The 286,298-nt window shown below is 39.1% G+C and overlaps 17 protein-coding genes, 2 long non-coding RNA genes and 4 other non-coding genes across 39 annotated transcripts; 11 read left to right on the top strand and 12 right to left on the bottom strand.

Moving 5' to 3' along the window:
• Positions 1–5,001: 5,001 nt before the first annotated feature.
• LOC114913382 (small nucleolar RNA snoR14) lies at positions 5,002–5,087 on the top strand. Its single transcript, XR_003799412.2, has one exon. It is a non-coding gene; the product is annotated as a small nucleolar RNA snoR14 (small nucleolar RNA).
• Positions 5,088–16,838: 11,751 nt separating this feature from the next.
• LOC140852875 (uncharacterized) lies at positions 16,839–17,242 on the top strand. Its single transcript, XR_012135834.1, has 2 exons — positions 16,839–17,018; positions 17,140–17,242. It is a non-coding gene; the product is annotated as an uncharacterized lncRNA (long non-coding RNA).
• Positions 16,894–16,981, top strand: LOC114914716 (small nucleolar RNA U61). Its single transcript, XR_003802329.1, has one exon. It is a non-coding gene; the product is annotated as a small nucleolar RNA U61 (small nucleolar RNA).
• Positions 17,157–17,242, top strand: LOC114914720 (small nucleolar RNA snoR14). The gene has a single exon (XR_003802333.1). It is a non-coding gene; the product is annotated as a small nucleolar RNA snoR14 (small nucleolar RNA).
• Positions 17,243–18,456: 1,214 nt separating this feature from the next.
• Positions 18,457–22,131, bottom strand: LOC105054919 (peroxidase 20). The gene is made up of 4 exons (XM_010936564.4): positions 20,888–22,131; positions 20,617–20,808; positions 19,763–19,928; positions 18,457–19,561 (listed from the first exon to the last, which is right to left on the bottom strand). Exons 1-4 carry the CDS (start codon positions 21,170–21,172, stop codon positions 19,131–19,133), a joined length of 1,074 nt encoding a protein of 357 aa, XP_010934866.2. The 5' UTR covers positions 21,173–22,131; the 3' UTR covers positions 18,457–19,130.
• Positions 22,132–22,282: 151 nt separating this feature from the next.
• LOC105054920 (type I inositol polyphosphate 5-phosphatase 2) lies at positions 22,283–37,597 on the bottom strand. 6 transcript variants are annotated; one of them, XM_029267581.2, is made up of 12 exons: positions 37,123–37,575; positions 36,949–37,011; positions 36,674–36,773; positions 36,482–36,556; positions 35,125–35,212; positions 34,884–34,988; positions 33,808–34,597; positions 33,513–33,697; positions 23,713–23,821; positions 23,424–23,572; positions 22,942–23,173; positions 22,283–22,758 (listed from the first exon to the last, which is right to left on the bottom strand). In XM_029267581.2, exons 2-11 carry the CDS (start codon positions 36,976–36,978, stop codon positions 22,948–22,950), a joined length of 1,857 nt encoding a protein of 618 aa, XP_029123414.1. In that variant the 5' UTR covers positions 36,979–37,011; positions 37,123–37,575; the 3' UTR covers positions 22,283–22,758; positions 22,942–22,947. The 6 variants fall into 6 exon arrangements, with proteins under 6 accessions (XP_029123414.1, XP_019709427.1, XP_073102763.1 ...); XM_019853868.3 differs by having other exon boundaries at positions 36,949–37,040; positions 37,123–37,574; XM_073246662.1 differs by having other exon boundaries at positions 36,949–37,574.
• A 4,628-nt stretch (positions 37,598–42,225) lies between these two features.
• LOC105054922 (tobamovirus multiplication protein 2A) lies at positions 42,226–51,434 on the bottom strand. Of its 2 annotated transcripts, XM_073247062.1 has the most exons (8): positions 51,295–51,434; positions 50,796–51,021; positions 48,143–48,493; positions 47,248–47,347; positions 43,499–43,579; positions 43,316–43,423; positions 42,658–42,858; positions 42,226–42,572 (listed from the first exon to the last, which is right to left on the bottom strand). In XM_073247062.1, exons 3-8 carry the CDS (start codon positions 48,385–48,387, stop codon positions 42,465–42,467), a joined length of 843 nt encoding a protein of 280 aa, XP_073103163.1. In that variant the 5' UTR covers positions 48,388–48,493; positions 50,796–51,021; positions 51,295–51,434; the 3' UTR covers positions 42,226–42,464. The 2 variants fall into 2 exon arrangements, with proteins under 2 accessions (XP_073103163.1, XP_010934868.1); XM_010936566.4 differs by lacking the exons at positions 50,796–51,021; positions 51,295–51,434 and adding an exon at positions 48,673–48,832.
• Positions 51,325–58,757, bottom strand: LOC105054991 (TATA box-binding protein-associated factor RNA polymerase I subunit B). The gene is made up of 5 exons (XM_029267580.2): positions 58,484–58,757; positions 57,005–57,782; positions 55,032–55,874; positions 54,078–54,202; positions 51,325–52,073 (listed from the first exon to the last, which is right to left on the bottom strand). The coding sequence occupies exons 2-5, from the start codon at positions 57,204–57,206 to the stop codon at positions 51,525–51,527; spliced, it is 1,719 nt and encodes a 572-aa protein (XP_029123413.2). The 5' UTR covers positions 57,207–57,782; positions 58,484–58,757; the 3' UTR covers positions 51,325–51,524.
• An 8,442-nt stretch (positions 58,758–67,199) lies between these two features.
• On the top strand, positions 67,200–79,244 carry LOC105054923 (vacuolar protein sorting-associated protein 55 homolog). Its single transcript, XM_010936568.4, has 5 exons — positions 67,200–67,389; positions 78,221–78,385; positions 78,507–78,546; positions 78,641–78,725; positions 78,815–79,244. Exons 2-5 carry the CDS (start codon positions 78,287–78,289, stop codon positions 79,005–79,007), a joined length of 417 nt encoding a protein of 138 aa, XP_010934870.1. The 5' UTR covers positions 67,200–67,389; positions 78,221–78,286; the 3' UTR covers positions 79,008–79,244.
• An 8,815-nt stretch (positions 79,245–88,059) lies between these two features.
• Positions 88,060–89,676, bottom strand: LOC140852940 (uncharacterized). The gene is made up of 2 exons (XM_073246931.1): positions 88,995–89,676; positions 88,060–88,911 (listed from the first exon to the last, which is right to left on the bottom strand). The coding sequence occupies exons 1-2, from the start codon at positions 89,670–89,672 to the stop codon at positions 88,660–88,662; spliced, it is 930 nt and encodes a 309-aa protein (XP_073103032.1). The 5' UTR covers positions 89,673–89,676; the 3' UTR covers positions 88,060–88,659.
• A 2,518-nt stretch (positions 89,677–92,194) lies between these two features.
• LOC105054924 (UMP-CMP kinase 4) lies at positions 92,195–98,747 on the bottom strand. Of its 5 annotated transcripts, none has more exons than XM_010936570.3 (11): positions 98,611–98,747; positions 97,622–97,678; positions 97,067–97,121; positions 96,361–96,478; positions 95,951–96,107; positions 95,725–95,805; positions 95,535–95,642; positions 94,952–95,023; positions 94,791–94,861; positions 94,487–94,532; positions 92,195–92,512 (listed from the first exon to the last, which is right to left on the bottom strand). In XM_010936570.3, the coding sequence occupies exons 2-11, from the start codon at positions 97,646–97,648 to the stop codon at positions 92,477–92,479; spliced, it is 771 nt and encodes a 256-aa protein (XP_010934872.1). In that variant the 5' UTR covers positions 97,649–97,678; positions 98,611–98,747; the 3' UTR covers positions 92,195–92,476. The 5 variants fall into 5 exon arrangements, with proteins under 5 accessions (XP_010934872.1, XP_029123411.1, XP_010934873.1 ...); XM_029267578.2 differs by having other exon boundaries at positions 97,627–97,678; positions 98,611–98,670; XM_010936571.3 differs by lacking the exon at positions 98,611–98,747 and adding an exon at positions 98,393–98,491.
• A 10,592-nt stretch (positions 98,748–109,339) lies between these two features.
• On the top strand, positions 109,340–111,966 carry LOC105054925 (pentatricopeptide repeat-containing protein At1g32415, mitochondrial). Its single transcript, XM_010936574.3, has one exon. The coding sequence runs from the start codon at positions 109,370–109,372 to the stop codon at positions 111,596–111,598; it is 2,229 nt and encodes a 742-aa protein (XP_010934876.1). The 5' UTR covers positions 109,340–109,369; the 3' UTR covers positions 111,599–111,966.
• A 1,962-nt stretch (positions 111,967–113,928) lies between these two features.
• LOC105054926 (pentatricopeptide repeat-containing protein At1g71210, mitochondrial) lies at positions 113,929–135,129 on the bottom strand. 4 transcript variants are annotated; one of them, XM_073246510.1, is made up of 3 exons: positions 132,146–135,129; positions 117,787–118,198; positions 114,459–114,853 (listed from the first exon to the last, which is right to left on the bottom strand). In XM_073246510.1, the coding sequence occupies exon 1, from the start codon at positions 134,976–134,978 to the stop codon at positions 132,234–132,236; it is 2,745 nt and encodes a 914-aa protein (XP_073102611.1). In that variant the 5' UTR covers positions 134,979–135,129; the 3' UTR covers positions 114,459–114,853; positions 117,787–118,198; positions 132,146–132,233. The 4 variants fall into 4 exon arrangements, with proteins under 4 accessions (XP_010934879.1, XP_073102612.1, XP_073102611.1 ...); XM_010936577.4 differs by lacking the exons at positions 114,459–114,853; positions 117,787–118,198 and adding an exon at positions 113,929–114,386; XM_073246511.1 differs by lacking the exons at positions 114,459–114,853; positions 117,787–118,198 and adding an exon at positions 113,930–114,351.
• On the bottom strand, positions 122,176–122,281 carry LOC114914723 (small nucleolar RNA R71). Its single transcript, XR_003802336.1, has one exon. It is a non-coding gene; the product is annotated as a small nucleolar RNA R71 (small nucleolar RNA).
• Positions 135,130–137,392: 2,263 nt separating the features above from the next.
• Positions 137,393–161,876, bottom strand: LOC105054927 (uncharacterized). The gene is made up of 24 exons (XM_010936578.4): positions 161,526–161,876; positions 160,619–160,728; positions 156,293–156,458; positions 156,107–156,207; positions 155,826–155,898; positions 155,569–155,704; positions 154,569–154,729; positions 152,242–152,366; positions 152,053–152,152; positions 148,479–148,575; positions 147,549–147,600; positions 146,818–146,919; positions 146,444–146,590; positions 146,172–146,343; positions 145,863–146,093; positions 145,608–145,762; positions 142,897–143,025; positions 142,688–142,805; positions 141,231–141,426; positions 140,978–141,089; positions 140,737–140,891; positions 138,650–140,021; positions 138,372–138,566; positions 137,393–138,004 (listed from the first exon to the last, which is right to left on the bottom strand). Exons 1-24 carry the CDS (start codon positions 161,671–161,673, stop codon positions 137,534–137,536), a joined length of 4,824 nt encoding a protein of 1,607 aa, XP_010934880.1. The 5' UTR covers positions 161,674–161,876; the 3' UTR covers positions 137,393–137,533.
• A 2,503-nt stretch (positions 161,877–164,379) lies between these two features.
• LOC105054929 (pentatricopeptide repeat-containing protein At2g20540) lies at positions 164,380–166,483 on the top strand. Of its 2 annotated transcripts, XM_029267576.2 has the most exons (2): positions 164,380–166,225; positions 166,343–166,478. In XM_029267576.2, exons 1-2 carry the CDS (start codon positions 164,396–164,398, stop codon positions 166,349–166,351), a joined length of 1,839 nt encoding a protein of 612 aa, XP_029123409.1. In that variant the 5' UTR covers positions 164,380–164,395; the 3' UTR covers positions 166,352–166,478. The 2 variants fall into 2 exon arrangements, with proteins under 2 accessions (XP_029123409.1, XP_073102414.1); XM_073246313.1 differs by having other exon boundaries at positions 164,380–166,483.
• A 637-nt stretch (positions 166,484–167,120) lies between these two features.
• On the top strand, positions 167,121–167,417 carry LOC140852790 (uncharacterized). Its single transcript, XR_012135701.1, has 2 exons — positions 167,121–167,258; positions 167,355–167,417. It is a non-coding gene; the product is annotated as an uncharacterized lncRNA (long non-coding RNA).
• Positions 167,418–167,451: 34 nt separating this feature from the next.
• Positions 167,452–180,084, bottom strand: LOC105054930 (uncharacterized). 3 transcript variants are annotated; one of them, XM_010936580.3, is made up of 14 exons: positions 179,855–180,083; positions 178,574–178,668; positions 176,254–176,359; positions 176,078–176,142; positions 175,845–175,958; positions 175,040–175,114; positions 172,417–172,455; positions 172,201–172,272; positions 171,046–171,159; positions 170,485–170,556; positions 170,367–170,403; positions 168,684–168,796; positions 167,909–168,097; positions 167,452–167,760 (listed from the first exon to the last, which is right to left on the bottom strand). In XM_010936580.3, the coding sequence occupies exons 1-14, from the start codon at positions 179,958–179,960 to the stop codon at positions 167,683–167,685; spliced, it is 1,275 nt and encodes a 424-aa protein (XP_010934882.1). In that variant the 5' UTR covers positions 179,961–180,083; the 3' UTR covers positions 167,452–167,682. The 3 variants fall into 3 exon arrangements, with proteins under 3 accessions (XP_010934882.1, XP_073102415.1, XP_073102416.1); XM_073246314.1 differs by lacking the exon at positions 167,909–168,097 and having other exon boundaries at positions 179,855–180,084; XM_073246315.1 differs by lacking the exons at positions 167,452–167,760; positions 167,909–168,097 and adding an exon at positions 168,322–168,519 and having other exon boundaries at positions 179,855–180,084.
• A 12,731-nt stretch (positions 180,085–192,815) lies between these two features.
• On the top strand, positions 192,816–196,594 carry LOC105054931 (haloacid dehalogenase-like hydrolase domain-containing protein Sgpp). Its single transcript, XM_010936583.3, has 5 exons — positions 192,816–193,070; positions 195,285–195,393; positions 195,508–195,662; positions 195,761–196,022; positions 196,128–196,594. Exons 1-5 carry the CDS (start codon positions 193,036–193,038, stop codon positions 196,320–196,322), a joined length of 756 nt encoding a protein of 251 aa, XP_010934885.1. The 5' UTR covers positions 192,816–193,035; the 3' UTR covers positions 196,323–196,594.
• A 2,399-nt stretch (positions 196,595–198,993) lies between these two features.
• On the bottom strand, positions 198,994–217,936 carry LOC105054932 (phragmoplastin DRP1E). Its single transcript, XM_010936584.4, has 15 exons — positions 217,691–217,936; positions 217,523–217,586; positions 217,289–217,396; positions 215,748–215,849; positions 213,826–213,876; positions 213,677–213,738; positions 212,719–212,809; positions 212,466–212,530; positions 212,067–212,261; positions 211,855–211,974; positions 211,708–211,778; positions 200,018–200,243; positions 199,812–199,862; positions 199,356–199,724; positions 198,994–199,248 (listed from the first exon to the last, which is right to left on the bottom strand). Exons 1-15 carry the CDS (start codon positions 217,835–217,837, stop codon positions 199,120–199,122), a joined length of 1,851 nt encoding a protein of 616 aa, XP_010934886.1. The 5' UTR covers positions 217,838–217,936; the 3' UTR covers positions 198,994–199,119.
• Positions 217,937–241,398: 23,462 nt separating this feature from the next.
• On the top strand, positions 241,399–244,317 carry LOC105054933 (uncharacterized). The gene is made up of 2 exons (XM_010936585.4): positions 241,399–242,534; positions 244,026–244,317. The coding sequence occupies exon 1, from the start codon at positions 241,622–241,624 to the stop codon at positions 242,522–242,524; it is 903 nt and encodes a 300-aa protein (XP_010934887.1). The 5' UTR covers positions 241,399–241,621; the 3' UTR covers positions 242,525–242,534; positions 244,026–244,317.
• A 4,127-nt stretch (positions 244,318–248,444) lies between these two features.
• Positions 248,445–254,971, top strand: LOC105054934 (uncharacterized). The gene is given in 8 exon segments (XM_073247111.1): positions 248,445–248,758; positions 248,906–249,078; positions 249,425–249,478; positions 249,481–249,559; positions 250,830–250,974; positions 251,071–251,130; positions 251,499–251,699; positions 251,808–254,971. Coding segments are annotated over 6 exon segments (669 nt in total). The 5' UTR covers positions 248,445–248,758; positions 248,906–248,924; the 3' UTR covers positions 251,676–251,699; positions 251,808–254,971.
• On the bottom strand, positions 254,966–255,996 carry LOC140852968 (ras-related protein RABH1b-like). Its single transcript, XM_073247112.1, has 2 exons — positions 255,561–255,996; positions 254,966–255,285 (listed from the first exon to the last, which is right to left on the bottom strand). The coding sequence occupies exons 1-2, from the start codon at positions 255,639–255,641 to the stop codon at positions 255,139–255,141; spliced, it is 228 nt and encodes a 75-aa protein (XP_073103213.1). The 5' UTR covers positions 255,642–255,996; the 3' UTR covers positions 254,966–255,138.
• Positions 255,997–286,298: the final 30,302 nt, after the last annotated feature.

Genomic DNA, 286,298 nt, shown 5'->3' on the forward strand with positions numbered 1-286,298 from the left:
AAAAGTTATTACATTGAGTTATTGTCATTTCGCCAACTCTTCTTTGGGAGTTATCTCTCAGTTCAGTCGTCTGAAGATCATATTGATGACTCCCACAGTCGCTGAATATTTACAGCTTCCTCAGTTGGCTGGAGGTTGAGTTGATGGATCCCTCTGATATTTTTTGAGATAGCCTCATCGTATCAGGGCCTCTATTTCATCCTTGAGTTGGATGCATTATTCGGTGTCATGGCCGTGGTCATGGTGAAACTGGCAATACTTCCTTCGATCGTGGTTCCTCATTTTCATCGATGGAGGGTGCCGTAGATATTCCGCCCCTTCGATCTCCCTGAGGATCTACTCACGGAGAGCAGAGAGAGGAGTGTAGGAGTCATACCTATCGTAATTCGACCTCAAACTTCGTCGTTGAGGCAAAGCTCGTTCATTGATAGGTGGACAACTTAATTCAGTCGGAGCTTTTTCTTTCTTCTGTTTCTTCTTCTTCTGACTTTTACCTTCTGTCTGGTGTCGGTCAGAAGTTCCTTCATCTGCATGCATATATTTTTATACATGCTCCAAAAGTTTGGCATATGTCCGAGGAAGAGTCTTGTCTAGTGAATACATGAATCGAGACCCCTCAGAGCTCTTTTCATGGTCGATATGGCCATGTCTTCATTGAGGTTCCTGACCTCAAGTATGGTCACATTGAATCGGGCCATGAAATCTTAAAGTATTTCGATCTCTCCTTGTTTGATAGAGAAGAGACTATCCAAGATTCATGGCAGTCTCTGACTGATGCTGAAGTGGGCCATGAAAGAATGCTCCAGCTATCCGAAGGAGTGGATACTTCCTGACCAAAGCCCGGAGTACCAGGCGCGAGCAGCTTTTCGAAGTGTGATCGAAAAATCGATGCATAGGAGGGCGTCGGTTGCCCCTGAATCATCATGAGAGCCTTGTAGCTCTTAAGGTGTCAACTGGATTGGTGGAACCATCGTAGGGCTCCACGTGCGGCATCTTGAATCGACTCGAGATCAATTCATCCAAGATAAGTCGGGAGAGAGGTTGGGCGGTACAAAAGTTGAAGTCATTTGAAGACTTCTGACCATCCATCTGAAGCTGGATGAGTCAAAGGTCGATTTTCTCAAACTTAGATTCGTAGTCGTCGAGCCATCGATGGTGGGAGACTCCAGGGTTGAACCTCCCGATGAATTAAAGGAGAGGTAGACGGTGTTTGCAATCATTTTTCTTTTCTGGCCCGATCCAATTGGGTAGGATAGGGGCATTGTGAATGGTGGGTGGTGCATCGAGAACACGCGAGTGCCGCTGCTCGTCTCGATGAAAGAGTCGAGATGGCCGCTCTGGTGGAGGAGACGGAGATCGCTGCAGATGGCGGCGACTGTGCCTGGATGGCACTGAATGCGCCACCAGTTGCTCCACCGACGGATGTGGTGGCTGAGTCTGCTGCTACTGGAGGCTTCTGATCGCCTCCATAAGAACAGTCATGTGCTGCACGTGTGCACTGATCTGGACGTCCGTGGTGACCACAAGATACGAGGAACTAGGCTCTGCTACTGGAGGAGGGGGAGGAACCTCTTTCCGACAGGAAGAGTGTCTCGTCGATCCGATTGCAGTCGAATGTTGGGCTCTAATTTCTTCCATGATGAATATTGTCTCTCTTCCACTTACCTAGGGCACCAATCTGTTGCGGCCAACTCTCCGTTGCCTGTCGTCGGAAACGAACACCTGCAAGACAATATCCACACTGATCGAATTTGTGTCCAATGGGGATCCTCTGATGCCTAAGTTAGAGAGAGAAGTTGGTGAACAGTAGATATCAAAATTCAAGTAGTAGAGTTCTGGCCAGAAGTGGCTTACCAGTCTATTTTTCTTATCCCCTTTTATAGATGAGGATTTTGTAACCGTCAGACGTGGTCCTGTGTTTTATGGTGCTAAATTATCGAGCCATAATCATGTAGTGGGTCATTAATTTTTCAATTATGACGTCGTGATGTGCGGTCGATAACTGTTCGTGACGGTTATGGCATATTGAGCAGATTAGCCGACTGTATGTCGGTAGTAGGCACGATCGTTAGTTGATGATTCTGCTGTATTGTCGGTCACCAATCATAAGTCGGTGATATTTGTTCAATGGATTGATGAAGAGTCGGAGTCATCAGTTCGATCGATACTCCATTGAAGTTGTGCGTTCGGTCAGTCGGCTATATTCGGATCGGAGTTGATCAGTCAGAGTCATACGTTCGGTCGGTCGGTTATTATCGAGTCAGAGTCATAGAGACCAAAGTCGGGGTCGGTCGGTTTATCCCAATACTACATATTCCATTCAACGATACGAAGCTATAGACATTCCTATCTAGTACTTCATCAGATGGTTAAATTGAATTTTGACCCTTTGGATACTCCCTCCCTCATGTTTGAAGCCTAAATTGGCATGAATGGATATATTTTGATATACTCCAATTCTCAAATAGATTATTCCTACACGTTCCATTCGATGATACGAAGCTATAGATACCTCCGGCTCATTCATCGAATAGTTAGATTGAATTTTGACCTCCTGATATCTCTTCTTTCCACCTCAAGCCTAAACTAGTACGAAGGGATATATTTTGATATATTCCTTCGATTTTCAAACAGATAATTGCCATACATCTCATTCGATGATACAGATATATCTACACCTCCATCCCATTCATTGGATAAGAAAATTGATTTTTGACCCTTAGATCTTCTTCCTTCGACTCAAACCTAACTATGTGAAGCTTCTAAAAATAAAAATATAAAACAAGTAAAAAAATTATTCATATTGCTTGACTTATTTGCTATGATGATTGTGATAATGAGCTCAGCTGATCATGCAATTGTAGGTTCTAAAAATCTTAACCACCATGTCATGGATGGCGTTCCAAAATTCTGAGGTCACTGGTAAAAAACCTTTGCACGACCTCCTCAACATGTGCATCACCCCATGTCTGGGTCGTCGAGGCCTGAGAAGAGGACGTCGAAGATCAGTGAGTAGCTGGAGGGTCAAAGTTATGCCCGAATCCTATGATCCGGCTCCTACTAAACCCCCTGATGGTCTTGAGTCTCAAGATCAAGAAGGAGGTGAGAGGATGGGTCCTCACTGTGCCATGCTACAACGTACTCCGTGTAATCTATCTATACAGTTTAAAAATTAATTAGTATTGTTATACATATCAGTATATATAAAAATTTAATAAATAATATTTTATTTTATCGTGGTTCATTTGGATCTAGAATCTAAGTAATCACTAATACTCCTAAACTAGTGTGTGGCCTCCTACAACTGCAACTGTCGTGATACATGATCCAACTACCGTATCTACGATAAATAAAAAAATCAAGTTAATAAAAACTAACATATGATCAACTAAATATAAGATTAATATAAGTTTAGAATTTTTATCAATCTATCTACTTTAATATGTCTGCGAACGGAGCTATCGATGTGCGTGATCAGATTCTGCTGCACAGTCCGGTTCTATTGTGCCTTCTGCCATCTACCACAGTACTTTTCACTACTCCACTGGTCACAGAGGACTTTCCATACGTCCGTCCGTATCCAATGATCCATAAAAGACTTTCAGTCTAATGGTGACTCAAAATTGAAGAACTTAATGGTGACCTGCCTGAGGTGGTACAGTCCATCTCAGAGCCTACATATGGCAACCTCTTCGAAGGTCCAACGGCTGGCCTCTTCATCCTTAGAAGTCTCGAATCGGTAGTATGATTACAAATAAAGGATGACATGTATTAATAAATAGAATATAAATATTTATAATATGATCACAAGATGTTATAATTTTTTCAAAAATGAAAAAATATTTTCAAGCAAAACTACAGACATTAAATGCACGTTGAAAAGGGTGACTATGTGGCCCAATAAGTAGAGCTATCAATTTAGGTTGGCCTGCCCTACCATGTAAATAGGATACGTTGGATTCATATTTTAGTAATCCATTTAAAAGCGGGTCAAATGACCCCCTCGTTTGGGTTGGCAGGTCGGTGCATGCAGGCCCACTAATTTTGTTTAGTAAAACTTAATGTCTTGACTCTTGTCTAGTTATCCATCTATATTGTTTAGTAAAAATTACCAACCCTCAGGGATGTGGAGAGGAGAGACAAGGGTTAACAGTTTTTTTTTTTTTTTTTTTTTTGAGGGGGGGATTTTAGCAGGTTGGCCCGTTTAACCAGCAGCCCATAATAGGTCGAGTCGGATTGGAGTTTTTTCAACCCATCTGTTAAACGGATTAGCCCGGCTCGCTCGATTTGAAGGTGGGTCGGGGCGGATCAGAACGTGTCGGAGTGGGTCGACTCGTCTTGACAGCTCTACCAATAAGATAGGATGGTATATTTTTACTGCACCATATGCAGTGCACAAAGAATTACCTGTCAACTAAAACTCTTTGTAGCCCAATCCCGTCCCTAATTTTTTGGTAGGACATAGACCGGCCCATTGCATTCGTTTAACAATTGATCATTGAGTCAATCAACATCTCTTGTAACACAAGCCCGACCCTATTTTTGGTAGGAAATAGACCGGCCGATTTCATTCTCTCTCAGACCACCGTATCAATAAATTTGACGATCAGGATTAAATAACACTTAGGAATTAGGGTTTCGCCCTCCTCCTCCTACTCTCTCTTTGTAAACCCTACAGCCCCACCCCTCCCTAGTCATCGTCACATCTACGAAATCTCTCTCTCTCTCTCTCTGTTCTTCAAGTGATGAAGAGTTCTTAATTTGTGTTACGGAGATGGATTATATCCATTGATGATGGAAACACAACCCTCTAAGAAGTTCTGAGCGATTTCGTTCTTTTAACATGCTAATATAATCTGCTAATGGTAATTTTTTTTATTTGTCGTCTTTTTGGTTTTGTATTTTTTTTCTGTGATAGTCCTTTAATTTATCATCTTAGTTTTTTAAATCGAATCCAACAATAAAGGTTGAATTTTTCCTTCAAGAATTTGATCTTGGGGTCCGAGGTGATAAGAAAATTCATGGTCTGTCAATCCGCTGATGATTGCAAGTGATGTAGTCATGAAATCCCGATAGGTTCTGATCGCCCCCCATCATATCCACTGTTCAAACCTCTTTTTTTTTTTTTTTCTACAGTTCAGGTTTTTGAGATATTGTCTTATGTTTGGAACCTTAAACTGTATAAGGTTTTATTTTCACATCTAATAAACTTTTATTTAAGAAACAAAACTTCTTACACTTTTGCTAATTACTTGTTGTTTTTCTCACCAAATAATTAAGGCCAATCTTTTGGATGCTTTTGTGTTTGAGAATCTTCTTTTTGTTCTTACAAAGAAGAGTTTTACCTTTGAAAGTACAAAAAAAAAAAAAAAAAAAAAAAAATCTAGTTTAGACTAATATTTATGTAAATATTACTTTATGTGTCATTTGAGTGCGGATTGTTGGAAACCTCCTTATTATTCATGCTGGCCCTTATCTTATCAGCTGATATATTTGGAGGCTATTAAATCAATATACTGGATGAATCTCTACTTACTATAATGTTATTATGAATTTTCTAATTGTTATGAATGTTATTATGAATGTTTTAATTGCTATGAATGTTTGGCTTCATTGTTCTGAATTCCAAGAAATATAGTTGGGATGTTGGTGTTTACCTTGCTCATGGCAAACATTAGAAACTAGAATATAAGCCTGATTAAGCTTGAACTGAGTCAGACCAGGCCAAGCATGATCAAATGTATGTTAGGTCAAGCTTTGATAGATTACTTCTCTCACTGGAAGTCATATTAAGAAGCTTTTGAGTGTGGTAAATCTTTTCGTACATGGTGGTGTGGAGAAACAGCAAAGCTCCAATAAGTTAGATTGAGGCATGGAAAGAAACTTGACTAAATGGTAATACTTTTTAAAAAAAATTGAAATAAGATTGCTCTTGACGAGTCTCCAACTCTCTATATGCAATTGATATATAATAGGTGGTGCTGCATGCAAAAAATTATTGTATTTTGGAGTAGTATTGTGAAGCTTTTTCCTTGACTAAATTGTGGTTGGATGATGTTGATGGTTGGTGACATATGAAACGATGAGGTTCTAACTTGTTCCATGAGTTATTCTTCAAAGATTAACTAGAAAATTAAATAGAAAATAAAATTAAAGTATATAAGATTGTTAAAAGATATATTTAGAAAAGATTCAATATGGCACATGATTTCAGGACCTAGCTTTCCAGGAGCATAATACCCTCAGCCTATTCCTTGCCCTTTTCCAGGTGGAGGACCTAGCATATGACAAGCTAAGAAGTACAGGGGGCTCATCTCAATGCCGACCAAGATCTATCATACCATTTGTAGGGGGGAATTGTTGTGTGTTAGATGTTTTGGAAAAATGTGGATAAAGATGAATATATTTTGAAAGTTCTCACAAAATTAAATCTCTTTGATGCATGATATTAGTCATTTTCAAATTTCAATTAAGAAAATTATAGAAATTAGCAAGCCAAAAAGGTAGGATTTCTAACTCTTATCTAGTGATAAAAACGAATTAAAGACCTTTTGGTTTAAAGAGGGACATTGTAGTTAAAGATATATTCATCTTGGTTGCAGGATATTGCCACTACTGGTCTTGAAGCCTGTGAGGCCCTCAATTTTCAGTGAAAAGTTCTATCCGGAACTAGAGAGGATCCTGAATCTCTAATGGATACCCTTGCATATTATAGAAGAAACAAAGAAGTGCAAAATGAAGAGAGAATATACCAAATTACAATGACCTATATAAACTATTCTTTTATCAGTTGGAAAAATCACAGCTTTCCATATTTCATATAACAATTATTAGTCATATACAACATGAACCAGCTCAACATGTTTCATTTGGGTAGACCACTAAATCTATTGCAACAACAAGGTTAATAACACCTTTGTAGTACATATGAACATCAAAACAACACTCATCCACTGATAGGAATTTGCTATTGTTTAATCTCCTGCTCAATGGTAATATTTGTTCACATATCAACAGTTATGCCGGACTTTCCCCTCATCTCCAGTGAGTACATTGATGTTCCCCATCTTTATCATTAGCTTTGCAAAGTGTTTAACAAATCCTACATCCAATCTTAAAACACATAATTAGAATCATAATTATTTAAAATTTGATAATCATCAAAATCAATCATAGGATCAAGCATCTTTCTCTTTTTGATGGTGACAAAATTTTAAGTATATGTACAATAAAAATATTATGCCTTTTAATTAATTTACTAATATAAATATGAAGTGAATAAGTAAATACTTGTAAACACTTACTTCATGGATGTTATTATTATATTCAAGAGTGCATATATCCAAAATTATATTTAACATAACATACTCATTTCATATGATGTTCTCAAGCAAAATAAATCAGCATTTCAAGCATCTCAAGCAAATAGCCAACTCAAGCATTTTAAGCATGTGATTATTCAAGCATATACTCAACCTAATTCTTTCTCTTTTCGATCGCATCAAAAAGCACAAGGGAAGGATCAAGTTAAATTTTCAAAATTTAAATGTCAAATTTTTTTTGAAAATCAACATCAATCATCAAAATCATCCAAAAAAATCTAATTTTCAAAATTTTATTTAAGTTCTCCTCCTTTCAAATTTAACTAGAGTTTAACTTATAAATTCAGACCAAGACTTCCCCTTTTTTCTAAAAATTATAGATACAAAAATTCTTCTCAATTTCAATTAAAAGTACTTGGACTTTGAAGATAAAATTTTTAAACAATATAGTCTTGAAGATATTTTTTTTTCTGATATTAAAGTGGATCATTCAAAAATATACTACAAGAGTTTATCTCAAATAATGTAATAGCAAGAATATAACCATAAAAATTTAGATTTGAGACATAATATATTTTTCTTTTGCCAAAAGATAATGCAATAGAATTTAAGGGAAAAATAGACTATTTGATACCAATTATGAGAATTATGATATCAATTGTGATAATATTCTTGAAAAATTCTGTTTGGTACCAATTGATAGAAATTTGAGTTTATTTATTTGAAAACAATCAATTTAAAATAGAAAATAATTAATTTGATTCTTCTTGATGTCAAATATTTTGAGATTCAATTCAAATAGCAACTATCCAAAAAAATTATCTTTCTTCTTTTGATTAATATAGATTTAAGAATATATCTTTTTCTTTTTGAATAAAGTTGATGCATTAAAAAGTGTATTAAATTTAAATACAAATAGGCTTTGAACTTCAAAGATTCGAGAGGAATAAAGCTTGTCAGAATAAGAAATTTTGAGTATCAAAGCTAAGCATATAAGATATTTAAAAAATTTATCTTTTTCTTTTCTAGATAATTATCAATCAATTAAATTTAGAAATGGTATCATAAAGTATCAAAGTAAATCTATGGTCCTAATACATAGTATTAGAGCAAAATAAGAGCTAGCAAAATATGGAATCGGAGCAAAATAGACCTAGGATAAAGCATTCATTTTCTTTTTGCTAAGAAATAGAACAAAGAAGTACATAGCAATAGAGTTTGTTAGATACTAATTGAAGATAAATAAAAATAAATTTCAAAATCTTTTCTTAACGATGATCCATCTTAGTAAAATATGAAAATATATTTTAAGTTCAGCTTGATACTAGTAGAACATGCAAAGCAAATCATAAAAGATTTTTAATTATACATCAAAAATATCATTTCATCCTTTTTATAAGAGGTGTTAAGCAATTTAGGAAAGGTATTAATTTCTTGGATTTTATCTCAAATAACATCTTATCAAGAATATAGCTTTACAAAATCAGATTTGAGATAAGAATATCTTCTATTCTTTTTACTAAATAATAAATCAATGAAATACAAGGCAAATAGTAAGATATCAAATACCAATTGAATAAAATTGAAGTTCTTTTTAAATATTTAGTTTTAAGGATAAATGAGACCTTCATTGAAATATTTTTCATGATATCAATTCTAAAAGATTCAAGAAAAATATTTTTTAAATATATTCACTATAAAAAATTAACTATTAGCAATGGCTAATTACCGTCGCTAATAGTCAGTTTGTCATCGCAATGCTATTAGCAATGGCTTGCTGTCACTAAAACTCTGATAAAAATATTCTAGTCACTAATTATCAATATTAGTAATGGTAAAATTACCATCGCTAATAATGGTTTGTGACGGCTAATTTTTTAATTTTTTAATTAAAATTTTAAAAAAATATTAGTGATGGCAATGCTGTTGCTAATGCCGTCATTAATAATTTTTATTAATTTTAAAAAATTTATAATTAAATATTTTAAATATATTTTATAATTATTTTTAAAATCTATTATAAATAAAATAATAATTATTTAATATAATTATAAATAAAAAATTGATTATTTTATATTAAAAATATAAATTTTACAATTTTACAAATCTGCTTTACAAGTTTAAATATTATATACATATAAAAAAATAGATAGCATATGGATATAGCATCTCCATGAGTGAGCATCTTAACAAATTGAAATCTAAAAAATAGGTATAAAAAAAATATATACTAGAAAAATTATATATATAGGTATGCAATCAAGATAATAAAATAGCACTGAGTGACATAAATCAGGTGATTATAAAACTATAACATAGTTTCAATATGTAAAAGAAAAACAAGCAAATCATTAGATGTTAGCATGAATAGAGATGGAGATTTTAATGACTTACTAGCTCATGCATGCTTTTGATGCAATAAATAAAAAATAACATATATACAAATTGATATTCAACACATCATAACTAATTATTTCACACCATCCAATGTTAATGCCTAAAATTAATGAAATATAAAGTTAATATGAATATCTGAGAAGTAAAATTTATCCTTTTCGAGATCATCAGGATCGGCATGGACAACAACAGTCCTTTCAATAATGAAATTTGATCCACTGAGAGAAATCTATAAAAAAGAACAAACATGGAAGAGTTCAAAAGATAGAAAGAATAATATCTCATTAAAAATATATTAAACATAAAAAAAATAAATAACCTATTTGTCAATAATACTAAAATTAACAATCTATGAAACATCAAATCAAAATCATATAAATATTTAGTATTTGAATAACCAGCTATACGTAATTCTTCAGTAAACCTACTCAAGCATAAGTAAAACATCACTTCTAATATCAAGTTGTCATTTTTAAATATTATGAAAATAACAATGCAGCATTATAAAGTGGCCATGATAAATAGATCATACCATCTTTACCAATAGTCATATATTCAAGATCACCAGTATGGTGGTTCTCATCTTCAGATGCCCCATGTTCCTTCCCAGCAAGATTAAAATGTGGCCCTACATTTGAAAAAAAAATATTAGAATAACCTACAAATCAAGCACTCCAATCACAGACAATGTTGAATCTCAAAATAAAAGCTCGCTACCGATAGACATATAACCATTGGTGGTGTCACCAAGAGCGTGAATATGAAATCCATGAAGCCCTTGAGCCTAGAGATGTTTGTAATTACCTAAGTAGGATCGTGACTAGGGCTTGAGGAGGCGGGAGGTGGTCGGGGGCTCGTGGCCAAAGGCTCGAGGAGACAGGAGGCTATCAAGGGCGCGAAGAGGTGGGAGGCGGTTAGGGGCACGAGGAGACGGTCGGGTGCTTGCAGTTGGGGGCTTGAGGAGGTGAGAGATGGTTGGGGGCTCGCAGTCAGGAGCTTAAGAAGATGAGAGGTGACCGGAGGCTCGAAAAGGCGGGAGGCGGTCGAGGGCTCAGGGAGGCGATCGGGTGCTCGTGGCCAGGGGTTCGGGGAGGCGAGAGGCGATCGAGGGCTCGAGGAGGTGGGAGGCGGCTGGGGGCTTGGGGAGGTAGTTGGGGGCTCACGGCCGAGGACTCAAGGAGGTGGGAGGTGGCCAAAAGATCGATCCAGCAAGGGCAGGCGATGGGGGGCCCAATTCGACAAGGGGGAGGGGGGCCGATCCAGCAAGGGGAGGGATGGGAGGCCGATCCGGCAAGGGGAGCAATGGGGGGAGGTAGTGGGGGCCCGATCTGGCAAGGGAGAGGCGGCGGGGGGCCCGACCGACGAGGGGGTGGCGGCGATCGGCAAGAGGAGATGATGGGAGCCGATCCAACAAGGGGAGTGGCAGGGGGAGAAGGAGGAGGTAGTTAACGGCCCGATCCAACAAGGGGAGGTAGCGGGGGGCTGACCCAGTACGAGAAGCGACGGGAAAAGAAGGAGGAGGTGGTTGACAGCAAGGGGAGAGCTTGATGAAGATGATACACATACGGGGAAGAGGGATGGAAAAAAATGAGGGCATGCAAAAAAAATAATAGATGGGAAGGGAGAAAGTTACTAGCGATGGCTAAATGCCGTTGTTAATAATAAATAAATTCATTGTTAATAATCATAGATCAAATTAATAAAAATTTCATCACTATGTTTCTCTGAATATGGTATAATTTTAAATTTTAATTTTTATTTTTATTATTTATTATTTAAATAATTATAGTTAGAGTATCATCATAAAAGATCATCTCGATCCGGTAGTCCTAGTTATGTCGATCAATAAAATTTAATTTTGACTACTACGAATGATCATATAATGATCTAATAGATAAAGATCATCAATGGATCCAAAAATTTACAACGATGATCTTGATGATATTTTTAGTATACTATCAAAATTTCACTTCAATCAGACATCATTATCATGATCAATTTAGTATGGGATGATTTCGATCGTTAAATAAAAAATAAGTGATAAAAAAACTAATCTGATTAAAATAATTTTTTAGATAAATGATCTTTATTATTATTTTAATCATTTATATGGTGGTGATCATAAAATTTAAATCATGCATATATGAACTATCTATGTTAAGCAGATCTTACAAAAGAAAAAGTATAATTATTTAAGGACCTTAAGAATGAGTATCTAGAGACATATAAATTTGGATCATTCATATACACACTATTTGAATTTTAAGATCACCACTATAGAAAAATGATCAAAATAGAAGCAAAAATCATTTATCTAGGAAATTGCCTTATAATCGGACGTCGTTTGGCTTTTTGATCATTTATTTTTTATTTAACGGTCTAAATCATCTCGTACTAAATTGACTATGATAATGATGTTTGATTGAAGTAAAATTTTGATAGTATACTACAAATATCATCAAGATCATCATAGTAAATTTTTGAATCCATCGATGGTCTTTATTTATCAGATCATCACATGATTATTCGTGACCGTCAAAATTAAATTTTATTGATCAACATATCTAGAGATACCAGATCAATGTAGTCTTTCATGATGATACTCTAATGATAATTATTTAGATAATAAACAATAAAGATGGACTTTAAATTTCAAAATTATATCATATTTAAAAATAAATAAAAAATTATAGATTATTAGCGATGGCAAATACCGTCACTAATATGCTTCCTGCCATTATTAATAAGTCTAATAAATAAAAAAAAATTAGAGACAGAGGTAACCATTGCTAATACTCTTTTCGGGTTGCTAATAAGTTTAATAAATAATTTTTTTTTATGATGCTAGATCCATTACTAATAGTGCGGTCACTAATAATCTTTTCACCATCACTAATAAATTTAATAAATAATTTAATAAATTTAATAAATTATTATCCATGGAAAAGTTACTGTCGCTAATATCTTAATTTTCTGTAGTAATTTTTTGATATCAATCAATGAGAACAGAGTATCATTTTTTTTAGATCAAAATGATTTCTTGATATCAATTAATTATTAAAAACTAATGATATAATAAAAAAATAAGAAGTATGAATAGTTGCTCAAAGTGAATAAAAGATTAAAACCACAAAAATACTCAAATAAATCCATAGGATAAGTAAAGTGCAATTGCTTATCAATGATTCTCTTTTAAGTTCAAAAATAATTTCTTTTATAATATTCAAATACTATTTTCTCCTTCAATTTACATGATAATCTCAAAAAATTTAATTTTCTTAATTCCCTCCTTTTTTCTTCCAAAGAATGTATATTTATTTAATTTAAAACAAGTATTATAAGAACAATTTTTCTCTCCCTTTGTTTCATAAACTAGGTAAATATTTAATTAAGTGAATAAGCACAATCATTTAATTTATGTAAGCAATCATTTCTCCCTCCCTATTTTATGAATTAAGCAAATATTGAATCAAACAAATAAGCATAGAAATGAGATAAATACCATCATCAAACATACTCAATTTGCAAAAAGATCAAATTTTCATTGATTTATCAAAAAATAATTTTTACGAAAAATGATCAATACATCAAAATGTATGAAGGCCACATCAACTAAAAAGATAGATTGCTAAGAATACTAACTCTATGATAAAAATTCTAGCATCCTAAAAGTGTAGGTTAGAGGAGCTCTAATGGAAGTTCTGATTGACTAAAGGTCATGAGTCAGGTCCAAGAGTCGACTCCTCAATAGAAAATAGCTCAAGGTGTTTTGATCCAAAGAGAAATATCTCAAATAAGATAGGGATCAAGAGGCAATCAAATCAAAGTTTAATAAAGATATTCAACTGAATTTGAGGGATCAAAATTTAATTAGCTTGGGGGTTTTATAACCAATTAATTCAAATGGGATCAAGTTAAGGGGAACTAGATGAAGGCTAAAATTTTGGGTTAACTAGGAGATTTTCAAATCCTTAAGGGTTAGACTAAGATACAATCATATAAAATAAACATATCAAGCACAAGAACTTTTATGAATAATTGTTTGATCTTGATGTTCTTAGGTCATGCAATTTCTTTAGAAGATTTCAATGATAAGATATCATGTGAGGATGTCAACATTTATTTCATTAGATTTATACACAATTTTAAGCTTATTTTGAGTTAATCTTTCTTTATGATTAATGATCAGTGTAGCATACAAATTTTGAGATAAACAATTATCAATCAAAAGGATATGATACAAGGGGTCAAAGAAGCATGCTGATTTTACGGTATAAACATGAGCTTATAACAACCATTCAAAATGATATATAAGATTAAAACTCTTATCTAGTGATAAAAACGAATTAAAGAAACTTGAGGATTAAAACTCAAGTTTCTTTCTCTCAAGCTTAAACCTTTATGGAGGGTATGTTTTAATATAGTACTCTGATTCTTAAACGGATTATTTCTATATATTTTATTCGATGATACGAAGCTATAGACATCTCTAACCAGTACTTCATCAGATGGTTAAGTTGAATTTTGACCTTTTGGATACTCCCTCCCTCTCATTTGAAACCTAAATCAGCACGAATGAATATATTTGATATACTCTTTCAATTTTCAAATGAATTATTCCTATATGTTTTATTCGATGATACGAAGCTATAGACACCTTTGGCTCATCATCGAATTGTTAGATTGAATTTTGACCCCCTAATCCCCTCCATCCTACCTCAAGCCTAAACCGGTATCGAGGGGTATATTTCGATATATTCCTTCGATTCTCAAATGGATTATTCCTACACGTCTCATTCGATGATACGGATGTATCTACACCTCCATCATATTCATTAGATAGAAAGATTAATTTTTGACCTCTAGATCTCCTTCCTCCGACTCAAGCCTAACTATATATGTGAAGCTTTTAAATATAAAAATATAAAATAAGTAAAGAAATTTATTAATACTGCTTGACTTACCTTCTGTGATGGTTGTGATAATGAGCTCAGCTAATCACAGAGATGTAGATTCTAGAGAATCTCAACCACTATGTCATGGATGGCATTCCAAAAACTCTGAGATCACTAGCAAAAAAACCTCTGTATGACCTCCTCGACATGTGTATCACCCCACATCTGGATCATTAAGGCCTGAAAGGAGGACGTCAAAGACCAGCGAGCTGCTGGAGGGTCAAAGTTATGCCCGAACCCCATGATCCGGCTCCTACTAACCCCTCTGATGGCCCTAAGCCATCCCTCAAGGTCAAGAAGGGGCTGAGAGAACAGGTCCTCACCATGCCGTGCTACAACGTACTCCACGTAATCTGTCCACACAATTTAAAAATTTATTAGTGCTATTATACATATCAGTATATATAAAAATTTAATAAAAAATATTTTATTTTATCGTGATCCATCTGGACCTAGAATCTAAGTAATCACTGATCTTTCTAGACTGGTATGTGGCCTTCCACAACTATAGCTGCTGTGGTACATGACCCAACTATCGTGTCTACAATAAATAAAGAAATCAAGTTAATAAAAACTAACATATGATCAACTAAATATGACATTAATATGAGGTTAGAATTTTTATCAATCTATCTACTATAACATATGTGCCGATGGAACTACTGGTGTGCTTGATCGGATCTTGTTGAATGGTCTGATTATATTGGGCCCTCTACCATCTATCAAAGTACTTCTCATTACTCCACTGGTCGTAGAGGACCTCCCATACGTCGTCTACATCTAATGATCCATAAAGACTTCCAGTCCGATAATGACTCGGAACTGGAGAACTCAATGGTGGCCTATCTGAGATAATACAGCCCATCTCAGAGCATACATGTGGCAACCTCCTCGAAGGTCCAATGGCCGACCTCTTCATCCTCTGGAGTCTCGAATTGATAATATGATTGCAAATAAAAGATGATATGTATTAATAAATAAAATATGAATATTTATAATATGGTCATAGAATGTTATAATTTTTTCAAAAGAGAAGAAAAATTTTTTAGCAGAATTATCAATATTAAATGCATGTTAAAAAGTGGTGACTATGTGACCCAATAAGATATGATGATATATTTTTACTGCACCAAATGCGGTATATAAAAAATTACTCATCAACTAAAACTCTTTGCAGCCGAATCCCGATCCTATTTTTTTGGTAGGACATAGATCGGCCCATTGCATTCATTTAACAATTGATCATTGAGTCAATTAAGATGAAATTCTTTGTGCACCACACATTGTACAAAAAATCGTACACCATGTGTGGTAATTCGTGCTCATGCAAGGCCGGCAAAAAAAAAATCATCATTCTCGAACCCATATGTAGGGCTGGCAAAATATGATCCGACCCACCAATCCAATCCATATTCGACCCACCATAAATAGATTTGGGTTTAGGCTAAATGGGTTCGGGTCATAAACAGATTGACCCGTTTAACCTGTTTAATAAGTGGGTCGGATATAGATTTTAGATATCTTATTCGTTTAACCCATTTAATATTTAGGTTGGGTTGAGTCAGATAATCCATTTAACATATTTAACATGTTTAATCTATTTATGATCCATTTAACCCGACCTGTTTAACCTGTTTAACCCATTTAAGACCCGTTTAACCTGTTTAAAATCTGTTTTAACCTATTTCTGATCCATTTAATTTGACACGTTTAACCTGTTTAATATGTTTAATCCGTTTAACCTAATTTGATCTATTTAATAAATGGGTTAAATGGATCGGATCGGGTCGGATCAAGTTACCTGTTTAATAAACAGATCGGATTCAGATTTAAATTTTTGATCTATTTAATAAATAGATTAGATTTGGATTGATCATATTTTTTGATCCGATCTATTTATGATACAATCCGATCCATTTGCCACCCCTATCCGTATGGGAGCAAATTATCATGCACAGTGCACAAAGAATTGCTGGTCAATTAAAATCTCTTGTAACACAAGCCCGGACCTATATTTAGTAGGAAATAGCCGGCCGATTTCGTTCTCTCTCAGACCACCGCTATCAACAAATTTGACGGTCAGGATTAAATAACGCTTAGGAATTAGGGTTTCGCCCTCCTCCTCCTACTGTCTCTTTATAAACCCAACATCCCCACCCCTCCCCAGGCGCCGTCGCATCTACGAAATCTCTCTCTCTCTCTCTCTCTCTCTGTTCTTCAAGCGATGAAGAGTTCTTAATTTGTGTTACGGAGATGGATTATTTCCATTGATGATGGAAACACAACCCTCTAAGAAGTTCTGAGCGATTTCATTCCTTTCGCATGCTAATATAATCTTCTACCGGTATTTTTTTTTATTTGTCGTCTTTTTGGTTTTGTATTTTTTTTCCCGTGATGGTCCTTTAATTTATCATCTTAGTTTTTTAAACTGAATCCAAAAATAAAGGTTGAATTTTTCCTTCAAGAATTTGATCTTGGGGGTCCGAGGTGATGAGGAAATTCATGGTCTGTCAATCCACTGATGACTGCAAGTGATGTAGTCATGAAATCCCGACAGGTTCTGATCGCCCCCCATCATATCCACTGTTCAAACCTATCTTTTTTTTTTTTTTCTGCAGTTCAGGTTTTTGAGATATTATTGTCTTATGTTTGGTACCTTAAAATGTATAAGGTTTTATTTTCACATCTAATAAACTTTTATTTAAGAAACAAAACTTCTTACACTTTTGCTAATTGCTTGTTGTTTTTCTCACCAAATAATTAAGACAAATCTTTTGGATGCTTTTGTGTTTGAGAATCTTCTTTTTGTTCTTACATTATAAAAGAAAGAAGAGTTTTACCTTTGAAAGTACCAAAAAAAAAAAAAAAAGAAAAAATCTAGTTTAGACTAATATTTATGTAAATATTGCTTTATGTGTCATTTGAGTGCTGATTGTTGGAAACCTCCTTATTATTCATGCCGGCCCTTATCTTATCAGCTGATATATTTGGAGACTATTAAATCAATATACTGGATGAATCTCCACTTGCTATAATGTTATTATGAATGTTCTAATTGTTATGAATGTTATTATGAATGTTTTAATTGCTATGAATATTTGGCTTCATTGTTCTGAATTCCAAGAAATATAGTTGGGATGTTGGTGTTTACCTTGCTCATGGCAAACATTAGAAACTAGAATATAAGCCTGATTAAGCTTGAACTGAGTCAAACCAGGCCAAGCCTGATCAAACGTATGTTAGGTCAAGCTTTGATAGATTACTTCTCTCACTGGAAGTCATATTAAGAAGCTTTTGAGTGTGGTAAATCTTTTCATACATGGTGGTGTGGAGAAACAGCAAAGCTCCAATAAGTTAGATTGAGGCATGGAAAGAAACTTGACTAAATGGTAATACTTTATTGAAAAAAAATTGAAATAAGATTGTTCTTGACGAGTCTCCAACTCTCTATATGCAATTGATATATAATAGGTGGTGCTGCATGCAAAAAACTATTGTATTTTGGAGTAGTACTGTGAAGCTTTTTCCTTGACTAAGTTGTGGTTTGATGATGTTGATGGTTGGTGACATATGAAGCGATGAGGTTCTAACTTGTTCCATGAGTTATACTTCAAAGTTTTACCAGCAAAATTAAGTAGAAAATAAAATTAAAGTATATAAGATTGTTAAAAGATATATTTAGAAAAGATTCAATATGGCACATGATTTCAGGACCTAGCTTTCCAGGAGAATAATACGCCTATTCCTTTCCCTTTTCCAGGGGGAGGACCTAGCATATGACAAGCTAAGAAGTACATTGGGCTCATCTCAATGCCGACCAAGATCTATCATACCAAGAAGAGAAAACATTTGTAGGGGGGAACTGTTGTGTGTTAGATGTTTTGAAAAAATGTGGATAAAGATGAATCTCACCAAATTAAATCTCTTTGATGGATGATATTAGTCATTTTCAAATTTCAATTAAGAAAATTATAGAAATTAGCAAGCCAAAAAGGTAGGATTTTTAACTCTTATCTAGTGATAAAAACGAATTAGAGACCTTTAAGTTTAAAGAGGACATTGTAGTTAAAGATATATTCATTTTGGTTACGGGATATTGCCATTACTGGTCTTGAAGCCTGTGAGGCCTCTATCCGGAACTAGAGAGGATCCTGAATCTTTAATGAATACCCTTGCATATTATAGAAGAAACAAAGAAGTGCAAAATGAAGAGAGAATATACCAAATTACGATGACCTATATAAACTATTCTTTTATCAGTTGGAAAAATCACAGCTTTCCATATTTCATATACAATCATTAGTCATATATAACATGAACCAGCCTCAACATGTTTCATTTGGGTAGACCACTAAATCCATTGCAACAACAAGGTTAATAACACCTTTGTAGTACATATAAACATCAAAACAACACTCATCCACTGATAGGAATTTGCTATTGTTTAATCTCCTGCTCAATGGTAATACTTGTTCACATATCGACAGTTATGCCGGACTTCCCCCTCATCTCCAGTGAGTACGTTGATGTTCCCCATCTTTATCATTGACTTTGCAAAGTGTTTGAAAAATAGTTCTTGATTAGATGCATAGGCCCATACCAGGCTCAGCACTTCACCATCTGGGTCTTCAGAAACAAGCTCATTGTCACTCTGCAACAATCCTTTTCCTCGAAGGAGGTTGAAGAAATACTGGTTATCGAACCTCCTCGAAGTCTTTAAGTCAAGGGGAACCAAAGCATTATCCCTGCCTGATGCTGGGCACATGGACCTCAGTGTGCTAAAGAAGACTGAATACCTACGGTGGTAGTCTAGTTCTAGATATATTTGTGGGGTATACAACCTCTGTTTGAAACTTGTGCACCTTGACCTTCCAATGGTATGGCTGCCTGTAATAACAAATTGGAACGAGGCTACTTAATTCTAAACCATGTAGTTTAAGAGGTTTTGCTTAATATTTCATGGATGTTAAATGTTTCAGGGAATTTAATAATTTTTGTTAGTACCTCGATTTTTTCGAAAGTACTTTAGTTTTATTACTTGGGAATGATCGATGTAATACAGAATGAGAGGGTGAAACTTGTTAGTACCTGAGAGAGTCACCAAGTCTACTATGTCAAGTTCCTGAGCTTTAAAGTTGGAAATTAGCTGAGCAAGTGTGAAGTTTGGGGCAGGTATCATCTGGTTCGCTGCAGTAAGGCTTGCTTTCAGAGAGTCCTTTCTCCCCAAGTATACTTCCCAACTTGGACCACCTCTCTATAAAATTCAAAGAGATAGGGCAATAATGAAAACTCATGTCTACACACATAAGCTTATGTTCGATGCTCTTTGGCGTTTATATCCAGTTTAGAAATTTTTAAAAATGGTTAAGATTCAATCAGTATTGTGCTAAAAGTATAGTTTTTCAAGACAGCAAATTATTGCCTGAAGTAATATACAGTGGTTGATAATGTCATGATACTAGAACTAAATGAATGACAAAACTAGGAACTAGATTGTTGGTGGCATTCATCCTTTTCTCTAGATCTTTCTTGTTGTTGAAAAGAAAAGTTTTAGTAACTTTATGTCACACTTCAACTGGTTCTTCAAATTTCTAGAGTCCAGTCTACTTCGCAGGCGATCAATATTCTGATACTCCAAGGATTTCAAAACTCCTTATTACTGCATGCAGAATAGATGATGTAAGACCATATAATATAGAGAAATAGCACAATTTCCTGGATGACAGTTAGTGGAAGTTAGCCAACTCGGTTGTCTGTCTCACCAGATGACATCTTCAAATCTTCTTGTATCTGTCCCAAATCTAATCTAATGTTTCACAGTTATGTGGTACTTTATGATCCAATTCTAACATGATGAGGGCATGCGGCAGAGCTCTTCTGCCAGTGATAATTCATGTGTGACCATAAACCTGTCAACATATATATGGTATCTGAGAACTTACTAAATGGACGCAGTCTCGAGCTGCAATGGCAAGAATGTCAGCACATGACACAGTTAATGGGCATGCTTCCTCCAACACAGCCTTGGCTCGGTCGATCACATTGAAACCTCGCACAGAATTCAGGTTTGGCACAGCATTTTTTTCACTAACTATATCACCTGCATCATCTAAAAGAATCGAAGCATCGCATCCCTGCAATAGCAATTCTTTGTCACCATCTCACTCACTAGTGAGACAAAAAGATAGAAGTTAAGATTGTCTGAGTTAAAACCAGAACAAAACAATCATGAAAGTGAAGGCGAAGAAGAGAGGCTGCAATCCTTGGATTTCTGTAAACTTCTTCTGTGACGACTTGCCTCACGATCTCCTCTGCAAGGGGACATGACTCTTCATAGTAGTACGGAGAGAGCTCACCAGATGCTTCTACTAAATTAGAAATCAACAGCAACAACAGAACCAGAAGCTTTGCCATGAGAACCTTGATACTGGCTGAAATCTTCATGAAGATAGGAGGCTTTTGGTATGACTTGCTTACATATATGCAGGCCTTTATCATTCTATCTTGGTCTATTGCTTCTACAAACTCCTCAGGTCATTTTCTACAACCACTAACAGAGAGATGGTCTGAGAGGATATACCAACTTCAACCAATTTTCTTGTGCATGCAACTGCCTTATCTTGAGTCCTATAATACTACATTCTTTTGTCTTTCATTATATGCAGGCTTGACCGGACTTGGGTGGGCCAATCTTTGAACTCAGATATGGCTTAAATTCGAACTCTAAATGCGACATGTATGATGGAAGGATATCTACTATCCCTTTTTTTTTTTTTGGTAAGTTCTGAATGTTGAGAGTTGGTTTAGTGAAACATACTAGGGATGGTGGATTACCATCTAATGGAAAATAAATGGCTGGATTTTGGCAGATTGAAACTTTTGGTCCACCTAGGTGTACCATATCATTTCTGATGAGTGAATTTTCTTTATTCCTCTAGAAACAAAATATGGATGGCAGTAGTTAGGATGGTCAAGCTTTTGCCATCATGTGTGTCTTATTATCAAATGCTAAAGCATGTGCCAGCCTTTGGGGAGACTTAATGGGGATTTTGGTGGGTGTTGTTGTATCGAGGACCATCCCAGTCTTTTAACTGAGTTGGGGCCTTTGGGCTAACTGGGGTTCAGGCTTCCATCTCTCTACTCCTTTCCTTTCCTCTCTTCTCTGTTTTTCTCCCGTTTTCAGATTATACCTGACCTTTGTGTCATTCCTTTTACTTTCTGAAATGGTGGTGTTTTGTGCAGCCTTTCTGGGGAAAAAAAATGTTGCAGCAATGCGACAAAAAATGGCCTCTAATGATCTGAAACAAATCTTTTCTGCTCTGCCACCTTGTGCTTCTGATCCATGCCAACAAACATCCCTCACTATTAGGCAGCCATTAAGTTATACTTATTCAAAAAGTGCAGCTGCAACTACCCCAGAAAATCTGGTTCTTGATGCAATTTATGGCAGGTTGGATTGTTGATTTAGGGCCCCAATGCAGATTTGTCCCCTGGTTCCCTGAACAACTGGGTTTCACTGCCTTCTTCATTTACCTCTTGGAGGACAGCATTTCCATCATTCAAATGAACAACATTTATACACAAGAGTTCCACATATTAAAACCACTATTGGCTGGGGAGCCTGCACTCAATTGTATATATAGGTTGAGCAGAAGTCAAATCTCTCGACACGAAAATTTCTCATCATTATCTCTATATTAATCCAAGAAATTCATCATTCCTCAGAAAGAAAAATACAATGCATACAGAAGACGCTTGACACGCTCAAAGGGAATGATGTTTTTGATCAATGCTTCGAAGTCTGAAGTTATGTCTTCACTAGATGATCCCCTCATTGATTATTATGTTGATCAACTGTACTCCTTTTCATGGCATTAATTTAGCATTGAGTGCAAACTATATCTAGACACCTGTCAGAAGAAACTTGCTGTTTTCACTCCATGTGCTTTACATGTATCGACCAACAGTCTTATGAACATCACATCGAATGCATTAAAAATTGTCAGGTTTGAAGTTTAAGGCGCTCTGGAATGGATTAAGGGCTTTCCCATGTCAAAAAGACAGCCCCTGAGGAGAAGCTTTCCCTACATGAAAAGATGTAACACATTGATGAACATGTTTTAGCTATCAAAAGTTCCTAAAGAATATGTAGCTTGATTGACTCAAGCAAGTACTGAAACCCCTTGTTTGTTCTTATGAAGAATAACTTCAAGACAACAAAGAATTTGTACATTACATGAGCATGTATTTGCATGTCTGTATGTTACCTTGTATCAATGATTACTATGTTGCATCATTAGTCCACTGTCTTCACAGCATTCTGTGTAATGTTGTCCAGCACTAGTAAAGTTTAGAACTCTTTCAAGTTTTCGCTGGTCAAAGACTTCAACTTCAACCAAGAAGATTGAGCTAACAGGACGATGATCTGAGAGACTTAACTCAGACCTCCAATATGAAAACTGTCTGATGCCCTTCCCTAACCAAAGAATACGATCGCACCTGAATGATCATGAAAGGCACTGTCATAAGTAAGCAGCTACATGATTGGGAGATAGCTTTGTAGATATCAAAGCAAAATTTAAGCATGCTGTTGAGCAAGGAAATAGCTAAACTGATGACGGTGGAGCAAATAAATCTTTTTCCAACAGTAGCTGTATTAGTGATTCAGACTTACAGAGTGAAGCTTTTTAATTTTTATGCAATATCACACACACACACACACACACAGGGTGAGAGAGAGAGAGTATACCATGCTGGGGACCTCTTCTTCTCTCCTTCTCTAGCATTTTCTCCAACATATCTATTTGAGTTAATCTCATACTTGTAAGTAGGTGGAAAATTAATATGCCCCTCTCTCCATCCATCAAATATGTGCCCTTTTCTTAGCTCATTGCTTAGCTGTCACATTTGCACACAAGCAATAATCTCTTGTTAGCCTGACAAAAAAGACCGGTCTCGTGAAAGCATGTCGTAATGTTTACTCAAACTACTTCATCACTATAAGAAACACTAGAAGATAGCAAATTATATCGCATCACCTGATCAAAGTTCATCAGTTCATCCCATCTTTCCATAGCAACAAGTTCCCTTACTTCAGCATCCGATATATTAAGACGATAATTCAGGTCTCCAAACCAGAAAATTCGGCTGTAACCATTGGAAAAGGCCCAGTCTCCCATCAGTTTTTGACAGAAAAGTTATCAAAACACAGAACTAGATAATGAGTGAAAGGAGAATTTACTCACTGGTCGCTCTCTGCTTGAGTTTTTTAGATTCTTAAATTAGACAGGTTGATTTGCTTTATATGATTTTTATTCTGCTATAAGTTCTTGTTGACTTAATTGTCCTCATATCTCCTGAAGATTGCATCCCATGTATTTAATATCTCAATCTCCTCTAAGTAGCTCTAAAGTGCACGAAGAAGGTAATGCACGAATGATCATCATCTGTTATAGCCCAAATCCATTACAGCCCACAAAGCCGAAAACGAAAAAAAAAAAAAAAAAAAAAAAAAAAAAAAAAAAAAAAAAAAGGAAACAGAGGATTTCAGAACCGGGAAGAAGACTCCCGATAGGAGTCTCCTTCTCCGGCTAAATCCGAGCAAGAATCGAACTCCTAAGACCCCTCGGAGTCCTAGGAGTTCCTATAAGAAGACTCCCTCTCTTTAGAATCGATCCATCGACTCTTTTCCCCTCTTTTTCTCTCCGATTTTCCCGAAGAAGAGCCGCGGGCATAGTTGGGTTCTCGCCGTGTTTTTTCTCCGACGAGGTCCCAAGAGGCTGAGGTTCTGAGAAGGATTTTCGAGATCCCTAGAATTTTTAGTTTGGACTTTCTTTTGAGGTAAATAGTGTTTACTTTTACTGAATTTATCTGGTATATTATGAATTAATTAAATTTATGCATGCTTGCGATTGAAATTATTTATTGAAATAATTACTGAAAATTATTTATGATGAAAGTTAATTGTAGAAAATTATTTATGATTGAAGTTATTTGTTGAGCAATTATTATGATGATATATGATCTCAAAGAATGTTATAATTGATTTGACTCGAATATCAATTAATTTTATTATTCTTGAAAATAATATATAAATTGGAAGACAATATGAAATTGACAACCTGACTGTGTTGAGGACTCCGCCAATGGGGGCATATACGTTGGCAATTGACTGTCCTGAGGATTTACGTCGCCAGTAAGACCAGCGACATGTCGCCAGATAGACCAGCGACAAAACCGCCAGTTAGACCAGCGGTTCCAAAGGACTTGGCTGCCAGATGATTCGCAGCCCACCGCAAGCAGATACGCGGTATTATGACCCTGCCACAGGGATAATGTGGTCATAGTCATGGTTGGTAAGAAGAATTTAAGAAATTGATGAAATTAAGAAGAAAAGCATAATTGGAAATTATGATGAATTGACTTCTAAATATGATTGACACTATGAATATGATTTCATGAAATTACATATTGAATTGTTATGCATAGTATTATTTGCTTGATTATTCAGTTAAAGGTATACACTGCTTACTGGGCTATTTAGCTCATGATAAGTTTTATGTTTTTCTTACAGATCCAGAAAATTAGCATGATGCGGGATTTCGGTTGGGAGAGCGATTAGAGATGGAGTTAACTCATTGATTTAGGATTTTCTCAGAATTGATTCAAGACCTTTAGTTTTGCTTTTAGTATTGACATTGTCAGACAGTTACTTTCTTTTGAACACTTAGTTTTGATTTGTTATTTGAACCAAGGTTTGATTATTGAATGAAGAAAAATTTATTTAACTGTTTGTGAAGATATCATGATGAGATGCCTTGCATGCTTATGGAAAAAGTATTCTATAAGTATGCGGCGGTTGCCATGACCCTCGATTCAAATCTCGGATCGGGGGCGTGACAATTAATATGGTATCAGAGCATAAGTAGATAGATAGAGACATGTAGAATAAAGTGAGTAATGGGTAGACATTAGGATATTGAAAGGTTAAGTTATGATAATTATGATTTGACTTGTCACAAGTTATAACCTTATTAAGGATAAGTTATTATCTCAAATCTAACATAGGTCAATATGCCTCCGCGACGAGCGAGGAATACTCAAGGAACGGTAGGAGGGACATCAAATCCACTTGGCGATAATACTCCCCAATTAAACAGCGGTACAACTCAGCAGGAGGGAATCCATGATCCTACCAGAAATACTCCGACAGCACAGGAGCCGAACATGACTCAACTAATGCAAACTCTGATCGGAGTAGTTCAAACACAACAACAGTTACTTCAACAACAACATGCACAGCCACATCAGCATTTTCCACCGGCACCTGGACATGGAGAACATCCGATGCAAAGAAACAATATCGTCGAATTTAAGAAGCTAGCCCCTCCAGCCTTCAAAGGGACCATCGAGCCACAAGAAGCAGATAACTGGATTATGAAAATGGAGAAGGCCTTCGCCGTGCAAGAATGCCAAGATGAAGAGAAGATCCGCTATACAGCATATCTGTTACAAGGTGAGGCATACAACTGGTGGCGTATACTGGAACAAAAATATGAGCACGATGGGATACCACTCACTTGGGAGAGATTTCGAGATGAATTCTTTGACAAGTATTTCCCCCGAAGTGTCAGAATACAGAAAGAACAGGAGTTCATTCACCTGAGACAGGGTAACAGATCCGTTGCAGAATATGAAGCCAAATTCACGGAGTTAGACAAATATGTTCCGAGACTAGTTGAGATTGAGCAAGACAGAGTACACAAATTTGAAATGGGACTGAAGACAGAAATCAGGAGACAGGTTGTACCCTATGAGCTAACTACCTATGCCTCAGTTGTGAACAAAGCTCTAATAATTGAGAGAGAAGCTAATGAAGCTCATACGGAGCGTGAACGGAATCAGAAGAAGAGAAATAGGTTTAGTGAAACTCAAGGACGAAACCAGAACAATAAGATTCCAGCAAAGAAGCCAGCAACTGATAAGAATCGTGAGAATGAGGCAGCTAAATGTTCGAGATGCGGCCGAAGAGAGTATGAGACTTCTAATTGCCCATGGAATACTGGTTCGTGTTTTAGATGTGGCCAGAAAGGACACAAGATTGCAGATTGCCCGCAGATGGACGAAAATAGATCAACACAAGCAAAGGACGGAGGTCAAAGACCGAAAACTCAAGGAAGAATCTATGCCCTCACACAACAAGATGCTCAGGCCTCCAATGCTGTGGTGACAGGTACCATTCCTGTATCTGGTATTCATGCTTCAGTTTTGTTTGATTCTGGTGCTACACACTCCTTTATTTCCACTACTTTTATTAGACAGCATGATATAGGTTGTGAACCCATGGAAACCAAATTATATGTTGAGACACCAGTTGGTGGTATTTTGAGTACCGAAAGTGTGTGCAAGTCCTGTAGTATTAAGATAGGAGAAAGAGAATTACCAGCAGATTTGGTGATCCTGGATATGCATGATTTCGATGTCATTCTAGGAATGGATTGGCTGGCTACCTATCATGCCTCTGTGGATTGTCATGGAAAGAGAGTGAACTTTCACATACCGGGAGAATTAACTTTTAGTTTTGATGGAAGTATAGGAACCACCCCTCCACGTATTATTTTACCTGAACAAGCTAGACAGATGATAAGAAAGGGATGTAGAGGTTACCTAGTATCAATAAAGAATAAAGAACATGATGAATTGAAGTTACAGGATATTCCTATCGTAAATGAATTTTCGGATGTATTCATTGATGATTTAGTCTAGTATTTATTGACGATATCTTGATATATTCAAGTAGTAAATTGGAGCATGAAGAACATTTACGGTGTGTACTACAAATATTGAGGAAAGAAAAACTTTATGCCAAATTTAAGAAATGTGAATTTTGGTTGGACAAAATAGCCTTTTTAGGACACATCGTATCTAAAGATGGAATTTCTGTGGATCCAGCAAAAGTGGAAGCTGTGATGCAGTGGAACAGACCTACAAATATTTCTGAGATTCGAAGTTTTCTGGAAATGGCAGGATATTACAGACGATTTGTAGAAGGATTTTCTCGCATAGCTGCACCTTTGACTCGTCTTACTCAAAAAGGGGTTAAATTCGAGTGGTCTGAAGATTGTGAACAGAGTTTTCAAGAATTAAAATAACGATTAGTGTCAGCCCCTATCCTTACTATACCAACAGGAGATGAAGGTTTACACTATATAGTGATGCATCAAAAAAGGGACTCGGATGTGTATTGATGCAACATGGTAAGGTAGTAGCCTATGCCTCAAGACAACTGAAACCATATGAACAAAATTATCCGACACATGATTTGGAATTAGCTGCAGTGATTTTTGCCCTAAAAATTTGGAGACATCACTTATACGGTGTGCAGTGTGAAGTGTTTACAGATCATAAGAGCTTGAAGTACATTTTTACACAGAAAGAATTAAACATGAGACAGAGAAGGTGGTTAGAACTATTAAAAGATTATGATTTAACAATCCATTATCATCCGGAAAAAGCTAATGTTGTTGCTGATGCCCTTAGTAGGAAATCTGTGGGAAATTTGGCAGTTTTAATCACACACCAAGGTCAATTGTTAAAGGATATAAGAAAATTGAAATTAGACATCCGAATATATGACTCAACAGTACGGTTAGCCAATATGAGGGTTCAGCCAGCACTCATTGAAAGAATTTCAGTTGCCCAGAATGATGATCCACAACTAATAAAAATAAGAAATTCAGTAGAAGCTGGTGTTTAATCTGAATTCAAGATACATGAAGACGGTTCGTTAAGGTTCGAAAACAGGATTTGCGTATCCAATGATTCAGCACTCAAGCATGAAATACTTCAGGAAGCACATCAGACCGGTTATACAGTTCATCTGAGAGGTACCAAGATGTATAGAGACTTAAAAGAAATATACTGGTGGAATAATATGAAGAGAGAGATCGCTCAATTCGTGGCTCAATGTTTGGTGTGTCAACAAGTTAAAGCTGAACATCAGAGACCTGCGGGACTACTTCAACCTCTTGATATTCCAGTTTGGAAGTGGGAACATATCACTATGGATTTTGTAACTGGACTACCAAAGACTCCCAGTAAAAATGATGCAGCCTGGGTGATTGTGGACCGATTGACAAAATCTGCACACTTTCTTCCAATTAGAGTTGGATTTACCTTGGAACGACTAGCAAAGTTATATATGAAAGAAATTGTAAGATTACACGGAATTCCAGTGACCATCGTATCGGATAGAGACACCAGATTTGTATCACAGTTTTGAAAGAGCTTACACAAGGCATTAGGAACAAAATTGAACTTCAGTACAGCTTTTCATCCACAGACTGATGGTCAGTCAGAGAGAACTATTCAGATCTTAGAAGATATGTTGAGAACCTGTATTTTGGATATGAAAAGTTCATGGGATGAGCATCTACCTTTGATTGAGTTCGCTTACAATAACAGTTATCAGGCTAGCATTGGTATGGCACCTTACGAAGCTTTATATGGTAGAAGATGTCGATCACCGATTCACTGGGATGATGTCGGTGAGCGAAGAATATTGGGTCCTGAACTTGTTCAACAAGCAGTCGAGAAGATTCAATTAATTAAAGAACGACTTCGGGCAGCACAAAGCAGACAGAAAAGTTATGCAGACAACAGGAGACGAAAATTAGAATTTCAAGTCGGTGACCATGTGTTTCTCAAAGTATCTCCTTCAAAAGGAATTTCAAGATTTGGCATTCGTGGCAAATTGAATCCCAGATATGTGGGTCCGTTTGAGATTTTGGAAAGAATTGGTGAGGTGGCTTATCGACTTGCCTTACCCCCTTCACTTGCAGGAGTACATAATATTTTTCATGTTTCTATGTTAAAGAAATACTTACCAGATCCAAGTCACATCGTGGAACTTGAACCAGTACAAGCCAGGAAGGATCTAACATATGAAGAATACCCGATACGGATCGTAGACCGTAAAGAACAGGTGCTGAGACGTCGCAACATTCCTTATGTCAAGGTACAGTGGAGTCGACATTCAGAAAGAGAAGCTACTTGGGAGCTAGAGGAAGAAATGAAGCAAAAATATCCCCAGCTCTTCGAGACTACAGGTATGAAAAATTTCGAGGACGAAATTTCTTTTTAGGGGTGAAGAATTTTATAGCCCAAATCCATTACAGCCCACAAAGCCCAAAACGAAAAAAAAAAAAAAAAAAAAAAAAAAAAAAAAAAAAAAAAAAAAAAAAAAAAAAACAGGAAACAGAGGATTTCAGAACCGGGAAGAAGACTCCCGATAGGAGTCTCCTTCTCCGGCTAAATCCGAGCAAGAATCGAACTCCTAAGACCCCTCGGAGTCCTAGGAGTTCCTATAAGAAGACCCCCTCTCTTTAGAATCGATCCATCGACTCTTTTCCCCTCTTTTTCTCTCCGATTTTCCCGAAGAAGAGCCGCGGGCACAGTTGGGTTCTCGCCGTGTTTTCTCTCCGACGAGGTCCCAAGAGGCTGAGGTTCTGAGAAGGATTTTCGAGATCCCTAGAATTTTTAGTTTGGACTTTCTTTTGAGGTAAGTAGTGTTTACTTTTACTGAATTTATCTGGTATATTATGAATTAATTAAATTTATGCATGCTTGCGATTGAAATTATTTATTGAAATAATTGCTGAAAATTATTTATGATGAAAGTTAATTGTAGAAAATTATTTATGATTGAAGTTATTTGTTGAGCAATTATTATGATGATATATGATCTCAAAGAATGTTATAATTGATTTGACTTGAATATCAATTAATTTTATTATTCTTGAAAATAATATATGAATTGGAAGATAATATGAAATTGACAACCTGACTGTGTTGAGGACTCCGCCAATGGGGGCATATACGTTGGCAATTGACTGTCCTGAGGATTTACGTCGCCAGTAAGACCAGCGACAAAACCGCCAGTTAGACCAGCGGTTCCAAAGGACTTGGCTGCCAGATGATTCGCAGCCCACCGCAAGCAGATACGCGGTATTATGACCCTGCCACAGGGATAATGTGGTCATAGTCATGGTTGGTAAGAAGAATTTAAGAAATTGATGAAATTAAGAAGAAAAGCATAATTGGAAATTATGATGAATTGACTTCTAAATATGATTGACAGTATGAATATGATTTCATGAAATTACATATTGAATTGTTATGCATAGTATTATTTGCTTGATTATTCAGTTAAAGGTATACACTGCTAACTGGGCTATTTAGCTCATGATAAGTTTTATGTTTTTCTTACAGATCCAGAAAATTAGCATGATGCGGGATTTCGGTTGGGAGAGCGATTAGAGATGGAGTTAACTCATTGATTTAGGATTTTCTTAGAATTGATTCAAGACCTTTAGTTTTGCTTTTAGTATTGACATTGTCAGACAGTTACTTTCTTTTGAACACTTAGTTTTGATTTGTTATTTGAACCAAGGTGTGATTATTGAATGAAGAAAAATTTATTTAACTGTTTGTGAAGATATCATGATGAGATGCCTTGCATGCTTATGGAAAAAGTATTCTATAAGTATGCGGCGGTTGCCATGACCCTCGATTCAAATCTCGGGTCGGGGGCGTGACATCATCATTAACTATAGGAGGAAAGGAGACAGAACAGCTACTAATTGGCCACAAAAACACACCTTAAACCAAATGAGATCGACGAAGCATGCTGTTTTATGAAATTGTGATTCTGGAGGGAAAAAAGATAAAAAACGCAGGGCCAGAGACAAAATGCAACACTTTGGTATACTAGTATTTAGCATATGCCCTGCCACAAATAGAGGGGGGAAGAGGGTGGTGTTGGAAGTTAGTAAATGGAGTTGCAGATACCCAGGGTTCCTATAATAGTATATATTTGTATAAGTGATTGAAAAGAGAGATGCCACTAAGCAACAAGAAGATTGCAGAATTGACAAGATTAATCAACCAAAACCCTCAAGATAGAATTTATGTAACCGGCACAGAGATCTAGATATAGAAACACCTCCCTAGTTTGCAGACTTTCCAATGTGAAATCAAAGTTGTTGAGGTTGTGGTTTCCCTTTTACCTTTTCATTAGCTCCTAAAGAAATCTGAAGCAAAGATGAGAAAACATTTATGGGTCATATCTAAACACCAATTGCCAGAACTAGTTCAACTGTTCAAGACTATCACTGCTCTTTCCAATGTTTCCCCATAAAATACTTCAGTATATGCTTTCCACATTGTACCATCCAAGATCTTTGATCAACTTGTTTCATGTTTGTGGAGACAAAGACTATCTTACAAGGTACGTGATACTGTACCGAATCGAGCAGTATGGAACATACCGTACCATACTATTAGGTACTAGTATGTTGTACGGAAGATGTACCGATACTTGATATGCCAAGCCAGCCCCCGTATCAAACATACTGACACAGTATAGGATGACACTAGTATAGGGCTTGGTATTGATATGGCGTACCTTGCTACCCTACACTTCAGCTTGTTCCTCAATGCATGCAGTGCAAAATCAAATCTGAGCATTTTAAATGACAATCCATGCCATTGATAATATAACATATAAAATACCTAGAAACAAAAATCATATAATTTTGATGTCATTTACCTAAGTGTAGTGACTCAAAAGTTGATAGATTTAATGGCTCAAAATGTTTTCATATGATTTATGGTTTAGAAGGTCTTTAACATGTTGCATTTTTGGTTCACATATTTCTTAAAAACTTGCAGATTATAATGAATACTGAATTTTTTCCATTCAATACAAAAAAAAAAAAAAAAAAAAAAAAATCAGAACTGAGTCTAAAACTTACATGCCCTATCTTGCATTCTAACATATTTACAACATTTATATTAACCATTTTGCATCCACTTGATGAATACATAAATGATTTACAAAAAACAAAATTTTTGGCATGTAATTATTTTAGATGCTGAGATCATTATCAAAAGTGTAGATTGTCATTTAAACATCCGTGGTCAATTTTGCGTAAGTATGGAATAGTCTACCTCAATTGGTTATATATTTTTCATACATTGGCAAAAGATACCCAGTACATACACTTTGCAGTTATCATGGATTTTACATTTTTATTGAATATTAGTATAACAATATAGGTCATGATGATTTGATCGGTTTGATAATAAATTTATGTCCTCTAATTTTTTTATTAAACATGATAAATGCTATGTAAATAAGAAAGAAGAAATGGATGCATACCAATTGCATATAAGAACAATGTATAACGACTATTAAAAATTTGTTTTAAAAGATTGAAAAAGATATCAATGTATAATATTTTTGGGTGAGAAATTGTAAATATTTTTGAAATGGTTCTCCTTTTATTCATGTTCCAGGCACAACCTTTGAAAAATATGATTTGCAGCATAATAGAAAAAGCATGAACGCCATTTAACGCCAAGAAATTGTTTTCAAATTGCTGACACATCAAAGTATAATGCTATATGAAATCTAAGTGGAAAAAAAAAAAAATCATTCATACAGATCGTAGAAGATACTATTATGAGCTAAACAAATTTCAACAACAAAAAGTAGCAAAACAAGATCCAAATAAAGAATATAATGGCTACACAAGAACTTCCCCTGATACAAAGAGAATATCACAGCATCGTTCTCCGACCTAGGTTGAATCTAGAGCCATCAATAATCTTTTATCATGACAATTTTTAAGGAGTTTTCTGAAACTCTGAATGGGTAGATCAGTTTCACATAATAAACTTCTAAGTGGTGTATAGTAAGAGAGAATAAACTTAACATAGAAGAGTACAACCAAGCAATACTATATGGCAGCAAAGGTGACATAAATAACATTCTTACTCATGTGATGGAATTGTCTGTGGTTGTTCAGCATCTAATATAGAAGAAAATCGAGTGCGCTGTAAGATATCATATACATCAGAATTCCGTTTATGTTGATCCCCCACCTTATGGCCAGATGTCAGATGAGAACACACAAAGCACAACTGAGTTTGGAAAAGAGACATGCTGACAGAAACCGAACCCTACATCATAAACCATGAAATCCATTCACTAATAGCGGAACCTGATGCTTAATCTAATTAGTCAATATCTTCTACATGGTTGCATGTTTGTTAAGGAGGAGAGCAATGACCTTGTTTCCCATGTAGCCCATAAGTCCAACACCAACTTGAGATACCTTCAAATTGTTTACATGTCTCCTTAGCCTTCGACACACCCAAATGGAAATATAAATACCAACCATCTGTTTGCTGACAATGCGCACATATCTAGCTCGATGTTTTAAACATTCTTCTTGATTTTTGACATCATGTTTGTCTGTTATGTTTACTGAGGAAGAATCTTCCTCTTCAGAAATCATGTCAGGAACATCATTTAATGAATTAAGAACATCAGATGTCTCCTGCTGCTCTGACCACAGCATTCCAAGGTTCCCTGAGCTATGGTAAACTCGTTTTAATCCAACATTCACAGCTAAATCATGAGACTCACAAATTTGAGATTCCTCTAGCCAATCAAATCCAATTCTTGGAGAGCTGCTCCAGACTCTTCTCAATTTTGATCCAGAAGTCAAAGCTTGTGATGGCGTATCTAGTGCACATTCAGGCCAGTCTAGTTTACTGGCACCATTGGTAGCATTAACTCTGTCCCATTGTAACCCCATCTCCAACTTCATTAGCTCCTTTGGACTTTCTCCTTTGAAGGAACCATTATCAGCAAGCTGAGCAGACCTGTTGCTCCCAACACCAGGAGCTGAAGACCTTGAAACCGGTGAGAGAGGAGCACTGAAACTCTTGCATAATGTCTTAGGTTGTAAAGATTTGTTTAGCGTTCTTCTAATAATGGCCTCCCATTTTGGAATTGGCCTATTATCCTCAGGTCCTAATACATTCCCAGCATTTAAAGGGACCACCTCTTGAAAACTGCAGAATGAGATGACATGTAAGATGACCGATAGAAGCCGGATCTAAATTATACACACAAGAATGAAACTCAAACTGAAATGAGGAGTGGTTAGGGGAGGAAAAATTTACTATGTAGGTTTGGTAATCCTTTTTATCATATTAAGTTGGGGAACAGCCAGACAACTGGAAGATACAGTATTGATATTCACCTTGTGTAATGACAGTTCAGCAGTGCAATTTAAAAGGTGGAAACTTGTTACTTGGAAAGATTTAGAAAAACTCAATAGCATGAAGATGTACTCACCCAAGAATATATACATCAGCCGGTTCTTTGGTACATAGCCATTCATCAAGCTCAAGATCCTCAATTGGGACCCTTCCGGCAACATTCCATGTTCCAATCATCACCCTATTGATTACCAAGACAAATCACCAAGCAAATTATAAAAGCTTATTTAAATTCATTGTAATAGCTGAAACATTATAGTTTTTCATAATACTTCAGAAACAGAACATGATGAAATCAATGTATGTTAGAGCCAAACCTCACATCCTTTTTACGTATATAGTGAACACGCAAAGTTTCTGATTTTCTTCTCTGACGTCTTGACAAGGTTCCTTTTGTTTGTGTTCCTAAAGAGTTAGAAACTATGATGTAAAATAGATCAAAGCAAAGTAAGGTGACAAACCAAGATCCACTATAAATTGAGTCCAATGGACACTGTAAAACATTTGAAAAAAAAAAAAAAACTTTACTAAGTAATCTCAAACAAAGGAAAATTGGAATTGCTTCTAAATCATGATGATGATCTTAAATTCCAAATTCTGTAGTATGCATCTTGGTTAGTAAAGATTGTTGCTAGCCCAGAGCACCAGGATTTGTCACAACAAATTAGATAAATAACTTCACATCTTTGTATATTAACACATAAAGTCAACATCACTCAAGATAAACATATGAAAAGCATGTAAAGACTCTTGCTACTATTTATGGAACCAGCACTGCAGAATGGAAGTTGAGACTTAGAGCAAGGGGAAGGCTTTCAGTTCATCTCATCACTCATAATTCTCTATAGCATCATCGAGACCAAAAGAAAAACAGAAAAATATGCAATACTTGCATTTGTGATCTCCTCCTATGAGTTAGGCTAGGATGCTTCTAAGAGTATTTGGCTCCAAATAATTCTTAGTCAAAAACAATGAAGTCTCTTGGTTATGATCAAGCTAAAAAATGAGCAGTAGAAAAGTAGTCAGTGAACACAAACATAGTATAAACTATATAATTGGCAATGCTGAACTGTAGATTTGATCTAAATATTTTAAAATATACAGATCAAATTTCCGCTAATCTGGATATTTCTAAACTATAGATCAAGCTGCAACATGATATCATACCAATGAAATGGTCAATTTTGCTTTCACATGATCCATAGATAGCGTAAAATATGTGTGATTTTTATTTTCTAGCAAATTATAATGTTGCAGATGATGATTAACAGTGCTCGGTTCTATTTTGAGAGGTCCTTCATTATTTTTGAGGAGGAAGCATCTGGAACCAAATAAATCTACTGTAACATGTAATGTTCTCCATTAAAAAAAAAATGATTTATGTTGCTGAAGGCCTAAAATTTGAGACTAACTCAAAACCAGTTAACACTACAATTTGTCCATAGTACATCCCCATCTTTTTCTAAAAATAAAAGAAAGGATAAGAGGAAAAGGGATGTCCATAATGCAAGAAGCCCATGCTGCAGGAAACACAATAAGCTTTAGCCAAGCATATAAAACAGAGTACTAACAGAATTCAAGGCTAGCAAAGTGTAATACCAGATCAAAATTGTGATGAAGAAAGATTAGATGGATTTTACAAGTGATATCTTTATACTTAATTTCTGCCAGTACCTGATGCTTGAGTTGGGTATGCATGTTTACTCCCCTCGATTTCAAAGAACGAGTTCAAGCTAGTGTTTCTTGCGTCTGGGAACAATTGAAATGAACAGTAGTAGTTAGTATCCTCTTAATCGACAAACATAAGAACGAGTTATCTTTCATCAATATAAATTGCCAGAGAGAAATAAAGATCAATCTACAAACCATCATCTTCGCTCTCAGTGTCGGCCTCATCTTCACTGAACTCACACACCTTCGGCTTAATGTTGAGCCACTTCCTCATGACAATCGATGGCCAAAAAAACTACTCCAAAATTATGACAAAAATACTAAGTTTGCATCCACATGTATACTCATATCAGTGCTTAGTTTTGTTCAGATGGGGAATTACCTTCTTCTACATGGTAAATAACAGTACTTAATTGGCTCTCAAATGACACAAACGCCTAGTAGAATAACACTAAAAGTGGTGCAATTACCTCAGAACGCTTTCCTTTCCTGGTTTTCATGGTCTACCGACAAGGATCTTGAAAGCCTAGAATCTTGTTCCAAGTTATGGTCGCAGCATCCACTATGCAATCCAAAATCAATAACAGAACAGATGGATGATTGGTTGCAATCAACTCTGAGGAAAGATGCAATGTAGGACTGACCAAGTTTAAAGAAAAGGGGGTGAAAAAGCAAGTGGTTGGGTTGAAGAGTAGGCAGCATAAAAGTTCCAAGTTGCTGGCGACAAGGATGTCCTCCCCCGTCCTTGCACCTGCATTGAAGAACCAGGGCCGCAAGATGGATTGAACATTGATCAGAGCTCAACCATGATGCCTTTCTTTTCAGTTTCCATGCAAAGCATCTCTTTCGACAAGGATGAGAGAATATTTCCACCGCCTCCCACTTGGTTCAGGCCATGCAGCATATAGTGCCCGTCGTCAACGGAACCTGCCGGCGTCTATATATGTACCCAGAGCCACAAATTCTAATGATGGGCCACGGCGGTGGTGGGGATGTGACTAGGTGGCGGTCAAAGATTGCAACCGGCACCTACACGGTCGATCCAGACGGGTCATTGAATTTGATGTGGATCATATTGGCACTAGAAATAGGATTGGATAAGATTTGAGAGTAAAAAATTTCATATCGAAAAGCTAAATTATATGATAGATTTTTGAAAGATATAATTTGATCATATGATACATTTTTTTTTTTAAATATACTATATGATTTTTGATCCAAATTCCATCATTTGGATCCTAGATGATAACTAAATTGATTTTATTTTTTTAAAAAAATTTTTGATTAGATGTATCTCCTAATCTAAAAAAAATTAGACGGAACAATACTAATCAATATAAAAGTTAAGGTCAATTTATTATAGAACTTTAGCTTTTCTACTAATTATTTTTATTTTAAAAAAGTGAGTCACGTTAAAACTATCAGAAAAATATTCGATCCATTATAAATAAAAATTATGTATCTCAATTTTATTATCAGGATATAAATTTTACTTTTATAAAAAAAATATTATTTTTTTTGAAATATTCAGATTGAATGGATTGAGAGAATTTTTTCTTCTGTGCAGTCGGCTCAACCACATGCCGATTGAAAAAAAAAAAAAAAAAGAAGAAGAAGGAGAGTGATGGGTGAATGGATATGGGGATGGTTTGGATGAGGTGACCCACTTCCGATCAGGAAAGGCAACGGGGATGGTCCAGGCGGAGCCAACCAAGATGCACGCTACAGAATTTGGAATCCGAGGTCATCATAAATGGTGACAGCTGTGGATGGGAATTGGGTTCCCTCTTTCCGACGTGCCGAGCAAGCTCTGTGTGCGTGGGTCAGTAAGGAGGGGAGGAGAGAGCCCACAAGACGAATAGAAGCTGAGGACAAGGAGAAGGGAACAACAAAGGAGGGAGTTGGATGAGATAGAAAGGGAAGTCCATGGGGAAAGTTTGAATGCCTTTTATTTAGCGCTAAAGATGAAAATAGTGTGAGCGACCTGTGGGGTCCTGACTCTTAAAAAACAGCTCAAGCTTGACCTTCCACTGAATGCTAAAGTTTGTGGCTGATTTGATCTTACCCGAATTCTACATGGCTTCCAAAGGCTTGAAGAGACAAACAACGACACAAGCATTTACAAAGTAGGAGAGGTTAGTTGATGGCAGCAGAATGGTAGGAAAAAGTAGGTAGGAAGAAAAGTTGGAACCAAACTTTTGATCCAAATGATTTAAAGAGGGGCAAGTGGAAGATCTGATCTTTAGTCTTTACGTTCATCGCTGGCAATCCAGTCCTACACTAAAAGAGAGACTAAAGGACCATGATGTCGGGTGAAAGAAAGATTTCATAGATTCGTAGCAATTTATTGTTCCACCGCCTCTTCAAAAGTAGTCCCTTCCAAAAGCAATCTCTTATGGTGGCTGTCAATTTATAGATTGAACTATATGCTTCGATGCAAACATACTGAACACTGATAACCATACATACGTATTGCAAAGACCAGAAGTTGAGAATTGAAAAGAAAGCCTTGCGTAGTCCCATGGTCCAGACTGAACAATCCTTCTATTAGACCACCACTGATCTTTAGGCCATGCCTAGTGCACAAGTTGATAAATGATGTCAATTGATAGGTTTGGAATCTGACATTGATATCTATATTCTATATCTATATGTATGGATGTATGTATGCATGTATGTATATAAACTCATAACACTTTCAGAAAACCATGAAAGATATAAACCATGTTATCCAAGTCAAGACAATGATGCAACAACAAATAATTTCATAACTACCAGAAAGTCCTCTTGGAGGCTGCTACAGGTTTGTCTGAGAAACCAGGACTGAAGCTTGTCCCTAAGTGCAGGACATCCTGAATACTGATGCTTGTGTTGCTTATGGAGCTTAAATTTTTCAATGGTCGTACTTTTGGATCATTTTTTCTTCTGATGACAATAACCATGGTACCTTTCTTTGATGCTAGTCTTCCGTAGTTAGGTAATATGGGAACTGTTGGAGAAACCGATAGTCATGTCAGACAAACTTTTTAATGTGATCAGGAGAATAGGACGAGAGTGAAACCAATTATTGGCCGGATAAATTAGAATTCCTTTCCTTGATTGAATGAAATATACAGCCAGGATTGTTCAGAAAGGTTTGTCACCCTTTCGGGTTATAGGCATCATTTAATGTTTGTCAATGTGCACTACAGTAATCTGATCGTCTCATTCCCGTGGGCCAATTAAATGGACAAGTGCATGATAAATAGGAGTGCATGATGTGCACTCCTATAAAAATGAGACAATCTGAGTGGCAGAGTGCATGATGTGCAACTAGATGACGCAATCGGCGCAAGATATAATCTCTCCTGATAATGCCACTCCTCACATATTGATTAATTTGGGATGCATTTGATTATACTTTTTGTTTTTTATTTTTTATTTTCTACAAAATATTTTTTATTTTTTTTATTTTTATTATAAAATAAAAATAAAAAAATATGTTTGGTAACTAATTGATGCCAAGTCTCCAACTTTTGCATACCCATTGATCAACGAAGTAAAGGAGATTGCATTCCTTTCGGGCATCTCATCAAAATTGAGCAAATCTCCAGACTTGACATAGCCATATCAATCATGGCATTCCAAGTTGCCACATTTCTCTTTGGCATTTTATCGAACAGAACCCTACCTAAATCTAAATCAATAGAATTTGGATATCCAACAACAATAGCCATCCAAGATACCATATTTCGATGTTCTATACCATATTTCGATGTTCTATAGAATCAAAGATCCTCCTGGCAGCCTTGATCTCACAGCATTTGTCATGGAAGTCGATAAGAACGGTGCAGACAAAGATATTGACCTCAAGGCCAGAATGGATGACGGCGGCGTGGATGGAGGCACCGATCCTGAGGAAGCGGGCTCGCGGGAACAGCAACAGAGGAGGGAGGGGAAAGTGAAAGCATCAGAGGAAAGGCAATCAAGGACGAGATCTGCCCCGTCGGGCGGCGGATCTCAATGCGGTGGATCTCCATGGAGGAGGCGCTCAACCGCCACATGAGCTTCTCCCGGGACTTCCTATCCGCGTCGCCACCTGCCAACCCGGTGGAGGACCTCATCGCCGCCATGCGCCACCTCTTCCGTCAGAGTCTCGATTCGCCAAGGGCTCTCCAGTCCACCCCCACCAGCCCCTGCGGCAAAGAAGAGGACAACGGCGGCCGCTGCAGCTCGCTCACGCGATCCGAGAGCTACTTTCCTTCTCTGGCTCATTGAGGGCGATGGACGAAGCCCGCACCGCCAAAAGGTATGGAGAAAGGAGTACAAACACTAGGCGAGTAACTCGAGCGTCAGGGCGAGTCGGAGTAAATCGAGAAGAAGAAAAGTAAAATTAGAAAAATAAAAAATATATTTTTTATAAAAAAATAATTATTTTTATTTTTTAATTTTATTTTTTGTTTTCTATGGTGTTACCGAACGTTGTTTTTTATTTTTATTTTTTAAAAATTAAAAAATTAAAAAAATATATATTTTTAATTTAAGATGCAAGCACGCCCAGCGAGAAAGGCCTTGGGAGTTTCACTCATTGAAGGATACATATTTCTTCCATTGGTAAATTATATCGGAGGGGTGGGTGATCCCGATTCAATCATCGGGCTGTCTATTTCACCAGAATAGTCATCTTCCTCGCAAGCAAGTCAAGGTCAATCAAAGAAACAAAGAAAGACGCTACTCTTAACCAAACGCATCCTTAAGGATTTAGACAGCTATTATAAGTTTATAATGGTTAATGTAAGGACTTATTAGGTGTGGATAGATGCCATAGGACTCTTGCAGCATCATGATACATATTTTGGCCCCCCCAACACCCCCCCCCCCCCCCCAAAAAAAAAAAAAAAATGATAATGTTGGCATGTATTGGCACAACTACAAATTTATTATTCTTTCTTAAGTTAATATATCTTAAATATAATATTTTTTTAAAATACAAGAATAATGTTAGATATGGCACTTCCATCATTTTCTCGTTATTATATGTGGCTATAACGTTTAATGATGACCAACCATAACAAATTAAAAAGTGAACTCAGAGCTAGATAAACTCTGCTATAATAATGCGTTGATTATGAAATTATAGACCATTGTGATCATATAGCAACAACATAGATTACCTTGCCTTCTTAGAACCCTAACCGACCGGTCTTTGGTTTGCAGATTTACATTACTCTTGGTGTGCATTTTCCAATTCCTATTTTTGTTTTCAGTTTCTCTTGTCCATGTGTAGCATTGCATTGTATTTTTCTCAATATTCGCAAGCCAAGACCAAAGGCAATTCTAGCAAAGTTAAAAAGAATCAGTTTTGGATGCCAATAGTTGTGCCTACAACAGATGGCAAGCAACTTCCCTCTCTTTTGCAATCTCCACCCACACACCCCAAATCTTCCAGCTACTGATCAGGCAAGTTTCAGCAGAACAAGTTTATAAATCACCAAATGCAGAATGATCAGCTGCTTCTAGAAGTGGTCTTGATTACCTGCTACTCTTCGCAAAAACTCTTTCCAAAAGCAGAATCAAGATAAATCAGAAAGAAGGTCAAGAAGAGAAGAAAATGCAATATTTGATTGTTCACCAAGGCTTCTCACCTAAAGAGCATTTGCAAGGTTGGGCCCCTGCTTGCTTGCCTGCAAGATTGTTTTGTTCAAACCTTTGGCATTTGGATGCTCTTCCCTCATTGGAATAGAGTGCAGATATAGCTTAGCAACCAATTTGAGACGTGAAGAAGTTTCGATCATGTGTTAACAAGCAAAAACAAAAGAGGTTACTTCTGTAGGGAAAATGGCATTTTTGCTGATGACGTGAGCTGATGGTTTAGAATTAGACAGCAGATAATAGTCCCTCAACCACATCAAGCTGGAAAATACCATTCCCAAAAACCTCAAGTTGTACATGCAGTGACCGACAAACTTAGTTTTATACGAAAACCGGACCGATAAACAGCAAGCTTTCAAAGTATGGTACAGCGTCCGCGTTCTTCTGCTGAAGTTATTGTTGCCTGTTGAAACCTGCTAGGATCTGATGGGTTGTAGGTGAATTCCGATGTATCAAGACCATACTGTCAGCAAGGCGCCAAGAGTTTAGCACAAGATGGTTCAACAAGTACATATTAAACAATGTTGATAATATGAAATACATGGTACCTTTTCCCTCATCCTTTGACTCCAGGCATCATTCCGGCTTGGACGGTGGTCGAGACTAGGCACCCCTGATGGTGGAAGACCCTGCCTGTTGATCAATGGTTGACGGATACCACGTCTTGGAGCAATGTACTCATCATCACTATCATAGTCTGTTGGTTGGTTTACTGCTCTTATCATGAGAGCTAGCAAGAATGCCAATGCCTGCATAATGAAAAGTAATTTAACTGATGTACTTCACAAAATGACAAGTTTAAAGTGCAAATTAAAGAGATGCAGAAGTGGGAATTGGTGAAAGACAAGGAATGGTAGGGCCAGCAGATGCAAGAGAATATATGCATGCAACACAGAGTTAAACTAGTGCTGAAGGTATATTGAGATATAGGAGGCAAGGATTCAGATCCCCGCAAGACATTGGGATGGGGTACCATCCCATGTGTCGGGACGTCCTACTAGCATCCCAGTATCTCAAACGGAATGTCTTGGGACATCCTCTATCCCGAGTATCGAGACGGAACGAAACAGCGGCACATCCCATTCCATGAGAAAATCAAGACAGCTCTATCTCACGGGATTTAAAACCTTGATAGGAGATAATCAAAGGACAAAAACTACATGTCTAATTGAACAGTAAATAATGAGGAGGGAATTCCAGATCGACCTCCAAAATAACAGCTCCTAGCGCAACCCATTTTGCAATCTTCCAGTTCTTCTTTAAGAAGCTATATATCATGTCGAAGTCCCCCGTTTTGTCAGCAGGAATAATTGCCTGCACAAAAGATCATTGTCAAGAAAAATATTGGAAAAGCGAACCAGGAAACAGCATAAGATCAGAGAAACTCACATCTTTCCAACTGTGATCAAAGAAGATGAAAGCCGCAGCTGCCAGCTCTACTAGGATCAACAATATTACTAAGAAAGAATACTAGTTCAATTAAGGAAACCATAACTCAACAGAATAAATGAACTAAAGTAGAGCCAACAAGCTGTCTTGCATATCATGCATTTTAAATTAAAACCATAAGAAATCTGACTACATACTGCAGATTGATGAATTAATGAATCTAGTTTCTTGTTCCCTAACAATAACCACATAAGAACTAGCAAGCAGGTCCCATTTATTTGCAATGCATGTGTCTTTGCTTTCCCCTTATGAACCTCTTTGATCTCTCCTATGGTCCTCTTCAATCATCTCAAACTGCTGAAAATCCTTATGAACTACTTACAAATTCCAAGATGAAATCTTCTAGACTTCTATCAGTTGAATGTCAATAGTCTTCAACATGGTCATCCTTTTTCATGAGTCTGTGCCCTCTAATACTGATGAAGCAATCTCTATGTTGCATGTTGCCAAACCTTATGAAACAAGCTAACCAAACCAAACAAAAACAGGTCCAGCATGCATGATTTCCTAAAAGCCTGAAATGTTTAATTCTTGACAAGCTAGAATGTTCAGTTTTTTTTAATGGTTTAATCTTTATTAAAATTTATTGAGTAAACATGGAGTGTTATTCTAGCTCCATCACAAACATTTGCATGACAAAGGAAGGCCGTCTATGCATTTTCACTTGACAAGTGGGCAATGCAGAAGATCTTTGCCTAAAAAATATCAATGTTTTATAGATGCTTCAAATTATTGAAAGAGTGCCCAACATGATACCCAAATTAATCAGCTAAAATTACCTGATAACTTGAGGGGACCAATTGGTTGAGTTAGTAAATCACTGGTTGCTGAATATCAGTTATGGGTTCAATCCCACCCTCACCCAATTTTGGCCTGGCTTCCCATCCTAGTTCACCAAGCGAGAGAGAGAGAGAGAGAGAGAGAGAGAGAGAGTTAAACTAATCTTTAGTACTGGTTATATATTTCTTTATTGCTAAGATATCCTTTATCAAGATTCTTTTTTAAATTTATGTTGTTGCAAAAAACCCAGTATGTGTGTTTTGAGCATCCAACCAAGCATCTTCACTCCTATAAACAGTTACCATCTTAAGTTAAAACATCTTGCATTTATCAGCATAGCCCAAACACATATTGCATTTTATTTGTGAATGTAGTACAAGTATAGAAAGATCAAACCAAAATGTTCTTTCATTGCTTCAAACCAGTGAACATGTATAAGAAACATATACAACCAACAGCTAAGTGAAAGCAAAACTATGGAATAGTATGCTATCAAGTATTACCAAATGCTGACAAGAATATACACACATCACTCTTCAATTATACATCAGAGGAACTTCGCTCTTGTTTAACTAAGTTTTTGTAGCTTCACAGTGATAAGTAGACTAGTTTTAAGAACCTAAGCATGTAGTTCAGCTCCAAACAACAAAGCTACCTTCTTATATATATAGTTAGTTTATCCAGAACGCCTACTAGTTCCTCCAAACATGCATACCTCCTTTAATCATATTAAAGCTTCAATTATTTTGCCAATTAGCAACCAAACATATGTTACATTTATTGCTAAAAAATGCATAATTAAATCCGAAAGGTTTAACATTTGTTTTCCCATCACTTTGAAAATTTCACATTAGTATGTAAGAATACATGTAATGATTCATAAACCGACCCAGCTAATTGTGACAAGGCTTGATGATTATGGTTAAGGTACATGAAAGAAACACATCTATTTGAGAAAAAATGGAAAATAGTGGTGAATCCCAATTATTGAATCACTATAATTAGGTTCAGGTCATGTCTTATTTTAGAAATTCACATATTTTGAAGTGGATATTTGGAAAAAACTGATTTTTCTCTTTTGTATATATTCATTTAATCAGGACAAGCATTTAGCATATTTTATTAAAAACACTGATTTATCAATGTTACCAATATTGACTTTCTAGGCATTTCTGATAATATCAAGCGTTATTCCTATATTGACATTTGTAATTTCTGGAGTTTTAGCACCAATTATTGAAGGATCAGAATAGCTTTCGAGTTATGAATCCAGTATAGAACCCACGAGATTGAAAAAGAAGAGAACTTGGAGAGACAAAGTTTTCTCACCAACAATGTGGGATTTGACCCCCTGTTAGTCAGTGTTGTGCAGAGGACAAATCATACACCAGGATGCCAAAAATTTTGAGGAAGGATGACCCAATAGATAAAGAAAAATCACATTATGGCATATATTCTGGTGTACAGGATGATTACTGATAAGTTATGGAACACCAAATGCATATCAAGCCATGCTTCAGCATCATGTGTATTTGAACTGCAGAGTATGTTACATACTGAAGCTTTCAACCTTGACCACTAGCTCTGTCCTAATGTTAAGATATCAAGGTAATTAGACTACTATATATGAAACCAGAATACTTGACACCAATGCCTCATAGAGGTAGTTAGACTGTCTCCTAAGTATGCTGACCTATCATTAGCATTATCATCCAAACCATTTCCAGCCATGTACAGTGGCTATGGAACACAAGTCTAAGTCAGTAATGCTCCATGGATGGGTTGAATTGACTTTTTCCAAACCACTGTGAATATAAGAGCAACCCTCTGAGAATTATTATATTCATGGATGGCAACTTTTGGCAAGTGCAGAGCTACCCTAAAGCCTCGAAGAAGTTTGAGTGTAAGGATTTCTCTCACAGTATAAACTCATTCCATCTATGATAACCCTCCAAGCATTTTGTAGACTTGAAATGAACCTATACAATAAGGAAAGTTGACTAGCATTATATAACAAACTGAATCAATCTTTTAGGCACCGATTACTGGCCAAAGAATTCAGATTTCCTATATAAAACCACATAAAAAACAGACAAGTTGAATGGCCCTAGCTTGTTGACCTCAAATTGGTACAAATATCAAGTTCTGGGCTTAAACAAGCTGGTAACTTACATGACTTACATCTGTCCTAGTCACTAAAACTGCTAATTTTCTACCAAACACAACATTTGACACATGAAGGCCTAGTATATTCTGTGTATACTCAACCTCACAACCTAAATAAAATTATAAAGGTTAACCCATTTGCATTCTTTTTTTCTCCATCTGACTGACATTTTATAAAGCAAAAGCACATATCTTCTTAAAGTTGTCATTAACATAAATTCTTATCCCAATAGGAAATATGATTCTTGGTACAACCACTGATATTAGTGATCAAGAAAGAAATGCACAGAAATTGACAAAACAAAGCCCAATCCATTTATGCAATTGCATAAATGCTTTTAAGCTGAGAACAATGTTGATAAGAAATTAGCAATTTTCTTCATGCATCGGAAGGTTCTAGTTCAAGTTCACTGAGCACCCTCAAGAACTTGATAATATCAATTTGCAAGATGCTCAACTATTAAGTCTACTTATTGCAGCGTATGGTGGCAGGAAGCTTGAAACCATGAAGCAGTTTTTTTCCAACATAAAAGAGAAAACTCATGAAGTACAGTGAAAGGAAAAGTTGCCTTCTATTCCATAAATAAAAATGTAAAAAAAAAAAAAGACTGACAATAATGAAAAGAAAATGATGGAAATAAACAAATAATATGTGTGGATGTGTTTTCTTTGAGAAAAAAGGGTTCATGTCTGTATGTTTCAATTGTACCGAAAAAAAGAAAAAAAATCAAAAGTCAGGATACACAAGAGAGGCAACACCCATTCCTCGTTGTTGCTCCAACACATCCACAGCAAGATATAATGAAGAGTATAACTCCAATACCAATGAATAAGTAAATAAACCTGCAGATTTGCATATAAGTTGGTTACATGTCCAACTAACTACACAAGCAAACAAATACACTAATAAATCAGAAGATGTGTGCACCATTGGCAGCATACGTTCTCTCATGCATGCTAACCTTGGGAGTTTCATCACACCATTGATGCAAAAATCAAGACTCAGCTTTCCACCAAAAAGTACTATGAAAAATACATGAAGAATTTAAATCTTTACCAATTCACAGAAACAGATGTCTAGAAGACAACTGACCGAAAATTGCATTATATACCGCATATTCACACTCATTTCCTTGTTCATCATTTCAAGAAAGAAAAAAATACAAGGTTAATATCCCCCCCCCCCCCTTTTTTATATATATAATTTTTTTCCTGTTCTTGTCATTTGCGAGTTTGCTACATTCCAAGACTAACTTTGTCAACAAGAATTAAGATGTCTAAACCAAGAAAAACATCAGATAATACATAATTGGAGGACAAGATTTGACCAAGTATAATGAAATTAGACTTTGAAAATTATGGTTGGCAACGCATCAAAATTAAACCATTCATCATATACAAACAAGTTAATTAGAGAACAAGATTTGAGCAATTATAATGAAATTAGTCTTCAAAAATCATGATTGGCAACGCATCAATATGAAAACTTTCATCGTATAAAAACAAGTACGCATTATAATTTTATCTTTTATTGGACTTCAAAATTACGGTTTCCACCACATCAAAATTAAATCTTTCTCCATGGGCAAACATGCCCACATCACCAAAAATTCCGAAAGACAGAAAAAGAAAACGTACCAAGCCTTCGGCAGCTGATCGACAAAGCTCGTGGAGATGGGCGCGACGAGAAGCATGGGCCTTCCGAGCGTCAACATCACGGGATTATCGCTAACAGGGGATATTGGGTCCTCGCCACCCCCAGAAGAGACCTTGATCCATTCCACCAGCAAGTAGACCCCGTACCCCACCATGGCCAATCCGGCGACCGTCAGCACGAAGTTGAGAAGCTTCAGCAGGCACTCGAAGCATCCTCGGCAAGCCATGGCTCCTCTCTCCAAAATCCTCTAATAGCCTCCTCCGATCAGAAATCTACAACGCTTTACACCGCGATCTCATCGAACCAATCCCGCATTACCCGAAACCGTCGAGCTATCGGCATCAAGAAAGAGATTCGGATTAAAATTCCTCTCAATCCGCAAAAATTCTGTGTTTTCTAAAACTTTAAAAAAAGGGGAAAAAAGGGAGACTTTCGAGAGAGAAAAAGGTATAGAAACTGATAAAAATTGCCGAAAAAATTTCATGAAAGATTCAAGATAGGGAGCGTTTACATAGAGGGTGAAACTTTGGAGGTTTGGAGGCTTCTTTCGATCCGATATCACGGACGCGAGAAGGTTCTTTGACCCGAAAGATACAACCCGAACCCCCCACCCTCTCCCTGCCTCTCGAATTCTTTCTTTTTCTCCCTCTCTTTTTTATCCCCGTTGGAAGTTGGAACTATGACAGAAGAATAGTTAATTTCTCCTATCTAAAGTAGTAAAGTCCGCATAGAATATAATTATATGGGCAACGTGGGATCTTCTGCCCATATTTCTTTAGGTGGGAAATCTCGATGGCTGATAGAGATTCTCGCATAGAATTTGTATGCTGATGATTGTTCGTCCTTCATAGTGTTGGAGACATAATCTTTTATTTTGATTTTTCTATATTATGTTTTAAGTGTTTGGCCTGTATCAGCGAAGGCGGCAACGTGACGGGGAACGATGGGAACCCACCACGTGGCTAAAGCAGAGTGGGGGAGATGCAAGATGGACGGTTGAGATTGAAAGGAATGCGACGGGAGACACCGCACTTATAGGAGGTCCCCGTGAGTTGGTGGTGGTTCAGCTGTTCGATCCAGAACAGCAAACAGCCTTCTCAGATGACACACAAGTCGTAGCACTTGTGAGAAGTTATATTGGCACCTGGAAGAATCTGGATAAAATTTAAATCGGGTTTCGCCGTTCAGATTGGTAAAATAAATAAATAAATAAATAAAAGAATAAGATTGAAAGGCAAAAATCAGAATTGTCACTGGAAGTAATTAGGCAGACTTGCTGAGAAAGATAGAGAGGGAGGGAGGAAGAGAAGGTCCATCCTTTAATTTAAATAAAATTATTATCTAATTATAAAATTAAATATTATTGATGTGTAATTAAAAAATTACTAAATAAGTTTTTTATTTGTCTTTTTCCACCTATGAGCAAATTTGAGGGCAAAGTCCTCAAGTCATTGTTACAGATCTGATTAGAATTTTATATATTTTCAAGTTTTCATGGACAATATTAGGTAATATTTTAATAAATTAATTGTTTATGTGCTAACACATTACCATATCCCAAGTCTAAAAGTCATTCTTAAATCATTTTTTCAATAAATTATAGAAGTATGGCAATCTCATTAGGACTTTTTGAAAAAGCTCAATTGTACAAGTCTCAACCTAACCACAAGTGGCCTCAACATATCAAGAAAATGTGCCTCAATAAATGTTGTAAATTGAGTGCAAACCTCTGATCATCAAAAATCATGTCAGGCAACTATGACAAGAAAAAGGAATGCACATGAGTACAACGTGGATTCCATCCTTGGAACAGAATTTTGCTGAATAGAATCTAGGCAGCACAACATTTTGTAATTTGTATACTAAAACAATGGAAAATTCCAATCCATGCACAGATCTTTATACACATATCCCCCAAAAATTGTCCCACTCCTAGATTCTTTTCTAGGTCTATGATATAATATGCAGAGGAACAAGGTCCACGCAACCCAAAAAATATAACTTCAAGAGTTTCGAATCTCTTTACTTGTGGAGAAATAATATTCTGCATGGCATACATCATATGATTGTGCATGACACTAATCACAACCACTCATTTCTTTAGCAATACGGTAATCACAAATTGATTTAGGTTTTTCTATTACTTCACACGAGAGCTATAATTGACGGTGTGCACTGCATAACGTAGGATATAATTTCTCTTACTCATGGGGTTCATTCCAACTGGAGCCCTTTCAACTTTGGATTCGTTGTTTGTAAAGAGGACATAGGCTAGGGACCAAATAATCTTTATATTAAAGAGTGCTGGCAATCTAGAACAAAATAAAACCAGCCAAAAGTGTTCCAACCTCGCCCCCAGAGGCCAACAAAAAAAGAACACATTCAACCCCACGTGTCCGCTGTCATGTCAGACACTAGAAGAATCGTCTCGTATGCACTAGGCAAGAAGAGGTTAGGGCAATGCAAACTAGATGGATGGATGCACACCTAGTTTACCTTATACAAATATGGATGGACACTATATCTTACATACCAACATTATAGAGATCTAATATCTTCACTAAAACCATTAATATCTCTTTCAAATAACTAGTAAGTAGATAGAAGCAAGGCTCAATGCCAGCTTTGTCTTACCTTTCCTCTTTAATATCAAGAAATATTCCTGGCAAATGAATCACAATCTCTTGCAGATGATAGACATTACCTGATGACAAACCAGAATGCCCACTAATTAATGGTTCCGGGACAAAGCATTTAAAAATATGAACAAATAAACCAAAGCGTCATCCTCTTCAGTTGGTATCAATCCTTCCAAGGAGAGAACAAAAGGCTCAAAGTTGCATGATCCAGCTGAAAGAACCTGATCAAATATATGACATATGTGACAGAAGTGTTACTACAGAGCATATCGATCACCCAAATAGATAAAGAAAAGATTCAGATGACTAATTCAGGTTAGCTGGAGGAACTCATTGACATCATGAGAATTCAGAGAATTCAGCCTTCTCTGATTCTCTGATGCAAGAATTAAAACATAAAAAGGTGGAATTTAAGAGTGATATAAGGTCGAAACATGAAATTTGCCGTTGAAAGTGTGAAATAAAGGGGTAGGCAAAATAAGCTGAGGTATTACCTGGAATTCATCTTGTTCTCACAAATGAAGGATGCAGAAAACTGAAATTTAGGTTTCATTCAGCCCCCGACTTAAAAAATGGGCCCCAACAAATTATTCATTATCAGTAATATTAACATAATAGAAAAATAAAACAAAACAGTACTGATTGAACAAAACAAAGTAAGAACACTATTCTTTCCTCTGCTGCGGATGAAAATTCATAGTCAACACATGTCATCAGCCCGTCATTATGTCATTGTTGTCATTCTCTCAGGTAAAGATTTCAAGCTGCTCTCAATCTGTTGCTCAATCCAAGCAAGTCTTCTCTCAAATTTCAGGACACTCAAATGCATCACCCGAACATCAACCTGAGCAAGCTTTGCACAGGCCCGTAATATTATATAGTAGTCAGCATGTGCAACATAAATAAGCTTCCCATCAACTCTCTTCCTCTTGTAGTGAAGATAACCATCTGTCCTCTGATGAAGTCTTGGAGGAAGGTACTGGAAGCCATTCTCTTCCATGTTAATCTTCATCTTGTCTAGTGTATAACTTTTGCAAGACGTTGAAGAAGTATTACAAAGGCCAGAGTCATTTCTGAGAAATTCATATGTGCTGGTTAATTTGCTGTCCATTGGTGTATCCAACGATCTACCTATGTCTTCATTCAGGCTGCTTTTGCTATCTTCCCTTGGTTTCTTGGAGTTAATTGATTCACTACTAGGTACTTCGTCTCTCAGTCTCTTTCCTTTCAAATCAAGAAACTCAAATTTTGCATCCTCTTGTAGATTATCAACCTGAAATTACATGGATTCAAATATCAAGTCACAGAGAGCCTATCTCTGATTACATTAACCCATGAGCTCAAAGCAGCACACCAAACTTGCAAGCCAGAAACATCAAGAAATAGAAGAACCAGGACATGAAAAAAGGATTAAAAGAATAACAAATAAGATAAGGTTGACAAGGGCTTAAGAAAAATAATAATACTGCCAGCCAAGTTTTGAATTATCAGGTTAGGAATGAGGGCAGACATAAAGCCATCCAAAGAACTGACTCAAAGAGGCCAGACACAAATGACCCAGACATACCCACCATGACTTGATCCAGCCTGTGGCAACAAGCAGATTTGACAGCAGCCCTTAAATATGGTCACGAGGCACTAACCACAAGGGTAAACTTTATGATGAAGAAACAGGGAAAAGTGGCTTTTGATTTTTCAATTGTTATCCAGCTTTTTGTGCATCTACAAAGTTCTATCAAATAGGGGAATACATACATGTGCATGCGCACATGCAGACACACATGCATGCACGAGTGCCAGAAAGAAAGGAAGTATCTAACTTGAGCATGACCAGACAGACCAAGCAAGAAAGTAAATAAAGCAAAATGATGATTCCATGGTCTGAATTTCATAACCTTGCAATAGACTTGAAAGAGAATTGCCATAGTCAATCAAGCAAAATCTTACCAGCCCAAAAATTCACTAGTATTCTTGTCTATAAATGCCAGAGTTCCATTTCATGCTTTACTTGGATTACCAAATGAAGTTCTCAACTTATCATCAGGCAAAATTCTGCTGGCAGTCTGTGGAATCTTTTTTTGATGTATGATCTGACAATAAATGCCTTCAGATAGCATAAATTATTTGCCGCTCCTATGCAGTCTTAACAGTCCTTAATTCTCTTCAATGGCACAAAAATCAACTTCTTAGAAGCTTAGGCAAGGTTAAGGGTAAAAATTGATAATTAATTATGTATCTGTTATACTCTTTTACATGCACTCAATTAGAAGCATGTTCAGAAAAAATAGATACGCTTAACTAACAACACTCTATCAAAGTCGAAAGAGAGCATGAAATTACATGACTTGATATAATCAGAAGTTCACAAGGAACTCAGTAGTAGAAGATATCTTATATAATAAAGATTGTTCAGAATCAGATGTGGAGTACTTATGTATAAAGATCAAGAAGGAATAGTAGATAATCTGGAATTGAGTTCTGAGGAAGGATATGAAAAGCCCACATTTAAATAGATTGTAGCCACTGATATTGCTGGCAAACAACTCATACAGTGAACCCAGTTGTTAATAATGCTTGTTGCACATGGTCCTAGTTTATGATCATGTATTATCTTTCTCCCATTTTCAATTTTGATTAACTACTTTTTGTAAGATTGAAGAAGCCTCAACCTGGCCAGAGGCTACTACACTACTTAACCTTGAAACCAGTCTGTGGCAGCCCCTACCTCAAGGGAGATGTCTTTGCTTTTCACTCAGGACAAGAGAAATACACAGGTTGAAGTGCAACCTACCATACAACTTGTTCAAGGTTACATAATAAACTTGTACAAGAAGATCAGAAAAGGAAAAAAATAATAATTTCTTGCACAATAAAATTGCTCTAAAATATTTCACACGAGCTCCTACTCACTGTGCACATAAATTGGAGCCTAGGATGTAGAATTCTAAAAATGTATTTAATAGGATATTGCCATATCATGGATGGTTATAGGAAGGGACAAAAATAAAAAAGACCTTCAAGATACCATGCGCATCTGCTTGTGTATGTAGTATAACACTAGAAAAAATAATAGACAGCTCATATGGTAAAATGGCCTTCAAGATACCATGTCCATCTGCTCATGCATGCACCATAGCAACCCGAGGAAACATTGTACAGCATATATAGTAAAATAACACTGTGAAGTCCTAGATAAATATGCAAGCTCCAATTCTTGACCTACCTAGTACAATGTAAAACTCTTGAACTAGAATAAATGGCTGAAGCCATACAGTACCTCTTGCTTATCGTATATATTCCATAATCTTTCTATTAAAATCTCCTCATCATATGATGTAGTTATCCCAGCAAAAATAATATCCTTGCAATACTTGAGATACGACTGCAAATCTTTGGAATAATCTGTGTCAACAGAAAAGCAAATTATGAGATAGCAAGGTATCAAAGCACCAATGACAGTTGACTTTCTCAGGCTATGGCTGCAGCTCATTAATTAAACAACAGGAAACTGATTAAATAATCATATAGCGGTAATGATCATAGACAAAAGCTTCCTCAAAGGCTTTTCATCTTCATGGAATGATAACTTGATCTACCTTTTTTGAAATTTTAGCCTTCAACAAGGACAGAGTTCCAACTTACTCAAGTGATTTTGTCAAAATATAGAAGGTTGACTTTGTACGAGTAGAAACTTCTTTATTTTTCTTTTCCAGAGAATGGAAGTTGCCATGGCATAATTTTTCTTTATTTTTCTTAACTGGGTTCAGTTGAATGGGAAATAAGAGAATCCTACTCTTACTACATATCTTCACAAGCCTATGAAGATAAACTACAGCACTAGATGACATTTGAAAAAAGTGATCATGTTCATGACTGTCTGCATTACTATGTAACCATACAAGCACCAATCATGAAATATTGTCAAAATTTGTTGCCTTTCCCAATGAAATATGATGGATACTTAACCATTTAAGAAGTTACTTTGTTTTGTTTCTTCAATTATTTAATGCAGTAAATCATAAATTATTTAATTTTTCAACACGGTAACTCAAAAAATCTTCAAATTCTTTAGTTATATAAGAAAGTAACTCAAAAATGATGATTCACTTCAGTTTATAAAGTACTCAAATGGTCTGTACTCGAGCCCTAGGCAAATCTCAATGCAATCCAAAATTTATAGTGAATTATTGCTGCATACATACAAGAATTAAATGATTTACAGGTTACTTACCATGTGCATCGCTGATCTTATCATATGCACCTTCAAGAATGCCCAACAATTCTTTAGTGTCAAACTCAGTGGCCTTGTTATGCAATACCTTATTTTGTGACGTTGAACCCATGGTCCAAGAAAATTTTTTGGCATCCCCACCTATCTCCCCAAAGTCTGGTACAGAGCTCACTTTTAGTTCACCGGGATTATGATTGACTCTGGTGTAGCATGAAGGAGAACTGTCACGATCAGATAAACTCATCTCCCATATCCCATGGCCATGTATATTATACAAGATCCTTATCGTCACAATTAATATTGACATCACACAAACACGAGTGGGAATTCTAGATGCATTACTAGATAACCATAACTCTGCTGGGATGGACCATTCATAAAGGCGACATGCATGTGGAATTATTTTTTCCAATGGAAGAGTGAGTTCTTTTGAATAGCGACATGCAATTGCATAAAAGTTCACAGAAGGGAGTCGAAGGCCAATATTTTGGGCAATAGAACCAGCTGCAGCTTCTAAATGCCATGCTCCAATAGCTCGAACAGGCCTAAACAAAAATCTTGTACTCAAAGGGCAAGCATTTGAAGGACTTCCAAGGTACTTGTCCAATTCCACAAATGCAGCAAGATAGGGCAGTTTGCCCTCTAATGCCCATTTACAAATATCTGTTGGTAGGATTGCTTCTCGTGCTATATGACAAACAAGAAACGAAATAGCCAATGAAGAATATACAGGTATTGTCTTTCTCAATGAACGAAACCAAATATATATTGCTCTCTGTCCATATGAGTTGTGAGGTTCCATTTTATATTTAGCTTTTATATGCTTAGAAGGTTTTTGCTGTTCTGCAGCCAAAGATACAAGTTAACGTTAGCAAACTGTAGATAGAAACAACATGTCAACCAAAATCAATTCAAATAGGATGCTGAAAAAAGAAAGAAAGTCAACTACAGAAGAAAAATAAGTCTAATAACTGCCTGGCCAGAATACAATATGTGACTGGAAATGATTTTTTTCTTTTTTCTTTTTTTTCTTTTTTTTTCTTTTTTTCTTTTTTTTTTTTGATGATGTGAATTAGAAAAGTTTTTAACCTTAATTTTGAGATGAATTCCACATAGCTTGAACTATAAAATCAAGCAAAATATCATGGAAAAGATAGTGAAACTTCCAGAAAAAATTGATTGTGTATTAAGACTTTTAGAGATGTTGTTCTTTGTATGATAGGACCTCTATAAAAGATGGATAACTATTGAGATTTGTGAAAATGTACCTCATGATTCAATTGACAATTTGATTACAGTACTATAGCTCTAAAAACTGAAACCCTAAGCTGCATAAAACGGCAACATCAAGAAACTCTATTAATGCAGTGGTACTAGCACATCAAGAAAAAGGGAACCATACATGAACATCAAATAGCATTTTTCTAGACTACCCTGGTGTTTGATAGGCTGAAGTTATAAGTTCTCCTTTTCATACAACAGCAATCTGACATCATAGGTATCAAAGTCCAACCATATGCACTGATCTGAGAAATAACCAATGAGAAACCACTGCAAATATGTAGAAAGACTAGATGGAGATGGAGGAATTAGCTTAAGACAACAGAGAACAGATAGAATACTCCAAAAGGGAGCAATTTTGCATGCAATACCACGAACACAGAACTCAATTCTAGTGATATTGATCTTCCATGAATAAATTCTGATAATAGTCATGCTCTTTTTAAGTTATGTCGACCATATTAAAGCCCTATAACCTTTCAAGATGAAACCTTCTACTTCTTCAACTAAACCCCACCTTTATTACTCTTTCAAAGTTAGCTACTTCAATTTCAAAATCCAAACTTTAGAGGTGAAAATAAAGTATTTCCATTAAAAACCAAGAGGATCAACGGGGTTCACCTGAAACAATGAAGCAATTTTACTCTCTTTGAGATAAAGAAAAAGAAACAAAATGAAGGGCGAGAGCTTGCCTGGTTCACCGTCCTGGAAATTTGTTGAAGCCGCCGCCGCCGCCTCGGACTCGGCGATCACCTTCTCCACCCACTTCTCATCAAACACCCTCGACAACGCCACATACCGCAGCCAGATGTCCCCCACAATCCCGCAGATCAGCGGGCTCACCCCGAACCTCTCCACCAGGGCCTCGCACTGGAGCTGGATCATCACCTGCATCCCCTGCACGTACCGGAGCCGTATCCCGCCAGCGAGAGTCTCAGCGTCGGGCCACAGCCCCGACCCGAAGTCGCGGGGCTCCGAGGGCTCATCGTCGAACCCGTAGGGCCGTGCCGGCGAGGGCTCCGCGTCCTCCCTCCTAACGGCGGAGCCGGAAAGAGACTGGGTGAGGGAGCGGAGCAGTTCGTCTTTGGAGATCTTGGGGGCGGCGGAGGGGGCATCGGATTGCCGCCGGGCGCGGTGGTGGAAGATACTGTACACGGCGCCGGGGCCGGAGCCGTCGCCGTGGATATCCTCGTCGGCGCAACCGGTGGCGACGACTTCCTGGCTCTGGGAGCCGCACTGCTGGCAGTAGAAGAAGCCATCGTCGCCGGCTTCGAAGTCGCAGCCGCCGCACCCGTCGCAGTAGAGGCCGCCGTTCGCCACCGTGGCCTCCCGCTTCACGGCGAAAGGGGAGCTCCAGCTATGGTTCTCCAGGGCGTTGAGTTGGAGGTCTTTTTGTCCGGACCGGCTGCTCCTTTTTATCGTACTCGCGAGCTCTTCATATTACCTTTTTACGAGGCTTTTCAATCACCGCTTCGATAAGGAAAAAATATTTTTATATTAAAAATTAGTAAATATTTCATCGGAAAATATACCTAAAAAAAAAAAATCAGAGCACTAAGCTGAATTCAAATTTGTAGAAAAAAAAGGCTTGCAAGTTCTCTTGTTTCAAATTTCCGATCACACACAATAATTTATGTTTCTGATTAGTTCAAAGAGAAACATTTGATGGGCATCACTTCTTAATTTTTTTCAAAAAACACCTTTACATAAAAAAAAATTATCGTTGGAGCTTTATTAAAATAGAGATGATAATGACCAGGATAGACAGGCGCTGCTACGTTTTCCAGGGGCATCTTTGCGAACTGTAGAGAGTGGAAGATGAACAGTAAGGAAGACGAACAAAAATCCAATGGGGCGGGCACCAAGAAGAACCCAAATTTAATGAATTTCTGGTTACACTAGAATAAAAAATAATAAAAAGACTAGCTTATAACCCCATAAATTGAAAATTTTATAGCCAAATAAGAATCTTTTTTTGATAGTTATACCAAGATTAAGAAACCCACACCGTCGCAACTCACACAAAATCCCATATACACAATCGGAATAAGAAACCCCTCTAATTTCTCTCAAATGCTCTCCTTTCCCACAAATCTCTGCAAAAGATAATGAAATGAAAAGAAAAAAGAAGCGAAAAGCAAAAAAAAAAAAAAATCGTGGAAAGGTCTTACCTTAAATTTTTTCCGTCCTTCCTTTGTTTTCGTTGATTTTTCCTATTGTTTCCCCCGTTTTTCCTCTATTTCTTCCGTCCTAAGGAGTCCCAACCGGGTGGGAGGCTTGAGCGGCCGAATAGGGAAGCTTGGACGGTGGCTTGGAGCGGCCGAATACGGAGGCGGTTTTCTGTTGGGTATTTCTAGTCTGTTCTCGGGAGTCTCATTCGGGTGGGAGCCTTGGAAACGGCCGGAATGAGGGCCGATATAAGCCATCACTTCCGGCATCGACGATTAGCGATCATGTCAGAAATTTGAAAATTACCTTGATCAATGGTCAGATTTTCTTCCCCTCTCCGGTAATAAGAGGGAGTCCTAGATTTTGACGTGACACGTGGAACGGATTATCTCAAAAAAGGCAAAAATATTTTTCACAAATAAATTTGTGGAGAGAGCTGGAGGAAGTAAGGGGCGATTGAGATTTGATTATGTGAAATTTTTTGTGCACCCGGGCGGCCACTCACATACGGGATCGAAATATGATGTATAAAAAAATTAATTTTTTTTTAATTTTATACGAGTCTACCATCATGAGCAATATATGTAATTATAAAAAAAAATAATTATTTTTAAAGTTAATACAGACAAAAAGATCAATATTTAAAGTATTTTTAAAATTATTTTTATTTAAAATTATTTAAAATATAATTAGGTGATTATATTAAAATTTTATAAAATTTATGGATTGGATCAATCCAATCAACTAAATTAGGAAGTGCTAGCTCTATATTTATAAAAATATAAAATTATTAAAATAGGGCCACCTCAATCCCATATAAAGAAAAAAAACCAACCTAACTGATATGGCCCAATGATCTGGACTAGCCCATTCTAATAAGATTTTGGCCAACCCACTTCAATAATTTTTAAAATTTTTATAAAAATAAATTTAGATCGATCTAACTTAATTAATTATATTAGTTCGAATCATAAATCTGATAAAATTTTGGATTCAATCATTCAAATAAATTTTAAATAAGTTATATTATTTAAATTTTAAAAAATAAATAATTTAAAATAGATAACGCATTCGTATGATGCAGAAAGCATACCATATCAAATATATAAAAAAAAATTCTGTTTGACGGCTCCGCTCGAAGAGTCAGGTTTCATTTGACCAACTTTAGGAGTTTCCATTAATTGGAGTACCTTAAGAAAAATCATTTGGAATGGATACTATAATTCTGAGATTCTTAAAAGCAACTGTACTTTATTTTTAAAATTTTTGATTAGGTGGCTTTACTCATGGAGTCCAGCTTTGCTCGGCCAATTCGGAAGTTTCCACCACATGTAGAAGTAGACTTAGATATTTGAATCAAAAAAAAACACTAGAGGGGTTGGATCTTGATATTTTTGCACCTGCTAGAAAAAATAGAAAGATTAATTTTTTAAAATTCTCTTATTTTAGTTTTTTAACTATTTTAATAATATTTATTTTTTTTCAAAATACTTTTAGTTTATTCTTTTTACAACCCTAATCGCATGAGATACTTAGATTTTTTATAAATAGATATTTGTTTCGTAATCGGAATCAAAATTGGAATCAAAATGACTATATCTCTTAAAGTGTTTAGTTCGTGATTGAAATCAGAGACGGAATCAGCATCAAAATGGTGATTTGAATCCTTAAAAGAAAGTTAGAATTGAGTTTGAGGAAGATTGGATCATTCTCATTTCACTCCAAAATCAGAATCAAAATAGAACCCCCCTAATCAAATAATTGGGATGGAAGTCACCCATTTATATTTCTATTCTAAACCCCAACTCCCAACTCTCCCCAACCAAATATTTTTTAAATAAAAAATATCATGAAAAGATACCTCTAATGATAAAAATTATGAGGGTTTGGGGTTCAACCATGTTTTTGTATAGAAATAATACTATGTGCCTCTTTGCTCTCTCTCCTATCTATTTCTATACTCCCTGTGAGGCCAGTCCACACTCTATCATTAAAAAATATTTTATTTTTTTAAAAAATTTTTATTCTCTAAGATTGTGCTTGATGCATCGTCAAGCAATCTTGGAAAGTAATATGAATTGCCTTCATAATAGATTGTCACTATTCAATTATCAGTAATATTGATTAGTGTGTTTAGCACACATAGATAATGTTACAGTAAAATTATTGAAAATTTTGATTGATTTATTTGGCATGATAATCAGATTGTCGATAATATGAAATCAAATTTTTAAAATAATCTCAATAATTTTGTCATGGTGCTCTTTTTTTTTTCTGATAAGAAATAACGAAAGTGATGTGGGTGTGGTGGTGGCGACGTGGAAAAGTGATGGACTGAGGGATGTGGGGAACCACAGATACTAGGAGTGGAGGAGGGGTGGATGCATGTGGAGCTGTGGGGTAGTAGGGATGGGCATGAAAGAGCCAAGGAGAGATAGTGGACAAGATCGGAGGAGCCGCCGGCAGGCAAAGGGAGATAAAGGAGCCAGGGATCGGAGGCGTATGTGGGGTGGGGGGGAGGATTGGCAATAGATTTTATATATATTTTTTAAGAAATAATTTTGTCTAAAATTTTTATTATAATATTGTTAAAGAAGTGATAATCTGGATAGCCACCCTTCTCCAAAATAATCCAGATTATCTTCTATGAAGTAATCTAGATTATCAAAACAACCTAAATTATCATTTAAAAAATATACCAAATGTAGTAATCAAAATTATCATATTAAATTATAGATAAATTGTCAGCTACCAAACATAGTTTAAGAGTATAGCTTCATTATTAACTTCGAAAGTTCCCATTGCATATAGACATACGAAAGAAGAATACTCTCGCAGTTATGCTCTCCAAATTTGACGGACTGATTTTGTATCTAACTTCTATTTATATATAACTAGAAGTAGATAAATAATAAAATAATGATAGAAGATAGGAGATGGCAGAGATCTTTAATTTAATCTAGAAACTATGCATATTCTTATAAAGGTTGCATCTAGTTGTGCTTTTATAAAAGCTGCATAGCTAGAACAATGAATCTAGTTATTTATATTTTTTTATTTTTCTTAAATTAATCTCCAATAAGAATATATGTAATCTGACCAATATCTTATGCTTCTACGAAAATTTTGCATGTTTTAGTATATGAAGATTGGAGAGAAAAGAAAAATAATTGTTATTTTTTATCATATTTTCTCTCTCATCAATATGGTAAATAGCTAGTACAGCTTGATATATGTACTTATTATTTTTTTGTCCCTTAAATCTTTCTTTCAACATTCAAAACTATATGAATTTATTTTTTTGCAAAATATGAAAAAGCAAGGGAATGGGCCCGTGGATTTGACAATATCTTGTGTAGCTAACACAAGCACATTCAAATTAAACATGTATCATTTATAATTAAATAGAAAAAAATTCTCTTTTTTAAGAACACTACAAGCAGTTTCCATGATATATATATATATATATATATATATATATATATATATATATACATACAATAAAATAAACAAACAATATATCTTTTGGAATCATTTCTTGGAAAAGAGAAGTCAAATATGAAACGAATTTTATGTTAATCCGCAATGCACACCAAGAAATTTCTTGGACCCCCCCCCCCCCGGGAAGCATTGGAAGCATGGTATTCTTCATGCTTCTCGTGGTTTGTGTTGGTAATTCTTGATAATTTCTTTTTCTTTGCGAACCCATCCTATTGCAAAAACAAAAAACATTAAAATAAAATAAATTTTATTACCATCCAATACATTTTTTGTTATTCCATGTTCAGTATCATTTGGCCTACTCCATTTTTTCTTAGATTTCTTCTTGGAAACAATTTGTGGATGTAATTAATGCATGTGTCCTTGATTCACCAAGGCCGCTGTATTTGATTATACCTCGTTGATGTACTTATACCTTTAATATTGTGATAGCCCAAAAACCAGCTCACAAAGAAAAAAAAAAAAAAAAACAAACAGGGAGGAAGACTCCCGATCGGAGTCTTCCTCTTCCCCGATTCTAATCAAGAATCGGAGTCCTAGGACCATTAAAAGACCCTAGGACAAGCTCTATAAGAATCTCCCTCCTCTCCTCTAAGTGTAGATCCATCAGCCACCGACGATCGCCGGAGTTTTTCTCCGATTTTCCCGATTGAAGCCGCGGTCTCCTATTCTTGTACTCGCCGGAAAACAGAGGCCGAAGACGCCGTCGGAGCTCAGGCACAGAAGAATCTTCTAGAAGTTAGTCGATCTGTTCATTCAGTGGTCCGTGAAAGGTAAGTAATGAATCATCTCCTCGAGATATTCCATATTTATTCTGAAAATAAATAATTATTCTCTGAAATTATGCATGATTTATGAAATTATGTTTTGAAAGAAAAGTGCTTTTGAAATGTTATGGTATATCGATTTATGCACATGTTTAGTGAAAGATTATGATATATATTGTGGTACTAAGTGTTTTGATATAGATCGGATTTATGCTCTCAGCCTAACTATGTTTCAGTGGGCCCCGCCAATGGGGATTATACATTGGTACTTTGTGGATCCTGCCAGTGGGGGTTGTGCGCTGATATTTGTGGACCCTGCCAGTGGGGGTTGTGCGCTGGTATTTCTGGACCCTGCCAGTGGGGGTTGTGCGCTGGTATTCTGTGGATCCCGCCAATGGGGGTTAAACGTTGGTCATAGTCGAGGCTGTTGAGTTACGAGTGTTTTGAATCGAATCGGATTTATGATTATATTATATGTGAATATTTAAAAATATTAGATTTGCATTAAATCAACATGAAATATATTTTTTTATGTTTAATTGCAGCATTATTCTTAAAAATTATATAATATCTGAAATATCTGGTAGAGATGCTTGTTATTTACTGAGCTGTCTAGCTCATTACCTTTCTTTCTATTTTTTAGATTCAGATAATTAATTTCGAGCATGGGAAGAAATATTGGGACAGAGCTTTTAGAGGCGAGATTTAGCATTGTCAACTTCATTGAACTTAGATTTATTGTTTTAGTAAAAATTTTATTGGATGTAAGACATTTGATTTAATTACTTGAATTACAGTTGAATAATAATTATTTGAATTTATTCCGCTGCGATGCATTGATATCGTGATGAGATGCCTTGCATGCTTATGGAGAGAGTTCTTCATGAGTATGCGGCGGTTGCTGCGACCTTCGATCCACAAATCTCGGGTCGGGGGCGTGACAATTATTATGGTATCAGAGCATAAGTGGATAAATTATGACACATAGAATTTGACATAGTATGAGTGTAGGTGGGTAAATATTAAGAATATTAGGACGTTAGAGTATGAGCATCATAATAAACACATCCTAACAAATAGATCAATGAATCTAATAAGGTTTTACTACTACAAGGTTATCATGCCTCCTCGTAGAATGACAAGAACAAGAGTTTATTTATTTGAAGCAAAAGGATATGAGTGTGACTGAATATGAAGCAAAATTTACAGAGTTAGAAAAATTTGCTTCGAGATTAGTGGATGGTGAGCAAGAACGTGTTCACAAGTTTGAGATGGGACTGAGAATTGAGATTTGAAAATAAGTGGTTCCATATGAATTGATAACTTATGCAGATGTGGTAAACAAAGCACTGATAATTGAAAAAGAAGTCAATGAAGAACGTATGGAAAGGGAAAGAAAACAAAGAAAGAGAGCACAATCAAATGATACACAAGGACAAAATAAAAAAAAAAATATCAAAAGATCAGCTAAGGGAACAGTAGACAATAAGACTCAACAGATTGATGGTGAGCCGTGCTCCAGATGTGGCAAAAATCATGCAGACAAAGATTGCTATTGGAATACCGGTGCTTGTTTCAAATGTGATCAGAAAGATCATAAAATTGCTAGCTGCCCGCTAAATACTGAAAATCAAGCTGGCAAAAGAACTCATGAAGGACAACATAAGGATGGCGGACAGATTTCTAAAACCCAGGGAAGAGTTTATGCGCTTACTCAACAGAATCCACAGGCTTCCAATACAATGGTGACAGGTATGAAAAATTTCGAGGACGAAATTTCTTTTTAGAGGTGAAGAATGTGATAGCCCAAAAACCAGCTCACAAAGAAAAAAAAAAAAAACAAGGAGGAAGACTCCCGATCGGAGTCTTCCTCTTCCCCGATTCCGATCAAGAATCAGAGTCCTAGGGCCATTAAAAGACCCTAGGACAAGCTCTATAAGAATCTCCCTCCTCTCCTCTAAGTGTAGATCCATCAGCCACCGACGATCGCTGGAGTTTTTCTCCGATTTTCCCGATTGAAGTCGCGGCCTCCTATTCTTGTGCTCGTCGGAAAATAGAGGCCGAAGACGCCGTCGGAGCTCAAGCACAGAAGAATCTTCTAGAAGTTAGTCGATCTGTTCATTCAGTGGTCCGTGAAAGGTAAGTAATGAATCATCTCCTCGAGATATTCCATATTTATTCTGAAAATAAATAATTATTCTCTGAAATTATGCATGATTTATGAAATTATGTTTTGAAAGAAAAGTGCTTTTGAAATGTTATGGTATATCGATTTATGCACATGTTTAGTGAAAGATTATGATATATATTGTGGTACTAAATGTTTTGATATAGATCGGATTTATGCTCTCAGCCTAACTATGTTTCAGTGGGCCCCGCCAATGGAGATTATACGTTGGTACTTTGTGGACCCTGCCAGTGGGGGTTGTGCGCTGGTATTTGTGGACCCTGCCAGTGGGGGTTGTGCGCTGGTATTTCTGGACCCTGCCAGTGGGGGTTGTGCGCTGGTATTCTGTGGACCCCGCCAATGGGGGTTAAACGTTGGTCATAGTCGAGGCTGTTGAGTTACGAGTGTTTTGAATCGAATCGGATTTATGATTATATTATATGTGAATATTTGAAAATATTAGATTTGCATTAAATCAGCATGAAATATATTTTTTTATGTTTAATTGCAGCATTATTCTTGAAAATTATATAATATCTGAAATATCTGGTAGAGATGCTTGTTATTTACTGAGCTGTCTAGCTCATTACCTTTCTTTCTATTTTTTAGATTCAGATAATTAATTTCGAGCGTGGGAAGAAATATTGGGACAGAGCTTTTAGAGGCGAGATTTAGCATTGTCAACTTTATTGAACTTAGATTTATTGTTTTAGTAAAAATTTTATTGGATGTAAGACATTTGATTTAATTACTTGAATTACAGTTGAATAATAATTATTTGAATTTATTCCGCTGCGATGCATTGATATCGTGATGAGATGCCTTGCATGCTTATGGAGAGAGTTCTTCATGAGTATGCAGCGGTTGCTGCGACCCTCGATCCACAAATCTCGAATCGAAGGCGTGACAAATATCATAATTAAATAAATAATATTTTTTCTTCACTTGATTCACCAAGGCCACTGTATTTGATTATACCCCATTAATGTACTTATAGCTTCGATACCATAATTAAATAAATAATATTTTTTTTAGACTCACACACACATCCTCATCCCCTCTTATGGTCTAAAACTAGTAGACTAAAGCTATAAAAACTTTTTCTTTTTCTTTTTCTTTTTTTTGGTAGGGGGAAGGGGTGCTATGTAACCTGATCATCTCCACATGTAAAGTAAAATCTTATTAATAATTTATTTTTTTTAAAAAAAATAATGGCGACTTGAACTACAATGGAGCCAGCAAGATTTTTATGCTCGACATTCAGGGCATACATCATATAACAATTATGTTTTTTTCTAAATTATTAATTTTTATTATTACAAGAATTAGATGTTTTTAATAACCTCATAATATGGTTATGCTCTTCTACTCTTCTGGTGCATGAAAAACTAATTATTCTTGGTTAGATTACTTGAATTTTCATTGTCTAGGTCCTTCTTATGAGCAAAGTATATACCATATTTTCCTACCAGGAATGCACAATTAATATCCTTTATATTAAATATATTATAATCTTTATATTAATTTTACATCTATACACAGCGTTTAGTAGCATATAGATTACATGTAATTTTGTAATAAATAATCAGATTATACTGTTTATTTCGTTATTTTTATAGGTAATGCTGTATTATATGTAATGTAGTATTATCTTAAAAAGAGATAATCTGTTTGTCTAGAAGAAGATAGCTATGTGATTACATGTAATCTTACAATCCTGTAATTTTTCAATAAGATAACTTCAAGACCAAAATACCTCCATCAAAATAAATTATAGATAGTCCTAATTGATAAAAATAGAAAAAAAATATAATGGGTGATGTCACAAAAAATAGTTGGTCTCAAAATTAAATTGCCCCTCTAGAAAATAGGCAATGATCAATAAGCAAAAATCAAAATACTTTGAAAAAATTAACTTATATTTCATATAATCTCAATTATATATCAAATACTGTAATATATAATTTTTTATAATTTTATAATAATATTATTATATTTATCAAATATTAAAATATAAAATTTTTTATATTTTTATTAGATAATTATATTTTCTCTGTAATCGTATTATCATAATAATATTATCCATGTAATGTACCTTAGTATCGTGTAATCATCCCCTTAACAAAATCCAGTGCTTTTCGGTCCCTATTTCAAGGGAAACCCAAAACAAGCTCGTCAAATGTGAGGTAAGGATAGGTGCCACCTAAGCATTAGGTCGGTTGTACTCTCCCTTTCTGGGTCCCCCGTAGCTTTTAGGTTTCTTCATGCCCTCGCCTTTTGTTTGGTTCCTTCAATCACAGGGGAAGGCGAAGCAGCCAGAAGGAACGGACCCATTACAGAGCTCCGATGCCTCTTCTATGGATTTAGGAATCTCCCAATTAAACCCTAGATTCTCGAACGGAGATCCAAGGGACGTAGCCACTTCCCAATTCCCAAGTCCCTTCGCCAGAACCCTTGCTTTTCCGGCAACCTAGTACGTGAATCTGTACTCTTTTCCATGTCATTTTAGATTGAGATCATTTAGGGCATTAGGTTTTTATCTTCTACCATCTTCTTCTTTTGCTGATTAGATTTGTGTAAGTATGTCGGAGCTATCTGGATTTTGGGGGGAGAGAGAGAGAGTTTGCGGCAGCAAAAAGTTCCGATCTTTGCATTTGATGAGTTACTAGTTGATCCGTAGAGAATAGGGTACCGTTCCTCATGTTTTTAGTCTTTTCCACCGATAGATTGCATTTTATTAGTGTTTTCTCGAATTATCGAGAGAAGCTTGTTGCATAAGATACAGCTATGTGCTGTTTATGCTGGGATTTGATTCATGGCCAATTTTTCCATGCCAATTTTCTTTCATAGATATCATTGCATCATTTTTTTTTATTTTTTTAATGTGTTTTGATATGCTTCAACTGTTAATAACTAGGAAGATATTACCTTGACGTGTAGATGAATTCGTCTGTTGTTGTTCTTCTTCCTGTTTTTCTTTTTGTTATTAGAATTTTGACTTCACCTCGAGGTGAATTACTTCATAGCTAATTATATTTGACTGCATGCATTCTTTTACGTTAAGTGCCTTTAAATTTCTTTAGTGTTAATTGAGATGCCTTAAATAGTAGTCAGAGCTCATTCTCCGAGCAGCTTTTAAATTAGTGGCATGTATTTATGCTTTTGCAAGGATAAAAGGAGAAGGAAAAAAGATGTGGTGGTGCAAGTCAGGTATATTGTCCCCATTCCACCTAACATTCTATGGTTCGGTTGGTCAATGCTTCATCAACACCACCTCACCCCAGCTACCAAAGATTTGCTTAGACTGATACCAAAAACAACATAAGAACTAGAAAAGGGGGTCATTTCATTGAGTGCTATAGGTGAATGATCTCATCATCTGAATTCTCAGGCAATTAGATGCTCTGTGAATGTCAACAAAATAAGAGAGAGTGGTCCCTGTGCCATAACCTTCTGTTAACAACAGAATAGACACATTGCTCGCCATTGATTATTATTGGAGAACCTCGGCAGGAAATTTAGTTTGCTTCCATCTTCTCCACAAGCTCAGCGAACCCAGATTTATCGACATCTCAAAACATAGGGATTGTTCGAGAATGATAGGGAAATTGTTCAACATAGTCTTCCCATTAGCAGTGGATTTTGGTTATTGATGATATGTCTGCAATTTCTCAGATTATCACCAGGAAGACCCTTGCGAGAATTTTGAAATCTTCTGAGATTGCTAAGAGTGTCATTTTGTGCCACCTGGTGAAATGTGTGGAAGAATAACCATGGTTTCCCAATACAATTAGAAGAGTTTCATAAGCATGTTAATGTCTTACCTCACTCTTGACAGAGTGATGGACGCTTTGCTCTATAAAGTCGGATTCTTGTTACCATTGTAATTTCACATATAGGTTGTAAAGCATGGAAGACAGTGTCATACGGTGGCTTTCTTAGACAGGGAATGCTTGCTTTAAAAGCTTCAACTCTCTGTATTTCCAAAATGAAGGTATTAGTTGGATCAAAATCTAAATTCATTAAAATTTCTGGAGATGAGACCAATTTCATGGGATTGTTAACAGAGCCTTCAAAATTCACTTACAACTAGGGATTCAAATGGGCCTGGTCTCCATGGTGCATATCCAAATTCAAAACACAGTCAGATAACCTGGTCTGAGTAAGTCTTACGCACAATCAGTTGACTGCTAACCATCAATCTTTATCCCAACTATTTCGGTGTCGGCTTTATGAGTACTCATTTGCCAACACTTCCTATTAGTGATGCAAATACTGAATTCTAGCTTCGAAACCTTTATGCATCCTGCTCAAGATTAGATTGTAGCTTCAAAGCAAGTAAAAATTGTTTGAGGTGAAACTTGATTTGTGGGCTGTGCGGTACGCAAGTTTTTTGGTTGTTTAGGTGAGACATTTAAGGCTAATAGTGACTAGGAGTTAATTAGGTCTTCAAGATTCTTATTTGTAGTTTGGTTATTCCTTCTCTAACAAAGAGAGTGATCTGCAGGTTGACCATGTATACTGCATATGAAGTGCATGAATAGTTTGGGGCTTTGATAAATCAATATTTACCGTGTTTGGTGGATAGATGAGGTTAGAAGGATGAATGGCCTCCATCCATCATTTGGTTCAAAAAATTATAGGAAGAATGGATGTAAAAGTAGGAGTTGTCCATCCACTTTGGCCCACGAATTTGCATCCTTCCAAATTAGGAGGATGCAAGGAAAGATGGATGGGCACTAATGGATAGATTTTTGCATTGATAAAATTATCTTTTATTAATTTTTTGACGAAACTATTATATTTTTTTTCACTTTTTCATTCATATTTTTATATATACTATTAATCATATACTATTAAATTTTATTATTAATTATTTTAATTTTAATTCATAATTTTGATAAATATAATTAAATAATTAGAATTATCTTCTATTTATATATTTTTATTTACTATTTTTAATTAACTATTTGTATAATATTAAGTAACTATTTAAATTAAATTATTTATTAATTAGTTATTTATATAATTAACAATTAATTAATATTTAATTTATAAAAATATTTATTAAATTAAATTAAATATTTATATAATTTTTTATATAATTATAGATTATAAAGATTATAAATTTATATATTCTTTACTTTTTTAGTATAAATAAGTATTATAAATTGATAATAGTAATATTTTTATTAGTTTAGTAAAATTTTATATGCATATCATCCATCCTCCTTTTCATTCTTCCTATACCAAATAGAGGAGGAAATCATTTCTATCTATCCTTCCATGTTTCACCAAATATATGAAAGGATATATGGAAGATCCATTTATTCTCTCTCTCATCCATCCTTCTTTCTCCATCCATCCTTCGTACCAAACAGAGGGCTAGAGGTATTTTCTTTGATGAATATTGGTGACATTTGCAATATCTTCTAGTTGGTTGTCATTCCAATTGTTCCATTTTTGGTTGAAAAGAATTTTTAAATGACATGCCCAAGACTAATTACTGATTTCTGTTTAATAAGCTATTGCTTCCTTCCCAGTCTGAAACCTTCCGATTATCATTATTTATTCTTATTGCAATTTATGTTTCCATGTGAGATATTATTACCCAATCTTCTAATGTATTTGCCACGTTTGGCATCAAAATTTGCTATTAGATTTCTCATTAGTTATGGTGTTCCAGCACAGCAACCAAGCTTTTGGATTTGTTGGTTAATCAATGTAGTTTAGTGCTCTTCTAAATTGATCTGTCAAATTGGAAGTTGTTAGATTATAGTTTATTCAGAATTGTCAGTCAACTATGAAAATGTTTTGATAGCTCCTATAATCGAGCACTTAATGCAAATGGACATGGCATGGCTATGAAATAGATTGGCAACGGTCTTAGCAATCTCAAGTTAGAATATGCATTCTGGAGTTAAAGGATTTGCATTGTTTATAACAATAACGTTTGATTAACAAGAAAGGAGGGAGGCAACCCCTTAAATCGTGTGCCTTCCATGTAGAGGGTGGGTACTTTATGGGTTCAAACCAGAACTCTTGCCAAACTTAATGAGCTTTGACTTGCTTATTTATGGTTTGACCAAACTATGACTTTCATCGATCTCCTAGTCCCCTGTCAGATCTTTGGTTATTCTGACTCTAGATTAAAGCATAAGATGTGTATGATACTATTTTGATATGGAATATTGTGCTGCCTCCAGCTAATATAGGGGTTTATGTCCCATGATCACCATCTAATGACTAAAACTGCTGAGAATTTCTCCATAGAATACAGAGGTGCAATGATTGTCAATCCCCATTTGAAGAATTTGTTTCTTTGTGGAGGTTTTAATGCATGTCATGACTGTTGATAAAACCTTCTTCTGATCCTTCCCAATCTGTCCTCGAGCGATCAGTGGAGTGTGGTTTTCAGAAACACATTAGCGGTATTAATATCCTGATCGGAAACTACAGTTACTAGACTTTTGGTTGCTTCTGATCTTGAAACTGATATTGAACCTCCACTTCCTTAAAAATTGAATTGTGATTCGTCATGGGCTTGGAACTAGCATTAAGAAATTTACCAACAGCCAATTGCAGACAATGGAATCCATACTCTTAACATTCGAAGTTCATAACCTTCCAGGCTATTGATCTCTCTCTTGAATAGAGTTCAGAAGTGCTTGACAATAAACACTTTGAAAGTTTGTGCGATGTCAAATGCTATCATTTAAAAGAACAAAAAGATTTTGAAAATCATTTTTAGAGTTGTCATATGTTCCAACTTTGAACCATGCTAAATTGCCACTTGTTCAGGAAGTAGTTGAAGGCACAAGAATATTTAGCTGCCAGGCCCTACAGATTGATGCATGAGCAAAGAATGCCGTACCGGGCCGAACCGCCCAGTATGGGCCGTACCGAACCGGACCGGCGGCCAACCGATCCGATTTGGCCATTTTTTTCGAAAAATAGCTTCGAACCACACCAAACCAGACGGTTCGGCATGGTTCGACGCCATACCGTCCAAAATCGGACGGGTATGGCTCGGTACGGTTTGGTTCGACATTGAACCGAACAGTATCGACAAGCTTCATGTGGGGGGCGGGGGGGTTGTAGTGGGGTCTGGGCTGTCTTTTAGTGACAGCTTAGGTGCTTTGTCTGAGAGACTCAAGAGCTCTCTCAGAACTTTCGAGCTTGTCTGAGAGGAAAACGAGATGTTGAAAAAATTAGAAAAAGAGAAAAAAATTCTGTCAAATTGCAGCATTAGATCGAGGAGATGCTGATTTTTGGTCGGAAGTAAGGTAATGTATTATTATTTTAGTAAATATTTTATTTTTTATATTTTTGTTATTAAAAAAAGATAAGAACGAAGAAGTATGAAAATAAGAGAAAATCATGTTAAAATTTTTTGATTTGGTATGATTTGATCATATATGATAGATCTTTGAAAAATCTACATGATGACACTAAAATCGTTGATTTTTATTAATTATATATATTTTAAATATTTATATATATATTTATTCATAAAAAAATTATTAAAAAAATAAATTCAAAAAAATAAAAAATCAGAGCTTCAGAATCATGTTTAGAATAATTCAAACTATTTAAATTTAACCTCAAATTTTTTTGAATTTGTTAAAATTAAAAAATATTTTTATAATTATTTAAATAATAAAAAATATTATCAAATAAAAAATATGTAAAAATAGTGTTATATTTTAATTAATTTAAAAATATTATTTGAAGCATATAACATATTTTTTTTGAATTTATAAGTTTTAAAATTATTATTAAAATTTTTTTAAATTTATATATAATATTTTTTAATAATTATTAAACTATTGTGTTTTGTTATACTTGCAGAAATTTGTAAGAAAAAAATTCAAAGTGTGACATTCATTGACTTTCATTAATTATATATATTTTAAATATATATATTTATTTATAAAAAAAATATTAAAAAAATAAATTAAAAAAATAAAAAAATTAGAGTTTCAGAATCATGTTTAGAATAATTCAAGCTACTTGAATCTAACCTCAATTTTTTTTAAAATTTTTGAAATTAAAAAATATTGTTATAATTATTTAAATAATAAAAAAATATTATCAAATAAAAAATATATAAAATTACTATTATATTATATTTAATTCAAAAATATTATTTGAAGCATATAACATATTTTTTTGAATTTATGAGTTTTAAAATTATTATTAATTTTTTTTTGAATTTATATATAATATTGTTTAATAATTATTAAATTATCGTGTTTTGTTATACTTGCAGAAATGAGTAAGAAAAAAATTCAGAGTATGACATTGGTTGGGATCATGGCGAGATGTTCTCGGCTCGGCATCATTGAAGATGCAAATGATGCAACACAGAGTTCAAAAGAGGAGGTATGACTAGGTTGAAGCAGCACCTGGCTGGTGGTTATCCTGATGTGTCTATGTATCGAAAATATCCACAGAAGGTCCGACAGTTGATGAAGAAGGACTTCGTTGATTCGAAAGTAGTGAAGGAAAGAACAAAGCAGAAAAGGATGGAAGTGGACCGTTGAGCTGCAGAGCCACCTTCTTATCACTCACAAGAGTCAGAGAAGGCTTTCGCTTTAGATGATGAGGAGGCACAGATTGAGGCTGTCATTCAGGTGAGCTTGGCTGATCAGTATCGGCAAGAGGAGATGGTCAGGTATAGAGAGCGATTTGGACCATCATGCTATGAATCGAAGTTTGGATCAGTGATCGATGGGGGAGAATTCGAATTCAGGAGGACTACTTCAGTCAGAGAGCCCGATCGTAGAGGGAGCAGACACAGCATGTCATCTTTGTTGGAAACTTTTAGGAGGAGGTCCTCCAAAGATATTCCAGCAGGAGCCACCTTCCATGATTTAAATCCATATGCTTTTTGCAGCAAAAATTCAAAGTAGCAGAGGATTGACACTATAGTGAAAAAGGATAAGTGGTGAGCTAATAGATCATGATTTTATTTCCGCCATATTCCAGCAAATGCAGCAGGCAATCCTTACTATCGATCTGTTATTTCAGCCATAGAGGCTGTCAGTCAGGATGTAGATCCGTCAGGATTTAAGGACATCTATGGTTAGCTTCTTGACAGTAACAAGGAGGATCTGCAAAGATGGATTGCTTCTTACAAGAATAAATGACCTACATACGGACTGACAGTGATGTGTGATGGTTGGACCAATCCTATTAGACTGAGCATCATTAATTTTTTGACATACTGTAATGAAAAAATATTTTTTCACAAATCAATTGATGCTTTAGATAAGATGCACGATGCCACATATATCTTTGGTCTGATGGAGGAGGTGATTGATTCAATGGGTGAGCAGTATGTCGTGCAGGTCATTACAGATAATGGGTCACAATATAAAGCTGTCGGAGAGTTGCTGATGGAGCAGCGACCGCAGATATACTGGACCCCATATGCTGCATATTGTATTGATCTTATATTGATGGATATTAGAAAGATTTGTAGGGTATAGCAGGTAGTGGAGATTGTCCAAACTATTACTAGATTCATCTACAATCACACATGGGTCCTTTTATTGATGCGGATATATACTGGAGGAAAGATCTTAAGATCGGATATCATACGATTTGCTACCAACTACATAGTACTTGATAGTCTTCTTCAGAAGAAAGCAGCCTTACGTCAGATGTTTGTCAGTGCTGAGTGGCAGGAGAGTGGATGTGTGAGGACCGACACTGATGGAAGTCACGTGGAGAACTTGGTGACGAGTCAGTCATTCTGACGGTGGGCTAAGAATGTAGTGAAGGCTATTAAGCCATTATATGAGGTACTTTGCACCGTGGATAGTGAAAGATATCCTCAGATGGGCTTTTTATATTACATGATGAAAAGGATAAAGAAACAGATCAGTGAGAATGATCCGAAGCATGCTTAAGAATTCATTAACATCATTGAGCGTCGTTGGGACTATCAGATGGATAGAGATTTACATCTAGTCGGCAAGCACAGATTCAAGGATATTTAAAATATTTTTTTATACTTATAAAAGTATACTTAATCAATTATGGAATTTATCTGCAGCTTATTATTTGAATCTGAAATTTTAGTATATCATTCCTGGGATAGATATGGATAATGAGTTTCTTGCTGCTCTTCGTAATATGGTATATAAGATGATGTCCGATCCAGAAATCGCATCATTGTATCTGCAAGAAGTATGCTAGTTTAAAACAGATATGATTATTCAACTGAATTCAATCTGTACTTAACGATATATTTATAAATTTAATAAATATATTTTTTTACAGAAGAAATAGTTTAGAGAGGGATCAGACAGTTTTGGAGTCCCATCAGCTGTCGTAAGCAAAAAGTAGATGAATCCAGGTAAATTATATATCAATAATGAGCAGCATAGATTGACATCAAATGCCTAATAATATCATAAAATTTGATATGTAATTTTGCTTTTGCAGCTGAATGATGGATTCATTTTGAAATGTTCGCAGAATATTTGAGAGGTATGGCTGTCCGCATTCTTTTCCAAACGGTCTCTGCTAGTGGCTGTGAGTGCAATTGATCGATTTTCACTTTTATCCACAGCAAACAGAGAAATTGTTTGATTCAAAAATATCTCAATGATCTTGTATATGTTCACTATAATCTGAGGTTGAGATTAAAATGCATTCAGAAGGAAGTACAACTGAAGTACACTGATCCGATATTAGATGATTGTGCTAACGAGGATGACGATTCGATCATTGGATGGTTTGCAGGTCAGCAGCATGAGTCAGAGCTTGATGAGTCAGGGTCTCCTCCACGACTAGCCAATGTGGCAGCTAGGGAGATCAGGATGGATCCAGGATAATGAGCAGAAAGAAATATTCCGCATAAAGTTCTAACTGATCAGCCACAATCTGAGGGGACACAGGGGACTCATTCATCACATGACTCTTTATTCGATACATCCTCATAGAAGTTTGAGTGACAAATATTTAGACGAGGTCGGCAGTCAGCAACAAAACATCCATCCTTTCAATTATAGAAAACTCAGTTACAAAAAGGCACAAGGGAAAAAAAGAAAAGACAGTTGCACGTGCACCACTCTCGAGAATACAGAAGCTATTTGGCTCAGATTCGAAGATCAGGGAGAATGATGATGATACTAGTAGTAGTCATAGATCTGATGATCAGGAAGAAATTGGAGGACAGGAGACCACTGCTTATGAGACAGTCGTAGGATGATATTCGATTCACCGATGAGTTCCAGTTTACACATGCTACACAAGATAAGGATCATGGTGGACGAGTTAGTAGAGACCGTGGGGAGCTGATTTCATATAGACGACGGGCTCCTAGAGATCGTCTAGCACATGATGCAGCTGCAGACGATCTTGCATGTGGAGTAGGATCCATGAATGTATCTGGATCATCCTCGCATTATGGATCCTATTATTTGCAGCCACCTTATGATCCATATGGATATGGTGCATCCGAGACATCGTCTTCTAGTGGTTACTATCCTATATAGTCTGGAGTATCTTACGGATTAAATTTTGCTACTGATATATTCGAATAGACTCTTCCACAGCCATACCATCATCCTGAGGATACTTCTCAGAGTTAGAGTTTGAGTGAGAGATCTGAGATGTTTTACAATCCAGGGAGGATGCCTTATGGGATGAATATTCAGGAGTACAGTGTATCTTAATTAGAGGGTTGGACTGATATTCCTTCAGATTATACCAATGATCCAGATATCTACGAGTGTCACAGATACTCGACGAGATATTAAATACAGAGCAGATCTTGAAGTTAGTTTATCATTTTTTGTGCTTTATACTTTAAAAGTTTAGATACATTTTAATACACATTTATATATTTTTTTTAAATTTTAGGATGTTAGAATTGTAATATAATGTAAATAAATACATATTTGAAATTTTGGATCAAGAGTTCCTGTATCGCTATTGAACTCAAAAATTGAACCCAAATATGTCAATAATATGCAATATAATGTAATTGTGGGGTTGTATTTATGAATCAATAACTTGGAGACCCAAAAAAAAAAGAAACAAAACAAAAAAAAAATATACCGGTACTGAACTGGCACGTTGGAGCATACCATGTGTCGGTACGGTACGGTACCGGTATCATACCGTACCATACCGGTCCGGTGCCGGTACGCACTCCGGTATCGGTACAGTGGATCTTATGCATGAGTTTGTGTTCTTTTCATTTTTTTTTAAATTTTTTTTTTCTTTTTCTTTCTTGACTACAATGTTATTCAAAAAACGACAGTAATACTGATCTAATCGGATTCAACTAATATTTTCTCACAATAGTGATTATCAAAGACTTACAAAAATTTCTTAATGATGGTTGTTTTCTTGACTTGTATTAAATATGTAATCTGTGTTGAGTAAACAATTGAGTTCCCAAAGCTTTAGCTGATAGGGAAAGGATCAACAATATATATCAGGCTGAACAATCTAGCACTGTAATCTGAATAAATTTTGTCATATTTTAAACTATTATTTTTCACCCTATGTAAATTGGTTCTCTCAAAAAATTATGAGTTTCTTATGCTAGCCAACAAAGTCATTCTATTCAGTCATCCTGCGTTATTATTATTTTACTACTATTACTATTACTGTTACTGTTACTTCTGCTATTCCTATTTTTATTATTACTATAACTACTACTATTATTATTATCACAATACATTCTATGCTTGAATCAGATTTGATTTCATGATTAGACTCTTTCTTTATGTTTCTGGCTCTCCTTGTTCTTGGAACTTAAACTAGCAAAAGTTTTCTGATGGATGAAGGATTTCCTCTTGAGGGAAAGCTCAGCAAAGAAGGATTCACAAAGCTGGGTCGAAATAGTCCTGATTAAGTTTTTGGGTTAAAGTCATGGATTCGTATTCTATGCCTATTTTAGATGTTGAATATGTGTTATCTTACTGTAATGAGAGTTAGTTTTGTCAAGCACTGCTATAAGTGGAGACAAGTGTGGCATAGAAGCGAGGATGATATTTGGAAGTTTGGATTTTTTTGCCCCCTCTCTTAGCTCTACTGTGTGTTAAGCGCTTCTCTTCTTGGTTTTTTTTCTACTTAATGTTTTGGCTATTTGTCAAATATATGTTATCTATTTACGAATTATCAAGCCTGGTACCATGTTAATTATTTTTTCCTTGCATTCGGCTATACATAAATCTGCCCCACCTGGAACTGGAACTATGTAGCTTAAATTAGATACTGCATGCCTTCCCTTTACCTTGCATTTTGATTCTTATGGAGAAATATCTCAATCTTCATAGGTTCGAGCACACTGATCCATTTGATGCTCAAACTAGCCATTCAGTTGGAGCTGTATTAGACAAACAATGGCAGGTTTATCACGTAGTCTGCTTGCATGCCTTCACACTGGACAGCTTGCGTTTTTGGCAATTTTAGTAGCTGGTGGAATTACATTGCAAGTTTTGGTGAGTATATTCTCATTTCTCACCATTGGTTTTGTCTTGCTGACATATGTTATAAAAAATAACTGCTGCCTTCCACAGGCTCTGATTTCTTTTTATTGTTATAATTATTTTCATGTGTTAGGCATGCGCTCTATACAATAATTGGTGGCCTATGCTAACAGGTATAGTGTAACGGAATTATGCTCTTTAACAATATACTTGTCACCAGTAAATGAACATAACTTTTTGGTAATATTGCAACTGGCCTTGGTGCAGTAATAATGTATGTGATTCTGCCCATGCCGTTGTTGTTCTTCGTGGGATCCAACAGTACTTCACTAATGTCCAGTGACGGAGATGGGTTAGTAGTTCTTAGATTTCACTAGACAAACCTCACTAATCAAAGTGTGAATTTTATTTTAACCATGGTTTTACGTTATGCTATCACAGATGGGTGAATTTCACTAAGTTCTTAACAGGGGCTTCGGTGGTAGGAAGCATCGCAATACCCTCCATCTTAAAGCATGCCGGTATCATTTGTTGGGGTGCTCTGTTGATGGAGCTTTCTTCTTTTCTGATTTTTGGTGTGGCTATTGTATGGTTCCTTCATATGAGCAATGAAGATAGTTACAGTATGTTCTGAGATTTTGGTGATGAATGCATATCGGTGTGAAAGAAAACATTACTGCATTCCTGTGCATGTACAGAGGCGTGCGTTTCATTGCATTAACAAGGGTCCCTTTTCAGCTGATATTCAACTGATAGACATTGAATTATATCTGTGAATCATTGATGTTTTTAGTATTGGGCTTCTAATTCATGTGTATGCTTTGAATGCTCGGCGCAGTCTAAAGTTCAGTTTTATTATCTTTCCTCTTTCCATGTTGTGTTACATTGTGCTTCTCTGCTTTTTATTGTTCTTTGTTTGCCTGAATCCCTGCCAAAATTTCAATTTTTAAAAAATCTTTCCCTTACCTAATTGTAGAGATGCCCTTTTTTTAGCTTTGGAAACTAAAATCTACGAACACCATAAAAAGCCCACCTGAAAGTTTTCATTGTGTTAAAGATAAATGAGGTAGAGGTACAGGTACAGGATTGCATAAGGTCATCATGGTGGTAGAAATTAACATGAAAACAAGAGAATAACATTTCGTTTACAGGTGGTCTGATAAGGAGCCTTTGACCATGGTATGCATGTCCCTCTCTGACTCTTTTACCAGCTTGCCTCTTGCACAGCATGAAGTACGCTTCTTTTCTCGCATACTCTGGTCTTAGTTCCATTTTCTGGAGGAACTCTCTCCTATTTTGTTCCTTCCAGAGTCCCCAAGAGATAGACAAATACCATGGTGCCCAGTCATGTCAAAATCATTTGGGTATGCTGTTGATCCTCCAATCAGACCACATAGCTCTAACTGAATTAGACCGCTCGTAGTTTGAAGAGATTGACAGCTGACTTCAAACTTTCCAACTTTCTACAAGTGATCTAACTTTAATGGTTAACTCTGCCTTGGTTCATGGACTCATGTAGGTACGAAGATTAATGCTTGGAGATCTTTACTGGTTTGGCATGTTAAGACTGGTCCAATTATGTTTTGTCTAACCTGGTTTGAAAAGACATACTTGCAGGCAATTCTTTGACGTCTGATCAGTTGGCTTTGCTCTTTTTTTTTTTTAATGAAATTGTCGTTATGCTTTGCGTCTATTTCATGCTAAAACTTTGAGTTATCTTGTAACCGGATGAGACTCTGGTCGTTCATTAGTCTGCAATGAAATTTGTTTATTGTTATCGTTGCTTTTTTTTAAGAGCATGAAATTTATGGGGTTATGGAGGACCCTTCAAAGAAAGGAAAGCATGTATATGTTTCACAAGGTATATCAATACTGTTAGCTATGTCGATTAATTGTTTATTGAGTTTAAATCATTTTATGAACTCAGATCGCAGTTCATTCTTTACTGTATATAATGAATGGAAGGAATAATCTGATTTTGATCTAAACTCGAACATTTGTTCTTAGAGCCATCGTTGTTGAGCCTTTCCAATGTATAATGATGACTGCATCTTGCTAGGAATTCCAACTTCATGGGACATCTAAACAAGGCCATTGTGAAATGGGGCTCGGTCTCGGCAAGGGTTGGATTGTTGGTCTTCGGATTTTTCTAAAACTGGTCAAAGTGGTCAAACTGTTGGCAACCACTCACAGGATGTTTTTAGGAATAGCAAGGTGGGAACTTCACCTCTCTCCGTGATGGTAAGAAGTCCAACTGGGGACGAGGAAGAGCATGGCAGGTCTTTAGGTGCCAGCAAGCTCAATGGTGTCGGGGGTGTGAAAACAACATACTTATCAACGTTTTTTTCCAGCTTATTCATCAATGTTTAATTGGAACTTTTGGGGAACATGATTCATAACAAATGGATCTCATGCTGATGCTATTTCATAACAAAACCATGTACATCAACGCATCCAAATTGGCATTGCTCTTCCAGCTTGTTCTTGAAGACCTAGGCACCTCAAAAATCAATTTGATGCCACCAATTTCACTAATAATTTTTCAAATTTGCTGCAATTGTATTTATAATCAGAATCGGTGCCACTAAGTTATTATTGGGAGTTAATGGTCAGAATGTCTTTTATGGTTTAGTCAGACGACCTGTTGGGATATACCGACCGATTTCTCTCACGCCGACTTATCGTCGGACCCGTCCGACCGACGTCCGACTCTACCGACTGCACCGACCGACGACTGCCGACACCGTCCGACTAAGTATATATCGGTCGGGCAGACCCTCTCCATTCCCGACTGGTCGAACTACGGAGTCCGATATCCGACTCCCGCAACGCGCCCGACTGACCATCGGAGGATCCCTGGGTTTTCACCCGACATTCCACAATCAGGCGCCGACATACAGTGGATCGGCTCCTCCGAATGCCGTACGACTGCTGTAGGCCGCCACCCTGACAAAGGCGTGCGGAGTAGCCGTCCTGGGATATTGTCCTACCTAAGACATGGGTCAGTCCCACGGCGATTTGACAGCCCCACGGCGACTCTGACAGTCTTCGATGATTTGACAACTCTCTCATTGTCTGCGCCATTAATGACGGTGCCATGCCGCGCTCTACTATTTAAGCGGAGAAGGCAACAGTGCTGGAGGAGGTCCCTTCGAAATCTTTGGGCTTACTCTCTCTCTCTCACTGAGCTCCTTGATTCTTTTCTACTGTTGCCTAGTCTCCTCTCTGACTTGACCGTCGGAGGATCCCCGACCGGAGTCATCTCCGGTCAGTGTGGACTTCCCTTGCAGGTGCTCGTTCCCGACGATCAGGCGATGAGGGGATTAGCCGCAACAGATTTTGGCATGCCAGGTAAGAGGGGCGACGCAGGGATCACGACCCCCACAGAACTCGAAACATCCTTTCGAGATGACAAGAACCAGAGCTCAGCGATCGAAGGCCATCGGATCGGCAAGACACTCTTTCCGTCGGGAAGAGGTCTCTCCTCCACCCTCCATGGCGGAACCTAGCTCTTCGCATCCTGTGGTGACCACGGAGGCGCAGATCGCGACGATCGTGACGTAGATGACCGTGCTGACGGACGCGGTCAAGAGCCTTCAACAACAACCAATCCGGTTGCCGCACTCACCGGCGGAGCAACCGGCGGCACACCCGATGCCCTCCAGGAGCAGCCGCCGACGCCCACGTCGGTCTCCATCCCCTCCTCGGGAGTAGCTGTCACAGCACTCCCACCGAGAGGAGGAGAGGCGGCCACGGCTTGATACCCATCGGTCTCGACGGCCGTCTCCTTCCCAACTGGAACGAGCAAGGAAGGAGAAGCGATCGCGAACACCGTCCGCCTCCCTCTCAAATTCATCGGGAGACTCCACCCCCAGGGTCTCTCAGCACCGACGGGCCGACGACTACGAATGCAGGTTCGAAGAAATCGACCGTCGGCTAGCCTAGCTGCAGGTGGATGGACAGAAATCCTCGAATGACGTCGACTTCCAGACCGCCCAACCTCTCTCCCGACTCATCCTCGATGAGTCGATCCCTAGTCGGTTCAAAATGCCCGATGTGGAGCCCTATGATGGCTCCACCGATCCAGTTGACCACATGGAGAGCTACAAGGCTCTCATGACGATCCAAGGGGCGACCGATGCTCTTCTCTGCATCGGCTTCCCCGCTACACTTCGCAAGGCTGTCAGGGCCTGGTACTCCGGCCTCCGCTCAGAAAGTATTCACTCCTTTGGACAGCTTGAGAACTCTTTCGTGGCCCACTTCAGCACCAGCCGAAAGCTACCACGAACCTCGGACAGCCTTTTTTCCCTCAAACAGGGAGAAAATGAGACGCTCCGACACTTCGTGATGCGATTCAACGCGGCCACGCTCGAGGTTTGGGATCTCAACGAAGACATAGCTATCTCAGCCATGAAGAGGGAGCTAAGGGGATACCGATTTACATACTCCTTGGACAAGACTCTCCCCCGGACATACGTCGAACTGCTGGAGCGTGCGTACAAATATATACACGCGGACGAAGGAGCTTCCGATCAGCGCTTGACTGAGGCCAAGGGCCCGAAGGAGAAACGAAGGAAGGGTCGGGCCCCTGTCGAGCCTAGCAGGCCCTCGATCGACAAACAGGTCTCGCCCCAGCGACGGAGCCCGAGGTCACCTCGACGGCGAAGTCCGAGGCCGATGCATCCCAGGTATGACTCCTATGCTCCTCTCTCTGCTCCTCGTGCGCAGATTTTGATGGAGATTGAAGGGGAAGAATATCTGCGACGGCCTCCGCCTTTGAAGGCAAAGGGCCTCGACCGACGAAAGTACTATCGATTTCATCGGGGCCATGGCCACAACACCGAGCAGTGCATCTAACTCAAGGATGAGATCGAGGCCCTCATATGCCGAGGGTATCTCGACAAATTCTGGAGGAACTCGTCACCGACCGACGATCCCAGTCGACTGAAGAAGCAACGAATAACTAGCCCACGGTCGGGATCATCAACATGATCTCCAAACGACTGGGCCTGGGGACGACTGCTGAAGGGGAGCCGACGAAGAAGTTGCGCCAAGACGATGTAATTACTTTGACAGATGAAGATGTTCGGGGTATCCAAACTCCCCATGACAACGCTGTTGTTGTCTTGGCAACAATAGCAAATTATGATGTAAGAAGGATCTTTGTGGATAATGAAAGTTCGACGAATGTTCTGTTTTACTCGACCTTCTCCCGAATGCGACTGTCGGCTGACCGGCTCAAGAGAGTCTCTACACCCCTGGTAGGTTTTGTTGAAGATGCAGTCACGGTGGAAGGGGAAGTTACTTTGCCCGTGACGGCTGGAATTGAACCACGACAAAGCACAGTCTACTTGACCTTTGCGGTCGTCCAAGTACCTTCGGCCTACAACGCCATACTTGGAAGGCCCGGACTAAACGTCCTCAGGGCGATAGTCTCGACGTATCATCTGCTGGTTCGGTTTTCGATCAAAAACGGAGTCGGAGAGATGCGCGGGGATCAACAGCTCGCTCGGTGATGCTTATAGATCTCTACTCAAACCAACGAATTGAAGGACTCCCTGACGGTCGACAAGTTGGACCAACGAGAAGAGGAAGAACGGGGTGAACCGGCCGAACAGCTTGTTCCCATCCCGATAACGGAGAATCCTGAATGAGTGGTCTGGGTCGGGTCTCAATTACCCAACCCCGAGCAACGGCAGCTAGTGGAGCTGCTGAAGGCCAATGCCGACGTATTCGCTTGGTCGACAGCAGATATATCTGGCATCCCTCTGGAGATGATGACTCACCGACTCAACATCGACCCAGCAATGAGGCCGGTGAGGCAGAAGAAGCGATCTTTTGCTCCCGAAAGACAGAGGGCCATTGACGAGGAAGTGGACAAGCTACTCGAGGTAGGCTTCATCAGAGAAATTACATACCCGGATTGGCTCGCCAATGTTGTCATGGTGAAAAAAGCCAACGGGAGTTGGAGAATCTGCATCGACTATACCGATCTGAATCGCGCCTGCCCAAAGGACAGCTTCTCACTCTCGAAAATCGACCAGCTGGTAGATGCGACGTCCGGCCATCGACTGCTCAGCTTCATGGATGCTTTTGTCGGATACAATCAGATCCGGATGGCGCCCGAAGATGAGGAGCACACAGCCTTCGTGACCGTCAAGGGCCTTTACTGCTACAGAGTAATGCCCTTCGGACTGAAGAACGTCGGAGCCACTTACCAGCGACTCATCAATAAGATCTTCAAAGACCAAATCGGGCGCAACATGGAGGTGTATGTGGACGACATGCTGGTAAAGAGCGCGCAGACTACAGATCATGTTCGAGATCTCGAATAAACTTTTCGCACTCTGCGACAACACCAGATAAAGCTGAATCCAAATAAGTGCACCTTCGGGGTGACTTCGGAGAAGTTCCTCGGGTTCCTCATTTCTCAACGAGGAATTGAGGCTAACCCTGAGAAAATAAAGGCAATCATCGACATGCGGCACTCGAACACCAAGAAGGAGGTCCAGCAGCTGAACGGAAGAATCATCGCACTCAGTCGATTCATCTCTCGGTCGGCTGAAAGATGCCTCCCGTTCTTCAAAACCCTGAGACAGGTGAAGGACTTCTCTTGGTCGGATGAGTGCCAGCGGGCCTTTGAGGACCTGAAAAGGTACCTGGCCTCCCCGCCACTGCTTGTGAAGCCGGAAGTCGGAGAGATGCTGTACCTTTATTTGGCCACTTCCCCTGAGGTGGTTAGCTCGATGCTCGTTCGGGAGAACGAGAGCCGAATCCATCAACCCATATACTACACCAGCAAAGTACTCCACGGTGCTGAAGCTCAGTACTCAAAGATCGAGAAGATGATATTCGTCCTGATCGTGTCTGCACAACGACTCCGTTCGTATTTTCAAGCACACGCCATCGTGGTCCTCACCGACCAGCCCCTGAGGGCGATATTGCGCCACCCTGACACATCGGGACGACTGACGAAATGGGCAATGAGGCTCAGTGAGTTTGACATTCAGTACTGACCGTGACCTGCCTTGAAAGCCCAGGTCCTGACCGACTTTATTGCGGAGTGCCCGACAACCGACCAAAGATCGGGAGGCGGAAGCCCCGGAGAAATTGCAACCTCCGAACCTGACCCCGGGTCTACCTGGGTGCTGCACATCAATGGAGCTTCCAATGCTCGAGGGAGCGGGGCTGGGTTCCTGCTCACCAACTCGGAGGGAATGGTCACCGAGTATGCCCTCCGATTCGACTTTAAAACCTCCAACAATCAAGCCGAGTATGAGGCGCTCCTCGTTGGCTGGAGGATGGCGAAGGAGCTTGAGATCGACAGCCTCAGAGTCTTCTCCGACTCTCAGCTGATCGTGGGGTAAGTCAAAGGCGAATTTGAGGCGCGAGATCCGACCATGGCAAAATATCTCCAGAAGGTGAAAGATCTCATGGCACGCCTCGAGTATTTCGAGATCTCCCACATCCCTATGTCGGAGAACGCTCGAGCCGATGCACTCTCCAAGCTTGCGACTTCAGCTTACGATGCCTTGGGTCGGACGCTCGTGGAGAATCTCAAGCAGTCGAGCATCGATAGGGCCGAGGAAGTACTGCAATTGGCAGCCGAACCAAGCTGGATGGATCCGATCGTTCGATACTCGACCGACGGAATCAGCCCTGAAGACCCCACGGAAGCCAAACGGCTCCGATGGGCGGCCTCCCAATACGTGATAATGGATGGCCGACTCTACAAAAGATCGTTCTCCCTTTTCCTGCTCAAGTGTTTGGGACCGACTGATGCGGACTACGCGCTCAGAGAAGTACATGAAGGGATCTGCGAAAACCACTTGGGAGGCAAATCCTGGGCCTACAAAGTCCTACGGCAGGATTACTACTGGCCCACTATGAGAAAGGATGCGGCTGAACTGATTCAGAGGTGTGAGCCATGTCAGAAGTACGTCAATATACAACACCGACCAGCCAGCCAAATCACTCCTATTGTCGCCCCATAGCCCTTCGCCCAGTGGGGGATCGACATACTCGGTCCTTTTTCCCCGGCATCTGGCCAAAAGAAGTTCATAGTCGTCGCAATCGACTACTTCACAAAGTGGGTAGAAGCCGAATCTTTGGCGCAAATCACCGAGCGCAAGATGGAAGATTTCGTCCAGAAGTCCATCATCTTCAGGTTCGGACTACCGCACACCATTGTTACCGACAATGGACGATAATTCGACAACCGAGACTTTCGGAAGTTCTGCGCAAGATTTTATATCATACACTGGCTGACCTCGATCGGGCACCCACAGTCCAATGGCGAGGTCGAGGTGACCAATCGGACTATTCTGCATGGACTGAAGACCCGACTAAATGAAGCCAAAGACTTTTGGGTCGAAGAATTGAATTCCGTCCTATGGGCGTACCGAACGACACCCCGTGTCCCGATCGGAGAATCTCCTTTCAGCTTGGCCTATGGGACGGAGGTGATGATACTGCTCGAGATCGGACTACCATCGACCAGAGTCGAGCAGTATCATGAGCCGGGCAACTCCGAGTGTCGGAGAGCCGACTTGGATCTCTTGCCCGAACTCCGACACGAGGCACAGCTCCGTATGGCTTTCTACCGACAAAAGGTGGCCCAGTACTACAATGCTAGGGTTAAGCCGAAGCTTTTTGGACCCGGAGACCTGGTCTTAAGGAAGGCGAAAGTCTCGAAGCCCCTGGACCGAAGGAAGTTATCCCCGAATTGGGAAGGACCCTACAAGATAGCGAACACCTACGGGCCGAGAGCTTACCGACTCGAGACCCTAGAAGGGACGGCCATCCCCCAGACTTGGAATGCCGACAATCTGAGGTTGTACTACCAATGAACTTTGTATCCCCTCATCCGAAATACAAATTTAGTTTCAAAACTTCGGAGTTTGGAATCTCGACTCTTCGACTGTGGGTCGGCGCTCGCCAGAAGTACAAGCCCCGACGCCCCGACTTGGGCCCAACGTTCCGTTGGGGAATCAACGGCCCGATCGCCAACGACACATCAGATTGATATATCTACAATGACGGGAGTCACACTCCTTCTACAGTCAAACTCTCGGGCAAAATGATCGGCTAACTTGCCGACTTGGCCCCGACCAAGAAAGGCAAAGCGCCAACGCGACCAATGTTGCGTTCGCGACTTAACCGACCAGGTCACGACCGGTCGAAGGGTATTCGGCTTACCACTGTTTATCACACGCCGCGACGTATGTACCTGACCAAGGTCTGGGTAATGAGAACTCGACTTGTCATCATTTTTCCGACTGAACGCGTCGGACGCCATCCGATTGAACGCATCGGACGACATTCGACTATCGGATCCTACGGGATGATCGGGTCATCGAGCTATGTTCGGAGGTCGGTCGACCTTCGACTCGACGAACACGCCCGACTCACGTCTGGGCGACGAGCATTCGACTTAAGCTCTCAGCTGTCGAGTCATACGACAGTCGGGAGGCTGATCTAAAGTCGGAATTCGCTCTGCCGCGCGCTACCGACTATTCCAGATCGTTACCTGGGATCCTACCGAACGTCCTAACTAGTACGATGGGCTTACGACTTATGCATTCGAAAGCATCTCGACGAGTTACACAAGACACATCCCAGGATACATAGAGACAGAGAAAAAGTTGAAGTTAAAAAAAAAAAATTTTGATTCCATTGAAGCTCGAGCTAAGTTTATAAAATTAGGCCGAAACCCGATTACAAGTATATAAAGCAAAACAAAAACAACAAAACTTCGATTACTCTTCAGGGTCGGCTTCTTCCATCGAGAGAAGACCGGAGGCGATCGACGTGTCTTCTCAGGTCGGAGTAGCTTCAGTGGTCGGAGCCGCCGGGCCTTCGGTAGCCTGGTCTGCGTCGGCCTCCACTACGGTGGTGCGATCTCCCGACGATGGGTCGGTCGTCTCCTCCGCAGCTTGGGCCTTCAACTCTGACGGAACGATGCTACCGAGATCGAGCTCTGGATACAGGCTTCGGACGACTTTCCGAGCGTCCTCGTACCCCACTCGGTACGAGAGGAAGCCGCTCTCCAGAAGTTCCTCTCGGTATTCCTCGAAGTCGCGGAAGTTCTCCACGGCCCGACCCATGGCTTCTTTCGTCGACTCCACCTCCGCCCTTGCTATGTCCGCGTCGGCCTGAGCAGTGGACAGGTTCTCTTCAGCCTTGGCGAGATTCCCTAAGCTTACTCGGAGCTGCTCGCGTTCGGCCTTGAGTTCCTTGGCGAAGTCATCCCGCTCGCGACGCAGCCGGCGAATGGTGCAGGACTTTCACTTGGCGTCATCTCGGGCCGACTGCAGCTTGGTCCCCGAAGCGGCCAGAGCACCGGTGAGTCGGGAGACCTCCTCGGTGAGGCGGGAGATCTCCCCCTCAAGCTGGGCCTCTCGATCGACCGACTGCTGCAGCTGGTCGACCAACACCGCCTTGTCGGCTTCGACGGCCATGGCCTTGTCTTTCCAGGCCGCTCGAAGATCGCCGAATCTCCGATACCCGACCTCCAATTCAGACATATTGTAAATCAGCTGCAGACAACAAAACCGACCATCAGAATACCGAACTTGTGAAAGGCAACGACGAAAATGAAAAGTAAAGGGAGAAGACTTACCCGAATCACGGTCGGATAAAAGGAGGACAGCATGTCAGATACCCTCTGGTTCTTCATGACCTCATGATCGGCTGGGAGGATAACTGCCTGACATAGCCTCCTGGCCAAGTCATGGTTGGCCAGGGCCGATGCCCCTTTGGGAAACAGGGAGTCGATCGACGCTCCGCCACCGACCGACCTCCTGTCGTCACCGGGTGCCATCGGGGCCTTCCCTCGTGCGGACACCCAGGCCCTGACGTCGGAAATGGAGGGCATGCTCGAGCCCGACTGGGTCCCTCCCGAAGGCACGGCAGCCGCCGACGCAGGTTGTTCGGACTCGCGTGCCTCTTCCCAAACCTCTTCTGCCGGCTGAGCAGCCGGCACACCCTCGACCGATTCCTCGATCGCCCGTCCCTCGGGAGAGGCTGCTCCCTCGACCGATGGTTCCTCGGACGGGACTTCAATGGGCACTGTCGGCACCGACAGTGCAATGACCAGCTCCCGGTCTGACGTTCGTTCGGAGTCGGGCTCTGCCTTTGCCCCCGCCGGCTCGCTCGGCGGAGCTACCTGAGGCCTCTTGGGAGGCCGTGATGGTTCGGCCCCTTGCGCCGCCTCTTCCGTGCCGCGTATTGCCGAACATCGGCTGCCGTCAATCTCATCCTCGACGGCATATCTGCAATGACGACAGAGGATCAGCATCAAAAAAAAAATAAAAAAAATAAAAAAACAAAAACACAGACCTAGGCGAGGAACCAAGTTGAGACCGGCGTCATACAGGGCCTGCTCGGTGACGAGCTCCTTCTGCTTCGGCATCGAGATGTCCTTCAGACGGTGGAAGTCTTCCCAATCCTCGGCCTCCACCCGACTGTTCTCGTTTGGTTGGGTTCGGGGGTCCCCCCAGCGAGTAGGGAACCCCCAAGGAACGGAAGAAGAGACGAAGAAGAACTGGTTCTTCCATCCATGAATCGACGATGGAAGACCAGTAATAAAGGAGAGACCCTTCCGAGGGTTGAAATACCACCACCCTCGGGCTTTAGGGTGGGGTCGGAGAACAAAAAAAGCTCGAAAGAGTGAAAGACGAGGGTTGGTCGGCAAAAGCTGACACAACAGAGCAAAGCTGACTACCAGACGGACCGAGTTCGGTGCAAGCTGCGTCGGACACAGCCCGTAGTAGTCCAGCACGTTCCGGACGAACTCCGGAATCGAAAAGCGAAGATCGGCCCGGAGGTCCTCGACATAGAAGGCCACCTGGCCCGCAGGCGGGTTGTTAACCCGACCATTGGCTCCAGGGGCGAACAGTTGAAACTGCTCAGGGAGGCAGTACTGCTCCCGGAGCCGATCAACGTTCGGCCTCGAAAGTGAAGAGACCTCCACTTCCGGGGTCGACCGAGAATCATCAGTCGGGTTCTCCGATCGACTTCCTCGAGGAGACGTTCTAGCCATTACACTGGAATAGAAGTCAAAGGATAAGAGGAAGAAGGAAGAAGACTACGAGGAAGCGAGGAAGAAGGCAAAGGACAACGATGAAGGCTCCTAAGGAAAAAGGCTTTCTGAGGGAGGAAACGGGGACATTTACCTGAGGCAAGGGACCGCTCAACCAGAGTCTCGACAGCAAGTTTGGAAAGTGAAAAATCCGGATGCAGGTGACCCTGTATATATAGTGTCCTCTGACGGTCGAGATGAAAGCACGATCAGCGAGGATCTCCCAGATCGCGACACGTGGCGACATCTGGGCCCTCCTTCAGCCCGACGGTTCGACGCACCTGCCCTCAGTTCAGGCCACGCCACCTCCATCCGCCTGAGCGGATCCGGCCCAATGGCCCCCTGCCACGCGGCGGAAAAGCCGTGACGTTTTGCGTTCCCGAAGAGATGGCGGAAACGGCGGTTTCCATTCCCGATAGGATGCCCAACACCGATGGGACGTCTGACACCGACGAGTCGCCTGACACCCATAAGACACCTGACACCGGACCAACCGACGGTACGGTCGTCAGAGTCAGAACTTAATGCGATGGATGTCCACTCCTTTCGTCCGAAGCCACCGCCCACGAAAGGACGCCAGCCAGCACGCCATCCGACTCAGGAGTGGGGGGGCAACTGTTGGGATATACCGACCGATCCCTCTAACGCCGACTTACCGTCGAACCTGCCTGACCGGCGCCCGACTCTACCGACCGCACCGACCAACGACTGCCAACATTGTCCGATCGAGTATATGTCGGTCGGGCAGACCCTCTCCGTTCTCGACTGGCCGAACTGCGGAGCCCGATATCCGACTCCCGCAACGCGTCCGACTGACCGTCGGAGGGTCCCTGGGTTTTCACCCGACATTCCACAATCAGGCACCAACGTACAGTCGGTCGGCTCTCCCAAATGCCGTACGACTGCTGTGGGCCGCCATCCTGACAAAGGCGTGCGGAGTAGCCGCCCTGGGATATTGTCCCACCTAAGACATGGATCAGTCCCACGGCGATTTGACAGCCCCACGACGACTATGACGATCTTCGGCGATTTGATAACTCTCCCATTGTCTGCGCCATTAATGACGGCGCCATGCCGCGCTCTACTATGAAGCGGGGAAGGCAACAGTGCTGGAAGAAGTCCCTTCGAAACCCTTGGGCTTACTCTCTCTCTTTCTCTCTCGCTGAGCTCCTTGATTCTTTTCTACTGTTGCCTAGTCTCCTCTCTGACTTGACCATCAGAGGGTCCCCGACCGGAGTCATCTCCGGTCAGTGCGGACTTCCCTTGCAGGTGCTCGTTCCCGGCGAACAGGCGACGAGGGGATTGGCCGCAACACGACCAATGTAGAACATTATTATCCTTCCATTTGGCCAACTTTAACTGCGATATAAGCTGTGATACAGTCAATATTGATGCATGATTCCAAAGAATATAAACAAGAGCAGCTATCTCACTTCCACACTTCAATTGATTGGTACTCATGATTCACGAATTTTGTATACACTGATTTTTCTCTGTTTTATTCAGAAATTCCTTGAAGATGATCCGGGGAGTAAATAGAGTTAAGAAAGCCAGTCATATATGATCATAAACACCATTACATCATCCATAAGAAATATCAACACAAAAAATTTAAGTTACCATGAAAATAAAGAAATATCATAATGTTCGTCAAATCCTTTTTGAACTCAAACAAAAAATTGAAAAAAAAAAAAAAACAAATATTAACTGGAAAAACTTTGCTTTGTTACCCCAGCAGCTAATCACAATTAAAATGTCATTTACTGGGTAATGTCAATTTAAAAGTTGTGGCCGGCAATTTACAAACAAGAAAATAAAGAACTTATTAACAATACTAAGGAAACGCTATTGTACCAATGCATCAGGGGATATGAGTAAACCATATTTTGTAAAGAATACAGAATTGTCTTTAGGTACCATCACTATAAGCACTTAGGTATATTGAACAATAAATTGATAGCATAGATGGGCTATCAATACTCCTATAACTTGGATCACATGCCAACATAGGTTGATCCATATTACGGGTACCTGCAAATTGTTCTCCAAAATAGTACCTGCAAAATAGTTTACAAGCCATCAGTAACTTGACGATGGGAACATAAAGAAAGTCAATATAATAAATTAGAGGCAAAATTTTAGTGCTAACAGTTGGATCTTTACAACTTTCCAACTCCAAGATGGCTCAAGGAATGGCCAAAATGAGTTGATACCAAACATGCTCCACAATGGGGCCGCAATTTCTCATTTCTGATGATGATTATTCTATAATTTCTCATAAAAAGTTAAAAAAAAAAAAAGAAAGGACAGGAAGACCAATGATGCTATCCCCGAAAGTCTAAGAGATGTTAATGAAGCAAACTTTTCATGATTGTTGCAATTAAAAGAGATTGGGAAATAAATTTTTTGAAGGGATGTGAAATCAGAACAGATGATAAAAATGAGGGAAAAGAGTTCTCCGTATCATGCTCTCTGAAACGAGTTATGAAAAGCAGACAGAAAATGCTTAATTGAACCTATTTCAAAAAATGTAGGGGTGTTTTCCTATGCCCAGTAATGCAATTCCAATGATAAGCATGTTGGATACTGCGGTTAAACCCAATAATATCAACCTCAACACTCTAACCCTCAAAAAACTTTGAGCTGATGCAACACATGCCACAAAATGGACAGGCACTCATGTTAAATTGGAGATTCAGAGCCAATGCACAGCAGATCCACTTTATTTTGACCCAAAACCAGGTCAAACCAGTTGCCCTATCAACTAACAATGATGGCAGAGAGAGAGAGGGAGAGAGAGAGAGAGAGACAAACCCTTCCCCCAATTGAAATTTTCTAAATTCTTGGAATAACATTTACCATAACCATTAACATGTAGAAACAAAGTAGATTCAATGAAAGAGGTAACTAGAGGTAACCCACAGTCTCAATCTAAAATTGAAGTGACAATGCTCCAATAGGCAACCAAGGAAGAATTTATCCACTTCATTGTAGCCCTCGCATGTCAATCTTGCAAGTAATGCCTGTCTCTCATCCAAGAATCCAAAATTCATTAGCCATAAAGACAACCATCCAGAATGCTATAGTTGAAGCTAATGTACCAAAATTCTTTGATTCCCCAGACATTTTTTCTAGCAATTCGTTGAATGTCATTTTAGCGTTTGCATCCAGCAAAGCTTCTCCAAATAACTTAGCAGGACAAGGAATAGGTCCATCCTGTCCATAGGCTATGACATATCATCCTGGCTTTTTTCAAGATCAAACTTCAGCTTCTTTGGCAGCTGACTACCTTCCTGCACATAATTTCTAAAGTTTCCACTCTTAAGCGCACTTGTTATGACTCGCGTTTGCCCATTCACCCAAGATAGATGAGGTGGTTTCAGAATTCCATCAACTACTACCTTGTCATCTGAATTTAGTGGTTGGCTTGCATCATTTATTGTTCTGAATCAATTACCATTCTGAGTCATTTGGATGGAAAAGATTAAAAATTTGGGGAAAAAACAAATGATAAGAATTCAATTCACAATTTTAGAACACAAGAATCTAATTTGCCTAACTTCATGTTTGCAAATATTTCAAGGTAAACAGGATCATAGGAATGGAATTGCTTTATACTAGATCTGGACAAGCTTTGGTGCAACACCAATGCATAACTTTTTAAGTTACCTATATTGAAAAGATATAATAGCTTACAAGTACCTAGAGTTACAAAATAATATACATTTGCCCTATCCATTGCTCAAGAACTTATCAATGACCATTGCAGGAAGGAAAAAGGAGTTCGTGGTTGATCATCTTGGAAATCATAAGATACATGCAATTGTCTATGTCTTCAAACGAAGCTTATCATTGCTAACAATGTCGGGCAGCAGAGCGTAAAACTTCAGCAGATTCAAAAAGGGCATTTAAACAATTAAACAATTATATTTTAAAATTAAATGAGATTGGATAAATGTCCTTAAGAGGTGAACATTATAAAATTGATGGGCAACGCACATCAAAACAAGTATCATCTAAGAAAATGTTACCTTGGATAATATATTGGTCAGTATACTCCATATAGCTCTAGATAGCCTGTCAGAATGCACAAGAATGAAGACCAATTAATACATGAAGATGCATGGATGAATTTTGGGTCAACATATATTCATCAAAGTTATGCCTGAGATTCAAATTATCATCATCCAGCATGTAAGCAAATTAGCTGATGAGATATTGCTGATATAAAAAGTGTGCTGGAGACAATAAAGGGGAATACAGAATCTAGTTGTTGTTATATTGAATACTAAAGGTTCAAATGGTAACCCTTTAGTTCAGAGGTCAAGCAATCACCATTTTATGCAAGATATAATATTCTCAAGCCCCATCCTTGTAGTGACATTTGTATTGCTCAACCGGTTTGCCTACCAATGAAAAATGCCGAAGTATGTCCATGTGCATAATGGCATATCTTTTACATATTGCAGAAGCATCATACAAGTATGAATCCTTACCTCAGCATTAAATGGGGCAAAAATGACCTCTACGGATTTAAAAACCTCATCAATAGGCTTTGCAGCATCAATCTGAAGGGAAGTCATTGCAATGAGTCATTTCCCAAGTCAGTAGGCCTTCCATATATGTGCACAAGGGTCAGTAAAAACTTAAAATATCTACATTTTATCCCATACCCTAGATGGATCTCAGAGAATAAAAAGTTCAGATGAATTAAAAGAAACAGCATGCAAAATGCACCTACAAAAGGAATGTTGGTATGCCAGACCATTTTACTCACACATGTTTCTTATGCCTTATTTGTGCACACAATATTCCCAAAATAAGTAGGCAAATCAGTAATACTTATACATAATACTTCTTTATCAATTGGTTATGGAAGGACTCAAGGACATGACTTATTACAATGCAGAAATAGATAGGTCAACTAACTGGCAGAATACTTCTGGTGTAATTCAAAAAATGTTATCAATGAAATTCAGAGAATTCAGCAGTATGATAGAAAATAAAGGAATTGTTATGAATAAAAATTATCATTTTAATCTCTGAAATGTCTTGCAAGAAATGAAAATGAGATATTACCTTCCGAACCTTTCCCTTTGAACCATAATACTCAACTACAGGTAAACTAGATTCAACAAAGACTTTAAACCGCTTCCTTATAGTTTCAATGTTATCATCATCTCTCCCCTGAATAATAGACAAAAAACACATGTTTAAAACCTTATATCTTAAAACAAAGCATGATGGAGGAAAAATAAAAGTGTAAAACCTGATTACGATTTAAAAGTCGTCGCACCATCTCTTCCTCCAGACAATCGAAAAATAATACAAATTCGGGCTCAATTTTTGTCTGCCCCAATAAAAAATAATTGAATAAAAGAATGAACCATGATAATCATTTTATTAACAGCTAAAAAACTGGCAGCAAAATAAGCAAAGGAGCTAAAAAATAAGTAGATATTGTCCATGACACTGATAGCAGATAGCAGGCTTACAACATTCTCAAATGCAGCACGATTCTCTTCATTCCGGGGAAAACCATCAATAAGGAATTTGTCATTTCCACTTTCAAGCATGGCCTTTTGTAAAAGTTTAACTGTAACCTCAGAAGGGACAATTTTTCCTTCCTTTATCATGTTCTGAATCATGGTTCTGAAACAGGCAGCAATAAACACAATGAGATATTTGTGAGAAAAAAAAAATACAGAATCAATGAGGATTTCTCCTTCAAAGAAAAATAGGAACAAAACAGAGGCAGAAAAATATAAGTTGATGGAAAGCAAGAGGGCAAAAAATCATTGTTGAAAATCTTCTTAATTAACAATGCAGAAAGGGATTCACATGTGCACTTAAAAGAGAAAATAGAAAGCATGACTTCTTGGAAGAGACGAGTATTGTTTGATACCCATTTTTGGAACCAGATTTAATTTCTGCACGCAGAAGATCCCCAGCACTAAGATGAGTGAATCCAAAGTGCTTGACAATATTAGCACACTGAGTGCCCTTTCCGCTGCCAGGCCCACCTGTATTCGTTATGCATTAACATGCAATCATTTTGGAATGTTGTAAAATAAATTGGAAAGGGCATTAAAAAAGAAAAAAGAGATCAACCATCCAGCAAAGGGAAAGAGTGGAAGGAAAGGAAAATGGTAATCCAAAATGCACCCCTCCACAAACAAACAAACAGAAAAAAAAAAAAAGAAAGAAAGAAAAAAACCTTTAGTTAAATAAAAATGGTTGATTAAAATGTTATAGATAGGAAAACTGTCATTAAACATAAGGGTAGAAATCTAATAATGTAGGAAGACTTCAAGAAACAATCCGATCTTCTGTATGAGCTTTATGATTAAACAACTTTTATTCAATTAATTCAGTATTTTGCTGGTTGGAAACTTGAAGTTGCATATGCTGTAGAAATTGTGCTTATATAAGAAAGAAAAGTGAGATAAAACAAATACCACAATGTTATAGGTTTTAAGCAACTTTCACTACTTTGGAAGGGATGTAAATTGACAATCTGGGATGAGGCAGATAATTTTCATGGCAATCTATGCAACATCAAAGAGAATGATGCTATAATACCAACCCCTTCTGCAGAAACATATTCTCACCTAAAACAAAGACAACTGTGATTTTCTTGTCACCTGGAAAACTCCAATCATTATCCTGTAACCAATTAGCAAAATCATTATTCCTCAAGGTTAAAGGTTATATTATTCTATGAATTGAAAAGTTTGATGTACAACTTCCTTCACATATTATTAAATAGCATTACAAAAGAAACAACAAATTCAAGTCACAATAATAATAAATTGATTTTCTAAGAAAATAAATCAATTCAGATATACTGTCCATTTCTGTCATATATCAAAATTGCATCAGAAAAGCTTATTCTATTTTTTCTTCTAATATAAATATGAAATAGCACATGCCGTTCATGTATATTAGCAGTCAATATCATGCCATGTGTAGATTTAGGTTTTTTGCATAGTATTGCTTCCAAAAAGGCTCGTTGCAAGCACCTGGCTTGTGTGTCTAGAAAGCTAAATTTGTGAATCTGTTGCAATTCAAGTGACACAATCAACGACACAAGTACGCTGCTCCACAACCAACTGCCGCCATTCACCTAGTTTTATTACACAATGTATATGTGAAAGGAAATATACCTTACTTGCATCTACCATGGTGCCCATAGAAGCCAGTTAAACTTCAAATTGTTATATCTACAAAGAAACACATCGATCATGTTGTGAACATACATCCATCTATAAAATAAAAAGTTTGATAACAAGAATAAACATTCATCTAAGCAATACACATACATCCATCTACAAAGAAACATCTAAGTTTAAAGAATTTAGATCCAATGGAAGAATATTATATCCATATTTTCAGATCAGCAACAACTAGTTAATGTCATGACATGCAATAGCCCCCTAGGGCATGTCATTTATCATCAGTAATGGAATGAACTGCATAAAATAACAGATTACAGGACAGAAAAAGGACCTTGGAGATAGAACTGTCTGAATCACAATTTAGAAACTTGGCTACACAGGATATAAAAAGCGCATGCATAGATGATTGGATGATCAGCAAAAATGTATCATTTTTCATCTTTGAGCAATTTCGCAATGTAAAACTTGACAGAGTAAACGAAGATAGGAGCTAAAACTGTGAAGTTCCAACTATGATTATTGATTGAGACGATCAGTTTCTGGTAAATAGAAATTTATCAAACATATATTCAGAAGAGCATATCAAATCAAACTCTATTAAATCAAATTCAAAATTTCTATCATTTCTTCTTCTTCTTTTATCAATTAGAACTTCAATTCCCTAAGAAAATAAGCACTAATCTAGCCTTCACAAACTTTGCAGATTCAACGAAGAAAAGAAGACAGAATAATCTGAGCCTAATAGACACAAAAATTAACCAGATCTACTGCTGAAGAAGCGCAGAAATCCAATACAAAACCCGGAACTCGGATCTGGTAATCGGTACGCCAAAGAGAGCAAATGCACGCATCCATTTTAAAGAGACAAACCATTGGAGGCATCAAAATGGAAGGATTCCAGAGAAACCAGCATCAAAGAAGCAGGGAATCGCATCAGATCCAAAGATTAGGAGGTGGAGGAGAACGAGATCCGATACCTGAGAGGAACAGAGATCGCTCTCGCAGCGAAGCTTCTTCGGTTCCTCTCTTCTCTACTACGCGAGCGGGCGAAGAGAACCAAGACCTCGAAGAAAGAGAAGGGGCGGGTGGTTTATATAGCGGCCAAGGAATCCCGAGATTCCGGTACTGTAGAGGAATTCTTAAAATATAAAAAAATAAATGGAAGCAAAAAGTGTCAACTCTCGGCTCGGCGCGCCGTTCTCCAGCACAGAGTGATGTTCTATCAATCTGGAACGTTAGATGAGTACGTACAACGAGAAGTCTTCTGGCTGGACGGTTGATCATCCGTAGATTTTGGTCGGAGGGAATGACTAGCTGAGCCGGGCCATGCAAATCTGAGGGAAAGTGGTCTCGTAGGGTCTGTTAGTATAGCTTCTGCTACGGTCAATCTAGCAATCAGGATCCATTTGATTCACGAAAAGAATATTTTTTTAAAATAAATTTTAAAAAAATTATTATTTAAAATAAAATTATGATACATTTACTTATAAAAAAATAATTTATTATAAAATAATTTATATTTAATTAAATATTTATTTTTAAAAAAAATTATATAAAATATCTATTATATCTGATCATATCTTTTTACTTCTAAATTTTATATAAATATTAATAATATATTTATATTAATATTAATATCATATTGATATATTATAATATAATATTAGATCATAATAATTTATTGTATTAATATAATACTAATATATATTAATATAATATTAATATTTTAATATAATTAATTTAATAATATAAATATAAATATAATATTAAATATAATATAATATTCATATTATATTCATATAAATATTAGAATATATTAATATAATATTATATCACTATTTAATATTTCATCCTAATCATTCATTAATATTTTGTAAAATTTTAGTCATGAATCTTAAAAAGATATTTTGAGTAAAAAAAATATCATTATTTTCTATCCTATGAGAAATGCCTAAATTTATCTTCCTCGTGAATTTTTATTTTTCATAAAATATGAGAAGTGATTTTCTATGAAAAAATATTTTTTCACTCTCTCTTCTTTTAAAACTCCAACTAAACAAGAGACCTCCTCTCTATTTTTCAAGAACTCTCTCTTCTTTTTTTCATGTTCCGTAGAAATGATTTAATAATATGTTATAGCCCAAACCAAGCCCACTAAAGCCCATTAAAAAAAAAAAAAAAAAAAAAAACAGAGCAGGAAGACTCCGATCCGGAGTCTTCCTCTTCTCCGATCAAGAATCGGAGTCCTAGGGCCATTGAAAGACCCTAGGACGAGCTCTATAAGAACCCTTCCCCTCTCCTCTATGGGTAGACCCTTCCGTCGCCGTCGATTGCCGGAGGTTTTTCTCCGATTTTCCCGTTTGAAGCCGTGACTCCTCGACCCGTGTTCGCCGCGATTTCTCGCCGGTGGTGGTCACCGGAGGTTGTGGTAAGGTCTCCCTCCTCTCCCTCTCTTCTCTCCCTTCTTTCCCGTGCCTGTGTGCACGATGGCCGGCGACGGGTGTCGCCGGATTTAGTTGGAGAAAGAAACCCCCCTGTAAGCCGCCTCTTTCCTCTGATTTTCTGGCGCCGACGGTCACGCCGACCGCCGGCCCTGGTCTCTCCGAACCCGGGAGAGTCGGTCGTTGCCGCCGGCCACCTCCGGCCATGAGATGGCCGTGATCGGCCGATCAAGGCACGGGGACCTCTAGGTCTCCTGTTTCGGCCCAATGAAAGCCCGGGAAGAAAAGAAGAAGAAGAAGGAAAAGAAAAAGAAAAAGAAAAGAAGAAGAAGGAAAAGAAAAGAAAAAGAAAAGAAAAAGAAGAAAAAGAAAAGAAAAAGGAAAAGAAAAAAAAAAAGAAAAATAAAATAATAATAATATAATAATGATAAATAGGATTTTCTCTCCTCTCTCTTCCACGAAGAAAAAGAAAAGAAAAAAAAAGAGAGAGAGAGAAAAGAAAAGAAAAGAAAAATCATTAAATTAATTAATAAATAATGATATAAATAATAAAATATGAGAAAGAGAGTTTCTCTCTCTTCCCTCTCTCTTCAGCCTGAACTGAAATTTTCTCTCTCTAGAATTGGACTTTCTCTCTCTAGAATTCTCTCTCTAGATTATCTCTCCTAAGATTTCTAGAATTTTAAGAAGAATGATGATGAATTTAAATGATCCTCGTGATGGATTTTTGATCCGTGATCGTCGGACGGTACACCGACATCCACTTTGATCAGATCAAGTATTTTTAGATTTTATTTCTCATGATCTTATTGAATTATCCACATGATAATTTTAGCATGATTTGATCTGATCGATCAGAATTTGTTGAATCATATTGTCTGAAGAATTCAAGATGAGTTTTCTCTCTCTAGAGTTTTCTCTCTCTAGAATTTTCTCTCTCTAAAATATTCTCTCTCTTGATTGATTCTCTCTCTAAAAAAAAAAAGATTAGTGAATGAAGAAATTTCTTTTAATAAGTCTGATCTGATTCTAATGAAGAACCCTGATCCATGATTGTCAGACAACGTACTGGCACCCACTCTAATCAGACCATGAATCTTTAGATTTGATCATCCATGATTCCGATCTAGCCATGACTTGATTTGATCACATTGATTTCATCAATCGAGATATTGGACCCATCGTAATGTTGGATTGTGTCACCTGATCAATTCGAATTGTACCTCATGAATTCTCTTTCCTCTGATTCTCTCTCTCCACTTGATTTTATGAAATCGATGAAGAAACCTCGATCCTATCACTTCGAATCTGATTTGATCTGATAGTCAAACTTTGGATCATTTAGGTCCTAATTAGATTTTGATTAGATAAAATTAAATAATCGGACCCAATCTAAACCGTTGAAATATGGAATTCGTATTCTTTCTAATTATTCAAATTGATTCTGTATAGGATTGTGGATGTTTGATCATGGGATATCGCGATATGATCTACGAACAGAATTTTTGGAAGAAAATTTATAGAATTTTATGGATTTATTGGAATGCGTTCGAGGTAAGTAATGTTTCACCTTTTCTAGATTCATCGGCAAATTATAGTGTATTCTTCTGACATGATTTGTGAAACGATGCATGAATTGGATGAATGGTATTTTTGTTATGAAAATATCTTATTTGAAATGTTATGATGAAGCATGATTGAATATATTGATTTCATGATGCATTATATTGATTGATTTCGATACTACATGATTATATATTTTATTATCGAAATTAGAATATGAAACATGATTTATGAAGAATTATGATATAAGAAACAATAAGAATTGACAACCTGACTATGTTGAGGACCCCGCCAACGGGGGCATATACGTTGGCAATTGACTGTCCTGAGGATTTATGTCGCCAGTAAGACCAGCGACATGTCGCCAGATAGACCAGCGACAAAACCGCCAGTTAGACCAGCGGTTCCAAAGGACTTGGCTGCCAGATGATTCGCAGCCCACCGCAAGCAGATACGCGGTATTATGACCCTGCCACAGGGATAATGTGGTCATAGCTCATGGTTGACGAAAAAGAAATTGAAGAACAAAAGAAATTGAAATCTCGAAAGAAACTTAAATTTTCGGAAAAGAAATGAATTTGGCATGAATTATATTGCATAATTGAAATTGATTTTGAATTGATGAACTCTATATGCTTATTTTCTATAAATGATTATTTACTTATATGCCTGATGAAATCTGTTGAGAAGTGATCGTTGCTTACTGGGCTGTCTAGCTCATTACCTCTTATTTTACTATTTTTACAGATGTTGAGGAATTAAGATGATACAAGATATGAATGGAAGAGTGATCAGAAGCAGTATCTTCATACTTTTATTTTAGGTTGAAAGGCTTATTGAATTTGATGCAAAGCCTTTGAATCGTTGTTGAATTTATTGAGATATTAAAGAAAAAAATTTAGGTCGTTATATTTTCGCTGTTGTTTTAGGATAGTATGATAAGATGCCTTGCATGCTTATGGGAAGAGTTTTCTATGAGTATGCGGCGGTTGCCATGACCCTCGATTCAAAATCTCGGGTCGGGGGCGTGACAATTATTATGGTATCAGAGCATAAGTGGATGAATTATGAAACATAGAATCAGATATAGAATGGGTGTAAGTGGATAGACACCAGGGACATTATAGTGTAGATCTTTGATGATTATAGTGGAAGAAATATTTATAAATTTTGATTAAACATTGAGATTATGTATGAAAGGATCACAATAGATTATGACATATAGAATTTAAAATATGATGGATGATCTATTGATCATGATATGATTAGTTAGATCTTGATCGAAAGTAATCACAAAAGGATTGACATAAAATTTTATTATGCATTGTGGTTATTAATTTGATCATTGGTTATTCAAGTGAATCGTAAGTTTAAATTCGATGTGAAAATAATACTATGATATTACTTCTAGTTGAGAAGTTGACTATTATTGGCAAGATAAAGATTTGATAATAAAATATTATTCCAGAATGGGCTAAGAAAAATCTTTTATGATGCTTGATTGGAATATTTATTGAAATTGAACTTGGTATGTGGATCATATATATAAAGTGGCATATTATGATGAATGTATATTTGGAGATATTGAAAAGAAGCCTATTTCTTATTGATGAAATCGATTATGAGGTTGTAGAATATTCATCGTACCGGAATCTTTGAATCATCATCCTTAGATCTAGAAAATAGATCTTATTATATCTCTTGGAGACTACCTGATATGTATGAAATTTCAATTTAAAGACTTCGTATCTAAGTTGATCAAGAGATTTTCTGATATTATTGTTGAGGTTGTTAATGAAAAATTGATATCTTTAGATTAAGATAAAAGATCTGATTTATATTTATCTCAGATTAAGAGATCCATGTGAATTTACAATTTAGAAAATTGGGATTTAGGAATTGATATGGAGTTCCTTTGCTTTTGTTAATGAGGTCCCTAATTGAATCTACTATTAAATGGAGATTTGATTTTTTTTTGAAGCTTGTATGATTGTTATGAAAGGATATTTAATAGATATTGAAGATCCTGATGATAAAAATTTTAGAAAAAAAAAATAATGATTTGAAATCCATATATATTCTGATTATGTCCAAATTTGGTGGAGCATCGAAGGATTTTTTCGTTGATTTGACTTATAAAGATTTTTGATTTGAAAATTATCGAATTGAAGTGATATGAGAATTAAGATTTGATTCATATTGATTATAGTAAATCTATATGATGGTTTAAATATGATATTGGACTCAAGGGTTAATCAAGATTATTGTACATCAGTAAAGGTATGAATGAGAATCGAAAGTTAATCTTTGATTTCAATTGAAATTTAAAATTTGAGGATAAAGAAATAATTTGATCCAATTTTTTTTGGTGAACCTAAGAAATTTTGATTGTTAGATCAGAGTGCGCAGCGGAAGCATGGTAATCTGAACTACTTTGAGTAAGTCAGGAATGTTGACCCTTTGAGTTAAAGAATTATGATAGATGATATGGTTTGATACAAGAAATTTATTGATATTAGAAAGAATAATATTTTAAAATTTTGAATTATTTTTGGATATCCCTAATATGATTTTCAAAAGTAGAGCTTCCACCTACTATGCTACAAAAATAATTAGCATCCAAATTCTAGGATGAGTGGACCTTTGATTTTTGATTTTAGATTTAAAATATTTAGAGATAAATTTTTTCTATCTTAGAATTAAATTTTATAATTCTCTATTTATTAGAAAGAATTTGAGATTAATTATCGAATGATGATTTTGATCTTAGATTAGTATACTCAAATAATTATCTCCAGAGTATAATGAAATTTGAAGTTAGAACTCTTTTGAATATTATTATTTCTCAGACTAAATGAAAAAGATTGAGGTTATCTGTTGATATTGACGATTGTTCTACAAAAGATAGAATGGAGTTATTCATAATTTGATAATGAATCGATTAATTAAGAGTTGTTAATGTTTAGATAAAGAAAATTAATATACTTACTTAGAATAGAGACATTGATTTTGATTATAAGAAAAATATAGTTTTGATTTAAATCAATTTTTGAGTTATTGATTTTTATTATGGAATGACTTAATGATAAAATTTGCTTCAAGAATTAGAATATTTAAGAGTTTGAGGGTTTGAGTAAGAGAACTTCAATGACTAGAAAATAGTGATATTGATTTCAATCAACAATGGTGATATTGATCTTTATGAAATGACTTAATGATGAATGAAGTTCTTATGCAAGAATAGAGACATTGATCTTTTTCTATTCACAAGAGATAGATTTGATTTTAATTTGAGTCATGAGATATTGAATATTAATTTTTATAAAAAATGAGATCATAATTTTGAAATCTTGAAATATTGAAAATCTTTGAGATGTTGATCTTGATGAATAAGAAAATGAATAGTTCCGTATCAGATTGATATTAATGTATTGACTTTTTCCTTATGAAATGATTTAAGAATGAATTTGTATTAAGAATTAGAATTTTGAAATATTTGAGGATGAGATTCAAGTAAGAAACTATGAAGACTCAAGCAAAAATATCCCCAGCTCTTCGAGACTACAGGTATGAAAATTTCGAGGACGAAATTTCTTTTTAGGGGTGAAGAATGTTATAGCCCAAACCAAGCCCACTAAAGCCCATTAAACAAAAAAAAAAAAAAAAACAGAGCAGGAAGACTCCCGATCGGAGTCTTCCTCTTCTCCGATCAAGAATCGGAGTCCTAGGGCCATTGAAAGACCCTAGGACGAGCTCTATAAGAACCCCTCCCCTCTCCTCTATGGGTAGACCCTTCCGTCGCCGTCGATTGCCGGAGATTTTTCTCCGATTTTCCCGTTTGAAGCCGTGACTCCTCGACCCGTGTTCGCCGCGATTTCTCGCCGGTGGTGGTCACTGGAGGTTGTGGTAAGGTCTCTCTCCTCTCCCTCTCTTCTCTCCCTTCTTTCCCGTGCCTGTGTGCACGATGGCCGGCGATGGGTGTCGTCGGATTTAGTTGGAGAAAGAAACCCCCCTGTAAGCCGCCTCTTTCCTCTGATTTTCTGGCGCCGACGGTCACGCCGACCGCCGGCCCTGGTCTCTCCGAACCCGGGAGAGTCGATCGTTGCCGCCGGCCACCTCCGGCCATGAGATGGCCGTGATCGGCCGATCAAGGCACGGGGACCTCTAGGTCTCCTGTTTCGGCCCAATGAAAGCCCGGGAAGAAAAGAAGAAGAAGAAGGAAAAGAAAAAGAAAAAGAAAAGAAGAAGAAGGAAAAGAAAAGAAAAAGAAAAGAAAAAGAAGAAAAAGAAAAGAAAAAGGAAAAGAAAAAAAAAGAAAAATAAAATAATAATAATATAATAATGATAAATAGGATTTTCTCTCCTCTCTCTTCCATGAAGAAAAAGAAAAGAAAAAAAAGAGAGAGAGAGAGAAAAGAAAAATCATTAAATTAATTAATAAATAATGATATAAATAATAAAATATGAGAAAGAGAGTTTCTCTCTCTTCCCTCTCTCTTCAGCCTGAACTGAAATTTTCTCTCTCTAGAATTGGACTTTCTCTCTCTACTTTCTCTCTCTAAAATTCTCTCTCTAGATTCTCTCTCCTAAGATTTCTAGAATTTTAAGAAGAATGATGATGAATTTAAATGATCCTCGTGATGGATTTTTGATCCGTGATCGTCGGACGGTACACCGACATCCACTTTGATCAGATCAAGTATTTTTAGATTTTATTTCTCATGATCTTATTGAATTGTCCACATGATAATTTTAGCATGATTTGATCTGATCGATCAGAATTTGTTGAATCATATTGTCTGAAGAATTCAAGATGAGTTTTCTCTCTCTAGAGTTTTCTCTCTCTAGAATTTTCTCTCTCTAAAATATTCTCTCTCTTGATTGATTCTCTCTCTAAAAAAAAAAAGATTAGTGAATGAAGAAATTTCTTTTAATAAGTCTGATCTGATTCTAATGAAGAACCCTGATCCATGATTGTCAGACAACGTACTGGCACCCACTCTAATCAGACCATGAATCTTTAGATTTGATCATCCATGATTCCAATCTAGCCATGACTTGATTTGATCACATTGATTTCATCAATCGAGATATTGGACCCATCGTAATGTTGGATTGTGTCACCTGATCAATTCGAATTGTACCTCATGAATTCTCTTTCCTCTGATTCTCTCTCTCCACTTGATTTTATGAAATCGATGAAGAAACCTCGATCCTATCACTTCGAATCTGATTTGATCTGATAGTCAAACTTTGGATCATTTAGGTCCTAATTAGATTTTGATTAGATAAAATTAAATGATCGGACCCAATCTAAACCGTTGAAATATGAAATTCGTATTCTTTCTAATTATTCAAATTGATTCTGTATAGGATTGTGGATGTTTGATCATGGGATATCGCGATATGATCTACGAACAGAATTTTTGGAAGAAAATTTATAGAATTTTATGGATTTATTGGAATGCGTTCGAGGTAAGTAATGTTTCACCTTTTCTAGATTCATCGGCAAATTATAGTGTATTCTTCTGACATGATTTGTGAAACGATGCATGAATTGGATGAATGGTATTTTTGTTATGAAAATATCTTATTTGAAATGTTATGATGAAGCATGATTGAATATATTGATTTCATGATGCATTATATTGATTGATTTCGATACTACATGATTATATATTTTATTATCGAAATTAGAATATGAAACATGATTTATGAAGAATTATGATATAAGAAACAATAAGAATTGACAACCTGACTATGTTGAGGACCCCGCCAACGGGGGCATATACGTTGGCAATTGACTGTCCTGAGGATTTATGTCGCCAGTAAGACCAGCGACATGTCGCCAGATAGACCAGCGACAAAACCGCCAGTTAGACCAGCGGTTCCAAAGGACTTGGCTGCCAGATGATTCGCAGCCCACCGCAAGCAGATACGCGGTATTATGACCCTGCCACAGGGATAATGTGGTCATAGCTCATGGTTGACGAAAAAGAAATTGAAGAACAAAAGAAATTGAAATCTCGAAAGAAACTTAAATTTTCGGAAAAGAAATGAATTTGGCATGAATTATATTGCATAATTGAAATTGATTTTGAATTGATGAACTCTATATGCTTATTTTCTATAAATGATTATTTACTTATATGCCTGATGAAATCTGTTGAGAAGTGATCGTTGCTTACTGGGCTGTCTAGCTCATTACCTCTTATTTTACTGTTTTTACAGATGTTGAGGAATTAAGATGATACAAGATATGAATGGAAGAGTGATCAGAAGCAGTATCTTCATACTTTTATTTTAGGTTGAAAGGCTTATTGAATTTGATGCAAAGCCTTTGAATCGTTGTTGAATTTATTGAGATATTAAAGAAAAAAATTTAGGTCGTTATATTTTCGCTGTTGTTTTAGGATAGTATGATAAGATGCCTTGCATGCTTATGGGAAGAGTTTTCTATGAGTATGCGGCGGTTGCCATGACCCTCGATTCAAAATCTCGGGTCGGGGACGTGACACTCTAAGCATTGTATCATTCATATGGTTCTACTTAAAATGGAGCAACAAGAAAGTTATAATTTCTTTATCAAAATTTTTGCAAAGCAAATTCAAATAAGACCATTAATGCTGCGGCTATTCATATCACCGTTCTGTTTATGAGGCTGATGTGGCAGTCCGGTTTTGGTGCAGTGTACACATGTAGATACAATGTGTAGATCGCTCAGTCAATCATTGGGTTTCATGGAAGACCAATAAAATGGGTGACGATTTTGTAGGTCACCCCTAGTTTTTGCATGAGATCAAAATCTCGGTGCAGTGAATTGCCAAATTGTTGTTCACCAATTGCATATACTTCGGCTCAAATTATTTATGATTAATCAACATGGTAGGCCGACCAATAGGAGTTCGTCCCATAGCCTGTATTAACAATGCATAAAGATATTTGAATATCCTTGAGCAGGTTGCCATTACAACCCAGCTCATGATGATACATAGTTAGTTAAGCCTCGCATGCGTAATGCGTGAGTATAATGTGCATGTGCAACACATGGCTGAAATGCCCAAGAATATAATGCATTGGTGGTTACCAAGCAATTGAGGTGTGTGTCTCTTACTCGGAAATAAACTCCAAATATCTACATAAGCAACATCGGGAGACCTTCAAGTATTTCTCTTGAATCTTCATTATTTTCTCAAGATTCTATATGAATTAAGCATCGCAGGGTTCCTTATGGAATGAAGTTCAAAAAATAGACTCTCTTCATCTTAAGTTGATCAATCACCTTCAAAACTCTCATCTGAGCACGGCCATCATTGATTTGCTCATCTTCTTTGGCTTGGAGACCAGTGCGGTGCTCGTGCCGTCTTTGTAGGTCTAGTCCAAATTTTCACCGACCTCATCAGCATTAATCCTAAGATATCTTACAATCAGAGAGAAGTTTTGACAGCAATAGATTTGGATACGAGCAAGTAGCAATACAATGAATATTATATCTCTTTAATTTATGCTAATGATTTACGGTGAAAAGGTCATATTTTTATGTACTAAAATCACTGTTAATTGGATAGGAAATTAATTTAATTCAAACTAATTATTAAATTTAATTAGTTAAATAATAATTCAATTGTATAATTCAAGGGAGTCATTATGGCATAACGACTGTGAATTTGTTATTTGATATAATCTTGCGTAACAGCGGGTGGTGTGATCCAACGGCGCTTCCCTCCGTTTGATGCCCTCTTCCCGCCTATTCTCCTTTCCTCTCCTTCTCCCGTCGCGCTCCCTCCATGCGACGCCCGCATTCCGAACCCATCTCCCCTGTCTCCACTCCAACAACGCCCAAGACCCCGAGCTCCACCTCCTCCGATGCCTCTGCCGCCGCGACCTCGCCGAGGCCCACCGCCTCCTCGACGAGACACCCAGCGTCGTCCGCTGGACCGCCGCCCTCTCCCGCTTCGCCCGCGATGGCTTCCTCGACGAGGCCCGCACCCTCTTCGACCTCATGCCCCGCCGCAACCTCGTCACCTGGAACGCCCTCATCTCCGCCTACGCCCGCGTGGGCCACCACCCCGCCGCCCTCGACCTCTTCCGCCGCATGCCCGCCCGCAACGTTCTCTCGTACACCTCCCTCCTCTCCGCCCTCACCCGTGCCGGCCGCACCCACGAAGCTCTCTCCCTCTTCCACTCCATGCCTGACCGCAACGCCATCTCGTACAATGCCATGATTGCCGGCCTGGTACGGAACGGCAACCTAGAAGTTGCCCAAAGGCTGTTCGACGAAATGCCCCACCGGACCGCCGCGTCCTGGAACGCCCTCCTAGCTGGCTACGCCGAGAGAGGGCGGATGGCGGAGGCGCGGGGGCTCTTCGTCGCCATGGGCGCCTCCGCCGACGTGGTGTCGTGGACCACAATGATTGCCGGTTACGCTCGGGCCGGCGACGTCCGGGAGGCGTACGATCTCTTTCGGACGATGATCCCGGCGCGAAACGTCGTCTCTTGGACAGCCATGATCGGAGGCTTCGCGTGGAACGGGCACCACGAGGAGGCTCTCCTGCTGTTCCTCGATATGAACCGGACGGCCGCCGTGAAGCCCAACGGCGAGACCATCGTGTCCCTGATCTTCGCCTGCGCCGGCTTGGGATATCCTCGCGTCGGGAAACAGGTCCACGCTCACGCCGTTGCCCACGGAATGGATGGTGACGATGGAAGGATATCGAAGGGCTTGATCCGCATGTACTCTCGGTTCGGGACCATGGATTGGGCTCACCGTATCTTTAATCAGAATATCCGTAGGGGCGATGCGGTGTGCTGGAACTCCATGATCGAGGGGTACATCAAGATCGGACGGCTAGAGGAGGCCCGGCGGCTGTTCGACGCGATCACCGTCGATCCGGAGGGGTTCACGTGGGTGACGATGGTCGTAACGTGGACCACGATGGTTGCCGCCTACTTCGACGCCGGGGACGTCGCGGAAGCGCGTCGGCTGTTCGATCTCATGCCCGAGCGCGACGCCACCGCGTGGACGGCCGTGATCTCGGGGCTGGTCCAGAACGAGATGATCCCGGAGGCATTCGAGGCGTTTGGGGAGATGAGGTCCACCGGGTGTGCCCCGGTGGACCACGCGCTGGCCTCGCTCCTGGGAGCCGTTGGATCGGTGGCGCATCTGGAGATCGGTGAGCAGATGCACGGGCTAGTAACGAAGACCCGGCCCGACTGCGGACCCGGATCCGATACGGTGCTGTGCAACGCGCTCGTGGCGATGTACGCAAAGAGCGGCGACGTGGAGGCGGCGAGGAGGGTGTTCCACGGGATGGTGACGCGTGACGTGGTGACGTGGAACGGGATTATAATGGGGATGGCCCACCACGGTCGGGCCCACGAGGCGTTGCAGATGTTCGACGCGATGCAGAGGGAAGGGGTGGGACTGGACAGGGTCACGGGCCTGGGGGTTCTGACGGCGTGCGGGCACGCAGGGCTGGTGGACCGGGGGATGGAGGTGTTCCGGTTTATGGTGGACCGGGTTGGGTGGGCAGTCGGCCCGGAGCACTACGCGAGCGTGGTGGATATGTTAGGCCGGGCCGGGCGGTTCGAGGAGGCGGAGCGGTTCGCGAGGGAAATGCCGGTCGAGCTGGGGATGGAGGTGTGGGGGACGCTGCTGGGCACGTGCGGGATGAAGTGGGTGAGAGGAGTGGGGGAGAGGGCGGCGAGGAGGGTGTTGGAGATGGATCCCATGAACGGTGCGGCGCACGTGGCGTTGTGCCACGTGTATGCGGGGAGGGGCGAATACACGGAGGAGTGGGAGGTGAGGAAGGAGATGGGAAGGAAAGGGGTGAGGAAGAGGGCCGGGTGCAGCTGGATCGGGGTGAGGGGGATTGCACACGTGTTCCTCTGTGGTGATAGATCGCACCCGCGGACGGATGAGATTTACGCCCTCCTGACTGGGGACAATTGGAAGGGCTGATACGCCTTCGGCTATAGTTTTTTTTTCTTGAGGCATGATCTACCATGTGCGATGCACGTGATGGGTTTAGAAGCAAGCATTCTTTTTTGATGCGGTAGAAGGTGTTCACTGAATAGCTGTGATGCAGTCGACCATCGTTATATTCTCAATTGAATTTGTTTTTTTTTTTTTTTTTTTGTCGTAAGATTTGCTTTGTCCAAGTTATAGATGTGCTATCACTGGTGACTTTTGAGAGAGATGTTCGGCAAAGAAGAAATATGTGGTATGTCTCGATTGTAAGCATTGGGATATCCGCATTTAAGAAGAACATTTTCAGTGTCGTAAACTGTATAATATGTTCATATCATCCTTACTTTGTTGATAGAGTAATTTGTAAATTCTAAAGTATTTTGGTTATCCGTTGTATGTGGTGCTTCATCTCATCTTTACTTTGTTGATAGAGAAATTTGTAAATTCTAAAATGTTTCGGTTATCTTTTATATGTGCTGCTTCCAATAAGTAAATATAATTATTTTATTATATCAAAAAATATAATAATTTTAAAAAAATAAAAATAAAAAATTAGAGATAAATTTTTAAATTTATTTTAATTTAAAAACAGTTTTTCAAATAAATTTTATGTAAAAATAACTACTCATTCTAAATATAAGTTAAAAGAAACTATCTATTTTTGACTGAAATTATCTTTATACTCTTATATCCTTTAAAATAGTATAGTATTACATTATCATAATATAATATTTTTTTACAATAAAATAATATTACATTACATTAGTATAGTATTCTTTTATAATAATGCAGTATTATTATATTATATTATATTAATGTAGTATTTTTTTTACAATAAAGTAGTATTATATTATATTAATATAATATTTTTTTAATAATATAATGTTACTTTATTATATTATATTAGTGCAATATTCTTTTATAATAAGGTGGTATTACATAATCATAATGTAGTATTCTTTTATTATAGTATTATTTTACAACAATACAGTGTTGCTTTATAATAGTGTAGTATAACTTTATAATAGTGTAGTATTACTTTACAATAGTGTAGTGTTGTTTTTATTATAGTGCAGTATTGTTTTATAGTAGTACAGACTGTACAATATTGTTTTATAATAGTATAGTATCGCTTTATAACTGCAAGGGTAATTGGATCATTTCACCTCATTTGAACAGTTGTTTTTAAGTTATGTTTCAAGTGAAGAAGATTTTTTACTTGAAACTTAAGTGGATAGCTATTTTTAAGATTAAATCCAATTGAGTATTTCTCATTAGTTTTTTCAAATAAAAACGTCTAGGATATGTTTGTTTTGGAGGGGAGGTTGGATTTTGAAATGGAAATGGCTTCTCTTCCGACCATTTGGTTCGGAGAGAATCTCATTTACATTCTAATTTTAAGGAAGAATGGGATATCCCAATCTCCTAAAACTCGATCATCATTTTTCTCTAGCATTCAAATAGCATTTTGATTCTAGTCATAATAAAATACTTCAGGAGATGTGACTATTCCAATCCATTACAATTTTGATTTTAATTGTGATTATGGTCACAAATCAAACATGATTTCTAGCACAATAGAGAATGCTGATAGCCTACGTAATATATATGGTTGATGCCACATTTCATCAAGTGATTTATTAACCGACGCACCTCAATTTGATTGAAACCAAAGACTTCCAAATAAAGGAGAGAACCAACTGCTCACCAGACAAGGGCAGAATAGATCGGGGGCTATCATATTCATCAAAGAGTTGCGTGGATGGCTTTCAAATAAGTATTGAGTTTGAGGACTCGTGCAGAATAAGAATCATGGTTTTCAATAGCTTAATGAATATGTAAGAATTCCAAGAGCTTAAGAACTACCCGTCCTCTTTCTCATGCATGTTCTTCACCCAGAGTTAAAAGAGAAAATGAAAAGGATTAGCCAGACGAAAAAATCTGAATTTGTGCAAGTTTTTCATTTTGCAAGCAGATTATTGAACTTGCAAATTTCTCATTAATTTTCTGACTGTGATTTCCGTTTGATGGCCATGACAAGATGGTCGCATGCTAGTATGTACTGTCAAAAATTGTGAACTTATGCAAGTTTTTTATTTTTATCCCGAACTTTACTGTCATGCTACAAAATTAAAGTTCAGGATAAAAATGATAAATCCCAAGAAGTTCAAAATTTTTGATATAATTAATCCAAAATAAAAAAAAATAAAAAATAAAAAGAAAAGATGCATCCGTGCAGTGATTAGGAGAGTATTTACCTAATGCAAAAGATTTTGAAAACAGGAAGAGCTTTACCTGATATGAGTTACATGATGTCTTCTGTCAAAGGATAGATTCTAGGAGTATGCCATAGCCCTCGGCACTGATACCAGGCAAAATATAAAATATTACAGGACTTCAGGTAAGACAACCACCGCCAAAGTCCATTGTGGGTCATGTGCCCCCATTACTCAGTGATTCTGCTTAGTTGAAGCTGACAACCAACACAAGTCACAACAGTCCATTTGGAGCAATGTGCCTCTGTTCTTCAGTGATTCCATGTAGGCTCTAATTGAAGCTCCCATGCAACACAACTGGATACAGGCATCTGACTCGAATTCAGAGTATTGCAGTTCATATAATATTTCAGAGAAGTATGGTGAAACAGTTGGAAATTTGACCCCAGAGCTTTAGAAGCTTTTTTGGAAGCTGCTAACCAATGCAGCACTGGGCAGTGGGGATCATGCAATTACTTCAAGTACAATCTGGAAGCAGGATCATATACTATAACAGTAGAAATCTGGAAGAAAAGAATTCCCACAAATACGAATATTCATTGAGACTATGCGAACAAGGATCTACAAAAAATGGATAGTTTGAAACACAAAATAAACTTTGGATTGATATGAAAAAGGGAGTAGCCAATATGGACTCAGTTCCTATATTATTACATGAAAATTGAATTATTGTACATCAAATAATCAACAGAGAAGGCCAAAAATTTTGGGATGACCAACTTTGATGCTGCTTTCAGTGTATGGTGTAAGTGCAATGAAAACTGCCGATTAAATTACATATGAGGAATAAACAAGCCCCAAGCTCTGACTACTTCCCTCTCCCTGCAGCTTCTCTGATGTATCTAGCTAACCATATATCCTTACCGAAAAATTCAAGCTTTCCAAATTCATGCTTTTCCAAACTGGTAAATAGGGTCAGCTCTATCGAGTCAGAAACAACTCAGCAAATATTTAATATTTGGAACAGCACCTGCACATTCATCCAATCAAGAAGACATTTTCAACCAACCAGATATGAGAACCTTGAAATCATTGTCATGCAATTTGATTTGAAATTATAATTTCATGAGTAAAACTAATCAAACAAGTACATGATTCTGCTCCCATTTGCAAAAGCATTTTTTTAAGGGCTAAAATTGACAAACAAGGATATTGATTTCTGTCTTCCAAGAACCTAAAAGAGGATTTTTCACCATGTCTTTTAAAGAACACTAAGTATAGTTGCTCTTTTTTCTTTTTCCTTTTTTTTGTGGTGGGTTAAGAATAAAACTAACTTAACGGATAGTCTTCTTTTGCTTTTGTAAACAGAAAAGAAAGGCATATATTCTAGAACACAAAATGCATCCAATTACTAGTGCTTTTACAATTACATTGAACATTAATCTCCCACCTTTTTTCCCTTGCATCCCCATTAATCTATTAAACTTCGCCGCCTCCATACTCACCATATAGTCTAGACCAAGGTACGTAGAATTAGAATTGGACCTTATACCAGCTGGCTGGCATTACAGTTCAATATCCCCCCGTATCGAACCATACAAGGTCTGAATCGACACGGCAAAGAAAGTTAAGGAGAGGGAGAATTGGAGCAAATATGAGTGAGATAGAGGGAAGTAAGGAAAGGGAGGCTGATAGAGACGCCAATGGTGGCCACTGGAGGGCCATGAAGACCCTCGAATGACTAGAAAGAAAGAGGAAGAGAGAGAGATGGGGGGAGGGAGGGCCGGTGGTGGCCATTGGAGGGCCCTCGGAGGCCCCAGAAGGCTGGAATCTCTTCCCTAACTTCACTTAAGTGAAGTTGGCAATAGTGTTGCTGACTTCACTGTGAATTGGACCACAAAAAAAAAATTCCTGATTAGAAATAAGGGCGATCGCCCTATTTCAAGCCAATGAAAGCCCCCCCGAGCTGGGGGGGTGGTTGATTACGGCCTTTCAAAGGCCTCTGTGGTCCTTAGGCTTGGCAATTTTGTTTCACCGTATCCGATCCGATTAAAATCGAGAGTAGATATAGGTTCTAGTAAAAAATCGAAGTGGGTTCAGATCGGACACATAATAATATGTCCCACCCTGAACCCAACCCGATATATATTTAAACTCATATATATGTAGACCCACCACAAAGCCCTAGCCATCGTAAGCTTCCCTATTTGGCTGTTCCAACCTCCCACTGATTGAGGCTCCTTCCCTATTTGGCTGTTCCAACCTCCCACCGATTGAGGCTCCTTCCCTATTCGGCCACTCCAAGCCTCCCACATGATTGAGACTCCTAAGGATGAAAATAATCAGGGGAAAAGCAGGTAAAACCTTCCTATTTGGTTGCCCCAAGCCTCCCACCTAATCGAGACTCTTGACGATGAAAACAGAGGGAAAATCCAGGAAAAACTTCCTATTTGGCCGCTCCAAGCCTCCCTCCCGATTGAGACTGCTTAGGAAAGAAACATAGAGGAAAAATCAAGGGAACCCATAGGCAAAATCCACACAACCAAAAGAAAGATGGAAAAGTTTAAAAGGTAAAACTTTTTCCCTCATTTTTTCCTTTTCACTTATTTTCTCTTCATTTCATTCTCTTTCCTGGAGATCTGTGGGGAGATTTTCCTGTTTTCATTTTCTTTTCTCTTCATTTCATTCTCTTTTTGGGAGATATGTGGGGAAGGAGAGCACCTAAGGGAGATCTAGGGGAGATCTCATGCAAATTGTGGCGGTGGGAGTTGGTCTCTTAGATTTTGAGAACTTAATCTTGGTAGAAGGATGATTTTTTGTAGGATTTGAGGATTTTTGTAAGGCCCGGCCCGACCCATAATGGATACAGGGTGGACATGGGTATGGATTTTTTTCATAGCAGGATAAGTATGGATATCGGCCACCCGACCCATTGCTATCCCTACCGGTCCTCTAGCAGCCACCATCGGCCTCCCCCTCCTCCCGTTTCTCTATCTATCTATTTTCATCTATTTCAACTTAGGTAAAGCTCTGAAGGCCTCGGCGGTCCTCCAATGGCCTCGACGGGCCACTGACGGCACCACCAACATTTTCCTCTCCTTCCCCTCCTCTCTCTTTCTTCCTCTCTTTCCTTCGTGCTCCCTTCATTTTCGCCGGTGTTCCAAATTGAACAACCGAACAGCACCAATAGGTCACTGGCATGGTTTGGCACGGCCTGAACTACTCAATTCACCACAGTTCAGCGAACCTTTTCTTTAGACAGCCCATTTCTCTTAATAAGCTAATGTCATCATTTTGCTGCCTCCATCATTCTTATTGCCCTAAAGTGCGACAGTAGAAATGTAGAATAGAACAAAATGTGTTTTAGAAAATGGACTTGACAGTAACTCTTGGCTTTTCTGAGTAGCTAGCTTCGGTTATCAATTTTGGGTGTTGGCATTGTAAAGATTCTAGACATGACATTTGCAAATTTATTATCCCTCTTCCTAAGTCCCAAAGGCATGCATCAATCACATGACACCTGAAATATTTTACCACTGTTATCCCCTTGGCTCTCAGTTCAAATTTCTTCCTTTTTGCTCCATTTCCCCTTATAACAGCAGATCAAAGATGATGAAGATTTACAAAAGAGTATTTGTCGCAACAGTTTGGTTGAAGGTTTGTTGTCATTTGCACTTTTACTAAAATTACATTTATTATATTCTAATTTAGCTCTACTGATTTTAGATTCAACAGCCTCCATGAATCTAAAGTTGCATCTCCTCAAAATAAGGTTAGCTCATTTGCGACGGACATACACCACAACACCTTTTATTGAGTTGGCGAATAACAAGTACAAAGAGGTGCAAATATAGGGTTGACCTTTGGTCTAAGCCCACCATGAGAGAAAATTCATCTGTCCAGGCATAGCTACTTTAAATGCTTATCAGGCTCTTGCATGTACTTAAAACAACTCCAACATACCTTCCATGTGCACCTCCTTGACACCCTTTAATTGTCTCATGACACCTTCCAGTCAACAAAACCATTTGCGTAATTATCTTCCCTCTCTATATTTTTCCATTATATGCCTAAGGTCCCACTTTTTCATCTTTTTCTCTTTTCCAGGAAGAGAGGTGTGGCACAAAGCATAACAGTCAGCATACACCAGATCTCATAAACCTCCACGGAAACTATCTAGGAGAAGCATTGAAGCACATAACCCGATTTAAACAGCCAATCCGGGTCATTTCGCAGAGGATGCAAGTGATCAACACCAAAGTGTTGGGCTTAGTGAAACCTTTAGCATCATTGATAAGGGGGTAAGGCTGCCCGTCCGCAAAATCAGCATTCAACCAGTCAATGACAACTTTAGAATCTCCTTCTGTTCATAATGCTGTAGGATGAAAGTCGGTCATAGCTACAACATCCTCCCAATCAGCTTTTATCTTAATAGAGATAGTTGATGCTCCAGTTTGTTCAAGGGAATTGAAAAGGAAGAAAAAAGAAATTTAAGCACATTTCATGGAAAGAATAAGACAGAAAATGATACAATGTTCCCTTTTTTGCTCTGATAAGAAAAAATGGTGTAAATGTGATAGAGATATCTCATACACCATAAGCTTTTGTTTTCTTTCTTTTTTTTTATGCTTTAAAAAAAAAAAAAAGCTAAAATGGGTGCTAGTCTAGCATAGTGATGGTGGTTTTGGTAGATGATGGCGAAGGGTGAAATGAAAGGTGACTAGTGGCAGAAACTAAGGTGAAGGGCAAGTTAGCAATATATGGTGATGCTAGTGGTGGTGGTGTCATGGTGAGCATCAACATGATGAGCATAAAGAGGATGAAGAGAACATGATCAAAGCCTCCCACCAACAATTTTTTTAAAATCTTTTTATCTTGTGCTTGAGAACGGGAAAGGGAATTGACTTTTTTTCAAAATTTTTGTGAACTTGCAGAGTTTTCAGACCATATTCCACACAAGCAAAAAATAGAATTTTTTTTTTAAAAAATTACTAATAACTCTTCCCATTACTTTTTCAGCAAAACAAGCAAATCATAAGTTTAAAAAAAAGTGCATTGATGTCCCCCTACAAGCATGATGTCAATTTTTTTTTTGAAAATAAATGCCATTTTTTAAAATCTACGCCAGCTCTCACAAACTTTATGAGATCCCATCCATAAATTAGTTAACCAGACCAGATCAGCTTCATCCATGATTACCACTTCTAGTTTGGTAGCATTAGGCTTTCATGTCATTCTTAAATATGTAGGTACACATTTATCCTTAGGGAGTAGCAGTGCATATGCCTTCCCCGCAATTTTAGTTCTTTGCAAATTCTAAATCTAATTTTTCTTAACCACACTTGCTAAAATCATCTAATCCCCAATAAAAAGAATCTGATTTTGTATTAATCTCTCTTGTCTGATCTAATTTTGTGTAGTTTTTTGCTTGCCATTTTTCTATCTCAACTTACTATAAAGATAGACATTCCCAACCATCTTGTAGCTTTCAAAGTCTTCGGTACCATTTGCACTCAGTGCATGCTTGGTTGTCACATATTGTAGCACCTCTCCCCCTAGAAATATATGCATCTACATAGACAGAGTTGGACTGTGCTTTTCTAAGAAGGATAATAGAAGTCCCTTTTCTATGTTTAACCATTGGATTAAAAAGCATGACAACTGCATTCCTGGATCACAGGTTTCCAACAATAACTCTTATTCTACTATCCTGATCCACCACTGATGAATACTTAATTTAGGATGCTAGAGGCACTAAATATTGTAATCATTAATGTTATTTTATTAAGAATTTAATGCTATCTAGTTTATTTTGCAAGTAATTGGGAGTTTGGGTTCATACGATTCAATTTGAACTCAAATTGGTTCAGATTTGAGTGAACCAAGCAATCAGCTCTTATTTCAGTGTGAACGTAACTTAAAGATCAAGGGTCAAGAAGCAACCTCTCCAATCAAAGGCCCAGATTAAAAGATAAATGGAACTAAGTGTGAACACGACTTATTGATCAACGGAGGAGAATCAATATGAAGATCCAAGGGTCCTTATTCACACTCCCATCTCTCTTTTCATGAAACCCTAGCCTCCTCACTCTATAAATAGAACCCCAAGGCCTCCCTCTTTTTGAATCAAGCCAATGCCTAAGTTCTCTTCAAGCTTCTCTCTTTCTCTCTCCCTCTTCCTCTTCTTCATAAGTCTAGGGGAGGTACTAACCCTAGCACAACATATTTCTCCATAGATCTCTTTTCCACATCCCATCAAATCTAGGAGAGGTTCTAATCCTAGTGCCGCTACCCTTTCTCTGTTACATATCTGCTTCCATCAACCTTTCTTCCTTGGAGTTCCTGTACCAAGCCTTCCAGCCATCCTATCGCTGTCTGCACGAAGGAAGACGAAGGATTCTAAAAGACACATCCACCATCAGACGCAACAAGAAGATCAACTTGGTTTAGTTGTCTTATATCGTAATTTTATTTCTTTTCTTAATGTATGCTTCTTTATTAGATTAATAAAAAGTAATTTTATTTTTCATGCTTCTTTCTTAATTTTTTTTATAATTTATTATTTTTTTCTTTTGTATTTTCAAAACAATCAACTAAGATCTCTGCGGATACGATTCCGACTCATCCTATCTACATAGTAGTGAGTAGGGTTAATTTTGGTTTGCTACGACACGCATCAAATTTTGACGCCGTTGCCGGAAATTTTGGCGCGATTGTTTTGAAAAAAAATTCAAAATCAAAAAAAAATCTATAAAATAAAAAAAATATTTTACTACTTTCTAGATTTTTATTTCTTACTTTAGATTGCTTGATTGCCTTTTATGTATTCTTTTTCAAAATTTCTGCCTCATATTACTCTTTGTTTATGGTAGATTTATTATTTTATATTTAATTTTTTTTATTTGCATGCATAAAAATATTTTTTACTTCCTATAACCTAGTAATTTACTGCTTTCTATAGATTAAAATAATTTATTACTCTAAAAGTAGATTTGATTTATTGCTTTATTTGTAGAATACCTACTTGCCTTTTAATCTTAGTATGATTTACTTTTCATTTAGTTAGATTCACTTGATCTTCTAATATTTAATTAACCTAATTTAAAAACTTACTTTTTATTTTTTTTTGCTAAAAGATAACATAATATAAAAGGAATACAACGATTATACATAACACTTGACTAATATAAATAAATCAATTAAATTTTAAAATCCACTTAACATGTTTGGACATCTTTTCCTTTTGCATTGCATATTTTCATAAAAAAAAAATTCGTAAGGGTAAAATCCTAATCAACATAAGATGAAAATTTCATCATCCTTCCTTGGCCCACAAATCACCACCTTGCAATTACATTGACCTAAACTTCTAATTTAAAATCGATTAGACGTTGACCCTTAAGGATCCTCGAGCTCAGTAGGACAAGGAACCCTAAAAGTTAGACCGGGTTCAGATTAGTCAGTTTAACTGGTGTCTAGAAAAGTGGTTCAGGGATTACGTCCTGAAGGAAGGTTCATTAATTGATTCCGTTCGCTAACCTGACCAACACAGTTGGTGTCTAAGGAAAGCAACGGGGGGACCCCCACCAACCTTACACTTACCTGGCCAGTTGAGCGGCTAGTCTGCTGCTTGGAGTGCTTGAAGATGACCTTGGCAGTTAGGAGCTGTCTAGATCTAAGATAACCCATAGATAGGATTGATTGAACCACTTGATTGTTGACTAAAAATATCAAATCTAATTAATTCTTCTCTATCTTCTTAGCATTGGAACTCCTTAGGTTCTCTTCTTTAGAATTCTTTTCCCTCCTCCTACTCTCCTCTTCTCTTTCCAAAAAAAAAAAACTTGTTGAAATTAAAACTCTGTGAGATCTTTTGGGTGCATGCTAGGACGCTGATCATTACAACCTGATTTACACCCATTAGACTTAGAGCTAGAAAAAACTATTTGAATAAACCAAATCAAAATCATGGATCCAAAACAAGAGACTGACCCACCACGACAATTGAGAGAGTATTTTACTCCCTCATCTTACACTTGTCATGTATCCAACCTCCTCCTGTGGAGATGGCACAATACGAAATCAAGTCCAGCATTATTCAAATGCTTCCATCATTCTATGGACTAACGAATGAGGATCCGTATAAACACTTGGATGAATTTCTTGAGATATGCTCCACAGTAAAAATTCAAAACTTCTCCAATGATGCTCTCAGGTTGAAATTGTTCCCTTTTTTACTCAAGGACAAAGCCAAGCATTGGTTAAACTCCCTGGATTCCATAATCATTTCAACTTGGGACCATCTTCAGAAAGAATTCCTCAAAAAATTCTTTTCAATTAAAAAAATAAATCAAATTAGAAAAGCCATCACTAATTTTTCCCAATTGGATGGTGAACTTTTTCATGAGACATGAGAAAGGTTAAGAGATCTTATTCGTAAATGCCCCCACCATGCTGTTCCCAAATGGCAACTTGTTTAGTGTTTCTACGATGGTCTATCGGAGAAACACCGATAAATAATCGATGCATCGTGTGGTGGGATATTCATGCTAAAGAGTGAGGACGAGACTTGGCAGCTCTTTAAAACACTTAGTGAGAACTCCCTATATCACATGTCTGCCACCTTTAGAGAACAACCCATGTCTCAACAGAAAAGAGGTGGAATCTATCAGATTGAAAATATTATGGATATCCACAGTAAGGTAGAGAATTGTCTTAAAAATTAGACCGTCTTCTGAATATAGGACACTCTTCGATTCTACCTAATCCAGTGCAAGATGTTTGTGCATTGTGTGCAAGCCCGACTCATTTTGTTAGTGAATGTCCAACCGCACCTCAATTTTCTGAATTTGTGCATGAGCAGATCCAGCAAGCTCAAGCCCAACAAGCTCGTAGATCAGGAAATGATCCATATTCGAACACTTATAACCCCGACCGGAGAAACCACCAAAATTTTTTCTGGAGATCACAGCCAGTGGTTGGCCATGCTGTACCTAGACCAAATTATCAGGATCCGACATATAGGCATGGACCATACCACTAGTTTCAAAATACTCCCCAACCATCTATCACTGGTCACAGCTCAGTTTTTGAGGATAAGGTTCTAAAAGCGCTAAAACGATTAGAAGTCAACACCCAGACCCTTAACTCCCACACGCAATCCATTGCTAAGCTAGAAACCCAAATAGGCCAACTAGCAACCGCAGTCAGTAGGAGAGAAAGAAAAAAATTACCTAGCCAACCCGAGAGCAATCCGAGAGGACAATTCATGGTTGAGAGCTCCAATACTCCAGATACCTTTTCTGAACACGCCAAATCAATCATGACTCTCAAAAGTGGGAAGGTCATTGAACACACAAGTAAAATCAGTGAGACCGACCCTAGACCTCTGACTAAACCCAAATCATCTAAGAGCAAGGACACAAAAGTAGAAAAGAGACCAACTGCACCGGAATCACCTTACTTGCCTAAAGCTCCATTTCTGAGTGCCCTAAAAGCCCCCACTCTTATGGATAAGAAAGGAGGAAGACTGATGAGATGTTGGAATTATTTAAGTCCAAATTAATCTCTCCCTTCTAGATGCAATCAAACAGGTCCCAGCTTACACCAAATTTTTGAAGGAATTGTGCACCCAGAAACGTAAATCTCAATCACAACTCCCGAAGAAAGTATGCCTCACCGAACAAGCTAGCTCTGTATTCCAACACGCTACCCCTCCAAAGCTTAAAGATCCAGGTACCCCTACCATTTCTTGCATTATAGAAGACCTTCACATCGAACAAGCTTTCCTAGATCCAGGGGCGAGTGTGAACCTTTTACCTAGCTCGGTTTATGAACTTTTTGGATTCGGAGAATTGAACCCACATCGATCACTCTACAGTTAGCTCATAGATCAATTAAGACACCACGTGGGATGATCGAGGATATTTTGATCAAGGTAGATGAGTTCTATTTTTCAGTTGATTTTTTAATCCTTGACATGGAACTGAGTAGCAATCCAAGGCAAATTTCCATTATCTTAGGCAGACCCTTCCTAGCTACGGCAAATGTGTGCATCAATTATAGGACAGGAGTCATGGACGTAACATTTGGGAATAAAAAACTGAGATTAAATGTGTTTAGTGCATCCCAAGGACCATCAATGGATAGTTGCTTTGAGATAGATACATGCGAGAATATTATAGAGGAAGCAACATTAATGATTTTTGCACATGATTTTCGAGACACCCATTTGACGTACTTTGGAGTGGACGAGTGTGATATGGAGGGAGGTAGTGAAGAAGTAAACATTTTAGTTGATACATCAAGTGATGAAACTACTCCCCATTGGACAATCAAGTATGAGCCATTGCTTGCATTAGCCAATACACCCACAGCCCCATCATTATAATCACCACCTGCACTAGAATTAAAGCTACTTCCGGCCACACTCAAGTATGCATTCCTAGGACCTAATGACATCCTTCCGGTGATCATTGCATCAGACTTGACCCCGGATCAAGAAGCACAATTAATTGATGTTCTGAAGAAAAATAAAGAGCCTATCGGCTGGTCCATTGCCGATCTAAAAGAAATTGACCCCTCTATCTGTATGCATCATATTCATTGCGAGACAGATGCCAAACCCTATCGAAACATACAGAGGAGACTAAACCCAAATATGCGAGAAGTAGTGAAGAAAGAGATGGTAAAATGGTTAGACACTGGAATCATCTACTCCATATCCGATAGTAAATAGGTCAGCCCTACTCAAGTAGTACCTAAAAAAACAAGTATTACTGTGGTGGAAAATGAAGAAGGTGAATTACTTCCCACTCGCACACCATATGGTTGGCGAGTGTGCATTGACTATAGGAAACTCAATGCCGTTACTACAAAGGATCATTTTTCATTATCCTTCGTCGATCAAATCCTAGAACAGCTAGCAGGTCAACATTTTTTTGTTTCCTAGATGGTTATTCGGGGTACAATCAGATACCTGTATTTCCGAATGACCAAGAGAAGACCACCTTCACTTGTCCCTACGGTACTTTCGCTTTTCGACGTATGCCGTTCGAACTCTGCAATGCACCCGCTACATTTCAACGGTGCATTTTGGCCATTTTTTCGAATATGATGGATAAATATCTCGAAGTATTTATGGATAATTTCTCCGTATTTGAAACCACTTTTGAGGATTGTCTTCCTAACCTCTCCAAAATCCTTAAGCACTGCACGGAGACAAATTTGATTTTAAGTTAGAAAAAGAGCCATTTCATGGTTCGAGAAGAAATCGTATTGGGACATATTATTTTCGAAAAGGGGATTGAGGTAGATAAAGTAAAAATTGAGATCATCTCAAAACTACCACCCCCCACTTCAGTTCGACAAATACGATCTTTCTTAGGTCACGCTGAATTTTACAGACGCATCATTAAAAATTTTAGCAAAATATCGAGATCCTTGTGCAATCTGTTGGCCAAGGATACACCATTTGTCTTTAATGAAGAATGTCTACAAGCCTTCTACACGTTACGAACAGCCCTGACAACAACACCCATAATAAAACCTCCTGATTGATCCTTTCCATTTGAAATCATGTGTGACGCTTCCGATTTTGCAATAGAGGCCATCTTAGGTCAAAGAATCAATAAGGAGCCACATGTGATCTATTATGCTAGCAAAACTCTATCCGATGTTCAATTAAACTACACTACGACAGAAAAAGAGCTACTAGCGGTGGTATTTGCCCTTGATAAATTTCGTTCATATCTGTTAGGGTCTAAAGTTCTAGTGTATTCTGATCACGCGGCTTTGAAACATCTGCTCTCAAAAAAAGATACTAAACCACGATTGATCAGATGGATCCTTCTGCTTCAAAAATTTGATCTAGAAATCCGAGACAAGAAGAGTTTCGAAAATGTGGTCGCTGATCATATTTCTAGAATCTTAGTTAATCATACGATGGGTACAGATGAAGTCAAGAGAAAATTTTCTGACGAATAATTTTTTGCAACATCCTCTGATCAAATCCCATGGTTTGCCCACATCATTAACTACTTGGCAACAGTACAAGTTTCTCTCCATTGGACAAAACAGGAAAAGGATCGATTCTTCTCACAGGTCAAACATTATTATTGGGAGGAATCCGAATTGTTCAAACATTGTCCTGACCAAGTAATTCGACGCTGTGTCCCTGAGGGTGAATATCAAAGTATACTTACCTTTTGTCACTCTCATGCATGCGGGGAACATTTCAGTGAGAAGAAAACGGCCGCAAAAGTGTTACAAAGTGGGTTTTACTGGCCGACATTATTTAAGGATACACATAAATTTTGCCTTGAGTGCTTGCGCTATCAGCAAACGAAAAATATTTCTAGAAAAAACATGATGCCCCTATCACCCATCTTAATCGTGAAAGTTTTTGATGTTTAGAGAATCGATTTTATGGACCCCTTTCCTCCATCCTATGGATATGAATATATTTTGGTTGCGGTAGATTACGTATCTAAATGGGTTGAGGCTATGGCAACCAGAACGAATGATCACAAGGTGGTAATCAAATTCATCCAACAGAATATCTTAAGTCGATTTAGTTGTCCAAGAGCCATTATTAGTGATGGAGGTACACACTTCACGAATAGACACTTTGAAAGTTTAATGAAAAAATATGGAATCACTCACAAAGTTACCACACCATATCACCCCCAAACTAGTGACCAAGTGAAAGTCTCCAACAGGAAGATCAAACAAGTTCTTGAGAAGACGGTTAGGCCTGATCGAAAAGATTGGTCTGGACGATTAGACGATGCATTATGGGCCTACCGTACTGCATACAGGACCCCGATAGGAATATCTCCTTACCGACTCGTTTTTAGAAAAGCCTACCATCTGCCGGTAGAGCTAGAACACCGTGCATTTTGGGTCATAAAGCAATTCAATTTTGACATGAAAAATGTGAGTAGTAATAGGAGACTACAATTGAACGAATTAGAAGAGTTACGCAATGAAGCATACGAAAGTTCACGAATTTATAAGGCTCGAACTAAGGCTTATGATAAATACATTTCACGAAAAACATTCGAGCCTAATCAAAAAGTGTGGCTTTATAATTCGAGATTGCGACTATTCCCTGAAAAACTTCGTTCACGTTGGGATGGATCATATGTCGTAACTCAGGTGTTCCCTCATGGAGCAATTGAAATCAAAGATCCTAAACAGGAAAATACCTTCAAAGTAAATGGCCAACGATTGAAATATTATGTGGATGAAATTAGAGATAGCGAGCAAGTTGACTCAATTGAATTACAGGATCCAGTTTACAATTAAATATTGGCTTGGTCTGACTGAAGATCTTAAACTTAACGCTTGTTGGGAGGCAACCAAATATTTTATTTTTCAGCTATCCAGTTTTTTTTTATTTTATAGAAATTTCTGAAAAAGACAATTAGCCAAGTTGGGGAAAGCACCATGATCAATGGAGTCAAGAACACACTAGCCCAACAATGAACGACATCTTAATCAACATTATACACATCGAACTCAGGTGGTCTTATTCTTTGTTATACTCTATTTTTGCTTTGTTATGATTCTCTTCTTCCATTGGGGACAATAAAAATTAAGTTGGAGGAGAGAATAACTAATTAAGTCCTCGAGTATGGTTAGAAATAATTAGTTTTGTGCATCTAAATTTTGTCTCAATTTGAAGTTAACCAGGCACTCTAATCAATAAATGATTAACGGTCTAAATAATTTTAGATATATCGAGGAAAAAATTATTAAAGACATCCAATTAATGAAAAAATTTAGATCAAACTAAATTTTGAAGTGATTCTAGAACCCTTTTCCCACCATCTCAATGAAAAATCTGCTTTATGGGAGTATGGATAAAAAGGTCGAGATATGCAAAAAAAATATTATTTAAAAATAAAATAAAATAAAAAAGAAAGATTTTTAACATTTCTCACTAAGTAACCGGACCCATTCGCCTAAGTAAGCATTGTTGTTCGCGTCAAAAAGTGAGAATGTGAAGAAACCTCTTGTATAGTCAGTTTTAACTCGTAGCCTTTTTGACTTGAGTTAGTAAGCCTGAGGGATGCCTTACACCTAATGCCCTAAAGCTAACTGGTTTGGGAGTCATTGGCCTAAAGCTCGCTATAAGAGTCAATTAGAAAGCTTAAGGGGTTAGGACATTACACTGACTATACATGTAAATATTTTTTCAAAAATAATAATAATAATAAGGGGACTAAATTGTAAGAAGACAATAAACCCTGCTCACATCAAGTTTGAGGACTTAAAGAGTAGAGTGGAAAATCGGTGAAAGAATATCTCTAAAAATTTTATGGCTAATACTCAACCATTAACTAGGTCGAATTGATAATCCAATGAAGTACCTTTTTAATGATCTAGCCGGATATCAACTATAGTTAGGAATATCTAGGATAACTTTCAATTCAAGGACAATTTGGTGTACAATGCTAATGTATCTATTTTACTCGAGGACGAGTCAAGTTCAAATTGGAAGGTATAATGAATACTTAATTTAGAATGCTAGAGGCACTAAATATTGTAATCATTAATGTTATTTTATTAAAAATTTAATGCTATCTAGTCTATTTTGCAGGTAATTGAGAGTTTGGGTTTATACGATTCAATTTGGACTCAAATTGATTCAAATTTGAGTGAACCAAACAATCAGCTCTTATTTCAGTGTGAATGCAACTTAAAGATCAAGGGTCAAGAAGCAACCTCTCCAATCAAAAGCCCAGATTAAAAGATAAATAGAACTAAGTGTGAACACGACTTATTGATCAACGGAGGAGAATCAATATGAAGATCCAAGAGTCCTTATTCACACTCCCATCTCTCTTTTCATGAAACCCTAGCCTCCTCACTCTATAAATAGAATCCCAAGGCCTCCCTCTTTTTGAATCAAGCCAACGCCTAAGTTCTCTTCAAGCTTCTCTCTTTCTCTCTCCCTCTTCCTCTTCTTCATAAGTCTAGGGGAGATACTAACCCTAGCACAACATATTCCTCCATAGATCTCTTTTTTACATCCCATCAAATCTAGGAAAGGTTCTAATCCTAGTGCTGCTACCCTTTCTCTGTTACATATCCGTTTTCATCAACCTTTCTTCCTTGGAGTTCCTGTACCAAGCCTTCCAGCCATCCTGTCGCTGTCTGCACGGAGGAAGACGAAAGATTCAAGGAGACATATCTACCATCGGACGCAGCAAGAAGATCAACTTAGTTTAGTTGTCTTGTATCGCAATTTTATTTCTTTTCTTTATGCATGCTTCTTTATTAGATTAATGAAAAGTAATTTATTTTTCATGCTTCTTTTTTTTTTATTTTTTTTTTTGCGTTTTCAAAACAATCAACTAAGATCTCTGCAGATACGATCCCGACTTACTCTATCTACATAGTAGTAAGTAAGGTTAATTTTGGTGTGCTACGACACGCATCAACCACCCTTGTCCAAGCACCTTTGAATGCATGATTGAACTATGTCCACTTTACCACCCTCAGCTCTAAGTACCTGACTAATCTATTTGGGGAGGGAATTGTCAAGGTTGGTGGGGGGCAGAGACAAGTGGTTAAAGGAGGGGAGGAGATGGATTGGAATGGTGAAGGAGGGACCCTAAAGAAGGAGGGTGGCGGAGGATGAGACAAAGGAAAGGGGAGAATGACAGAGAAAGGAGAAGATCAATAAGAGAGACTGTGTAGAAAGGAAAGGAAACTAACAAGGGAAATTTAGGAAAAATGGGGGCAGTAAGAGAGAAGAGAACGGCATGGCAGAGAGAGAAGGGGATAGGGAAAAAGGGCAACAAAAAAGAATACATTTTCAGATATAATTGATATGATCCTCTCCTAGTCCTACAGTAAAAAACCTTACAAGGAGGCTCACACTCTTCTTGAAAGGAGCATGCCAACTGACATGTAAATGACATTGCATGCACATATGCAGAATATGCATCAGAGTATGCTTATGTTTGTGCATGCATTTGTGCATGATGTGGACATCATTGGCAAATTTTTTCATATTGTCATGTGCCTTCCTGTATTTGATGAACTTCTTGAGTTCCAATTTGCCTTTTGAAATAGTGCATCCTTAAAAGTTGTCATACATTGCCCTCTAAATCACAACACCTATGTGTTTGACATCTTACGTTTTGCATCTCTTTTCTTGCTCATCATTTCTAGATCTAGAATTACAGCCTAAGTGGTGGAGTCAAGCACCTTCCAACTTTTGCTACTGATTTTTTTATTTTTCTTCTTAGGAGAAAATACATGACATTATAGCTTATTCACTCTTGAAACAACCAAAACACTCACCTGTCTCCTATAAATATGTATTTGCTAGTAGAGCATATTCCATTAAGAATAAACCAATAGCAAAATCACCCTTTGCACCCCTATCTCCAAACCCCTGTTTACCCATGTATACTATTAGATGTTATGCTCTTGCGCTTCCTATATGACCATGAAGCCACCAGCTATAAGCTTCTTTCTTCCTCTAAAATATCTTACATCGATTCATCCATCTCCACTAAAAACTGACTCTTTTTTTCCCTTTCATCCTGTTTGTAATTCATATGCTTTGATAAAGTTTCTCCTCCCATATTGTAAACTCAAAAAATATCATTCATTACGTGACCTCCTTCCATCCATTACTTAAATCACTTATGTCATCATCCATTAACATCCCAAAGCTATTTCTTATATTATCACATTCTAAATGCAAGCTTATGTCTATTGTCCATCTCTATTTTCCTCTTTCTTACAGCTCTCTTAAGCATGCCACTCTTGTCTTCTTGGTATCCAACAGTCTGTTTTTGCCCTTCTTATCAAACTCTAGCACTCCACATGGCAAGCTGTATCTTCTCTAAGACAAGCCTTTAACTGCAGTTAACCCATTTAATGAGAGAAGACTCATTATCTTGTCATTACCATTGTTGCCACTGCAATTTGTTGCTTATAAGAGATGCCTAGACAAACTCTTGCAAAATTTTCCTCTTTTGCCATAGTTTTCAGTTACATAGTGCTTTCTTTTATCATCATGGTATCCAATAGTTTTTGTTTCTAGTTGAATATATATGCAATCAAGCATAGGATTCACTGAACCTAATGGAACCGTCCAATTCGAAGCATGCCGAACCATACCGATGGCCAATCGGGATAGTTCCGACATTCGAAATGAGATACCTACAAGGACAGAGGGACAAAGGAGAGAGGGAGAGGAAAAGACCGGAGAGGCTACTAGAGGACTATCGAAGCCTCCAGAGCTCTGCCCTCCTCCGGAGAGAGGAAGAGAGAGGGAGGAGGGAGGCAAGGAGCAAGAGAGGACGGAGAGGCCGGTGGTGGCCACTGGAGGGCCATGGGTGGGCGGATCTCCCTCCCTGGCCTTCTCAATCGAAATATGGGCGCTTGCCATTTCGATTTGCAAGAGGCTGAGGGAGATTTGGCCATTCATAGCCCTCCGATAGCCATCACCGGCCTCCCCATCCTCTCCCATTGCTAGTTGCCCTCTCCCTCCCCCTCCCACCCCCTCGCTCTCTTCCTCTCTCAATTCTCTCTTCCTTGCTCCGATCATTCAAGGGCCTCTATGACCCTCCAACAGCCACCGTTGGCCTCCCTCCCCCCTCCCTTTTCTTCCCTCCCTCTCCCTCCCTCCTCCCCCTCTCTCTCTCATCCTCTAGTTCTCTCTCTCTTTGTTGTGTTAGCTTGGGCCCGTTACAAAATGGCATAAGGAAGTACCAAGCCATATTGTTGGTTGACCAGTACGTGCTCCAGTACCGGCACAGCCAACTCTGATTAAGCATATTTAACCTTCAAGATGCTTCTTATATTACAACTCCATTGAGTCCATCTACCCTCTAACCCTCTAAATCAATCAAAAGCATCTCATGGTAAGTACAGAACTTAAATATTCACTAACCCTAGCAAACAACACCTCCTTCCTCCTAACAGTTTAAGATTAAACTCCTAGTAGAGATTAATATCTCCTTTAGCTGATAAAAAATCAGTTTTATGAGCAACAGGTATTCTAATATGAGCCTATCAAGCAAGTACTTTACTTTGGACCTATCACACAATGTATCTTTGGCCCATCCCATATGCACGAAGGTCATATGCAGCTTCACAGTCAAACTTATCATGCCAAATATTAACCTCTATACAGAAATTATAAGAATTTTAATCATAGATGACTACCGACCAGGAATAAAGATCAATAACAATATTTAACTAAATAACCAATAATCCAAAATTAATAATTATAACAGACTAGAAAATGAAGTATGTAAAAGAGGAAGCAATTATATGCTGTGACAAAGTTTACCTGCTTCAGCTGTGAGAGGAATCATGGAACCATAATCAATTGCAAGAAACATGAGAGTACACATGAATCACCAGAAAATTATTGCTTGCTAAGATGTGTTGTTGTATATCCTAATTGTGTACCAAGTTGGATGAAACCCATTCTGGTACATTGCATACATCCATCTCTCAGCCTCCTTTCTTTTACCATGCTTGCAGAAACCATGCACTATAATGTCAAAACTGAAACGGTTTGGCTCATATCCCTTCTTGCATATCCTTTGAAACAAATCACATGCATAGTCCATCCTCCCTGCCATACTCAAGCCCCGCAACAACATATTGTAAGTATAAATATCGACGGGGAAGAACCTTTCGACTAATTCTTCCACCTTGTCCATGTTCTCTCTCATTCTGATTCCACCGGAAAATGCAGCAATAAGATTGCCAAGCATCATCTGTCCTGCTCCTTTTGTTTCTTCACTCATTCCCACTGGCTTGACTTCTGAATTCCTATTTCTCGACCGAACCCAAGCCCACAGAAGCTCCTGACTCTTCAAACTATGCAACAAAAGCACATTGCATATAAATGCAGAAACTGGGCGACCTGTTTCACTGAAATCCTCAAGAACCTTTACTGCCACATCATAATCCTTGGCACAACACAATCTGAGCACAAGCTCCTCATAACACTGGAGGCTTGGGATCAAACCTTTGTCCCTCACCTCCCTCCAGAACACCATTGCCTGCTCTGGCATCCCAGCTTCGCAGAGACCAGATATAAATGCATTGTACAATTTGTTGGTTGGCTCCTTTTTCTCACGCAGATAGTAGAAGAAGCTTAGAGCATCGCCAATGCGTTTGCTCTTCAGGTAGCTCTGAAGAACAAGAACTTTGCTCTCTATTTGAGGTTCAATGCCTGCATTCTCCATCCTGCTATAGATCTCCCTTGCCATCTCGGGCTTCTTGGCATGTCCTGCCCCATTGATGAAGTAGTTGCAACACGTCCGTGGGTCCAGTTCATTCCGTCCCAACTGCTTGTTTAGCAGCTCAAGAACCTCACTGAATTTTCCCATTTCGCACAAACAGCAAACCACATCGCGATAAAGACTCCGACTTGGAGAGTGACCAATCTCTTGCATCTCGATAATGAGACGAGGAAGCACATCTACCCTCCTCAATGCAATGAATGCCTGAATCAAATTGATGTAAGTAGATCTGTACCGAACCAGACCAGTATTCTCTTTGCCAACCATTTGGGGCACCAAGCAAGCCTCTTCAACATCACCAGCCTTGCACAGAGCTGAGATGTACCTGGCAAAAACAACAGTGGCAGGCTTCACGTCCCTCTGGAGAGCGCCATCGAGCAGCTTGCGCATCTTATCAAGCTTCCCTTCCCTGATAAGCATGCTGGCGATAATGTTAAATGTCTGCCGCCCAGGAAAGTAGCCATGCTGCATGGATTCCTCCAAGACCTGGCACACTCTGTCGATGCTCCCCTCCTGGCACAAAGCAATGATCAAATGGTTGTAAACCTGCTCGGTTGGGTTTATTCCAAGATCCATCCTTGAGTTGTAGAGCTGGACAGCAACGTCCACCAACCCAGCCTTGCAGAAGAAGCAGAGTGCGGCATTCATCGTGGCCCGATCTGGCGGGATCCCTTCCTCCATCATTTCCACAAGCACATCGTAGACAGCCCCGAGCCGGTTTCCCCTCAGAAGCCGGGTCACCAGCTGGCTATAGTGGATGGTTTCCGGGATGTAGTCCTCCGATGTCCTCTTCCTCCCCAAGAACTCCAAAGCCGCGTCGAGCCTCCCAGTGGCCAAGAGGTCGGCGACCCAAGCGCCATAGGCCTCGGCAGAGCCGAACTCGTCCACCAGCCGGCCGGCAGCCTCGAAGCGGCCGTCGCGGCAGAGAGCACGGACAAGGGTGCCGACCATCCGGCCGGCGACGGCGCGATAGTCGGACAGGCCTGAGCTTTCGAGCTCCCGGAGGTACGCCTCGGCGTCGTCAAGGCGGCCCTGGCGGCAGAGGCTCTTCATCTTGATGCAGGCGGTGACGGGGCCGAAAAGGCCACGGGCGGCGACGTGGGCGAGGATGGAGTCGGCAAAGTCGAAGATGGAGGCCTCGACGAAGGAGTTGAGGAGGACGTGGTAGGAGAAGGCGTCGAGGTCTAGGCCATGGAAGCGCATGCGTGCGAGGAGCTGGAGGGCGAGCTCGGGCTTGCCGGCGACGGCGTAGCCGACGATGAGGGTCTCGTGGAAGCGGGGGTGTGGCGCAGCGGCGTTCGAGGTGAGGAGGAAGGGGTGGCAGGAGGAGGGGGAGAAGATGCGGAGCCAGTCAAGGACGACGGAAACGAGGCGAGCGCGGGAGAGGAGGCGGAAGACGGCGTGGTAGGCGGCGCGCGAGTGGCGGTAGCCGGGCTGGTGCCCGGACCAGTCGAAGAAGCGGAGGCGGAGGAGGAGAAGAGGGGCGGAGGGCGGGGTGACGGCGGGGTGGGGACGGTGGCGGAGGGTCTGGAGCACGAGGGACTCGGAGAGGGGGATGCGCAGGCGGTCGAAGGTGGCGTCAAGTGAGGACTCGTCGGGGGCGCCGGCGAGGGCGGCGTAGATTCGGTCGAGCGGCGAGAGGGGGTCGGCGCCGAGGCGGAACCAGTCTTTAACGGAGGCGGCAAGCAGGGAAGAATCGAAGCTAGGGTTAGGGTCAGAGCTTGGTTTGGAGTCTAGCAAGGGGGAGAAGGGGAGAGGGGCGGCGGAAGTGGAGAAGGGGAGGAGGAGAGGGAGAGATCTAAAGGTGGATATTTTGAAAAGATTTTTGGACGGGGAACGTTTGAAGAGGAGGAAGAGAGGGGGCATGGCTGGAACGGAACCCTAGCATCGAATTCCAGCTTCCTCTTCTTGCTTCTTTGGCCGTTTGAGGCCGCGCCGCCGGGGCCGGGTTGGTCTACTTGGTTTCCTTCTCTTCTACCGCTTGGCAATTCTGGATGGGTGGTGAAGACACGAGGGCAAACGTAGCGCGGCTTGAATTTGGACCGGCTTTGACAGAGTTACAATTTTGGGATAGTGAAGAGGACCGAACCGGGTTCGCTGACAAGTCCACCCGTGATAACTGATAAGTCTATAAACTATTGAAAAAAAGGGGTAAAAACAAAATCTCCGAATAATTTTGTATATTATAGGGAGGTTTTATGATTTATATATAAATTATGCGTAAACTACTCTTAGAATTCTCTCCGATCCTACCAGGAAAATTGTCTTTAAAAAAATAATAATAATAATATTTTTAAATAATAATAATAATATCCTTATTTTTGGAATCTGCTTTCCTCGTAGATTAGAAATTCTTCTCCCCGGTCCCTCCTTTCTCTTCACCATCCATCGTGGAAACAAAAATCATACAAGGCAGGCACTTAAAGAAAAATTATTGGATGGACTTCATAATTTATTATATTTTTTCTAACATCAATCTTTAAAAAAAAAAATTAAAGATCAAAAGCTCTTTCTACTACCAAAATTGTTAATTTTATAATTAAAAATTAAAAAAATAATATTTTTTTATTTTTATAACACACTTTTATTAATATAATATATGACTAAATGACATACATCAAGTAAATTAATCATGAAATAAGATAATATATATTTTTATATAAATTGAATATAATTTTCAGAATATAAAGTTCACAAATACACAGTACACAATCAAATAATACATACTTAATAAATTAATTATTTAATAACTCAATACATACTTCTCACCAAATTGATACATAATTTTTAAAATATTATATTCACTAGTATACATTATATGGTAGGTGATACACACTCATTGATTTTCTGATACGTATTCCAAGCTTCTCTAATATACATTACATGGTAAGTGATACACACATTTAAATAAATCAATAGATAGTTTTCAAAACACGAAGTTCACCAATATATAACACACGACCAAATGATACATATTTGGCAAATTAGTAATCTAATAATTTAATATATACTTTTAATTAGATTGATATATAATTTTCAAAACATTATATTCATCAATATATACTATATAACATAATAATATATACTCATTGATTTTCTAATATATATTACGAGCTTTTTTGATACATATCTAGTAATGATATAATATACACCTTCAGATAAATTGATATACATTTTTTAGAGCATAATATTTACATGAAGATATATATTACTAGTGGATATGTATTAAAGAAGCTTGCAGTGTGCATTAAGAAGTCAATAAGCATGCATCATCAGGTCGTGTAATATATACTAGTGAACATAATGTTCCGAAAGCTGTGTATCAATTTACTTAAATATATTTGTTAGGTTACTAAATAATTAATTTGTTAAATGTATATCACCTATATTGATGAACTCTATAATTTAGAAATTATATATCAATTTATTTAGAAATGTGTATTGATTTGTTTGATGATTAATTTATTTAGTATATATCATGATCATATAGTATATATGCATTGATAAAAAATATACATTAAAAATGAAGAAGAAAGAGAATATTATTTTTTTTTAAATTATAAGACTGACAACTCGATTAGTAAAAAAATATTTAACTTTCAAATTTATTCTTTAAAATTGATGTTAAGAGAAATCTAACAAACTTTGAAGCCCGCTTCATCATTTTTTCTTTAATACCTACCTCATATGATTTTTGTTCAAGTGACGTTGGAACCAAGGTTGCTAATATCAAGGTTGCTAATACACGCACCCATGATAAGCCTCTAAACTGTTGGAAAAAAAAAAGAGGAAAAAAATAAAATCTCTGACTTATTCTAAATTTTCCTATTGATAGATTGATTCTCCAAATAATTTTGTATATTATAAAGAAATTTTATGATTTATATATAAATTATTCCTGAGCTACTCTAAGAAATATTTGTAATCTTATCAGGAAAATTGTCTTTCAAAAGAAACACAATATCCTAATTTTTGGAGTCCACTTTCCTGATAATCTAGAAATTCTTCTTCTCTGGTGTTTTCCCTTCTTTCCAGCATCCACCATTGAAAGCATCTACTTATGGATAGCTCATCGGAGCTTCCAAATAGGGAATGCATGATTGACTAATGATACCCCGCTTTATTGCTGGTAAAGTTGTTTTTGTTTTTACTACCATTCATTACTTTTTTCTCTCATATATTAATATTAGATAAAAAAATATTATTATTTTAATTTTTTGTTATCTGGATTCCTTCGAAAATTCTGATGAATTTGTGGAGTCACAGCTAAACTATAGTAATGAACAAATCAATTTCTTACAAACCACAGAAATGCATCTCTAATGGTTACAGCTCAAAAACCTTGATAGGTACAATAAATTCATACAAGAACATTTTCCACAAGCAACTCGTACAAAAAAAAAATTGAACAGAAATTTATATTACCCAAATGGTGAGGGAACAGGCCCTGCAAGAGCATCCGATCTCTTAATGCTTCCCATACCACAGATGATACATCCGGGTGTCGAGAGAGCAGAGAATTTCGCGCCACATAGGTCACAAATGTCATGTCCTATGGTGGACAGGCGGCTGAGCGTCGCAGCACAGAACTGAGAAGGATCTTCAAATGGGTCGATGGATTTGTTTGAAAGCCCCCTCTGGACGCACATATCAATCAAGCTCCTCAGCTCATCCTGCTTGCTTGGTGGCGCCTTGGAGAGGAGGAGATCCAGCATTTGCTTTGCATAAGCATAGTTCTGCACTTCCATGTTCCGTTTGATGGCAGTTCTTATGCAGTTGATGCGGTGCTTTGCTTGGAGGGGCAAAGAAGCAAGATGGCGAGACAATCTCGACATCTCCTCCTTAGCACTAAGTACACCAGGACCCTGGACCTTTTGGAGGCGAGCAATTTCCTGCGATAATTTTGAAAGAGAGATGTTATCATGGATATTTCTGGTTAATGTTGAACATGCAAATATTGTGGGGAACATCCTGAACAAAGAAAACATATTTGATGTTCTAAAATTGGAAAAAACAGATGAAGATTCAAGAATCAGCATTGTTACAGAATACTACATCTTTTGCAGAAGAATTTGTGTAGCCTATGAATATGTGCAAATCAGTTTATATACTCAGTGTAAAAAATGAAGGTATTCCTAGTGATTCACGACTGAACATTAGCACAGCAAAAAGAGGGCCAAAGGAAGAAAAGAGAGAAGAAAACCAAGAACCAATCAAGCGAGCTTTTTTACACCCTGAGCTTACAAGATAATGAATTACCTGAAGTAATGCCACAGCAATTTTGTACTGAGCACAAATGGTTGCTTGGGCTTTGATATCAGCTCCACGGGATTGATCTTTGGCAAGAGCCAAGAAAGCTTCATCCAAACAAGATAATGCATCAGGAAGTTGGTTCTGTTCAAGGTGAGCAAGACCAGTCTTGAAGCATACAGAGGCAGGAGCACCACGGGGTACCTATAATGTAAAAATTACAAAAGATAACAATATTACACTATCACAGATGTCTTGAAGGTCTAGAGAACAAGATGAAAGTTTACCTGGCCCGGACGCACAGCAGTAGGTGCAGATGGGGGGGTAGGAGAAGATTTCATAGCATTGGAACCCGCAACCTCAAGAGAGCTGAGATCAATTGGCTGTGAAGAGACAGGAATACGAGGAGGAAGAGCTTGAGACTGGGGGGTAACTCTAACTTGAGGTAGTCCAGTTGCCTCAAGTTGAGGCTGTTGTGGCACTTGAGGCTGTTGTGGTGCTTGAGGTGGGACTCCACCATCCGGAAGGCCAATATCAGTCATCACATTCTGATTAGAAACCGAGTTGTTTTCCACCGTTACTTGAGCATGTTGATCAGCCATTGATAAGTATGTTCCAGCTGGGGGAAGTGAAGCAGCAATTTGGAGTGATGAAATGGTATTCTGGAAAAAGTCCTCTGGAATAGGTCCAGCCGACACCCCCATGCCCGCAACCATTGGGCCAGACTGCGATGAGGATTGTGCCGATAAAGCATCAGTTCCCAACATATCAGTGGCAGTATCTGGCGCACTTGCTGTAGTAACAGGGGCTGTCTGTGGTGCCTTCATTGAAAAATCTTGAGGTGGTCCTGATAATGACCTAGTCCTCATTGAAGGGCCCAAACCTAACTGTTTGGTGGCTGCCTTAAGTTTGTCGACATCCACTGCAGGTGCAGCAGGCTTGTCACGTATTCGTATCTGTATCTTTTTGGTTTTTGATGTTGTTTCATCTTCGTCACTACTGCCATCATCAACAACACCATATAAAGATCTCTTGAACTCTTCTGCTGCTTTTGCCTGCTCATCTCCAGCAGAAGTGGGGCCTGCCAATTGCTTTGTCAATGTATCCACAATAGAATCACCCTTTGGATCGCCATCCTTGATCTGCTTTGACAGCAGTTCAGATGAGGTGAGAGACTTGTTTTCACCACTCGCTGCTGTGAATGCTTTAACCAAGCTCTTTTCACTTACTTCCACCACATTGCCTCTTCCTCTCACAGCACCCAAGTAAACACCTATATGATCTGCAATGATGGATGGGATCGGCCCCTCACTGGTCTTCATGTATGGCATCACTTCCCCTGCGAGCTCCCACTGAGGTATATCCTTCATATTAATTGGTGTTTTGATCTCCCAGTTTCCACCACCCCACTCTGGACCTTTAGGTACCATGCTTTCAGCAGCAAAATTAGCAAAGATACCTTGTGTCCATCCAGTTGAACGAATTCTTAAGATTCTTTCGCAGTATCGTCTGAGCTCAGAATCTGTAGCAGCTTCCTCCAATTTCTGAGCAAGGCGTCGCATGGCACTAGGATTCAAGTGGCATATAAACAAATCGAGCATGCTTTCATAATCACCAATGACCTCAAAAGTTTCTTTGGCACTGTCAAACTGACCATACCTGATCAAATGCATGGGGCTACCTTGTCAGAGTACTAAAGAAACAAACAAAAAGACATGGTTTTCTTGTAGAGGGAAACATCTTTATTGGCTACACAAGTTAATTTAAACAAAGATACTAATTTAAACAAAGATACGAAGGTTAGAAACACAAGATAATTGGCTCAATGACTTATATGGAAGGGAAAAAACTCAACACCATAACAATAATTATTATTAAATTTATAATTACATGTATGCATGGGACTTGAATATCAAATTTAATATGATTTTTGCTTCATCTACAGCATTTCAATTCATTGGGCTGTCCCACCTTTGATGTGGTACAGTTACAATAAAAATCCCGATGCAAGATCACGTGTAGACATAATAAGTATGAGACTCTCGTCTGGAATCCACAAGATAGTACTCGAAGAGCCTATCAACTCTCAAGTAGCTGATGATTAAGCAATAAGATCAGGACAAGCATAACCTATGCAGTAATGCCAACTAAAGAAAATCACTATGGTATTATACCATCAATATATATTGTGGTGGGAAGGTCTGCAGAGAAAATTCCAGGTTCAGATTAACAGTAGGCATGAACCAAAACTCCAGGAAAAAAAAGAAAGAAAGCAAGAAAGAAAAAAGGAATCCACAAAGCTGGAGAAAGCAAATGCATTTATTTGCAGGTTTCAAAATACAGGTCAAATGAAATGTCGATGAGGTCTACATACTTGATACAAGCATATCCCAACTGTCGAAAGCGATGGAACAACTGTGAAGTAGGAGGACACTGAGGATAATCCCTAGAACGCAGGAATTCATCCTTTAAAACTGATAAAGCAGTAGAAAAACGGAGAGCCTTGATAGCATAAGTGCAGCGCAGCACCTGTAATTATTTTGAACATATTCAGAGTCAACAGCTTATAAGGAAAAGAAGAGAGAAAACTATCTAGAATATGAGTTATAGCACACCTGTGTAAATTGAGGACCTGCTTGGGATAGTGATACAGCAAGATCTCCACAAACAGGGGAGCCTTTAGCTAATATATCAAGGGACCTTGGAGTAATGCGCAAACTGTCAAACCTGCACCGCCAGAATATTGGAAATTAGAACATACATACATACATATATCTACATAATCAATCTCGTTAACAATAAAAGCATGCATCTATCAAACATGCTCAATTGGCTAATGAACTGCATTAAATAGTGAAGGAACATAACCTTGATGTTATTTGGTATAAGACCTCTGAAAGATCAAGTTTCTGTTCAAAGTGTTGCTGCATAGTTGCAAATCCAATGAGAAGAGGCTCAAGAAGTCCTACAAGACAGCTTCTTATTTCAACTCCTTTTTTCTGTCTAGGATTTATCTCTGTTGGGTTTGCAAGCAATAGGCGATCATTCAAGGCACCAACCAACACTGCATCAAAACAAGGTGAATGACTTAGATTAAAGAGAAAATGTTACAATACGAAAGTATCCCGGTTATCTCAAACACGTAATGTAGAATGATCCTCCAGGTCAATGATTCAAATCGCAACAGGGTACCCCTTGGGATGTCAGGATGAGGCATCATCCCAAGAGTTTCCCACTGCCAACCCAGCATCCTGTTCCATTCATTCCAGGACATCCCCCATCCCAAGTGTTGGGACAGTGCGCATCCTATTCCACAGAAAAATCAGAGCAGCCCTATCCCATGGGATTTTAATCATCGTGCATGAAGGATTGAGAACTTCTAGGGGCCCTAGTTCCTTCTCTAATGAGGAGCAAGACATTTACTTGCCAACTTCAGTCAAAGAACTGCTATTTTCTGCTCTGGGATCTTTTAGGTACCTTACATAGACGGGTAGTTAAAAAACAATGTAGAAGTCATTTAGTTCAATTTGATAGCCCCTTTATGGTAATCCTATAATGACCAGGTTTAATTGGTTAGAGGAGGATTAAAGCCAACTAATGTGTTAAGTGTAAGAAAGTTGTTTTGGCAATTTGATTGAATCCTATTTTAACTATGAATTGTGCTGAAAATTGGTTTCTTTTTGTTACCACCTTGGTCTTCAATTTGAGGGAGTTATTGAATCTAGCATTTTAAATTAATTTAGGTAAGGTTTTAAATCCCATGATATGGAGCTATCCTAGTTTTCCTATGACACTTGGGATAAGGGATGTCCCAGATGTGCCAATCGGGACACTAGAATGTTGGTGGGATGGTCATAGCCCGACATATCCCAACACATGGGATGGTATCCGATCCCGATGCCCCATGGCACGTCTTGCTCGGGCTTAAATCCTTGAGTTTAGGTTTCTTATCTGGGCTTGCATGAGCATCCATGCAGTATAAGCTTCATGTTAAGTATTTTAGAAGTTCAAAGAAGTCCTCTTTAACACAAATTATGATGGTGAGCCACCTTATCACCAACTAGAATTAAAGAGAATAATTACGATGCCTACTCAATTAAAGCACACTCAACTACAGAACCTATCCGTTAAAGTAGACTAAGATCAATTCGCTGACTCTCAGACATTCTTATGCAGATTCTTGTCTTCTACCGCATACTATATCAGTTTGTGAAACAAATTCCTCCTAACATGAGACTCTTTTGAAGTGTCTAGTAGATTGTAGAAACAAAAACAAAGATCAAATTTTTGCAGTTAGCACTAGATAGGAATTTAAAGCAGCATACCAGAACAGGGCATATTGATAGAAAGAATAGTCCGAACTTTGCTATCCCATCCAAGAACACTAATAGCAGTCGCACTTGAAAAAAGGAGTGCAGGGCCAACCCATAGAAGGGATCGGAAGTGCAAATGAGTTAAGTGTTTTAAAGCTTGAATGAAGACAAATGAACTATAAGCTACAACCAAGACTATATACTAAAGTGCTAAAGGATATTGATGGGAGTCCTTTATCAAACTTGCTTGAACTGCTGGACAGTATATCTAGATCGGCAGAAGCAATTAGTACCCTGTGGCTTGTCACAATTCCAGCAACATGACCCCTAAGAGTCTCTTGCCAGCGAACCTGCATAAGAATATTAAACGGCATGAGGACAGCATGACATGGAGCGACAGCATTGCACAAATTTTTCAACATGACGACTGTTGCAAGATATGGTGATTAGCAAAATTCCTACACAGTTAACACAAACAGAAAACAAAGCCTTCATGAATTTACCAGCAGATATTAGTACCTCTGTGGAATTTCATAAGGCAGCATAAAGCTATGCTTTACTGATCAGTAACAGATAACCAGAATGCATGATTGCCAAAGCTCATCAGATAAACAATAGCAGATCATTAAATGCAATGATAAATAGTAGTTAGAGTTATTGCTTAAAGCTTAAACTATAATGAATCTAACATAACAATAAAATGTAGCAATGTAACATAGCAACCATGTAGTCAAGTGTTAAGGTGTCCACATGAATCTAAGAATGTCAGCTCCCATGGTCTTTATTAAACCATGTTTTGTTCACTCTGGTGGAAAGTCTCAAATATTAGTTAACATTCAACAAAGGACACTTATGCACTTTACGATCCTCCAAGACACTCCATGACTTTCCTTGCACGGGCCATGAGATCATCATTCAACTTCAATACTTGGCACTTCTAAGTTCTAACAGAGGATGTCAATCCTAATATGGTTGCTCAATAAGCAGTCTTCTTAGTTCCTTTTGGGGCAATTTCAATACTGATTATACAGGGTGTTTGTGTCTGTGGCGGTTCACTATCACACCATATACCACCACCACCACCCACACCAATGCTTGACAATTCTAATACAGGATGCCAATCCTAACATTGTTTCCTTCAATAAATGGTCTTGTTAGTTCCCTTTGGGGAAACTGGTATTACCGATTCTACACGTGTGTTTATGTGTCTGTGTCTGTTTATCATTATACATCTACTTGGAACCACATATTATTGACCCAGAAATACATCAAGAATGGTTTTATTGATACATCGGTCATATCAAGGTTGCTATATTAGCTTAATGCGGCCACCTTAAGACATAGCATTTTAAAAAGGAATGAACAAAGCATGGCTTAATAAGGATCACAGGAGCTGACTTGTAAATAAGACCAAATAAGGGATGAATAGAGCAATATTTCATAATGAAAATAGCTAGTGATCATGTAAAGCAGGCACTGAACAGACCTAGAACAAATTTAGGCAACCAAAAACTTTCAAGATTATACAATCCAAATAAAAGGGCATCCGTGTCAATGTCAAGTAAGCAGGCAAATGATTGTGAAAATAATGCCGAGACATGGAGTCACATCCCATAAGTTCGCTCTCAACTAGCTAGTAACACCAAGGGGTGCTTCCTCAATAATGATAGTCAACTTGCCTGAAATAATTATGAGTAATTGTTGAAACCTATGTTGCTCTGTAAATTCATCATATTCAGTCAAAAGTTTGATTCCCCCATAATTATCCCTATTTTGTAAAATTCATGTTCATTTAAAGCTACAAGTATGTTCTTCATTAAATTAAATTTCTCCTAGTTGTCGATGTTTCATCAAATATATTCATTGAACAAACCTAACTAATTATGACTTGTTTGATTCTCGGGGAAAACTTTTCTCTCTTGAAATGTTATTCTGAAGAAGTTAATTCCTGAAAATATGATGCCTAAAAAAATAATTTTGGCATGTTTGGTTGACCATGGAAAAGTAGCTTATTCTAGAATGGCTTGTGCTTCATTAAGCATCCACTATTCTGAAAAAACTGCATTAAATATCTATTATACCTTACATAGATATAGGACGATACCTATATTAATATAATATTAATATTAAAATATTAATATTTATTCATATAGATATTGATATAATATTAATATAAATATTATATCAAAAAAATAAAAATATTATATTAATATAATACTATTAATATAAATATTAAAATAATATTACTATATTATAAATATTATGATATTTACATTAATATGATATTATAGTATTATTAGTATAATATAAAAAGACATCATTAAGAAGGTATTTCGAGAAAAAAAGGGCCTCCAATTTCCATCCCATGGGAATTCCAAAAACCCACCTCCCCCGTGGATTTTTCCATCCCAGGAAACAAGGGAATTGTATTCCTATTGAAAGACCTTTTTCCAATCTCTCTCCTTTAAAAACACCGACCAAACAAGAGGGATTCTTTCTACTTCCCAAGAATCACACTCCCCCCACCCTCTCCAATTCCCGCGAAACAAATGAGTCCTTAATTTCATAATAATTTATATGTCAAGTGGTAATCAATGAAGTCCTAAAGCCTTACATTTCTTCATTTTCAAAACTGCCTTTAATCTATTATCATTAAGCCTCCTGTCACAGATTTTTACCTATCTTCATCCCAACAGGATATGCAGACGAGTTTTCATAAAGTTATCAAATTTTAAATTGGTTTTAAAAAGTTATAGCAAAGATATACGTATTTTGAGATAATGCATAAAAACAGAATACAATCCCAGACCAGAAGACCAAAAAAAAAAGCAAACATAATTACAGGGCCAGCATTGCATGACTCTGCTTTCCTCTATATATTAGAAACTGTAATAACTGAATGCATCAAAAGAAATATGGCACAGCCAAGCACCTGGAAAACAGTCTCATTTGGTTTCAACTTAATAAACTTCTTCCCATCAGTTTTTGTTGAAATGTACCGTCCATCATCAGCTGATAGACGGTATCCCTGGAGCAGCTTGGCCAACCCAATATGGTTTCCAGAAATAACATACAAGATGGTTGACTCTACAATAAACAGGAACCACAATCAGCAGTATTCAATCATATGTATTAAGAAGAATTTGGCCTCCCTGTCCATCTAACCTTGAACAGTTTGTTTACCTACCCAGTGGAGATGAAAATATGCGGTCAACCTCTGTTTCAAAAATAAACTGCAGTGGTCCTTGGTTTGAAACAACTCTAGTATCAGCAAATGACTTTGCATCAAGTGCTCCATTACTATCACTGGCTTCTTGAGAGGCCATCCCTGGCAGAATATACAAAGAAAGACCAGTTTTATCTTCATCCAAAATAGCATATTGGTTTTCGTTTGGACCCATAAGTGCTGCATCTCGCCCTATACAGAAAGAAAGAAGACATTAAGGTCAAATAGTATAGGCATCTACATATATCACAAATCAAAAGAGAGACAAACCTTTTATTGAATTTCCTTTATTATTAACTGACTGTGGATCTGTCTGTTCCCAATAAAGAACAACTTCATGCAGAACACCATTAGCACCACTCAATTCGAAAACAACTAGAAAAAAGTGTTTCTTTGAACTGTAGAGAATGCTTTTGGGAAGGCATTCAACATTTGCAGGAATCTGAGAGAAATTAATGAATAAGTGACAAATCAAAAACCTTGGTGGCATTGCATAATAAGATACCAAGATAACAAAAAGATAAATATATCATAGTTAATACCGCTGAATAAAGTTTCTTGTATAGATTATCTGCTCCAGAAGAGATATTATAAGCCATTAGGTGGAGACCATCTAGATAAAATGCTCTAACAGGATAATGAAGGACACGATTCTCTTTATTGAAGAAATTCAGCTCCAGATGAAAAGGCTGTAATAGCAAAGCTGCAGTCAGTAAAGAAGGAAAGTGATAGCATGAGGTCCAGGGTTTGAGTTTGGAGTGCTCTTATCCCTCAAGATTTCAGTAACATCTAGGGAAAAACACATGTTAATCCCTCAGGTAAATGGGACTTAGATCCCTCCTGAATTCAGAAAAAGAAAAAAAAATGATAGGACAATAGCAGAACAGAAAATTGAAGTAATGATTACATTCAGTACCTGACAAACAGGAACATCCCGCAGTTGATGGTTCACATCTGAGATTGTAATGAGAGGCAACCGAGATATTGGGCCACTTTTGGCATGCCCCTCCATGAAATGCTGAACAGATAAAATGTGGTGCAGACATCAAAAAAGTACATTAATAATTGGTAAGTTTCAACATGAACTCAGCTGTTAGTTTAAAATAAATGACAGGCTGTAGCAAATCCATATAAGACACCAATAACATTACAAAAAGAATCATAATAAAAGAACTTTAATCAAAAGCAGTGAGGGTCCTGCATCGTGGAAAATTCATATTTGAGGTTTAATCGAGTATAGCTCCTCCAAAATATGAGTCTATGGAAAGCAAGCACAATGATACCTGAGGTTATGCCGAACTCATCAACCAAATAGCAACCACAATAGTTGATGGAAGAAACATTTAATGCACAGGAACAGCAAGAATTAGTCTCCTAGGTGTGCAGCATTGAAATCATACTTATTGGGCAGATATTTCCATTAGGAACATAAATATATTATGATTTAGCCCAAAAGGGCATTATTATGTAACAGCAATGGCATTGATATTTTGCTTATGAAACCATGATCCATCATTTGTTTGCAATTTGCATCCACTAAATTGGGTTCCTAGAAAAGCTAGTCAACTCCTGATTACCCATGCACCTCACAGCTACAGCTGGAAAGCATACAGAAGGATAGGAACAGCTGGAATAAAAAGAACATACGCTGTGAAGGAATGCCTTCCGTGCAATATCCGAAATGGTTAGCTGACTTTGGCTGCCATAAGAAAAACAGGAGTGTCACTACATATTGAAAGCAGCTATGTTAACAAATAGACTCTAAAAGATCATCTATATTCAGGTAAGAAAGAAGCAGCAGCCTTGCTGGATGAGAAGGTAGCATCATAATACATTCTGCTCATCTTAGGTTTCTATCACAAGAATTCATTAGAGAATCACATGACGTGGTGGCCACATAATATTAATAAGCAGGTTCTTTGCACACAAGTTTGACAGCATGGAACTCAAAACAACCAGAGAGAAGAGACAGCATTTTGCGACTCTGATGGTAAATCAGTTGCCTACATGTTTCTACCTCTACATAGGAGAAGCAAAATAGCTAAAATATAGACTATGTCAAGAAGTAAATTTGCCGATGATCAGGCGGCATTACAAATTCCAAACCTAGTAAGCTTAAGTATACAAACAGGCTTCATGGCTAGGTGGTGAAAATATTTGAACTATGTAGCAACCTATCAAGAAAAGTTAAGATGAGCAGTAACAAGTCAGCCTTTAAAGCAAGTATGATCAAGTAGAGTGGATGTTAGAATAGATTGCAAGGTACCATTGTAAACAGATCCATTGTTAAACACAGATCTTAAATTTTTAACCCTTAAAAATTACTAAATAAATTCTTCTTCACTTCTGATAGTAGGATGACATAGAGAAATAACAGTGTGCAGGGCATGATTCAAGCCATATGCTCTCTCTAAGCGCTTCATCTGGTATGCCAATAGTCACACTCAAAGTATAATGCTTCATCCATGTGACATCGGAAAAATTGAGCATCAAAAGAATGACAGATCAAATATTTATGTATGCTTACTTGCCTGAGCTGAAAAACAAAAGCATGACAAATAGCTAGTAGCAATTTACCCCTTCAAGTGATGTTCTTGCAGCTGTGTCTGGAGCTGATGATCTGCCAAAATTCCTGATGAACCTAAAGCTGACAGCTTTTCCTTCAAGACAGCAGCTGCAAGACATCAAGGCGATTTCAATCTCTAAGAAAGATCCATACTATTATCATCATGTAGATTGTAGATAAGATAAACTAATTAGATACATAATTGAAGCATACATGAATTACAATACCAAGTGAAAAGTGTGTGGGCGTCTTTCTTGGGTGGGTTGTGGGGGTGTTCGGGGTGATGGTCATGATATCAAAGATCAAAAAAGCCCAAGCTATAAGATATTTAAATTGTATGAATGGAAAGAAATTTGTCTGAAATTGCAAATATAGATGAATTAAGCAGGCATAATGCATGCAATTCTCTGAAAAAGCTTACTTAACATCCAAGAAAATATATACCATATATTAAAGATGTCTGCATCCCCCAAATAGTTAATGTGTATATGAAACAAGGAGTGGCAATCATGAAACTCAGTGATCACAATGCTTCTCCAAGTCTATGTCAAAACACAATCATATTTTAAATTTTTGATGATCAGATTAAATCATAGTATTAGATGTTATTTCAGGATATTCATTAAAATTGTCTAGCAGTTATTATTTACAGAAGCAAACATTTAATATAACATTACAGCTTTTTGCATAAATTTTTCTAGTGTTACCAAGGTTTGTTATACTGGTCAAGACCGATGTACCAACCCAAGGTTCACGGAGCCCATGCCTGCCGGCCGGCGGAACAAATCCGTGCCAGACTGGACCGGACCGGCGCGAACCGACACAAGGAAAGGAAGCGAACTAGGGGGAGGAAAAGAGAGAAATAGAGAGAGGGGGGAGAAGAAAAGAAAAAGAGGGAGGGGAAGGAGTTCGAGGGGCCACTAAACGGCCTTCGGTTGGTCGTCGGATGGCGCAGTCCACGCGTGCGGTGCCATGGGCGTAAAACAAGATTGCTCCTGTTTTACGAGATTTTTTTTCTAAAAAGCCGAAAAAACATGAAGCCGACAATTAATTTGTCGGCTTCACTATTTTTGTTTTTTTATAAAAAAAAAATTCAAAAAAAGAAGCCGAAAATGGGTTTGCAGGCTTCACTATTTATCATGTTTTTAAAAAAAATGCGATGAAGGAACAGAAGCGATAGCTCCTGTTCCGCAGCCGTGGATCCGCTCGCATGGTTTCCGTTGGCAGATGGCCACGACGGCCACATAGCAAGCTCCGGTGGGCCCTCCAACGACTGCCCCTCCCTCTGATAAGTCGCTCCCCTCCCTTTTCTCTCTTTCTCTCTCATTTAGAAACTCTATCAGGCGAACCAAGCCGCGGAGGCTTCCACCATCCTCCGACGGCCACAGCAGGCCACCACCGGCCTCCGAGGGTGCCGTGGTCTCTCTCCCTCTTCTCCTCCCTCTCTCCTCCTCATTTTCCCTCTCCTTCTCCTTCGACACCGGCATGTGTGCCGCTTGCCAAGCCAAAACCGTCCCGATTCTCTATTGGTTCGGTTCGGAACGGTTCTGAAAACTTTGTATCAACCATATCATACTGTATTGATGCTGAATTGGAATGTGGTATGAGGAACATACCGATACTTGTACATTGAATTGGGTACCATACTAAGCATGCAGACACTGTAATAGGATGGTACCAATATGAGATCCAGTACCAAGATGGCAAACTTTTGGTACCATCTTGATACATTGCTGGTTTGGTATGGTACGATCAATATAATATAATATGCACCTCGAACCGAGATAGTTTCCGATCCCTTTATCTCACATTTTATCGTGGTACCATCCGAAACTGGTCGATACAAGTGGGTACAATATGGTGCGCACCCTAGTACTAGGCAATATCGCTTTATTTGGACCGATAAAGGATGATTCAAGCCAATTTGAAGCTTGTATGGAGTTAACACCCTCTCTTGTCTTGGTTCAACACGGTATGGGTTGGTACGCCCCGAACCAGATGGTTTGGACAAGACAATAATCATTAGCTGTGACTATCTATATATGGGTATTAACTATAAGATACGTACAGAGAGATTAGCCTAATAGATCTTGATAATTGTTCCACTTGTAACTAAATTTTAGCTGTTACATCCAGACGCATGTCTAAACACTCAAGGTATGCTGCATAACGATCCAACAAGAAAATGGAGAATATGAATGGTGAAGATGGATAGGAGGAGCAAGTAATGGGGTAAAAAAAGTGCAGAAGGTGATGACAATGGCAACCAAAAAGAATGGAATTATTACATTTCCACTCAAGGATTTGTTTAACTAGAACCGCACATATTTAATTATGGGAAGGAATCTCAACATTTTAAACAAAAGTGGTCAAGGCCAAGGTATATACTCAAACTTAAGAAATAATTCAAAAAAAAACTCAAAATAATATAGACCCAAAGTACCTCATTTCTTTGAAATTGCTAATTCTTAAAGGGGTAAGATGTAGATAGTACCAAAATACGGATATTGCCAAAACATGGAAAACTAAAGAGCTACAAAATAAAATTTAGGTACCCACAGTTCCTAGTCCATATTGGTCAGCAACTCAACATACCACACCATATCATAAGGTAGCAATACCGATTCATTACCCAGTGCCTGTCCGTGACAAACCATGTTGTTTTTAAAAATAACATCATAGAAAACAATATAAAAAGCATGTTTGGTACTATTGTTATTAATTTTTTTAAAAACTAGTTTATTACTTCTAGAAAAATAAAATAAGAAATTCTTACATTCACTATTTCCAAAAATAAGAAGCTTATGTCTTTAACAACCACCACAGATATCACCTCCATTGTCACCGCCACCACCACCACCACCACCATCACCACTGTATCATCTCCACCACCACCATTGTCGCCATCATGTCCATAGTCGCCATTGCTGCCACTACCACCACCATCATTTCCACTACCATCGTTGTTGCCGTCACTGTTGTCTCCACCACCATCATCATCGCCCCGCCACCCCCACCACCTCCATCACAACACCATCACCACCACAATCTCACGATACCACCACCACAACCATCACTGCTGCCACCACTATATTGGTGATTCCCTCATCAACATTGCCACCATCACTATATCACAAGCACCTGCTGCCTTTGCCACTACTCCATTGTCCTCACCACCACTATCACCACCTCGGCCACCATCATCATGATTATGTTTTCAAAAATAATTGACTACACCAACTGTGTTTATATTTTTAAAAAATTTAGAAGTAAAATAGAAACATGGTTCTTATTTTTCTATTTCTGAAAATACGAAAAATAAAAGTGATGCCAAATAGCACCTAAGCCTGGGGTTTTTCTCATAATCATCATCAAGGACGAATTTCATAGTTTTCTCAGCTCTTGACACAAGGTACATTCACGCTACCAGAAAAGCAGAAACAAAAGTAATGTATTTCTTATTGCATGAATCATATTTGTAGGAGGTTACTTTCACTATTAGAGATAAAGACCAGAATTAGCACAATTAGAATGATCATATTAGATTTTGTGCAGTTCTCCCAACAGAATGCAAATAAATTTTACCAGTAGAACCCCTTGCACTTTGGAGAACTGCAAAGAGCTGTTTCCTTCCTTCTCTTGTGTATGCACCCTTGTTTTTTAGATTATCACTGCTTGACATATCCTGTTTTATAGAATACGACACCATCTCAGTACATCCAACAGAGAATAAGTCAAGCTTGAAATAAAATTTGTAAAATATCCATGCTTAACTGCAAATAGTAGTGCTGCTAGATTTAACTTTGGATGAACTGACAAACTTTTGATTCGTGGTAAAGGATAAACAGCTTCTCCATCCTGAAGAGATAAAATCCGAGTAATGTCGATAGTTTCAATTGCTGCAAAAGAAGTTAAAAGAACATTAAGATAAATAAATTACATTTACAGATTGCCCTGCAATATCACACAAACATTGAACCATAATGAATTTCTGATATAGCATATAACATATACAAAGGGAAGATAGACACAATAAGATGATTCATGACATCTATGAAAGAGAAATGAGAAGTTTTACAAGTAGTAGTTGCAAGCAAGTCTGGAATCACAGTTGACCAACACTGGATTCCATGATAGATATTATTTGCAGCATGTACAGCATACAACTTATGTGCCAAAATTGCACTTAATGCTGAATTAAAACTATGGGGAAAAGCTTATGGCAAGTACAGCTTGAAAATTTGTGAAAAATCGAAAACCAAACTGCAGGTAAAGCAGAAAACCAATGAACCAAGACCCAGCTTGAAAATTGAACTGAATAGACACCAATGCAGTAATTTGGTACAAACCAGATCTATCCTATAAACAAAAGAAAAGAAACAAAAACATATCTAATTGAACTAGAGTGTGGTGGATAGCATTAAGAGGTTTAAGACGTTGCATGAACATTAAATACATTTGACTTCGATACACATGCGCACAAAAAAAGGACAACAACCCAGCACATAAGGCAAGGATCAGAGAGATGAAAATACAAGATGTAAAGGACCGAATTAGGAACTAATACAGTAAAGAATGATCAACATTTGTAGGACAGCAACATGGTAACAGCATCTATTTTGAAGATTGTAGGTGGTAGATTGGCAGCCTGGTGACTAGGCAGGCACCCAAATGTCAAAGCAACCCAATAATAATAAATTCAAAAAACTAATAAATATAAGGAGAAATCTTAAATAATTATTATAATCAATAAAACAAAACATGAAACATATCAAAAAAGATGAACAGCATAAAAGGGAATTACCAACTTGGCAACAATTAAAACTATCTCAAATATCAATCAACCCATCCTCCATACTCAAACATGAAGAGAAACTAGACTAATAGCTGAATCTGGTTATCATTTTAGTATGCAAATCGAAACTCTTGATCCCATTCAAAAATGATATTTATTTTCAAATTTTGGAGAGAATGAGCTTGGATGGAGCAATGATGGGACAGGAATAGGGTGTTGAAGGGATGGGGGTGAAGGTTGCTGCAGGGTGCATCTAAAAGATGGGTTTAGGTAAGAAAAGATTAAGGACGAGGTGTAAGCTGTAAGGTGCAAAGCAGGGAGAATAAAAAGGGCGGGAATGTCCTTGGGATAACAGGTAAGTGGCCAGAGTAAGAGACAACTAGAGGACATACCTGGGTCTCACTTATTCAACAATTGATTTAGGTGAATATGGTTTCAATTTGTGTAGGACACAAGACTCACAGAAAGCAAGCAGTTTCCAACTAAGCTAAGCCCTCATATATCCAACAACAAATTAAACAACATGTGATCCTTTTCTCAAGCATGAACTGCAAACTGCAGCAGAATATACCTGTACAGAACTGTGAATGAGGTTAAATTCCTGTTATTATCAGACCTATGCCCTCCTTTGCCTGCTCTGTTCATTCCCTTTATTAGAATTACATGCTGACTATTATTTTTTTGTATCATCACCTATTTTTTTCTAAAGCAACTTGATAATTCTCTTTAAAGGATCATGTTTGTCTAATTTAACATTGTCAAAATACCAAACTGTTTCTTTTCCGAGTATATTAGCCTTGCATATTTCATGCACTCAATTATAAAAAAAGCATACATGATGCCACAGAACTGTGCCTAAGATACTTTTTTATTTTACCATGACCATAACAGACAAGCACTTTCCCTGTTGACTTAATGTGAAACTTGTCAAGGTCATGCTAGTGTCTTCTTTAACCATAAGTCTAGTCATAAAGCCTTGTTCCAACTATTCATGAGTGACCCATTTTTTGTTGAACATTCTTGTTACAAAGCCAAATTCATTCTTTTTATCTAAGACAAACTTTGACAAAGAAAGAAAAGGCATGAAATAGAAAACTAATAAAAAATCATTGAGAACCAAAATAGAGAAATAGAAGTAGGGAAATACAAATATGTTGTACACAGAAAGCAATGAAAACTAAACATAAACTGCTATAAATTACTCAGGTCACAAAAATAGCATACAGTAAAGTCTTTCAAACTGACAATAGAATCTTGGAATAGGCTTTGTAATATTTTGAAGAAAAAGTTAAAGAAGCTACATGACCTGCATGCTCAAAAAAATTTGCTTGTGTTGGCTGTCTGTTGGGATTGACTATCACATGTGTCTTCCAAACATGTAGCACCCCATCCTTCATCACAGTGACAAGCAATCGTAGCATGGGGAGCCATGAAATAGATGTTATGGGATGGGAACCTGCCTGTGTACTGAATAGGCAGTTAAAAACAAAGGTCAGGAACAGAAACATTCCAGAATGTGTGGTTCTCAATCACTGACCAAGAAAGAAAATCCCAAAAAAGCATTTATATGTTAAGATGTGAAACTTTAAGTTATAAGAATATTGACTCCATAATATAGAAGACCCATTAAGAAAAATATCAAATAAGATAGACCAGGAATATGCCAAAAGACTGCCAACATTTTTTTTTTTTTTGCAATGTTTCTATTTTCATTTTTGAGCGTATCCCAACCAGAACTGTCGAAAATAGAATGAAATGCCAGTATATTTTGGAATCAGGTTGGACCAACATCACCCAAAAGTAAATTTTGTACCCCTATGCCAATTAAAGTAGCGCAAAAGGATATATGTTTTATGCCAACTAATTTTAATTATCATTAACTAAGTGTTAGACCTTATTTTCCAATATAACTTTCAAAACTTTTCCTTAGTCTTGCTGACCAATATTACATTTGTAATGCAGATGTGTTTGCTAAATAGATGATACATGGTGCAAGTACCAGATATTGAACACTTCAACTGAAGTTCATATCCCATTGCAACATATGGAGAACCAAAAGATATATCTTTGGCAGCACATGGTTACTGGTTACTAATCATCACAAGAGATTATCTGATTTAGGACCATATGGTCTTATGCTTTGATGATTTCTAGAACTGGCTGAGCATTTTTTCCCAATTCTCATCTTTAGCCACCTCCCTTTCTTTTAAAATCTTGTACTGTGAGAAAATTAAGCTGAGTTATTTCCCACATTACTTTTTTCCTCACAAGGGACAAATAAACCAATTTGCAAAAAAGTAACTTACATTCCAATTAAAGTTGGTTGCTGTGTTGATACATCCCAAGCCAAAAGGGTACCCCTCCTATCACCAACAAATATCCACTCCAAGGTAGGATGAAAAGCAAAAGCACCAGCACCAATGAGCCTGATTGTATTATCAACTGAATTTAAAAGAATAAAAGCATATTTAAAAGAAAGGCAAGCAAAATAATTTGCTCAATAAACTTCATAGCTCATACAAATAATCTTCTGGGATGAAACAAAATATAGATCACATCTTACGTTGTAAGGTATAAAGGACAGCATATGTCTGAATATTGTAAGCTCGAATCAAGCCATCAGCATAAGCTACATACTGCAGCAGGAACAGAGCACATTAGACACCAAATGAGAACACTAGGATGAAGAAGTAATCAGTGTGATGATGAAATCAGAAACGCAGAGAGAAACTAAATAGATCAATCACCAAATAAGAATAAGAACACAAGGCTACTTAAATATTGGATACCATACATTGACTAACAAAAGAAAAGGTCGCTTTGTAAGCAACTTAAGCATTTTACCAGGACAGGAAGACGAGGATGGCAAGCAAGGTTGACAACGGGCTTTTTAAGATCAGTCTTTATTTTTGTAGGTGGCTTTCCCCCTTCAACTGTACCAACAACTTCATGTGGAGGAAAAGAAAAAGTCAACAGGGATGGTTACAGAAACAGGAAAATGCATGTAATGGAGTTTGGCAAATGGAAAACCTGTCACACTCATCCGTTTATGGAAACCAAAAAAAACAACAGGTTGGAGAGGTGTCAATGCAAGATGGACTTCTGTATCTGCAGAAATTTGCTCGCTCCTCTTTTCAGGTGAGTGTAGCACAAGGGTCTGTTCAGTATCAAAATCGCAGGATCGGACTGTACAATCCTGAAAGATTGTGAAGATAAAAAGTGTTGATGCATAAAAATAAGGAATAATCAAGATATTCAGTACAAACAAAATAGAAATAATAGGTGGCATTTGCACCAAAGCAGAAAGGAATTACTGGAAACAATCAAATGAAGTATTTGAAAGAAGGCAATAACACTTGTCATTCATAAAAAATGGTACAAAGAGCAGTAAGCACAAGCTCAAATCAAGTGTGCAAAAGGAGCAGGTATCAATATGCAGAACCACATCAATATCCAGAACCAGCAGTTAAGATCTCTGAGAGTTGGAATGCCATAGAGGCTTATGTTCAACAAGAGACATTTATCTACATGACAAATCAATCATAAATAAAGTTTCTTTCAACAAACAAATAAAAAGGCTGGACTCTAAGTAGGACAACCATAAGCAAACACTTTAATGAGTAAATTATACATGAACCTGTAAAAAAGGGGGCAGCATCCAGCTCCACAACATGTGCAAATTTCTTCAAATTAATAAACAAACAGTACATCTGTCATGCAAGAAAAATGACCCAGCAGACATAATTTCATATTTCGTATAGTAGAAGATCAGAAGGGTAATAAAATCTACAATGATGATAATAGTTCCATCTCCACAAGCAAAAGGTAACAAAAACGGCATCATTTGAGAGGATAGATTGAGCATGATTTATTAGAGCACTGAACTGTGTTTACCCAACAAGTTTTAAGCATTCAATGAGAATAACTGGATTGAGAACTAACTGAGATCCTCAATTTAATATAAAATTAGCAATTCCACTCAAGGTTCGCCGTGCCGGAACCGCACCTCGTGCCGGTCAGCCGGTGCTATGGTTCGATAATGCCCTTGTACCATTCCATATTGGGCCCACACTGACACGGCAAAGAAAGCAAAGGAGAGGGACAACCAAAGAGTAGAAGAGAGGGAGGGAGGGAGTGAGAGGAAGATGGCAGAGACACCGATGGTGGCCACTGGAGCGCCATGGAGACCCTCAAATGATCGAAGTAGCAGGGAACTCTGAACCAAAAGAGAAAAAGAGGAGGGAAAGAGAGAGAGAGAGAGAGAGAGAGAGAGGAAGGGAGGGACGAGAGAAGGAGAAGAAGAGAGTGGGGAGGTCGGCAGAGGGCAACAGAGGCAATCGAAGGACCTTGAAGGTCCGAATGCCCCTGTTTCGATCGCGATTTTAAATTTTTTTGCTAACTTACAGTGAAATCGATAATTGATTTGCCAAATTCACTATCTATCGGCAAAATAAAAAAAGTTAACTAAAGTCAGCAATTTTACCCGTTGGCATTGCTGACTTCACCCAATGTCCCAAAAAAAAAAAGAAACAGGGCTTCCACCCCTAATTCAATCAGCCGACTCCGGCCTCTAGAGCCCTAGGTGGGCCTTCGGAGGCTCTATCACCATCTCCCCTCTCCTTCCCTCCCCGTCTCTCTCCCTCTCTCTCCTTCTCCTTCTCTTCCTTCTTTCTCCCCCCTCCTTGCTGGCCTTCCAGTGAGTGCAGCAACCATCCAGCGGCCTCGACTGGCCTTCATAAGGTCTCCCTCTCTCCCCCCTCCCTCGCCGGCCCTCCAGCACGTGCAGCGGCCCTCCAATTGCCTTGGCTGATCTCCAGAGGGCCTCCCTCCCTCTCCTTTCCTCCCCCCTTCTCTCTCTCTCTCTTTTCCTCTCTTTCCTTCTCCCTCCTACCGGTGTTCTGAATTTCACGCTAGAACCATATTGATAGGCTGCTAGTAGGGTTTGGCATGCCCTAAGTCGCTCAGTTCAGGGCGGTTCAGTGAACTTTGATTCCACTAGTCAAAACAATGAACTATTATGAAAGATATACCTTAGTGATGGTATTCCATCAATGGAAATGAAAATAAACCTAACATTACCAAAAATAAAATGAAAAATAGAAGAATTCAAGTTGATAACAAATTGGAATTGGGGGTCAGCTTTAAGTAATAGTTCCATCTATCATACATAATGAAAATGAAGAAAAAATTGTGGCAAACAACTTTGATTAATCCAAAGAACTTACAATGTCATGAGCACCTATGATTAATCAGAAAAAACTTAAAAAGTTATGAGGAACCTAAGATATTGTTGGACTTACATGAGTCGACCATAAATGAAGAAATTCACTAGATTGCAGTTGCTGATATAATATGTAACAAATGCGGCCTTTTCACTATTTTCCACACTAAAGTTGCTAGTAATAGTGCCAAGATTTAGAACGCGCACACAGGGGGGGCTAATCTGATGCATAATATCAGACCTGCCATGAAATAACTCATTTAAATAGATTTTATATAATATGGGAGTTAGAGCTCCCCCTAAAACCCTTTGCACCCCCTTTTTAACTAAAATCAAGTATACTCAACCCGAAGTGGAGCAGAAAAAAAGATTTCAAGAGGCATAAGGTGGAAATGTGATGTCAAGTTGGGGCTTGGAGATGGAAGGATTAGTTTCCTTTTGTAGTCCTTGACATATTAGCAAAGTTACAGAGTGAACTAAAATGTCTGAGCAATGATTGACATTTGTTTGGATTGAGCAAAATTTAAACAAATTTAGGGAAAAGGTGTGCTATAACCGAATTTTCTCCTCAGAAATCAAATAATTCTAAGAACAACCTTGCCTAAAATACAAACATGCTCAAATTCTGATCTAGCCAGGTCTTCTGATATATATACCCAAAACTAGTTTAGAAATTTTTAAAAATAAATTACAATCCCGAAACCGCTAAACAGAATTTATTGGCAAATAAGGATATGTAATGCCAAGCACAAAATAGTTGGGAGAAGGCTTGATGGCTATCATTATTGTGTCGGTAGAATACTTGATTGGACATATACACTAGCAGGTTAAACATTCTTGTTTTGGTATTCACATAAATTTCATAATTATTTAGAAAACATGCCTTTTGACAGACCCACCTTAGGGACCTAAACTGTCTTGTGAGATGCTCATATGTAAGTTTCCCTTCCAAAAGTGCTGTTCCTACCTCCATATGCAAGAGGCAAAAGTTTGGGGTTGGTGAGAGGAGGGAGGGAACTAGATGGTATTAGAGTAACCACGCATAGATCCAGTATCATTGCTTAAGATGGCAAAAGCTGCTTCCACACCATTCAATGTAGAGAAGGTATTAAACCAGCTGCCTACCAAAATTTATGCTCGTGCAGCTAGATCTTCCGAACATCCTAGATAATGTTGACAAGCATGGCAGCTGATAAAGCAGAGTCAGTAGATATTCAAAAATACCAGAAAAGCTCATTCTCTGCCTGCCAATGCAACTACTTCCATCAGTTAGAATCCTTGCAAGGCGTGGTAACAAGAGTGAATGAGTTTGAGACAATATGCCTCCGAGAGTTCCCAGATAATTGGCATAAACATGGGAAACAAAGCTGCTAGCCTGTCATCACCATAGAATTCATAGATGATGGCAGACCATATAGAAATAAGTTATTAGAATTAATCATCGTTTTTGCCTTTTCATTTCTCATGTATAAATCTACCTTTTTTCCATGTATGGTAACAAGAGTGAATGAGTTTGAGACAATATACCTCCTAGAGTTCCTAGAGAATTGGCATAAACATGGGCAACAAAGATGCTAGCCCGCCATCACCATAGAATTCATAGATGATGGTGGACCATATAGAAATAAGTTATTAGAATTAATCATCTTTTTTGCTTTTTCATTTCTTCATCTGCAAATCTACCTCTTTTCCAATGTAGATTTTTTAAAATAATGAAAGAATATCTTTGTTTTCTAAGCCCTTTTAACTTGACAATATTGTCTTAGCAAGTAGCATGCAATAACCAAATGCAACAGCAAGTTAACAATGATATTTATATTTACTTTTGTTTAAGGTAGCTTCTTAGACAAACTAAACTACTTTTCTAACATTACTATGTGTTACTTTTGCTTGTCAGTTGCACGCTTGTCCATACAAATGCTAGACAAGGTATGGCATGGTACATGCTGACTCATTGCTGGTACATGACAGCTGCAGGCTGGCCCAAATACATCCACCCAAATGCCAAAATGTGTCAGTCAAAAAGATAAATCGAAATTGATGATTGTGAAACTAGAAAAGCATCAGCTGATGATGTCATTATTGAATATATTTTTAATATCACAAGTTATACGAAATCATTTATATGAACTAACCTCAAGGATAGCAATTACAGCATGTCCACTGGTAGGACTGTATGACATACGTACAACACGTGAACCAATCTCAATTGAAGAAATCTTGCTTCCTGAAAGTGCATCAAATTCTGCACATAAAGAACTTAAACTGCATTAGCAAACACACTGAGTACATGAGACACAGCAGGAAAAACCAGAGAATGTACTGTCATGTCTGTTCCATGACAACCTTCCAACTACTCCAAAAGAAAATGAATCTGAATATAGTCTAAAAAAAGTATGCTGTTTTTTCTTTCAACTGGACCTGTTCCACAACTAGAATATCTGTTTTTCAATAAATATGGTCAGAATTTCACAACCAAGGTTTGAACCCTGGACCTATCCCAAGTGGACAAGGATGCCAAGTAGTGAGCTAAGGCTGGTTGGCAGCGCAATAGAATCCATTTCAATTCACATGATTTGAGACACTATACAAGAGAAGATTGACTTCACTCAGTCATTTTCTAGTACCTTTTTATACATGAACTAAAATATGCAACTCTTGTAGAGGAACAACAACCAGTGTCGAATTGTCTCTCCATAATGTGGAAAGACAAAATCTTTTTGATTTAAACTGTTTCTTAACTCAGATGCTTTCTCAATTTATGCATTCATTGCCTGATGACTACATAAATCACCCAGAAGGTCCACCTGGTTCTCTAATTACTCCTTGCCCTCCCCCTCTCTTTCCACAAAATAGGATAATTCCAACCCACTAAACCATGAATAGATCTTTAGGTTCCTCACGAAAAAACTACCCATTGTTTTCAAGAAAACGCAACAGTCCAAGTATTGTTTTCAAGAAAACTCAAAAAATCATCCAATTTGAAGAAATGAGCAAATTAAACTCCAAAAACCAACGAATAAGCAAAGGATCGATTCTTACCTATGATGTAGGTCCCGATGGCGACTGCGACGATGGCCTGGGTGGGGTGGAAGGTGGTGGCATGGGGCTGGAGGGGCTTGAGGCCACGGCCGACGTGCCTCAGGTCCAAATGCTGCACCGTCGTCCACCCCATCATCTTGCCCGCCATCTACCGATCTCTCTCTTCCTCCTCCTCGCGGATCGGCCGCGAGTACTTCACCTTCCCGTTCCTTCTCCTTCTTTGAGGCCAAAATCCTCGCCCGATCGATCGAGGAGGACCAGATCTCTCATATCCCGACAGGAATCGAAGGGTTTCGATCGAAGATCTCCGTCTATCCGGTTGGTGGAAGGGGTGGAACTGAGAGAAGATCCAACGATGGGATTCCCTGAAGAAAAAGAGAAATGGTAGGAGTAAAAGAAATAGAAGGGCCAAGCCGGTCTACGCGAAGGGGCCGCCTCGATGATCACGTGTTTCTCACGTGGCAAGCTCCATCTATATCAATACTTGATAGGTGTTTCGTGGAAACAATGATGAGGCTGTGGGAACTAGCTGCGGGACTTGAGAGTTGAGACCTCAATAGTTAAGTTGGCGCGACGGTTTGCACGACTCCATATTTATGCACCTGATCGACCTTAGTGCTGCGATTTCTTGCATATTAAATTATAAAATAATTTAATAATTTTTAAAAATTATTTATTTAAAAAATAATTATGAAAAAAATAATTTTTATTATATTTGATTAATGAAAGAATTATTTTAAAAAATAATCATGAAAAAAAAATTATTACGTCTGATTGAAGATAAATCTATATAAAAATATGATCAAATTTATAAATATATTTTTAAATATAAAATATTTTTTTAATACTAAGATAGTATTATCATCTCTAATTAGTTTTTATATAATAACTATAATTACATAGTCATTTATATAATGACATCTTTATCTTAATTTTTTTTGTAAAAGCTCTCTATTGAATGAATTTAGAAAGATATTAAATAAATTTAATGATTATATATGCAGTTTTAGTGAAAATATTTTTATCAAGTATGGATTATCATCACTCATAAATTTATCAAATACCCATCTCCATGCTATTTATTCTATCTTCTCATTCCGAAAAAGAAGCATGGGACCCATCTTTTTTAATCATCTTTTTTTTCATATAAAATATAATAATTTGATATGAGATTTATTTTTTTATGTCAGATTACCTCTAATCAAATAGATCTAAAGAATAATTTTTTTCTTTTTGCATGCCTAATAAAGCATCTGATATTCCTTTGCTTTTTAATTAAAAAGAAAAAGATACATCATGGTAATGCCTGAGTTCCGATGTATGCGAGCAAAGAATTTAAAATGCATGTAGCATACAGTACTATAAGTAAATATAGAATTGTTAATGAATGCATAATTATGTTAGTTAATATCATTGGGTATTTGTAACGATATTATCTCTTGCCTCCCTAATGAGAAGAGAGGTTCAAGTTGTTTTCATACTTGCTTAGATCTTCGTGAGATGGGATTAAGTTGATCGGTATATATTGATCATGAGTGCATGCTCTTAATAATCAACAGTGTGATAAATTAATAAAGTTAAAATATTTTTTAAAATTTTATTAAAAAACTTTTTTAAAATATAAAAATAAAAAAATATAGATAAATTTTTTTTATAAAGATATCTCTTACATATACAAATGCACATACGCTTGAATAAATATATAAATATAAAGCTTAATTATTTTAAAAATTTTAAATTTTTTAAAAATTTTTATTTTATCCCAAACTTCAACATGTTGTAATCAGATTATCAAACTTTTAGAATGTTATAAGTTATCCCTATTTGCTACTTCCGTTTGACAGTTGTGATATAAACGGTTACATGCTATCACGTAACATATAGTTGACACTGATGTGGCATAAAATATAACTTATGTGAAACCTTTTTAAACTCTTTCTTCTTTTTTCTCCTTTCTAGCTAGGGTTTCTATTTTCACTTTATTCTTTTCTCTTTATTACTACCTTTTCTAAAATCACACCATTTTCTATATCACCATCGGTACCTCCATCTCTACTATCACTAACTCCAAAGCCTCTATCATGACCACCACCACCAAAATCGCTTGTGCCACCCTCATCAAATCTACTACCACGGCCCTCATGACCCTTAAGAAGCAAATTATTTTCATGGAATGTATACTACAGAAAGCAAATTTCTCTTACACAATAGCCCATTGAAGTTGTGAAATTCCTTTAACCATGCTAAGCCCACGTATTTATCTCCTTTATAAACACTTGAAGTGGCAATATAAATAGTGGTGGTAATGGTGGAGGAAAAATGAGAAAAATAGAAAGTAAAAATTTTGAATAGAAGATGAAAAAAAAAAAATTAGGATTCCATATTAGTTAGTTCTACGTATGTTAATTTCTACTATGTATCACCTAATAGAACTTGACTATTTCTATCACAATCTTCGGACAAAAGTAGTAATCGAACAAGAAATTATAATATTTTAAAAATTCAATGATATAATTATAATGAATCGAAGTTTAAGATAAAAATAAAAATTCTCAAAAAAATTAATTTTTTTTAAATAATTAGATCTAAATATAAATTAAAAATATATGTATATGATGCATATACATGTAACAATTTTATGTACATGCATATATGGCAAAATTATTTTTTTTTAAAAAAATGACCATGTTACATCAACAAACGTCATTTTTACCTTCTAGTATTTAAGAATTTTAAATACAAAAAAGGGTAAAAAAGAATGGGCATGAGAACCTCCTCCTCCTTTTAAAAATTAAAGAGAGAAAAAAAAAAGACAAAAAGTAAAAAGTAGGGCGCTTAAATGGCACTGCCATCAAGTCCAAAACACCAAGATGGCCGTTAAACCCAAACCCGCCCGGCCCTCCTCTCGCTACCTCGACCGCCTCCTCCTGTCTCTCCGCAACAAAAAGCGGCTCCCCACCCGCATTTGGCCCGACGACGACCATCCCCTCCCTCGCCGCCCCAAGCCCTCCTCCTCCTCCTCCTCCGACGTCTCCGCCGCCGACTCCACCGACGACCGGCCGCCCCCTCTAAAGCTCAGCAACCCTCTCCTCCGCGCCCTCGAGTCCTCCGCTGTCAACACTCCGCAGTTCTCCCAGGCCCTCGCCCAGCTTCTCGTCTCTGGCCTCGCCCGCCACCCCCTCGCCGCCGGCCGCGCCATCAAGGCCCTCTGCTCCTCCCCCTCTTCCCTCCCCTGCGCCGTCTCCCTCTTCTCCGCCGTCGATGGCCCGGACGCCTTCCTCTCCAACACCATCATCCGCTCCTACCTCTCCTCCGGCCGCCCCGAGGACGCCGTCTCCTTCCTTCGCCACCACGCGACACCGTCCGTCGTCCCTCCCAACCACTTCACCTTCCCTCTCCTCGCCAAGCTCTTCGCCGAGCTCGGCCTGGCCTTGGAGGGCCAGAGCGCCCACGCCCTGATTGCAAAATTGGGTTTTGAGGCCGATTTGTTCATCCGGAACTCTCTGATCTACATGTACTCTACTTTTGGTGACGTTGATGCCGCTAAAAGGCTTTTTGATTCGGATTTCGAATCAGATTTGGTCACCTGGAATTCCATGGTTGATGGTTATGTGAAGAACGGGATGATAGCTTCCGCCCGTCAGTTGTTCGATGAAATGCCCGCGAGGGATGTGGTCGGTTGGAATGTGATGATTGCCGGGCATGCTGGAGCTGGAGATATGGATGCTGCAAAGGAACTGTTCTTATCGATGCCCGAGAGGGATGTTGTCTCTTGGAACTCAATGATCGATGGATATGCTCGGACCGGAGAAGTTGGGTTTGCTCGAGAGTATTTTGATGCGTTGCCAGATAAAAACTCGGTGTCTTGGAATATATTGTTGGCTCTATACACAAGGACTAAGGATTATGAAGAGTGCTTGAAGTTGTTTGATTGTATGCTGGCAGTGGGAGATGTAAAACCGAATGAGGCCACCTTTGTCAGTGTCTTGACAGCTTGCGCGAATCTGGGCCGGCTTGAGAGAGGACAATGGGTGCATTCTTTGATCAAAGATGGCCCTATAAAGATCGAGCTTGATGTGTTGCTTTCGACGGCGCTATTGACGATGTATGCCAAGTGTGGGGTTATGGAATTGGCAAAAGAAGTGTTCGACTCGATGGAGGAGCAAAGTGTTGTGTCATGGAATTCCATGATTGTTGGATATGGTTTACATGGGCATGGTGAGAAGGCACTCGAAATGTTCATGGAGATGGAGAAGAGAGGGCCAAGGCCTAATGAGGCAACCTTTGTCTGCATTTTGAGTGCCTGCGCTCATGCCGGTATGGTGTTGGAAGGATGGCGATGTTTTGATCGGATGATTCGCTACTATGGCATTGAGCCTAAGGTCGAGCACTTTGGCTGTATGATGGATCTCCTTAGTCGAGCAGGATTGCTGAAGGATTCTGAGGAGCTTGTGAAGCGGATGCCCGCTGAGCACACCCCAGCCTTGTGGGGTGCTTTGGTGGCAGCAGCTAGAACTCATTGTGATTGGGAGCTTGGAGAGACTGTAGGTAGAAAGTTGATTGAGATACAACCTAGAGATGTGGGACCTTATGTGTTGTTGTCAAACATATATGCTGCTAGAGGTAGATGGAATGATGTAGAGAAGGTCAGGGACATGATGAAGGAGAATGGCTTGGAAAAGGCAGCAGGATTTAGTTCGGTAAGTGTGAACAATTCTGGCTCTGATCAGTTTGTGGAAGAAAACATTTCAGTTCGTAAGGAAAGCATAGAATACTCCGTCGAGTGAGAATGGTGCTCATATGAAATTTTCATGCAGGGAATTTGATAAGAGGTCAAGAAACCTACAGTATGCAGTGTGGTTGGATGAGCTATATACATTGTACAAGTCAAGAACACAAATTAGAGACATTGATACATTGATTTCTCTAATTGTTTTAAAGGGAAAGGAGGTCAGAGTATGAGCAAGTTGAGAGGCAAAAGGCAGTATGACAAACAATCCAAAACATCAAGGACAGATCTCACAGGATGTAGAGAGCGACTGAGAAGAAGCATGCTTTCAGTGGCCAAAATGATTAGAATGGCAAGGTGAATAATTCACTAGCAAATTGAGCCATTCCAAAATTATTAGGATCATCAATATAGTTAGGGTGTGTTTGGTTTATGGTAGGATTGGAATTAGAATGGATTGAAATCGAAATAGTCACGTCTGAATGCATCTAGTTTGTGACCGAAATCGGAATGGGATTTGAATTCTAGATTAGAGTCCCAATTGAATTTAGAAGCTTGGAACATTACCATTTGTTAGTGAATGATATGGAGTCACTCATTCCCATTCTATAGTCCAACCACACCCAACCAAATATGCCCTCAGTTTCTCTGAAACCAAACAGGAGGATCAGCTCTGTGATAACATTAACATATCATATCTGAAGCTTTCCCTGCCAAATGAGCACTCAACATGCAAACAGGTGTTCCTTGTCCGCTGTTCTCAATAAGGCGGAATGAGTCAAGAAACTGCTCTTGAGCAAGCAAAAGATGCTGAAAGGATCTAATTTGCAGTTTTAATGGGCTCAAAATTTCTTTCAATCGTTTGGAATTCAGTACGGCAAAGCTTAGAAATGGTGAATGTCATTGATGAATCCCTGAAACTCAAGCATGCCATGGTTCCTCTATCCTACCTTCAGTACTGATGTCTAATCGAAGGCCATCCAGATGTGAAAATGGGAGAAAAGGTCCAATCATCTAGGCAGTTGGTTCGTTGCATTGTAATGGCCTCACTTCTCTTATTATTGATGAACTGAGCCCGGGTTTGCTGTGTCTTTTAGCAGGTTACGCATTTGGAGCTCATGACTTGTTTTACTTCATCGCAAGATATAAACTACGAGCCATCATGACTTGCAGCATCCCTCTTAATACAGAGAACAATTAGAAGAATGTATCCTAACTTCCCTTCTAATACTTTGCCTTGTACATTGCTTTGATCAAAAATAAATAAAATCATGAATTTAAAATCAGTCTTATCCTCTTTGTAGTTTAACAGCAGAGCAAAAGCTATTCAAGCCATTAAATTGATACTTTTTTTTTTCTTGAAGCAGAGCAGCAGTACTAGTAGTATATCATGACCCCATCAGAAGCACAAAAACGCCTTTTGATGTCTTAGCTTTCTACCTGACTTTTCTCAGCTCTTACACGAGCCATCTGGGAGAGCAGCAGGTCTTGAACTCGGCTCTTTAGCTGGAAACAGGGAGTAAAATGTTAGATGCATTCTGCTTGTCACTGCGAAAGATATCTTAACCGTAAGGCTAGATAACAGATGGTCTAAAGATGACAAAGTAAAACATAGTCTACAGTAGGAAACATGTCAGAAGTCTGCTTTCCCAACCTCAACAACACCAACTTCATTTTTTATTGAGACACGGATGGCTCCATCTGGGCCAAGCCTTTTATATCTACCCGTATCATCATCTTCTAAGATGTTTGCGGGGGAGTCTTCCAACAAATCACATTTTGAAACAACATCAAGCCAAAGGTGATCTTTGAATCGTTCCTTTATTTCTTTATACGTGATGAACTGCACAGCCCATGGTGTTCCATGTCAACATACATAAGCAAGCAATAAGAACTGAAGCCTACCACTCATGCAAACAGGAAGCATGCAGGCACCAATATGGTACATAATTTTCCATTTGCACACCTTGATGGATAAATTCATGTACAGATACTCCAAAGTACATGATGGCTGCTGCTTGAGTGCAAGTATCTACTATATCATGCAGGTTGCAGTGATGGAAAAAGAAAGAGTAAAAACTAATCGCAGAAAAACACATATGAAATTGTTCGTCAGAAAAGAGAAAAACAGTAAATGAAATTGCAAGTTAGATATGATAGAAGATGCTCAAGTCTCTCAAAGGAATCGACAAAGTTTGTGAAGCACACAGCCTAGTGAATTCGACGAGTCACCATGGTTCCTTGAACAAGGATCATCCCAATTAACTACAGTCATTGAGACAGCAAGTTATATATTGAAGAATTGGTGGTGCTGACATGCTGTCTACATCCAATGATCCTTTGATAAGGATTTTGTTGTCCCTCCAAGGTAAAAAAGATTGTTGAAGAATGACATGCCATTATAACTTCAAAAGCATACTGTATCTTACCTGATCGTAAGGTGAGGTTCCACATTCTCCAGAGAGATCATGAACATACAATACAGCAGTAGGCAAATGAGAGAGGACAGCGAGTGTCAGTTTTTCCAGATTATTCCTGTCATCTGGCATTCCAAAAGGACCGTATGAGAAAACAGTGAAGAGGGTGCATTCCACGAGAGTGGTGGACAGTAGAGGAAGACAGACAACCCAGAGGATTGGAACATAATAAAAAGCATGCCACAAGATAACACCACCAAAATGTACAGAAAGCATGACCCACAGAAAACTATTAATCAAAACTTGGATGTTAGATTTCTAATCAGTCAAAGCATTTAGAATTTTTAAGCGACAAGTTGTTAAAATAACCAGAATGTGCTTATTGTTTAACCTAGTCCAAAAACATACACAATAGATTTAATAATTAGATTATCTTCTTGAGGTTAAAAACGGCCATGTTAATATGCAAGTGCCAAACTGGATAATGTGGAATTTTCCTTCTCCAACATCAAGTAGCTGCAGTGCGTGTGGTCGTTAGGTACATGTAGTAACTTGGATTTGGGAGAAAGCATGTAAAATTGATTGCCACAAGCTTATACAAGCACCGGAACAGGATAATGCAATAAAGAATAAATCAAAAAGTACCTGCAAATGAAACCTCATAGAAGATACTGAAGCATAGAACTTAACACTTGTGTCCAAGGTAAAAAGGATATATACATATCTTTTAAGAATTCCAGAGCTCATCAATAAGCAAAACACCAAGTATTTGGGTTGTTTTTGTAAAACCTCTGCCATTGATTAATAGCTGGCAAAGATTTTATTTAAAGGATTGGGTCAGCAGAGATATGTCAACAAGTTGCACAAATAAAGCTCATATAGCAAGTCATTTATCTGGCAGCATTTTACCAGATACTAGAAGAAAAAAAATCTCAAGTAACATGGAGAATAACTTGGTGTTAGATTTTAATTTTAATTTGATTTAATTTAATTTAATTTTTTTTGGGGAACAGAGACAGTGTTAGATTTCCTATTCAATAAATTGAACTTTGCACTGTTCCATCTTGAGGGTTGCAGAGGAATGACAACATGCTGTTACGTATTCAGCAACTTGCCCATGAATCCCAGATCAACTAGAACAAGAAAAATCGAAAGAAACTTGAACACTGATATGGTGATCTCCTCCCACTCATTTTTCCTTATAAGGTCTATTGTCCCTTCAGCAACAATATTTGTAATATGAAAGCTTGAAACATCATTGTGTTTGCAAAAGTTTACTAGTGGAGGTTTCTAGAAGGATGCTGCTCCAGTTCTAGAATCTTGCTCTCACTTCCGAATATGTAAAACTTTTTCTTAATGCTAAGACTAATTTATCAAATCACTAATCTTAGTTCAGTAAAAGATATCTATTCTGTTATTTTAACATTCTTCTGATTCTCTATAACATGCATATCTTTACTTATTTATTTTGGATTTCCTCAGGCTTCTGTGAACTAATATCTCTGAAAGCTCCGCTTAATTGCTCTTGGCCCAATCGTGATCTACGTAACCAAGTTTTTAACATAGAACACATTTGCATCATCTTTCAAGAGCCCAAATTATTGTTTAAAATAACAATACAGAGGATGACAGCACAATTAAGGGGGGAAAAAAAAAACTATGTGTTGATCATATATAATCATCCAGATGGCTCACCATCACGTCTTGTAAGAAGACCTGGAGTGTCAGTGACCTGCAGTCAAACAGGTAACTTTCCAGATTAGCTAATTGTAGAAAAGAAAGATAGCATAGCAAAAATAATAATAATTTGAACCTGAAAACGCTCATAGTTGAAAACGATGTGACCCATAAGTATTCCTCTGGTTGTGAAAGGGTAGTTGCAAACCTGAGAAAAATGAGTGAATCTTAAAGGTAAATGTTGAAAATAAAGGACATGATGGTTGTCATTTGTCAAATTAACACTGACTAATTCTCAAACCAAGCAAAAGATAATCAAATACTGCAAAATTCATTTAGCAAGATTTGGAATCAGAACTGATCCATCTGATGTTAAAATTGGTTCCATTGTTTCATGACAAACATTAACCAATCTTAGATACTATGCAATTATGAGCTGCATATATTACAATTTTTTGCCTATTTACATCCCCAACTCATCATGTTATTTCTTTCATTCATATAGCATCTTCATAGATCTTCCAGCAGCTCAAGAACACAGCTATTTCTCCCAGTTTTTCCTTAAAATGCTTCAAATCAGAATGTATGAAACATTACTTATAGTGCTAATAAATCCACTATATGATATGCATAAATCAGATATTGGAGTGCAGAGCCAGTACAGATTCTTGCACAAAGGCTGCACAAAGATGGTTACCTCTGGTTTCCCAGTTGAGAGAATACGAACCAATGATGATTTCCCGACATTGGGTGCTCCAACAAGACAAAGCGTAGGTATCTGTGGGTCAACTACTGGCATTGCACGCAAAGTCTGCAAGACCACATTAATCAGTTGAGTCCAATTAAGTTCAAAGTTAGTTCAATGATCAAAACATTCTTATCAAATGCAATGAAAATTGTCACAGAAGCAGATATCATTCAATTCATACGACCAAGAAAAGCTTTGTGCAATAACTCCATATATACTAAAATCTTAAATGAAAAGCATGATCTGATATATCTGGGGTCCACTTCATGAATTTTTTCCCCATATTTGTACTTAAAGGAAAATCAAAATATATCAAGTATGCAATTAAATCCTTGCAAACAATTTCCATCCAGGTCACACAGGGCCTTTTCCTCTTATTCGACATGTCCTATCCACCTCTAGTGCCATATTTGCTGCACAAGACTGTAACATTTAATTGCTTTTTCATCATTTTTTCAGGTTGCAACTTTGACATATGCTCTAGACACTCATCTATAATTTTTCAGTGTTACCTAATTCATCATGTTTATTTCTGAAAAACTCTCATACACCCTATCAATTAGCTAACCAAGTCATTTCCATTTTCTTGCTAGTGTTGCAAGCCATATTTACTAAGAAAAAAGCTACCTCAGAGCATTATCTGCGGTATAAAACAACATATAAAATCCATGATCTAAAAGAAGATACACAATGAGACAGTCCCAGGATGTATAGCTGGAGCATTCACATACTATTCATATAATAGAATAGATATAGCAAATGTAATTTTTACAGCATCCATATGGATGTATCAAGAATCACCATATTTATGTACATACCCACGCATGGTACTCAAAAATATTACATATGCCTGTCTGTACCAGAAGCCACGTTATTATTACAACATTTAAAGTTCCTAAAACCGAAAAAAAATGTTTAGGTGGATTTTTCCCTATGCATTAAAGCCTAACAACATGAAAGGAATTTAAAAAATAGATGACATTATGGTTCCTTTAATTCTTAACAATGTGCCCTAATCAGTTCAAGATGCATCTCGCTTGCATCTGTTTCGAATATCATATATGAAAAGAATTAAGGTTATGTGTGATTAAATTGACTAATTACCTTTGCAACATTTACCAAATCATCCACAGCATTTCTTCCTAGTTGGAAAACTTCCTCAAGCTTTTTTAAACCCTGCAAGCCATAATCATGGGGAACATTAATAGAAAAGGGCCAAAAACAAAAATAAGCCCACAGACGATGTTGAAAGGAAGTATTCATCGATTTCATTTACATGGCATGTATAAATAATGCATTTACATGAAAATTCAAACTGACCTCACTTAGCCGCTCTTCTGCTTCACGCTTTGATGAGGACTGTCAAGGTTAAATATCTAACCTGAATAAAAATCTTTACTTTCATTATAGAAATGATTAATATGAAGCACTAAAATGATTGATATACCAGAAGATCAAGAGGACATTCAGTAAAGATGGCATGACTACAATTTACTCTGATTCTTCCTACCAATTTTAACAGAAAATTTAAAACAAAATCTCTAAAGATATAAGCGAATTAAACATATTTATAAACAAGGTTCCATACACAAATCATCAAAATTGGAGCCAAGGTCAGGATTAAAACATGATTTTCAGCAGTAGCACATGCAAAGTGTGCACCAAACAAAATTAATGATTGTAGATAACTGATGAATCAAATTAATCACAAAGTTAGAGGTGAAGGTGGACCGGATAATATCTATTCAGATCAATTTTCACATCTGAATTTATCTGAATTGGATACAAATTTGAGAATCCGACTAATATCTGTATCTATATTTATATCCATCAAAAAAAAAATATATGAATATGGATGGACAAATATCCGATCTGTATCAGAATATCCAATTCTATTTGTAATCATATAATCTCATATAGCATTAATGAAAATTTTGGGAAAATAAGTGACAATATTAACATGTTGTCAGCTTGATTTACCTTTCACTTAGAACATCTTTGATTTTGTGGTCATAAAGTTTACGTACTTGACTTACATCCATATTTATATTCATACTTCCAATGTCTGACTTTTATCCATATCTATTTAAAACAAATGTGAACATGAATTTTTACATCCAACTGACATCCATATCTGCATCCATATATATCAAACCAAAACAATATGGATATGGACATGTTGATATCAGATCTGTATCTGATCTATTTTCAGCACTACAAAAAGTACAGAAAAGATTAGATAAAGGATTTGCACAAAGCATGATTATGCAGAAGCCCACTTGAAAAAGTTCAGCACTCTTGTAGGGTATCCGCAAGAGATATTGATTACAACCATATGAAGTGATAATCAGAAAAAAAGAGAACTAAATGGATGGGAACATTTTTTTTTTCCTGAAGGAGAAGCCTTTTTCCACTTGGTTTAGAAATGTTTGACAAAGTATAACAGACTACAGTAACTGGTTATAGATGTGAACAAGGCTCCACATTTGCATATAATTTAACATGACCATAATTATCAAGCATGACCAAACCATTTAAAGCTGGTTTTCTAAATCCTTATTAGTCAATCGTTCCCATAGGGGCCAACTCTTACTTCCCGCAAACTTTTCCAGGTTCTTTTTTAGAACTCTTGTCCATGTGAGCATAGGCATTTCCCTATTCCTCCTAACCTTGATCGCATATCTGAGCACCCATCATTAATGATGCCCTCATAATATTTTAATTGCACTTGCCCATGCAATCTCAATCAATTTTGTATCTCTTAGGCCTCAACTAATGCAACTTCCATACCTTCTTTACTATATCCATTGATCATTGTATCCTTGCTGCTTCTGCTAGACATCCATTTCAATACTTTCATATTTGGAAGTAGACAAAATTTATAGCTATAATCAAATTGCCAAACTTATAATGAAATATTTACAGTGTAAAGGTTACAATATTTAGTAGATGATGATTAACGTTACAAATTGTACACCAGAACTTCTATAAACAGAAGCATATCCCTAGAGATATATATCCTTGCCCATCTCACATGTTATTTTGCTTCCTATCATTGAAAATTTTCCATTATGCATGTCAGAAGTTTGATCAACTGCCAAGTTTCTACATTGTGTTCACAGCTCCAGTAAACACCAGAAGTTTGATTGACTGCCCATTTTTCCAAGAATCCTTGCTCCTCTAGGCTGATCATAATTGTATGTTACTATTGATACTTTATAGAAATGAAAAGATCTATGCTTTGGGTAATGATGTATTTAGTTGGTGTCTCAATATGGAATGATGATGATGATGATATATAATCTGCAGATAAAGTGTTGCTCTGTTTTGGTGGGTTGAAAGTGAGGTTAGCAATTGTCAGGGCACAACTGACATGCTACATATCATGGAAATCTTTCAAAGAACTATGCCACAATTTCAGATAATAGATGCTAACAACCCATAGCATCTTTCAGGTGAATTCTTATGGGTATAGAAAGAACACAGACAAGGAGATATGCAGAAAGAGCATGCCTCAACAAATCTGAGTAGAAACTGGTTTCCAATAAATTAAGAACTAAAAATTTCCAAGTAATAAATTGCCATATACTTTCTTGATAACAATGAGACCATTTAACACCATGAATTAGAGGTCTCTAACAAAATTTGCATGGAAATGCTAAATAGAACACTCTTAAATATATGTTATAACTCGTAGGCTGAATGACAAATGAATAAAATGGAAGAGGATCTACTGTATGACCGTAGAAGCAGTGCCCTCAATTAGGAACCATGATGATCCCTAAGAAGCATCCATATGAAAGCAGAAATGGTGTTCCAGAGTAAAATTTTATTAAAAAATGAAAAAAAAAACTTATTTAATGGTGTCAACGCTATCAGTTTTGGCAGCTCATATTATTCTACAAAATTAGCAAAATGAATAAGATTCTTGTCTGAGCCAAACCTTAGCACAAAGGGATGCATGCTGCTTTCCAACAGATATAAGCCTCTTCCTGAGAGCATCCACTCTTCCTAATACCTGTTGAGACACCATGACATCATCATTGTGAAATTAAACACCAATGGCCTTAAAATATGAATGGAAAAAAGAGGGAAAGTTAAGATGTGTATGCTTTACAAGAATCAGATTCATTCATCTAGCTGGAGATAACATCGGGTTCAACAGGTAAGTAACATTTAAATTCAAACTAGTTGCTCTTGTTACATGATATGTTAAACTTTTTTCCTTTTCAGTTCTAAGTATCTCAGAAACATTTTACCACGTAATCCACAATCTTCCAAATTATTGTTATCCCAAAAATGTATACAGCAGCTGTGCACTATCAAACGAAAGGTTTGAAGCAGTCTCATGAATATTTGATATATTGTTGCTTCCTATGAATATTGCTAGATTATGCTAACAAGTATGCTCATATGATGCCCATCACTTCAGGAAAACCTTTTTCCCATGTGAAGCATAATTACTAAATCCTTTACATAATTTCAAGCTGGAAGAGAATAAATCAAGCAGAATAAAAGCTAGCACAAAAAACATTTTCATGCCAGGAGAGCGAAGGACCCAAAACAATTAGTAGTAGATAGCACTTTCAAACTATATAAGCAAATTATAAGGAAAACAACTCCATCATCAAGCAAGGCCAACACACCATCACCACAGAATAACAGAGTCCAGATGACTAAAGTTAGATCAACCAAGCTCAATGCACAAAAAATATCACTAAAAAATTCTAGTAAGCCGAGTAGCATACCTCCTCATAATTACCCTCGCCAAAAGTCAGCTCGATGAGAGATCTCTCATATGGATGCAGATATCGTTTGTTAGGAAAGTTCTCCATGTATCCTCTCAAAGGAACGGCTAATTCCTGAAGATTAAGATGATATCACATGCATTCGGAGGGCAGTTTTTATCATATTATTGATACAGATACTAGCAAATTCGGTAGTGTTTCTAAAACAAGAAGCACAAGAATCCATGTCTCACTTTCATTAATGCATCAAGTTGCTTTGCCCCTCTATTTCTCTCTCGCTTTGCGATGTTTGCAATACCTATGACATAAAGCAACATATCACCTAGTACCTTGAGTAAAATAACAATATCTGCAATTGACAGAAGAATAATTTAAATATGCAAAAGAAACCTTCATGGTAATATATTACCCTTTGTAGGTGTCACATTTCTTGCTTTCCTCTGTGCAGAAGAAAGTATATCCATTGATGGCATCACCATGGGTAACTTCTGAAATGCTCCAACCATTTCATGCTTCTGCAGAGGTTCCCCAACAAAATATTTACCACATGTGTTACTGTTTATTTACTATCCCCCTTTTTAAGTATTCGGAATTTAAAAAAAAAAAAAACTGGAGAACATGTGGGAAATAACTTGGATTGAGGGTCCAACCACCCAGGGGAAAGACCTCGAACACGAATCTAATGCTCACAATACCAGACAATAAGCCATCAAATTCCTTTGTCACTAGCCATGAAACACAATGTCTTAAAATCCTTATTCTCTATGTATGGGTATTATTCTCTTTGTAGACCCAAAGAATTGTCAATAGATAGATTCTTGGTGACATCATGAACCTGTCTAAAAGATGAAAAGGTGACAACATTTAGCATCTAGAAACTCAAAAATCCTCCTAAATATAAAAATATTATCTACTATAAGGAGCCAACATTGCACTATGTGAGTTATTTATTCATCTGGGCAACCAGACTGGATATCCCACCATCAGAATGTAGAGTAGTGTTGCTAAAAAATGAAGATATATGAAACTATTGTTTTGCAAATATTTAACACTCCTCTCCTTTCTCTGCTTCTAAAGCCATAATGGAATCAGCTAGCCCACAATAACCTAATTTCACTGAATCAGCAGTGAATTGATGTGAACAGAACCAGTTCATAATACGATCTTGCTGTGATATGAAAAGACAGGCAAATTAAAAACCCTATACATGGGATTATTTAATTAATTCGTAAATGTAATATATTTATACATCTTCTTCCTTCAAACACTTTCAGAAAATGCCTCTTATTTCAGCCCATTTTGATCAGCAGACCTTCTATAACTTTAAAAGATTTTTACTGAATAATGAAGTCAATAGAATAAATTTTCTCATCCTACTCTAAGCAAACAATAGAAAAGAGCAAATTGCAAACTATGAATCCAAACTAGGACCAAACAAATCATTGAATCAGGTAACTATGGATTAGCACCTTGACCAATTTGTACTAAAATTGGTTATCAAGTCCAACACTTTCCTTGTGATCACTTTATCACTTACAAGTGGGAAAATTAGCAGTTTACTCAACAGCAAGAAAATAAAATGCAAGCATAAGATATAATGAACCAAGCTTGAAAAAGGGTAAAGAAAGTCTGAAAAGCACAGAGCATTGAGTAGTGTGTGATTGTGAAAAAAAATTAGCAAGTCAAAATGGGGAGGAGAGATTAAGTGGGAAGAGTGTTCTTGACAGGTAATGTGGCCCCACAAAATTGTTAATTAGTTATGCTTAATCTACCTTGTTGAGTACATGAATGTTGGCATTCTACAAGCATTTCTGTTGTAAGAATACAGAGGGTAAGTATGACAACTGTAACCTCCATATCAGCAAAAAAAACATTTAAGCCGGACAAGCTTCAACATCTTGGTATCCTTCGAGGGAGGGAAGGGAAAGGAAAAAAAAAAAAAAAAAAGTCTACCTAGCATTCCAACCCAAGACAAAGATCCTGCTTTTGTCTTCAAGGTGAAACTGTCCATTCTCCATAAAATAGTGAAAAGGCATGATAAAACACTAACCAATAATGTCAATGAGGTTTCAAAGTAAAGTACATGATGAGGAAGAAAGAAGCAAATGGATAATGATGCAACAAGAGTCAAAGATAATTATTAATATAAAAAAGACATGATAATTAGCAGAGCAGTAGGCAGTGTCGGACTATATAGCCAGGTTGCTGCATAGTACATTTTCTCCTGGTAACAGATGTTGCTCTACAGTCAGTGTCCAGTCAGGAGATGGTACAAATAATGATACATCAGCAATCTGATGGATGATTAAAATAGTGTCATGTGTTTCATTTCAACCTAATCACAAGAATAAAGATGTATAATTTATTTCTATTGCTTCAAAGTTAAAATAAGAATTTAGGGAATGAACAGAAGATGGTACTGAAATTGGGTTAAGACCCCTAGTGTTACAGACAGGGATTGAGGCTTCAGTGGAAACTTCTTGAACATATGTAATGTTCAACAGGATACTAAGTCCTGCATTTTCATCTAAATGGCTTTGGTAACTAGTGATATATGAATACACAACTACATAAAAAAAATACTAAAATGCAATGTGATAGATAAGCTCTCTCAGAAACTAAGTGTTGAAAATACAATAGAAGATTTCTAATTGTGCAGACTGTTTCTTTTTCATATTTCTAAGAAAAGTATACTGGTACAAATTTATGTGCTCGGTATGAGATCTTACAGAGCTTTTATTAATAACTGCCCCAGTGGCTGTCTGCAATTGCTGACATAAACACAGAGAAGGGCCAAGCTGCGCTTCTAAAGCTGAAATTAGACCTATATTGAAAATTGAAAATTATCCATCTCAATACAGATTCCACATTCAGTCAGTAAAAAAAAAAGAAAGAAAGAAAGAAAGAAAATCCAGATGGAACATTATACCCCCCCCCCCCCCCCACAAAAAAAAAAACCAGAGAGAGAGAGAGAGAGAGAGAGAGAAGAAGAAACATTTTGGATAGAATTCACGTTTAAAAAACTCTATTCGGGAAATAACAAGAAATTCAGTAACATCAACTTAGGTGCCAAAAAACAAACAACAAGCAGCCACAAAAAAATTCATAGAGTATAGGAAAACAAAAAGAAAAATCAGCATCCAAACCTTAATTTTCATAATTTGAAGAATCCAAGGAAAGTAATCAAGAAAAAATTGAACTCATTTGCTAAAGTTCAAAGATCTTATGGAGAACAACCCAGGAAACTCTCATGACAACTAATTCATTGTCATCATTTACCAAAGAAAAACAACAAAACGGCGGGGGCGGGGGTGTTGGGGGAGGCGCGGGTGGGGGGGCCGGGGGGCGCCCGGGAAGAAAAGAAATGCTGAACGCTCACGAAGATGGACCCAAAACGAAAAAGATCAAACTTTTGAACTTCATCCCAGTTGGGTGATGAAATGAAGGGGAACCAGTTTGAAGCTTATTGGAGAGAAGAACAGGAAAGTCTACCAATAACTCAAAGAGCAAAAGAAAGCTACTCCAACAACCGTATCAACAACCAATCCCTATGTCAATATCCACTAAAATGAAAGCTAACAACATGTAATCAAATTAACAGATCAATGAATTCTATTTATAAAGACGGACCTATAAAGCAAAAAGATCAGATTTCCGAACATTCTGTAGCATCGGTATTCGATGAAATGACACAAAAAAACGAAGTTGATGCAAAATCACAAAAATTCAAACAGCACAGCGACGGAAAACTAAAAGATTTCCTTTAGTCAAATAATCCAAATGCCGGTCATCCAATAACAATTCGTCGAAAAAATCCAACGGAATATTTCTTTCCAAAAATAACAAACTCATAAAGTGCAGAAAAAAAAAATGAAAACAATTTGTGAATCGGGTAGTCAATGAAACAATGCAAAGACACCCTTTGTCGCTTTTGGAGATCATATGAGAAAAAATTCCAGTTGGTTTGCTACAGAACTAAGAGCAGATTAGGATGAGGGAGAAAGAGCGACCTATGGGGAGGCGAGAGCTCCTTCTCCTCCTAGTTCGAAGAGGTAGTTTGGTGGAAGGAATCCACCATTGATGCAAGACATTCGAAGCTCTGATGCTGCCGCTCATCCCTCTTTCTCACCGCTGCCGCTCGGTTTTCTCCTTCTCCGTTCTCGCTCCCCGCCCACCACAGGATACCGAGGATTCCCTCTGGGTCGGGGTCGTTCTCTTGAGGTGGCAAAACCGGATCCTTTTCCTCCGGGTTCGAATCAGGGTTTTAGGAGACGGTCGGGCCTTTTTTCCAAAAAAAAAAAAAAAAAATTGTAAATGCATTAATGTTGGAACCTTAGGATCTCTTGGCAGGGTGGGTTTAGGTTAAAGTTGATACTTAGGCCCTTGTCTGGATTTGACTGGCTTATAGGCCAGTAGATTGGGTATGATCCAAAGATAAATCTACACTAGCAAATAGGTAGGCGCATTTGAAAAACAATAATAAAAATATTAAAACAAATATTCAAAATATAAAAAGCATGAAATCAAAATAAAAATTTAAAATAAAAATAAAAAATATATTATAAACTAAAACTTTAAAGAAATAATAATTGAATCGAAATAATAATAATAAATAGCTACCTAAAAATTTAGAATGCAGAAACCTAAAAAGCAAAAAGCAATAATAAGTACTAAAGTTAGGAAGAAATAAGTTCCATATGGTAACGGAAGTAGTTATAAAAGATAAATGAAGGATTATAAATTAAAAATAATAATTTTTTTGATATGCTTATAAAAATATTAAAAATGATAAATTTATAAGGAATATGCAAATTTAAGATGTTTAATTAATTATAGAGAATTGTAACTAGAAATATTTCAACTAAAAGCAAAAACTTGTAATATAATAAAAAAATGAAGAATGAAAATATACAGAAGAGGACCAAAAAAGAATATTTGACATAGTAATGAAGATAAAAAAAAGTGTAGATAAAGAAAATCTAAAGGATAAAGAAAATATAATGAATGAAAAAGTATAAACAATATTTTATAAAATAAAAATGCACAAGAAGATAATAAAATAACAAATATTGAAGTTTGTAAAAGAGGAATGGAGATTAGAGGATAGGAGAGGGGGAGAGCTCTAAGGTGTGGAAAGAAAGAAAGGAGAAGAGAGAGGAAAATAAAAAAAAAAAAAAGAAGGTCAAAGATGAAGGGCTAACATGCGAGGGTTGAGATGGAGAGTGAAGGGACGTGAGTCGGGCTTGGAGAGAGTGCGTCTAACTTGTTTAAAATTTAGTTATTTTATTAATTTTTTATTATTTTATTTAAAAAATATCTAATTTATTTGAGATTTTTAATTATTATTTAAATAGATATATTCTGATTGCAAAAGAAAATAATATTGAATTATCTTTTAAATTTTAAAAAAATATCTAGTTAGTTAGGGATGCGAATAAGAAGGATTTTTAAATAGAGCTCATTTGGTTTGAAAAGCTATGTAGATAAGAGATGAGACATAAAGATAAATAGAGCACACATGGATTATATATTTAAATTCTTCATTATATTATTTTAATAAATATTCATGTAAAAATGAGTTTAATATATTTCTATTAAAAAAAATTATAGACAAAATTTAAAATGGCATATTCCTCTCTTATTTAATAATGTAAGATAGATAATTTATTGCTACAGGTTCAAGTATACTGAAAATTTGTTTATTTCATACTTACCTTATTGTATCATATGTTATATTACAATATATATTCGATTCAGACTTGCTTAACCTATATAATTATCAATAAATTTACTTATAATATTCAGCAGGATGTAACATGGTGTATATTATTTATTGATGATATAGTGTTGACGATAAAAGGGGAATTAGATTGAATACTAAATTGGAGTTATAAAGAAAAGCTTCGAAAGATAAGGGCTTAAAGGTTAGCAGAACCAAAACAGATTAAATAGAATGTTAATATAGTGAAAATAAAAATAAAAATATTATCTTAATCAAGATTGATGACTAAGAGATTCTACAAAATAATTATTTTTGTTACATATAATTTATGATATAATATAATAAGAAGATAAATAAAGATATATGCAACAAAATTAGAACTGATTGCATGAAGTGAAGAGGCATATCTGGAATATTATATGAAAATCACATATTTTGAAAACTTAAGAAAAATTTTATTGATCTTTTTGATGGAAGAAAAAAAGATTATAAATCAATTATGAAATTTGTTATATTATATAGTTCAGGACAATATAGAAGTTATAAACAAGTTGAACCTAGCAGAAGTAAAAAAATTAAAATAGATCTCTAAGAAACCTCAAAAGAATAAAATACTAAATATATATATTAAAAGAGTTGTAGGAGTTGCACAAATTAAAAATAATCAGACAAATTCAAAATGAAGTGATAGAAAATCAATTGACATGATATACACATGTAAAATATGTTGGAAATGCGGTTTATAGAAATTGTTAATACATGCAAAAGTTAATATTTTCAAAAATATAAAAAATAATTTATTAAAATTCAAAAAAAGAATGTGTTTCTAGATCGAGGAACAAAATTTGCCCTCTGATGCAGGTCTATGACAAGATTGTCTTCAAAATACAACAAACTCTAACTTAGTCCAAATCCTCCAATCACAAGTATGATCGCTTTAAAGGCTTGGCCCACTTGGCTATCTTTCAATTATCCAAAAGGATTGTAAAAGAGAGAGCTTATGAAGTTGAAAATTTGATGGAAAAATTGAAGAAAATAAATATTAAGGGAGCTAATGTTGCTAAAGGTCTGATGTAGGTTGGGATGTATTTTTCTACAATGCAAGATCTAAAGTCTTTTTATGATTTTGATCCAGATAACCACTAGAGAGGCCTATAAAAGTCTCAACAGCTGTTACAATAAAAGTCTTAATTGTTGGGGGGTCTGGCCAGGATACCACCACTATATGATCTTTTCGATACCACTCGCATTGCACTCGATCACGTGTAGGTACTGCAAGAGAAAGAAAGAAGAAAAAAAATATAAGATAAAAAAAAATAATCAAGTATGTGGATCAGCCCAAGATTTACCTCTACAGGGCATGCAAAACTTTACTATGAGAAAAGAACAAGTACAAGAGGAGATCTTCACACTCTTAACCTTTATACACAATCTCTCTCTCAACTAGAAGCTATCCTTATAAAATTCTTACTAGAACCCAAGAAGACCCTGCCTGACAGTCTGTCCGAAGCCCCTACTTCTGCTCTCTGTTGGTGCCTTCTCCAAGTTCTGCTACAGATCTCTCGGCTGCACCAACTCTTTGCAGAACCACCACAGAACCACCTCTGTTTGCCCATAAGATTTTTAAAGAGCCCCAAAACTCAAACCACATCGAAGAAACACTCCTGATCAGACTCCAGATGTGTTTGGACCATCCGATTAGCACCGCGACCCTCTCAGTTGCTTGATCGCACACCTGTAGCCTGTTATTGCTCTCGATCAGGCCTCCCAAGCATCCGATCAAGCCCATAAACGAAGACCACCGTTCGATCGTATATTTATCCAAGAAAAATCTCATGAACCATGAGAAATCGAGAGAAAATGCCACTCTGGTCCATGTGGACCATGCAAAATGGGGTGGGAAATGCCCCCGATCAACGATCATGCATGAACCACGTGAGAAGATGGGATGCGCGCCCGCACTGCATTGTGCCCACATTGGGTTGTGCCGACACGATTGGCCTACGCGCTCGTCCGCACGCACTGAGCCTGGGCCCTGCCTACTGCCAGCCCGTGGACCCCTCCGACGGCCCGTGGGCCATACCTGTTGCTCCTGACCTCCTCCTACATGTATCTCCTTTGTCTGGACTCTGTTTGGACTATTTTTGGGCTCATTAGATTTCATTCATCATCTTGGACCTCATTCTAAGCTTATTATAGATCGAATCTCAAGGTATTTTTCTCAATAATCTTCATTTCGATTCGATATTTGGCCTCTATAATAATTTTGAGAGATCATCTCTCACTCTCATGTCCTAAAAAAAATACCTGCTGCTCATGGATGGGCAAACATGAGAGTCGAGCCAGACCGCTCGATCCCATCTCTATTATAGGCTGTGTCCACTCTGACCAGAGACCTGCTCGAGGTAGCCTCTTGTGGCAATAGAATCTTTATCTTGCGACGTTGCTTGTCATCCTTCTGAGTCTTCCGTCTCATACCCGATCCACCTGCTCCTGGAGCTCCACCTCGTTGAGCTCCTTACCAAGAGGTAGTGTCCTCCATACTGCTTTCCCTTCATTATGACCTATTGCCGTGCATGACCTTCAAAATTTCTCCATCAGCTCTCCACTTGTAACTGCTTAAATCCAGTCTACTTAGAAAAATTATATTTTTCTTGAAGCTGGGTATATATCGGATCTCACCCAATTTCCTCATAGCTCTATCATGTGTCTCCATGCTGACCGTCTCGATGTCTTTGATCGTACAGCTCGACCCATTTGGTAAGTAAATAATGTCCTCACTATTCTCTAGAGATTCAAACAGCTTCTCTTTACAACAAACATGATAAAAATAAGTAGAGTCTAAGATCCATTATTGAAAAAGAATAGATACCTCATCTGAGATCATAAGCGCATCAACAATCTCAGTATCGCTATTGGCCACCGTCATAGTAGCCATCGTTCGATCTTTGAGGGTAATCTCTGACTTAATGCCCCAACTCATTATACCGGTAGCATCTGATCTTGCTGTAGTCCCTTGTCCTGGACTTGGACTACCCATGTCGCGATCCTCTATGGCTTCATCTTTCGCCACTATGTCCTCCAGTCACCGTCAGAGCTGAGTCACAATCTGAACTTGAAACTTGATTCTTCCACCTGAGAACTTTGTTCTGGAGAAGTGTAGAAGTCACCTCTTCCATCTTGATGGTGCTCTTACCTATTAGAAGAGCAGTCACCAAAGACTTAAAAAAGGGAGAAAATGATGATAGCAAGATCAATACCCTGATCTTCTCCTTAACTTTCTCATCAATGCTAGGGAGGTCGGTGAGGATTTTCTGAAAGTTGCTTAGATGCTCCTGCATACTTTGTCCCTCAATCATCCACAGCTGATAAAACTACCTCCAGAGGAAGAAAATGCTGGTGAGAGACTTCATCATATACAACTCTTTGAGCTTCGACCACAGTACTGTCGGAAATATCTCACTAAGCATATGGATCACCATGTCATCTGCTAGATACAAGTGGATGGTACTCACTGTCTACGTCTGTAGCCACTTTCAGGTCTTCTTCTCCATGATGGTTGGCTTCTTCTCGTACAAGAGAGTATCGATCAACCCTTACTGGATGAGCACGTCCTTTACTCTCGATTGCTAGAAGGAAAAATTACTCTTTCCATCAAACCGACTGATCTCTATCTTAATTGAACTTAATTTCTCTATCTTCTTCAATCTCGATCAACACTATCACGATATGAACAACCTAGCGCGCTGGTATCGTTGGAGTTCTGATACCAGTTATTGGGAGATCTGGTCAAGACACCACCACCACAGGATCTTTTCGATACCACTCACGTTGCACTCAATCACATGTAGATACCGCAAGAGAAATAAAGAACAAAAAAAAAAAGAGAAAACAATCAAGTACATGGATTAGCCCAAAACTTATTTTCATGGGACATGCAAAGCTTCACTATGAGAAAAGAATAAGTACAAGAGGAGATCCTCACACTTTCAACCCTTATACACAATCTTTCTCTCAACTAAAAGCTACCCTTACGAAGCTCTCACTAGAATTCAAGAAGACCCTGCCTGACAGTCTGCCCGAAGCCTCTACTTTTACTCTCTATCGGTGCTTTCTCCAAGATCTGCTACAGATCTCTCGACTGCACCAACTCTCTATCGAACCACCAGAGAACCTCCTCTGTTTGTCCATAGAGTTTTTAAAGAGCCCCAAAATCCAAAACACATCGAAGAAACACTCCTGATCGGACTCCAGATGCGTCTGGACTGTCCGATCAGCACCGCAACCCTCTTAGCCACTTGATTACGCATCTGTAGCCCATTATCGCTCTCGATCAGGCCTTCCAAGCGTCCGATCAAGTTCGTAAATGAAGACAATCATTCGATTATGCATCGATCCACGAAAAATCTCATGAATTGTGAGAAATCGAGGAGAAACACCCCTTTGGTCCACGTGGACCACACGAAACGAGATGGAAAATGCCCCCAATCCATGGTTGCACGGGGACAGCATGAGAAGGCGGGACACGCGCTCGCGCTCGCGGTCAGGCCCGCGCCGGGCCATGCTTGTGCACGCCCATGCTGGGCCACTCCTGCACGGTCGGCTCGCGCACTCGCCCATGCGCACTGGGCCTAGGCTCAGCCTGCTGGTGGCCCGTGGGCCCCTCCAACAGCCCAAGAGCTATACTTGCTACTCCTGACTTCCTTCTGCATGTATGTCCTTCGTCTGGACTCCGTTTGGACTGTTCTTGGGCTCGTTGGATTTTGTTTGTCATCCTGGACCTTGTTCTAGGCTTATTATAGATCGAATCTCGAGATATTTTTCTCAACATTAATGGCCTACTAACATCGGTGTCTCATAAATAACTTCTGGTACATGCATGGTAACATCTATAATGCATATGTTATAGTACGTATAATGCTTACGTTATAAAAATTAAATTCAACTAGAATATTATCTGTGCAATGAGTAGGGTATTTCTTTTCTAATTTCATCATATATCAATTATCTTGAATTAAGTACTCCTTTTCAAACTAAATATATGTATCGAAAGTCTATTGCTAAATCTATATGTATCTAGTATTAAAATATTTATAGATTGAACAGCAGTATAATATAAAAGGCTATTCACTTCACATGATATAAAACTCATAAATTTTATTAGAGTAATATGGTAAAATATACTAGGTGGTATCAAGTAATCTAAATAGAGACATAAAGTCATCTCTTTCTAAATTCTATCATCTCTCACGTACTCTTTTTATTTAAAGTGTAAAAATTTTATATGTTGATAAAAAAAGATTATTTTAGATTATACACTATCGATACATTATGTGAAACTTTATATCTAAGATTGGAAGTTGTTATTGCGTGTAAAAGCAATAAATCTTTTCTCTTTTAGAAATGTGACCACTATTGAAATACTTATATAAATTTATAATCATATATTTACTTCACAGAGTAAAATCAACTAATAGATATTGATAAAATAGAATTGGTTTGGAGAGGTTTATATACTGTTGATACATTACCTAAAACTTTATATCTAAGATTCAAGGTTTTTATTGGCTGAAGGAGTAACAAATCCTTTCTTTTTGAGAGATGTTTCCACTTTTCAAATACCTACATTTAAAACCTATGTGGGGTACACAATGTATATAGATGTGTATTAGATTTATAATCTACTATATTATGCATTTTGAGTGCTGTAAAATTATGACCTTTGTGTTCTTTTCCTTTTTCAACTAATAGTTTTTATGCTCCACGATGCTTTTCGGTTCAGAAACTCATCTTTTTGGTAGGGCCAAGAGTTACAATTAGTGAGAGATAGGGAGGAATAGGTAAAAGAAATTGATAGGCATATATGTGAAAGGAATTAGAGAGGAGACTTTGGGCTTTGTATTTTCATTCGAAAACTCACCTATTTGTGGGACCAAGAGCTGCAATTAGTGAGTGACAGGGAGGAATTAGTGAAAGAAATTGATAAACATTTATGTGGAAGGAATTGGAGAGGATGCTTTGGGCTTTGTATATTGCTGAGCAAAACTTGATAAATTAAGGTAGCCAAATATAGAAGAATTAATATAATATATTATATTAATATATTAATTATATTAAGGAGTTGCAGATCTGATGGGTAGAGGCCCTATCAACACAAAAGCCTCTATTCTAATATATATATATATATATTAGATTACTTAGGACTTTATATCTAAAATTGAAAGTAGTTGTTGTGTGCAGAAGTATAAATCTTTTCTTCAAGAAATGTGACTACTATTAAAATGCTTGTATAAATTTAAAATTATATATTTACTTCATAGAGTAAAAATTAACTAATATATATTGATGAAATAGAATTATTTTGGGAAGGCTTATATACTACCGATATATTATTTGAAATTTTCTATCTAAGATTTACGGTTGTTATTGGTTGGAAGAATAACAATTCTTTTTTTTGTGAAGATATTTTTGCTTTCCAGATGCCTACAGTTGAGACCTGCGTGAGATAAACAATATGCATAGATGTATATTAGATTTATAATTTAATACATTATGCATTTCGAGTGCCATAAAACCATGATCTTTGGACTCTTTTTTTTTTTTTTTTTTCAACTAATAATTTTTACGCTCCGTGATGCTTTTCCATTTGGAAACTCATCTTTTTTGCAGGGCTAAGAGGTGCAATTATTGAGTAATAGGGAGAGATGTATGAAGGAAATTGATAGACATATATGTGAAAGGAATTGAAAAGAACATTTCGGGCTTTGTGTTTCCATTCAGAAACTCACCTGTTTATAGGGTCAAGAGCTACAATTATTGAGTGATAGGGAGGAATTGGTGAAAGGAATTAATAGACATTTATGTAAAAGGAATTGGAGAGGACGCTTAAGCTTTACATGCTGCTAAGCAAAAGTAGACAAATTAATATAACTAGATGTAAAAGAACTAACACAATATATTATATTCTTTTAAAGAGTTACAAATATGATGGATGGAAGTTCTACCAACATAGAATCTTTTACATATTTAATTATATATATATATATATAATTAAATATAAATTATTTAAAAAATAATATATAATTTATTAATATAAAAAATATTTATTTTATTAAAAATAATATTTATTAAAAAGTTTGAGAAGAAGCCTCCATTTTAAAAGTTCCATGCCCCTTTCCTTTTTGATCGCCAAAGCCTTTAATGATCTTTTAATATATCAATACCATTATTTGTTTACCTTTTACTTAATATTAATGGAGTTAATAATTATCACTATCTATTATATTATTAAAAAATAATATATATTTTATTAATATATAAATATTTATTTTATTAATAATTATTTTTATTAAAAAATTTGAGAAGAAATCTCTTGGAAGTTTCATCCCTCTTCCCATCATTGCGGCTACCTCCCACCTAATATTAATGAAATTAATAATTATTATTTTAAAAGACTTTAATACACATCTCGTCCTGCATCACCACACCATGCTTATGTGTATAGCACGGCTAGCCAAGCCAAGTGCGAGCACATATTTGGTTATTAGCTCACCATCCTTTAAGTCCAATTTGAACTTTAATGAACATGATATTTATAAATTCAAAAAAACTTGCATTTAATCATTCAATGTGGGACTATTAAGAATCAAATTTTAAAATTTTGAATCATTTAAAATAAAGAATTAAAAGTCTATTTAAAATTTGATTTTTTTAAAAAAAAATTTAAATCCAAGAAGGCTCTATCTAGGAGAAGTATTTTGCTGTTAAAGGCTGTGAGAAAGAGTGGAAAATCTATGATGACGTGGATGAAGATTGTAAATAAGGATACGGAGAAATTTGAAATAACATCCATGATGATCTTAAAAAGAAAAAATCTGGCAAACGAAGATACACGAGTCCAATCCAAAATAGTTGAGAAAAATAAGTTTGAAATCTTAAATCGAGGTTGGTTCATACATGATTCAACTGCCATCCAATATCATACTTAGAACCTGAACCCAGCTTGATTCTTGATTTGGAAATGTTTATGCAAAAGTGCATCTGAAATCTTCGATACACATGATCTAGGTTAGGAGGCATTTAGACATGATTCACCTTGACATGAACCTCGAAAAGGCTAGATTTTTATTTGAGTTAACCTGAGTTCATATACTTGAAGCGTGATAGTCTTGTAAGAATATGGTGGTTGTTTAGTTTTATGCTAGAATCAAGTTAACAGCACTCACAATAGTAGCTAGATGGAGTTGGTTTGGAGTTTTGCAGTACCAAATATAGAAGACCGTGGATTAAATATCAGTAATAGGGATTGTGTGATTAGAAAATTTTTGTTTAAATGGATTTTTTTTTTTTAATGCTAATGGTAAGGGAGTTCTTTTTTTTTTTTTTTTTTTTTTTTTCCAATGGAAGGGACTTCTTGAGATAATAATTTTTAAAGAGATGTAGACAATACTCTCCCAATCACCAGTAATGTCTCCAAGCCACTTTATCAAATGAACCAATTCACATCTACTATAGAGATAAAATCTTAGCCAGCTATCTTTCTCTCATGCATGTCACATATGCTGAGATAATGCACCCTTTCACGTTTCCATCCATCAAATGCCACCCATCTGGCCACTCCACCATACATTGTGGATGCATGCCTACAAAAAGATTGGATACAACATAACAAAATCCATGCCTCACTTTGAATTCTATACCTGACCACCAGAAAAAAAAAAAAAAAAAAAAAACAAGAAGAAAAGAATCCACTTTGATATTGCAGTTGGGTTCCCCCAGGACCGAGAAAGAGCAAGAGGGGGAAGCAATTGGAGTCTTACCCCACAAACATCATAACTTTGACTTCCAGCCATCAGCACTAATCTAACAATTTAGAGATGGAAACTAGTTTGCCTACAAGGCAAGGGGCACTAAACTAAAGTTCAAGATTTTATCTAACATGATATGATATTGTGCACTGTACCATAATAATATATTCAAACTTTTTAAAATAGGAACATTATAATGATGGTTATAATGGCACTATAATATAAAATAATAGGCAATGATGAAAATAATAATATTTTTATTCACTTTTTCTTGAATAAGAATACGATGTTTTGGAAATATGCAAGCATATTCAAAAAAAAAAAAAACTGCTCAAAAATATAAATTTTAGAATAATGTTTTATTTAGAGAAAGGTGTACCTGAAGATCAAGGCCATTATTTAAGTGAATTACTCTAACAGCCACAATTTTCCATTTATAAGGGAGGGCATAGAGGCCTTGCTAATGTTACTTCAAAACAAATATATGGTGATCCGTAGGAGAATTTATTCTCCTGCCAAAAAAGAACAAAAAAGGGCTATGAATTCATTGAATCATGAATATATGACCAGAATCTATCTCTCATTCATCCCACCATGGGAGTTGGGACTATAAGGGCATAAAATTAATTTTGACCACACGGTGGCCCAAACTAAAGGTTCTACATTCTCTTAAAATTTACAGCAAGTTTCTCTTTCCCGTGCTCTTTCTCTCTCTCTCTCTCTCTCTATAGCATGAGGAGCTCTCCCTACATTTTTGTCATATCATTCATCATGTTTATGGCTATCATCTACGATGTCGAGCAGCGATCAACCAAGACAAACCAGCAAATCAAATCCTCTTCACAGCTTAATAGCCGTTCAATACCAAGGTATGTGAGTCATTGAACAGACTCCAGCGTAGCATCTATATTTATTGGATATTGCTTTGTATCGGTTAAAGTAGTAGCCAATGGAAGATATAAACCTAGATATTGGCTAAGATGATATCAATGCATTGTTTGAATTTTTTTTTTTTTTAATTCTCTCCAATCCTGTATTTTAATCTGCCCATTTGAAAATACTTTTTTCGTCTATTGCCTTTGGCTTCTCTTTCTCCTCGTATCTATTAAACTGTGGAAAAAGAAAAGTATGCAGAAAAGAAGAATATCGTTGGAAACTTTCCTACCTCAATATTGTGAGATCATGATCAGGCATATTTATACTTGAGAATTTATAAGAGATTACAACTAGGTTGATGTGAAGATAAAAGGAAATGATAAATTGACTCTTTGGATCAAATCCTAAATTTATACTATGTACAAATTTAAATTGTAAAATTCAAAATTTCTTAGACCATCGATCTTTGATATGCAGTTGAGAAGGTACGTACTATCAGTGACAATCATACATGATGAGAAAAAACCTTTAAATATAAACAAAACAGACATCAAGAAAAGTTAAATAAATCTAGAATCTTCAAATGCTGTAAAAAACCAGAAAACTCTAAAGGATAATGTTAGGCTGAGTGCTTCATCTGAGAACAAATCAAAATAGAAGAAGAATGCAGTTAGTTAAAACAAATGAAGAACTTAAATTTATGGCTGCTATTCTCTAATAAGAAACTCGATAGATTTAGCCATGAGAATGAGTCCAAGCACAAAAGGAATAGCAACCTCTATGTCAAAAATAATATCGCTTGATCAAGTAGTGTTAGCTAAATAGTCAGCCACTTGGTTAGCTTCGAGAAGCTATAGAAGAATATACAAGAAGCCTTCCAAGTCATGATATCTCAGTCAATACAAAAAAGTGATTTGTGATGCCTCCGACTTAGAAACTCTTAAGTAGCGGCCCTGCAATTCATAGATGGAGACCCAACCGTGAGAAAGTAGTACTAAGGCTTTGCATAAAAGGTAGAAACAAAGGGAAGCCGAATGTATTTCCATAGTTAGGATGGATGGCTTTATTTCTTGAACGTGGCCCTCCTTAATTCCTTTCTTTAACTTATGGACGGGAAACAACCTCGGCATAAATTCCTTCCAAAAGTTTTATCAAAAAAAATAGGAGTTTTATTCGCATATGATTGCATGTCTAAAGGGTGAAAAATGCTACAACGGAAATCCTTTGTCCGGCGCTACTTTATTCCTTGTCCGATATGGCTTTCACTCGCCTACCTCATATAGAGTATCAACTGCAGTTGATATAAAAGAATCATTAAATAGATGGGCTAAGTATATGAGTACCGCTACTGATCGCCAGCGAAATCACCAACCCGTTCCACTGGGTCAGGTCGTTTTGCACTCCCAGGCCTAGATGGTGAGCACCCACTCCGTTCCCCGACAGATATTTTTATTCTTGAACACGTCACACGTGCAACACACACACGGTCTCTAGGTTTTCCTCATAACACGGACCCCAGAAAGCACTCCACTAGAGTTTTATCCCGGGAAAAAAAAAAAAAAAAGAAGCATCCCACTAGAGTCGCACTTGAAATGGGTTTCGGGTAGGTTCGGTTGGAACCTTCGTACGGAGCGTGGAGGGAAACAGAGAGGGTGAAGAGCTCGGACCCATCGACAATAAATTTGCTGCTCCTTCTTTCCTCTACTCTTGCCGTTGCTCGCCATCTTGCACTTAGATCAGAAGAAAAGAGGATAGCAGCTTTGGGCTTATCGACCTTGAGGAGAAGATGTCGGATTTGACCAGCTCCCACGCCGGGGAGAGGTATTTTCCTTCGAATTTTGTTCGTTTAGTTAGATGAAATCTCGTTCCTTTTTTTTTTTTACTGATGTGATCTTTCTATTCATTTTGATAGATTCTACACTCCAAGTCCATTTGATATTGTGGGAGAATAATTGCTTGTTTTGGGCTTTTGTCTGGAATATTTATAAATAAATGTTAAGACATGATATGTATATTTATAGTAGACACTTTATAGATGAAGCTTGGTGAGGATTTAGAATAAGATATTGAAGGGGCCCAAATTCTCTGAGACAAGAATTTGGAATGAAATGGCTTAGACTGTATTGGTGCTATCACATGCATAATACCAAGGATGATCAGGAGAGGGCATACTGGTTTAGATTAAAAGGGACTTAGTTGGAGGGGAAAAAAGCCTCTTCATCCCCTAAAATTTAATATGGTACTAACTACAATGAAACTTTTTTGCTTTGTTTCATTGGTGGGAAAAATCAACACCACAATAAGGTGAATTCGAAAGACTTAAAAGATGTGTAGAGATGTTCTCAAGTGTCCTGAGCATCTTGATGACATGGACAAATTGGAGAGACTCCTTCAGGCGCACAAGTCTTTTTTGCAGACACATTACAAGGGAAGGGATTTTAAAATGGAAATTAGTGAAATTTTTCTATACACGAAGGCGAATGGAATTCCTACGTTTAGGGTTGGCCATCCATGGATCCCACATATGAGGAGATTGGGGACGTTTTTCGAGGAAAAAGCATTTTTTTTTTTTCAACCCATGTGCTTAGGAGTGTAAAATTTGTCTCATTCTCTTGCAAGATGCCATTTAAAGAGATGATACATACATACATGCATGCATACATACATACATAGGTGATTTACCAGTTAGAGGGGAAAAAATTTCATGACCGACCTGAGGAGAATGCAAAACTTACAGTCAAGACCTGAGACTTTTCTTGTTGTCAACTAGTTTCTATGCTAACATTCTCTAGTCTAACTAGGAATATATATTACTACTCTTTAAGCAAATAGAAGGTATCTGAGGTAGTCATACGCAGAGTGTATTGTAAGCAAACATGGCACTTCCTTGATTTTGTATTAACTCTAGAAGATGTGGTAATGAATCTATGTTATACATGCTGTGATTGCAGGGGTTGAAATCCTGATAACTATGGCTCTTAAAAGTGAATCTGCTATGCATTTGGATAGTCCTGATTTGAATAAGCTTGGTTTAAATGAGTTCGTATTCCATGAAACTTTAGAGTATAGGCTCTATAAAGCATCCTTTCTTAGGCTTCTTTTTTACAATTTGATTTGATGTGCTTCTGGTGTTTTAGGCTTTTTAAATGAAGACTCATTGCTAAGAACATTGTCTACATATATCATATAATAAAATAAAATTTCATTCTCCTTTATTACTAAATAAAGTCGTTTAGTTTTTCTAAATGCTTCAATAGCTTATAATTTAGTTACCATGGTGACTAATTATTTTAAGGCATAAAACTTGGTATAATAAATTTAAATTAGAGAAGTGGGTTTGCTGACCACCTGCTTTATCGAACCACACTTCTAAAGATCACCCTCTCAATAAAAAGCAACAGAGATGCATGCAGTGCTTTGCTAGCAACACTACATTCCACCACCAATTATGTCTCAATTTGTTGTACATAATTAGGTACTTCAGCTCCTTGATCCCCATGGTCATTCTGTGCACTAGTCCTGAAAATGTGTTATCCTGCAAGAAAAATGCTCTGCTAGGCAATACTATTTTCTCACTGAAAGGCTATTTATTCTATTAGTAGAGAATAGAATGATAGAGACTCAATTAAAGGATTTTTATGAAAAAAGGCATGTGCAACAACGCCATTGAAAATCCTAATACAGAGAGGGGCTTAGATAATTGTAAGAATCAAGAAAGTGGAACTTCTTGTCTGCCTGACTACTGGCTGTGGGAAAGAAGCCAAAGTTTAATGTTAAATCCTAATTTTATTTATTTTAATTAACACTTTTCTAATAAGGTTAATTTTTGTCAATCTAATGTTTTCACAATATCCTTCTCATTTCTTGTTGTAGTTTCAAATTCTAGTCGCATTAGCAAACATTCACATTAAAGACAGCTAAACTATTAGCAAACATTCTTTTCTTCATCATCAGAAACTTCCAACAAACAAAACAAGAAAACATAAAAGGAACACTGTCCTTTAGGTAGCACTGACTTGGAGCTGGCTGTTGCAGTTCTATCTCTGCACTTGCTCCCCTTGAAGCAATTTTGTTTGATGTTGATGGGACACTGTGTGATTCAGATCCTATGCATTACCATGCTTTCCGAGAAATGCTGCTAGAGGTATGCGTTCTTTAGCATGGATCATGGCAGTCTTCTGCTTGTGCTTTTGCTGGCCATTATTAGGCCAATTATGTGAAACTAGTCTTTGACAGAGCCACGAATTATTGTTCACAGATTGGTTACAATAATAGTGTCCCAATAACTGAGGAGGACTTCATTGAGAAAATTGCAGGCAAGAACAGTGAGGATATCGCCAAAACTTTATTTCCCGACTGGGATCGTGAAAAGGCTATGAAATTTATTGATGATAAGGAAGCTAGGTTTCGGAAGTAAATTTTCTAGTTGCCCCTCTAAAATTACTGCATTCCTCTTTCTGCCGTATATAGCATCATTTTGAGGGAGAAGTCTTGCAATATTGGATTTACAGGTTGGCATCTAAACAGTTGGAGGCAATAGATGGTCTCTACAAGCTACGAAAATGGATCGAGGATCGAGGTTTAAAGCGTGCAGCAGTGACTAATGCTCCAAGGCCTAATGCTGAGCTTATGATTTCGACTCTTGGCCTGTCTGACTTCTTCCAGCATGTGGTAATTGGGAGTGAATGCGAGAGAGCTAAACCATTTCCTGATCCTTACCTGAAGGCTCTCAACCTTCTCAATGCATCTCCAGAGCACTCATTGGTGTTCGATGTTGGTTTTCTTATCTAAACCATATCATTCAAGACATCTTCTTTCACTATGTTTGTTTGAGTAAAGTCACCTAATTTTTCATATTTTCACTCCTTGTTTCTCAAGGATTCTGCATCAGGAATAAAAGCTGGTGTGGCAGCAGGGATGACTGTGGTTGGAGTTATGACAAGAAATCCTGAAAAATCACTTAAGGATGCAGGAGCCAGTTTGCTTATAAAGGATTACAATGATCCAAAGCTTTGGAAGGCATTGGAAGATCTAGAGAGAGCTGAAGCCACACTGAAGAAGGCTGATGTCTGAGGTGGATTTGTTCGGCATTAGATGATGGGAATGATGTGGAATAGGGGGAGATAATAGCAATTCAACAGGAGATTTTTATTTGTTTGCAGCAAATTTATACAAACATATGCATATTTTTGTAACGATGAGGTCCTCTTGCACCACAAATGATCAAGAAACCTGCAGTCATCAGCTTGCTTTTACTTATGGTAAAATCAGAAATGTTGTTCCACTAGTTATCAAGCTTTTGAGAATAGTGATAAATAAAAAACAGTAAAATGGTATTATAATCATCATCTTGAGTTAATGTTACAATTCTCGTTGGTATGTATTTCTTATTTGGATATCACGCAGCACTAAATTAGGATGTAGCAGCAAAAAGTTTTAGTGGGAACAGAAGAAATTAACAGGGGACATGAATTGATTGTATGAGCATATAAAGGGTGGCATTCATTTATATTTGTTCTGCTCACCAAAAATGACACCAGAACAGGCAGACATTCGTGCATGGTGCACTTATGAGTTAGTTGAACTTTGAAGCTCATGTTTCTTTAGCGGAGATTGCTAGCTCGAATCCTCCTGGTGAAAGACCTAGCTGCGTGTCCTGATTAGCTAGCTCTTGGCTGGCAATACATGGGGGATAGGCTCTCCCCCATTTTGTGACCCAATTAAACCTATGGACAAGCATTTAATGTAGCTGAAGTATTGACACTTTGGTCAATTCACTTCAACCTCTACTTTTCCATTGGACTTCCTCAATGAGACCCCAACCTTAAAGATTCAAAACTGCAGGGGCTGGTTTCTTGCTTAAAGTTAGGATGGAAGGATTAGAAAAGCTCCAGATAGTCCTCTACCGTCATGCTCTGTTCCAACAGCTGAGTCCAATGGGAATGGCTGAAGTGGGAACCGATCGAATAGAAAATAATAGCTAGCTTTTAAATTCTGAAAACAAGCTGAATCTTTTAAAATTTTGAATTACTTACTAATTATTAATATTTGGCATTCATATTTTAAGATAATAATTGATCTGAGTTTTACCATAATAAATCAAATTTAAATATCTTACTTCCTGTATCATCAACTAGATCGCAAAATATCTCTAAATTTTCATAAGATTTCCTCAACATCCCATCTTGGCTGAGATAGATGAAGATCTCAATTCATCTGGTTAATTAAGATCGCCAACATTATACTTCAACCTTGCTCTCACGAACCACATTATACCCAACAAAATAACACCATCAAGCTGTCAAAGTACCAGTTGTCATGGTGGAAGATTAATCAAATAATATTTAATATTAACTTCTAAATCACTACTCACCAATCCAGCCACGTACATCAATTACTTGTTCTCTAATCTCTCTTGACACAAGCTTCCAGAAAACCAATCTACGACAGTTTTTGCCCGACAACATTAGACATCTACGTAATAAATTCCCCGGTATCGCACAAGATATATAAAAATTCCAAATAACATCAAAAATAACCCCAAACTCAGATAGTAGCCATCAGCATATTATAAGATTTTACAATTCACATTTTGCCACCTCATCCCCAAGAAACAACCATGCTCAGGTGGTGGTACTAAGGTAGCGTTTGAATACTTATAATAGAAAAATACATGTAGTTTGGTTATATGTGATTGTAGTTGCTGCATTTGCAACTACATTCCTAGTGTTTGATTCATGGATTTGGAGTTGCAGTAAGATGAAATCCAACATTTATGTCTGAAAATGAGATTGTAACTGTATTTGACGGTGGTGCAGAAGTTTTCTGACCGCGGCAACCATTGTTCTTGTTGAAACTTATATCTATGGTAAAAATGAATCTAAAACCTTTTCCACTTGCAGTAGTTCATCTTACGGCTAACTTGGTTGTAAAACCAAAAAAAACACCCCTCAAATGCTAGATTTCATCTATATTCTATCATAAATCTTTCAGACAAAAACAGAAAAGTTCACTGTACAAGCCTGTGAAGCGAGAACAAATGAAAGCGCAGAATGCATGAGAATTTCTTTAATCGGTACTGGAATAAAAAATCTATAGATAATTGCTTATATGAGACATATAGACAGCATTTTATTGAACGACGGCTCTCAAAGCTTCATGGAACTAAATAAAGCTAGCGGGACGTCTGGGGGAACTTACGGAGCGAAGGGGAGAGAGACGCTGGAATCCGTTCCAAAAGGATCGTCCGCCACCACATCTATCGATTTCCGACGCCTTCGAGACCCCACCTCCACCGCCACGGGGGATCGAGGACGGTACACTGAAGAAGGTTGTCTTCCTCCGCGGTGATATCGACCTCCGAGCCCTGAAGGTCCACCATCTCGACAACGTGGACGTCTTCTTCGAGAACCTCCGCCAATGCTTCGCTGCCTGCCCCCCCTCCTGCACCCGCTCTCGCTGCACCCCACCCACCGTTTCCGCGATAGGGGAACGCCGTTGGTTCTTGTTTCACCCCTTCCTCAAGTGTACTTCAACATTCCCGTATAGGCTAGCTGTCTATAGGATACCACACGTTGAAAAAAAGAAAAAAATCTTGCACAGCATGTACAGACTAAAAACCTAAAAGCTCGTTATGTATGATGATAAAATATCGAATAATACAAATTCCTGTCATAGAGAGATGAATACATCAACTCCAAAACTATGATCAGTTATCGAGTATGACTGAATACGTACAACAAAATTAAGGAAAGGTGATGACGGAATATGCTAAAAAATAATAAATAAGTATTCGATAGATACATGAATCGACACTCGAAATGTCTCGATATAATAATACGTGGTAAAATCGCTGTGAATTGACATAACCTCATCCGGTCCATGAAACTGAGTCGACTTCTTCCCTTGCAGCCTGGTACAATTCAAGCCTCCTAGCACATTGTTGTCTACGCTCCATCAACGCCGGATCCTCATCCAGAAGCTTACCGAGCTCCTTTCCCTGCAATAGCAAGAGGGAAAAAAAAAAAAACATTAAAACCCAAAACTTAATCAGGGGAAAAAGAAATAAAACACACCGCAGAATTGGGTTGCCAAGGGGTGGCGCACCTCTTTTTTCCCAACTTGTGTATAGAACTGGTCAAGCAAAGATCGCTTAGCTTCTCGGACTTGGCAATAAACTGCTGACTTTGGGATGGAGTTCTTGAGCATCTCTGAGACCATCCCTATGTAGGAAGATACATTCGAGCCTATCCTCCTGAAATGCCCCTCGCTATATCGGTCGATAGTGGATGCATGAGGATTCCCTCCCTTCTCTACCTCCTGTGGAAGCTTCCGGAAGAATTCCACTGTCAAGTATGATGCCTCCATGTCAACCAGCCGCAGTGCAGTCTTCCGACTATCTTCGCGGAATCTCTCCAAGGCTTCGTATGCAGCAGCGGCTAATTCGGCTTGGAGAGTAGGAAATCTTCTCAACTCCTGTTAATTAAAGAACATTAGCATGGCTTTGGTCATTTGGAGAAATAGAGAGTACTTCAGAAGATCTTCCACTGCTTGACCTCTTACCTCTGTCTCTCTTACAGATTTCCTCACCAATTCCTTCAAAACATTGTGCACCTACAGCATTTATAATTATAGATTACCAATGCAAAGACATAAGAAAGAAAGAAAGCTCGCGCTCCTTATGGCATTGAAACACCCCATTTGACCAGAAAAGCCCAGAGGCAAATAAGAAAAATGCATTAGAGAATATATGGGAAAAGATAGCTTACCGCATCTACTGTTGCTTCAGCAGGGCCTCTAAAATAACTGAGAGCACCCTCAATAAGATGACGGTAACCTTGCTCGGGAGCAATCAAGTGAGGCTGATAACCATCTGCTTCAGAGACGACTTTCTTCACATTTTGCAAAGAGAGATGCCGGTCGAAAGGAAGCTTCCTTAAAGCAGCAGGGAGTTGATTGTCAAAAATTCCATATATTCGATCACCACCAGGCCGTCTGTCATAAAATAGCAAAACATTTCACAGCAACAAATACTTAGAATGAAAATTTCAAGTAATAAAAATGAAAGTGTCACCATTTATCAGAGGTGAAGTTATGTAGAAAAGAAAGAGGTGGGGGGATTCAACAAGCAAGAAGCTACGTGCAATTGCTCACCAGTGCATGTTTAACTTCAGAATTTATAACAACTAACGGCCAACAACATATCCATAAAAGAAATGACACACTTGATGTAAAATGTTACAGCAATAGTTGAAACCTCACAGGTGAGGCACCAAAGGTCAATCAATCACATCAATAGCAATAAAAAGCAATTAAGAGCGTTGTTGGTGCAAAAATCCGCTTGCGTCGGAGAAGCTAGAGTTGGGAAAGTCGCGGTCGCCGCCGGGACCTGCAAAGGAAGTCTAAACCGGAGGTGGGGTTGCTCCGGCAAGACCCTCCGACGCTCTAATCAGTTCTCTGCCTCAACAAGAATGGAGCGCTCGAACGGAGAATTTAGCAGAGTTTTTAGACAAAAAGACGAGAGCTTATAGCATAACGTATCTGGGTCCCCCTTTTTATAGGCGGAGGAGGTAACGGATTGATGGCGACGTTCGTAACCATCTGGTAGTGGGCTGTCCATAGTCAGGCGGAAATTATTGCGAAGGGTAGTGGAGCGGAATCGTGGCTATTGCTATGGCCTGCCACGTGGAGCCTGTTGCAGGTAGTGGAGCGGCGTCCGTTGCTGCTAATTGCCAGGGAGTAGTGGAGTCATGCAGCACCCGCCGCAGGAAGTGGAGCAGAATCATGGCCGTTGATACAGCCTGTCAGAGAGTAATGGGGTCGCGTAGGGTCCGCCGCAGGAAGTGGAGCAGGATCGTGGCCGTTAAAACAGCCTGTCAGGGAGTGCAGATCTATCGGCTGAAGCTCGGCAGTGGTCGGAGCTGATGACGGAGTTCGGCTCCCGTAGGAGTCCGGACGGAGTCCTCTGCAACTAAAGTCAGGTGGAAAGTCCGGCTCCCGTGGGAGTCCGGACGGATCTTACCGGCAATCGGAGTCAGCGACGGAGCCCGACTCTTGTGGGAGTCCGGGCGGAGTCCCCCTTGCGGTTGAAGTTGTCGGCGGAGTCCGGCTCCCGTAGGACTCCGGACGAAGTCTGTCTGCAGCCGTTGGAGTCGAGGACGAAGCCCGGCTCCCGTAGGAGTCCGGGCGGAGTCTTCCTGCAATCAAAGTCAAAGGCGAGGTCCGGCTCCCGTAGGAGTCCGGACGGGGCTTACCAGCAGTTGATGTCGAGGACGGAGCCCGGCTCCCGTAGGAGTCCGGGCGGAGTCTACCTGCAATCAAAGTCAAAGGCGAGGTCCGGCTCCCGTAGGAGTCCGGACGGGGCTTACCAGCAGTTGATGTCAAGGATGGAGCCCGGCTCCCGTAGGAGTCCGGGCGGAGTCCACTTGCGGTTGGAGTTGTCGGCGGAGTCCGGCTCCCGTAGGAGTCCGGACGAAGTCTGCTTGCGGTGGAAGTTGTCAGCGGAGTCCGGCTCCCGTAGGAGTCCGGACGAAGTCTGTCTACAGCCGTTGGTGTCGAGGACGAAGCCTGGCTCCCGTATGAGTCCAGGCGGAGTCTTCCTGCAATTAAAGTCAAAGGCGAGATCCGGCTCCCGTAGGAGTCCGGACGGGGCTTACCAGCAGTTGATGTCGAGGACGGAGCCCGGCTCCCGTAGGAGTCCGGGCGGAGTCTACTTGCGGTTGGAGTTGTCGGCGGAGTCCGGCTCCCGTAGGAGTCCGGACGAAGTCTGTCTGCAGCCGTTGGAGTCGAGGACGAAGCCCGGCTCCCGTAGGAGTCCGGGCGGAGTCTTCCTGCAATCAAAGTCAAAGGCGAGGTCCGGCTCCCGTAGGAGTCCGGACGGGGCTTACCAGCAGTTGATGTCGAGGACGGAGCCCGGCTCCCGTAGGAGTCCGGGCGGAGTCTACTTGCGGTTGGAGTTGTCGACGGAGTCCGGCTCCCGTAGGAGTCCGGACGAAGTCTGCTTGCGGTGAAAGTTGTCAGCGGAGTCCGGCTCCCGTAGGAGTCCGGACGAAGTCTGTCTGCAGCCGTTGGTGTCGAAGACGAAGCCTGGCTCCCGTAGGAGTCCAGGCGGAGTCTTCCTGCAATTAAAGTCAAAGGCGAGGTCCGGCTCCCGTAGGAGTCCGGACAAGGCTTACCGGCAGTTGATGTCGAGGACGGAGCCCGGCTCCCGTGGGAGTCCGAGCGGAGTCCTCCTGGAGCTGATTCTGCTGAGGGCTTCGGTTGTGGGTATTTTATACCCAACACCAGTCCCCCTACTTCCGAATTCGAATTTCGAATGAAGGAAGTACAGAGAGATGGGCACAGCCGAAGCCGTCCCCTCGAATCCTGCGCACCGTCGCTCCCAGATATTTTGGCATTAAATGTGTGCATATCGGAACTCTTTTTCTGGTTAAGGTGACCTGAAGAGTCTTTTCGGAATTCTCGCCGAAACGCGATCCCAAGCGTCGCTCTACGAAAATCTGCGAACGGTTAATCCTTGATAGCGGTGAGGGGGAGATGCGGAACACATGGCATGCATCGGTTGGCCCAGGTACGCCTGCTGCCATAACTGCGCTAAGATTCGCTGGCTATTTAAACCCCCTTCTCTCCCTTCGGGGTTTCATTCTGTCGAGAAGACGGCACCCTTCTTTCATCTGAGAGTCTAGCTACTCAGCTACTTCCCCTGCATCGGTCCTTGCCGTCTTCAGCCCCCCAATTCTTCTCTAAGGGGTTCCAACGCCATGTCCTCTACCCCGGAGGCCATCCTTGAAGGGATGTCTAGGGCTTGGAGGAAGGCGAGGAGGAGAACAGCGGCCGGTGAGGATCCCCGTCGTTTCAAAGGGGGCTCAAAGAAGAATTCCTTCAACAACAGGGGTTTAATAACGGGGGCCGCCGGTAAAGTTATTCTGCCCGAGAATTTCGGAGTAGCAAGGCGGGGTGATACCGGTCAAGAGGGCAGAGCTGTCGTCACAAGCTGTGATGGGATCCTTGATGCCGTCGGGGCCGAGGGACCAGAAGCGGTCGGCGACGACGGTGGGGCAGTGGAATTTGTTGCGGGGACGGTGGAAGTAGTGCATGCCGACCTTGCCGGAGCATTTTGGGTGGTGACTGTCGCGGAGCATTCGGAGATGGAGCATATCTTTGGCATCACCGTTGCCTCCAAGGTGACTCCGGCTCTTCTTGAAACAGGTCTTCGTTACTGTTGCCGTTGCCTTTACCGCCTCCGAAAATCTATCCCACCCTTTTCCCCCTAGGGTTGGGACTTCGGAGATGGAGCGAAGCGAGACAGGACGAGAGCCGATAGGTTCGTTACACGCACTGGAGAACGCGGCTGAGAAGGACAAAAACGGGAAGAGGAGTTTGCAGCTTGGAGCGGCCTCCGGTATATCCTTTCCAAGCCGTGTTCGCGAGGCTTGCAATGATGTATATCTTCTTTTTCTTTTTTTTTTTTTTTTTTTTGACCCACCGGATCTTGTAATGTATATCTTATTAAATGAAAAGGAGATTTTGTTACCTTGTCTGCGTCTTGCATCGAATAGTTGTCTGTCGAACTTCTTCATTTTCCTTTCCTCTTTCTTCCTCCTTTTCTTCTTTTCTTTTTCATGTCGTCCTAAGGTCATCGACGACCTCTTTTATTCGTGTAGGGTTGTTATTTGCCGAGCTTCTTTTTGACTTTTACGTCGTTCGAAGATACCCAATTGTCATTCCGTCAATGGCTGCAGGTTCGCTTGGGGCCATTCGGGCCCGGGGTCCCTCCTAGGGCTTGAATTCGGAGATTCGAGCCTCTGTCACCCTAAGGGAGTTGTCTTATTTTGCGCCGAAAGCTTCCTTGAGAGCTGGGACTCCTATCGGGAGTCCCAATCCTTGCTGTGACAGGGTTTTTATACCTCGGGCGCTGTTTGTTTTCCAATCGTCACTGTTGCAATCCATTGCCTTTCTTTTTCGCTTGGAATTTTTCTCCACTGAAGCCGAGGCGAAGTTCGGCTCCCGTGGGAGTCCGAACGGAGAATCCCTCTCGAAGTTGGAGTTGTGGGCGGAGCCCGGCTCCCGTAGGAGTCCGGGCGGAGCCTTCCTTGGCGTCGTGGACAGAGCCCGGCTCCCGTAGGAGTCAGGGCGAAGTCTTCCTGCAATCAAGGCCATAGGCGAAGTCCGGCTCCCGTAGGAGTCCGGACAAGGCTTACCGGCAGCTGCTGTTGTCGGCGGAGTCCGGCTCCCGTAAGAGTCCTGGCGGAATTGTCCTGTAGTCGATGTCGGTGATGGAGCCCGGCTCTCATAGGAGTCTGGGCGGGGCTGTCATGTAGTCGAAGTCGGTGACGGAGCCCGGCTCCCGTAGGAGTCCGGGCGGGGCTGTCGTGTAGTCGAAGTTGCTTAAGCTAGGGCAAGGTTTTCCTCTTGAGGGGCGCATATGGGCGTTGCAGGGTCTCTCCCCCCATCCGGTCTAAAAGAACCGGGTCTTTGATTTTGTTCATGTCAGGACGAGGTCCTCCTCCTGTTCCTGGCATGGCTGTGGGGGCGCATATGGGCGTTGCAAGGCCTCTCCCCCCATCCGGTCTAAATGGAACCGGGCCTTCGACTTTGCTCATGTCAGGACGAGGTCCTCCTCCTGTTCCTGGCATGGCTGTGGGGGCGCATATGGGCGTTGCGTGGCCTCTCCCCCCATCCGGTCTAAATGGAACCGGACCTTCGACTTTGCTCAAGTTAGGGCGAGGTTCTCCTCCTGTCCCTAACAGGACTGTGGGGGCACATATGGACGTTGTAAGGCCTCTCCCCCCATCCGGTCTAAAAGAACCGGACCTTTGACTTTGCTCAAGTTAGGGCGAGGTTCTCCTCCTGTCCCTAACAGGGCTGTGGGGGCACATATAGGCGTTGTAAGGCCTCTCCCCCCATCCGGTCTAAATGGAACCGGGCCTTCGACTTTGCTCAAGTTAGGGCGAGGTTCTCCTCCTGTCCCTAACAGGGCTGTGGGGGCACATATAGGCGTTGTAGGGCCTCTCCCCCCATCCGGTCTAAAAGAACCGGGCCTTCGACTTTATGAGGTTGCCCTTTTGCTTTTGATACAGTTTGTTTGAATTATCCAAAGACATATGGGTATGCGATTTTTGATTAAAACGAAGCTACTGATAGTACATCCATAAGTTTTCTGAGCTCCACGGTCGCGGGAGGTCGGCTCCTCCGAGCTCCTTAAGATAATAAGTTCCGGGCCGGACTACTTCTTTGACCTCATAAGGTCCCTCCCAGTTTGGGGCGAGTTTTCCCCTGTCCTGAGGTTGCGAGACAGCAGCTCATCGAAGCACTAGATTTCCTACTTTAAAGACTTTGTTCTTGACCCGGGCGTTGTAATATCGAGCGACTTTCTGTCTGTAGGCTGCCATTCGGACCTGAGCGATCTCCCGTCTTTCTTCCAGTAGGTCGAGGTTGGCTCTAAGACTTTGTGAATTTTGGTGTTCGTCGAATGCCACGACTCACGCCGACGGGAGTTTAAGCTCGATCGGGATGACGGCTTCCGTTCCGAAGGCTAAAGCAAAGGGGGTCTCCCCCGTAGGCAACCTTTAGGTAGTTCGATACGCCCATAGCACATGATAAAGCTCGTCCGCCCAAGTTCCTTTTGCTTTTTCAAGCCTTGTCTTAATCCCCTGCAAAAGGGTTCTGTTAGTCACCTCAGCTTTGCCGTTCGCCTGGGGATGGGCGACTGATGTGAAGTTGTGGAAGATGTTTAGATCTTCACAGAATTCGGCGAATCTTGCTCCCGCGAATTGCCGTCCATTATCAGTGATTAGGGTTCTAGGCAGACCGAACCTGCATACAATTGACTTCCAGACGAAATCTTGTACTTTCGCTTCTGTGATTTTTGCTAGTGGTTCGGCTTCAACCCATTTGGTGAAGTAGTCGATTGCTACAAGGAGAAACTTTCTTTGTCCAGACGCCATGGGAAAGGGGCCAAAGATGTCCATCCCCCATTGTGCAAAAGGCCATGGGGCACTCAAGGGTGTGAGCTCGGTGGCGGGCTGTCTCTGGATGTTGGCGTATCTCTGGCATCGATCATACTTTTTAACATATTCAATCGAATCATGATGCATCGTTGGCCAGTAATATCCTTGGCGGAGTAGCTTGTGGGATAAAGATCTAGCTCCCAAATGGTTTTCGCAAACTTCCTCGTGTACTTCCCATAAGGCGTAGTCAGCTTCCGAGGGCCGGAGGCATCTTAAGAGGGGTAAGGAGTATGATCTTTTGTACAATTTGCCCTCATGAAGGATGTACCGGGAGGCTTGATTTCGGAGCTTCCGAGCCTCCTTCGCGTCCTGGGGGAGAACTCCATCTCTAAGATAGGTTATCAGCGGGTCGACCCAGCTGGGCTCGTGGTTGATCTCCATTACGGGCCGCGATTCTTCTGTACTCGGATGTTTTAGAACTTCAAAGAGGATGCCTTTGGGCAATTCGACCGGAGCCGATGTCGCCAGCTTGGAGAGAAGATCGGCTCTGGTATTCTCCAGCCTTGGAATCTGCCTGATGTCGAAACTGCTAAAGACGGGGGTAAGCTCCTTTACCATCTCAAGATATTTGGCCATACTGTCCTCCCGCGCTTCATAACTCCTGCTGACTTATCCCACCACTAGTTGGGAGTCGCTGTGTACCCGAAGTTGACCTATTCCCAGCTCTTTGACGATCCTTAATCCTGCGATCAGAGCTTCATATTCCGCTCCATTGTTTGTTGCGGAAAACTCGAAACGCAGAGCGTACTCCGTGATGACTCCCTCCGGGCTGACCAAGATCAGGCCTGCACCCGCGCCTGCCATGTTGGAAGATCCGTCCACATAGAGGGTCCAAAAGCAATCGGAGGGATTGGCTCCTTCGTTGGGGGAGTTCGGTTGAGACTTCAGGTCGTCAACTTTGCTTTACTCAGGTTCGGCCTCCTCTGGGATGGTGCACTCTACTATGAAATCTGCCAATATTTGGGCCTTTACTGCTGGTCTAGGTCTGTAGTTGATGTCGAATTCCGTGAGCTCGATTGCCCATTTTGCCATTCTTTCGGAGGCGTCAGCCCGGTGCAAAACCGCCTTGATCGGTGAGTAGCGTCACGGTGTGCCCTTGAAAGTAGGGTCGGAGCCTCCGAGCTGCAACCAACAAGGCGTAGGTCAGTTTTTCTAATTTGGTGTACCTGGTCTCGGCGTCCCTCAGTGCGCGGCTAATGTAGTAGACTGGTCGCTGGACTTTCGTTTCTTCTTTGACAAGGACGGCCGCAAGGGCCATGGGAGAGACCGCCAAGTATAAAAATAGTTCCTCCCCAGGTTCAGGCTTTGCCAGCAGCGGGGGTGAGCTAAGGTAGTTTTTTAATTCTTCGAACGCCTGTTGGCATTCAGAGGTCCAACAGAAGTTCTTCGGCTGCTTGAGGGTTTGAAAGAAGGGCAAGCATCGTTCGGCCGACCTCGCGATGAAGCGATTAAGAGCCGCTATCCTTCCTGTGAGGCGCTGAACCTCCTTGATCGACTTTGGGGCGGTCATCTCTTGGATGGCGCGAATTTTCTCTAGATTGGCCTCAATCCCGCGCCCTGATACCATGAAGCCCAGGAACTTTCCTGAGGTTACTCCAAAAGCGCATTTAGTTGGGTTCAGCTTCATTCTATACTTTCGAAGAGCGCCAAAGGTTTCCTCGAGGTCGGCGACATGATTTCTAGAAGACTTGCTTTTTACGAGCATATCGTCCACGTAGACCTTCATGTTTCGGCCGATCTGCTCTTTGAAGATTTTGTTCACCAGCCGTTGGTAGGTTGCGCCCGCATTCTTGAGGCCGAATGGCATGACCCTGTAGCAGTAAAGGCCGCGATTAGTGATGAAAGCTGTCTTTTCTTCATCTTCCGATGTCATTCTAATTTGATTATAGCCGGAGAACGCGTTCATAAAAGTGAGGAGCTCATGGCCTGAGGTAGCATCCACCAGTTGGTCGATTCTGGGAAGGGGGTAGCTGTCCTTTGGACAAGCCTTATTCAGCTTTTTAAAGTCTATACACATCCTCCACTTGCCGTTTGCTTTCTTGACCAAAACAACATTGGAAATTCAATCAGAATAATTGACTTCCTTAATGAATCCGACCTTGAGAAGCTTATCCACTTCCTCGGCTATCACCTTCTGCCTCTCAGGGGCATGACTCCGGATTTTTTCTTTTGTCGGTCGATGCTTCGGATCGACTGCCAGATGATGCTCCATGACTTCCGTGTCAATCCCCGGCATGTCCGCCGGAACCCAAGCGAAAACGTCCGCATTCCTTCGGAGGAAATCAATAAGACGCGTCCGCACCTCCTCCCCCAGGTTGGAGCCAATCAACACCACATGCTCCGCATTCCCATCATTCAGGGGAACTGGTACCAGATCTTCGATTGGGCCACCCCTTTCTTCGGTGAGGTCGTTGCGAGCATCCAATCCATCGATGGGATAGGGGTCAGCCTGGTCGCTTCTTTGCAAGACGATGTTGTAGCAATGTCTGGCCAGGGCTTGGTCTCCCTGGACCTCTCCGATCCCCTGGTTGGTGGAAAACTTCAATTTCAAATGGTAGGTTGAAACGACAGCTCTGAGAGCGTTGAGGCCGGGTCGGCCAAGGATCGCATTGTAGGCGGATGGCGCCTTTACCACCAAGAAATTCACCAGAGCCCTGGACTGCTTTGGATACTGACCTGCGGCCACAGTCAAAGCTATCATTCCCTCCGTCGGGACGGCGTCACCGGTAAACCCTATCAAGGGGGAGCAAATCGATCTCAGATGACCGTCAAGAGCGGACATTCTTGAAAAGGCATCGTAGAACAAGATGTCGGCCGAACTTCCGTTGTCGACGAGAATACGACGGACGTCGTAATTTGCTATATTCAAGGAAACTACGACCGCGTTGTTATGAGGGAATTGGATTCCCTGGGTGTCTTCTTCGGTAAAGGTTATGGGTTCTTCAACTTTTTGCCGTTTGGGGGATGTAGCTGGTATGTTGGTGGCCTCCCGCCGGGATTCCCCCGAGATGGCATTGACGGAATTCGACAGAGGCCGGTCATCCGGCCACTCCTCATCGGCGACCATAGCCGGAGGTAGTTGTGCAAAGGCCTCGTGAGATGGCATCAGATGAGGGAAGGAGGAGTGGGTGCCGAAAAAGATGACCGGAAGTGGATCCGTTGAGCGCTCCTTTAAGAACAAGGGTACTGCGAAGACACACCCCTTCCTCTAGCGCCAATCCTGTTAGTGCAAAAATCCGCTTGCGCCGGAGAAGCTGGAGTTGGGGAAGTCGCGGTCGCCGCCGGGACCTGCAAAGGAAGTCTAAACCGGAGGTGGGGTTGCTCCGGCAAGACCCTCCGACGCTCTAGTCAGTTCTCTGCCTCAACAAGAATGGAGCGCTCGAACGGAGAATTTAGCAGAGTTTTTAGACAAAAAGACGAGAGCTTATAGCATAACGTATCTGGGTCCCCCTTTTTATAGGTGGAAGAGGTAACGGATTGATGGCGACGTTCGTAACCGTCTGGTAGTGGGCCATCCATAGTCAGGCAGAAATTATTGCGAAGGGTAGTGGAGCGGAATCGTGGCTATTGCTATGGCCTGCCACGTGGAGCCTGTTGCAGGTAGTGGAGCGGCGTCCGTTTCTGCTAATTGCCAGGGAGTAGTGGAGTCACGCAGCACCCGCCGCAGGGAGTGGAGCAGAATCTTGGCCGTTGATACAGCCTGTCAGAGAGTAATGGGGTCGCGTAGGGTCCGCCGCAGGAAGTGGAGCAGGATCGTGGCCGTTAAAACAGCCGGTCAGGGAGTGCAGATCCATCGGCTGAAGCTCGGCAGTGGTCGGAGCTGATGACGGAGTTCGACTCCCGTAGGAGTCCGGACGGAGTCCTCTGCAACTAAAGTCAGGTGGAAAGTCCGGCTCCCGTGGAAGTCCGGACGGATCTTACCGGCAATCGGAGTCAGCGACGGAGCTCGGCTCTTGTGGGAGTCCGGGTGGAGTCCCCCTTGCGGTTGAAGTTGTCGGCGGAGTCCGGCTCCCGTAGGAGTCCGGACGAAGTCTGTCTGCAGTCGTTGGAGTCGAGGATGAAGCCCGACTCCCGTAGGAGTCCGGACGAAGTCTGTCTGCAGCCGTTGGAGTCGAGGACGAAGTCCGGCTCCCGTAGGAGTCCGGGCGGAGTCTTCCTGCAATCAAAGTCAAAGGCGAGGTCCGGCTCCCGTAGGAGTCCGGACGGGGCTTACCAGCAGTTGATGTCGAGGACGGAGCCCGGCTCCCGTAGGAGTCCGGGCGGAGTCTACCTGCAATCAAAGTCAAAGGCGAGGTCCGGCTCCCGTAGGAGTCCGGACGGGGCTTACCAGCAGTTGATGTCGAGGACGGAGCCCGGCTCCCGTAGGAGTCCGGGCGGAGTCTACTTGCGGTTGGAGTTGTCGGCGGAGTCCGGCTCCCGTAGGAGTCCGGACGAAGTCTGCTTGCGGTGGAAGTTGTCAGCGGAGTCCGGCTCCCGTAGGAGTCCGGACGAAGTCTGTCTGCAGCCGTTGGTGTCGAGGACGAAGCCTGGCTCCCGTAGGAGTCCAGGCGGAGTCTTCCTGCAATTAAAGTCAAAGGCGAAGTCCGGCTCCCGTAGGAGTCCGGACGGGGCTTACCAGCAGTTGATGTCGAGGACGGAGCCCGGCTCCCGTAGGAGTCCGGGCGGAGTCTACTTGCGGTTGGAGTTGTCGGCGGAGTCCAGCTCCCGTAGGAGTCCGGACGAAGTCTGTCTGCAGCCGTTGGAGTCGATGACGAAGCCCGGCTCCCGTAGGAGTCCGGACGGAGTCTTCCTGCAATCAAAGTCAAAGGCGAGGTCCGGCTCCCGTAGAAGTCCGGACGGGGCTTACCAGCAGTTGATGTCGAGGACGGAGCCCGGCTCCCGTAGGAGTCCGGACGGAGTCTACTTGCGGTTGGAGTTGTCGGCGGAGTCCGGCTCTCGTAGGAGTCCGGACGAAGTTTGCTTGCGGTGGAAGTTGTCAGTGGAGTCCGGCTCCCGTAGGAGTCCGGACGAAGTCTGTCTGCAGCCGTTGGTGTCGAGGACAAAGCCTGGCTCCCGTAGGAGTCCAGGCGGAGTCTTCCTGCAATTAAAGTCAAAGGCGAGGTCCGGCTTCCGTAAGAGTCCGGACAAGACTTACCGGCAGTTGATGTCGAGGACGGAGCCCGGCTCTCGTGGGAGTCCGGGCGGAGTCCTCTTGGAGCTGATTCTGCTGAGGATTTTGGCTGTGGGTATTTTATACCCAACAAGTGTCATGCTAAAGTAGTATCATGGAGCTTCCAAAGTGCGCCAAGTGCCCATGTTTGAATATTTCTAGTGTTTGACATAAAGATACCCCCGAGTGGAAGTAACCAGGTTAGCCTGAAAGTGAATACCATCCACCTACGTGCAAGGGACTGAGAGGGAAGGAAGTTGGAACATTGTTGATCATCATAGAGAAAATAGAAGGTACTTACCCTCCATCTAGGTGTTCTTTGAATATCCGATCAAACGCACGACAGAGTCCCAATATAGTGTACAGCTGCCCCTGAAAAAACAAAGAATATGCATATTATTGTTTTATTTTCCAATTCTTACAAGAGAATGGGATAGAAGTAAAGTACCCCTGAATCAACAGCAACGGGTCTCCCCAGACGGTCCATCTCTGATTCGAGTTCATTAATTGTTTTATTGATCAAAGATGTGATACTTGGAATGCGAGCCCTAATAACAGACTCCAGATGCTGAAAGCAGTCACCATCATTTTTTAGTGAGTGTATTTCTACAGCACTTAAGTGAATGCTACCATAAATTGTGAACAAGAATCATATATTACCCTTGACAGAAGCTTAGCTAGATACTCGGATCCCATGGTACTGGCTAAGTGTGCATAGTCAGGACTAGTAGCAAAGTACTCCCTCTCCTTTCGCCGAGCAGCAATCATGTCGACATTCTTGTTTATATCTGCTTGTGAACGGTTAACAATGCCAACCCAGGGTTGCTGCAACCGATAAGATCTTCCTTCAAGAACCTTATAAACAACACCATGAATGTATTAGCAATTGGCTTTAGATTCAAATAAAATTATGCATGGATATACAATGATGAAATGAAAACCACTACAGACAAAAATATAAACACTGTGTATACCTATATCTTCATACTTGAACACAATCATATAGTGGAAATTTTTTTCTTTCCCAAAAAAAAAAGAAAAGAAAAAACAGAAACTTACATCAAGAGCATTTGTTCCCTTATCCATTAGATCTAGCTTTGTCAACACCCCAAATGTCCTTTCACCTAATCACGGTTCAAAGAACAGACACTCATACAGGGGGCAAAAAGAAAAAATACACAGCTTCAACACTCATAAAACCATCATTGCAACAAGGAAAAATGGGTGCAACAAATGCTTTTAAGTTTTTTTTATAACTGCAACAGCTACTAGTATTAACTTTACCATTTCAGAAGCTATTGCTTACTCATACCTGCCGGATCAACTTCTCTAGCAAGCTTCATTGCATCAGAAGTCGCAATATCTTGATTGGCTGGAGATATTGCCAGTATAATGCAGTTAGGCTGGAAAAAAAAAAAAGTATACTTAGAGAATGAATTTAATTAAGGGCAGAGATAATAGTAGATAGCATGTATAGATGACAAGTTGAAATAGAAAGAAGGTTCTCTTAATCAGTACAAAAACAATAACATCAACCAAAGCATAAAGCATATAAACAGGAAGATCTCTCCGAAGCCCTAACCATGCTCCCCTAAAACTTAAAAACTTTACTTTTAAATCAAAACTCGAAGCCATATTGATGTTTCGAGTTTTGATTTTTTTTTTTCCCTACCAAAAAAAAAAAAAAAAATCAAAACTCGAAACAACAATATGGCTTCTGTTACTTAGTACATAAAGCTCATGAAAAAACAGATCATACAACATCTCAAACAAGAGATCATATAAGCATCACCATATTTCATAAAAGAGTATAAGGCTAATGGCTAGAGGTAGAAAAAAATGATGCCACTGGATGATTAATTTGGAGAGACTGTGAAACCAAGTAGATAGTGCTGCATTGGCTTCTATTATCTGACTTAAGCCATTTATTCACAATCATAATCCATAGATAGCAGCAGAATATTTCTCTATGAATAACCTAGATAAACGCCCGAGGATTTCATTTTCAAAATGACAATAGATGTTCGAACAAAAGTATTGCAAACCTCATTGCTGAGATGAACTGACAAGTTCCTAAAAGAAAAGAGAAATTACTAAATAATAAATGTCAGAAACAGAAGAAGCTTTATAACTTAAAACCTATTAATAGAGAAGATATTGAAACAGGATATGCACTGAGATGGCAAGATAATTACATCCATTTCACCAGATAATAGAATCAAACAATCAGATTAATACTTAAAGATCCACTTTTCTGCTGAATTAAATACCTTCTCTACATACGATCGGACCATATTTTCAATATCTTCAACAATAGTATCCGGCTGCCCCTCTGTAAAAACAGGCATCGTTGTCTTAAATAACAAAGAAAACGAATGTACCACAGTAAACCAAAGGATATATGCGCAAAGCTTTATACCTACAGCAACCTTTGTCAGACCTGGTAGATCAATCAACGTTAAGTTCACAACTGCCAAAAGGAACACAGTGATGAATGGTGTCACTAATAAACGTAAAACTCTAAATAAAGCATTATATGAGAAAAGGGCATGTGCAAAAACTGGAGAATTAGTTACAACTAATAAAGAAGATAGCAAGTTTTGGATGAATCACTTGCAAGACTTGTTTTCTTATTTTTTTCTTCCTTTCTAGCAGCTTAGGTTTTAAAATTGAGGATTTATAGGAGGATTATGTGTCAAATATTATAAGCTTAGAAGATTGAGGATTAGTATTAGATGGTTAGACAATCTCTGCAAGTAGGATTGCACCACATTTAAAGTGTTTCTGTTGTTTGGCCATGTCTCATGCCACCAAAGCCTTAGTGATTGGGGTCCATAAATAACTGTCCGGAATAAAGAGATTGTGAGAGTAGAGAATGCAGAAAGCATCCGAGTCTAGATCCTGTCTACTTCATGTCCAAACTGGATACAGTCCCAAATCACCACTGTCCATGCATTGTAGAACATCAGGAAATTGACAGGGCGAGAATGTAACATTTCAGCCATATTCATTCCACCCATCCATCAATAAATGAACAATGGTTGACGTAGATTGTACCTTTCAGAGAGGATCCAAACTCAAGGCATACAATATGACCTCACCTGCTTTTCCTTCCCTTACATATCAAGTGGCTAGCCTCTATTATGGGCATTTTGAAGAAAAGATAAAAATGATTTTTTGGGGAATTTTTTGAAAACAGGATTGCTAGCATAATTCTGAGACAATTTTAAGCAGGAAATAAAACTATAATTTTATTTTTCCCACTTCTTTCATCTTAAGCTTCTGTTGGGTTATAGAAATCACAATGTTGGATCAGGAACCCATTCTTATACAGTCTCATAAATATTCAAGGTCAGATTTCTCAGTCACGATCTACCACATTTTCTTATAGTAGGCTTGACAAGAAATTTGTTTCCAAATAAGAGATGGAAATAAAAAAAATTGGCAAAAATAGATTTACTTGTTTCTGTGGAGCCTTATCTAAGAAACATGATCCATCAAGATTCCATTTTAATGGAAAGGACTTACCGATGACAAAATTATATGATATAAACCAATCCAACAGGGGATAATAGTTCAATTGAGGCGACAGTTCTCATTGAAGTTCAGGCGTTAAGTTGCTAACAGATTATGGTAACTGATGAAAAATGTGAGGTGAAGAACAATTACTCAAGACTCAAGTTGTTGCTATTTACTAAGATTTTTAAGGTTGCCAAACATACTTGCTGGAAACACACACTGACATACAGACATGCATGGATGCAAACAGAAAAAAATATCTTCATATTAAAATGCAGGGAATATAAAATCATGCAATATAACAAACAGTTTCAACATAATTGCATGGGAGAAATAGGCTTTAATATTTTGTACCCTTTGGATGCCCTTTATTGGTGTCTTCTCACATTTGCTTATCATGAAGTTGATTTAAATAAATAGATTTTTTTTTTTAAAATTAAAACACCATAAATTAGCAAAGTCTAAAATTGGAAATAAATTGACAAAATTTTCCATGCATTTTCACAATATTATAATATTTTCTTTGATATGTCTGATGTATTAGCAAACTTTCCATTACAACTGTTTTCCCAATCACTGAGATAAAATCAGGAGGACGGATTCATATAGAATTTAGTAGCTTTGACAGGGAATACTAACTCAATTTTTGGTGTTGGCATAGTTCGAAAAATGTGTGCAGTTCTATTTATGTAACCATATGTTAACACAAAAGATATCGAGTGATTGAAAAAAAATGAGACACCTGTTACACAACAATTAAAACAATATCTGTCTCATACCATCTATGATAACATAAAGGAAGATGGTGAAAGTAGTAAATACCATATGGTGAGTAAATGCTAAGATGAATGGGAACGGGGGAAATTTGTTTCGTTTTTCCAGTCATTCTATCAGTTTCATCTTGGATTTCTTTCCGTACAAGAGCTGCATGAAATTAATCATAGCATAAAATCATTAAAAGACAATGTACAACTGTACTTAAAAAAATGCAAATAATGCTGCTAGCAATAGATATGCGCAGTCCACATACACCCATAATGCTTGCATATAATCTCATATGTTAGGATATTGGATTATAGAGTAATGGCTAATGGTTTGGCCACTTACAATGATTTTAGGAAAGGATGCACAACAAGAAAAAAAAAAAAAGAAGAGAGAGAGAGAGAGAGCGAGCGTTTCCACGAAAACCATTTCAGCCATCTATTGTGTTCAGTGGGACAGAACAACATCATGATATCCATGTTCTTATACATTCTTGCAACAAAAACAACCAATAGCATATTGACTGTTGCCATGCGATAGAGTTAGGTTCAAAACTTACTTGATTCTCCCCCACATATTAGTCTTAGCTATGAAAAAGGAAAATCACAAACATAAAAAGGTTTATGTACAGAGTCTTTGCTGCCTCATAATAAATAAAACTCCGAACAACTGTTATCAATTTCCTATTTGAACCCACTCACAACCGACACAATTCAAATTAATTTTAATAAAGCAACCAAATGCGCATAGCAATACTATTATTGGGGCAAATCCTCAGCTCACAACCGACTAAATGGATAATTGACTAAGAAGATCATACCGACTTCAATGTCAACCAACGACCCAATTCAGGATTCAACCGGCTAAATCCAACATACAACCAAAGTCTCTATACAATATTCAGCTAACAATTTCCTCGATGTTTTGCCGACTACCTTGATCCCGAAAGAATAGGGGTCGATTAAGTCCAATATACAACCAAAGTCTCTATACAATATTTGGCTAACAATTTTCTCGATATTTTGCCGACTATCTTAATCTCGAAAGAATAGGGATCGAGCGACAGTTATTCGATATGGGTACTAACCATCCATAGTCATGAGGTCATGAAGCATAATAATTACCCACTAATAGTCTATTATTCAGTTTTAACGACGGTTAATGAGATAAAAACTCATTAAATATATTAACTCCTACATCCCGCATTCTAAGGGGCGGGAGTTATATTTTTCGGCCTATATAAAGGGAGGTAAGTAAGGGACCGAAAAAAAGATATTTTTCACTCAACTCTTGGCTCTGATTCTTTCTATTATTTTTTATCTCCGACTGACTTAAGTATCGAAGGATTCCCCACCGAACAACTTCCGACAAATGGACTTGATTTTGCAGGTCTGTGGTCCTTCAACAACCAAGCGCAACACCTCGGCTCTCGGCCGATTATCTCACCGGAGATTTGCAGCAACAACCATCAAAAAAAAAAAAAAAAAAGGGACTACAAACCTTAGATTCTCTAAAATAATGATTTACATAAAAATTTGGAACGAAATAATTAAACAAAAAAGAGATAAAAGAGAAATTTCTTGATGAGGAGAATAACAAACCAAAGTCGGTAAATTTCCTCCTCGGCAAGTGCAGGAATTCGGCGTACTCCTGTTGTCTTTCCTCTGTTTTGTGCAACTGTAGCACGAGCGGCCTTCTCGTCACAATCCCTTCAAATTAAAAAAAAAAAAAGGAAACAAAAAAAGTATCAAAATATGAATCAAAGATCAAAAAAAAAAAAAAAAAAAAAATCAAAAACAAAGAAACAAACAAGGAGCAATGCTCAAGAACCAAACCAGATCCACGGGGAAGGAAATCCCGCCCAACGATGCTCTCCAAGACCGAAGATTTCCCCGAGCTCTGCTCTCAAACCGCAACAAGAACAGAGTCAGCAGACCAAGGAGACCAAGAGAAGCCTAGACGTATAAAGAAAGAGAGAGGAAGCGAAAAAAAAGGAGGGATACCTGTCCTCCGACGACGGCGACAGAGGGGAGCGCCTCCCAGAGGGTCGGCAGGGTGGCGCCGCTGTCGGCGTCGCCAAAGTCGCCGAGCACCGTGCATACCCTCTGGATCCGGTTCACAAGCCCAATCAAGCTCTCCATCGTCGTCATCTCTCAAGCCCAATCCACAAACCTGGTTTCTCCCGAAGGAACGAACGAAGAAGAAGAAGAAGAAGAAGAAGAGCGAGACCGCGAAGACTTCGTGGCTTCGAAGATAGAAGGCTTAGGAGACAAGAAAACACTGGCGGAGTTTGACCATAGAAGTTTCTATGCGGAAAATGGATCTGCCGTCAGTGGTTTCCGTCGCGCATGTCTCGTCCATCCATAGTGTAAAGCTCTAGAATTTGTATGCGCGCGTTGTGACGGTGACGTCAGATGCGGATTTATTTCTCTCAACAGACCACATAGGAAGAAATTCGGGAGATGCCGATCTTCTTTCTATCAGTACGAGCTCATATAGCTTTCGATGCGAACACCATCTATATGAATTGCATAAAAAGTGGACGGTGGATCGATAATTTCGTATAGATATGGTTATGCGGTGGATGGGGAATAGTGCCCATGATGCGCCTTTAGTTTGAATTGCGGGTCCACCACGTCGGCTTATTTCAAACCCTTTCAATTCCCCCCGTCACCCGTTTTATTTTTGGCGAACTCCGTTTTAGACCGGCGTGTGTTTCCTTTTTGAGACGGGTTCTCGTGCGAACCGGAATGACCCGGTCTCGCCACCGGTCTGATCTTTTAGATTGGGTCGGATCGATTTTAGGCGTTTAGTTCGGTTGGGCCTTATCGGTCAGTCATAATTTTGGTACTGTTATCTTTTGTTTTATTTTTTTAAAAAAATAATCAAATGAAGCGATAAAAATAGAAGAAAGAATGAAACAGATGCCCCCAGCATCATCCTCTCATTTTCAGATAGTGCTGACCTTTGCCTTGTGCTTCATTTGGGACTCTTTCACCTACGAGCACCCAAAAAGCCCAGAGAAACCCCCTCCGTCCCCCTTGCCGATAACTTTGATGGACTCATTCTCCATAAGAAAAATACTGACAGTCATCAAGAAGAGAAAAAATAAAAATATGATCGAGGCTCTCAACTCCGATTCCAACGACATCCAGACCATCACCGCCTATGATTGTGGTCGATCTCATCATCCTTAACATCACCATCCTCAACATTATCTGTTATTTAAGTTGCTTCGTTGTCATCAGCACCGGCGTTGATTCCATTGACTTTACCGTTAGTATTCACTGCAGCATCATCATTGTCAAGTTGATCATCTTCAAATCGATCAAACGTCGATTAAATTCGATCATCTGCAAATCGAACAAACATTGATCAAATCTGATCATCTTTAAATTAATCAAATGCTCCAACCAAATCCAACAATCATCAAACCGATCAAATATCGATCAAAACTAAAAAATATCATTTTAATCATCTATTTTTTTTTTATAGTTATTTCAAAATCCGATCTAGTTTAAATATTAGAGGGTCTGACTGAAGCCAATTCGATGAATTTTTTCATTCACTTTATCTGCGGCTCTAAAACAGATCGTATTCCACTATCGTGAATTAAACAACACTGCTCTTCCGTTGATCTTAGCCAACCTGGGTTTCAATAGTAGCAGCCATGAAGGGTAATTTTATTTTTACTATGATAAATGCATTTCATGGTAGACTTTTGAAAATCACGTGCGGTGGTACTTGGTAGATTGCCTTATGATCCACCACAAAAATGAGTTATACTGCTCCATGCAGCTATGCGTGCTCGACTTTGCTGCTCTATATCTTCAATTAACTAACTACATATCCTTTCTAGATTAGATTTACTCAACCATGGCAATATACCACTTTCTCATGAAAGCAGTTTGCCTGGCTCTGGATGGTAATGGGAAGTATAACCGTGCATGAATAATGATTTTCGGACTTCAGCATATGATGCACATTGGTGTGTCCATGCCATGTACATAAGATACACAACATCCCACATGCAGGCTTGACATCATCATTCGTGCATGGTTTGCACTTGCCGAAGTTGGCAAGCTAAACCGCTCCATTTCCTAGTCATCAAAGAACTGACTGCATTTTAGAAATATGATGGTTTAACTGGAAAAAAGAAAGCATGATGTTTAAAGTGTATCCATTACTTGTTTCGATATCATTGGAAAAAAACAAAAATTGGGAGAAAAGGGTAACTTAGGGATACATTCACTTTCACTGACCAAAGGACCACAATCGGTAGGGTACCAACTTTCCAATTTGATATAAATAGGGATGTAAAAAAAAAAGCAGCACGACTCGTCTTTCTGAGTCAGGTCCAAGTTTAAAATTCTAAGATGTTTGATACTTGAAATGGCATAACATAGCTGTTATTGACAAGTTTAAAATTCATCTTGTTGGTACAAAAATCTGCTAACATCGAAGAAGCTGGAGTCGAGGGAGTCGTGGTCACCACCGGGACCTGCAAAAGAAGTCTAAATCGGATGTGGAGTTGCTCCGACAAGACCTTCCGATGCTCAAGTCAGTTCTCTGCCTCAACAAGAATGGAGTGTTCGAACGAAAATTTTAACAGAATTTCTAAGTAAAGAACGAGAGCTTATAGAATAACGTATCTGGGGTTCCCCCTTTTATAGACGGAGGGGGCAACAAATTGATAGCGACGCCTGTAACCGTCTGGTAGTGGGCCGCCCAGAGTCAGGAGGAATTCATTGCGGAGGATAGTGGAGTGGGATCGTAGCTATCGTCGTGGCTCGCCACGTGGAATCAGTTACGGAGAGTGGAGCGGCGTCCGCTGTCGTGACTCGTCAGGGAGTGGAGCAGAATCGTGATCGTTAATACGGCCTGCCAGGGAGTAATGGAGCTGCGTAGGGTCCGCCGCAGTGAGTGGAGCAGTGTTGTCCGTTATTGTGGCCTGCCAGGGAGTAATGGAGCTACGTAGGGTCCGCCGCAGGGAGCGGAGCAGTGTTGTCCGTTACTGTGGCCTGCCAGGGGGTCCAGACTTGTCGGCTGAAGTTCGATTGGAGTCGGTAGCGAGGTCCGGTACCCGTAGGAGTTTGGGCGAGGTCTTCCCGCAGTCGGAACAGAAGACGGAGCCCGACTCCCGTAGGAATCCGGGCGGAGCCTTCTTTGTAGTAGAAGTTGTGGATGGAGCCCGACTCCCGTAGGAGTCCGGGCGGAGCCTTCTTGCAATTAAAATCAAAGGCGAAGTCCGGCCCCCGTAGGAGTCCGGACAAGGTTTACCAACAGTTGAAGTTGAGGACGGAGCCCGGCTTCCGTAGGAATCCAGGCGGAGTCTTCCTGCAGTTAAAATCAAAGGCGAAGTCCGGCCCCCGTAGGAGTCCGGACAAGGCTTACCAGCAGTAGAAGTTGTAAACGGAGCCCGGCTCCCGTAGGAGTCCGGGCGGAGTCTTCCTTGCAGTAGAAGTTGTGGACGTGGCCCGGCTCCCGTAGGAGTCCGGGCGGAGCCTTCCTGCAATTGAAATCAAAGGTGAAGTCCGGCCCCCGTAGGAGTCCGGACAAGGCTTACTAGCAGTTGAAGTTGAGGACGGAGCCCGGCTCTCGTAGGAGTCCGGGCGGAGTCTTCCTGCAATTAAAATCAAAGGCGAAGTCCGGCCCCCGTAGGAGTCCGGACAAGGCTTACCAGCAGTTGAAGTTGGTGACGGAGTCCGGCTCCCGTAGGAGTCCGGGCGGAGCGACGGGAGTTCACCAACAGTAGTCGAAAGTCGGAAGAGACTTGCGAGGGTCGATCCCGCCAAGAACTTCGACCGAGGGTACTTTATACCCAACATCAGTCCCCCTACTTTCGAGTTTGAATTTCGAACGAAGGAAGTACAGAGAGGTTGTCGCAGCCGAAGTTCTTCCCCTGACGTCCGCGCGCAACCATCCTCGGATATGTCGGCATTTAATGCGCGCATGCCGGAGCCCTTTCTCCGATTAGGGCGACCCAAAGAGTCTTTTCGGAACTCCCATCGGGACGTGATCCTAAGCATCGCGCCATGAGAGTTTGCGAATAGTCAACCCTCGGTAGCGGCGAATGGGACATGTGGGACACGCGGCGAGCATCGGTTGGTCAAGGGATACCTGCCACCATAACTGCGCCAGGCTCCGTTGCCTATTTAAGCCCCCATCTTTCCTCCAGGGGCTTCATAGCATCCTTCTTTCACCCAAGAGCTTGGACACTCAGACACTCCATCGGTGCCCCTCCCTACTCCGAGCGTCTTTCGCGTCGGTCTTTGCCATCTCCGCTGGCTCTCCGCCATTTTCAGACCCCCGAGTCTCTCCAAGGGGTTCCCCTGCTGGGGCCTCCACCCCGGAAGCCAATCTCAAGAGGATGCCACAGGCTTGGAGGAGGGCAAGGAGGAGAACAGTAGTCTGCGAGTTCTCCGGTCATCGAGCGGCCGCTGAAGATTCCCGTCGCTTCAAAGGGGGCTCGAGGGAGTATTCCTTCAACAACAGGGGTTTAATAACGGGGACAGCTGGTGAAGGCGTTCTGTCCGAGAATTTTGGAGTAGCAAGACGGGGTGACATCGGTCAAGAGGGCAGAGCTGTCGTCACAAGCTGTGGCGGGATCCTCGATATCGTCGGGGTCGAGGGACCAGAAGCGGCCGGCGCCGACGGTGGGGCAGTAAAACTTATCGCGGGGACGGTGGAAGTAGCGCATGCCGATCTTGCCGGAACACTTAGGACGGTGGTTGTCATGGAGCATTCGGTGATGGCGCACATCTCTGGCGCCATTGCTGCCTCCGGGGTAACTCCGGTTCTTCTTGAAACAGGTCTTCGTCGTCGCTGTTGTTGCCCTTGTTGCCCCCTGGAATTTATCCCATCCTTTTCCCCCTAGGGTTGGAATTTCGGAGGTGGAGCGGAACAAGGTGGGGGTGAGAGCCGATAGGCTTGTTACACGCACCGAAAAATGTGGCTGGGAAGGACAGAAACGGGAAGAGAAGTTTGCAGTCCGGTATATCCCTTCCAAGCCGTGTGCTCGAGCCTTGTAATAATGTATTCTTTTCTGACCCTCCGGGTCTTGTAACGTACATCCTGTTAGTCGGAAAATGAGGAGGTGATTTTGTTACCTTGTCCGTACTTTGCGTCGAATCGTTGTCTGCCGAACTTTTTCCTTCGCCGTCGTTATTGTTGTATTCCCTTCCCTTCCTCTCTCTTCTTCTTCTTTTCTTCTTTTTTTTTTTTTGACGTCGTCCTCAGGTTACCGGTGGTTGCCACGCCGGCTCGCCTTTTAGTTATCCCCTTTCTTCAACCTCAACGGCTCTATGATGCATACGAGAAGGTAATTTTCCACTACTTTTTTCTCATGTGTTGAATTATCGTCTGTCGAGCTTCTTTTCGGCCTTTGTGTCATTCGGAGGTACCCGGTTGCCATCGTATCGTCCCATCTTTTTCATCCGTGGTTGCAGAGTCGTCAGGGGCCATTCGGGTTATGTGTCCCCATCAGGGCTCGAGCTCGGAGGTCTGAGCTTCTGTCACCCTGAGGAAGTTATCTAACCTTGGGTTTGTGTTGAAAGCTTCCTTGAAAGCCGGGGTTCTTAATGAGAGCCCCAGTCCTTGTCGAGATAGAGTTTCCTGCATCTTGGACGCTGTTTGTTTTTCATTCGTCGTTGACGTGACCCATCGCCTTCCTTTTTCTTTTTTGCTTGGAATTTTTCCTCCGTTCTTGGGGAGGCTACGGGAGTTTGGCTCCCGTGGGCGAAGTCGGAGCGTAGTTCGGCTCCTGTGGGAGTCCGGACGGAGTCTTCCTGCAATTAAAGTCAGGTGCGAAGTCCGGCTCCAGTAGGAGTCCGGGCGGAGCTTACCAGCAGTTGAAGTTGGTGACGGAGCTCGGCTCCCGTAGGAGTCCGGGCGGAGTCCTCATAGCGGTTGAAGTCATGGACGGAGCCCGGCTCCCGTGGGAGTCCGGGCGGAGTCTTGGGGAGGCTACTGGAGTTCGGCTCCCGTGGATGAAGTCGGGGCGTAGTTCGGCTCCTGTGGGAGTCTGGACGGAGTCTTCCTGCAATTAAAGTCAGGTGCGAAGTCCGGCTCCCGTAGGAGTCCGGGCGGAGCTTACCAGCAGTTGAAGTTGGTGATGGAGCCCGGCTCCCGTAGGAGTCCGGGCGGAGTCCTCATAGCGGTTGAAGTCGTGGACGGAGCCCGGCTCCTGTGGGAGTCCGGGTGGAGTCTTGGGGAGGGTACGGGAGTTCAGCTCCCGTGGGCGAAGTCGGGGCGTAGTTCGGCTCCTGTGGGAGTCCGGACGGAGTCTTCCTGTAATTAAAGTCAGGTGTGAAGTCTGGCTCCCGTAGGAGTCCGGACGGAGCTTACCAGCAGTTGAAGTTGGTGACGGAGCCCGGCTCCCATAGGAGTCCGGACGGAGTCCTCATAGCGGTTGAAGTCGTGGACGGAGCCCGGCTCCCGTGGGAGTCCGGGCGGAGTTTTATTGCGAGGGGGCCGCTGGGGAAAGTGCCCCCCCTTTTTCTCTTCTGTCCTTTGAACGACCGAACTTTTAATTGACATCGGGACGAGGTTCTTCTCCCATTCCTGTCGTAACAGGTTTCAGCTCTGGTTAGGACGAGGTCCTCCTCTTGTTTTTAACGTGGCCGTGGGTGTACATATGGGCGTTGCTGGGCCTTTCTCACCTTCCGACCTAAAGAGAGCCGGGCCTTCGACTTTGCTTGAGTTAGGGCGAGGTTCTCCTTCTGTCCCTAACAGGGTTGTGGGGGCACGTATGGGCGTTGTAAGGCCTCTCCCCCCATCCGATCTAAAGGAAACCGGGCCTTCGACTTTGCTCAAGTTAGGGCGAGGTTCTCCTCCTGTCCCTAACAGGGCTGTGGGGGCGCGTACGGGCGTTGTAGGGCCTTTCCTCCCATCCGGTCTAAAGGGAACCGGGCCTTCGACTTTGCTCAAGTTAGGGCGAGGTTCTCCTCCTGTCCCTGACAAGGCTGTGGGGGCGCGTACGGGCGTTGTAGGGCCTCTCCCCCATCCGGTCTAAAGGGAACCGGGCCTTCGACTTTGCTCAAGTTAGGGTGAGGTTCTCTTCCTGTCCCTAACAGGGCTGTGGGGGTGCGTACGGGCATTGTAGGGCCTCTCCCCCCATCCGGTCTAAAGGGAACCGGGCCTTCGACTTTGTCGGGACGAGATTTTTCTCTCGCTTCTGATACAATTTGTCTGGATTGTCCTGTGGATGTAGGATAGTACCAAAGATATGTAGATATACAACTTTTAGTTAAAATGAAGTTATTGGTAGTACATTCGTAAGTTCTCCGAGCTCCATGGTCGCGGGAGGTCGGCTCCTCCGAGCTCCTTTAGATAATAAGTTTCGGACCGAACTACTTCTTTGACCTCATACGGGCCTTCCCAGTTAGGGGCGAGCTTCCCTCGATCCTGAGGTTGCGAGACAGTGGCTCGTCGAAGCACTAGATCTCCTGCTCTAAAGACTTTGTTCTTGACCCGGGCGTTGTAGTACCGAGCGACTTTCTGTCTGTAGGTTGCCATTCGAACCTGAGCTATCTCCCGTCTTTCTTCCAGCAGGTCGAGGTTGGCTTTAAGACTTTGCAAATTTTGATGTTCGTCGAATGCTACGACTCGTGCCGATGGAAGTTTGAGCTCAATTGGGATGACAGCCTCCATACCGAAGGCCAAAGCAAAGGGGATTTTTCCTGTGGGCAGCCTCTGGGTAGTTCGATACGCCCACAGCACATGATAAAGTTCATCCGCCCAAGTTTCCTTCGCCTTTTCGAGTCTTGTCTTAATCCCTTGCAAAAGGGTTCTGTTAGTCACCTCAGCTTCGTCGTTCGCCTGTGGATGGGCTACCGACGTGAAGTTGTGGGAGATATTTAGATCTTCACAGAATTCCATAAATTTTGCTCTCGCGAATTGCCGTCCATTATCAGTGATTAGGGTCCTAGGCAGACCGAACCTACACACGATTGACTTCCAGACGAAATCCTGCACTTTTGCTTCTGTGATTTTTGCTAGTGGTTCGGCTTCAACCCATTTGGTGAAGTAGTCGATCGCTACAAGGAGAAACTTCCTCTACCCAGACGCCATAGGAAAGGGGCCAAGGATGTCCATCCCCCACTGTGCAAAAGGCCATGGGGCACTCAAGGGTGTGAGCTCGGTGGCGGGCTGTCTCTGGACATTAGCATATCTCTGGCATCGATCGTACTTTCTGACATATTCGATCGAATCATGATGCATTGTCGGCCAGTAATACCCTTGGCGGAGCAACTTGTGGGATAAAGATCTAGCCCCCAAATGATTTTCGCAGATTCCTTCATATACTTCCCACAAGGCGTATTCAGCCTCCGAAGGCCGGAGGCATTTTAAGATGGGCAAGGAGTATGATCTCTTGTATAATTTATCCTCATAAAGGATGTATCGGGAGGCTTAGTTTCGGAGCTTCCGAGCTTCTTTCGCATCCTGAGGGAGAACTCCATCTCTGAGATAGATTATCAGGGGGTCGACCCAGCTGGGCTCGTGGTCAATTTTCATCACGGGCCGCGACTCTTCTGTACTCGGGTGTTTTAGAACTTCAAAGAGAATGCCCTTGGGCAGTTCGGCTGGAGCTAGCGTTGCCAGCTTGGAGAGAAGGTCAGCCCTGGTATTTTCCAACCTTGGGATCTGTTTGATGTTGAAGCTGCCAAAGGTGGGGACGAGCTCCTTTATCCTTTCAAGGTATTTGGCCATACTGCCCTCCCGCGCTTCGTAACTTTCGTTGACCTGTCCCACTACTAGTTGAGAGTCGCTGTGGACCCGGAGCTGGTCTATTCCCAACTCTTTGACGACCTTTAGTCCTGCAATCAGAGCTTCATATTTTGCTCCATTGTTTGTTGCGGGGAACTCGAAACGCAGAGCGTACTCCGTGATGATTTCCTCCGGACTGACCAAGATTAGGCTTGCACCCGCGCCTGACATGTTGGAAGACCCGTCCACATAGAGGGTCCAAAAGCGATCAGAGGGATCCGCTTCTTCTTTGGGGGAGTTCGGTCGGGACTTCAGGTCGTCAGTTTCGCTTTGTTCAGGTTCGGCCTCCTCTGGGATAGTACACTCCACTATGAAATCTGTCAGTATTTGGACCTTCACTGCTGGCCTGGGTCGATAGTTGATGTCGAATTCTGTGAGCTCGATCGTCCACTTTTCCATCCTCCCAGAGGCGTTCGCCCGGTGCAAAATTGCCTTGATCGGTGGATCAGTGAGCAGCATCACGGTGTGCCCTTGAAAGTAGGGTCGGAGCCTCCGGGCTGCGATCAACAAAGCGTAAGTCAGTTTTTCTAATTTGGTGTACCTGGTCTCGACGTCCCTCAAAGCACGGCTAACGTAGTAGATTGGCCGTTGGACTTTCGCTTCCTCTTTGACAAGGACGGCCGCGAGAGCCATGGGAGAGACCGCCAGGTATAAAAATAGTTCCTCCCCAAGCTCTGGCTTTGCCAACAGCGGGGGTGAGCCGAGGTAGCTCCTTAGTTCCTCGAACGCCTGTTGGTACTCAGAGGTCCAACAGAAGTTCTTGGGCTGCTTGAGGGTTTAAAAGAAGGGTAAGCACCGTTCGGCCGACCTCGCGACGAAGCGATTCAGAGCCGCTATCCTCCCCGTGAGGCGCTGAATCTCTTTTATCGACTTTAGGGCGGCCATCTCCTGGATGGCGTGGATTTTCTCTGGATTGGCCTCGATCCCGCGCCCCGACACCATGAAGCCCAGGAACTTTCCCGAGGTTACCCCGAAAGCACATTTAGTTGGGTTCAGCTTCATTCTATATTTCCGGAGAGCGTCGAAGGTCTTCTCGAGGTCGGTGACGTGATCTCTGAAAGATTTGCTTTTTACGAGCATATCATCCACGTAGACCTCCATGTTACGACCGATCTGCTCTTTGAAGATTTTGTTCACCAACCGTTGGTAGGTCGCGCCCGCATTTTTAAGGCCGAAAGGCATGACCCTGTAACAGTAAAGGCCACGATTAGTGATGAAAGCAATCTTTTTTTCGTCTTCCGATGCCATTCTGATTTGATTATAGCCGGAGAACGCATCCATGAAGGTGAGGAGCTCATGGCCCGAGGTCGCGTCCACCAGTTGATCGATTCTGGGAAGGGGGTAGCTGTCCTTTGGACAGGCCTTATTCAGCTTTTTGAAGTCTATGCACATCCTCCACTTGCCGTTTGCTTTTTTGACTAGGACAACGTTGAAAATTCAATCAGGATAATTGACTTCCTTAATGAATCCAGCTTTAAGGAGCTTGTCCACTTCCTCGACTATCGCCTTCTGCCTCTCCGGTGCATGACCTCAAATTTTTTCTTTCGTCGGTCGATGCTTTGGATCGACGGCCAGATGATGCTCCATGACTTCTGTGTCAATCCCCGGTATGTCTGCTGGAACCCAAGCGAAAACGTCCGCATTCCTTCGTAGAAAATCAATGAGACGCGTCCGCACCTCCTCCTCCAGGTTAGAGCCGATCATCGCTACATGCTCCGCATTCCCGTCATTCAAAGGGATTGGTACCAGATCTTCAATTGGGGCGCCCCTCTCTTCGGTGAGGTCATCGCGAGCATCCAATCCATCAACGGGACAGGGGTCTGATTAGCCGCTTCTTTGCAAGGCTATGCTGTAGCAGTGCCTGACCAGGGCTTGGTCTCCCCGGACCTCTCCGATCCCCTGGCTGGTGGAGAATTTCAACTTCAAATGGTAGGTTGACACGACGGCTCGGAGAGCATTGAGGCCAGGTCGGTCGAGGATTGCATTGTAGGCTGACGGTGCCTTCACCACCAAGAAATTCACCAGAGCCCTGGATTGCCCTGGATATCGACCTGCGACCACAGTCAAAGTTATCATTCCTTCCGTCGGAACAGCGTCGCCGGTAAACCCTACCAGAGGGGAGCTAATCGGTCTCAAATGGCCGTCAAGGATGGACATTCTTGAAAAGGCATCGTAGAACAAGATGTCGGTCGAGCTTCCATTATCGACGAGAATGCGATGAACGTCATAATTTGCTATATTCATGGAAACTACGACCGTGTCGTTATGAGGGAATTGGACTCCCTGGGTGTCTTCTTCAGTGAAGGTTATGGGCTCTTCAGTCTTTTGCCGCTTGGGAGGTACGATCGGTACGTTGGTTGCTTCCTGCCGGGATCCTCCCGAGACGGTGTTGGCGAAATCCGTCGGAGGTCGATTGTCCGACCACTCCATGCCGGCGACCATTGCCGGGGGATGCAGGGCCCGGGAAACCAGAGGCGGGATCGGGGCCCGGGATATGGCTGCGGAGGCCGTGGGTGGCTGTGCGGATGCTTTGTGAGAAGACATCGGGTGAGGACCCAGTGGGGGAAAGGAGGAGCGGGTGTCGGAGAAGATGATCGGTGGCGGCCCCGTTGAGCGCTCCTTTAAGAACAAGGATACCGCGAAGACACAGTGCCCTTCCTCTAGCGCCAATCCTGTTGGTGCAAAAATCTGCTAGCGCCGGAGAAGCTGGAGTCGAGAGAGTCGTGGTCGTCGCCGGAACCTGCAAAAGAAGTCTAAATCGGAGGTGGGGTTGCTCCGGCAAGACCCTCCGACGCTCAAGTCAGTTCTCTGCCTCAACAAGAATGGAGTGCTCGAACGAAAATTTTAGCAGAATTTTTAGGTAAAGAACGAGAGCTTATAGAATAACGTATCTGGGGTTCTCCCTTTTATAGACGGAGGGGGCAACAAATTGATAGCGACGCCTGTAACCGTCTGGTAGTGGGCCGCCCAGAGTGAGGAGGAATTTATTGTGGAGGGTAGTGGACTGGGATTGTAGCTATCGCCTGGCTCACCACGTGGAATCAGTTACGGGGAGTGGAGCGGCATCCGCTGTCGTGACTCGTCAGGGAGTGGAGCAGAATCGTAGTCGTTAATACGGCCTGCCAGGGAGTAATGGAGCTGCGTAAGGTCCGTTGCAGGGAGTGGAGCAGTGTTGTCCGTTACTGTGGCCTGCCAGGGAGTAATGGAGCTGCGTAGGGTCCGCCGCAGGGAGTGGAGCAGTGTTGTCCGTTACTGTGGCCTGCCAGGGGGTCCAGACTTGTCGGTCGAAGTTCGGTTGGAGTCGGTAGCGAGGTCCGGTACCCGTAGGAGTTTGGGCGAGGTCTTCCCGCAGTCGAAACAGAAGACGGAGCCCGACTCCCGTAGGAATCCGGACGGAGCCTTCCTTGCAGTAGAAGTTATGGACGGAGCCCGGCTCCCATAGGAGTCCGGGCGGAGCCTTCTTGCAATTAAAATCAAAGGCAAAGTCCGGCCCCCGTAGGAGTCCGGACAATGTTTACCAGCAGTTGAAGTTGAGGACGGAGCCCGGCTCCCGTAGGAATCCGGACGGAGTCTTCCTGTAGTTAAAATCAAAGGCGAAGTCCGGCCCCCGTAGGAGTCCGGACAAGGCTTACCAGCAGTAGAAGTTGTAAACGGAGCCTGGCTCCCGTAGGAGTCCGGACGGAGTCTTCCTTGCAGTAGAAGTTGTGGACGGAGCCCGGCTCCCGTAGGAGTCCGGGCGGAGCCTTCCTGCAATTGAAATCAAAGGCAAAGTCCGGCCCCCGTAGGAGTCCGGATAAGGCTTACCAGCAGTTGAAGTTGAGGATGGAGCCCGGCTCCCGTAGGAGTCCGGGCGGAGTCTTCCTGCAATTAAAATCAAAGGCGAAGTCCGGCCCCCGTAGGAGTCCGGACAAGGCTTACCAGCAGTTGAAGTTGGTGACGGAGCCCGGCTCCCGTAGGAGTCTGGGCGGAGCGACGGGAGTTCACCAACAGTAGTCGAAAGTTGGAAGAGACTTGTGAGGGTCGATCCCGTCAAGAACTTCGGCCAAAGGTACTTTATACCCAACACATCTAATTTGTTAAAATTATTTAAGATCCGTCTAATCATTTTAAGATATATTTAATATCATTTAACTTGTTTATTAAATTGATTCAGGTTACTAGTTTAATCAAGATGTTAAATTAAATTTTTGATTTTTGATTTGTTTAATAAGTGGATCGGTATTAAGTTGACAACTTTCTAACATAGTTTATAATTAAGCAAATTAATCCAACCCAACTCGCTACCTCTAACTATAAGCAATTATTGATGCCTCAAAATCTAGAAGATGGACTAACTCAGAAAATAGATGTCATGTGACGTAAGTGCAATACCAAATTTCAAAATTGCAAAACAATATGATGCAAATGCAATATCGATTCAAAGTTGAATAGCAAGTGGAAACATAAAAATTTGGTAGCGTGTTCCTTGAGAGTGGTTTTGTTTATTTTTTTAGTTACGTTCGTTGGATAACAACATTCCAATCCAACTCAAATATAAGAACTAATTATGTATTTTACCACCGTCATCTTTGTGTTTCCTCTTTTTTTTTTTTGGTTTATATATTTTTTTCTTCTATTTTTTTTTTGTCGAGAGCATTATTTTACATCCAAGCCTATATCACCTTGCTTGATTGGCCAGCAAATTTATCCATGACCATTCATAGAAACTAACATGACAAAACTCATTTTAAAACTTCTCTTATAAAGTTGCACATGTGCTGTGGATTTTATGTATCTGTCATTTAGAAATTAAAAAGCAATAGAACAATATCATTATATTTATTAATAAAAATTTTTGTCAAAATTTTTAATCTTATTTGGCATCATTTTATTTTAAGTCTAAAACATGAAAATCAATATAAAAACGTGCTTGCCAGAGTACCTTCTTCATCCATTCTGTCAAAACACTCTAGTTGTCACTGTTACTACTACAATTCTAAAAATTTATGTTTTAAAGCAATCGATTATAATTGTTTAGAAGAACTGCGAGAACAATAATATTGAATTTTTTTTTTATGTAATTAAATAGGATATTATAAAGTAATAATAATCTTTACGATTTACTCAGACAATTAATAAGTAAAATAATCAAGCAACCCATAAAAAGAGATATCACAATTTTGATGTGAATCTTTTACTATTTAAAATAATAAAATTATTGCAGATCTTCTTTAATCAATAACAAGTTACACGAATATATAATCAAGAATAAATTTTGACTCTATAATAAAAACAATCATCATCAATGAAGCGAATTTCAACAATAAAGAAGGACGGATCTCATCAAATATGTGGATTCTTGAAATAATTATTGAATTTTTTTTTTTAAAGATCAAAACCATTCAACTTATAGTTCTTGATATTAAAAATAATATACTGAAATTTTATTAATATCGAGATACGATCAACCATCCAATCATCATCTGATCACAAAGTAATCCCAAAACCTTTTATTTTTCTTCTTCCCCATTGCCATCACCCCTTATTTTTCTACATCCCAAAAGTTTATGCACACTGTCGCAAAGCTTTTCACGCTTGGCTCTCTCTCTCTCTCTCTCTCTCTTTTTTTTTTTTTTTTTTTTTTTTTTTTTTTTTTTTTTATGCACACATCCGTTGCCCATGTTAAATAGATCCAACCAATAAAATCCTATTTAGACTCTTCTCTTCTCTCTTTTTTTTTTTATTAAAGAGTTATAGTCCCACATGAAGAGGGACTACCCAACAAATCTTCCTCTCCCGACTCATGTGGGAGGTTTCATCAAACTCAAATGTACGACTCTCATGTAAAGATTTTATCTCCTCTTATATGATTTTTAACCACTTTTTCTTTTACTCATGATTCATAGCCTCTTGGAAGTATTAATCAGGTTCTTCCTTATCAATGATCATTATATACTCATGAGGAGAATATCTCTTGAAAAGATGATGTTCTCTAGTAAATTTTTTCAATTAACTGAGGCCTAATTGATGATTTTGGAAGGGCTTGCTCAGCATACTCATCTGGTATATCATTATCAGATATGGATTTATCAACTGTATTACCATCATTTTCTTGTACATCTATTCTATTATCATTATTCATCATGATAGGAGGCACTGGACCTTGATCAATATAATTTCTAGCGATAGACTTTGACTTCTCAATCTTTTCAAAATCTTCAATAGTTTGATATTCTAGAAATATAACATCTTTGCTTCTGATAACCTTTTTGTCAACTGAATCCAATAATCTATAACCAAACTCTTCATATTCATAACCCAGGAAGATATACTATTTAGACTTTCCATCAAGCTTAGATCTCTCATCTTTAGAGATATAAATAAATGTCTTGCAGCTAAATACTCTCAAGTGATCATATGAAACATCTTTATCAATCCATACTCTTTCCAGAGTATCATCTTGAAGAGAAACTAAAGGAAAAAGATTGATCAAATCATCTACAGTTCTCATCGCTTCACTCCAAAAAGATTTATGCAATTTAGCATGAGAGAGCATGTACTAAATTCTTTCACAAATAGTACGATTCATTTCGTCAGCAACTCCATTATGTTGAAATATTTTAAGTACAATTTTCTCAGGCTTGATATCAGGATCTCTACAATATTTTTCAAATAAACCTTTATATTCACCATCATTATCTGCTTGAATATACTTTAGTTGCCTTCATGTTTCTCTTTCAACATAAGCATTAAAATGCTTGAATACAAGGAGCACTTGATCTTTTGATTTTAAAACAAAAGCCTATACTTTTCTAGCATAATCATCAATAAAAATAATAAGGTATAAAGTATCACCAAGAGTTCTAATATTTATAGTGCAAACATCAGCATGAATCAAATTCAGAATATGTGATTTTCTATCTAGAGGAAATTTATAAAAAGCAACTCTATATTATTTGTCAGTTAAACAATCAGTGCAAGTTTTTAGAGACATATCTTTGATAGGAAAAAATTTTTTTCTAGCGAGAATGTCAGGTCCCCTCTCACTCATATGGCCAAGCACTTATATCATAATTCAGTGGAGGAATCTTCAGCTGTATTCACCTCCATCTTGCATAATTTTATTAGTATCATGTAAAGTGTGCTAAATTTCTTCCTCCTTTCTACCACTAAAGAACCTTGGGTGAGATTCCATTTTTCTTTATCGAATTGGCTGTGGTAACCTTCATCATCAAGTATTTCAATTCAAATCAAGTTGAGGTGGATATCTGCAACATGTCTCATATTTTTCAGTAATAGTTGACATCCAATACTGATTTCTAATTAAGCATCTTCCATACTGACAATCTTAGTTACTCCATTATTTTTCATTTTGACACTACCAAAATCAGTGCTAGTATAAGATATGAACAAATTATATCGAGAAGTAACATAAAAAGAGACATCTAAGTCAACAATTCAAATACAATCATAGCATGTAATGTTCATAGAATCATTATTACAAATAATGACGACATCAACATCAGATGCTGCTGTACCTTTTTCTTCATTCTTTTCTTCACCTCTTTCTTCATTATTCTCTTTTAAATTTTCTGTACTTCTTTTTCATGTGCCCTGACTTGCCATAATAAAAATATTTGATCTTTTTTTAAAATTTAGATTTTCTTCTTAACTTATCATGATTATTAAAATTTTGTGAATTTTTGATTTTACTCCTTTTCCATCTTTTTATAGTCAATGCCTTTAACTATGCAGTCACACTCTGTTCTCTTATTTTGGTCTCCTCATTAAACATACTGTCTTTTAATATTTTCAATGTCACCACATCATTAGGAGCTGAGTTACTAAATAATACAATTAGAGTTTTCCAACTGTTAAGCGGAGAACTGAGCAACAATAATGCTTGTAAGTCATTATCTAGCATCATCTTCATAGTATTCAACTAATTTACTGCATCCTAAAATCTACTTAGATACTCGGTAACTGAACTTCCCACCTTGTATTTTATATTCACAAGTTTTCTAATCATGAATGCTTTATTCATATGCAATCTTTCGTTCATAAAGGCTCTCCAATTTCTTCCATAAATTATGGGCATTAATCTCCATGGCAACATGATAAAAATACTATCATCTATCCATTGTCTGATTAATCCAATTATCTTTCTATTTATTTTCTGTCATTCTTGTTAAGTTTTCTCATTTGGTTTGATATTATCCTCTTCATTGGGATCGTACAAATCTTTGCAAAATAATAAATTTTTCATACAAGATTTTCAAATTAAATAATTAGAAGATGTAAGCTTAACCATACTTTCACCTGTATGTTCTTCTATTTAATCAATATAGAAAAAATTCAATAAGCAATAACCTTACTCTGATACCATTTTATTGAAAAAAATTACAATTACGGACAATAATACCACAAACTTCTTTTTTCTTTTTGTACAATTAAATAGGATATTACAAAGTAATAATAATCTTTATGATCTCTCGTATAATTAATAAGCAAAACAATCAAGCAACCCATAAAAAGAGACTTCACAATTTTGATATGAATCTTTCACTTTTTAGAATAATAAGATTACTACAAATCTTTTGTAGATCAATAAGAGATTACACAAAGATATAATTAAAAATAAATCTTGACTCTATAATAAAAATAATCATCACCAATAAAGTAGATTTCAACAATAAAAAGAGATAATCTTACCAAATATGTGGATGCTTAAAATAATTTTTGGAGAATACTTTTCAAAGATCAAAACCGTTCAACTTGTAGCTCTTGATGTCAGAAATAATATACTAAAATTTTATCAAAATTGAGATACGATCAATCATTTGATCATCTAACAAAGTAGCCTCCAAACTTTTTATTTTTCTTCTTCTTCCCTATTGCCATCGTCTCTGATTTTTTTATGTCCCAAAGGTTCCGCACGTCCCAAAGCTTTTCATGCTTGGCTTTTTCTCTCTCTTTTTTCTTTTTCACGCACACCTCTATTGTCCATGTTAAATAAGCCTAACCAATAGAGTCCTATTTGGACTTTTTTTTTATTATTATTAAAAAGTTGTGGTCCCACATGGGGAGAGACTACCCAACAATAACAAATATACTTATATTTGAAAAAAATGAAAAACTAGAAGCAAAACTCTAATTGTTAAATTTAAAAAATTCAAAAATAACCATAATTATGTTGTGATACTAAACGCTCGATCCAATATATCTTTGGTGTTTGCCCATTAAGAGGTTGAAAGAAGTCATATCAACTTGAATTTTCATATAATGAACCATCCAATAAACGCTCGTGGCCTCTTGCTGATGCGGTTTGAAACAAGAACCAAGCCAAAGATGAAGCCAACTAAGAGAATGATTTCAATAATTAATCATAAAAAAAGTCATAAACATAACCACACATATGCAACAATCACTCATGAAAAAAAGTTTCAACAATTAATCACGAAAAAGGTTTCGCTATGGCCTTTTCTTTTTCCCTTTTTTTCCTACAAATATATTTTTTTTCTGTTTTAGGGGATATAAAAAAGTGTATTTTAGTAATAGATGAAAAAGGCAATTCACAATTGCCCGGTGCAATCTGGGTTTTTGAATGGCTTATATTTGAGCCGAGCCCCTTTTTTTTATTTTTTTGATAACAGGGTTGTGAGGAGAACTCACTACAAATGGATAAAAGAGGTAATCCTGACATCCAAGTTAAGGAAGAAAACCAACATAGATGGCAATCCTTCCATCCATATTTCTTCAGTCCATGCAATACTTACAAAATGGGCCAGCCAATCAGCTACATATACAATTAGCTTCCCAAAGAACATAAATGCAAGAGAAATCAATCATAATAGAATAAAAAAAAGCCCGATAGTTCTCATTGTAGGATGTTGTAGAGGATCCTTGCCATTAATCCGGACTGTTTACATACCTTGTTTAAGAGATATATAAGCACAGTGCAGTTTAAGAGATATATAAGCCCAGTCTGTTCACAGTCCAAGACATCGAGTACACCAAGCAAGCAGCTCCAACTAAAGAATCACAAAGGGACAAGTCCCATGCATTAGTGTCCTCACCATGGATATCCAAGCTGCAATATAGAAGGGTTTATCTCCCCTGTTGGATAGAGATAAGGGGAAGTGGTGGGGAGAGGATGGTGGAGGATAGGGACAGCTCGGGGAGGGAGAAGATGAGGGGGACCGAGTTGGATGGAGGGCAGCAGGGATCTTGGACTTGTCGGCATGGATCATATGTTGAAATAATTGTGGGTGCTCCTGCCGTTATTTTTTATAGAGAACGCAAAAAAGATCTAAGGTTATATTATCATCATGGATGAAATTAACCAACAAGCCCTGGACAAAGTTGCACCACCCCTTGGGAAGTTTCTGGTTGCCTTCCAAGTCCACCACCTTTGTCCCATAGACGTGGAAGACCTTGCACCATTTGTGAAACTTTCCACATTCCACTTTGCCACCATTTGGTCTACAGCACCATTTATTAGCTTAGATTTCTGATTACCTCTCATCATGAAGCATAATCCCAGTCCACAAGCCATATTCTCCCTGCTGTTTGGGTCTAATATATAGAACTTGGGTTTGAATAGAATTAATTCTGTCGTGAGCGGCAATCCTTAGCGGAAGGAATATTTGAACAGTATAGATGTTTAGTGGTCAAAGTATAAATGTGCATAATTTTTCTTTTTCCCCAAAAATATGATGGAAAAAGTGCCTTCACCTAAGTTCTAAGCTAGAAGCCAACACAGCCTGAAAGAATAAGTTGGTGTCATTTTAACAAACCCAAGTTCCAATGGTAGGATGAAATATTCTTCTTTTGATGTTGATGGACAGATAAAATAACCAATAGTAACTAGGATTGATATTTTCATCAAAAAAAAAAAAAAAAAGTTAGGATTGATATGGACAGAGACAAAGCAGAATGGCTCAATTATCCTCTTTGAACCATCATGCAAGCTTGTGTTTCAAGCTCTATTGGTGGTATATTATAAAGTCTTTTAAATCATGTCAAGTCGTAGCTAGTTAATGACTTCAACTTGTTTGATTTACTAATAGTTAAAATCCAGCATACGTCATGCTGAGATGAAAAGATGGTTACAATATTCTTACAATATGAAGCCATGTCAATATAAAGATTTAGAGGCAGCTCATGAGAAAAATGTTTTTACACTCTTAATGCATGGAGACGCAAGAGGGTGGGGAATGGTTTTTACAATCGGAGGTCACACACAAACACACACAATATGTATGTGTATGTGTTAACGTCTAGGGGTAATTTCCAATCAATCAATAATTTATGTAAACATTTAATGACTATTAAAAAAAATGAAGTTACATCGTGCAATGAAATTTTAAATTGACTGAGATATAGACGTTTGAGGATGCAAGAGGAGCCAAGTTGTTTCAAAAAAATCTTTATCTCATCTATACCATCACTAATAGAAGCTTCGCACCATTTGAATTCTTCTATTTCTTTGTTTCCATTTTCTTCATCACATGATCATTATCAATGGATCCCAACAAGTCCCTATAGTTTCATTTTGACCATCTTCGCTTACCAATTAGTTGTTAGTTGAAGACATAATTATTCGATTCAGAAGAAAGGAAGTTTTATGGATAAAATATAACCACATCTGATACATTAGAATGGGCAATAAATTGGCAAGACTTTAGACACATAAAAAGTACTACTATTCAACATACCAATTGACTAGATCAAAGACTCTGTGAACTCTTTCTTAAACTGAAAGAAAACAGGGATGACAAACAATTAATGTTCAATTTGCTATGTCTAAATGGCATGGAAGCATGAGATGCAGTAATTTAGACAAAAGTAGGCATTAAACAAGTGTGATAATGATGAGAGTGCACAAATTAAGAGCATTTGTTTTCATTATCCTGAGAACATGTTTTGACTCTCTTAATATGTTTACTTGTAGTTTAAGATGAATGCCTTACATTTGAAGGCACGATAAGATACTTCCCTTAACCACCACTACAACCCTAAAGAATGGACCCTTCACAGCCATTCTCCTTGGAAAGGTTCCATTAAGAATGAGCGTGTGGCACCAGACTTCCCCTACCAACTACCAAACAACGGGCCGTATACGAGAGAACAGAAACCTCCAGCAGTTGTGACATCCCCATTCAACCATCCGGCAAAGCTAAGCCACAACCAAGGCTATCATCCTCTAATTATTGTCATCTTATGCCATAAATCCATCTGTTTATGGACAAGTTAAGCCTTTAGTCAACCATAATTAATAGCTAATCTTGTTACCTTCTGGTGTTTTCGATTGCTTGTGGGTGATCGGAGATTTCGAGTTTGCGACGGTCTTAATTATACTAATTGGTTGGTTATATCTGAAGATTTTGGCATGCTTGTATTGGAATACGAGGCAAAAAATAATTGAGAATTGGGTTAGTGGGCTAACTATGTTTTAGCAATGGCTTGTTGTGCTTGTAGTTGTTAAAGATTGACTTAGGAGTCATGCTCCTTTCTCACGCACTAAGGATTTAAGTACTGAAGCATTGGACCCATTGATTATTAAACAAATCAAGCACTATGCTCCATGGGATGATTAGAAAAGAACAAGTGTTTGTGACAAAATTGAACTTGAATACTTCCATTGCCAAGCTTGACACCTTCAAAGATGGCTTGTGGGAGGCTCACCAACCATGCACTTGATTCATTGTTTCTAATGTAGATTATTTAAGGGCTAATGAAGTTTAATGATGAGGAGGATTTCACCTTCCATTTTGTCTTTTCAATGCTGGTAGAAGAGAGATAAAGAAGCTAAGATGCATGATGTTGCAGTTTGATGTTCATCTAAACAATGAGGCATTTCTTACTTGTTAATAGACCTCTTTGAAATTTAAATTTTTGCCGACATCGAAGGATCAATGATTTTCTAGGTGGTGGTCAATTTTGTGATCCTAAAACAGCCCAACCACCTAGGATGGTGACCTATGTTAAGGGACCTTTCCTAGCGAACTTCTTGGAAGCAATTCTTTTCTCACTGCCCTTGATCACTTTCCCCGTTCTCTATGTTCAGCATGAAAATTCTTTTATTTTTTGAAGTATGGAGGAAGCAAAGAGCTTTCCCCATAAATTTATTAAAGAAATGAAAAGTATGAAACTTTGAAATACTTTTCTTACCCCAATGAAAGCTAACGAAAATTAGGTAACAATATTTGCTTACATGTTTGAAACAAATAAAGACTACAAAAAAAAAAAAAAAAAGTTTTCATTGGTATCCTAGTAATTCTTTATATAGTTTCGATGACTTCTCTCTCTCTATGTATATATATATATATATATTTTTGTAAGAGACTATTCTAGCTATCCATTCTTTCCCTGCTTCTCGAAGCAGCAAGCATCATAAAAACAACACATTGTCGGTGCCATCCACATCACAAATGACATGCATATTAGAATCTATTAAGGTCATTGGCATATATTTAACACTCACAATGTTTGTTTGTCATGTAGATGTAGTATTTAAAATTAAAATTTAAAATTTAAAATATTACATGTGGCTAAGCCTCCCTTTCGTCAAAATAAAAAGAGAAAAAAAAGAATAAAATAAATATTGAGAATAAATTCTGACAACTACCTGCATATGCAGGCAAATTATGATGTGCACAGGCCAAAATAACATATGCTTATAGTTACATTCCAACCATCTAGCATTGGATTTAAAAAGCTAAAATCAATTTTTATGATACACAATTCCAATTTTAGTTGTCGGCTATATATAATTTACCATGTTAGAGCTTGGTATAAATTAACGAATGTATACACGAGACACTTTATTCTCAAATGGCGGACTCATTTCATTGTCAAATACTATTTTACGATCGTATTCTTGAACATAATTATCAATAGGAGTTGTTGGTGTATAAACTGTTAGTTCATCAAGCATGATAAATGATGTGGTTTCTTCAAACAATAACATGTCTCATTAAAAATAGTTAACCAAATTACCTGGCTTAGGTGCTTGATTAGCACTTAGCTAACCAAATGAAGTGCGGAACCACAAGCAATGGGCAAAATGATTTTGTAAGGTGCAAAATATCACCTTCAAAATATAGCCTACAAACCCTCATTCAAACCCTTGACTTATGCCAATAGTCCATAATATCCAAGCTTCCACTTGCACCAACATTATTGGACAGCTTCACATTTCATCTAGTATCACATAAATAGACTATTCAAATTTCTGAGTTGTTGCAACCATTGCTCTTTAGGCCTAGGTGTCAAAATGCAATAACCCAACCACACCCATAGCTTTGACATGATACCCAAATCTCTAGTCATCATAAATTAAGCAGCAACAACTTAGAACTAAACACCCTATATGCCACCAAAGTCATCACAATACATTCATCAAATGCATTTTTTGTCCTAATTTAATAAATAATGCTGCATTTGTAATTTAATATAACCATAAGTGGATGATGTAACGAGATTTTGCAATATTTTTCTATAACCGATCTGCGACACAAAGGCGTCAGCATCAGGCGCTGCCACCCAACATTAAAAGGCGGCATTCAATTGGATTGCCGCTGAGGTCCACCGTGCGCGTCCCCATAATGGCCGGATTCCACAGATCCAACGGCCCAGGTTCCACCATCGCCCAAATCGCCACCATCCCATCACCCAAATTTCCATTATACCTCGCCTGCACTTGAAGAATTTTAATAAATTATAAGGGTGTTATGGTAAATTAAATATTTCTGGCGGAGAAAATTGAATACTCGTCAGTGTTGACCGCTGAAAACATCAAATGGTCCTGCAGACTATTTAAATCATGCTAAAGCAACCAGCTTGGCCCGCAACGTTAGCTTTGAAATCCTTAGATTTTTTGTCTCGTTACACGGGTTCCGTATAACATAAGTGGTCCAGAGGAACAATTTAATTCAATTTCTAAATATAACCCCCGTTCTTAGCTCGCAATGGTCGAAGGAAAGGAGATAAGAAGACGAGATAGCTTCGGGATTTTTTTCCTCTATTTCTTGCGATCTCGATTTATTTTTCTCGAATCGAAGAGCGAGACAGTAGTTGTTAGATTCTAGGGTTTCGGCATCTCCGGCGGGGTCTCCGATGGTGAAAGGGAGGAGGGGCGAAAGGCGGTGGCGGAGCGACGGCGGAGCGGCGGCGTTGGCGGGGTGATGAAGTGCAAGAAGCACCCCTACGAGCTTGGCGTCGGCGTCTGCGCCTCCTGCCTCCGGGAGCGCCTCCTCGACCTCATCGCCACCCAGAACGAGCTCCCGACCGAGCACCACCACCTGCGGCCGGACCCCCCTCCCCAGCCGCCGCCTCCGGCGCTGGTTTTCCCCCGATCCGTCTCCCCCTACGTCTCTCACCGCCGATCCGTCGGATCCGAGGCTTCGGCGGCCTACGGCCGCCGCTACAACCATCGGTTCTTCAGTACTCCCCAGGTTGGCCCCACCTTCGACGCTGCCTCCGACGGGTTCCCGGGCGATGCGGCCGGGGGCCGGCGCCGGATCTCCGGGCGGTTCTCTGTCTTCTCGATCCTGTTCCGCCACCAGAGATCGGAGGAAGTGGAGAGCGATCTGGGGAGCTCCAAGAGCTCCGGATCGGGCTCCTGGTTCTCGGCGCTGATCCGCCGCCGCCGGAAGAAGAAATCGCGGAGCTTCTCGGTGGAGGAGGTGGCGGCGACGGGGAGGTCGCAGCCTTCGTGCCGGGCGTCGGACCGGGGAATGTCGCCGGTTATCGACGACGACGAGGCGGACGGATGCTCTAGTGGGTACTCGACGGAATCTTCGAGCGGGTGGCGGCGGCCGACTCCGACGCCGATGCGGCGGTTCCCGGCGAGCTCCTTCCACCGGTACGGTGGTCGCGCCGGCGTCTCGAGCTTCGCGGTCTGCCTGAGCCCGCTGATCAGGGTTGGCCACAACGGCTGGCGGGGGCAGCCGGCGGAGTCGGGGACGACGTCCGGCGAGCTCCGGAGCACGGCGACCCGCCACCGCTGCCGCCACGGGTCTGCCGGTGGCGCCTCTCTCGGACCGAACCGGTCGAGGAAGCTGGCGGACCTCGGCCGGTTCGATTGACTATTTGACGGTTTTGCCCTCGTCCCTCTTCTGACTTTTAATTTCGAGATTTTTTATGCAATATGTATAGAAAAATCAGAAATAAAGATGGACGGAGGAATTAAATGACTTCTAACGTTTTTTTTTTTTTTTTTTCGGAATTTTCGCACCTCCTGTTAAATATTTCAATTCCTTGCATTCCATGGAATTATTATGTGAAAGTGTGGTGGTCGTTATTACAGTTTGATAAGAGTTTGGCATGTGACTTGCTTATGGTTATGTGTATTGGAAAGGAGACTATTTAATGGATGGCCGAGATTTACATGTAACATGTGGTGACCTGGTGACATGTCATAGAGAGTATATAAAAGATGGATGAGACTATCTAAAGTTGTAGAAAAAGGCTTTTGAAAGAGGCAACAATGAAGTCAGGAAACATGGGGGCACATGAACTTTTTAAGTTTTAATGGGATGAGGATGTTGGGTTGGCAATCTTGATTCGTGGATAACAAATTAAAATAATTTGTTATTCATAAATTTGATTAATGGGATGAGGATGTTGGGTTGGCAATCTCATGATATCCAAACGATTCCTTAATATTTTTAAAATTTAATACATACATATGTATATGTATGTATGTATGTATCTTTGCATCACTAATTTGCTGTTAAATGCTGCTATAATGGTCATGGACACAACTTTGATGTCCTATAATAATTTGCTTAGAGGCGAAGATCCTGGATCTCAGAAAAAGCAATATTGTTATGATGGAATTTGTAGAAAAAGAAATTAACTGACTTCACACGGAAAAGTTGTTAATTGCTAAAATATTTTCCACAAGGCTCGTTGTCTCCACGTAGCTCTCAATTTTGCATAACATTGAAAAAAAAAATAAAGAGAAAATATATGACATCATATGAGAGTATATTTAATAAACATAAATCAACATAAAATATGACCAACAATTTCAAGGAACTAAGCTAATAATCTACTTAGAACGTAAAAAAAAAGCCTAAAAACACTAACTCTATTTTCACAGGATTGTTTATCTATTTAAATTTTGAAACATGAATAATATTTATTTATGTCAAAAATAACATGGAAAATACGATCGGCATCATTGTAATTTGAACTAATCACTCTTCATTTAGTTTAATTATTCATAAATAATCGAATAATTGTTGTTACTTTGAGTAATAAAAATCAATTCAAAGAATCATGGAGATAAGGAAAAGGATCTGAATAATAGACAAAATTTCAATAATTTGGAAGGTATTGTTGAATGTGCAGCTTTTGCTGGAAACAAAATGTTTGTAGGTTTGAGCAATGATACCGTAATTTTGAAAGATTATTTGAAAATAATTGGCCAAGTATCTTGCGTCAATCATTTTTGCTTGATGATGCCAAGTGGAAGGTAGCAATGAAAATACACAACATCTATTGATATTTCTTAGTTACGTAAACATTTGGTCATGCAATTAGTCTTGTAATTATTTTTCTCCATGTCACCTTCCTATCTAGCAAGCCAGCGCCATTAGCCCTAATCAAGGAGGGGAGAGTTGGTGCGAACATTAAAAAGCTGCAGAAGGCGCCTGGCACACTGACACGTACCCCGCATGGAGGTGGGACCCGCGCATTTCTTGTCAGCGAATCCGCTTAGGGCGTCTGGATTCCAGGACTGATACGCCTCCACTCCACTTCATGGAGGCTCGCGTGAGATGATGTGATGGCGGAGAGGAATGTTGATTTTTTTTTTTTTTTTGAATATCATTATAGAGTGGCTCAATTTGATGTCACATCCAGGTAATTTTCAACATGTTTGGTTGGAAAAAGATGAGTTTGGAATGGAAATAAGAAATAAGTTATTTTAATTTTAATTTAATTAAAAAAATTAATTTTTATTTTAATTTTTTAAAAAATAAGTGAACGAGAATAAAAATATATCGGTCTACGAAAGCTCAATTAATTTTTATCTAATATTTAAATTTTATTATTATTTTGATATTAATTTTAATTATGGATCGAAAAAAATTTGATCACCCTGATTTATATTCAAAATCATTCTAATTATGATCACGATCTAAATACACTGTTAGTATATTTAGATGTTGACATGAATGAGGATGCATCGGTGTGTAATATTTACCGAGTCAAGCAAAGACCAATATAAGCTTATATTACATGATGTGTTTACCGATTCATTATTTAAAAAAAAATTAAAAGATGAAAGGCCCATCACCACTTCAGTTCATTTGAATGCTAATCTAAAAGATCTAAAAATAACTTACATATTAAATTCATTACAATCATCAATATTTTTTTTTAATAAATAAATTAATGATATATAAAAATCTTAATTTTTTTACTAATATAATATCAACTGAGAGTAAGATAATACCACAGGTAAAATTTTTTAAAAAAATAATATGAAAAGAACAACGACAGTAATATATCTAATCCTCATGAAAAAAAAATCTACATATATGCATTTATAGGGATATCAATGGATAGGATAGGGTACAGATTTAGCCTATCCACCTTTTATTCTCTACCCACCACTTGATCCTACTAACCATAGTGGATAGAGATTTTAAATTCTTATCCTATCCATGCGGCTGGTGGATAGTATCCTATTCTATTTACTGCCCATCAAAGTAAATATACAATGCAAATACTATCAAATTAAATTTATTTCAAATTTATGAAGTTTTATATCTATTTTAAATCAAATAAATTTGAAAATCTGTTTCAACCATCAACCTATACAATACAAACAGAAACATACTACAGCAAAAAAATCCTAACTTTTTAACAGATCTGGTATATATATAAATATATTTGTAAATATACTATTATGAAAAAAAATATTTTAATAAATATATATATATAATGGGTCAGATAGCGTAGAATTTAGGGATAAATTCATAATCTTATCCTATCCGCAGCAGGTTTCTAAAAGAAAATAACATTATCCATTTTTGCATTGTAATTTTACTAATTCAGCTTCATGGTGCATACATTTCAGCAACCGCAATAGCCAATGTATGTTCATTGGTCAAATACCTTCTTTGTTAATCATTTGTCCCAGTCTAATTTGTTGTTAACCATTTAGTCAAATCAGGTTTTCACTGGATAATTAACTAATTTATTGGTAGTGTTTCACCTAATATCGCTAAAATAATATATCATTACCTCTGCCACCAAGAAAATCCAAATTGATTGCCTACATTATTCAAAGCAATGATTAATAGTACCTTTTGCTCTCAAGGTCACAATTAAAGATTACCCGTGGACCGAGCTTGGCCAGAGATTGGTAGCAACATGTCCATATTGGAGGCAGCCCCTCCCTATCTCGTAGTACTGGGGGCACGAAACAAGATAAAATCTTGGCGATAACTTCGACGCATTCATTAGTATTCATTAGTAGAGACTCTTCTCCCACAACGGTTGAGGAGACAGATTAGTGGTTGAGACGTTGGGGAAGTGGTTAGTTTTCGTGGAACTTCGGGGCCCCTTCTTGCAAACAAGAGGAAATGGAGCTCTTTTTGTTCAACGGCTACTTATTTAAGGTGAGGCCCCCCAACTGGCCCTTTTGGAGAGTGATGGTACGTATTATATCAAAAGAAAGTTTCTTGGGACTTCGTTGCCTGCAAACAAGAGTTAGTGGAGCTCTTTTTGTTCAACGGGTAGTTATTCAGAATTAGGCCCCAACTTGCTGTTTTGGATAGTCATGATATTTTAGATAGAGAGAGAGAGAGAGAGAGGTCTTTATCCTCCAACTTCATACACAGAATAGTCTATTATCTTGATTATTACAAGGTTCTGAAGGAGCCTTCAAGGAGGAACGGTGAAGTCAGTCTTGAGTCGAGCTAGAGTATTACTAAAGGTCAAGTTGATGAAGATCACAAATGATTCTACAAAAAAAATCTTAAAATCAGTGGGATACCCTCTAGTTTAAAATACTTCGATGCTCAAGTTAGTCAGGATGTTTAAAATAAATATTGAAAAATAAATAAATGAGAGCAAAAAGTAGAATGGAGTTCAATAAAGTCTGAGCTCTGTGAATTACTACTTAGACTTACTTATCGGAGAGTTTTATGTCCCTCTTTATACAGGGGAGGTTACTTAGCTGTTAAGCCATGAAGAGAGTTTGTTAAGCGGTTGGTAACTTTTTGATTTGAATGATCTATATGTTAAGCCATTAATTTGTTATAACAAAATGGCCAACTGTAGAGAGATCATGGATTATCATTTACCCACGTGGAGTATAATTGTAACAAAACTATAATATGAGTGGAATATAATTGACTTGAGCTAAGTCTGATGAGATCAGTCAAATCCAATGTCCTCTTGCTGGGAATCGAGAAATATATTGACAGGTCTGCATTAATCCGATCTGACTTCAAACAGTTCTAATAAACATTCAGATTAGCTGATGTGATATGGAGATGTTTCTCCTACAAGTTGGTAAAATACCATTTTCAACTGATGCAGGTCGGCGATAAATCAATCTCATCTGATATTGCCATATGGTTAGAGATCGGTTAGGTATACCAATAATTTCTATCCATTTTGATGTAGAACTAAATACATATCCGTACAGATTCTCATAGAATAGAGCAGAAAGGAACAAATGACGAGATGGGATGAGTAGAGTTGGATAGATCGGGTTGGATAAATGAATAAAATTATAAAAATTATTTTTTTATATATAAATCATTTTTTTCATCTCAAAGAGGAAATTTGTGAATAGTTATATTTGGATAGCATTTGGGATAGTTTTTACTATTATTCGTATTTTATCCAAATTTGTCTGAAGTTGGGTCTGATCAAATACCCAGAAGATCAGCTTAAATTGCCACCCGAAAATAGGGATAGGATTTTTTCTTTTTCTTTTAAGGATATGAACCTTGATGGAGTTAATGCTGTACAAAATTGAGGATTGTTGTTGATGGTACGGTTTCAATTTTCTGCAATAAGAGTTGAATTCTACGCAGAAAGCCGTTGTCATTTACCTATAAATACTTACCAATCTATTATTTTTAAGGAGACGTCTTTTTTTTTCACTCGTCAAGAAGAACTGTCTCTTGTTTTAGGAGTAGACCACCAGATAGAATATGGGAACAAAACCTTTCCTGTTTCTAGAACTACACCTACAAGGCAATAGAATAGAGGTCTCACACAGATTGACAGTTTGTTGATACCGGCACTTAGGGGGAAAAAAAATAAAGGATCATGCCACCTAATCTCTTGATATCAGCCTCATCTTTTTAACAAAGATAGATATGCATCCATCTCTAAATTGATTGTTTTTTTTTTTTTTTTTTGGCAAGTCTAAATTGATTGTTTTATGTGCACTAAATAGAATTTACTGATAGATGTGCATCCATCTCTAAATTGATTGGAATTTTTTTTTTTTTTTTGTGGCAAGTCTAAATTGATTGTTTTATATGCACTAAATAGAATTTATTTTTACCTAAGGCAAAGTGCAAGCTAGTTAGGTGCCCTTCGAAATTGAACTATTATTTCTGATCATAAATGGAAAAGACTACACCATCTGACTTAGGTTTGATTCTCTCCGACCTTTATATTTTTATCGGTATTGTTTCTTAGATTTGTGAGAATAAGTTAATAAAAATGTTAATTCTATCAAAGTTAGTTGGCAAGATCTTTTAAGAAAGGGCAGTACATTTAAAAAATGTACTAATAATTTTTTTAGTACTAGATTTTAGTAAATATATTTTTATTTTAAAATCTCTATCAAATATAATACAAGTTTCTAAACAGCTCAAATGAGAGATTTTTAAATAATGGATAATTCAATATAGCTAATGGAGATTTTTTTGAAATATATTTGTCCAAACTTGAGTTGTTGGCAGGAATCTTTAAATATTCAGAGCCGAACTCTGTCTGGGTCTGACTTAGAATCCATCTGACGCGCTTGGACCAAATTCAGATCGGATGCTGTTATGGGCACCCGACCAATTCCCAAACCTGACGGTCAATCCGGGGTTTTGTAAACCATTGCGGGTTTAGTCGTTCAGTGTGGGCTCTAATACTCATTTTGCCCCCACCGGTCCAGAACAAAGGCGGTTCTTGCATCGTTGGGTAACTAATGGGGAATCGACTTCGGAGGGGGAAGATGGCGAGAGCCAGGAAAAAGCTGGGGTTTGAGAAGGTGAACTCGCATCAGGAAATCCGGCGCTCCATCCGGCGACGGAGCGAGCTGTCCGGCTGTAAAACCAGGCATTCTAGTGAGATTCTCTGGTTTCGCCCAACAGAAAAAGAAAAAAAAAAAAATCTTTTTTAGGTTTCCTTTCACGTAAAATTCTAAATTTTCCTATGAATAAATGTTTGATTGGTAGCTAATTATCGAAATTTTGCAATTGCTGGGATTGTAGAACTTCGAAGTTTGAAGAGATGTGGCAGGAAATTAGCGAACATTTCTGCCAAGTTTTCCCGATTCTCTTTGCTTCCATTATTGTTCGTTTGGCGTATGTGTTCTATTGGACTGGAAGGCCCCTCAGAGCCTCGGCGTTAAAGAGAGTTAGAACTCTCACTGTTCTTGGCTCAGGTATACTGAATTTCTCCAAGAAACTATGTATTTAGATATATTTGATTTTTGTTTGTAGATTTGTTTAATTGTCAGAATTCCAAATTTGGAGATCTGTAATGTTTTCTTTACTATTATCTGTATGTTTTGTTTATTTGCATCTATAACTTGGTAAATCTTTGTAGGTCATAGGTTAGAGATATGTTTTTTTTAGAAAAAAATGGAAGTTCACATTTTATATGCTTATATTGAAAATTTTGGTTAATTATGTAGGAGGTATGTAGGAACAGGTAGGGAATTATACTGAAATTTCATATTTCATATGTATATATTCATGTATTTGGAAATTTGCGTGTTGATAATGTAGGAGGCCACACGGCGGAAATGCTTAGCTTTGTGAATGTGCTTCATAAGGAAAAGTTCACTATGTTGCAGCTGCGACTGATAACATGAGCCTTAAAAGGCTTGTATTGTGGAGGAGTTATTGGTCCAGCAGGGGAAGGTACAGTTTATATGGCAGTCCAAAATGTTCGATTTTAATTCACGATTATCAATATGTAGAATCGGAACAAGTGATTGCGAAGATTCCTCTCTCTGCAAAAACTTCTATCCAAGTATTTCATTATTCTTTTGATGAATCCATGTGTTCAATACTTTTTGTATGAAAAGGCTGGGTTAGAAGTTTGTTAGTGATGTAACTGAAAGTTTTCCATCCTGAGGATTGTTGATACTTGGTTGTGTCCTCAAATACTCTCAATCAAATACTCAAACAATGTTATGTTTTCCTTTTCCTACATTTTAGCTGCATCTTTAAGATGGGATATTGCTGGTCTGTAACTTTATCCTAAGATCATGCGATCAATTGCCTAGTCATGCGTTTTGAATTTCTTTCTCTAGTTCAAACTACAAGGAACACTCTGAAATCTTTGGTTTATTGCAGTCTTTTTTGTTGCCTAACATTTGGATTCAGCTGTTCTTTTGTCAATATTCTTGCTTCCGCTGTCAACATGATTTTCTATTTGCTCTCAAATTCATTATAACAACGGAGAAGAGATTGTAATCATCGGTTCCCATTTTACAAAAACAGCTGTTCTTTTGTCAATATTCTTGCTTCCGCTGTCTACATTATTTTCTATTTCCTCTCAAATTCATTATAACAATGGAGAAGAGATTGTAGTCATCGGTTCCCACTTTACAAAACTAAATAGAGATAAGTATTCCACGATATAGCATGACTTTTACTTTTCAGAAATGCACAGTTCGTTGCGAAGAAAGGGAAAAAACCTTTCTATCCAGTCTTTGTGCAATAGCTACAGAATGCATTCTTATCCATTAGATGATAAAAGGGTGGATGTCAATGTTAAATTAATTACCAATGAGTCTTTCCGGCATGCTTGTCTACATAACCAAATAGGTTCTGCTCAAAATCCAAATTTGCTTCTTCCATTTGCTATATAAATTGCCTTAACGTTAAAACAATACTCCAGGTGATATAAAAGCACTCAAGTAAAACTCAAATATCCATACAAAATATACTAAATGACTTGCCAAAACATAGATATCCAAAAATAATTTTTTCTGTAATGAAAATTTCTTATTTTTGAGTGATCAAATGCCACCCATTATAGGTGTTGTAGCTCCTGTAATATATGCTCAAGTAGTCACTATTCAAGTATACAAATCCATTTCTTCTAGTGCTATTGAATTCTGAACCATCTTTTTTTAACCTTGTTGCATAGCTAAATTTGCAAATGATTGATGTTGCAGAACAGTGGGAGAAAAATGATAGAGGCTGCTCAGTTCATGCGGATTTATCGAAGCCATGAAGTGGGTCAGTCCTATATAACCTCCATCTGGACAACTTTAATTGCCATTGTGCATGCACTGTGGCTAACATTAAAAATTAGACCTCAAGTGGTATGATTATCATATGACCCTCATTTCATAATTAATTATTGTATTTGGAATCGGGATTGCCTTAGCTGATACATACCACTTATCATTCTTATCCAGATTATCTGCAATGGTCCTGGGACCTGCATCCCTCTCTGTGTTTCTGCATACCTTTTCAAGGTTAGCGCTACTTCAGTCTTTGTTTTACCTTTGCACTTCCCAAACAAAAGATTATTTCACCGGAATGAAATCCCTTTTATGATGCATCTGGAGCTATACTTTCCAAAATAACAGTTGAACTTTTTGTTCTTTTTTCTTGAACTACCTTCTGAATTTCTTATACGGGACAAATGACATCCTTATATATGTTGCTGAGAGATGCAGATCAGAATTTTTGGTTTACCTTAGGTGTTAATATATATATGAGATCCTTATTGCTGTTCTCCATATGAATGAACTCAAAAGGAGTTAGGTTTATTGTATATGTTGGATAGTTTTACATGGCAATTGTATTCAGTTCCAAACTTGTTTTGCTTAAGTTGATGCAGGTACTTGGCCTCAGATGGTCAACCATCTTTTATGTAGAGAGCATTGCAAGAGTTAGAAAGCTGTCCTTAAGTGGCTTGTTGCTGTACAAGTTACAGCTAGCTGATCAGTTTGTGGTGCAATGGCCCCAGTTGCAAAAGAAGTATCCCAGGGCACACTATGCTGGCTATCTCATGTAAAATCTTCGGCTATTGCTGACACTGGTATTCATGCATCTCCACCTCCAAATTTACCAATGTTGTTGAGAACCTTAAAGGTTCTTGCAGTTGAATCATAAGTAATTATGATATCTAATTGGTTTTTTTGCCCAGCTAAACTAATTTGAGCCTCAATCCATAAATTGGTGAGCAATAATGCCCATGATCCTCCAGAAACAAAAGCAGCAAAACCGTCTAAATGATGTGGTCAATGGTATGACTCAACCCAGATCTATACTTCCTGAACTTATGATTTTGATACAGAGAATTTTTTGGTTTAGCCACTTGGAGAGTGGAAATCTATGTGAGGAATTAAAAGTAGGATATCTCCTATATGTGGACCTTAGCCTGTTTAGTGTATTATTTCTTGGGTCCCTCCAATCCACAAATGCTGTTGTCATCACCAACCCACTCATCTGATAGTGCTACAATGAAGTGAGCTTCTCATGATAGTGCATTGACTATGCAAACTCTTTCATCTTTTTTGAAGTCAATGGATTTTTTCATGATTACCATGATGCCACTTTTTCAGCATTCATACGATGCTTGAAGCTTCTTTTTTTCCACTTGTGCTGCTGATGATTTCAAGATTGAAATTGGTATGTTATCCCATTGTTATTATCATGGTTCACTTGCATTTGCAGATAAGCCCTAACCATATCTAAGCAATCATTGGCTGAATCATGAGAAAAAATCATTTTCATCTCAACCTTAGGTGCACCAGGTAGATGAGAAGATATCAATTGCGAAGTTATTTTTGCTAATGACTCCTTTGTAAGTACAGTTCTGAGGAGGTTAAAACAGGATAAGAATTTCATAAAGTAGTGGATGGCTTTTCGAGAAATTAGTCCAGCCATTAGATTCAGTTTCCATATTTGTGGCATTCTTGCTGATTTTGACATGTCGGGATAATTAATGATATGGACAGGGAAAAGATTTAAATGTTATAAGAGTTGCACAGGATTTGGCAAAAGTTCAAAAAGAATAGAATTTTTCTTGAAGAGGTTGAAATCACAAAAAACATGGATCATCATAGACCCATACATCATTCATGCAAAAACGAAAAAGAAAGGACAACTATTACAAATAGAAGCAACCATGACAACAACATCAACAACCTATGATATCATTAATGTAAAATCCACATGTATTTTGTGTGGAAAAAAATAATTTGTGAGAGTTTGTATAATCCAGGTATTGATTTGTTTCAACCAATTTCAGTGCCATGTGCTTTAGCCTGTGAAGGCTTTGTTGAGGGTTTGAAATCAATACCACCCCTTTACCCATGTAATCTGTTTATATAATATTGATGAATAACTCTATTACTGGGAAAACTTTGGAGTTTGTACAATCATTGGTATGATAAAGAACAAAACTATCAATTTGGGATTTTTTTTCGTAATCATTCAAAAATACTGTCACCAGAATTTATAGGCTGTAGACAGCCGATGTGAGGGCTATTATTTTTTTTTCTTAAACTGCCTTTTCCTTCTTCGTTTTCCCTCTGTTATTGCCAGGTAATGCCTTCATGCTTATCCTTGTTGTTTTCATCCACCATATACTACTCGCTTCACTTGTTGAATCCTTGAATTTATCCATCAGCATCTTCTTGTCTCCTTTGAGATCAATCATCCACCATGCACCTAAACTTAGTTGCCAGAATCTGTTCCAAATAAATGGAGACAGAAGGCACCATCCATCACCACCCATCATAATAGGCCAATCCCCAGGCAGCACTGAACCCAAACTAAGTTGCTAGAATCTATTCCAAATAAATGGAGACAGAAGGCAACCATCCATCACCAATCACATTGAGAGCTTTTGGTGAAAGATAGTGTATATGACAAAATCTCAGCAATCTTGTCTCCATGGCAATACCTCTTTCCAAGTGTAAACTTCAATTCCACATTTCCTACTAACATAATGGCCCTTTTTATTGTATCAAACAGCAGAAAGTTCCATCTCATCCTTTCCTTTCTTGGCTGTCTTTTCTTAATATAATGGTGATAGAAGTAAGAGACAAATCCCCATAAAGCTCACAGAAGGAAATCATCTTATAATTCCCATCCAGCCCAATCATGAAGAAATATCACAGCAAACACTTTGACTAATGGTGTCCCAAGGGTGCTTATCACATTGGAGAAGAGGGAAGGCACCTCAAAGATCAACCCCACAACACCAACATTTCTGACCAGCCAGGCCATTAATTGCAGTCCAGAACAGGGTCATGATGAAGGCCACCCTCTCCTTCCCGAACATCCCCATTTCCCCTTTCAACCTCCTCACATTCTCCACTGGCAAAGAGCCCCACCACCCCGGCCAGAGTAGAGATCAGAGCCGTATGGATCTGTATGTCTTATCCAACTGCAAAAAGCGTGGCTCTTTATGGCCATGTCCAATGTGAGCTCTATCAAGGAGAGCAAGAAAGAATATGTAGCCGATGCACCTGATGTTAGGATAAAGCTGAGCACATTATGTGCACCCTAGAGGCCCCAGATCAGTATTCTAGACCTGGTTGGACCCCGATAAGGGTGGAGGAGAATGCGAGGAGGGCAACAAAGTTGAGAGTTAGGTGGGTAAACTTTTCTGAGTTGATGAAGTAGAAGGGTGGCGATGAGCATAGGGAGCACAGAATACACTTGCTGCTATTACCGCCCTCTATGTATGTAATAGAATTTTCGAAAGAGGGTGGCCACGGATTGCCTAACGGGGAGGATTATGATCAAAATTCAGCGTCTTGATACTGAACTCTATACTGATATCATTCTATTATGGTATTGATATATGGTATAGTACAAGATAGCAAGACGCACCGAATATCGGTATGATAAGAGACTGTATATTGTTTGGTACTGGTATATTACGATATGCTCGATACAAGGTGAGGAGGAGGGGGACTGCGGGTGACAATTGGAGATTTTGCTAGATTGGGATTAGCAGGTCTCTTGTGCTGGGGAGAGGCCACGAAGAAAGGGAGTCCGGATCAGCAAATTAACACACATCAACAAACCCATTACAAAGTGGTCTTGACCAAAAGTGACTACAGTTCACAATGCTGTTGCTGCTGGCAATTCTCAAAAATATTTATCATTAACGACCCATCTTAGTACATCATTATTCGACTCTCTTAAAGAGTATGTTAGACTCTAAAGAAAGAGAATTCACCAAAAATCCAAAAGCTTGATTCTAGCCCATCACACACCTCTACAAAAAGATTCTTTGAATGGTAAATTACAAATGAGAAAAAGGGAAATTCTATTTACACGCTTGAGAGAATCTTTACTTCGAATCGTGGAGTTGGAACCTTAACCACTAGCAACTGTCCTTTTGCTGAACACATTGCATGCTTTGAGAGGAAAACTAGAGCCACTGATCAGATGATAGGATATGCTGATTCTACCAACCCCTTACAGATTAAGTGGCAATGTCATGGTTGGACTTGGCATCAGCAACTGCAACCTCCAGATTGCTGCTGTGACTGGGATGCACTTGTCGTGGTTGTCTTGAGATTCACATCAACCATGCCTTCATGCTTTGCTGAGGAAAGATTTTCCATACCTGGCAATGCTGCAGCAATTTTCCGAAACAGTGCCTGTAGCAGTTGCAATGGTGGTTAAGCCAATTATTTAATCAAGAATAAATCTAATTCCAGAAAGAGAAATGCTTGTGGAACATGATGCCCTTTTACACTCATATCATGATTTATTGCATCAGGGATTTGGCAGCACATTCTCCCCCCTGGATATGTTTATAAGCTAAAGAATGTAGTGCTAGGTTGTAGCATATTAACGTATGGTGCCAAAAATATCATGCCGTACCATCATTTTAATGAAAGAGAACAAGGGAATTTTCAACTGGGAGAGACACCTTGATATTGAAGCCAGCTTTGGCACTTGTCTCTGCGAACATAACACCAAGATCCTGGGCTTTAGGCTCGCCTTCCTCCATTGAGACTTGCCTGTAGAAATCAACATACCAAAAAGCAATTAGCAAACTATGAAGTATCAAGCTGTTTATAGGCAGTACATTGCAAGTCAAAAAATAGGAAGATATCAAAGGCAATGTGCAACAATAGAAGCAGAGGAAGCCTAGTAAAGTTTGGTGCTAAAATTACATATAATATTCTTATCTATATTATATATAAAGTGCCAATAGTTTCTGTCCAATTTGAATTTTATTGAAGACATTCTAGCCATTTATGTATCTTATAGAGATCGTTTGAGATGAGATAAAGTCTAAGAGACAGTTAGGTTGGAATAAGTATTAGACTCATATTGCTAATCGGTTTAGGGTTGTTGAATTACATGTTCTGATCTAGTTGAATGAGTTCCAGGCTCTGATCCAGTTGGATGAGTCCCACGAATCCAGTTGGGATGTGCAGTAGGATCCAGCTACCTCTTCATCCTCAACCAAAAGTTACAGAATTCTATAAACTTGAAAATCTCTGGACATCCCTAAAAAGAGAGTTTGATCATCCTCTTAATTTTATCTTATATGATGGTCATTTTTCTTTGTCCATATCGGGCCTTCAATCCATATCATGACTTCTTTAGATGAGACATTCTAACAGGGCCTAGTTTGCTGGCTGGCACCCCTTAGCATTTATTGCGGCGAGTTCTGGCTTCAAACCTGGCAGGTAGCACTCAACAAGTTTTCAAGTTTTGGATAAGGATTAGGATTAGGATTAAAATAAAATATTTCAATACATATCCTGGTCAAATCTATGTTGGATTCTGTAATGATAGAAAAGCATGTGCGAAAATATCCTTTTATGTTGCTCTCATTATGATATTTATTTGTTGTTGGTTTCATAGGAAGAAAACTGATAATTCAGACGAGTCAGCAGTTGGTGTATCCCCTGTTCAATCTTTGCATTGAGCATCAAAGGACACAAACGTCATACATAACCAAACCAATCAATATTGTGAAAAGGTTGCTGAAACTGTTGTTACCAATGTTTTGGAAGATGAACAATCGGAAAACAATAGTCAAGACTGAAGAGGCCTCATTGAAAGAAATTAAAATCCCTAGTTTTTGGATTCAATTTCTCACGAATATATTGAAAAATTGAAAAGATACTGTTCGATTTAATAAGCTCTCTTTTGAAAAAAGAAAAAGAAAAATCTCTAGGCAAGGGATAACCATGTGAGGTGTGAGATTTTCTCTTCTTCTACCTTGATCTTGTCCATTTTTTCCCTGGATCAAAAGGACAGGAAAACTGCTTCGGTTTCATTTCAGTAAGGAGATTAATAGAAGCTCTGATCTTGCATGATTTAAAAGAGAAGTGGATCGCGATTTGGTCTGAGAATTTATATGTTTCTATGATTCAGCAGTACTTTGTAAGAGATATTATTTCCCTTTTGATGTGTCATGAGATATATTCTAACATTGTTTAAAATGCAGCCTATTGTCAGGTTAAAGCAAGAAGAGTCGAGGAAAAAAAACATTGTGGGTAAATGAGAATAAGTAATGATCAGAATAGGCTGCTCAGATGCCATGGTGGTTGTTGGAGATCTAGCAAGCTTGAGGCCTTGACAATAGAAATGGAGGTGGCCTTGAATCGAAAGCTTTCCTCCACCAGCACCTTCACTTCCACTGGTTATGAATCTGGTGGTATACCTTCTTATGTAATATAAGTAGGTTTAGCTACACGCCTATACTGCTTAAAATCATGGTAAGATTACAGCTGCAAACTTTCAAATGTAAAACTATACAATTTAGTAGAATCAGTCTCATGAACATGATTTTTTGCCTAAAAGAAGGTTCAATTATCTACCACATCAGTACAATCTGTTATTTTTGCTCAAAAGAATGGAGATAGAAAAAGGTTGAAAAAGGCATGCATGTGTCTTTGAAGGGTTTAATGAGTTTGAAGAGCTAAGCATACGTCAAAACATTATCAATATCTCTAAGGGATTAAACATAATTAATTTTTAGAAATATAACAATATAACACTAATATATAACAAGATAATTTTTCTTTAAAACATGCCATACAAATTAATAAATATCTAAAAATCTCTTCTTAATCTTTAGTGACTACGGTTACAATCAGCACCATGACAAAGCCCGAGAGAGATTAGTCTCTGAATAACAAATATGTGATGCATCACCATATGCCAGTGATCGGTCCTGACTGATTAGGTTCGAAAGAAACTAGTTCTGATTCACACGGCTACGATTAACCCCGTGACAAGGCAAAGTGATTAGTTCTAAAATATACATGCGCGCATCAGCGTGTGCTAGTGATCAGTCCCAATTAACTAGATCTAAAAGAACTAGCTCTATCAATGATCAGTACCAACTGGCTAGGTCAGAAAAAAAATATATTTTTGACGTATAGCCAATGATCAGTCCTGTTTGCTAGACCCGAATCATAGTTAAAGTAGAAAGTTTTTCTCATTATTTCTACAATAACTAATTTTCATAGCATTATCATACTAATTTTCACAATAATATTAATTCAAATTTTTATAGCTTATTTTCAAAAGAGCAACAAAATATCTTTTTATTCAAAAACTTATGCAGGGATGAATATGCATAATTTTCATTTTCAAAAAAAATTATGCAATATTAAAACAAAGAAATCATCTCTTTCCAAATTTTTTATCATGCAGAGATGACATCATGCTTGATCCAATATTTTTAAATTATTTTTCATGCATAAATATATATTTCTAAATTTTAATAATTTTTAAATATTTTAATAAATTTTTATATATTTTAATAAATTTTTATATATATAATTTAATTTTAAATATAAAAATATGCATAAAAAATAACTCAAAGATTAAAGGAAGCTTACAGCCAGTCGAATCTAAAAATCACGATTTTTGGCACGTGGCCTGATCAATAGGTCTGTGCTTCTTCTGATCAAGATCAAAGTCCTCTATCAGATTTGGAAAGAAGAGAGATGCTCGGTCTAGATCGTGATTTGGACCGAATCATAAGTTAAATCTAACCATCTCAAATTGATCTGAATTCAGTCTGATTGGGGTCCAATCAATGAGACGATTTCAAAAAGATAGACTTTTCCTTTGATCTCTCTCTTTTTTTTACTTCATTTGTTTTTTTTTTATTTTTCTTTTTTTTTCTCATTCTCTTTCTCTCTCTCTCTTCCTTTCTCTTTATTTTCTCTCTTCCCAAACTGAAGAGGGTTTCACCAAGGGGAGGGGTAGAGGGGAGAAGGAGGGGATGGGGTCGACAACTGTGGTGGACTAGTGGCGGTGGCGTGGCTAGGTGGCGGTGGTGGTGGCTGCTTGGTCGGCAGGATAGATTTTCGCAGGTCTCATAACCGAAGACATCTCAGAGCAAAGCAACAACAGTTCAAAGAGGAAGGGCTCGGTTTGGGAAAGGTGATGATGCTTGACAAGGTGGCACATTGACCGTCGGAGATGGGGTAGGAAGAAGGCAGGGAAGGCATCGATGATGGGTAATCAATTGAGAGAAGAGAGATTTTATAGGAAGAGAAAGAGAAGGAATAGGATCGATTTCTCCTCGGATAAAGCCAGATTCCCACCGACAAAATCGACACAATCTCTCCTATCGATACATGACTTTCATCGGTCACCTTGGATCCTTATCTCCCCTCCAACCATGGATTAACAGGGAACATAGTTCCCCTATTTCACTCGAAGACGTCTATTCTCCCCCTCAGCCTCTTTTTTTTTTTTTGAAAACTTTCAATGAAGTCGATAAGGTTTGCCGACTCCATGTTGAACCGGATCCAATAGGACCGGTTCTCACATCCTCCCCTACCTAAAAAAATTGTCCTCAAAATTGAGAAATTTAAGTCTTTCGAAGTAAAAGGTGCTCAATCCAAAACTTACATGTACTAATTTATTCTGACTTAGTAGTTCTTTCAAACTGAATACATGATCATATTATTACAACGCTCACAAGTAATTCCGACCCCTCAGATCAACCACGATACTCATGCATATTTTTATACCAAAGCACAGATTTTTTTCAAGAATACTTTATAATTTGGCGCCTCCACATCAATTCTGGATATAGAAATAAAATCCCGTATCTCCTTAATCGAAATTAATATGACTACCAGATCAAAAATTTTTAATCATACTTAGAATTAAGATATGGACTAATAAAATTAGTACGAATTAAGCGACTAAGACTTTGAGATTGAGATCATCATCTTGATATGAATGCATGTTCATTTATAATTGAGTTAGGATCAATTGGATGCAAAAATTTTAGGGGGTGTTTGGTTCGCAACCAAAATCAGAATGAAAATGAGAATCGAAATGGCTTGAAATCAGAATCGAAATGGCCAAATTTCTCCAAGCGTTTGGTTCATGATCGGAATCAGAATCAGAATCAAAATTGAAATAAAAATTTGAATCTATAGAGAAGAGTAGGGATTGAATTCTATATAGATTGAGCCATTCCCATTCCATCCTGGAATCGAAATCAGAATGAAACTCCTCCCAACCAAACGGTTGGAATGGGAGTCATCCATTCTGATTCTGATTCCAGACCCTCACTCCCCCCAACTAAACATCCCCTTACAGTAAGATTGATTATTAAAATCAATCATGTTTGTAATAAAGTTTGAAATAAATTTGGCATAAACACTATGATGAAGTTCTGAGTCCATAAAAGATAATAGCCCACCTTGATTAAAATCAAATCATCAGATTACTATGAAAGTATTCATGATTATGTAGTAATGACTTTATGCAATAATGATCCAAATTATGAAAATGATCTCATAATTGAAATGTAAAAATTAAATCCGAAAAGATAAAATATTGATATCATGATTTCTATGTCGAAGTTGAGATCATAAGGGAGGAACGAATCATAACAGATTTATTCAGATACTTGATAAATAGATCAAATTCTATTACTAATCAACTAATCTTAGATAAAAGATGGTCAAAACTTTCTCTAGCATAACCAATATAGTCATATCATTGCTAGCCTAAGAATCCATAGTACTGTTATTTTCTTTATGTTAAAAAGCCTCTTTTATTGAAGAATCATATTTGTCATCATAATATAATTCAAACCATCATCATTATTTTTGATCAATTTTAAATGGCTAAACCACCATACTTTTACTGCACAACTCTGATTAACATTCTCCAAAATTTCTTAATGATCCTAGATTTAAATTCTATAAAATCCAAGCAAAGATTTTATTTTCAAGTTTATTAGATCATAATTGCACCTCGAGATAATTATCATATTCGTACCATTGTTTGATCAATATATTAACTTATAAATCTTGATTGAAGTCAAACCCACTCTGGATTATCATGATAATTTAATTAGATGATTTAAAATCAATTTTTTTCTTTTTGAATGAATCAATCTCTAATTTATTCATCAAAATTCTATAAATTGCTAGAGCATCATAATTGGAGAAGCAAATCAACTTTAGAAGATCCACTTACAACATTCGATAAAAAAATAATTATTCCTTATAACTATTAATAAAATGTTCTTCCATTGCTTGGATCTTGCTATGATCATAGAATTCTTTCTTACTTGCAATATCTTTGAGAAATCATTTAATTATCATTTTTCTATTCTTTTTATCAACAAAATAACTATAGTCTTCTAATTCAAAATAACTTTCAATAAATTCAAGATTGCTATCACATCATATTAGATTTTCAAAATAAATCCAATGCTAACTCAACATAATACAATCAATCTATATTACTCAAAATATATATTTTCTCCTATATCAGTTATTTAAGCATGATGATTTTCTCAAAATTTAATTTATATCAATCTTCTATGCTTCAATCCTAAGGATCATAATTGATATTCATAAGAGAACTCAGACACTGTGTAATAATTTAATTGACTTTAAATATTCATAATTATTTTGAGATAATCAATCAAGATCCTAATTCTATCCTACTTATACTAATTTAAGTTTTTATGATTTTTAACCTAAGCTCTGATACCACTTTGTTACACTCCGAATCCAATAATCGGATCAGACATGTGATGCCGCACACTTCTTAGGATAAAATCTTAAGGAATATGCAAGACCTGACTTCACAAAAAATATCACATCAAATCATACAAGAGAGTGGTAATAAAAATAAACTTCTAATTTCTTTGATTCAAAAAAAAATATGTCATTAATATCTCATTATAATAAAGATCAATATTTATTTAAAATAAACTAAGTAAATATCCTTTAAGATCCTATTCTCCTCACTGCTCGATCCTAAGCCTCATAAAATCTTTTGGATTTAAAAAAATAATAGAAAAAAGAGTGTAAGCTTTACGATTTTAGTAAGTTATTAATATCTCTGAGAGATCAAGCATAACTAATTTTCAAAAATATAGCAATATAACAGAAATATATAACAAGATAATTTTTTTAAAAAATATATCATGTAAATTAATAAATATCCAAAAATCTCTTCTCAATCTTTGATAACTACGGTCACGATCAGCCCCGTGACAAAGCTTGAGAGAGACTAGTCCTTGAATAATAAACACATGATGCATCACTATATGCCAGCAATCAGTCCCGACTGGCTAAATCCAAAAGAAACAAGTTCTGATTCATATGGCCATGATTAATCCCGTGATAAGATAAAGAGATTAGCTCTGAAATATACATGTGATGCATCAGCATGTGTTAGTGATTAATCCCAACTGGCTAGATCCGAAAGAATTAACTCTGCTAGTGATCACCTCCAACTGGCTGGTTCGAAAAAAATGCATTTTCGATATGTGGCCAACGATCAATTTTGTTGGCTAGATCCAAATCATAGTCAAACTAGAGAGTTTTTCTCATTATTTTTCTGATAACTAATTTTTATAACATGATCATACTGATTTTTATAATAATATTAATTCAAACTTCTACATCTTATTTTCAAAAAATAATAAAATATTTTTTTATTCAAAAACTTATGAAGAGGTGAATATCCATAACTTTTATTTTTTTAAAAAATTATATAATATTAAAATAAAGAAATCATCTCTTTCCAAACTTTTTATCATGTAGAGGTGACATCATGCTTGATCCAATATTTTTAAATTATTTTTCATATACAAATATATATTTTTAAATTTTAATAATTTTTAAATATTTTAATAAATTTTTATATATAAAACTTAAATTTTAAACATAAAAATATGCATACAAAAATAATCTAGAGATAAAAAAAAATTTACAATCAATCAAATCCAAAAATCATAATTTTTGGCATGTGGCCTGATCCTCAGATCTGTGCTTCTTCTGATCAAGATCAAAGTCCTTTATCAAATTTGGAAAGAAGAGAGATGCTCGAACTAGATCATGATTTGGATTGAATCACAAGATTAATCTAACCGTCTCGAATTGATCTGGATCCAATCAGATTGGGGTCCGATCAACGAGATGATTTCAAAGGGTAGACTTTTTCTTTGATCTCTTTCTTTTTTTTTCTTCTTTTCTTTTTTTTTCTCATTCTCATTCTCTTTCTCTTCCTCTCTCTTTATTTTCTCTCTTCCCAAACCGAAGAGGGTTTCACCAAGGGAGAGGGCAGAGGGGAGAAGGAGGGTTGAGGTTGATGAATGTGATGGCACGTAGTGGTGGTGCAGCCAGGTGGCGATGACAGTGGCAGCTCAATCGATGGGATAGATTTTCACAAATCTCATAATCGAAGACATCTCAGAGCAAAGCAACAACAGTTGAAAGAGGAAGGTCCAGGTTTTGGAAAGGTGATGATGCTCGGTAAGGCAGCATGTTGACGTCGGAGATGGGGAAGAAGGAAGAAGGCGGGGAAGGTTTCGATAATGGGTAATCGATCGAAGAAAAAGAGGTTTTCTAGGAAGAGAAAGGGAAGGGATAGGGTCAATTTCTCTTTGGATAAAGCTAGATTCCCACTGATGAAATCGATCCAATCTCTCGTATTGATGCATGGCTTTCATCGGTCACCCTTGGTCCTTATCTCCCTCCCAATCGTGGATTAACTATTAAATTTTCTATAGGTGCTAGTGCATGTAGATTTTAAAATTTTTCTAAATTCAAAATATAGTGAAAAAATTAGATTAAAATATTTTTAATCTAAGCATGCATTCATCAAATAAAAATATATATAGATCTAATTCATATACTAAAAATTAACACAAACTGATTTTAGGATGAATGAAGAAAGTCTGTAATTAATTTACATACCTGAATTACTTTTTTTTTGTCTCAAACCTATAACTAGAGTTGAATCTAAAATCTCTAGATCTGAGGTTGATCAGGTTTTGAATCAATAGCACAAGCATCCTGCCTCTATGGATATCCACAAGGTCGATCTCAATTATTTTCTCTTGGATCCTACTTGTTTGAACCAAACTTGTATAGGGATCAACTCATGAACTCTTTTGATCTTTCTTTCTTGATTCTTGAAGAAATCAAGAACCTTTTTTGATCTCTCAATTAATCAAGAAGAACAACAAACAAGAAGTGGTTGTAACTAACTCTCAACAACTTGAGAGGAAGAGAAATAAACCAATCAATCTTGGTGCAAACCCTTGACACCAATGAAAGGATGCCGCCCACTTCTCTTTAAGATCCAAAAAGGGGACGCTTAGAGAGAGAGAGGGCGTGGGCTAGAGAGAGAGGAGAGGGGGCATGGGCATAGTAATAGGTGGCAGCAAGGATGGAAGATCATAAGATTATATGAGAAGGCTAGGGTTCTTTAAATAGACATCATAAGGGTATCTTAATCAAATTAGGATCCCTCCTCTTAATCATATTAGAAGTCCTAGCCATAATATACTTGGACCAAGTAAATAAGGCACCACCCATAATTCACCCATGCCCACACCAAGTAATAGATGTCCCATCATATGGGATCCAATTAAATGCTCACAAATCAATCCATATGGTTTCATAAATTCACTTCAAGGATTCTTGATCAAATCAAAATGAATAAAATCAAGTAACTCTTTCTTGATTTAATCCAAACCATAAATTAATCCAATTAAATGTTCACAAATCAATCTATATGATTTCATAAATTCACTTCAAGGATTCTTGATCAAATCAAAATGAATAAAATCAAGTAACTCTTTCTTGATTTAATCCAAACCATAAATTAAGCATCCAATTATTAGAGGCCATTGAATCAAATTCAATTAGGTTCAAATCAAGTGTAGAAATTGGTTAATGCTTATCATATAAGCAAACTAACTACAAGAGGAATTGGGTTCATCCAGATGCTAGCAAAGTTAACATGAACCCAATAGGACTTCTCTAAATCCATTTAAATTGGTGCTTCATAAGCCCAATTATAACTAATCAAGATCTTCTCTCTTTCTGTGTGACCCCATAGGTTCAATTCTATTTGGTAGTGAGATATACTATGATCTCTATCATAGATATCACTGAAACTCTTTTCAGTGGATCGAAATAGTTTCACTGAAACTCGATAAAGATTATTGATCCAAAATGATCTTAATGAGCTCTCACAATTTACTAGTGACATCTAACAATATGTAGTGACAATCTAGCAGAATCAAAATAGAACCTCTAAGTATAGTTAATGCATGATACAGTCCCTCTATCATGAGTCCTGACTAGATAGTAGGTCATGAATAAATCGTCAAACCTTATCATCAGTCATATGATAGATCCGATCAGCTCAAGTTCAATAGTGATTTCAAATAATTTTTTTTCATCAATCACACTTCTATGGCCATAGACTTGTGGACTTAGCTTTTCAAATCTCATAGGACTACTCCTCTCTATTAAGATCAATAGATCCCATCTAGATACACACGTTGCTTCCACAGCTCAATCAACTGAAGCTAATATGCATCACAAAAATTCATAATTGAGTCAATATTTATATATAGTCAAACTACAACAGTCTTACTGTGAGCAACTATGATACCGTAGATCAAAGGACCAGTCACACAACTATAGCATTGAGATGATCACTAACGATTAGATAAAAATTCATGTGATCTCTCGTATGATCATGCTCAGTACTAATTATTCTTTAAAAACTATCTGTACTTGTCGCTCAGTATGTCTACATTATAGATTAGAGACTCATCTATTTCGAAGAAAGCGAATCATACGCTGGTCTATCTGAATTGATCATCATCCCCATGACTATCTTATGATCGAAAGTAATTTAAGAATTGATCATACATGACTCTAATTCTCAATACTTGAGAATATGTATCGTAACATCAATTTTAAGGATGATTCAAAGATATATAACATTTGAATGAAAAAAAATCTTACCTTTTATTGATTAAATTAATAATTTAAGTATAAATTTCTGTCATAGAATGAATAATGTATCAGCCAACAATTGACTTTTAGGATATACATCTAATATTAATAGAGGACATAATTCTCCTGTTTCACTCGAAGTCGTCTATTCCCCCATCCACCTTTCTTTTTTTTTTTTTTTAAAATCTTTCAGTGAAGTCAGCAAGGTTTGTCGACTCTATGTTGAACTGAGTCCAGTAGGATCGATTCTCACAAGTTGATGATGTGACTGAGGATGAGAGATTGCTTGGCATTGAGCGGAGAGATGACCAATAAAACTCAAGGAGCCAGTGTGGTTGGGTAGGAGGGATGGTGTTGAGGATGAGATTGAACGAAAGAAAAAGGGTTGAGAAAAGAAGAATGAAGCTGGCTTTTAAAAAACTGGATATAAAATTTTTTACATTTTTTTGATAAATAAATTTTTTATTTTTATTTTTTTAAAAATTATAAAAGTTGTTTGAAAAATAGAAATAAAAATAGGATAATGAAATATATTTGTTTACATCGGATTCTGTATTTTTATTTTTTTTAAAAAAAGGCATCCAGTAGGTATTCTTAATTTTTTTGTTTCCATAAGTTCTCAATTCAAACAAGTTGACCAAGCCAACCGGAGTCCAATCGAGTCACTGCCAAGTAAGACAATGGCAATAGTGTTGGCGTTGAATTAGAGCAAGGAGGATATGGTTGCGGGAGTTGTGGGTCAAGAAGGTGATGTAAAAGTGGGATCTCATTCCTTTGCCAACAATTATAGGTCATTGTACTTTTTTTGGATATGCGTAAAAGATTATTTTAATCATAAGAGCCAAGTTTTTTTGCATTTCAGTTTTGCACATTTTGAAAACTAAATGACTTGGAAGAGACTTTTTAATAACTTGAGACGTGCATGGGATGACCATCTTGGCAACGCTCCTCCTCCGCTCGATTTTGCATGTAAGTACGATTATAATATCTATGGGTTTTGCTGCAGTGCTTCAATTTTTTTTTAATTTTTTATTATTTATTTATTTTTAATTATCATATTAGTGATGAATCACTTAAATTTTAACCAGTTAATATCCATGTACATGATTGATGTGATAAATATTTTAAAGTTTATGATTATTTCAAAATGCTTTCTTCATATTGTTGGCGGGAGGGAGAAAAGCTGCAGCCGGATGGTGGGGTGTGTAGAAGCCATGGTGGCATGGAGTGGAGGCTATTTGCGGTGGCATGGAGAAGCCATGGGTCAGTAGGGTGGGGTTGTGGGATGGTGTAGAAGCCGGAGACGGTCTCGGGTGGGATAGAGAGTGTTGGGGAGCGGGCATCGAGATGGGGGCTGGGGGTGTATTGGAGAGCCCAAGGGCGGAGGAGCCGCAGACACTCAGGATGAGGGGATTCGGGAGAATCGCGAGCGCACATGGGAGAGGATGGCATAGAAGCCATGGACACCGGGATCATAGGGTTGGAGGTATAGAGTGCAGAGGAGCCAGGGTGCCCAAAAGGGGGGTGTGTGGGGGAGACAAGAGTAGAGGAGCTGCGGACGGAGAGTTGGGGGAGAGCGGAGGAGCCGTATGTGACATCAGAAGGAGGGGTGGGGGCAGACACGGAGAAGCAACGAGAGAGGAAGAAAGAAATAATAATAATAATAAAATATTATTTTTAAAAAAATAATAAAATATATAAAAATAATAATATATAATGTCTTAAATATTTTTATAATATTTTATTATAAAAGAGCACCATAATAAAATCCAATGTCTATGTATTTTTTTAATCTTTAGAACCATCTAAATTCAAAATTGTTGGTGCAAAAATCCGCCTGCGCCGGAGAAGCTGGAGTTGAGGAAGCCGTGGTCGCCGCCGGGACCTGCAAGGGAAGTCTAAACCGGAGGTGGGGTTGCTCCGGCAAGACCCTCCGACGCTCAAGTCAGTTCTCTGCCTCAACAAGAATGGAGTGCTCGAACGGAGAATTTAGCAGAGTTTTGAGATAAGAAAAATGAGCTTAGAGAATAACGTATCTGGATCTCCTTTTATAGGCAGAGGGGGCAACGGATTGATGGTGACACCTGCAACCGTCTGGTAGTGGGCCGCCCACGGTCAGAAAAATTAATTGCGGAGAGTGGTGGGGTAGACTCGTGGCTATTGTCATAGTCTGCCACGTATGGTCTGTTGCGGATAGTGGGGCGGCGTCCGTTGCCGCTAGCTGTCAGTGAGTAGTGGGATCGTGCAGCACCTGCCGCAGGGAGCGGGACAGAATCGTGGCCATTTGCTACAGCCTGTCAGGGAGTAATGGGTCCGCTGCTGGAGCCGCATAGAATCCGCTGTAGGACCTGGAACAGGATCATGATTATTGTCGCGACCTGCCGAGGGGGTGCGGATCTGTCGATTGAGGTTCGGCCACGGTTGGAGCCCGGCCTCCGTAGGAGCCCGGGCGGAGCCGTTCTGATGTCGGAGGTGGAGCCCGGCTCTCGTAGGAGTCCGGGCGGAGCCGTTCTGATGTCGGAGGTGGAGCCCGGCTCCCGTAGGAGTTCGGGCGGAGCCGTTCTTGATGTCGGAGGTGGAGCCCGGCTCCCGTAGGAGTCCGGGCGGAGCCGTTCTGATGTCGGAGGTGGAGCCCGGCTCCCGTAGGAGTCCGGGCGGAGCCGTTCTTGATGTCGGAGGTGGAGCCCGGCTCCCGTAGGAGTCCGGGCGAAGTCGTTCTGATGTCGGAGGTGGAGCCCAGCTCCCGTAGGAGTCCGGGCGGAGCCGTTCTGATGTCGGAGGTGGAGCCCGGCTCCCGTAGGAGTCCGGGCGGAGCCGTTCTTGATGTCGGAGGTGGAGCCCGGCTCCCGTAGGAGTCCGGGCGGAGCCGTTCCGATGTCGGAGGTGGAGCCCGGCTCCCGTAGGAGTCCGGGCGGAGCCGTTCTTGATGTCGGAGGTGGAGCCCGGCTCCCGTAGGAGTCCGGGCGGAGCCGTTCTGATGTCGGAGGTGGAGCCCGGCTCCCGTAGGAGTCCGGGCGGAGCCGTTCTGATGTCGGAGGTGGAGCCCGGCTCCCGTAGGAGTCCGGGCGGAGCCGTTCTGATGGGAATTTCGGCCGCGGGTATTTTATACCCAACACCAGTCCCCCTACTTCCAAGTTTGAATTTCAAGCGAAGGAAGTACACAGAGAGAGAGATGCGCAGCTGAAATTGCCCCCTCGATCCCTGTGCGCAGCTGCCCCCACTTAATGTGCGCGTGTCAGAATCCGTTTTTTGGCAAAGGCGACTTGAAAAGTCTTTTCGGAACCCCCGTTGAAACGCGATCCCAGGCGTCGCTCTGTGGGAATCTGTGAGCGGTCAACCCTCGATAGCAACGAAGCGGGTAAGCGCGACACGCGGCACACACCATCTGGCCCAAAAATTTTCGTCGTCATAACTGCGCCAGGATCCGCCGGCTATTTAAACCCTTCGATCCATTCACGGTCTCATCTTGGCGTTCTTCTTTTCCCCTGAGAGTCTTGCTCCCCTCGCACCAATTCTCGCCGCCCTTTGCCTATCAATCCCCCTCTGAGGGTTTCCACACCATGTCCTCAACTCTGGAGGCTGTTCTTGAGGGGATTGCCAGGGCTCGGAGGAAGGTGAGGAGGAGGACGACGGTCGGTGAGAATCTCTGTCATCTCAGAGGGGGCCCAAGGAAGAATTTCTTCAACAACAGGGGTTTAATATCGGGGGCTGTTGTAGAAGCTATTCTGCCCGCGAATTTCGGAGCAGTAAGGCGGGGCAATACCGGTCAAGAGGGCAGAATAGACGTCACAAGTCACGACGGGATCCTTGACGCCGTCGGGGCCAAGGGACCAGAGACGGTCGACGGCGGGGCGGTAGAACTTGTTGCGGAGACGGTGGAAGTAGCGCATGCCGACCTTGCCGGAGCATCTCAGGTGGCGGCCGTCATGGCTACGGCTCTTCTTGAAACAGGTCTTCGTTACTGCCGTCGTTACCCCCACCGCCTTCGGAGATCAATCCCACCCCTTTCTCGCTAAGGTCGGGACTTTGGGAACAGAATGAAGAGAGATGGGGCGAGAGCTGTTACACGCACTGGAGAACGCGGCTGAGAAGGACAGAGACGGGAAGAGGAATTTGCGGCTTGGATCGACCTCCGGTTCATCCTGCCCGAACCGTGCTTTGCGAGACATGTATTTTCTTTTTCTCTTTTTTCTTACCCGCCGGGTCCTGTAACGTGTGCTTCTATCAAATAAAATAGTGATTTCAGTACCTTGTTTACCTCTCGTGTCAAATAATTGTCTGCCGAACTTCTTTCCTTCTCTCTGCCTGTGTCATGCCGTTCCAAGACCGTCGGCGACCTTTTCAGTTCATGTGGGGTCGTCCTTCGCCGGGCTTCTTTTCGGTTTTTCCTGCCGTTAGGAGATATCCACTTGTTAGGTTTGCTGGGATCTTTCTCCGCTGGAGTTGGGGCTAGGTTCGAAGAAGCTCCTGGAAGTTGAAGTAGCATAGTTTTCATAAGAATTAGGGCAAAGTCTTTCTGTAATCAAAGTCATAAGTAAAGTCCGGCTTCCGTAGAAGTCCGGGTGGAGCCGCTCTGATGTCGGAGGTGGGGCCCGGCTCCCATAGGAGTCCGGGCGAAGCCTTTTCGTGGTGGAACCCGACTCCCGTAGGAGTCCGGGCGAAACCTTTTGGTGGCGGAACCCGGCTCCCGTAGGAGTCCGGGCGAAACCCTTTGTGGCGGAACCCGGCTCCCGTAGGAGTCCGGGCCTTACTCCCCGCTCATGTCAGGACGAGGTTCTCCTCCTGTTCCTGATAGGGCTGCGGGGGCACGTATGGACGTTGTGAGGCCTCTCCCCCCATCCGGTCTAAAGGAACCGGGCCTTCGACTTTGCTCAAGTTAGGGCGAGGTTCTCCTCCTGTCCCTAACAGGGCTGTGGGGGCACATATGGGCGTTGCGAGGCCTCTCCCTCCATCCGGTCTAAAGGAACCGGGCCTTCGACTTTGCTCAAGTTAGGGCGAGGTTCTCCTCCTGTCCCTAACAGGGCTGTGGGGGCACATATGGGCGTTGCGAGGCCTCTCCCCCCATCCGGTCTAAAGGAACCGGGCCTTCGACTTTGCTTAAGTTAGGGCGAGGTTCTCCTCCTGTCCCTAACAGGGCTGTGGGGGCACATATGGGCGTTGTGAGGCCTCTCCCCCCATCCGGTCTAAAGGAACCGGGCCTTCAACTTTGCTCAAGTTAGGGCGAGGTTCTCCTCCTGTCCCTAACAGGGTTGTGGGGGCACATATGGGCGTTGTGAGGCCTCTCCCCCCATCCGGTCTAAAGGAACCGGGCCTTCGACTTTGCTCAAGTTAGGGCGAGGTTCTCCTCCTGTCCCTAACAGGGCTGTGGGGGCACATATGGGCGTTGTGAGGCCTCTCCCCCCATCCGGTCTAAAGGAACCGGGCCTTCGACTTTTGTAAGATTGCGTTCTCATTTTTGATACCGTCTGCTTGAATTGTCCCTAAACAAGTGGGCACACATTTTTCGATTAGGATGAAATCACTGGTAGTATACCCGTAAGTTTTCTGAGTTCCATGGTCGCGGGAGGTCGGCCCCTCCGAGCTCCTTAAGATAATAAGTCCCAGGTCGGACTACTTCTTTGATCTCATAAGGTCATTCCCAATTTGGGGCTAGCTTCCCCTGGGCCTGCGGCTGTGAGACAGCAGCTCGTCGGAGTACGAGATCCCCCGCTCTAAATGTCCTGTTCTTGACTCGGGCGTTATAATATCGGGCAACCTTCTGTCTGTAGGCCGCCATTCGGACCTGGGCGATCTCCCGCCTTTCTTCTAGTAGGTCGAGGTTGGCCCTGAGATTTTGTGCATTCTGGGGTTCGTCGAACGCCACGACTCGTGCCGACGGGAGTTTAAGTTCGATCGGGATGACGGCTTCTGTACCAAAGGCTAGAGCAAAGGGAGTCTCTCCCGTAGGCAACCTCTGGGTAGTTCGGTACGCCCATAGCACATGGTAAAGCTCGTCCGCCCAAGTTCCTTTCGCTTTTTCAAGCCTTGTCTTGATTCCCTGCAAAAGGGTTCTGTTCGTTACCTCGGCTTCGCCGTTTGCCTGGGGATGGGCCACTGATGTGAACTTGTGGGAGATGTTTAGGTCTTCACAGAATTCAGCAAATCTGGCTCCCGCGAATTGCCGTCCATTATCAGTGATCAGTGTTCGAGGTAAACCGAACCTGCACACTATTGATTTTCAGACGAAATCCTGCACTTTCGCTTCTGTGATTTTGGCTAGTGGTTCGGCCTCGACCCATTTGGTGAAGTAGTCGATTGCTACGAGGAGGAATTTCCTTTGACCGGACGCCATGGGAAAGGGGCCAAGAATATCCATCCCCCATTGCGCAAAAGGCCATGGGGCACTCAGGGGTGTGAGCTCGGTAGCAGGTTGTCTCTGGACGTTGGCGTACCTTTGGCATCGATCGCATTTTTTGACATATTCAATTGAATCATGATGCATTGTGGGCCAGTAGTACCCTTGGCGGAGTAGTTTGTGGGATAGAGATCTGGCACCCAAATGGCTTCCGCAAACTCCCTCGTGCACTTCCCATAAAGCGTAGTCGGCTTCTGAGGGTCGGAGACATCTCAAGAGAGGCAAGGAGTACGATCTCTTGTACAATTTGCCCTCATAGAGGATGTACCGGGATGCTTGATTTCGGAGTTTTCGGGCCTCTTTCGCATCTTGGGGAAGAATCCCATCTCTAAGATAGGTTATCAGCGGGTCGACCCAGCTGGGCTCGTGGTCAATATCCATTACGAGCTGCGGCTCTTCCGTACTTGGGTGCTTTAAAACTTCAAAGAGGACGCCTTTGGGCAATTCGGCCGGAGCCGATGTTGCTAGCTTGGAGTGAAAATCGGCTCTGGTATTCTCCGATCTTGGAATTTGCTTGATGTCGAAATTGCTGAAGGCGGGGGTGAATTCCTTCACCTTCTCAAGATATTTGGCCATACTGTCCTCCCGCGCTTCAAAGCTCCCACTGACTTGTCTCACTACAAGTTGGGAATCGCTGTGTACCCGGAGTTGGTTTATTCCAAGCTCCTTAGCGACCCTCAATCCTGCGATTAGAGCTTCATATTCTGCTCCATTGTTTGTTGCGGAGAATCCGAAACGCAGAGCGTACTCCGCGATGACTCCCTCCGGGCTGGTCAAGATCAGGCCTGCACCAGCGCCGGCCATGTTGGAAGATCCGTCCACGTGGAGGGTCCAAAAGCCATCGAAGGAACTGGCTTCTTCGTCGGAGGAGTCCGGTTGAGTCTTCAGGTCGTCAATTTTGCTTTGCTCAGGTTCGGCCTCCTCAGGGACGGTGCATTCCACTATGAAATCCGCCAATGCCTGAGCCTTTATTGCCGGCCTAGGCTGGTAGTTGATGTCGAATTCTGTGAGCTCGATTGCCCATTTCGCCATTCTCCCAGAAATATCAGCTCGGTGCAAAACCGCTTTGATCGGTTGGTTGGTGAGCAACGTCACCGTGTGTCCTTGAAAGTAAGGTCGGAGTCTCCGAGCTGCAATCAACAAAGCGTAGGTCAGTTTCTCTAATTTAGTATACCTGGTCTCGACGTCCCTTAGCATGCGGCTAATGTAGTAGACCGGCCGCTGGATTTTTGTTTCTTCTTTGACAAGGACTGCCGCGAGGGATGTGGGAGAGACTGCCAGGTACAAAAATAACTCCTCCCCAGGTTCGGGCTTCGCCAGTAGTGGAGGTGAACTAAGGTAGCTCTTTAATTCCTCGAATGCCTGTTGACATTCAGGGATCCAACAGAAGTTCTTCGGCTGTTTGAGGGTTTGGAAGAAGGGCAAACATCGCTCAGCCGACCTCGCGACAAAGCGATTAAGAGCTGCAATCCTCCCAGTGAGGCACTGAACCTCCTTGATCGACCGCGGGGCGGCCATCTCCTGGATGGCGCGAATTTTCTCCGGATTGACCTCAATCCCACGCCCCGACACCATGAAGCCCAGGAACTTTCCTGAGGTTACCCCAAAAGCACATTTGGTCGGGTTCAGCTTCATTCTGTATTTTCGAAGAGCGCCAAAAGTTTCCTCGAGGTCGGCAACATGATTACCGGAAGATCTACTTTTCACAAGCATATCGTCTACGTACACCTCCATGTTTCGGCCGATTTGTTCTTTGAAGATTTTATTTACCAACCGCTGATAGGTTGCGCCTGCGTTCTTGAGGCCGAACGGCATAACCCTGTAGCAGTAAAGGCCGCGACAAGTGATAAAAGCAGTCTTTTCTTCATCTTCCGATGCCATCCTAATCTGGTTATAGCCGGAGAACGCGTCCATGAAAGTGAGAAGCTCGTGGCCCGAGGTAGCGTCCACCAGTTGGTCGATCCTGGGCAGGGGGTAGCTATCCTTTGGGCAAGCTTTATTCAGCTTTTTGAAGTCAATACACATCCTCCACTTGCCGTTCGCCTTCTTGACCAAGACAACAGTGGAGATCCACTCTGGATAATTGACCTCCTTGATGAATCCGGCCTTGAGAAGTTTATCCACTTCCTCGGCTATCGCCTTCTGCCTCTCTGGGGCATGACTCCGAATTTTTTCTTTTGTTGGCCGATGTTTAGGGTCGACCGCCAGATGATGTTCCATGACTTCTGTCTCGATCCCCGGCATATCCGCCGGGACCCATGTGAAAACGTCCGCATTCCTTCGGAGAAAGTCCACGAGATGCGTCCGCACCTCCTCCTCCAGGTTGGAGCCAATCAACACCACGTGCTCCGCATTCCCATCATTCAAAGGAATTGGTATTAGGTCCTCGGTCGGGCCGCCCCTCTCTTCAGTGAGGTCGTCGCGCGCATCCAACCCGTCGACTGGACAAAGGTCCGCTTGATCGCTTCTTTGCAGGGCAATATTGTAGCAGTGCCTGGCCAGCGCCTGGTCTCCCCGAACTTCTCCAATCCCTTTGTCAGTGGGGAACTTCAACTTCAAATGATAGGTTGAAACGATGGCTCTGAGGGCATTGAGGCCGGGACGGCCAAGAATTGCATTGTAGGCAGATGGCACCTTTACCACCAGGAAATTCACCAGAGCCCTGGACTGCTTTGGATGCTGACCCGCGGTCACAGTTAGAGCTATCGTTCCTTCCGTAGGAACGGCGTCACCAGTAAACCCTATCAAGGGGGAGCACATCGGCCTTAGATGACCGCCAAGAGTGGTCATTTTTGAAAAGGCATTGTAGAACAAGATGTCAGCCGAACTTTTGTTGTCGACGAGAACGCGACGGACATCATAATTCGCTATGTTCAAGGAAATTACGACCGCGTCGTTGTGAGGGAATTGGACTCCCTGGGCGTCTTCTTCAGTGAAGGCTATGGGTTCCTCGACTTTTTGCCGCTTGGGGGGTGCCGCTGATTTGCCGATCGCCTCCTGCTGGGATTCCCCCGAGACGACATTAACGAAATCCCGCGGAGACTGGTCGCCCGACCACCCTTTATCAGCGGTCATAGCCAGAGGTAGTTGTGCAGAAACCCCGCGAGAAGGCATCGGACAGGGAAAGGAGGCTTGGGTGCCGGAAAAGATGGCCGGAAGCGAATCCGTTGAGCGCTCCTTTAAGAACAAGGGTGCTGCGAAGGTTCAGCCGCCCTTCCTCTAGCGCCAATCCTGTTGGTGCAAAAATCCGCCTGCGCCGGAGAAGCTGGAGTTGAGGAAGCCGTGGTCGCCGTCGGGACCTGCAAGGGAAGTTTAAACCGGAGGTGGGGTTGCTCCGACAAGACCCTCCGACGCTCAAGTCAGTTCTCTGTCTCAACAAGAATGGAGTGCTCGAACGGAGAATTTAGCAGAGTTTTGAGATAAGAAAAATGAGCTTTGAGAATAACGTATCTGGATCTCCTTTTATAGGCAGAGGGGGCAACGGATTGATGGTGACACCTGCAACCGTCTGGTAGTGGGCCGCCCATGGTCAGAGAAATTAATTGCGGAGAGTGGTGGGGTAGACTCGTGGCTATTGTCATAGTCTGCCACGTATGGTCTGTTGCGGATAGTGGGGCGGCGTCCGTTGCCGCTAGCTGTCAGTGAGTAGTGGGATCGTGCAGCACCTGCCGCAGGGAGCGGGACAGAATCGTGGCCGTTTGCTACAGCCTATCAGGGAGTAATGGGTCCGCTGCTGGAGTCGCGTAGAATCCGCTGTAGGACCTGGAACAGGATCATGATTGTTGTCGCGACCTGCCGAGGGGGTGCGGATCTGTCGATTGAGGTTCGGCCACGGTTGGAGCCCGACCTCCGTAGGAGCCCGGGCGGAGCCGTTCTGATGTCGGAGGTGGAGCCCGGCTCTCGTAGGAGTCCGGGCGGAGCCGTTCTGATGTCGGAGGTGGAGCCCGGCTCCCGTAGGAGTCCGGGCGGAGCCGTTCTGATGTCGGAGGTGGAGCCCGGCCGTTCTGATGTCGGAGGTGGAGCCCGGCTCCCGTAGGAGTCCGGGCGGAGCCGTTCTGATGTCGGAGGTGGAGCCCGGCTCCCGTAGGAGTCCGGGCGGAGCCGTTCTGATGTCGGAGGTGGAGCCCGGCTCCCGTAGGAGTCTGGGCGGAGCCATTCTTGATGTCGGAGGTGGAGCCCGGCTCCCGTAGGAGTCCGGGCGGAGCCGTTTTGATGTCGGAGGTGGAGCCCGGCTCCCGTAGGAGTCCGGGCGGAGCCGTTCTGATGTCGGAGGTGGAGCCTGGCTCCCGTAGGAGTCCGGGCGGAGCCGTTCTGATGTCGGAGGTGGAGCCCGGCTCCCTTAGGAGTCCGAGCGGAGCCGTTCTTGATGTCGGAGGTGGAGCCCGGCTCCCGTAGGAGTCCGGGCGGAGCCGTTCTGATGTCGGAGGTGGAGCCCGGCTCCCGTAGGAGTCCGGGCGGAGCCGTTCTTGATGTCGGAGGTGGAGCCCGGCTCCCGTAGGAGTCCGGGCGGAGCCGTTCTGATGTCGGAGGTGGAGCCCGGCTCCCGTAGGAGTCCGGGCGGAGCCGTTCTGATGTCGGAGGTGGAGGGCCCGTAGGAGTCCGGGCGGAGCCGTTCTGATGGGAATTTCGGCCACGGGTATTTTATACCCAACAAAAATTATTATACATCTTTATATTATTCATACATTCTTTCGATGTTTTATAAATAGAGAACTAGGGATAAATCCTTAGTTCTACTTTCTACTCAAAAATAGCTCTCCAGTTGAGTTTTATATAAAAGTAGCTTTCCATTCCAAATATAAATTAAAAGCAAGTCTTTATTTTTGACTGAAATTATCCTTATACCCTTATATAATAAGGCAGTATTCTTTTACAATAAGGCAGTATTACATTATATTAGTGCAGTATTCTTTTACAATAATATAATGTTACTTTATTATATTATAATAGTACAGTATTTCTTTATAATAAGATAGTATTACATTATATTAGTTCAGTATTTCTTTATAATAATGTAGTATTACTTTATTGTATTATATTAATACAGTATTCCTTTATAATGAGATATTATTACATTGTCATAGTGTAGTATTACTTTATAACAATGCAGTGTTGCTTTATAATAATACAATAATTTAGTTTACTTTATAACAGTGCAGCACTGTTTTGTAATAATGTAGTATTGTTTTATAATAGTACAGTATTATTTTATAATAATGTAGTATTGCTTTATAACTGTAGAGATAATTCAATTATTTCATGTCATTTGGGGAGCTACTTTTAAGATACGTTTCAAATGGAGAGTATTTTTTATTTGAAACTTAAATAGGGAGCTACTTTTAAGTTTAAATTTAATTAAAGATTTCTCATTAGTTTATCCTTTTATAAAAGCATACCTTATCTATATTATACATGATTTATCCAAGTCATCAAGTTGACTTATTCGAGTCAAAAAAAAAAAAAAATAATACATTAAAGTTGAGACCAGAGCCTCTCAGCATGACAAGTGTTGGCTATCTATGGAAGACAGGTGGCATGCATCTAGCAAGACTCCCCTTGATTTTTTTAGGATAGCTTTTTCTATTTTTTTTTCACTTTGAATCATTTATGAGATCTCTCGAACCTTCTCAAGCCCTTGCGACACCCCACCTCCTCCCACTCTCCTCTGCCACCTGTCATCGGTCTTCGCCATTGTTTTCCTCCCCATTGTCATGTTGAGGAGATTGCCTTCCTTTCCACAAATCTTCAAAAAAGAAATAGAGACCTCCTTCCTGCTCTTCTTACTGCCACCTCTGATCAGTCTCTGCCGTCGGGTTCTTTCCCTTCATCACTAGCGTCGGCCTTTTCCTCCGATCTCTTTCAAGTATTTTCCTTCCCATAGATCTCAAAAAATAGAAAGAAATAAGAGAAAAGAAAAAAAAGGAAGTATATTTCTTTCCTTTTCATTGGAAGTTTAAAGAAAAAAAATATATATTTCTTCCCTTCTTGATTGGAAGCAAACAAGAAAGAAAATGTTACAATTTTTTTTACTATTATACCCTTAAAAAGAATCCGATAAATCCAAAAAAGGAATCAAGAAAAGATTTTATTTTTTAATTTTTTTTTATATTTTTTTATTTTTGTTGATTTTTTTCCATTCATAGGAGTTCAATCGGATGGAAGACTTAGGTGGGAGGCTTGAAATAAGTCTTAGAATTGAAATGTAATATTAGTTTTGATCTTTATTATTAAAGGGATAAGATGAAAATTATAAAAGAGTCACTAACTCTTAATTTTTTCTCTCTAATTTCGCTCAATTTGAATGAAAAAAAAAGATTTAAGAGAATTTGTATTCCCTCCGTTTCTCTCATTTTCTTTCCCTTTCTTTCATAAAAAAAACTTCCAGTCAAGAGAAAGTTAATACTTTCTCTCCAATTTTTTTCTTTTTTCTCCTATTCTTGCCTCCCAACCAAGGCGTTAAGGGACCAATCGGGTGCTTTCCTTTCCATGAATCTCAAAAAAAATAAAAAAAATAAAAAAAAAGATATATCTATGTGGGAAAATGTCCAACCTTTAAATTTTTTTTTTGCCTTTCCTCTATTATCACTGATTTTTCTTATGTTTCCCTAATATATTTTCCCCAATCGAAATCGGAGAAACCCTCTGATCTCTCTCGCATGTCTCCTTCCGGCAGATCTCTAAAAAAGAAGAAATGAAAAGAAAAAGAAGTAAAAGGAGAAATCAATCTACGTGGGAAAAGGACTTACCTTATAAATTTTTTTTGCCTTTCCTTTGTTTCCACTAATTTTTCCAATGTTTTTTCTCTTGCTCTATTTTTTTTTCCAATTCTCAGGTGTCTCAGTTAGGTGGGAGGCTTAGAGCGGCCGAATGGAAAAGAATCCCATCCGAAATCGAAAAAACCCTTATGATCTCCCTCAGATACTCTCCTTTCAGTAGATCTCCAAAAAATGGAAGAAATGAAAAAAAAAGAAGCAAAAAAAATGATCAATCTATGTTGGAAAAAGACTTATCTTTTAACTTTTTGTTGAAAAAATTGATTAGTAACCATAAATCCCATCCCTCTATCACGGTCAGAGGCCCTCCCCGATGTCGCCCCTCTTACTGGGCTCCGACGATGGACCGTTGATAGACAAGGTGGGCTTCGCTCGCATGAATAGTTTTTCTCTATTGGAGGTGGTCAAAGATGGTGGAGGAGCGGGGGAAGAGGAGGACGATATGAGTGGTTTGCTTGGAGCAGGCTTCCATGTTGGGAGGTGGAGAGGTCCAACTCGGTATATTCCTTAGAAAACTGAAAATTGGATCCTATATTAGTCAACTCAGTATATTTTTCATTTGGATCCTATATTAGTCAACACTGACTCCGGTGAAATTTGGATAAAAAAATAAATCCAGAAAACATAGATGTATCCTTAGAAAACTGAAATCAAAACAGTGGGTAAATGGATATGAAGGTTCTAAATTTGGTACAACTTCAGTATAAAGGTTAAGAGGTAAATGGTCAGTATATTCCTTATCGATGACATGATGATTTATAGTTTGTCATAATGCTATCCAATCCCTTGCATGATACTTTAAAGGGGCATACAGTTGGCAAATCTTTTTGTTCAAGCATAGGTATGTTAATTATCATTTAAGATATCACTTATTTTAGTTCATTTGCTCTTTCTCTAATTCAATGCCATTTCAAAGATCTTTATCATTATAATTCATAATTATAGATTATTTTTAAAAATAATAAATGAATAATTCAATAAATATACCAAGCTTAGTTCTCCAATATTTCACTTAACAAACTCATAAAAATTTCTTATATCGACATATTTATTATTAATTATTTGGTATTTATTGCGAGGTTGAAATTTTTTTTTCTATTATATTTAACTTTCTGAGTCAATTTAAATAGATTTTTAGGCTAAGATAAAAATATTATTCTAAAATGATATGATGTGTATGATGTTAGATAGGTTTAAAAAAATATATATATCAAATTTTAAAGATTTTAGTAAGATATTTTTAGTGATTCTAGCTTCATAGCCCTAACTACAGGTGTCCATCCTATAAATATTTAACATATATTTAAGATTTATTTTTAATTAATTATTTAATATTTTTGATAAATATTTCACTATAAGAAAATAGTCATTTTACGATGAAATTATTTGTGATGAAAATATTTTCATTGCGAATAATATTTTTTATGATAAAAAAATATTCATTGTAAATAATTTAATATTTATAACGAAATAATCTTTCATCGCAACTAGTTCATCTCTCAGCGATAAAAAAAGTTTTCATCGTAAATACTTATTATTTCTGACTAATATTTTTATCATAAATAATTTATCATTTTATTTTAATTTTATATTTTTAAATATTAATGATAAAACTATTTTTATCATAAATAATTTGCATATTTCCAGCAGAAAATCTTTTTTCATCATCAATAACGTTATTTGCAATGCAAATATTATCATCGTCAATATTTAAAAAAAATAAAAAAATAAAAATTTTAAAAATTACTGATTATTTGTGATAAATTTTTTTTATTATAAATAATTAAATATTTATGATGAAAAAAAGTTCCATCATTAATACATAAAATTATTTATGATGAAAATATTTTCATCATCAGTATTTAAAAAAATTAAAAATTAAAAAAAATCAAAAGTTGCTAATTATTTGTGATAATTCTTTTTATTATAAATAATTTAGTATTTATGATGAAAAAAATTTACATCGTAAATACTTAATTATTTATGACTAAAATATTTTCATCATCAATATTTAAAAATAAAAAATTATAAAAATTATAAAATTTAAAATTTTGATTTTGTGTAAGGCAACTAAATCTAGTTTTTGTAGTAGCTATATATATCTTTTTTTGTTTTACATGATAAAGAAGTAAATATGAGTTATGATTCAGATCGAATTTTTTGTATGAAAAAATCATATGAAATTGGGTGATATTCGCTGAGTAGAATGAATAAAATTTTTTGAATGAAATGAGCTATATATTTATTTATGATATAAAATTTATCTGTTCATCACTGTCACTGTTATTAGTGATATCAATGAATCTTTCTGATGGAGTGTCTGCCTTAAGCTACATGAAAGAAGCCTTCTTTCATACAGAAATCATATAGTTAAGCAACACATTCTAGCATGACTTTCACGATCTTGAAAGATATCATACTTTTCATGTCGATCGACGCTCAAATTTATCTCTGTAGGAGTTTTAATCATGAGAAGACAAACAATACGAACACTCATCTTTCTAGTATTGCAAAACATAAATATGAGCTTGTGCTTTTAATTTATAACATAACTTGTACCACCCATAGATCTGTTTTGATTCTGGTTAATTACTCTTTGATGCTCATATAATTCTTCTTGAATTTCTCAAGTTCGATCCTCATATGCAATATACGAGTCTCTGGATCTCTAACTTTCTGTCCCTATCTTATCCTTAAAATCTCAATCTTAATGGATTTTTCTCACGATCTCAGAATCACTGTGATATTCTCATACTCTGACTTTCGAAATGAGAACTCGAAGAACAAGACGAGCTCCTCGAAGATCGAAGACCTCAAAGCTACCGATCTTCCATAGTGCCTATTCCATTACGAAAGTCGAAGAGTTGTTCTTATAATAATTATTAGCGACGTAAATTAATTTTTTTTGTTAAAATTTTTGGATGAAAAATATTTTTTTGATGAAAAAAATTCAAAATTATTTTTTTAAAAAATTATTATTGAGAAGATATTTTTAGATTGAAAAAATTTGAAGAGAAAATTTTTTTAATTATGAGTGATATAAATCAAATTTTCATCGTAAATAGTATTTACATATTTTTAAAATTTTTAAAAAAATTATTTATGATGTAAATTTATTTCTCATCGACAACCATGTTTAAAAATATTATTTTAATCAATTTTTATGAAAAAAATTTATTAATAATTTTTTTTTTATTAGCGATAAAAAATTTTCATCGATAAAATTATTTTAAAATAATTTTTTTTATTTTTTTGAAAAAAAATTATTAGAGAAAAAAAATTTTTTTGGATAGTATTTATTAACGACGAAAACCATATTTCCATCGCTATTACCCTTATTAATGATGCATATTTTTATTTTCATCATCAATAATTTATTTCATAATTTTTTGAGCAATTTTTTTAGAAAAAAAATTTTTAATGAGAAATTTTTTATCGGGCCTTATTGGTGACTAAAGAAATTTTTGTCGATAAAACCATTTTAAAAATATTTTTTTATTTTTTTGAAGAGAAAATTATTAGAGAAAAAAAATTTTATTTGGGTGGTATTTATTAGCGACATAAGTCATATTTTCATCGCTAATACCCTTATTAACGATGCTTATTTTTATTTTCATCATCAATAATTTATTTCATAATTTTTTTGGGTAAAATTATTTTAGAAAAAAAATTTTTTAGTGAAAATTTTTTTGGCAGGACTTATTGGCAATGAAAATTGCTTTTCATCGCTAATAAGCGTATTAGCAATAAAAATTTTTATTGCTAATAGTTCTTCGTTTAATATGTGGGAAAAAATAGTGCAGGGATAAAATGATAATTTTAAAATTTTTTTAAAATTATTATTTTACAGTAAAAATTATTAATTAATCTAATTAATTAATAAAAATTTATTCTACACTAGGATCTAAATATGATATATAGCATGCATGTATTTAAATTTGAAATTTAAATTTGAACAGTAAACACTTTACTGTAATGTGTTCAAAACATAATACCTTTGTGCGGATAGTAGATCGCCATAATCTGATCACCATCGAGAGAATCTGATCATCATGATGCAACTATACAGTGTGTCTGACCTCTGTGGATCATCCACACGAAGCTCTTGGTCTGATCGACTCCTCACGAGTGCAAGCTCGTTGTAGAGTCCTTTCGACGGTCGATGTTGATCAAACTCCTTCGATCGATATCTGCTAATTTTTTTGATACTCTGGATCATCAACAGACATGTTTGAGAGGATGTTGAAGATCTTTCTAAAATTTGGTGGGCTCACGACACTCGTAGCTCACCTTCTCACTTTTCGAACTCCAGGCTGAAACCCTGAAGAACTCACTGAAACCCTGCGCATACTTTTTCTTTCTTTTCTTTCTTTTTCTCTCGGAAGGATATTGACCTTCACCTTGCACACAAGGATTCCTCACACCCAGATTTTCTTCCAAAATTTTTCTTGCACACGCCCCACTCTTCTCCGCCTTTTAAAACAACGTCAAACATCTTATCCACGTGAGAGGATAAAGATGAGTAATTGCACATTTGAATTCAAATCAAATTTTGAATTCAAATGGAAATCAATTTATCTCTATCCACTAAGGACGTGAGAAGAGGAGGGCGTGGCTTAATTTGTGCGTGAGTGATTTCATGAGAAATATTTTTTCATGTAATAAATGGGGCGTTAAAAGGGGATAAAGTCAAGGCGCTAAGATTGGTTGCTCATTCAAATTCAAATTTTGTTTTGAATTTGAATGGCCAACCAATCATCCTTATCCACTCATATGGTGCATTAAAGTAGGGCATGAGGAGGGATTTGTGTGAGAAAAAATTCATGAGAACTTTCTTCTCGTGAATTCAAATGGGTGCAGTGGAAGTGAGGTGGCACAGGGAGAATGGGTCAAGGTGGTTTCATTATTTAAACCAACCTAATTGAACCAAATAAGTTAGGCCCAATTAGACTAATTTAAATTCAACTTAATTAAGCTTAATTAGGCTCAATAAAATCTTAATCAAATCAAAAATTGATTAAGCCCAACCCCTGATCATATCAGGGACCCAACCATCTCGACGATTAGGTCAACTCTTAACCTAATTAGGTCAAACCCAACTGAATCCAATTCAATTAAACTTGATCCAAAATTAATTACTCAATCAAATTGAGTTAATTAGTGATCAAATCACTAATTAAACCTCTCATAAATATTGAGTCCAAATCCGATGGGTAATCGGGCATCAGAATTCATCGATATGTAACCCTGATCGAAGAGTCCTAAATCAGTGGGACTCTTGACCCCGGTACCCAAAATATGTGGAATTCTTGATCAGAGAATCCTGATTCTCGATCACAGAATCTAAGACATGAAGGACTCTTTACCATCTATCAGATCAGATAGGAACCTCTAATGTGTGTGACCCCGCAGGTTCGAACCTAAGTCGGTAGCACAGGAATCAATTTCTGTACTAATCGAAGTGATCATCTAGCAATAGTACCCGACGATCGGATAGGTCGAATGGTCGCAATCGCAACACTCAGAACTTACATGAATATGGTTACTGTATAATTCATCCTTTTGATCTCTGTGTTTAGGATGACTCAGGGTTAAACTGTCAACCCTGATTAGATCATCCGAATCGTGCTCAACTCAAACAGTCCGGTGACTCCTCACAAAGACTATCCTGGCCAAGATTTTGTTAAATTGAAACACGACTGTACATAGCTCCTAAACTGGAGTGGTCAATCCCATCTTGACACACGCACTGACAAGTCAAGTACTTGACTACACTCAGCAGCCTTCCATCACTGAATTAGAAATTCAGGTAGTCTAGTGCCTAAGTGCAGTGAGTTGCTTGCAAGTCACCGTGACGGTCTCAGATCAGAGGGATATTTATATCCATATTCCATCAGAGTAAATCTTGACAGTAGAAATAGCTTCGGAGTCGATCACGTTGAGTACAAATGTATCCTTACATCTCACCTGTATGCCATACCAGTGTCTCCATACTCATTAGTTAAGAGAACAACCAACCTATATGGCACACAACGACCTATGCTTGATAAACGTTGTCGTCCTTGGTAACAAAGTATCATTTGGTCACAAACAGATTTAAGGACTAAACGTCAAATTCTCCTTTGTCGAGTCTAAATAGTCCTAAGGACTTCACCACAACATAGGAGTTCATTAGAAGATGAAATATTTTGTGATGAAAAAATACCAAAATAATTTTTATTAATTCATAATTCTTGTACATATACAAAAATAAGCACAACCGTCAACAGATTGACGATTGGCTTTGGGACACTATTCCCAACAATCTTCCACTTGGCCTAAAGCCAATCGGTGCAGTATCTAATACCCATCTTTGACTTGTAGTCGTCGAACTCCTTCACCACAATGGCTTTAGTGAATGGGTCGGCCAGGTTCTCCTTTTCGTCGATCTTTTGAAGGTTGACGTCACCTCGATCCATAATTTTCCGGATGAGATGGTAGCGGTGCAGAATATACTTCGTCCGCTGGTGTGCCTTCAGTTCCTTCGCCTGAGCAATGGCTCCAGAGCTGTCACAGTAGAGCAGAACTGGACCAACAAGGGAGGATGCTTCTTCGAGCTCGGTGATGAACTTCCTCAGCCACACCGCTTCTTTGGCAGCATCTGATGCAGTGACATACTTTGCCTCGCAAACTGAATCAGCCACAGTATGTTGCTTGGAACTCTTCCAGTAGATAGCCCCACCATTAAGGGTAAAAATAAATCCCGACATACTTTTACTGTTATCGTGATCAGACTGAAAACTAGAGTCTGTAAACCCTATAAGTCTTAAGTCCGATTCACCATAAACAAGCCACTGGTCCTTAGTATTTTTTAAATACTTCAGGATGGTTTTAACAACCTTCCAGTGATTCTCCTCTGGATCAGATTGGTATATACTCACTACCCTCTAAAAGTATGCCACATCTGATCGTGTACATGTCATGGCCTACATGATAGATCCCACTGCCGAAGCATATGGAATCCTACCCATATGCTCTCTCTCTTGAGGTATTGTCGGACAATCCCTCTTCGAGAGAGAAATTCCATGACCTATCGGTAGATAGTCTTTCTTGAAATTCTCCATGCTGAACCTCTTCAGCATAGTATCTATGTACGTAGATTGGGATAAATCAAGCAACCTTTTAGATCTATCCCTATAGATCCTCATCCCTAGGATGTAGGAAGCTTCTCCCAAATCTTT

Source organism: Elaeis guineensis, chromosome 12, assembly GCF_000442705.2.
Source record: "Elaeis guineensis isolate ETL-2024a chromosome 12, EG11, whole genome shotgun sequence".
Taxonomy (NCBI): Eukaryota; Viridiplantae; Streptophyta; class Magnoliopsida; order Arecales; family Arecaceae; genus Elaeis; species Elaeis guineensis.

Bases quoted from the DNA above. Each gene is read 5' to 3' on its own strand.
- LOC105054919 (XM_010936564.4), bottom strand. From the start codon at position 21,172: ATGATAAAGGCCTGCATATATGTAAGCAAGTCATACCAAAAGCCTCCT. The intron at 20,809-20,887 runs GTTTTAACTCAG...TTGCTATTGCAG, and splicing joins TTCATGATTGTTTTGTTCTG to GGATGCGATGCTTCGATTCT. The intron at 19,562-19,762 runs GTACTAACAAGT...TTGTTATTACAG, and splicing joins AGACTTGGTGACTCTCTCAG to GCAGCCATACCATTGGAAGG.
- LOC105054920 (XM_029267581.2), bottom strand. From the start codon at position 36,978: ATGAAAACCAGGAAAGGAAAGCGTTCTGAG. The intron at 33,698-33,807 runs GTCATTGCTCTC...TTTATGATGTAG, and splicing joins TGGGCTACATGGGAAACAAG to GGTTCGGTTTCTGTCAGCAT. The intron at 23,573-23,712 runs GTGATGCGATAT...CAAATGTGACAG, and splicing joins AACTGATGAACTTTGATCAG to CTAAGCAATGAGCTAAGAAA.
- LOC105054922 (XM_073247062.1), bottom strand. From the start codon at position 48,387: ATGGCTTGCCGAGGATGCTTCGAGTGCCTGCTGAAGCTTCTCAACTTC. The intron at 47,348-48,142 runs GTACGTTTTCTT...GCAAATCTGCAG, and splicing joins GATCAGCTGCCGAAGGCTTG to GTTTATTTACTTATTCATTG. The intron at 42,573-42,657 runs GTACCATGTATT...CCTTGCTGACAG, and splicing joins GTCAAAGGATGAGGGAAAAG to TATGGTCTTGATACATCGGA.
- LOC105054991 (XM_029267580.2), bottom strand. From the start codon at position 57,206: ATGCAGGTGATGATCCAGCTCCAGTGCGAGGCCCTGGTGGAGAGGTTC. The intron at 55,875-57,004 runs GCAAGCTCTCGC...CTTTGGCTGCAG, and splicing joins TTTCCAGGACGGTGAACCAG to AACAGCAAAAACCTTCTAAG. The intron at 52,074-54,077 runs GTACTGTATGGC...ATGTAATTTCAG, and splicing joins ATATATACGATAAGCAAGAG to GTTGATAATCTACAAGAGGA.
- LOC105054923 (XM_010936568.4), top strand. From the start codon at position 78,287: ATGGCAGGTTTATCACGTAGTCTGCTTGCATGCCTTCACACTGGACAG. The intron at 78,386-78,506 runs GTGAGTATATTC...TTCATGTGTTAG, and splicing joins GAATTACATTGCAAGTTTTG to GCATGCGCTCTATACAATAA. The intron at 78,547-78,640 runs GTATAGTGTAAC...GCCTTGGTGCAG, and splicing joins TTGGTGGCCTATGCTAACAG to TAATAATGTATGTGATTCTG.
- LOC140852940 (XM_073246931.1), bottom strand. From the start codon at position 89,672: ATGCTGATCCTCTGTCGTCATTGCAGATATGCCGTCGAGGATGAGATT. The intron at 88,912-88,994 runs GTAAGTCTTCTC...TGTTGTCTGCAG, and splicing joins TTTATCCGACCGTGATTCGG to CTGATTTACAATATGTCTGA.
- LOC105054924 (XM_010936570.3), bottom strand. From the start codon at position 97,648: ATGGGCACCATGGTAGATGCAAGTAAG. The intron at 97,122-97,621 runs GTATATTTCCTT...AATTGGTTACAG, and splicing joins CCATGGTAGATGCAAGTAAG to GATAATGATTGGAGTTTTCC. The intron at 95,024-95,534 runs GTAATATCTCAT...ACTTCCCTTCAG, and splicing joins CAAAGGGAAAGGTTCGGAAG to ATTGATGCTGCAAAGCCTAT.
- LOC105054925 (XM_010936574.3), top strand. From the start codon at position 109,370: ATGCCCTCTTCCCGCCTATTCTCCTTTCCTCTCCTTCTCCCGTCGCGC.
- LOC105054926 (XM_010936577.4), bottom strand. From the start codon at position 134,978: ATGCCCCCTCTCTTCCTCCTCTTCAAACGTTCCCCGTCCAAAAATCTT.
- LOC105054927 (XM_010936578.4), bottom strand. From the start codon at position 161,673: ATGGCGGGCAAGATGATGGGGTGGACGACGGTGCAGCATTTGGACCTG. The intron at 145,763-145,862 runs GTAGGTAAACAA...TGTTTATTGTAG, and splicing joins CATATTTTCATCTCCACTGG to AGTCAACCATCTTGTATGTT. The intron at 140,892-140,977 runs GTGTGCTATAAC...AAATAATTACAG, and splicing joins CAGGTCCTCAATTTACACAG to GTGCTGCGCTGCACTTATGC.
- LOC105054929 (XM_073246313.1), top strand. From the start codon at position 164,396: ATGGCCGTTAAACCCAAACCCGCCCGGCCCTCCTCTCGCTACCTCGAC.
- LOC105054930 (XM_010936580.3), bottom strand. From the start codon at position 179,960: ATGAGCGGCAGCATCAGAGCTTCGAATGTCTTGCATCAATGGTGGATT. The intron at 176,143-176,253 runs GTAATATATTAC...TTTATGTCATAG, and splicing joins AAATGTGACACCTACAAAGG to GTATTGCAAACATCGCAAAG. The intron at 172,273-172,416 runs GTCAGTTTGAAT...TATGGCTTGCAG, and splicing joins CAGAAGAGCGGCTAAGTGAG to GGTTTAAAAAAGCTTGAGGA.
- LOC105054931 (XM_010936583.3), top strand. From the start codon at position 193,036: ATGTCGGATTTGACCAGCTCCCACGCCGGGGAGAG. The intron at 193,071-195,284 runs GTATTTTCCTTC...TGGCTGTTGCAG, and splicing joins AGCTCCCACGCCGGGGAGAG to TTCTATCTCTGCACTTGCTC. The intron at 195,663-195,760 runs GTAAATTTTCTA...TTGGATTTACAG, and splicing joins AAGGAAGCTAGGTTTCGGAA to GTTGGCATCTAAACAGTTGG.
- LOC105054932 (XM_010936584.4), bottom strand. From the start codon at position 217,837: ATGACGACGATGGAGAGCTTGATTGGGCTTGTGAACCGGATCCAGAGG. The intron at 213,877-215,747 runs GTATTTACTACT...TCCTTTTGGCAG, and splicing joins TAGCATTTACTCACCATATG to TTGTGAACTTAACGTTGATT. The intron at 213,739-213,825 runs GTATAAAGCTTT...CTGTTTTTACAG, and splicing joins TCTGACAAAGGTTGCTGTAG to AGGGGCAGCCGGATACTATT.
- LOC105054933 (XM_010936585.4), top strand. From the start codon at position 241,622: ATGAAGTGCAAGAAGCACCCCTACGAGCTTGGCGTCGGCGTCTGCGCC.
- LOC140852968 (XM_073247112.1), bottom strand. From the start codon at position 255,641: ATGGAGGAAGGCGAGCCTAAAGCCCAGGATCTTGGTGTTATGTTCGCA. The intron at 255,286-255,560 runs GTGTCTCTCCCA...CAACTGCTACAG, and splicing joins AAGCTGGCTTCAATATCAAG to GCACTGTTTCGGAAAATTGC.